Genomic DNA, 240,708 nt, shown 5'->3' on the forward strand with positions numbered 1-240,708 from the left:
AGTTGTTTACCACCACCACCCCACCCTATGACCAGTATAACCGTTCATCAATTGGTACCAGTCATGGGACGATGTATGAATTTGCTCTCATGAAAATTCTGATGATGTCTTGTTAGCATGTATGGTGGAGGGCATAGGAGAAAAGCCCTTTTCCTATGTATGATAGTTTTTGAGAACCACCTAAAAGAGCAATGATTTCTTAAAGTGAACTAACCCGCACAGTCCTTTATGTTATGGTCTGAAAGGATTATCGTAAATCGTACATCTTATTCATTTAATTTATTTCTTGAATTGTCATAGATCATTTCTCGGTGACCTTCTCGTCCTCTGTAATCGGCTTAACGGCTTTACATATAAGGAATGTTACTGAGCAGTCCCAAAATAAGTACATTCAATCAAAAGAAATAAATATAATAATAAGTATTATTATTATTTAGGTAAGCTACACAAATATTATTATAACAGTCTTCTGCTTTGGTTACTCAGTTGTGAACACGTCCTTGGAAGCAAGCGAACAGCAGCAATGGAACACATTATTTAGCGTTCTCGAAAAATTGAGCTTGACAAGCGTTTTCGAGGGGCTTCGACAGATGAGGAACTACATCTAGTGTGCTACGTCATCGATGCCTGTGCACTCGGGAAGCGAGAGCTGCTTGAGGAGAACGTTCTGCTCTATTCCGAAGCGGCACTTGCACTTGCCGCGGGTGACGTAGACGGGCCTCCCTTCGTCGTCCAACTTGAAGCCTTTCTCCTTCGTCAGGAACTGTTTGACGTTGCGCACCACAGTCATGACGTGCTCACGCGGCTGCTTTTTCGTTTCGTACGTCACAGCTACCGTGCCCTCGAACGTGGTCTCGATTGTAAACTCGCCGTCAAACTCGTCTTCCTGAAAAACAAATTATTATTGCTGTTGTTGCTGTCTGTCTGTCACTGAACTGGTTTTGATCAATTACTCACTGCCATATATAGCTGAAGCCACTCGGCGAAATTAATTGGTTCCGCATAATTCGGTACAATAAAAGTATATAGAATTAGAATTTTTCTCCCATGTTGCTATACTTCCTTACATGCTGACTGTATCAATCTTGGATTCTTTTCCGATTCGATTTATTAAATGGTGAATAAGCATGACTGAAGCTCTAAAAATAAAATTAACATCTTTGTATATTTTTTAACAACTTATAGGATATCAATTAATGTCGAGGGGTATTTTATAATTCGTGGTACGCACAGTAATGTGTGACCAAAATGAACATTTATAAAAAAAAATTAATAATAATAAAATGCCCTATTGAGACCTTGATGACGAGGTCAGCTTTGGTCACATGACCTGGTGGCACTTGGATTTCATTGTCAACGGTCCAAGCCAGCTCCTGCTCAAACGTCTCGTTGATGCCCTTTGACATGGACATTTCGCCATGGAAACCGGCGTTCGCCTCGATGATTGGATTAGGCGGTGTCAGCTATAATAATTGAAGGAAAATTGTCCAGCATCTGATTTCGATGTTGTAAAAACAAAACTGCAGAGGAGGGCTGCTTTAAAAAATAAATCTATTCATGATTGAGAAAGTTACTGGATTTTTATAAGTTAAAGAATATTTCTTAGTTTTTGTTCTTTAATTGCAAAATATTTTACTGTTGTTGAGTTTGGTTTTTTTTTTTTCTTTTGTTTTTGTTTTGACAGCCACTACAGTGGATGCATGTGAATCTTCAAACTTTTCATTCATCCACTAATTCCATTTATTTACTAACGTACTTCAACCCTTGGTTGAGGGATGTTCCACACGCATTCATTTTTCCCCCGTTTCGTCGTTAACTCTGTGGACAATGGATCTGGTATAGTAAGGAATGATGAGCACACTTCTTGGCGTAACGCTGTGCAAAGGGAAGGGACGTAATCCCTTTATTTGTTGCTAGGAGTGATGGCCCCAGTAGTGTCCCTTACCTTGATCTCCACGTGCGCACCGATGGTGTAAGTTTTGCACAGGGCTATGTTGCACGTGGACTTCGTGCGTCTCTCGGTACGCAGAGTGTAGCGCTGGGGGTTGGGGGTGTCGTTGCTGAAGTTGGCCGTGAAAAGCACGTGCGCCGTGGGTTTCGGGGAGCGATGAGAATCGGTGTACTGCGTCTCACTGTGTGTCACGTGCATCCTGTTACAAGTGTGAAAAGAAAACTGTCGCGACACATTTTTCGTGTTTAGAGCTTTGATTCACCTGCTTCAAAAAGGTTCTCATTGTACTCATAACTGAGAAAGTTATAGGATATTATTAGTTAATAAATATTGAGAAATTTTCTGCGAGAAGTTTTATTTTTCTTTGCTAAATCCGCTAGAGGGCAAGAATAAACTGGAACTTAAGATCGTTTTCGGTCTCTCTTTATTCCCACTAAGCGAAGACCTACTGCTTCTTTGGTTCAAGTCTGTTTCACTGTTACAGTCTCGTGGACTGCACACCGAGCTTCCTACAAAAGTGAGCACCTCATTCTATACACACGATCCACTAACATTTGTACAATCTTCAAGTTAAAGAAGTTTGCACAAAATAATCAAGATTCTTACCTGTCCCAGTTGATGTCAGGATGTTCCAAATCTGCTTTCTTGCGCAACTCGTTGTCCAGGATCCTTTCCGCAGAATCCCTCAATAGCTCCTCGATGTCGACTAACTGGAGAGGATTTCCCATGGTTTCGGGTGGCCTTAAACTCAGGAGCTTGCAACTGTTCTGTTTATGTCAGTGTCTTTTTAAATGCTAGTTTATTCCACCGGTGTCACGAAGGTGTTTCTCCTTTTCTTGCTTTCTCGTCTCACATCAGCGAAGAGCACTGGGGAGTATATATATATACAGTTTATTTTGTGCACACATCTTATACACACACATACTTAGGAATCAGAATGCCATATATTTAGTGGCTACAGTTCCTCCTTCCGGGGTAGGGGTCAAGCTAGCTAACCCCACTGTTTGCTCGTCCGTTTACCCAAACAAAGAACTAGCCTTATAAGCCACTGTCCTTTTAGGCATCGGCGATTTTCAACCCACCCACCCCTTCTGAGGACTTCATGTGTCGTAGACTGCTTTTCGATCCGTTGATCGTACCCTCAGCTCACTACGTATAGAATAAAGAAAGCAACAAAGTTAAACGATAAAAAATGGCATATATAGAAAAATGCGAAGAGCGAATTGTGTCTTCTTGTGCAATTTAAAGTGGGTCCAATGTACTACGTCACATTGGTACACCATTCACAACACTGCCAGCCGTGAACACCAATCACAGCGACAGTTGGGGTTATTCGGACGTTGAAAGTCTGCATTTCTCGTGCTAAAGTAACAGTTTTTCAGAATCACGAGAATTTCAGACTGTCAGCGTCCGAATAGTCAGAATTGTCGCTCATTTTCTCTCTCTGATTGGTGTTGATTGCAGGCAATGTTGTGAGTGGTGTACCAACGTGACGTAGTACACTGTTAGCGAGACGTAGTACACTTTTAACGCCGCTCGTTGATCGCAGATGCGAATCGTAGCGGATAATTAATTAACGGATGGGTTTGGGAGGCTGGAATTTACACGTTAGGTTTATATCGTCCATATCTACCGATATCTGCAAAAAACGCAATCCATTCAGGTTGGTCTTTAAAGGACAAATGTAGACTAACGTTCGACCGTGTTTAGAAAAGTTCTTCCCTGACGATTAAAGAAGCGCTTTGCCAACCGTTCTTCCACATTATAAGTACGACCTTCTTGATCATCAATGTGTTGGTGACAAGTGATTTACCACTGCACTATCCACACGCTCTTTCCTCGCCATTTTAGCACAAGATGGCGGTAACCCAAGTTCACCTAAACACTTGCGAGCTGCATGGTGGATTCATCGAGACAGTGAACACCTAACTCCAATGTCTTTCCTCCATTTATAATAATTCTGTTCCAGCTCCAGGTTCACACAAGGATGTTCAGAGCACACACCGATGTCCACAGACGGAGACAGTCACTCCTTCACGCTCCGAGGGCGCCGGCGACAGCAGTGTGAAGATCAGCCACGACATCTCGAATCATACCTTCCTGCACGCGGAAGAGATCAACGACTGTCGATTTCGATTGGCGGATTTTTTTTTTTTTTTTTGTTATGTGTGTGTGTGTTTAAAAGTCTGTTAAGGACCTGCACAGCTCTTGACCTCGCACGCTACATGCATGCTCACACGGCTGAGTGGGTGTCGTGCCCCGAGCATACAGTGATACCTCGGTTCTCGAACATAATTCGTTCCGGGAGGATGGTCGAGAACCAAATTGTTCGAGAACCGAAGCAATGAAACCCAAAGGAAATAATGGAAACTGGATTAATTCGTTCCAAGCCCCAGAAAATGCCTATTTACTGGCCTAATTTGTATATAATATGTAGAAAAACATGAGTCTCAACAAGAAATAAGAAATAAAAGTGTATTTATTAAAACAAAAAAAAAAAACCAACAAAAAAAAAAATGTTCAGTACAGTACAGTAAATTGTGTTTCATTTACTGTACCTGTACCAAACTTTATGGCAGGAGGGAATGAATGTGGAGAGAGGAGGGAAGGGGGATGGTTATTGTCACTGATGACGCAAGCAAGGCGCGCTGGGCAGAATGAACGCCATTCGGCTCAACTCGGCTCATCTCGGACGTTCGGATGTTCGAGTTCCAAATATTTGTTCGAATTCCAAGACAAAATTTTCTCGAATTTCCTGGTCGAATACCGATTTGGTCGAAAGTCATGGCGTTCGAGAACCGAGGTATCACTGTACTTTGTGTGCCTTGTCTTACTTAAAATGAATTACGGCGATCTAGAGACTTCATGTCAGTCCTCATAAATCCCCCTTCCCAGTGAATACTACTCATCAACTCTTGCTGATACTTGTAAAGTGGACTAGCAAGCGATTGATAAGAAGCTGCATCATCTGTCAGTGCATATAAATGTTTCATTGTGTGCATGTCAAACAAACCAGAAGTTTTAGAAATTGGAATGGATCTTCAGACATGGGAATGGGAATGAAATCAGTTCGGATCACTTCAAACCCTTGATCTGCTCTAGTCGCTGATTTTGGGGGTGTGTGGGGGGAACGGTGAGATGACATACAGCAGCTGACAAAGTTTTGTAAAGTAACTGGTGAAAAAGAAATGCAAATGGATCTGTCGAAATGAGAAAAGGATCTGTAGAAACAGGAATTATTTGAACTCTCTGGTCATTGGTAAACTCGACAGATGCAGCAGCTGATATTGTGGCCTTTGCTGAGCGGGAAATGCGAATGAATTGGCGGAAATAGGACCAGGTTGTTGTTGTATCTGACGTTAATTTACAGAGGTACTTAAGCTCGCTCTTGCTATTCTACAATTCGTCCTTCATAAAGACACACGGACTTGCATACAGGATCTGTGTTTTAAAAACAAACCAATGCTGTATGGTATTTTGGGGAAAAAGGAATAACCACTTCCCTGTCACCATATCTGGTGCGCCTTTTGCAGCTGGTTTCTCGAGCTGGTATTTAGACAGAGTCTGTTATAATTCGTCGACTGTTATGAGTGGGTCAAGATGGAGTGATTTCGACTGTTACCTCTGCCTTGTCAGCGGTGGAAGTCAGTGTGCCAGAAGTGTAAGACCGATTGGCGTAATAGTGGTGTCTCTCTCTCTCTCCCCATACTGAAGTACTCTCTTTTTTAATTTCGCATAAAACAGGAGTTTCTGTATGGTCCTGTCATGTCCGGAGGCCCACATCCGGGTCAGATGAAGAGCTGATGTTAAATGCACAGCTGTAGTCAAGTTTTATATCCTCTGGCAGCTGATGGGGTTTTTTCAAAATCTATGTGAACATTTTCTTGTGGAGCTAAACGACTGCAGACCGCCTCTTTATTGAAGATACCCCTTTGGTTTGTCTTAATGGAGAAAATACATATAAAGCGCCCTCGATCATAAGTTCACCACATTATTTTTGGAAAAACTGTTTAGTATTTTTACTCCTCTTTTTACTTAGTACTAAGCATCACACATTTGGTTTCTTTTTCTTAATGCTAGATACGAGTACTTGACATTTATTTCATTGTAAAAGCGTGTGTGAGAGAAAGAGAGAGTAGGGGAGAAGAAAGAATCGACAGACAGAAGGAGAGAGAACGAGAAAGTGACTATGCGTCCTTGCTCCAGATCTGAGAGTTTAAAACATTCTTTGTAATAATGGGTTAGTGCCAATAAACTTATCTAAACTGCAATCGGATTTATTTGAAATGTTCTGCATTCTAGTCATGCAACCCTTACAAACTGATCGCTATTGATCAACAGACCGCGAACACTTCTGAGAATTGGTTCAGTTGTGTAAAGCCCACTCAGTCGGATATTTTACCAACGACATGATTATGGCAAACCTTTTAGATGACTGTCTTGTGACATGTTAGATAATGTTGTAGGTGCTTGAAAAAGAAGCCTTGTGTTGTTGTTGTTGTTGTTTTTATTATTATTCAAACAACCGCTCCATATAAAATAGAAAACCGCGTCTGTCAGCTTTGAAAAGCCCGCCTGTTCAACCTGTACACGTTCCACTCACCTTATAAGGAGCGACACGAACGCGACATGTCCTACTTTCCGTAAGCGGCAGTGTATATATACGTGATATAACTTGCAAGAAATGTGTCTATACACCTGTTCTCATAGTCGACAAAATGGCGACTGGGCGTTAACCAGGGACGCTCATATCTTTAACATCGTTTAGTGCATTCAGTATTTTCTTAACACCTCTAGATCTAAGGTTTTGTTTTCACAATAAAGTAATGATGATTCTTTGTTTAACAAAAATGTGTTGCCTAATTTCAGGTCGAGAATCGGAGACACATATACTTTGCTTCATGACTCATCTGCCGGACATGTCTGAGCGAGACAGTTCTAATCAGGGTACGCAAAACATAAATCTATTGAGAGAGAAACCACAGAACATCTTTTTCCAACGGCACAGCTTTGTAATAGAAAATATGAGCAAAGATGTGATTAGTTATCTCGTTGTGATCACAAACTAAGATAAAGTCTGCCATTAAAAGATAAGCTGCCTCCGTCTACAGCTTTCGGCCTTGACACTCAATGTAAATGAAAAGTACCCCTCACACCTACTCCAAGCTAGCACAGCCTAGACTCGAACATTTCATCCTGTGTCGGTCATCAAAATAATTTGGTTTTCTAATAGACATCTTCCTGTGTCGACATCTGGAATCAGTCGGGCTTCAGTATTGAAGCACCTGCCAACGCCATTCGTCTTCCAGACAAAGGCCATGATTTCAGTTTCTTCTCGAATGGTCTGCTCTAGCTAAGTTAACTCGTCTCAAAAATCTAACAAATTAAAACAAGATCTGGTTCAATCGTAAGAAAGCATTGACAATACCATCTTTGCTATAGAAGTAGTGCTAACTGCAGTGAAGTGCCCAAAATCTGGTAAAAATGTTCACCTACCTCTCGACCAGCCCACGCACTCGGCAACAGAGGTAAACTTGTTGTTTGGAGCCTGCTTCGGGAAAGCTTTCGATTGGTCAAACGGCTTCGAGCGTCAAACCTGCTTAATATTCATGACTATAGAAAGAGGGGCACTGTCTAGGTGAAGCTCTGTAAAATATTCATGAAGACATATCTAACCACGCAGAACACGATTGATCTGTTTTATCAGCTATAAAATCTCACGTGTTATTGTTTAAACTTCGGAAACTTGTTAGGTATCTCCACACCAGCAGGCTTAAGATACACTCTTTAATTACCCCAAGTATAATGCATGTAGTATGAACACAACGTGCACATTTACAAGCAGCAGAATATTACAATGATGATGCATCGAATTGTGTTATTGGCGGTAATAAGCTATTATAATAATAAGACTCTATCAGAATATTTTTTCTTTTTGTTTTTTTCTGTGGATGATGAATGATGTTATAAATGCTGATCTTGTTTCTCCACCAAATTCGTCATCAACAACAACAAGTGCAATAGGGATAGTAATAAAGAAAAAAAATGTCCAACACGATGACGGAGAATGTGATCGTTCATACAAAGACATAACTGCATTGAAAGCAGAGGCGCACAAAGGGAAGCAATCACTAAGAGCATCGTTAGATGCAAAAGTAGCTGTCTGTAATGGAGGCTGTGAATGTGTAACCCCGCAACCCATCTGTCCCGTGTAATAAGCTTTTCATAATCGCTTTATTTCTGTTGTTTCTAACTGTTGCCGCCATTAAACGTACTTACGTGTGTGTGTGTGTGTGCGCGCGCGCGCGTGCGTGCGTGCATTGATGATGATGATGCATATTATAAGGAGCTGGATGAGTGAAAAATAAAAAATATGCGTTGACATACACGCGTGGAAACGTAAACTAGCGTGACAGCGTTCTGCCTACATTTCAACAGGGCTGAGTCTGTGTTGAATGATTGACCTACTCGCTTGCTGAATTCACATCTCCTTTCAAAACAGCAGTTAGAAGTCATAACAATGTAGCACTTCAATGATAAAATGAAAAATCTTTTATTTAATTACTTTTATTTCCAAAAGGAACACAAAAAATAACAGCAAAATTAAAATGTTGTGCATCAAGGGAAATAATCAAACATGTAAGTGACTGCGCATCAAGGGAGGCTATTTGCTTTTTTTTCTCTCTCTCCCTCTGTGTGCCGTTTGTACGTAAATATGGAAACAAAAAGTTCACTTACAAAAAAAGCAAGAGACAATATGCGCTAGAAATTTGATGTAGTTTAACGAGTTAACAGATTTCAGGACGGCTGAGTGGTCTAAGGAACCAGGCTCAAGGGAATTATAGTCTTCTGGTGCACGTGCTGGTTTTTGAGTACTCTTGTCCTATCCAATGATCCAACAATTCGTGTTAATAGTTTAGATTTTGTCAGATGACATCTGGTACAGAATACGCAAAGGGATTTGCTCGTTGATAACATTCGGTTTTTGGGAGAGAAATACTTATCTGAGCTACGTTTTAGTATAGAAAGGTGTGTATCATATGTGTGTGTGTGCGCGCACGCGCTCGTTTGTTTGGATGTGCATGTGTGTTCATATCCATGGGGAAAGGATATATAGGGTGTCTGAAAGTTTTTTTTTTCAAGAACTACGATCTAATGGAAACAGCCTGCATCGAAGAAGTCCCTTACCTGCCGCACACTGTTCTCGGGTGCTGCTAAAATTTATAGAAGCATGCCGCTCATTTGGCATTTATCATTATCAATAATACATCTGAAATATTTTGTTGAATTTGTTATATTTTATATCTTTATACATAAGTCGGTTTGTTGAGCCGTGCAGAGCACAACAACCCTATATCACCTAGGTACGCTTTGTTGATGTTATTGTTGATGTTGTTGTTGATTTATGATGATTGATGACACACCGTCCCACAAACAGCCGTGCATGAACATATATAAAATGACAATATTTGTAATTTGTTTGAGAGATTTATTATTTGTCGTCTGCAAACATTACGAACATCAAAAACGAACTCAGCCCTCTTTTTCGTCTTGCTTATCGCTCAGAAACGCACCTCCCACTCGCACGTATTCCTTGAGAGATGAATGCAACTTTGATACTTCCTTGGAGCAACAACACTCGTTGATGCACATCAAACTGTACGGATCACAAATGGTTGTCGGCAGTCGTTTGTCAGTTGGGTTCTGACTGCTCTAGCTTCATCTCTTTTAAGAGGACGTTTTGCTCTATGCCAAAGCGACATTTACACTTGCCCCGGGTGACAAACACGGGTCGCCCCTCGAGATCTTGTTCGAATCCCTTGTCTCTGGTGAAGAGTCGCTTGACACCGAGCACCACGGTGTCCACGAGCTCTCGCTTTTCCATCTCTCGCTGTTTCTTGGTCTTGTACCTGACGACAACTTCTCCATAGAAGGTGGACTTAATGCTGAAATCTCCATCAAATTCGTCTTCCTAGACATGAAATCGACAGACCTGATTATTTAGCTATTATTCATTCATGGTAGGTCCGGCGGTAAAAAAAAAACAAAAAACAAAAAAAAACAAAACCCAGCACCCAAAGGTGAGGATTTTGAAAATACTTTTAAGCCTAACACTTGGTTTAAAATTACGAATAAAGAGAGATGTAAGGAGGAATAAGAATATAAACAGGGGAGAAAATCTTACCCAATGCTCTCTTTCTCTCCCCACCCCCAACTCTCTCTTTCTCACTAGGTTATATATATATAAATTCTTTTGAATAGGCCCAGAAGCCTAACAAAAAATTTCGTATTCTCTCACTCACTTATTAACTCACAGAAACAACACACCCGAAAGTTTGATATGTTCTTTCTGTAATTATGTTGAAGAATGTGAAATAAATTTTGTAATATTTTGTCCACATTTAGAGAACCTGCCAGTAAATACCACATGCAGTCTACTAAATATTTTACCATTTAGCCTCTAAGAACGATAAAATGAATAAGTAACCTGCACATGTATTTGCTTATAAAGTTTTTTGTGATATGACAATAGCGAACTCGTAAATTGTAATCATCTGATAATATGCCATGAATAATATTTTGTGTATACCTCTTCACAAAGAGAATCTTACACACACACGAAAATATTTGCAAACCTTAATCACGAGGTCAGCCCTGGTCATGTGACCCGGTGGCACTTGGATTTCGTTGTCAACGGTCCAAGCCAGCTCCTGCTCAAACGTCTCGTTGACGCCCTTCGCCATGGACATTTCACCATGGAAACCGGCGTTCGCCTCGATGATTGGATTAGGCGGCGTCAGCTGATCCGAGAAACAAAGCAGGAAACACTTTCATTGTCTGCTTACCTTTCCTACGGGTTAAAGGAATATTGTTTTCAATCTCTCGCAGTCCTCTATATTGCGAAGTCCTTCAATAAATGTGTGTGTGCGCGCGTGCGTGTGTGTGTGTGTGTGTTTGTTTTAGAGGTTGTTACAATTTATGTTATCCAACAGACGGTCCGGTTTGTGCAATGGTTAGCACCTGTCATCAACACAGCGAGGACTGGCTGTCCTGGGTTCAGATCTTGTTTCGGGTATGCTGTTCCATAACTTCCCACAGCCATCACCTCCAGGATCCAACGGACTGCTGGCTTATGTTTTGTTACCGAATTCACATTATTGGTAACGGAGGGACGAAAATAACAATTATCTTGAATAAGTTAGAGAAACAGAACAGTTTCGAGTTCGCTGAGTTTTTTTTTTTTTTTTTTTTGGTTTGTTTATTAGTTTTATTTTTTTTGTTTTTACTTTTTTGGGTTTTTTAATGCTCCCGATTACCTTGATTCCCAGGTTGAAACCGATGGTGTAAGTTTTGCTGAGGACGATGTTGCACGTGGACTTGGTGCGTCGTTCTGTGCGTAGCGTGTAGCGCTGGGGGTTGGGAGTGTCGTTGCTGAAGTTGGCCGTAAACAACACGTGCGCCGTTGGCTTGGGTGAGCTACCCGTGCCTGTGTACTCAGTCTTCCCGTGCGTGACGAACATTCTGTTAAAGATTGACAGGTTGGTTAGTGGTGGGAAGGGTGAGCACTCCGAAAGAGACAATCCGTACACGTATATAGAAACAAAGGAAACGCGTGGCTCGCTCTGACGGCAGGTCAATGTTAACCCTGTTAGTTTGACTGTTCGTTATTAGTCCTATGTTTATTTATGGATTTGTAAATTAAGCTGTTATCTTTATGACTGTGAGATCGCTGCTTTTATTACCCTTCTGTTGTTACTACCCTTCCATCACTGTTACTCTCGTCAATCCATGCTCCTCTCAATCCTTCTCATGTGATCGCAGCGTAGCCTCCAGGACACCGGAGCAGGGCGGCCCAGTTACACCAGTAATAAAATATTACTTCAGATACGGAGACACAAGATGCAATGCAGGTGATAATATTAGTGAAAAATGATGCATTCAGTTTAGTTTCCACGTGCCCATACACGATATGTTTTTTAACCCAACATCATTTGTTGTTGCTCAGAGGTCAGTCCTTGAATGATTTATCACAGGTTGACATGCAGCTATTTCTCATCGACTACTTCTCACATAGGACTGCTTTACAGCATGCTCCACACCTGTTCAGTTTAATCAATGGGATTTAATTTAATATACGATACATCTCCGGTTTGTTGAGGAAAAATATAAATAATAGCGATGGTGAGGTAAACAGAGGACATACATAGATCGACAGAGACTTTCATTCTGCCCTGCATATCCCTGTGAAAATTTCATTCAGCATTCTCTTTCTCACCTTTCCCAACAGACGACAGGATTCTCCAAGTCGGCCTTCTTTTTGCCGTCCTCGTCCAGCATGCTCTGGGCTAACGTCTTGACCACTTCCTCAAGATCCAAGGGCTTTTCGATATCGATGTCACCCATGGTGGGGCTGGTTTGTTATGGAGATCGAAGAGTTGTTGACGCCTGGGCGTTGTATCAGCCTGACCAGAAACACAAAGTACATGTGGTATAGATGCGACAGCTGTCGCTGATTTCAGTGAGATGTGGCCAACCAGTACAAGCGGCGGTTTCACAGGTGTTTGATGGCGACCTTTACCTATCTTGCCTATTGATCCGCAGCTAAAATTTACGTGACCCACTATGACAATCGTAACCTTGATCGACTTATATCCATAGCAACCATGCTTATATCCTTAGCAACCATGCTTTGAAATGGGCTATTCGCTCAGAATTGGAGGTGCAGCGCCTTAATTTGGGATAAAGTAAATCAATACTGTGTATATATATAGTTATCGTTTGGCAGGAAAGACTGCATTCCCTAATTCGTGTGGTCTTACCGTAAAGCGATAATTAAAATTACATTTCTCCAGCCTTTGATATTGCAAGGCAGCCTCAGAGTAGCCAATGCCCATAATCCACTCATTGATCCTTTAACGCATCATTGCACCAAATAAAATATCGAACTCGCCATGCATCGGGTGAACAAGTCCAAGGGAAGCAACCCGCAATCAGAGTTGTCTGTGTTTCCCCATCAACAAAAAAGCTGACATTATGAAAACTTTACACAATATCAGCAGAGTTTGCGAAGCAATGTCATGCAGCTCCAAATAGTAAAATTTTTTAGTTCGAATTTGAGAAATGTTTCTTGACTGAGTTTAATTCCTTTTGAATGAAGCGGCCCTTTGCCAACATTACCGTTATGCAGAAAATGGCTGCCAGGGAGGATCCCGTTTATCGTAAAACTTCTTAATTTCACTGTACCGCTTAACTCTGATTTTTAGAGCATTGCACACTTTTTTTTAAAAAAAGTATTGACAAGTTTAATATATATAAACATTAAAAAAAGCAAGTGTGTTAGCTTTTTCAGAATTTTTTTTATTTTCACATATCGAAAGTACGTTAATTATAGTTTTTATCTCTCTAACTTGTTAATTTTCTTACAATCAGAGTAATTTAGATTCGTCATAGCAACACTTCGCATGATTTGCCATAAAATATAGCTGCATCTCCTTATTTTTCCTTTCAATTGAGTATATTTTGATTTTCCTCCCCAGTTCTGAGCGACACAAAGAAGGAAGGCTACGTGCGGGTGCGTGTCGAAATCCAAGGTTTGAAGGCTAAAAAACTTACTTTAATAGAAAAATTTACTGGAGGAAAGCGAACTGAGGCAAAGAATGGAACGGTTCTGTGCCATTTTCAGGACAGGTCAGTATTGCTTTACTTTAAATTTTGGATTGGTCTTCTTATCTCCCTTACAGCATTCAAAATAATTCGATCAGATATTCGTTTTGAAATTATTTATTATTCCAACCAAACTTTAAGCTGATACTATTGTCCTCGAAATATGAGATGAAGGTGCATAGATAATATCTAGTTTAACAGAGTAGATGGGGTTGCTTTCCTGATCTCACCACAAGAACACTTTCATGGGTTCCAAGTCGATGGTTCTGGCTAAGGCGAAACCTCCACACCACACACTCGCGCTCTCGACCAGCCGTAGCTCTCATCTCTGCGCTGTCCCCTCACGTACTCACTCCCCTCTTCACCCGACCTTCCCTCCAAAACATCCTGTCACCAGTCAACCCCCTCTCGCTCTCCTTCGGTCATCACCCGATCCGTATAATTACCCCTCAACAGCCAGCGTGTACCTGTCCTGTGTGCATGTGTTCCATACTACTATATCTAGCATGGTACCTCACAAAACAAACTGTAAGATCTAGTTAACAAGTTTGTAGTCCTGCATGATACAGATCGAGTAGCTGCCATAAGGTCCAGTCATAATTATCTTTGACCCTGCATATGAGGGAGATTTTGTTACTGTGAATTTAAGTTTGCAAAATGTTTAGAACACTATGAGCTGTGCTTCTTGTTTGATGTGCTGACACTGCTATTGAGTGTATTTTGTGTGTAGCTGAATCATTTTATTAACTATTTTAGAGGATTCAGACTTGAAGTGCAAGGAGATGGGAAAAAACTAACTGATGAAACATTTGAACGTCTTCATCTACCATATGACATCGATACTGAGACATCTTATTGGGAGGTAAATATTTTGAAAAAAGCTTTTATTAAATATTATGTTGAGTCATAAAAAGATAAAATAAGATTTAGTAATGACTACTATATATATATATAAACTATCACGAAATGTAAGAATATAGCAGAATATAGTTGAATTAATCACCTTCTAACAGCATTTGTTGCCATGGCATTTTTTTCTATAGAATGTTTACAACAATTTTATAATTTGAATTTGAAAGAGTTTGTAGCACTTAAGGTATATGATGAAGAGACTTCTTCAAAAATAAATTAATTTCTACATTTTATGTTTGTTTTCAGACAGAGGATAATTTTGTCAACATCTTTCTTAAAAAAGCCGATGATAAAGATGATTGGTCACCATTCATAGAAAGTGGAAAGTTGGAAGCTGAATGAAAAAAGTATAAGTATATAGCAAATGATCTAAAGATGAGTAAGATATTGAATCAGGACTTTGAGTTTGAGATCGATTTCAGGCTTTTGGCATTTGACCCCAAAATGTGAAGAATAAGTACGTTGTGTGAGTTTATCATGAAGTCTTTGGTTAAAAATGTCACATAAGTGTGACCAGGACCACAATCAAATGTACCTGTTGTTTGTGCTGACATGTCTTTTTGCATATTTTACCTTGCATAAAAAACAAACAAACAAACAAAAGAGCATTATTATCACATATTGTTCATGAATTATTGTTCATTCTTAATTTTCATATTTTTTGTGTTCCTGTATAGTGATCTATACTTTCAGTTTCTAGTCACAGCAGCAAAATCAAGTTTCTCTTGTTTTCTTGCAATGAGGACAGCTTTTTGTCCATTTGGTAATATATTCTGCATCCCTAAGCAAAAGAGAAAACATATAAATGTTTTTGTACATGCATATATGTCTACAGGTTTGTATATTTCTAATTGCATTATGCATGTTCACTTTTTTCTAAGTACATTTGACTTTTTTTTAACAATTTCCCTTTCCCAAATCCTTGGTGTTTAAAGTAACATGTGTTATATTTTTAAAGCTAAGAAAATCCTTGTGTTTTATTTTTAAAAGTATAGAGTATTCAAACTATTTTAGTTGTTTTCGAATCTGCTCAAAGTATACCTGACAGTAAAATAAAGATTGACCCAGTTATGTTATAATTCAATTTAATGGGTAGGTTAACCTTTTCATGTTGCTTGCAACTAAAAATAATACAGAAGACGGTGTGCTCACTGAGAAGTTGATGGAGAAAGAATGAGCTCGGTTATCTTGCATAGTATTATGAAGAAGGGACTAATTTTCCTTTTGGTCCAAATTGTCATGAAAGATATCTGATAAATTTTTAAAGGGCTTTAACTTCCTGCTTTTGTGCCAAATAAACTTAAACAGCAGTGAGTTTCTGAAACGATTATGAAAACACTCAAGATTTAAGAAAAATTTGTATCAAAAATGGCATGTAAAATCAACTGTTTCTTAAAGATTTTTTTTTAATAGCTGTTTTTGCTATTTTTAGTCATTAATAGGTTGTATATTTATACACATTAACATAACTAGTCAAACCTATTGATGACAGCAAAATTGTTTGGTATTACATGTGATTTGGAGAGTTTACAAGTGCATTTATACCATTGCCTTATTGTGTTCATGAACTTGTTCTATTTGTTCTATAATTTGCTATTTTTGTGTGATTTACAAGTGCAAGTTTGAGATAACTAGTATACATATTTGGTTGTTGCAAGACTAAGGATATCTGAAAAGTTATGGCAATCACATGAGGGTTTTTTTAAGCTACTGATTCTCTATCAGTTCTGTTATTCTATATTTTCCATTAAAAAATGAATTGATGTAAATTTTTACACCAGATTATTGATGTTTAGCTCTCTGTGTACATTTTGCAAAAGCTTTATAAATAATAAAAAGAAATGTTTTTAAATTACTTACAAATTAATGTTTTACTAAGTATAATAGGGGCAATAGTTAACTTCCACAGACTGTGTTTAACTGGCTTTCCTTGATATTTTGCAGTAGAGGTGCTCTGTTGGGAAGAGTTTTATGTACCCCAAGGGAAAGGGAAAAAGATAACATGACCTATCTCAGCCTGATATTCAGTCAGATTACATTGCAACACTGACTTTCACTGCAGGCATCCCAGCTCTTGTGTTTATTCAACGAGAAAAAGTTTTATCTTGTGCTAGTGCAGTCACTAACCACTGTAAAAACAAAATATTTACTCTATTAAGTTGTGTAAAAATAATGTGTCCTATTTCTTACTCTCTAACGATTATTTAATGCTGTCTCACACCCTCTAACAGTTTTAGCTAACTCAAGTTACATTGTATAATACTGCATTTATATTATTTATTTCAACAGCTTTAAAAGGAATAATAAGGAAATAATTTTAATAAGGACTTCCTTCCCTTCTCTTCCTCTCCCTTGTTCACTCTCTACAATCCGTGCCAGGTTTCAAGTGGGTTTTTTTTTTTTAAGTCTTCATATTCATCAAACACATTCTTCAGTACTTTAACCCTTTCTCAGTAAAGTGTAAAAACTAGTCGTATAAACTACAGTTTCTAGCTCTCAATCTGATGTTTCTCTGTTCGTGTCATTCATATTTAGGTTTTGGTGGCTTGATGTATTGCCTAAGTTGTTTTATGCACCATCAATGTGATGAAGTGATGATATTATTTATGTAACATTATTTGTATATTTACATATAGTTTTTGACTTTAGCCACAGTTTTTGATTGGTTGGTGAGGTAAGGAGTCTCCTTGAACTATGCGGGAATTTGACAAACACTTTTAGATCAAACTTTACCACACCACACAACTCCACACATAAGTGGTTTGTATTACTGTAATTGTGCATTTCTCCTTTTATGAATCTTAAATCTTTTCCATACACATCTGGTTTTATTTTAATGTTTGTTAGTATGGTGAGAGGATGTGGAGTCGGATGGTAGGTAGTGACGGCACACGGGAGAGAGTAACTTTGTTAAAATATGAATGCAACAATGACCTGCATAAGAGTAAGTTTCTGTCCGCAGTGATGAAGATAAAAGTACTAGGTACCATGTCGATACTTGAAAACAAGATGTAGCATGACGGCATCACCAAATTTCTTTACTTACAGATTCATCCTGATCAAAGTGCGAACGCTTTCAGTTAAAAAAAAAATTAAGATTATAAATGTCCATGCACTCGCATAAATGAAGTAGATGAGTCTTTTGCTATTTTTGTGATGCACAAAGTTTAAAGTTTTGATGAAGAAAAAAAGGTTGTCTTGAAAGACTAACGACAAATTCTGACTCCATGACAAGTCCAGTATTAACGTGCCAACTCCCCGTCCACGGCACCCATTGAAATGCATGCAACTTATGACAAAATCATTTATACTAGTTTCGAGATCGACTAAACATCATGTCAAACGGATTTCGTGAACGACAGAACAATGTGTTGGTTTCGTCGATGACTGGTCAAACTGTCTAAACACTTTGTCGAAAATCCGGCGACGTGTCAAGCTGGTTTCGTCAGAAAAGACATTCCAATCTGGTTTTGTGGAAGATGTTTGCGGTATAAACAACATGTCATTTGTCAACCAGTCGGCAAAGTCTTGCGCGTCACCTAGCTGTTGTCTATGGACAACAAACGGCTGGTCAAAAAAAAAAGTCTGTTCGCAATTGACCGTCTGGGGCAAGAAGTATCGGGATACTCTCTTAACGGTGCCAATGGCTGCGTGTTATGGATGTCGGGCGTTGATGTGATGCAATACAGTCTGGGACTCACAGAAGACTCTTACTTGTGAAATCAGCCCTAAGATTCCCTGAGCATGAGAACACTTTACAGTAACAGTTTATTACACCTGACTCGGACATTTTTCTTTCAACTGCATCTCGATCGCTTTATTTTCAAAGCAATGTCCTGTTTGACCAAGGTTCGAATTTGTTCTTGTCGGTTTCGTTGACATGTTTGTGATATTCAAAAAGTCAGTATCATTATTACTGTGTCTAAGATTCGATATGAGTTCCTGGCTTTCAAGTCGTCATAAACCTTGCTGGCTACTCCCTGACTGTGTCGACATAATCAAGATGGCGTAAGGTGGGCGTGGCCTTGTGGCTGAATACATCGATCTATACTTAATAATATTTTCTTTTAAATGCTCAGATTAATCTCACAATATATTTAGCCATATACATTATGCACAGGGAAATTCATTTCTATGGCGCAAATAGACCAACACAGGAAACTAAGACATTTCCCTGGTATTACCTAAAGCGACCTAACTGAAATGAAACCGGGAACTAGTTTACAAGCCACGAAAATTCTATGATTTGTTGCTATGTTGTTGATAAAATCTCTGTAGTCTTTACATTACAACTTTATACTATTCGCTCGTCAAGCTGTATTGAAAAATTAAAAAAAAAGACTGCCTCTAATCAGTCTAATGGGATTACAGAATTTATGTCGACGACAATGGCCGGCGTCTATGTTCCAACGGTACTTCGGCACGGCTTACCAGACATGCCAATTATAAGATTTATTCTTCTTTCTTTCTTATTTTACACTGCAGAAAACGATTCAATCTGCTAATTTTAAAATCTTCCCCATATTTTTTTTTTCGGCTTTATATTCTTCATTGCAGCAACCATAGCATGAGCACGGAAACGCCAGTCTGCGCACTGGCAGCCAAGTTTATCTTTCAAAGACAAAGAAAAATTCCCCAACGAACTCTGCGGCACGAATGAATTCTTCTGCGATGGAATAATCACACAAATAATTATACAATGATGGTATAGGCAAATGAAATTCCAACGCATAACTGGTTAAAGCGTTGACTTTCCTAGGACTGGAAAATTGTTCACCTACCTTTACGAGACCATCAGATGCAGTAGGGCCTTAACACCAAGTGATTACTAATGTATGCCATTTGGAGAAAGAAATTCGATTGGTCCACATGCTTGAAACGTCATGCGTTCTTAATATTCATGAACAGAAAAGTATCTTGCGGGAGCTGCCGCCCCGAGAAAGAGTTAGAGACATTTCATCATAGCACAGCTCAGGAAATCTCAAAACATTTACTCTCTGCAAATGCATTCTTGAAAATTCAAAATGAAACGTGCGAAAAAATTTTTGAAAGAAATTTTCTCAGGAATCTGTGATTTGTCTGTCGTTCGTGTGTGCAGTAGTTTCTCAAAAATTCCTTTCTTTGGTGTAATTTTCTCGTGAATAAACATGATTCAGTTATAATATTGATAAATTATTGTTTAATATTTTTATATTTCCTCATGTACATTGTTTAATTTTTTTAATTTCCTTGTAGGTGTATCCCAACATTAGCGTTGTACAATAGGATCTACTCTGCGCAGTTGCATGTTGCGTGTCGATATTTATTTGGCCTCAGTTTTTGCAACAATTACTCATCTAGTAAACCAGCCACTTATGATCTATGTCACGTTGTCGCTTAGAAATCTAAGAAAATGTGTTTGAATGTTTGGTTCAAATTCAAAGAAAGTAATGCTTCCTGGCGTGTTCTAGCCTCTTATCTGGCCTCCCAAGTTAAGAATTTGTATACGTTGGCTGTCAGTGCTCAACATTTAGCCTCCAGTGTCAGGGTCATAAATAGTAAATTGCTTCATCATACTACATTAAAGATGCTTGTATTTAATTAAATTAGTTTCTTCCTTATTATATATCAATGTATGAGTCGCCTGCTGACGTTAGAAAATATCTCTAGAACATTAAGATTATGTTACCGATCGGTTCATGTACACCACCATCCCTGTAGATCACTTTTGCAACAGGTACACTAGATTTACTTTAGCTAATTCGATTTTTAATATTCTACAACTCAAAACATGTGGTACACTTCCTATAGTTGACTGACTAAATGGCAGCATGTAATTTTTTGTGAATATGCTCGCTTATACTACCAATCCACCAACTCACTCGGGCCGACCACCAAAGTCCCTTTTCTTCCTTAAAACGCATCAAGGGGAACAATTAGAACAAATCTGAACATCAAGGGAGGTAATGTACAACCGCGCTCTGCCACACAAAATGTGCATAAAGTCATATAGTACACACCTTTCACGAAAATCTATATTTAACTAACAGATATGTAATCAACACTAATCTATACACGAACTGCGGAATTATATTATGAACATGCACACAAGAGAGAGAGAGAGATGTGCTCAGCTCCAATTAAGTTTAACCACAATATCTCTCAGCTGTACACTCCCAACACAGATAGCTCTTAATATGTTCCTTTATTCCAAACGTGCATTTTTCCGACAAGAAAATGCCGTTCAAAGCCGGGATATTTATATTCCCCTCTACCACAAATATGGCCAGCCTCTCTTGTTCTTGTTCAAACTCTGTCTTTGATGAACAAACTTTAGCTCGCAAAGAGTCTTGGTTTCCTCTGCTATCATTGTTTTGTGACAGTAGTTGATCAAAACCTCGATCCACAAAATAGAATGAGGCATCATGCATATGTGTGTGTGGATGGGTGTAGGCGCACGCATATGTGTATGTGTGTAGGTCATGCTCGCGAGCATGTTTATTTATTTGTACACACGGCCTGCGTTATGTTAATGTGAAAAAGAGGCAATTGCATAAACAGATCCAGAAGCTGCACGTAAAGACAAAAAGAATATGATAAGACAGTCACGCAAGCACAAACACACACACACACATTGCTCTGTAACAAAAATTATCTGCTACCATACACCCCTTCTCTTTCTCCCTCCCCTCTCCTTTTATATTTTTCTTTCGCTCTTGTACACCCAGCTTATTTGTGCATGTCTTTTTTATGTTGTAGCTGATGGTACCCCTGGTGGTGTTTACGATGATGGTGTGAATCAAGAACACTTAGAGTAACAAATAAGTCTTAAATCTGTGTGTGTGTGTGTGAGTGCAGAGGGAGCCTTAGCAGTCCGCGAGGCCCTGTATTGGCGACAAAAATCTCCTATCACGGGGTCCTTTCGTATCTCCTATCGCCCAGTTGCCACCCCCAAAGGCCACCTGATCTGCTATGTGCGTGCATTTTTTTAAATTTCTTTCTTATTTTAACCACTTTGCAAGGTTTGAGTGTATTTTTAACAGGAAGGACGCCGCCGAGCAGAGAAAAGAGAACTGATCGATGACGAACATGAAAGAGTGGTCCGGCCGCCTCATGCAAGATCTGCTCAACAACACGCACGACCGTCACAGGCAGCCTACCCTGGTCGCTGCAGTAAATCGACGGGTCTCCCCATGCCCAGAAATTAGCAGCGGTGGACCAGCACCACTGGCAGACCAGCGTATCTGGTGATGAACTAATAAACCAGTCAAGAGATGTTTTCAGGCCATTTTTACGCTTCTAGGGGAGACAACAAAAATAATGTAAATAAACATAAGTTGCTTCCCTTTGAATTGCTGGATAGGACATGGAAAAAAGCTAAGAGAGAGGAATCAAAGGGAATAAAAGACAAGAAGACTTAGTGGAAAAGCTAACGTTATCGTAACCATTCCTTTCTCGAAAGTAAATGTTTTACGAGTTGGCCTCCCGAGAACTGCCCTTTTGACAGACTTGTCTTTCGTTTGCGGAAATGGCGATGGCGAACACGGATCCAGACTACGGTAAACTATTATAGGCTCCATCACATCGAATGTTTTTTTATTTAAAAACTTGTATTATACTTGGATAGAGATCACAATCAAATATATGCACCTTTATATTAAGTGGTGATAATATATATTCCTACAATTATTGGTGAGCAAAGCGGTACAGTCGAGATACAGCAAAGTGAAAGTGAAAGCATCACGGCGCCTAATCGCTGAGCGTTGCTTGTTGGCAGAGACAGGTACCCCAACATGAACGCACGCACTCAACTAGAGCAAAACATAATCCACACACAAGCCTAAACCTTAATTCTAGCCCTAAAACAAATTATAATCCTAATCCAATGTTTATAATCCTAATTCTAGCCCCTTTTCTGGTATGTAAAAGTTTCATGGTTTTATGGGCACACGTAAAGTTGCATTCAGGCAGCATTTACTGTTTTATTGACTGTTAAACGCAAGAAAATCTAAAAACTTGGAACTGTTTAACCCGGCGACTCATAAATGAATACTGAAATAGAGAATTAAAGAAGGATGTGGGAAACCCTGCATGTCCAGTGTTTGAAGAAGTCTTCCCAAACCTTATATCAAATGTAAGCATTTACGAACCACCTATATACACTATCCAAAATCATATTCTGTGAGTAAATAAAGCAACACTCCACTTAGTCATGATCTCATGCAGAGGTAAGGTCAAAATGACTGGACATCACATTATTATATGTGTTAACAGCTATAGCACTATGATGATGTACATACAATCATACAAAAATTATATAGAGACTTAATTAATATTGTTAAGTTATGAATATATATGTATCTAGTTTTTGCTGTTCATATCAATATTTCAGTCTTGAATGATCGGACTAAGCCAGGATTCATACGTGTGCGTGTTGAAATTCCAAACCTCAAAGCCAAAAGTAGGGGATTTAAAAAAATAATTGGTGGGAGAAAAGACCAGGCCCAAAATGCATCTATTACTTGTGATTTTGAAGAAAGGTGAATATTTTTATTTTTATTTCTGAAATGAATTGCAATCAATAAATATTATGCTATCAACTTACTGGATTATTTTTATTATAATTATTGAGCTTAAAAATCATACAGGCATAAAATATTTTTTTTTTTAGTGAATCATTTGGTTATTGTTTTTATTTACAAAAACCAGACTAAGAAGCAATGCAGTATATAACTATTACTCATTTGATTCTAAAAGCTTATAGAAACATTTTATTTTCAAATTTTATCACAAATTTGTTTTTCTGTTTATAAAAAGATTATTTTTACAGGTCATTCTCTCTGACTGTTACTGGAAATGAAAAACTTGCTGGTAAAATGTGGACACTGGCAAAACAGAATCTTGTGTTTGCCATCAACAAAGATAGCAGTCACTGGGAGGTAAGAGGTTTTTCTAAGTCATATTAAGAAAAATGTGAACAGCTTAGTTTACTTTGCTTGGCTCAATCTCCTAAATTTCTGTCTCTTTCTTTTTAGATTGAGGATGGGTTTGTAAACATCTTCCTGAAGAAAGGAAGCAATGATGACAACTGGGAACCCTACTTGCGCAATATGCAGTTGGAGATGAATGAATAGATTACAATTTTATAACTGTCAGTCAGGAAATTATTATCAGGTCCTGTTTAAAAGGCTACTTGATGTACAATGAAGGTAAAGGACCTCATAGGCTAGTGACCAAAGAAACCATGAACTGTAAGTGGTTCGCCACATCTCCATAGTATATTGCATGATACAGGCAAAACTCAATCCTTTACTTTCATTGCTGTTTACCTTCTCATACTAAGCTGTCACAGGCCTCGGCTGGCCCTTGCTTAAGGCTAAATTGTCTTCCCTGATCAGTTTAACTGTTAATGTCAAACCAGTGAAATCAAATTATGCACATGATTGCTAACAAACTTGCGCTTATGAAACTTAAATGTTTTACAGTTTTGAGACCCAGATATTTGATAACATTTTGTGTCTATACCACAGATTTTTCTTTTTTTGGACAATGATCTATGCCATGAACAAAGTTTTTATCTCTGACATATATAGTCTTTTATTAAGTCAGATAATAGTGCCATAGGTCATGTGTTAGGATAGTTTAGTGAGGGGATATTTCAGCAACATTTTTATTTGCATTTATGTATTGAATCAAAAATAGGGACACTTCTTATTCACAATTTTCAGCCTTCATTTATATCATATTTAATTTATCATATTAGGAATGCTCTTGAATGCTGGTTTCAGCAGCTCTTTTCATTGAAAATAGAGTAAATTGAAAATCAGTATGCACATTGAGAGGTGATATCATGTTTGTATGACCTGTCACCATTGTGTTATTTTTATTAACATGGATGCATTTACTAACTGGTTTAGAATTCCTTATCTTGTGATGAAATTGTGTGTGGTCATACAGACTATGTTGTATAGTTTGAGCCTTTTTTAGCAATATAAATGTGCCATAGGCAGCTGATTATTTGTTTTGTGCTGCCTTTTATATTTAAATCATTTGATTTATATGACTGAGAAATTAATGCTTATGTTCTTGCTTTAGGCATTTGTTGTTGAAAAAAACACATTTAATCTGAATCTGATTGAGTTTCATATCAGAAACTTTCCAGCACAAACATTAAAGATCTACATCATTACCTTAAAATATTACTGATCGATAAATTAAATTGCTATTCTCAATGTACACAACTTGGTGAACACAATAGCACAGCAAAAATTAAAGAACAACATAATTTTATGCCAAGTGATATTATTATGCAATCATGGGCAACCTTAAAAAAAGTTGAAATAAAAGCTACAGTTTGACCTCGGTCGCAAATGTTGTTTGTCAATCATTGCTCTCCATATGGTTTTGTGCTAAACTGAATACAGATTTAATATTATATTCACTTAAATAAGGATGAATATAATGGACTTAATCATGCATATGCTACTTTTTTAAACACAACCTCAAGATTTGTCTGCATACTGACCACTATTGCATTAACAGGCAGTGACCAAACATGTCAACTATAGCCAATAGTTGGAACCAGTGAAGTCATCAATAAACAATCATGGTGTTAGTTGCTAGTTCTTTTGCTATTTTGCTAATCAAAGGGTGAATTCTTAATATATATGCAGTCTCCTTCTCTTGTTCTCTCGCACTCCTTACTCGTAAATTCTGTGTGTATGTGTGTGTCATCAAAGTTGTATTTAACACATTTTCACAACCAGAACATCTTACTGCAGTAACGTAACACAACCACACAATTTCTATCCATAACAATAACAACAGCAAGCAGATTGACAACCAAACCAAACCTTTGCTGTCTTGACAATGCGGCAATTTTACAAAGAACACTGGTATCACAGTTTTCACTGGGGTATTTTAACATGTCCCTACTTCTCCTTATACTGACAGCTCCCAAGGATAAATGGATCACATTCTTCCTGTACTTATATGGGAAGGACAATCGTTATTCAGAACAAGATGAGCATTCTGCCAGAAGCCTTCGGGAAGTGGACACTCACATTTTCTTTGCACGAGTACTGGGAAGGAGACATGTCTTTCTTCAGAGGACACTACAACCCATTCTCAGTGGCTTCTAGCGGTGGTGATTGTGACAAATCCTCATCCGCCTGGGTTTCTAGGAGCGGCAGTTGGGACTGCTTCAAAAGCACGTTCTGCTCGATGCCGAAGCGGCACCTGCATTTTCCTTTTGTGATGAAAACGGGTCTGCCAGCCTTGTCTTTGGTGAAGCCTTTGTCCGGAGTGAGGAAGGCCGTGACATCCCGCTGGACGGCGTCTACAAAATCGTGTTGCTTGGTCTCGTAGACCACGATGACTTTGCCTTGAAAGGTGGTCTTGGTGGTGAACTCGCCATCAAACTCGTCTTCCTGAAAACAGAAACAATTTCTTCAATAATAGTTGCACGGACACATGCCACCGCAACTTTTTCATGGCCGAGTTAATCATGTCAGCAGCGTGTGCAATATCTCCTGTATTATGTTGAAGTACCACCTTCACGTCAGCTGTTCCTTCAGGATTTTCATGGCGTCTGTCAAAAAGTGAAAAATTCATCTGGCTTCACTTTCCAAACGCCATGTTCCAGACATGGAGGTACTGATGGTTTGTTGATTGTGGTGGTGGGGAACAACTTATAAATAAAGATGATACGTGTCCCGAGTTTGTAAACTTGGATGTGGCATGTTATGCTTCGTGCGTCAAATGTATGCAAAGATAATTCTTCCTTATCTTACAGTATAAAAGTGGTCTAACTTTTCAGTTACATACCTTGATAACGAGCTCGGCGGTGGTCACGTGACCCGAGGGCACTTCGATTTCGTTGTCAACTGTCCACGTCAGCTCCTGCTCGAACGTCTCGTTCACACCTTTCTCCATGGACATCTCGCCATGGAAACCAGCGTTCGCTTCGATCACAGGGTTGGGAGGTGTTAGCTACAAAGCACAAGAAATTGTTCCAAACTGCAGACATTTGTACATTTATATGATCCGGTATTCTGGACAAAGCTGCATTGCTATTAGGTCGTCTGTATCACATTTTCCACACATAAAAGTACCCATAAATTTCAGCAATTTTTCTGTCTAGAATACATAAAAAATTAACGTTCGTGCATCAGACCATGGATTAATAAACTGTCTAAACTTTGCACCGCGTATTTCAGACCTCAAATTATTCATTATTTAACGAACCGCACGGGTTTCAATTCAAACGCCACACAATTCACTAAAAAAAAAAAAGAGTTTGAAAAATCCCAGCATTTACATTACAGACTTCTCCACATTTACATTACAGACTTCTCCACATTTACATTACAGACTTTTCCAAAGATGACAGAAGTCTTTAATGATGATGATGATGGGTGTAGCTTCCGGTATGGGTGGTGCATGAGCCTATTGTGTCCTGACCTGATCATGGATGGACCTTAATGACAATCCTCATCTCTATTAAGCTGATTTTCTTCTTAATCATCATCATCATCATCATCATCATCCAATCAGTCAGTCAATTATCAACATAAAGCCTCCCATTAACCACCCAGATAGCACCAATCAAGTTTCTGCATATAATTATTATCCCAGGGCCAAGCGAGCACCATACCTTGACCTCAAGGCTGGCGCCAATGGTGTAGGTCCTGTTGAGCACGATGTTGCACGTGGACCTGGTGCTGCGCGTGGTGCTCAGCCTGTAGGTCTGCGGTTTGGGGTGTCGTTGCTGAAGTTGGCGGTAAATAGCACGTGCGCCGTGGGTTTGGGTGGACGGCTCGGGTTCGAGTACTTAGTCTTCCCGTGCGTTACAAACATCCTGCACAAAAGCCACCACAGAAGAGAACTAAAGAGCTGTTAATCTTCAGAAACACGTTTATTATACAATGGTCCTCACAGTTAAACTTTTGATATGGAGTCAACTTTTTATTTTAATTTTTTAAGGCTCCACCCAAGCGCAGTATTTTTCTTTCAAATGACTGGCTTTTGAAATAAATTTAAAAATTTGTGAAATATGTTTAAGTCTGGAATTTTGTTCTTGAACTTCTGAACCGGGCAGAAGTATAAAACCTCCAAAATGCCGTAAAGTCTTATTGTATTGCAGTGGTTTGCTCAGCAAGTTGACCAATGTTACAATGTTCAGAACTTTTGTTTCAACTTCGCCAACGTTGACGGCGTTCGTCCGATTTAAAGAATCTTAACAAAGCCCTTGATTCCAAACAAATCACAAGTGGACATGTACAGAAATCTGTGAAATCATGTTGGAACATGGATATGCTTACATCATAAGGCTACATCCAATGAGAGAACTGGAAGAATGTTTTTATGGGCCAATGTGTCATCAAGGATTTGACCTTTTGTACACATGTAAGAATGTTGATGTTTAAAGTGTTGTATCTCGCAAAAAGAATGGGGTTATTCGGGGAATTAGTGTCTTGTGGTGAACCTAATAAAATAATTATTTTTAAGGTATGCAGCTGGGGGGTCTTCAAGATTATAACACTGGCTAATCGTATGGTTGAAGCTGGCTATAGTGCATGACAGTTTACACAGAGATACAGCATCATTAAAATGCCATCGCACCCGTGCCGCAGATCCTTTGAACACAAACAATTTTGTTGTACCAGATGAAAACAGATTCTAGACGATATAAGATTGTGAAAAGAGAAGCTATCTTTCTCACATTATTTCAATACTGAGCTCGCTTGTTAAACTGACTGTAAGGTTAATTATCTGAGAACTCACTTGTTCCATTTGATGATGGGGTTTTCTAGGTCTGCCTTCTTCCTGCCCGGCGCATCCAGCATTTTCTCCGCTGACCTCTTCGCCAGCTCCTCGATGTCGATAGGTTCTTCTATAGTTCCCATCACTACAGTGGCGACACCTAGTGGGCGTTCACTATGTCGATGAATCATTAAACAGAGTTATAGAATTTTCTCATTTTCACACAGATAAATTGCTCCATATTCATATATTTAACATACGCCTGAAGCTGCAAGCGCGGGAGAGTGAGGAGTAAAGTTTCGGAAACAGGGTAATTAAGTGCAGTGCTCTTTGTGGGGCGAACTTAAAATAGTGCGAGTGTAGGTCTGAGTGCCATTGCTGCTTGTTCAGTAAGTGGCGGCCATTAATCATCAAGTAAAATTCCGAGTTTAATGTCACTTGGCAGTTAAACGAATTCTTTTTCTTTCATTTTGACAACATGCATATAAACTTAGGTGAAGAAGTAATTGCGGTACGCTAAAATATCTAATTGCTATTTCAGTGCACAATAAATCATATAGCATTAAACTGCAGATATTTATATAACAATTGTTTTTATAGTCAGCATGTGTGTACTTTTTAATTTACAATTTTTAGGACGTCTCAAATTGTTTCAATGTTACAAATTTGTCTGCACCTCTTTTTGTGGCGTACATCCAAACAAAATTTCTGACAGCTAATAGACAAGATAAAGAAGTAAACTACTAATAACATGCTCTATTAATGTCAGTATAACTAGTAATTATGTAGGTTGCAATAGCTAGCACTAGTGGTGCAGCTGCTGGTTATGAAAATAAAATGCCATGTATATTTGTGGTCGTAAGGAACTTGAAATGGTTCGCCATGTGAAGGTGGACACAACTCTCACTGTCTTTCTGCTGCCTTTGGCCTTCTCTCTGATAAATCAGGTACACATATGCCAGGAGCGGGGAGCCATAAATAAATAAGTTTTCCAGACACAGACCCAGGTGAACCTCCAGCCTGCGACCGTCGATCGCACCAGACCCTACCTTCTTCCCAAGATGAACTTGTAAGTCCGTTCAAGGTAAACAATTGCAGAAATATTTATTCCCAGCAACGCATACCTTGAAGTGTAGAGTATAGAGAAAAGCAATGCCTTGTAGTGATGAAAAGGTACGGTGGCATTTTTCCTCTAGTAACCCTTTCTAGACTTCCTCCAACTCGGGACTTAAGTACGGTCATGAACTTATTTTAAATCACTGAACTGAGCTCAGCGCAAACTACAGTGAATAGCCCTCCTCCGTTCTCGAGTTACATGCATACAAAAGTTTCCATGGACAGAGATAGGTCATATTGATATAGATTGTCACTATTACACATACATAGTCCCAGTTGTCCAATTGGCTGAAGCCTTTGCAATATCATCGTATTCATTTCTGATGTCTTTGACCTCCTTCTGTCCATGGTGATTTCTTTTTTTTTTTTCTTTGTTTCTTTTTTTGCGTTTATCTCAAGAACGGAAGGGAATTTAGGACTTAGCATCTTGTTCTGAGCTCTTCACAGTCACTAGAAGAAAGTGTTGCACTGTAGTAAGACTGAAATAATAAAAAATATCCCACCTTGATGTATAGGTTATGAGATTAATTATTACCATTATGCGACCGGTTTTCTTGAAAAAAAAAAACATGCGCGATGGCATTGTAACTTAATGTGTATGTGTGTGTGGGTGATGAAGAAGGGGCAGGGGAAATTTAAAAGAAGCAAACAAGTATCACCTCACAGTACGAAATGAATAAGTGCACTCCGAGTACATAGCAGACAGCCTGAGGCTGGTTGACACAGTGTTTAATGGGAATGTGTCTGATATCAACTAAAGTCACTTTTAAATGGCGTTCACAGGAATGTTTCCGCGATGACTTTACTACAAGTTTAAAGATCATTTCCGGGCGAACTGTGTAGCACTTCCATTGTAGCTTTATGTTTGACATGTTGACATGGAGGCACCACCTACCACTGCATCTACTCTTTTTAAAAACAGATCGAGGACTGGATGCTGATCACGAACAAATCTATGAAATATCGCACATCTTGAATGTGCAAATAGTCACATAACAACTATATATTTGCTCCATCTGACTCTCACTTTGTAGTCGACTGCACATAAGATAGGGAGGCACATGCATTCACAGTAATTTTACAATACTAAAATTATATTTATCTATTATGTATCTTTTACATATATCCTTCCAAAAAATGGATAAAACATTGTGATAACATCTGTACGGCTATGTCACAAGTTTTATTATCAATATGGCGACGAACACTGTCTGAATGAAATTATGCAAACATTTGTCAGTCAGCAAGCAGTTGACAGCTGTCTTTTTTCTACGTTCGGTACGGTATGGCACTTTTGCCAAAATTAACGGAATGTGTCTGTTCAATGCACACATATTTGCTGAAGGAAATAGCTACAGGGCATCCACACAATATTCCACTGTTTGCTAGCAGAAATAAACTGGTGGCTGGTGAACATGTCAGGCTTGTCCGGACATGTCGGCCGCAGGAACATTCCTCGATGTGCAGATGACTAATACATCAGTTGCTCCTTTTCATAAAATGTGCAAGTCACTTTTCTCCGAGAATTACCCGGACATACGTGTATGCTTTTATTTTCTTGAACTTTTGACTCTAAAAATTTTTCACTTAGCGATGTAAATCTCCTAAAAAATGAATGGGAGCCGCCCTGCAAGGAAAATCAAGTAGAGTGCAGCTGTGCAGTTGACTTCCTTGAGGCAGTTAAACAATGATAAAGTCAATTCCTCCGGATCACACACATGCAACTGGCTGTCTTTGTTAGCTTTTCACAAGAAACATTTAGGATTCTTGGATTTTTTGCGGTGGGTGCGGGGTCAGCATTTGTTTCTAGTTCTTGACAGCTACCACCAGCAACACCCTTCTTCCTCAGCCTGCTATTGTCGCAGACAAAGGTTTTGGCTTTGGTTCCAATCGTCCATGACATCTTCCTCAGAACAATGATTAGAGTTTTTCTTTTTTAAATGCATTTTCGGTATGTTTGTTGTGCTGCTTGCAAATATCTCGTCATCACAGATTAGAAATAGTTGTAAACCTGTAGCGAAAGTGAGTCCATAAAGAGGAAAATTCACTTACCTCTCTGCTGACGGCCTACGACCAGGAGGCAACAGAGTTTGTGACGCATGAGCCTGAAGCTTAATGAATGTTGTTCTGTGGAAATTCCTGATTGGTGCATTCTTGTGTAACGTCATGTGGTGTTAATATTCATGACTTTTGTTGGCCTGTGGCTTGCCGGAGAGAGACTGGAGCCCAGGGTACATGTCTGTACAACTATGTAAATAGTTTAACAGACAGATAAATCGTTTAACTCCCTAATAGTGGGGAGGAATAAAAGCTAAATATAACCTTACCTTAATTTCGTTTCTGTGAAAACAGTTTGAACGATAAACTTGTTGCATTTGTAACATAAAAATGTTCGCTATTTACATAACTGGCTTTAAGTGACACTATGGGCCATAGCACAGTTTTATATGTGAACAAGATTGTGCTACATGTGCATGATTTGAAACTTGCCTTCGCGACGATTTATATGTTAGCATCATGTCAAAATAAATAGAAAATGTTTGTTCGGCTTAAGATATATGGTAATCGCATATTGAACTCACACGTGGGTGGGTGTGGCTGAGTGGGTGGGGGGAAGAGAAAGAATGTGTATGCTTGCGAACTAGAACTAAGTGTAATTATTTTGATTATATAAAACGGTTAAAGGTGTTCACTGAAAATCTCCTGTCGTGTACACCCGATGTGGAAACATGCCCCCCCCCCACACACACACACACTCACTCACCGCTACGATGTATTCCCATCAGAGGGCTCATGGTGGCAGCAGTTTCTTAAGTTTTGTGAATCAAAAGATGCGATGTCACTTCCCGTGTATAATTTACTCATTGTCTCTCTAGCTGGCCTGTGCGATAGGTCAGTTCGTGGTTTAAGAAGTATAGGGGAAATCGTGTGCAAATTACAAAGAAAACAAAAACATTTTTGTTAATCTCTCACAGTAACAAGGGAATGTACTTATCTGACGATCCGCTGGTATAAACATAGTCGCTCGCACAGACTTTTATAATCATGATGGGAAGTCTGTGGTTGTTTGGTCTTAACGCTTGTCTCGATTGCGAGGGTCTCAGAAAGATCGAAGAACAAACAAACAAAACAAATGAAAAATATAGGAAGAAGCAGAAAAAAAAAGAAGAGCGATCGAAAGGAGAAAACAAAAGAAGAAGATAGAAAAAAAAAAGAAAAAAACAGAGAAAACTCCTTAAAGAAGTTTAATGAATAAAAAGTAAACGAAACAAAAGATATGGGAATAAAACGAAGTAAAGAAAGAAAGAAACAATGAAAACGGATGAGTATTCTAGTTTTAAATCCGTTATACGCACAGCACATTGCAATTAGATGGATGTCATTCCTTTATTACTTCGAGCGTTTCCTCGCACTTAGCTGCAATTTTCATGAGCTTTAGTGCCTATTCATTTCTGTATAATGAGGCACGTACATGACAGAGAAGCACCTGCAGCAATGACTATATAACCATATATCAAAGTCGATTAATTAATTGTCTACAAATATATAACTGATCGAGCCTTTCATAATATATTTTCAGTGAAGTGTTCACGTGAAGAAAGCGTAAGAAAACTAGCTCTAACGCTAATGTAATTCAACATATAAAGATACCAACATAAAGTTGTTTACAATACGATTTTTAAAGTTTGCTAGCCTTGTACACGGACGTTTACTGACAACGTGAACATCAGGGGCAGCAACTGTTTTCGTGAGTGCATCAAGGGAGGTAAACCTCAGGTACTTGTCCTCAAGCCCCTCGGACGGGTTCTGTGGTGATCTAAAGTAGAAAAGTGCCTGAGTATGAATGGCAGGCATGTGACATAGGTAGGTTAAGAAAGTAGATTAGAAGAGCCAGCATATATAATGGCTAAATTCTACATTTGACTGAAGCTATGGGTGAGCAAAAACTTTGCCACGAAGGTTAGGACTTCTGTATGATCAATCGAGAACACCCTCTATTTTCTACCGTTTTAAAACTGCCGAGCTCCTTTAGTTACAGATTTACCCCCCTACCTCAAAATGCAGAACGTTGTAGACCTTTGCTTATTCATGCAGCAGTCAGGTATGTCAAATAAAGGCAGCAATTGTGAAACCATGAAGTATCTTTGTTATTCTGCATTATATATGCTGTGTACTATACTTTTATTATTATTGCTATTTGATGGGTTGCTAGTTAACATCGCTTATGTTTTTTGATTAGATAACTGATTGATTCTTTGTGTTTCAATATATTTATGATATTTGTGTGATTTTTTATTGTTGACAAGCTCTGATGGTGATTCTGCGAGGATCAAGAAACCTTCATTTTAGTTGACTGCTCCATAACATGTTCCTCGTGAATACACATAGTATGTTTTTAGTTGATTCACGTTAAAAACTTGATCAGTGACTTTAACCTTTCAGGAAAGATGCAAAGTTCAAAAGTATCAAAGTCTTTGTCAGTAAATACCAGATCATTTGGAGAAAGGCTGCCTAGAAAGCCATTTTGTATGAATAAATCATTACAGCATTACAGAAATAGATATTGCTGTTGTGTTTGTAATTTGACAATGCATGTCGTCATAAGTCATTTTCTATGACCAAATCATCCCACAAAAGGCCACATCCCAACAAATACAACACATCAAGATTCTTTAGAAGTAAGGTTCATACCTAGGCAACCTTTTCTTAAACCTGTACAGAGTCAGAAACCATTCCCAACAAATGGGTGAACAGAGAGGTTTCCCGTGCCTCACGTTATCAAAGGTGGCGAGCCTTAGGCTTCTGATGACAGTGCTCTGACTACAGATCTAAGAACAGGTTATGTACACAGTGTCCTGGCATCATCAATGTCTCTGTGCACTAAACAACTTTCTCTTTCACATGAGAACCAGGCCTGGTGATAAGATGTGCTTCAGGCTAAATGAATTCCTGAACAGCGAAGTTGGTTTGATGTTAACTGAACATCCAACCTGCATATTAAATGCGAAACACTAAGAAATAAATGAAGACAAAGACTTCACAAATAATGCATGGCTCTCTTGGCAATATTTGATATTGACAGCTTTTTGTGTCATTGGTGATTGATTCATCTTTTTGGTTCTGGATCAATTTGACTTTCAGAAAAAGAAACAGTTGCAAGAATTGTACACTGTAATATTTGGTGAAAAATTTAAGGGAAGTGGACCACTGCTAAATCATTGAACGTCTGCAAAGTAAACAGGCACTTCGACTTAAAACCATGTTGTCATTTGCGAAGGACTTTGCTATGGCTAGGTTCATCAAAATGTTGCATGTGATTTCTCTAAAATGTAATCAGTTGTTTTTTTTAACTCAATCTCTCTCGTTGGAACAACTTTAGAAGTAATGCTGGATTCTTTTTATTCATCAGACCACTTTCTTCAGTTGTTAAACTCCACCTTAGGTGTTCACAAAGCTTTGAGTGGAAATTGCTTTAAATCTTAAGATGTACTCAAAATATTTTGTTTAACACACTTGCTGGCTTACTTGATTGCTCAGTTTATGCTTGGAAATGGCGAAAGAAGTTATATTTTATTTGCCTAGCACCTAATTTATTTTCTCTAAACCTGTACATTTTTAGGTGAGTTAATTTCAGTCTTTTGAGGTTATTTACAATTTTTAGTTTAGTTTCTTTACTCATATGCAAAGAAGTTTATGTTTAAAGCTCACATTACCTGATGACTGGAAAATTCACTGCATCCAACACATACCTTATCTATGAAAACAGCAGGATCTTATAGAAGTTTTAATTTTTTTCAGCTTTACTGACAAACTGTACAGTTACATTCATTCAAGCAGTGATTTAACATACGCTTATATACTTATTAACTCCATTCCCTTAGAATTTAATTCTCTAAATTTATATGGATCTTTCTGCATGCATTCAATGTATGTTAAAATTTTATACACTTCATAGACAGGCACAAGACTTTATAGACATCTCACGCAGGCATTTTATTTTTACTGTTCAACTGTGGTGGTGCAGATGAGAATTAGAAATGCTAGCTTGTCAATCAACATTCTGCAAGTCGCTTAGCATTACAGATGCAGTTGTCTCACTTGCATATTTTCCCAGTTTTTGCATGCAAACATTTTTCTGGGATGCAAATGTTTATATGTATAATCATATGTAAAATCACTCAACTCAAAATCACTCCAAAATCTTCTCCAGCATAACAGCACTCCATTTATTTTGCATCCTTTTTTGAATTTGCATTTTTTTCCTGATGGATAAGCAGGTGAGAGTAATTGCATATAGCAGGAAAAAACCCAAGCATTTTTAAATCTTTAAGGGACATTTACCTTTAATATTTTTGTATACCCTTTAGCTGAAACAAAAATTCCATTTCAGTTTTTATTCATGTGCAATAACATTTGCTGCTGAACTTTGTAATGAATAACAGCTACATGGAGTCCACAGCCCTAAATGTGAGTGCATCAAAGAAATCAAAGGAATCATGTGCATGTATATGAATGAATCTATGCATTCCCATAGTGTGCACACACATGAGTGTGTTGTGAGAATTAAAGGCACGTGTAAATGCATAAGGCACGCAATATGCATGCACCTGCACAATGTATTTCTAGTCATTCGACCAAATAGATATCATTCCATTAAAATGCTCCTATAGAATTTGCAGCAACATTTTTCTGGTAACAGCAGTTGAGACTGGTAAACAACTGGAATCACAGATGTAGACTGTAGATCTAATATCTTGGGCCTTCTTATGGAAGTATAGCACAGCAGAAGCATCTATGAAGAACAAGCACAGATCACAACTGTTGCCAGATATCATAAAGATCTCCACATTGCATGCAACCTACAAGTACATTCCAAGTGAATCCACTGAATTGTTAGAAACTAGAAGCAGCACAATCCTCTGCTGCAAAACTGGGGCTCCTGAAATGCACTCCCACCATTTCCAGTTCTTAGAATTACCCAGAATTGAAAGCAACTATGGCAGGTCAGATTAGGAAATAAACAAAAAGCAGTTTCCTTTCTTAGAAGGAAATAGTTGGCAGATATCCGAAAGATCCACACCTTACATGCACTTTATGTATATGAATCCATCGCATTGTTAGAAATAAGAGATACCTCGGAGGTAGCACAAAAGGGGCTCCTGAAGTGTACTCCCATCAACATTCCCAGTTCTCTGAATTGAAAACAGTTTAGGAAATAAATTAAAAAACCAGTTTTCTTTTTGAGAAACTGTAGTTCTGCTCCAACTGCGCTGAAGCCAAACCATCTTGTATGCATATCTGATTCAGCAATTAATTGTATGGATGCACATGATGGCGAGGCAGAAAAAAGTGATTTTGTCAAATAGTTTTAATATGCTGAAAATCATGTGAAACCTTAGAGAAAAAAAAAAAAAACATTTTGTATTGCAACATGCAGAACTCTAGACCTTCAGCAATATAGTAGTCCAGATACACGTTATTATTTTAGCTTTGCAGATTTAAAAAAAAAAGGATGAGCACATGTAACTAGGGAGATCATTGTCTGCCTTTTTTAGGCTGATCTCGACAATCTTAAAGAATGTAAATCCACAATCTGTCTTTCTGAGTGGTCTATTGTTTACATCCATTACTTGCAGACTCTAGGGTTAAACAACTAGGTGTACATCATCTCTGCCATCCATTACTTACAGACTCTAGGTTTTTAACAACTAGGTATACATCATCTCTGCCATCGAGGACATTTTCTTTGGGATGTAAATAAAGTCATCAAAATATGCTGCGAGCTCATTGACACTCATTTCATCTAAACGTGCTTCCTGTGAGCAGCTACGCTCTATGGGCAGATCTTGCCTGGAGACACAGGTTGCTCCTGCTGCTGTTGAATTGGCGACCTGTGAAGCCAATGCAGAAACAGCAGAATGCACTCTTAAAGTTTGTGATGAAGGCAGCCTGGCATCTGTGTCACGATAACTGCCCCTAAAATGTAGCTCTGACTGGCTCTCTGAAACTGACAAGTTTAATGTAGAAAAACTATCTACCAGGTGTGGTGTGCCTGTAAACGAAAAATGAGAATTCTGTGATGTCACAGGACACCTCTGGGGTGGAATTTGGTGTAAAGGAATTGGACAAGACAGACTATGACCAAGACTCGGCTCTGATTTTTTGTTCTTGGTAGGAGGAATGCTCTGGCCTTTGACTGAAGGCCGTGGTCGAGTAGCAGAAGCTGTGTGCTTCCCAGGTACCTCTGCCAGGAACTTCAATCTAGCCTCCCTAAGCAAGGGCTTTCGAACACTCAAAGCTTTTGTCATGGTTCCAGTCCTGGACTGAGAAACCCTGCAGACACTGCATCTGCAAAGACTATTTTCACACACACTTTTGCTTGCATCTTTGTTGCCATTGGACCTGATGTCACCATGATGCAGGCGCTGCAAATGATGGCTACTGTCTTCCTTGTCCTCCTTTTCTAAGTATTCTTCTTGGTTTTCATGCTTGTGTTTCAAGGTGACGCAAAGGGCATCCACTTGTTTCACTGGACATGCACTGCACAAACAGAAAAACATTTGTTTTCCACAATTATAAATCACAAATTTAAAAACAAAAAACAAAAATATCTGGGGCCAGCAGCGGCCATCCATTCAACCTATGTCACCAACAAAGGTAATACAGAACTGGCAACAGAGTTATGAAATTGTCTGACATCATATATGGGTCCCATTAAGTCAAATGGAAGAGGATGGAAGTTCCCAAGGAGAATTTTCCACTAAAAAATTCTAGCTCTCTTTGTCGGGTGTGTTGTCTAATCTTTACCTCACGTTGTGTTTTTTATTTATTCCTATCCATCAACCACGCACCCACACTCAGTTGACCTTGGAGTCCACAAAAAGACTCTGCTTTACAATCTTACACTAAAGTGTCTCTTCTATCAGTGCATTGATTCCACGGATCTTCACGTGTTCTCGCTGCTGCTGTGTCACAACTACACAGACAACACAAATCTCACTCGCTCTAGTGGTACACATTCACCTCATTCACACGACGAGAACACGCCTACAGCACGCTACCATTTGTTTGCACTAACATGCTCACACGCGTAAATAGGTTCAAATACATATATTTGTTTATATAATTTAGACATATAACTACTATATCTATTCTAACTACCTAGCCTATCAAAACCTAGCACTAACTCCCTGGGGTGGGGAAAGAGGGGGTTTAGAGACGTGAGCCGCTCTTCCAGCAGACCAAAACACTTTGCGGCAAAATGGTACTTCTTGCTTGCTCTGTCTCAAAGTTTTACTGCCTTACCAAGCAGGACCAGACGCCTTTCCATAAACTGGTGCAAGCACTGATTTTTTTTCCCGCTATTTAAACCGGACAGTTTGGGTGCTACGTCACCAGCTGTTGCTATCCGTCTCACACTGCACCGATCGCGCGACCAAACGTGGGGTGGAGAGAACAGCCACTGTCTGTGGTACACGCTGCCCTAAACAAGCACTCCCACTACACTGTAAATAGCACAAATTTCTTATCATTTTTTAATGAACCATTAAAAACAACACTGGCTTACTTTTCAGCACTCATCTTTAGTTTCTTCAAGGCAATCTGCAGTTGTTCGCATTCATCATCAACCTGTTTGTGTACTTCTGCGCTTGTCAGGTCTCTTGCCATGTTTACCCCACGGTTAATGACACTAAAAGACACACAAATTAAACAAAAATACTGTTAACATAAAGGAAAGGAACCACTCAATACGGCTAAAACATATAAAGCATGCCTACAGACTTATGTGACTTACTTAGATTTTACGAAAACCCTCACAACAATATTACTGCTTTGAAGTCGTACGTAATATTTAAATATCATCTCAAGAAATATTAAGATAACAATAACAACGACGTTAATTTTGAAACTAACCAACTTTCAATCGTGTTTTGTTACTAATTTAAGTTTTAAATTCGGACTCATAATCTGTTAAGCAAAATACTTGGTAATGTGGTAAATAGATTACAATGCAACAATTGGAACAATGATCAACAACTTGAATTACGTTTTTAACAAAGCTGCTGTTACAGAGTATTAGATTTACTCCACACTTAACGATTACATTATTTTCAAATTAACAAAGAAATAGACTGCACTGCCAAAACTGACTTACAAACAAAAGCAACACATTTACCGAATTATTTATACAAGCGTACGGACTGCAACATCACACAAACATCCTGAGGTTGGAAGCAAAGTGACTCAGCTGTACCACACAGACGCCATTTATTGACATAACTTGCAAGCAGAATGCTTTACGTTATTGAGAAATTTTTTTTACAGTTTTTTAAACAACCTATTTTTATATACAGTGGGATTTATACACTAAAAGGACGTTCATAGAATAAAGTCCAACTTTTCCTTAACAGTTGCATGAACTCAAAATGTGATTACGTATTTAGCAAGCATTGAACAAAATCTTTGTCATTAAAAGAAATTTAAAGTTTTTTAAGGCATGCATAGAATATGTTGTTATAAAAAAATTAAAGCTACCCTGTTTGTAGAATCGAGTTTGAATTTATTTATTATCAGTAAGTCTACAATACGCAATATTTGATGACGTGGACAGCAAGCGACGTCAGCACGAAATCTTCAAAGATTAGTGGCCGAAGCAGTTCGCCCCAGCTAGTTGTGTAGTCCATATTTTGCTGTCTTACGCGACATACAAAGTGTGTTTCTTCCAACAGAAGCATGGAATTGTCAGAAGTTGTGTCAGCAAATGTGGCTTTACCTGTACTAGGTGTTGTTATCTTTGCATTATTTGTTTTTACATATGGCTTTAAATCTCCACCCCAGCCACCAAGCTTCGATTTCGAGGATGAAAGAAAACAGAATCAGAAAAGAGGAAAGAAAGGAAAGGTTTGTGCAAAATAACTCACATATGTTAATGCACATGATTTAGAATTAGATGAATGCATCATGTTTCATCAGTTGTTAAAAACGATTTCTTGTACTTTCAACGCAGGATTCAAATCAACAATAGTGTGTCACAGCCTTGACATACCTTTAAATTGGTTCTAATATTATTTTATATATACAGCATAAGAAGAGCGTTAAAATTTCGACGTTCCTTTTATTATATAAGATCATTGCTGCATATTATAGTCACAACATAGGAACATCGAGAGCAAAGCTAACTAAAGATCTGATGGCTTTAGAGTGAAGCTACACTACGTTACCACGTCACAATCTGCGAAGTGCAGGCAGAAACGTGTTCTGTATGAGCAGGTTTACGTTTTAGTTTATATTCTTGCAGTTCTTAATGCTGGTTATGGTATACGTGACCATTAGCGGCAGAACCTCATTTTATTCAGAAAATATTTTTTTCTTGATAAAATTACAAAAACAAACCTCTCTCTGTGCTTGCCTAAAAAGGGGAGTGAAAGTGCTTATACTGATATGGTAATGTTGGCGAAAAAGCAACAGCTGCCTCATTGCTAAGGTAATTCTTGAGGATGAACCAGTTCTTTGGCAGTGGTAACAAACTTGTTTTGCTGTAGATATCATTGCAAACTAATTTGCATAGTTTAAGATGGAGTAAATGGTGTTGGGGTAGGTTGGATTTTGTGTTAGCGATGACATGACTAAGATTATTAACTTTAGGGGGAAATATTGCAAGTACTTATTTAAGTATAGTGACTGTAACAGGTGTTTGATTAATAAAGCACGGGTGCTGGAAAACAATATTTGTATTTACCTTTACGTGCCTACATGCTTTTGCACACTGCTGTGTATTTTATGTAAATTCCCAAATATGTACAGCAGCTAAAAGGCCAAACAAATGGGCATGTTGTTGCTGAGGTGCATGAGGAGACTGGCTCCAAACCACCCACTCCGAAAGTGACCAAACCTTCACCTAAAGCAAAACCCTCTGATGGAAAATCACCCAAGACAGAGACTGCTACTCCCAAGACTGAAGGAAAGAAAGAGAAGGTAAGGTATAACTGTTTTGTTTATTTTACTTTACATGAGAGAAAGAGTTTGTGCATGTGAGAGTGTTTGTGCACACAAATGTGCACTTTTACACGCATGCAGGAAATGTTGATGCATTTTGCTTTTCTGCTGAGTAATAACTAGTTTTATCCAGACGTTGCTTATACTTAGAGCAGTAAAATAGAGACAGATTTAACATGCTGGGCCTGAATTATAACTACAGACATCATGCAAGATTTTGTTTAATTTGAATTAATGCAACAGTGTTTGGAATTTATTACACGAGGTGCAGTGGGTTAAAGCGTATGCTTGTAGGTATATTGGGCTTGCATAGTATGGGTGACTTATTGATTTTTGTCAGTGACCTGACAGGTGTTTTTCTACTTTTTTTCCAGTTATTGCTTTTTTCAGGATGTACTCATTGTTGGACTTTTTTTTTTTGTCTTTATCATTAAAGATTTTAGAGTTGTTTTATTATTCACTACAAAGTGGCACTGATTAAAATTTTCCAGTAACCTGCACTTTTTACAACTTCACTAGCTTTACCTTGTAAATCTAGCACATTTTTAGAAACTTTTTTTTCTTTCTTTTTAGGTAAAAGAGTTGGTGAGGGCTTTTATTTATTGTTTTGATCAGTTATGTGAGAGTTGTCTTATTTCTTTATTAGGTGTTTAATACTCATAAAAACTTGAGCTTATAGTTGAGACCTATATGTGCACATGTAGAATTCAATTAACACATTATTTGCAGTCAAAGAAAGTTGCCATTGATGTGCAAGATGAAGTCAAGACAAAGGGGGGAAGCTCTGCATCAACGGGCAAGGGAAAAAGGACAGAGGAAGAGGATGGTAGAGTACCACATTACCAGCTTGAAGCCACTTACTTTCACAGTATTCATTTATTCATCTAAAAGTTCCATCATTATCATATGATAGTTTACTCTGGATAGGGGAACAAGATTATAAACATGTTTTTTCAGAAATTTTTCTCAAAACCATTATAAGTTTGGCATCTTTTAGAGAATTCTTCTTCTTGTTCCTAATCACCCCCAGTGGAGCATAAGGCTGCAACTACACCACACGGTTTCTGTAGCAGAGGTCTGTTTACAGGGTGGGGTTGCTAGCCCCACGCCCATCCCTCCTCCTTTATCCAGGCTTGGGACCAGCAGGTTATCCGGGGGGGTTTCCAGGCATAGTTATCTTTTAGAGAATATTGATCATTAATGCTGTTCATTAGTACTGTTTAGTATTTTTATTTGTCATTACACAAAGTACAACATTGGAAACCTATTGACCTCACATCTTGCAAATAGGAATTGCCTTTTATTTTTTTTAGAGAGAAAGAGAGTGCATTAAAAATTCTTGGAAAAAAAAATGCAGAAATTTGGTGCATGATTAAGTGAACTAAGTGATTTTAGATTTAAAGGGGCTGATCTTAAACATTTAATTTAACATTTATTTTATTTTTTTTATTATAAACTTACTTTTAATGTATGTGAGCATAAACATATCAGGCAAGTGCAGTTTGTTTTGCTGCCAGGTCAATGGGAGACCCAGCGATCACGCAAAGACAAGAAGCAGAAGCCCAAGAAAGATGAGAAAACAGGGAAAGTTGACTCAGATGAACGCAGAAAGAGTGAGGAGATGGAGTTGGACAATGGGAGTGCACCTGCTGATCAGAAGACCAAGAAAAAGAAGAAAGTGTCTAAGGTTGGTCTTGTGAGAAACAGTTGATGACCATTATGAAAAATCAGGTTTCTGTGCTGCGGACTCAAATTGTTGAGAATGAGCTGAATTGAGCTGGGGATCTAGCAGGCTACCTAGTTTTTGGTACATGCTATATATAAACTGTGATCAACTTTTCACTGAATAGAAAGGAAAGGGGGGGAAAAGGCCTCTTAAAGAAATTATGGCAGATGAAGCTGTGAAAGTTGACGCTGGGTGAAAATTCTGTATGCACAGGGATTACCTCCCTTTCAGGCACACCCTTTACTTCACATTTTAGTCACTTTAGGAATATGTGTTACCAAAGTATAAAAATCAGATGTTTACATTATCAATTACTGTCATTATAGAAGAAATTAACTGTTCTTACCTTAAGCAATAGAGTGTTCTTTTAGAAAATTCACACGTGAGATGACACAAATCTGTTTGAGTTAGGGCTGCAGGGTAAACTTGGTATGTTATTAAGTCACTATGGTAAGTTTAAATCATCCTAAAGTGAATAATGATTATCCAGAATGTGGGGCATTGCAAGATACATAAGATTTCTAAGGACTTTGCCACCCCATACTGTTGGAAAAGCATAGGTCATAGCTTCTTATTGATATGTTTTGTGTGCTTCACCACAAAAAATTATATTTGGAAAAGATTGGATATCCTGTCATTATATTTATACTAAGAAAAGTAACTTGTAGAGAAATGAGTTTCTAAATGCAACATTTTATTTGCCAGTAACTAAACCTAGATTAAGTCCCTCTTTTGACAAAATTGTTAAAGGTCCAGTGGGATGCAATTTTTTTCTAATGATAGAGTAAAGCTCAGTGCAATCTGAGTAGATACCCACCTTCCATTGTCAATATGTATGCACAGAAAAGAGGTGAACAACATAGACATGAGGCATGTACATGGATGCACACTGATTGTGAAGGCTTCAGCCAATGGGAGAGCTGAAACCATAAGCTAATTAGGCATATGTATGTACCAACATGACATTGTGAGCTTAAACCTTTAAACATTTATTATCATTTCACAGGCCAAGCCAGTTGAGGAACCCAAAATTGAACCAGTTCGGGCAGTTTTTACAGGAGAAGCTGCTGCATCACCTGAAGCAATCAAGATAGACGTAGAGAAACCAATGTCAGCCTCTGGTGTTCAGGATCGTGTGACTGAGGTATAACTTATCTATCTTTCAGGTTTTTTTTTTGAGTGGTTATATTCTTGTAAACTTGATATATCCAGCAAAAACATGCAATAATTTGTTGGATATTTTAGTTGGTGGTTTTTGTTTATTATTTTTGAATTAGTATATATATATATTACGGAAATCTACTTTCTATTATTGATCATTCAAAAACTACAGACCAGAATCTAATCACAATTTTCTTGATAGTACTTGAAGGTATTGTCCTGTAGTGGTTCATGCTCACACAGAAGGTGATGATATTTGGGGGCTTTACCAGTCATCATTTCACAAGTTGTAAAACACGGACTGCTTTAGTTCAAGTGATGAACAATCTCTAGAATGCACCTAGCCATGATGCCTGTCTTCAGCACTTCTCTGCAATGTTTGATACCATTGACCATGTGGGTTAATGTGGACTGCTTTCAATGGCTTTTGGGGTTTAGTGCTCAGTTGGCTCAAATGATACATCATGTACAGTTGGTGACTATTGGAAACATTAGGGCTATCACTGCTTTCCTTAGGTGTGGTTTTCCTTAGGGTTCCATATTAGTGTAAGTTCTGTTTAATAAATTCAGCCATTAGGTTCCATTATTTGATTTTACGGTCATCTTTGTCATCCCTCTGCGGATGACTCTCAGTTATATAATTCTGCTGCTTTTCTAGTCTCACTGGTCTTGTTGAGGGTATTACATGCTGTTATGAACAAGTGGAAGCATGGAAAGGAAGAGTGATAACACTGAGTTTATGCTGATTAATACAAAGCATAAACTGCACAACAGTAGTAGTATTTTCACTCTCGTTTTCAAAATATCTGATAGTATTTTCTGATTCCGTCTTTAACATTGGTGTGTTCTTAAACGCAACTGACATTGGACATATACATCAACCAGCGTTGTAAAATATGAGACCTTCACCTACCACATAGAAGATTTATCAGTATTTGTCTCTAGATGTGGCCAGCAATCTGTAGTGTCACACATTCTCTCCAGAGTGAATTACTGTAATGCAGTTCATACTGGCTTACCTGATGTGCAGCTGAACAAACTTTGTTATATCCAGAACCATGCTGCTCACTTTGGTATTGTTATTCTCGTGTTTGGCAATGTCTAGAGCATACACAGCTTTAGAAATACTGCATCAGTTTAGGTTTTGTGAATGTGTTATGATTTTATTTAGAGTTATGAGGAGCTTAACGGATAACCCATTATTTTTACTCACTACATTCAGGAATTTGAGGTGAGTCAGAGTAAGAAGAACAAAAAGAAAGAGAAGAAAACTATCCCAGTTGCCACAGCAGTTGCAGTTACCCCCCAGGCCACAAATAAAGATGCTGCACAGGCCACAACAAAAGATTCAAAAGATACTAGTTCTATTCGCAAAGCCAAAGTGGACCAGGCAAAGGAAGTTTTGCCTCCAGCAGAGGTAAAGCCTGCCACTAGTCCAAAGAAAAAGAAAGGGAAAAGTGACTCTGGTGATACTGGAGTTTCTGCTCAGGTTGGTACAGTTTGTTTTGGAAGGCTTAGTGTCGTAACAAAACCTGGCAGTGCCAGCAATTTAACTGGTGTCCATCCTTATGGCAAACTAATAAAACTTGTAAATGATACAAACTCTTCTAGAAAAATAGACTTTTATATGAAACTTTTAGAGCCTTTGCTGATTTTTACATCCCTTTTTCATGTTGCTGCTGCAAAAAACCTCCCATGCAGTTCTGAAGTAAGAATAGTTGATTGGTGACATTGATTTCCAGGTGCAAAGTATATAACTGAGGATCTGATGTCCTCATCGTGTGCACATGATCAGAAATTTAGTTTTTAGAGTTGACCCATGAAATACTTGATTATTTTTTTTTTTTTTTTTTTATTTTTCTATTTTCCAGCAAGCAAAGGAGGAGCATGTCATGAACGTAAAACCAGCTGAAGACATCAAAGCTGCAGAACCCATCAAAGTAAAGGCCACAAAGTCAGAGAAAAACAAGGTTTCTGCTAGCAAGCCTGCAGCTGCATCAAAAAGCCAGGCTTCTGCCACAGTAGAAACAAAGCCTGCTGCTGCTTTAGAAAGCAGAGCTCCTCCACCAGAGACCGCTACCACGGAGCCTTCAGCAACCAAGCCTGTTGCTCCAGTGAGCTTTGATGAGTTGGGAGGTTCATCAGGTATAGGATTTTCTTTTTGTAGAAATTTTTTATCACCACTGGCCACTCTTAGCATTTGAATTTTCCATACTCTACCCAGGAGTGGCGAAGTTCTAAAAATTTGTTTTTTTAATTCCAATAATGATCATTGTTAACCACTTGGGGCCAGGTGCCCAGTTGTGCAGACTAGCTGCTTACACCTAGCAATTATTTAAAATGCTCATAAAATATCAGTAACATAGCTGAGTGCCAAGTGTTAGCACCCAGCTCTCGTGACTGTGTTAGCTATGTTCATGAAAGATCATTTCTTTTGCTACATCTGGCTGCATTAGGTGGCTTTGGGGCTGGTTTCACTGGTATAGAAAGAGTGAGTGTGAAAGTGGGTTGGGGTAGGAAAACATTTTACGTCCAGAAAAAAAACCATCTTATCTTTTATAAATTTTATTTCAGATTCTTGGACAGAGGCTCCCAAGAGTAAGAAGAAAAGACCAAGAAGGGAGAACTAGAGGGAGAGTGCCTATGATGATATGTGTTGAGCCTGTGTGTGCACTGTGGGACCATGGTCTAGTACTCTTTTAAATATACTGCTCTGTGTGTGTTCTTAATACCAGAAATAATAAGGTGTTCTTGCTCATGATGGCCATGTTGCCATCTTTATTTTAAGTCCATGGCAAAATTACGTTAAGAACATTTTTCTTATCGGTGCATCAAATATTGATCATGTAAGACAAACACCTTGCAGCAATGGTTCTTGTTTGATGAATAGCAGTTTTCACTAGCATGGATATTTCTGTTAAAATTAGGTCATGTTATTTGTTAGGGATTTTTTGTTTGGTGAAGTGTTGGTAAATAATAGTCACAAATGCAAGTTGTGAAAGTGGAGTGGGTGGAGAGAAATTTATGCCACTGTCACAAAGACTTTTTTTAACAGAAGAACAAGAATAACAAAAACTTGATAACCAACCACATTCCTATTATTTCAGATAAGCTGGGCTGTTGGTAAAATTGTATGTGAAAGGTTTTACATGGTAGAAAACTTGAGGACCATATCCACACATTATGGGTAGCGTCTACTGTGAAAAATATCTTGATTGATGCTGAAAGGTTTCTGCTAGATGTAGTTGTGTACATGGTTGTTTCTGAGGTCACTGCCTCAATCCAGCTGGACATTAAACTGATATAACACACTTGCTTGTCGCAGCAAGTATCTTTGTGAATAGTACAATGTTACATGTATGTGTGATATCTCAGGGCAGAGGGATAGCTGTTCATGTGACCTCCCTAGAGTTAACTCCCTGTCTCTGCATCTTGCAGAGGTTTGTTTTGTGCATCTGTAGCTCGCTTCTTTTATGCACACACACACACACATATATATATCTAATATGTATTGACAGTAATTTTGTGTGTAATGTGTGCTGTGGTATAACACTGTTTGACTGTTGATAACCACTTCATTCAAAAATCTGTAAAAGGCAGCGACACATGTTCGGCTTTTGAGCACAGTTTGGTGGCTTAGAGATAAACTTACAAAATTGTCTGATTATATAGTACTGATGATGCTTTTAATAGGATTTTGATATGGCTGGGGATGTATTTTATCAAATCAGAAGTCATCTAAACATGTTTGACTGCTAGGCCTTTTTCCTGTGGATTTGTGCCTAGCATAGAGACTTTTATATTGATTTTTATTTCATGCTTCATTTTGCTTTTTGTTGTTTTGGATTTTTTTGGCACCATTCATACACCATTCCTTTGTGGGTGACATCTTTGACTATCATATGGGTGATGTTTTGAGGGGGGGTTGGGTTTTGTTTTGTGTTTTTTTGGGGGGGGGGGATCAGTTTCCTTTCTCTCTGATAATTAGTTTTTCTTTGGTGGAGGTAGAAGGAAAACTGAATGTGCATGCTTTTCTTTTATTTTTTTTCATTGCCATCTCAAAAGGGTTGCATAGCAGCAGCTTACCAGTTTAAAGAGCACCTGTAACCTAAAGCTGTGCAAAAAGTTGGTCAGCAGTGCAGAAGGTTTCTAGCCAAATAAATTTTGTTTTTTATTGGTTTGCATCAGTATGATTGCTGCCTCGCAAGAACTGCACCGAACTTCTTTGCTGTCTCAGTCTTGTTTTGATATTCTTTGCTGTTAAAAAATATCTAGTCATCTAGTAGCATAAGTCTTGCTCATTCTGACTCATTTACATCTGTAAATCATTGGCTGAGAACAGAGATGTCACATCAACACTGGTCATTACATAAAATTTTATGCATGCGTGTCTCAATCACTTTCTGTATATTGTTTCATTACATGACTAACAAAAATTATTATTGTTATTGTAGGATAAAAATCAAGATCTAAAACAAAATTTCTTGTGCTTAAAAATGTACCTGTTTTTGTTTTTAAGCCCACTTATATAAAGGAAATATCATGGCCCTAATCCTTTTTTGTTCCAAAGCACTTTTTCCCCAGCTTTCACATTCAGGAACTCTTCCCGTCTTCACAACTCTTGCATCGTGAGTTTGATTTTAACTGCTACCCCTCCAGTTATTACAGCCCTCCTCCTTACAGTTCTCTATAGTATATATATTTAAAATATATTTTATCATGTGATTGTTTAATTACAGGCATGTGCCATACTCTTCTTTTTCGGTTTTTACTAATTTAAATAATTCAACAAAAAAATTTTAGTGATTTTTAAACATTTACCTTTTGGGGCAGAGAACCTTTTGTTTCAGAATTTTTGAAGGCTAGTTTTGACCTGCTCATTTTATAAAGTCTGTATGATTGTATAGGTGCCTCTTTGGTATCATTAAGGGAGAGAGAGCAGAAAACAGGGGTCACAGCATATTGTTTTCAGCTGAAGACAGCGCCTTTTTTTTTTTTTGCGTTTTTTTCTTTTTTTAGTCAGAAAAGTCCTAACCATTTCTTCAATAGATTGTGCACATTCCAGTACATTATGCACTCACCAGCTCAGAAGGCAGTTTATTTTGTGTATTTTTTACATTTTTTTTTTTTTTTTATCATCCCATAAAGTTACATTTGTTAAGCACTTTTGATGCTGCTAATTTTATTTGGCTTTTGTCATATCCAGATTGTGTGATGAGCATAAATTTTCTTGTAAACACTTACATAATTTAGACTTGTTTTTAAAAATTAGATTTCTTGTTTGGGTTATGGGTTTAATTTTGTTGCAGACATTTTTCCACTGTATCCTTCCAGTGGAGCACTTTATCCAAATTTTATCGTTTTTGTGTCTTTTCAGCAACTCTTAATTTCCTGGGGGAAAAAACTTTAAATGATTTATAAATGCTTGCTTGTGCACTGTTCTTCCAAGAATTTGACAAGAGTGTATGTGATGAGTATATATACATGTGTATGTTTTCTTTCCTTTTTTTATTCTACATTTTACCTTTGTTATAGCTACCCAGCAAAGAAAAAAAACCTCCCATTAAAAAAACAAAAACACAAATAAGCTTGTCTTGTAAAAACACATTTTGTGAACAATCACATGCAAAGCTTGGATTCTGGGAATAGAGATCATCACATGGGTTTTTTTATGGTAGATTGTTGGAGTAACATTGTAACATCAAGTACTCAGAAGTATGTAGATATTTTCTCTTTGCTTGTTTAAAAAAAAAAATTGTGAACTCTATTTGATAGGCTTTTGGTCTGTTGTAATCATTGCATCATCACAAACTGTATCATCAGTGGCAGGTATGTGGTGCAGGCATGGTGAAGTCAGATTTGTGAGGATGTTGCAGTGGCAATATTTACAGGACTTGTCAACTGTTAACATTGCAGCACCAAGGAATGCTACAGAAAAAAGAATTGAGTATATTTTTGCAGAATACGTGAGCTGTCATTTCTGTTAACTCCCAATTCCAACCTCTACAGGGCATTAGAGGCACAGCAGAATGATAGCAGTCTTCTGAAACCCTTGGGTTGTGCTTGACAAATGGTGGATCTGTTTACAAGTGTATGAGCGGATCTACTAATGAGGGCAAGGTCACAGAATGGTTTGTGGTTACGGAGTCATTCACAAATTGTGTGAACTGCAGGATATGTGGTGTAAGTGGTCGTGAGTGCAGGAAAGGGTGGCATCATAAAATGGTAGACTACTGGATTTAATACTGTCATATGATAGTAGTGATTGCAATATAGAGTGTGCCGGGATCCTTTTCCTGAGTCTGCAGTGTCTCTCGGTCTCTGTGATTCAGGAAGACTTTTTGTGCATTTAATTCATGACCTCTGTATCTGCTTTATCAATTGATGATGACCGTATTTTTGTGCATCTGTTAAGAAACTTGCCAGAAGAGGTAAACGTGACCAGAAGAGTTAATTCCCACAACTGTATTTTGTCTCCTACTGTAAATGTTTTAAGTGCCAAATATGTGAACTAGAAATGTATTGGTATCCTGTTTGTTCACTATAATAAGAGCACACTTATTTCTTCATTCATACTTTGAATGTCAGTTCTGAGCATACAGTGCTATGTATTATGCAGGTGTTTTTGTAAATGTGCAAATGTTGGATCACTGGAATTTTTTTTTCCCTCAAATTGTTAGTAGAGAGACACAAAGAAGACCAAGCTGTGTCAAATCTTTAGCAGAGAGACACAAAGACAACCAAGCTGTGTTACTTCAGAAAGCTGCATCTTATGTTTTTCTTGGCACACTGAGGCTCTGGAAAGTTCTGAGTGCCTTCAATTCTTCAGAGGTGTTCCTGAATATTGTAAAACAGTTAAGGTGGTGTAGAAGATAATTACTTTGGCAGCTCATTAGCTGTTCACTTTCGCTGTGCTTTTGGGAGTTTTGTAATATATCTCTGCTGCAAATGCAATTTGTTCTAATGCAGAAAATCTTGAAAATATATTAGCATTTCTCTGAATGTGTTAAGTGAGGTAGTAATTCATTGTCCAGTATTCTGAATAACTATGTGAAACATGGACTGGGTGCCAAAATTGTGCCTGTCCATGCTGAACAAGTGTCTCCATAGTGATGACAGCAGGGTTCTTTGCTTCCTATAGGTTACGTGATATTTGTGTAGAGGCTGCTTTGGGAACGCAGCCAGTGCCAACCATAATAGTTGAATGTGTCTTCCATGCACTCAGCAGGTCTAATAAGCAAAGGTTGTGTTGTTCTCTGTGTACAGTTAAATCTTTTGTGAGTGTGGTCTGAAACTGTTGTCTCCTGGTGTATGTGCATGTCAGTGCAAGTTTGTTGAGCAATTACGATAATCAGGTTTAACCGATAAGATTCTGGTTTATTGAAAAAAAAGAAGGAAAACATTTACTGATATTAAGTCACTGGCTGCTGCTAGCATTAAGCCTTGTCTTGTGATGCGAACAGGGTACATCGCCAGATCTATTCTACCTGCTTGATTGAGATAATTTTTGGAGAATGTTATATATACATTTGTGCATTTGATCGCTTAGCTGAAAATAACACCATAGTATAAAATTTATGCTACTGAAGTTGGTTTCTGCTGCTGCGCATGGGAGTTGTCTTCCATATTTACTGGCTAAGGAAGGCTTGCCATGGCTTTCGGGCCAAGTAGGATTGTTTTATTTCCCATAAACTTTTATTTCTAGCTGTTTGGAAACTTTTTTACAGACTTTTGAATAGGGTTTTCAGACACGATTTCAAGAGATGTGAGTTTTTTTGTTTGTTGTTTTTTTTTTTCCTATTCCAGCTAGTTTTATGTCATGACAAGTAACAGTCTGAAGCGTGCGATTGAGGACTGTTTATTTCTTTTTTTCCTCTGTGCTAGAAAATGGGTGCTGATGAATGCATCAATTTAGGGCAATTTCTAGATAGCAAGGCATGTGTTCTGCAAGAACTTAAAGGTTAACAACTTTAAACTATACAGGGTAAACACAAACTAATCCGACCAGACTTTCCTGTTAGAAAGATTTTATGCTGTCACGCTGTTCAGTTTGGGAGAACTCTCATAAACATGTAGCTTCAGTTCTAGCTTGCTTTTTTCATCAAAGAGCTTTGTGCACACCTTTCAGTTTCTATACTGCCATCTTTACAAAGCTAAGCCTTAAACTAGGAAGATCTGCAAAAGGAAAGTTTGGGGGTCAGTGTTTTTCAGAAACAGTAGCCCGTACCAATGAAGTTTCAGTTGTGCCAACACTTTTGCAAATGGTTTCTGTCTCTTCCACTGTCATCAGAAAAGGATTTTACTTGGACTTACTGAAATCTGCTTAAGGCATTTTGTGATCACTTTCAAATTGCTGGATTTGTTTGCATTTTAATATGCCTGTATAAAATGCTTCCAAGCGCATCAGCAGTAAACAATCCTTTTTATATTGCTACATTTTGTGTTGGTCTTATTGCCTTCATTTGGCCAAACTTCATGAGTAAGGGTTGGGGTCATTCAATAGCCAAGAGCATACGTTGCAGATGTAAAAAAAAATAATTAGTTTTTTTAAAATCAATAAATTATCTGCAAAAATTATGAAGTGTTTTCTTTAATAGAAAATTTTTTTTTAGCCTTTTGATGGAGATAGCTGTGTTGATTTGTTATTGATGACTTTTAAGTCAATGCAGCACAAGCCTTTTAAAATGGCATATTTTGAATTTTCCTCTTACCCTCTTTCCGATGCATAGAATACCAATCATTTGGCTCTTTACCATTCTAATGACTTTGATGTTAGATTTATATTTATTATACAGTGTTCTTGGATGAGCAATAATATTGACAAAAGATGGATTGACTATTTTTGCATGTGTATCATGAATGTTTCCTATTTTGGAGGTAGGGACCCTTTTACCTTTTTTTTTTTTTGATGGGGGGGTTTATATTTTTATTCTAACATAATATGGCAGATTTCAGACAAAAACACCTGCAGCTAGTCTTTATTGTCGCATATGATTTGTTCCATATTCGCAAAGAAACCTTGCCCTTTTAAGATCCTGTTGAGAGACAAAGAAAGCAGTTGAAGATGTTTGTAAACTGCATTCTTTTGAGAGTACTTCAAGATTGCTTTTATTCTGTTTAAGATTTATAGTAGCCTATGTTCTAAGCCTAGATGAGTTTTGCTTCTCTAAGTGTCTGAGAAGGTGAAGAGAGGATTGTTTTGTATCAGGTAGTGATGCATTTATCTTGGCCCCATGCATTGATACATGCTTGCAGCAACTGCGTTCAGTTACTGGAACACCGAGAGCCAGTTTCATCACAAGCTGGTTGCGAGATCGACGCGTTAAAACCTGGCAATACCATGAGGTCTACCACATGACTGCTATTACATTTGAGCAGGGATTGTGGTTAAGGGATGCAGTTTAAGGGGTGGGAGAAACAAGTGCTGCAATATTCTGTAGTGGGGAAAAATTTTTTTGTGCTGAAACATGCATGCAAAATAGCTATTTTTTCACTTTTCAGATGTAAATTAGTTTGCTCAGCATTTTTTAGCTGTTTCACATTTTATTAGTTTCTTTGTGTGGAAGATTAGTTAAAGCTGCTGTTTTTTAACAAAAGAAAATTTGTTCATATATTAACTTGAAGATTTGACCTTTTTATTTTTTTATTATTATTTATAGTGATTTTCAACTTAGTATAAATAGATATTTTAGGAAAAACATTGAAGATGGTGCATGTCATTGCTGAAGACAACATGGTGCATTGAAGATTTGGATTTTAGGCAAGATTCAAAGAAACACTTTCATATTTAAGAGATTCTTTATGTTGCATTTTTGGCATTTGGCTATATTTTCTTGTAATAATGTGGTGTTGGGCGTGCAAATGTGTTCTGGTCTGAATGCAGGTCTGAAATTGTCCCATCTATGCCTTTTAGAGATGTTTTATTCACATTGTCGCTTTAATTACATCCTTAAAGTGTCATGTATGTAGTTTGTGCAATGCATATATTTTTCTGCCAGATGTGCAACTTGTTCTACATGTTTGGCTGATTGATTGAAGTCAGAATAAAGCTCTATATTTTATGAAACATTTGCAGCATGATAGATTTTTTTTTTAAAAGACAACATCTTAAAACAAATACAAAAAAGAGACCACCAATTTTTATTTATGAGTTGCTTTCAGAGACATGAATGCATGAGTAAAGCTCCAACCAAGACAAAAAGTTTTTGAATCCTGTCATAAAACATCATTCCACTTGGCAGCTTCTTGCCATTTGATAATGGATTATGGTGAGCCAGTCCAGCTCTAAGGTATAAAAGCACAATCCTATCTTGAAAACCAGCGAGTACCAACAGTATTCCTGGATATTTTTTGTATCACATCGAGCAGTTTTTCTGTCTTCCATATTCATTGGGTGTGAAAACAAATGTCAGTATCTTAGCACTAGTCTCCATCAACTGTAATCAGTCTTGCCACAATTAAAAAGTACATGATGTACAATCTAAAAAAAAAACTTGCGAACATTGCATCAATAGCAGACACAGTGATGGACAACATTCCAAAAGACTACCACAGGTAACGGGCACAAATGCAGATGGCAGACCATCCCTGAAAATGGTGTGTTCTTTATGCTAATTAACACTACGCAACTTAGTTTATTCCTTGTTACTCCTCGAGGAGCAGAGGGCCACATTCAACAACACGTATGGAAATTTACCAGATTCAAGGGAGAGGGGAACTTAAACCCATGTCTCCCCATACTCAACAAATATCTGTAAAAATACCTTCGGACTAGAAATCATGAAAGAGGAATTCCACAAGTGTACCTTCATAACAAGCCTCATCACTTTTCTGAAACATACTCTACAATTACACGTGCAACATTCACCAAGACTCTGCTTTACCAAGTGAGCTGAAAAAGACTACGTGTCAACACTTCTGTTAGTGTTCTAAAATTATGCATCTTGCTTGATAAGATCAATGTATACACCTTTACAAATGTTTCATGCTACATCCAAAGTTAGAGCTGTGGAACCTTGCTGACCACATAAAACCTACGTGAAGAGAGTTTAATACGCTGTTACCCAAGCTGAAGCACATACAAAGAATTCATCTTTTCCATGCATCAGAGGTGGATGCAGCAAATCCTTCCCACCCGAAGTATTGTCCCACCATAGCACTGGGTGAGATACACCATACACAATGAATCGTTTAGAACATTGCATTCCAGCAAATTTTTTTTTGCTGTTGCCCAACTTCCTATTATGTACAAACCATACAAAATCAGAACGCTGCTGAGGCCCACATTTTCAGTAATGATCTTTAGTTATTTATGGAAAGTGAAGACTATTTTAATAAAATGGTGTAACCTCATGATCTACAGGTGTGTGAGGGGAGGGGGGAATGGATGTATTAACACCGAGCGAACAGCTAAGGATATTTCAGGGCAAGGCAGCCAGCCCTGCATACAGATGCTACATGCAGAGAAAGAATAGCGTGCCCAAGACAAGATCTGAACCCAGGACAGCCAGCCTTCACTATATTGGTGACAGGTCCTAACTGTTGTGCCACTGGACAGTCCTAGCACTACAAGAAATTTGGTTGGGAAGCGAGGGGTGGAGAGAAATGCAACTCAAGCTCAAAGATACACAGCAAGCACACATTGCACATTGTTTCCACTGTTTGCTCATTAAAGATGCATATATACCCCCATGGCAGCTCAGGCCCTACATCTGAAGGATTTCAACCCATGGGCAGTGCAGAAGATTGACCTAAAAGGGACCTACAGCAGAATAGAGAAAGATGGTATGACCACACTGACAATGTAGAATGCACCCAAATGTAACCCTGAACACAGACAGTTATGTGGCTGTTTGGGAGTGGGGGAGGGAAGGTGAAGAGGACTGACACTTTCACTTCTCTGTCCAAGGGAACTAACACAGGGTGAAGGACATGGAAGGAGCCCACCTCCCTATTGTTTCACAATGCTTTATATATCTATATGCACAAAATGCATGCAGTGACTCCTACACTCTCCATCAACCAAAGGAAGTGGGTTACTTCTGTGTTCTGCACCCTGTATTAAGTGGTTCCAATCAACATCTAATCTAAGCTTTGCTCTTGTTCATTATGGAAGAATCTGTTTAGTTGAAATATATCTCTGAAATCAAATGTAAGCCCTCTCACCACAACACTTAAAGACAAAAATGGGATGCCTCCGATAGCAGGTGAATGCCTGCACATGACTATGTCATCAAAAGGAAATGCAGCAATGCATTCAAGCTTATACCAATCCTGACTGAAGTGCCCATTCTTGTCAGAAAGTTTCTGAATACTATACTGCATGCCGAGCTGTGACAACTGTGTTGCTCTGAAACATTATCACAATTCCTTCATGCCCAACTGCTGATGTTTTCACAGCAGCGTGTGTCAATATTTATGAACATTCTTCCAACAAGAGATTTCATGAGTGAAATAAGTCAAAACTTTCAACTTTATTTTGCCTGATGGTACCTCCATCAGCTCTGTTCATCTTTTTGGGACTTTGATTGAAGAATCTGCAAGAAAAAGAAACACTTTAAAGGTTATAGATGACATCATCTGACACAATAAAGTCTTTCTAATGGATGTCTATCCTTCCAAATGAAAAGAAATCTTGACAAAAATAAGACTTTTCTATGCTGTGGCTTCAAGGACAACAAAAATGTTGCATTTCACTGGCCACACATGAATCTGACCCTTTCCAGACCTTTCACCTCCCAACTTGCCTCAGTAATCTTCATCACTGCTTGTGACCCATTTATGCAACATCAACTCAAACAAACATGCTATAAGTTGGCAGCCCCCACCTCTTCCACAAGTCCAGCAGCAATGGTGTGCCCTCCTTGCCTCAGCATAAACCGTCCAAGATCCCGATAGTCAGCATACAGTTCGAGACAAAGACTTCGTTCAAACTCAATTTCTACAACTGCACTGCTATTCTTTGTCAGGCACCTGCAACAAAATATACTAAATAATGTCTAACAAGATGTCACTTTTGTTTTCAAGGAGTGGGAGAGAATATGATAGATCAAACAATCACTTGCTTGACAAAATCAAGTTACCAACACTTTTATTGATGTGCACATCCTTGGGTTTCAAAAAAAAAAAAAAAATGTGACCAGTGGCAAAACAGAGACAAAAATATGTGCCACTTTCATCTTGACACACTAGCTCCACGAGTCCTTATAGTGTCAGTGATCTTTACTCAATACCTGTGGTGACCATTATATGGTAACAAATTTTATCTATTAGTCCATCATTTTTCACTTGTGGATAGCTTTCAAAACTACAACTGTACTAGATCTACCCATCTACTGACAATCTATGCTTACTTAGGTTTATTTTTGATGACTTTCTCCTGTACTCTTGTTAAGCTGGGCCACCAGACGTTTGATAACAGCTGGTTCATTGATGCTCTGGTAGTGAAATACAACCTACCACAGAAACAAAACTGTCAAACTTACACAGGCATTCACTGATGCCTCGGCTGTGATATATAACCTACAGCAAAGAAAATTATCAGACTCACATCATCATTCACTGCCTAGACTGCTGAAAGTTGTTTCTAAAAACTGAGGCTTTTAGCAAAGTGGGAGATACTTCACTTTCTTTAGACTTACAGATTTAAAATACAAACGATACTGGTAATCTGCAGAAACTCTTAAAACTCACAGGAATCCCTCGTGTCATTGGAACTTCAAGATTGAAGATGACAATCTTGGCACGGATACGAGTTGCAGAACGAACTGGAGCAGTTGGATCACATAAGATGCTACCTATCACAGATTGAAATATCATAAGGACTAAGCTGAAGCAGACATTAAAATATTTTAAAAGCACCTTTGCAGTCTTACACTTCTTAATAGCTGATGGTAGCTAACATCTTGTTTGAGTTTAATTCATGTGTCCTACTTCGTGAGCAGTTGAAATGTAAAGAATAGACAAGGCTCATGTAAAAAAAAAGGTGGGAAAAATGCACTGATTGTACTAGGAAAGACATATTTGTAACAAACAATATTAGAGGATTAATGAGGACCAATGATAAATCATGCTTCCTTTAGGTTCCACTCACCAAGGTTGACATTAATTATGTCTATTCCTGTCAATACCATAGTCACCTGGTCGCCAGCAAAGGCAATCTGTGCTGGCACTTCATCTATCATTACAGCTGCAAAATGGTTGAAACAAAAGCTTAGTTATCGCAGGAAAAAACCTGTCAATGCAGTCTTACATGGTACCATGCAGTCTTACAAAAATCCCATTACATTGAGGTCTGTGAAATAACCCACTAGTCTAAAACAAGAACTGTTTGTACTTATCTTAAATGCAAAATAAAACCAACCTCAAAGTGATGGTAAGAGGATAAATGTAATATCAGTTGCTGAGCTAAAGCATGCAAACAAATATTCTCAACCAATTCTAAATCTGTGAAGCAGATGAAGACCCTTTTCCCCAATGTTAATGAACAGAGAGCACTGATAAGCCTCTCATAAGCTTTTCTCTTTCATGATCCCCACCCACCCCTTGCCCTGTTTCTTTCTCTCTCACTCTACCTGCATGCACAAAAACAAGAGTAAATTCACTTTCTTCAGGACTTACCAGATGACATGACCATTGGGGATAAAGGGTTGCACTAGCTCTTTAACCATCAAAAAGTTGTCTCCTTGACAGTGAATTAGTATGTGCCAGGCGTGCAAAGCACTCCACTTGTCTGCTGAGCAGCTGCCCTCTTACAATGTAAAAGGCCAAATGCAAGGTCATCATACCAGTTTGTTTGTTTGGGTTTTTGTTTTTTTTTACCAATATTCTACCTAAACAGTGGAGAGGTTGTGAGGGCCTTGGTGTCATGTCATCTGGTAAGTCTTGAAGAAAGAGAATTTACTCTCAAAATTGTATTTCTTCTCTGACTGTACCAGATGACATGACCATAAGAAAAAATAAAGATCAGACTGAGGGAAGAAAATAAATAACCACCTGAGGAGGTAGGAAGTATCCTGCTGATCAGCTGCAACAGTGTTACAGAAAAAAAAAGGAAACCAAAAGAACAACAGCCGATTGTGGACAAGACGTTACAACGGAAGGTAAGGCCCTAGTGCCTAAGGTAATGCCAAAACATCCTGGGCGCACACAAAAAGCAACCAAGATACCTGAGGAGGGGCGGGAGGGGGAAGGGATATGTCACAGCAAGGCACCCAGCCTCTGTAAACAGATGCCACATGCAAGGCAAAGAACAGCATGCCCGAGATGAGAGCTAAACCCAACACAGCCAACCTTCACTGTATTGTTGACAGGCACCAACCTTTGCGCCACCATACCACTCGAGAAACCTGAGGAGGAGAACCAGGCATCAAAAACACAACTAAAAACAGAGTGACCAAGGCTCAGAGGCCAAAAGCATTGTGCACGTGTTTCCCACCAACCATAAACTTCAGGAACTACAGGACCATCCAAACTAACTTTTCCAGTCTACTAAATGGAGCCAAGACCAAGTCTAATGGGTTTTGGAGTAATAATCATCAAGCCCAGGCCAGGTTCCATGTAATGAGAAAAGAACAAGTAGCAGGTATGTTCTCCAGATTACCTGAACCAACATCCTACAGGCTAAGCTGTTAGAAAAGATAACTGCATTGCTCTATAAGGTAAAACACTGAAGGCAGCCAGTTTACCAATAATGGTCCCCCCCCACACCAAAAGCATGACATTCCAACGTAGAGCACTTGTGGATCTGTCCACTAAAGAAAGATGCTAAGGTCTTTCATACAGATCACTGACTCAGAAGAAAGGGAGGAGCAAGTGAACACCCCTACTTATTATGCTGGCATCCATGTCAAGGATGAACATTGTAGATTCCTCTTGCAAGATCCACTCTGTTCAGCTAGGTCAAGTTCATCCCACAACATGTAAGGTGACTGGTACTAGGTACTCTAGAGAACTATTGCCTGTCACCAGACAAGAAGTAACGTGTAATGTTCACATCCATTTAAAAACCTCAGTGACACAAACTCCAAACAGAAACAGGACTGCTCATGACCCATGACTTGTGGGTAAGAAAAAGAAAACCTTGTCTTATCTGCAGCCTATAGTACCTTGCCCCATGACTTAGATCCCACATGAGGTGGCTCTTCATGCCACACTTGCAATGCATCCAATGCTGCTCCGACCAAAAGGTACTGACGTCACATGGCTAAGAATATGCTGAGCACTCTGAATACAGTGGAGGAGTGTTGTCTGAAGACTTGTAGCCATAGCACAGCTGGAACCAAGGCAGTGTGTCTGGCAGCCGACTAGCACAAAAATCATGACAACATGTACAGAAATTTTCTGGCACACCCAACACAGGCTGTCAAGGGCAAGTCTTTTCTCAAGGAAAAAGAAGTCCGAAGTCACAAGAATTCCAACAAATTGCAGAACTCTCTGTAGCAGTAAAAACCATAGCACAAGCAACACAAGTCCGGTGTCACAAGCATTTCGCTGGTGCACCTGGTGACTGACAAACACACATCTTTTCTCAAGGAAAAACGGTCCAGTGTCAAGTATTCTGTTGAAAAATGCATGTAATGTTACGATCTAAAACACTGGCAATACTTCTGGAAAAAACACAAATCTTTTCTCAAGAAAAAGAAATCTGTCACAAAAAAAAAAAAACGAAAGCTCTGTAGAGAGTAAATGCGTACAGGTGGTATCACTTGACAAAAGCACAAGTTTTCAGCACAAAGTGAGGGTTGCACATGGTAAGAGCAAAGGCTAGTGAACACCACAGTAATCATAAAAAAACTGGTGTGTTGGCCTTGCGTTTGGCCTTTTATGCTGTTAGAGGGCAGATTGCTTACCTGACTAATGGAGTGCTATGCACACGTGGCACGTACTAGCTCACTGTCAGGGAGACATCTTTTTGATGGTTAAAGAGCTAGTGTAACTCTCCTATGGTCAGCATCTGGTACAGTCAAAAAAGAAACATACTTTTGATGCCGGCCAAGCTGCCAGCTGGCATCACCAGCACTTTGTCACCAGGCCTGATGTAACCCGCACTGATGCGGCCAGCAATGCTGAATCCCCCAGTACTTCCCTTAAAAATGTCGGACACGCTGTAGCGGAATGGCTTGTCCACTGGCCTCTCCATATTCTTGAACTGGTCTTATGAACAAGAAATAAAGAAAATTTCTAGCACTGTGATAAAGCCATAGCATCAGTAGCACAACTAAGAGAGGGGTGTATGTGTGTGTTTGTGCATGTGCAATGTGTTCGCACATATATGAGACAGGCAGAGCCCACTGATTTTCAAGTCGTAAGTACTCTAACCAGTTAAAATCAGGTCTAAGTTTGCCTTGTATAAAGCTTCTGCAGGCAAAGGCTGAAAAAACAGCCACAAAATTCTCATGCATGCTGTTTAAAGTAATTTTCAGAAGCAAACAAAACTGGATATACCTATCTGCTGTACCAATGTACAGCCCTTATACCAAGCAGTAAGTTTTGGATCCTCAGCTGGCTTTGCCAAGTTTTCCCCTGCCAGACCACTACATGGGATGAAGGAGATGTCAGCCTCTTTGAAACCCACTTGCTTCAGGTACTGGCGCAGTTTCTTCACAATCTCATCATATCGCAACTGATCCCAATCCACAGTGTCCATTTTATTGACTGCAACAATCATCTGGCTAACACCTATAAGAAAAAAAAAAGAAGTGCAACAAACAAAAAAAAACTGCTGTCAGTTCTTCATGACATGTTCACTAAATTTACAATTACTTGAAGTTGCTACCACCAGAACCATACAAAGATGCAATCCATGGATGAATACCAGATACACACAGCATTTGTAATGACCTGCACAGACAATTACAATGATAACTTCCTTTATTCCTCTCGATGTTGAGGGAGTTTGTGGGGATGGGGTTGAGGAATCAAGTAAAAGATACAGTGCCTGTACTTCATTAAAATTACAAGATACATTAATTTGTTATTATCAATATCAGTATTTTGCAAGTTATTTGTTCTCCCTAATCTACAGTGCTTTGTACAGAAAGTAGGAATCATTTTGGATTAATTTTAGACAGTTACTTGCAAATAAAATGGATAATCGAAACTGAGAAGGATAATTCTAGATCTTATTAGTAATATACTAATTACTAATGTAATTTTTTTATTCGTAAACCTTTGTATTTTGGACACACAAAGACAAAATGTAATTCAGTCTCTTCACAACTGCAATGGGGGCATTTCAACAAGGCAGTGACAACGCTGCTGTAACACTGCTTGTGGCAGTTTATGTTTGCAACTCCTAGCCTAAACTTGTTAGTGAGTTTCTAATATCAATATGTTTAATGTTAATTGAGTACTTAGCACTAAAGAAGACTTAAATGAGCTGTAGAATAAAAATCGATCACTACTAGATATTTTGCTACGCCAGTTTTGCTCAAAACAGTCTATAAGTTTCTGCTTAAATTCTCTTAAGAACTGCTTAATATTGCCCACCCCTGACATTCCCAAATCCAAACCCATATTGATAAAGTGCTAACATAATGTTGTTAACTCGTGCATATTTAGCAACATATTTAATAACTTTTTTTGGAAATCTATTGGAGGGCAAATTTACAACGTTCATCCAGTATGCAATATATCTCACATAAGCATTTATAAACAATGGGTGTCTACCACATTCACCTGTACAGAAAACATACCCAGTGATCTAGCCAGCAAAGCATGTTCACGAGTCTGGCCTCCTAATTCAAAGCCCGTTTCAAACTCTCCACGAGTAGCATTGATGACAAGAATGGCAACATCCGCCTGGGCTGCCCCTGTTGATCACAGCAGATTGTAACAATTCAGCATAAAATAATCTCCCCACTGTACAGAGGAAGTCACTGCGCCGTTTTTTCATTTTTTTCAGGGGGGTATTTTTTTGTGTGTGCTGATTCCCATCTCTATTGTAACATTAGCATGCATACATTTGATCATGCAATTGTCAGGGTCCTCTGTGAAGCCCCACTTCCCACCTGCCTCCTTCCAGTTGTTACTTCACCTCTTCATCCACTCTTCTTCCTGCCCCACTCTCCCAGCCTCTTCTTTTTCTTAATCTGTTCTAACTTCAACAACTGTTGTTTAAACATTTCAACTCTGGCCACTGACCTTTGGTCACTGCCTGGGGCAACTATTATGCAGATGTATAAGAGTTTTCAATCTACAGTTCAGGCAAACTTGCTTTTTTACTCTTATCGTAAAAAATTAATTTAAAACTCCATAATAAACACAGCTGGTTTATGACAGTTGCTGCTGTCACCTGTAATCATGTTAGGAATGAAATCTTTGTGGCCTGGAGCATCCAGCAAAGTGACCATCTTCTTTTCTGTGACAAAGCTCGTCTGTGCTACATCCATAGTAACACCTCTGCTCCTGCAAAGAAAAATAAAAGCTTGGTATTGAATGAATTGTAGCAGAACAGAATTTTTTTAATTTTGTGAGCCTTAAATCAAGTGAAGTGGAGCAGACTTTATTCTGCTATTTATTAATTTTTGTGATAGATTCACTCTGTATACTACCTACTTACTAGTTTAAGAGTGAATCCCGTCAATAACATAAAGACATGATACAATGCAGGAAGACTTCGAACAAATGTTTGCTGAAGAAATGAAAAAAATGGTGGTGCAGACGCTTTAATTTACTGGTTAGAGAAGAGGTAAGTAGACAGTGTGATCACCTCTCTTCCTCAGTTTCGTCAAGCACCCATGCAAATGCGAAGGAGCTCTTGCCCAGCTTGCGTGACTCTTGCTCATACTTGTGCATGGTACGCTGCTGGACCGAGCCCAGCTGATACAGAAGATGTCCCATCAGTGTGCTCTTCCCTGCATCCACATGCCCTGTAAAAGACAAGTGTTTCCTGGGTAAAGATCATCCTTTTTTTTCGTCGTGGGTGAAGGAAAATGCTTGGTAGAACAGGACAAGGGGATTGTAAGATGTTCATTGTGAAGATGTTGGCTCCTGCTACATTTGCCGTCGTACCCTACCCCCCTTCTTGCTCATTATTTTCCCTTTCTTTTAAGGGGTGGCAAGGTGGCCACCAATGAAGGTTGGTTGTACTGGGTTCAGCTCTCATCTGTTCTCTGCATGTTGCATTTGTTTACAGGGCTGGCTACCCTTGCCATGACATAGCCTTAGTTGCTAGCTCAGCGTAAAACATCAATTCCCCACTCCCCTTTCTTTCGCTTTCCAATGTCCATGTAGTTAACTGTGCAAGGGCTGTGTCTTGTGATTGTACATCTTTTTAGGTGATCGTAAGCTTTCATAGTGAAGATGGTGTCTTGGTGTAAATGAACCTGATCAGAAATAAGAAGAAAACTTACCAATGACCACTAAGTTGATAAGGTCTTTGTCCCCTTGGCGCTTTGCATACTCTGCTTTGGCATCAATTCTGTCAGTTTTAGATCTGTACAGCATAAAGTATGTCAGGCTGTGAATTTTCACTGCTGATGCTATCACTAAATAATCAACTGTTTTTAAATGACACCATATAAATCAATTAGTCAATCCTTTTGTGAGCCAGAGAAAAGCCCTGTCTATTCAGAAAGGATCTCTCACCAGAAGTGATTGCGCTGATTATGAAGCCAATAAACCCTAAGTAAAAGAACAAGTAAAAACAATTCTGCTACAAACTGGCAAAGATCAATACGCTTTACAATATAGTAACTACTAAACAAAAAGCAATGCAGGTGTGGCCATTGCCTTAGATTCATCTTCTCTGACCAGAATTAGCTTGTCAAACGTGTATGCAGCTGGTAGTCTTTAAATATTCATTAAATTTCCACTAACATTCAATATTCAAGTTACCTGGAGGCAGACTTTGGAATGCCAATGGGATGATCCAATTTGTGAGGAGTCGATGGTCGTGACGAAGAGGAAGAGCTGATGGCTGCCAAAGCAGGGTTTTTGTCTTTGTCCAGTGTTGTCTCTACAGTCAGGGCTGCCACTTCTTCATTCAAACCCTCCACTGAGATAGCATCACTCACACCAACAGTTCCAGCATCAGAAGGTGGCTTCTCTACAAAACTGTTGTTAGTGTCAAAGCCCTTCTGTGCTTCTTTTTTTGTAGATGCAGTTATCACAGTCGGGCCATTTTGACCAGATGATTCAAAAGCACCTTTGGACTGTTTTGTTTGTGTAGATATATCTTCCCTCACTCCATCTACACCTACATAGAAATAAACAAACATGCCATTAAAAATTCTTATAGCAAGTATGTGTTTTTGAAATGTCACTTACCAACTGTGAACACACTTCACCTCACTGTTCATGGCACTTTGAAATAATACATAACAATCTATGTAATGGCCACATAAATTTCAAAAAGAATCTCTTACAGTTATAGTGGACTAATCCTAATCCTTTTTATGAATCCTGGGGCCAGTTGAACAATACATTTTGAATTTTTAACATATTTAGATTTTAAATGTACTTAAAAGAGTTTTAAAGAAAGCCTCTAAACAGGGTACATAACACAATTTTAGAACATTTTAAACTAAAATTGCTTTAAATACAATGAAAGTTTTTAAAATGGACTTCCACTTCTGTCAGCAAATGTTAGTGTAAGAAAATGATGTCTCCCTTGAGAAATCAGCCACTGGATAATTTTTCATATATAGTGGGAGCAGGGTTACTGAATGGATTGTTTACTGGTCAAACTCAATAACAAGAGTTAAAAAAAATATCCACACACAAACAAAAGTTAGAATAATGCTGATGCTCCTGTTGACACAGTCTATTATTCCCTCATCCACCCACAACAATAAATCAATCTCTTAGTCCATCATCCACAAATGATAATAAATCTCTACAATAATTCTGTGCATCTGTACCTGAACAGGTATGCACATGCACTCTCATCTCTGCAGTTTTTACCAGCCAGAACTTCTGTAAAGAATAACGTTGCTCCATCCCACCATTTTACTAAGGGGCACAGGCATAAATGCAATGTTAAATCATTTATCCATAAGACCAGACATCTATGCACCCCTGAGCATATGTGCCCACTGTATTTCCCATCTGACTGGATGCACTAGAGAGCAGTTTGCCTACTGTCCAGTCTTTTCGCTGTTTAAAATATTCTCCACATGACAAAGCAAACTTTCCGGTTGTTTATGCTAAGCCAATCTGCCTGCCACAATTTGCAGAATAAGGAGACAAACTTATGTTAACAACAGCTGACAGTGAGAACTCATCCTGCTGAAATATGTATCAAAATAAGTCAAAAGTTCACCATAACTTTAACCGTCTTTTATCCCAAAATTCATTCATCTCTTGACTGGTACCAGCTGACAAATGGTTAGGCTGGTTCAATGGTATCCATCATGGGGAAGAGAAAACAACAAGCAGTGGCTATGAAGGCTCACCACTAAGTTAGTGCAGTGGTTAAAACACTTGCTTGTCACCACTGCAGTGAGAAACTCAGGGTTCAGATCTTGTCTCAGGACACTGTACTTGACACCTGTCCACAGGGTCGGGGGTTTTCTCCAGGTATTCCAGTTTCCTCCTCCTCCCTTTACCCCATAGTGCAAAATCACCACAAGATGGAAGTACTTTCCTTCTAAATAAACCATCATCACTAAGGCCTGACTTGTGTGGCTATACACAAGTCTTGCATGGTATGATCAGACCATGTCATTTTTTTTCTGTTTACCTCTGCGTTGCCCACGTTCCATGGTCCCCTTGATGAGGGTTAATGGGCAAACTAGACCAGTTGCACCACTCTCTTGTTACCTCTTCTTGGTGGCCCACAAGCTTCATACAAATTGTTGAGTTTTGCATTTCAATTGCAGATTCAAAGTAGTTTTCCTAGGCACTTGTTCTCTAATGCCTGGTTTCTCTTCTCTGAATCGGATGCACAGTTCACATATGTACAGATCAATGGGTCTACAAAGGATGTAGCAAATTTGATGTTAATGTGCCACATCCTGATCCCTGTGGCTGTTGCAATCCTTATGCAAATGTCATTTGCTTGCAACTGCCATCCTTGAGATGTATTGGGTAGACTGGAGGAATACTCCTATTGTGGGAACTTGTGATTCCTTCTCAGCACTGCTCTCATATTTTTGGTCATCTCCCACCCAACTTATATGAGTACTTCAAAAAAGCTATCTGCATGCAACAAGCCAAATCTGGTGAGGGTAGTTATTTGGCCTGATTGTACTCCCACCCTCTAGCCCTACTGCTTTGTAAGTAATCTCAGGAAAAAAATGAAGGTAAGGGAGTAAACCCCTACAGCAAATTATTATGCTGTCTCGGCATCACTGGATGAAGCACAAAGAAAAAATTTGCTAGGGATCAGACCCCATGTGTTCAATATCAATGCAAGCCAACAGTTGAAGGACATCAGCTATGGTCTCACCAGGAGAAGAGAAGGGAGCCACCAAGTGTAAAGGCCCAGAGAAAGGACTATTGACAGACCAGATCCCACAGAAGAAACTTCGTGGCGAATTGGTCATGGCTCAAATAAAAAGCAACTGCACACCCCATCAGCAAGCTCCAGTGTAGGGACAATAAAAGCTGCTATTGGAGTCAAACTACCTACAAAGTTAAGAGAAGGCACTCCTGTCGGTATGTAGTATGTTCACATATTACACCATTGTGTTAAGATGAAAGAATGCACCCATGAGCTAAAACCACTGGGATACTGAGGGACTGGCACAGATCAAATGGCCAGAATTCAGGGACACAACAGCAGACAAAAGTACAGTTGGGAGGAAACTAAACACAAACATTCAAAAATACACAGTTGGCAATAAACGGTGTGTCTTTTGCACCACGTTCATAATTAAGTTCTTTAGGAGCACCATCAACAGGAAATACAGAGCAAAATTTATTTAATGATCTGGCTTTAAGCTCTTTGACATTCTGTGCCAAATTATCTACTTAGAATAAAAATTGGACCAAAAGGAAAACAAGGGCTACAGTAAATGCGTTCTATTTTCAAAGGTAACAATTTAATTTAGTCTTGTCTTTCAACTTATGAGAAATTGAGAGACTAACAGAAAGGAAAAGACTGATTTAGAAAACAAAAGCACACACATTTTTGAAGCTCTGTAAAATTTATTACCAAAGTATCAAAAATTAAGTTATACAACCTGTCAACAAATAACAACTCTGCAAACTTTCTGATTTTAAAGAAAGGGAAAGTTCAACTTAATAGTGAATTTTGATTACATAAATGTAAATAATCTCGGTTACTGCAATGAATATCAGTGACAGCTTAAAAAGTACAAAAGCAGATTCATGTCACATGGTTGACAACACAAAACATTATATATAAACAAGTAAATACGGCTTATTTTAACAGCGCACTGAGCTTGCCTTCACACAGGGAAATGAGCTCTACAAATTCAATTGACACTACAAATGTGGAACAATATTATTTACATGATTTTAGACTGCATACACGACAGGGGGCAGCAGAAACTGCTGTATTAAGAAAAAATAACGCTGCCAATCATAAAACTATGAAACACAATAATTTAAGAACCCAGCTGATTAAAACCCCACAACAGGTAATTTCAATCTATTTTGTGTACAAGTGTCTTAAAATATGTGCAAGCAAGCAGGTAGGTGTATACACACACACTGTGGAACATACCTCTGAACTGGACGTACAGCAAGGCTGTTTTGGGTTTCTCTCACCTTTGAGCTGTGCACTTCACTGTCTTGACTATAAATGGGGACATCCATGTATATGCATGAGATCTCGACTGGCTCTAGAATTTTGACTCGAAGAGTGCTGCTGCCTCTAAACAATGTGAGGACCCACACCATCATTGGCCCAGCAATCTTATACTTTGAACAGACAATGACTGAAAACTAAGTGTTCTACAAAAAACAATGGGTGTTATATGTTCTTGAAAAATAGTTTTTAGGCAACACGCCAATCTAATCTAGATGCACTGACGATAAAAACAATTTTAACACTTGACTGTAGTCACATGTCCGATCAGATATGGCTCGAGATCAGAAATTACCTTAAAGGTCATCACAAAAACATTGTTTTTCCCTGCCCTAAAATTGTGTTTTAAAACAATAACATGTAATATAACAGTAAAAGTATAAGGTGTAATAGAAAAATCTTGGAAGGAGGAGAGAGGTAAAAGAAATCAATATTTAGCTGCACAAACAGTATTTGCATAAAATTTGGATTTAACAATTTATCTCACATGTACAATGCACAGATAACAATCTTCAGTATATATGTAGTGAACACTTAAATGGTTACACAGAAGTTAGCATCTTCTAGAATAAATGGAAAGTAATTGAGAAGATATAAGCGTTTAACAACACGATTCCCAAATATAAGTGAGTTACCCACGCCAGGTGGTTTGTAGGTAAAGGTTGTCCCATAACCTTTTCAGGTCGTTGGGCAGAGAGGAGTGAGAGATCTTGCTTTTCTCGGGGCCAGCTTTAATTAAGTGAGGGCGGTGACCATCTCCTCTCTCTCACTGCCTTACCTTCCCCAACCCTCTATGGCGTCAGCTGGTTCGACTGAGGGAAGTTTGGTGTGCTACTCGCTTATCAAATCAGCACACTTTCAATGCTGTAACAACTCAGCTAATCAGCTTGTAAGCCTCAATATGGAGCAAAAGGTTATTAGCTTGAGCCTTCCCCAGGCGACTAAACTCACAACCTTAGGGACCTGATTTACCAGGGAATACGAAAATTTGAAAAAAAAAAAGAAGTAAAAATGCTAAGCTGGCCCAGACTTTGCATATGTTGAGCCCAAGACATGGTGACTCCATAGATCCCTGCTCTGATAGTAACTAGACTATTCTATTTGTATGAAAACCTTTACCTACCCAGGCTGCTATGACTAATGAGCTTGTCTTTGCAAATATCCCTAATGATGAAAAGCTGTAACTTTCTGGTTGTAGTCAGCCCAATCATATCAGTAACGTGCTTTAAAGAAATAAACAGCACATTCGTGTAGTGCCTTTTTCCAGCATCAGCCGGACCTCAAGGTGCTTTACATATAAGCACATCATATTAATTTATACATATAATAATAATTAAATAATATAATATTAATACATTATATTAATAAAACAAGTAGAAAAATGTTATTTCTAGGTGCCATGGAACAGCCATTCCCCCTTTCTTTAGTGATCCAACCTGATAGTTAGGATCCAGCAGGCCCAGCAGGAAGAAGGGGTGCAACTTGCAAAAGCGAGAAAACAGATGAATATGGAAGACATGCCACTGACAGCATAGTCTGATATAAAACTTGCCGACATGTCATTGGGATATTGGTAGTGGCTAAGTTCTACTGTAAAACACAAGGGTAAGGCATATGGACTTGAAAATCTCAGGAAACAGATTCATGGCAAATGAATAATTCTGTGCAACGCCTTGACAGCAGCAGCTGCAGTGTCTGCATCAGCAAAACGATGGCTGTGCCTCTAAGAACTTGAGCTGTGACTGAGCTCTTGGTAACCACCAACTTTTCTTTTTGGTGAATACTGCGTTCCCATCATTGTCAATCCAGACTATGCAGGACTCCTATAGCACATGTTCTGACATAAATATAAAACTCCTGGATGAATTTTGGACACAATAACCACAAGAATGAGCATCTGTCTTAATGGTAATAAAATATACAGTCAGATTTTCTTATTTAAAAATTCATTTTAAAATCAAACATACCTGATTTATTATACAACACTCTAAAGAGAATTGCAAAAAAAAACCCCAAAAAAAAAAAAACAGGCACATAGTTCCCACACTTCACAGTTACTTTCAACCAAACATTCTCTAGCTTTCAGACCATGTGACAGATTTATCAGCTCTCTACATTTATCCCAAGCAACAGGTTATCAAAATCCTCAGTAACTTCTTTCAGCGTGTGTGGGTGCACACATGCACACTTACACTCTCTCTCCATGCGCTTGTTATGAATGTATTTGTATGCCTGATAACATGAAGCCTAGAATTTAGAAACAGCTCATTCTTTTGCAAGTGGGATGCGTTCTTGATTTTTAATTTGCATGCATCATGTATATGACCCAACAACAAATCCAAGAACGAATTGTGTCTGGATTGAGATCAAGTGCATTTGCAAAGCCAATGATCTGTTAGCACTATCCCTCCTCCATCAGCTGGCCACTACGAGTAAAAGCGGCTTGCTGCCTTAATTGAATTAAGTCATCAGGGGAAGGCTCCTCAAATTCAAACTGTTTGATATGATGCAAGACTACACTGGGAGCAGGAGCTTGCTTTCTTGTCTGGTATTTAAACTGAAATCTTTTAAATTTCACAGTCCTGTGCAGTTTTATGTTTGTCTTCTTCCTCCCACAGTCAAAATCAGACCGCCATTGAAGGCCAAGGCATTTAGCAAAGAGGGATGGAGGCTTTACAAGCGCACAATCAAATGACTCCTTATTACAAAAATCGTAGTTTTGATTTTCAAATTCTGGTATGAAGAGAATAGGTTCATTGATCTTAAGACTGTTTATAGTATCTTCAAGATTGCTATCTCTTTCATGCGATTTTTGTGGTTTTTTCAGGCAGGATTCTAAAGACAACACATTATGTTCCTGCTTCTCATTAAATAACATGTCTTGTGAATTCAAATCAGGGAGTATTTGAACCAACCCAACACTGTTTCTCAGTCTTAAACCTAAGACTGTAATATCCAGATCTTTTGCTTTCTCTGGAAATTCCTTGGATCTGAGCTGCAAACAAGATGCATTTTCAACATCTGGTTGACTAACCATAGCCTGAGAAACTCCATGTTGCTTTACTAGGGCTGCCAAGGACAGACCACTATCTGAACTCTTGGACACAAGAGATTTCTCTTCTTTTGCCTCAGACTGTGTGTGAAGTAAGAAGCTTTTACTCTCAGTGTGTCTCCTTGCAAGATCTGTGAGGGAAGGTCTACTCTCTGGTGAAGACTTAACATCACTTTGTACGCTGTCTTCTCCTTCCATCTGTGCTGAATCACACAAGTGCAGAATCTTCTTCTGTTCAAGAACTCCTAACCGACAAGGTGTTGTATGACATTTTTCTCCAGTTTTTAAACAAGTGTTGCTGAAGTTTGCTTCTGGCTGGATTTGACATGAAGAATTTTCTGCTTCACTTCTTTGGGAAATCAGGGCAGATAAGCTTGGTTTGAATCCTTTGTTGCTGGAGTCACTAAGGACAGTAGCATCCTTCATGCCTGCTTTCTTACTGGAATGCATTTGCACAAGCTTAGCAAGAGATTTGTCTTGCTCTTCTTTCTTTAGCTCTCCGGAAACATGAGCTCCTGCATCTTGCAATCCTGACTGTTTTCCCTTGTCAAGCTTGCTAAAAGCCTCTGTATGAGAGGGACCTGGAGTTTCCAGGTTGAAATGGAAGTCCAATTTCAAGCTTTTTTTGTCACTGAACAGCCTTGAAAAAGCAGACTTTTCACCTGCTGAGCTCTTTGCACTGACTGACACTGCTGGTTGCTTCTCTAACAAAAAACTTTTACTAGAGGACGTAGGCACAACCTTCTGTTCTTCATTCACATCCTTGAATCCACCTGATAAAGGTGACAATGTGTTACTTTTCTCTGGTGGTTTATGCGCAGGTAAAATAATGCCAAAGGGCAACTTATTGCTACTCTGTGTTACTGGAGGCAGTACTTTCTGATTATCAAGACAATCTATTTCAAGAAGCAAAGCTTCAATGCTCTTATCATCTCCTTACCTTACAATGGCCATGAGTCACAAAGCAAGTCACATTAAGGCCATGCGGAATTTCACACAGGTACCATGGGCACAAGGCATGGAAAAAAAAGGGAAAGAAGGGCACATAATCAGATACCACAAGTCATACTAAAACATGTGTACAACTAGTCAGATACTAAAAAAGTAATTTATGTCACAGCTCACCACGTATCTGTTAATGAAAAAGAAACTAAGATTAGTTGTTCATCTGGCAAACTTGCTTTTAGATTTTCCCCTCAATCCTGAAATGCCAGTTTCACTAGGATCTAACTTCTCCTCCAGACTTCTGTTCTAAGGAACTGCTGCATTCAAAAGAGGAATAAACTCTCCAGAGAGTTAACTTAAAAGGTATTTCTTACAAGTCAAGAGTGAGCTATGAAGACTGATTTAAACCAAAAAATTCTACATAAAGCAGGGTCCAAGACAATTACCTTGTGCATGGTCCCTTTTTTTTCTTTGTGGTCTTTGAGGCTTGGGGGCATCTGCAATGTAAAACAAACTGCATAATAGCTGAAACAAAATTGTACCTTAAAAACTTTTTTTTTTTAAAGCTTAAAGACTTCAATCACAAGTCTCCATAAAGTGTCAATTGAATGTCTATCTGCTGGCACCACCACATCTTACTGGCCTGTTATCACTGAATCAAAAAGAGGTTGCGGCAAGTGGAGTTTCATTTGGTTGGCCATGTCAGCAACATGCCTCACTGCACATGGACAGTCTCAAAGTGTCTGAGTAGATTTATGTGTAGAAGGTATTAATACCATCTGGCCACACAAACAACTGTGGCTTAACACTACACATACCCTGATGACTAAGAACTTCATTGAGTGCTGCCTCCAAATTATAATTGTGCCGCACAACTGCATCTGTAAGAACAGCTTCTGAAATGCTGTCACCCAAGATATTGTGCAGTTCATCAAGGCAGCTGTGAAGCAGTGCTGCAAATTATTTAAAAAACTGTTTTGAATATGTGAATTTCATGACAAGAATTAAATGATGGTAGCTTAAGACTTTAAGACATTTATTCATTTGAAATGGTGTACTCCACTTAAAGTGGCAAAGACAATAGTTGGACAGATAAAATTATCACTTCTTATAAGTACAGATGATTACTTAGGCTTATATAATAATAAATGTATGATTTACATAACGCCTAATTATGCTCATTAAGGAGCCTATGCTCTCAGCGCTAAGTAGGAGACGAACAGAATATGAAAGACAGAATGAGAAACAATAATGCAGACAAGTAACAAAAGACAAAAAGAGGAATCAGAGAAAAAAAAATAAGTGTCATAAATCTGCAGAGAAGGACAAGCAGGTGGACTAGTCGAATGACTATAATCATAAATGTTGACAGTTATGTCGATTGGTGTAAAGAGTAATGACCATGGAACAGATGTTTTTAGTGAACGTTTAGATCGTGCAGCATAGGAACTAAAAATCTGGTGACTGTATATGATTGTCCCAGTGACAGGGATAGAGCCTGTATGGTCATCAGGCTTAAATCAATTTTATGTGTTTTCTACTTTCTTTATTCTGTTGGTGCTTACTCATGCACTAATTACTGGTAATGATTTTTAAAAATAAGCTGTGTTATTGCTATTTTAATAACACTGTCCTGCCCTTTGCACTAAGAGGAATAAAATTATGGTGTACCCTGGTCTGCTTTTGATGCTGCATCTTGTTTGGGTGAGGTTGTCGCCTCCATACTGATGTCATCAGCATTTTCCTCAGGTATTTCTTCCGCCCCCATATAAGAAGAAAGATCTACACCTCTATCTCGATTGAAGGTAAACTGGGCAGCTGTGTAAGATAAGAAGAAGAATAAAAATATAAAAACTACCAAAGACAGAACTATAAGAACCCCTAAAAAATCACCTTCTAATTTCTCATTCACACTCTCTCACTCTTTCTCATCTTCTCTCCCTGCCTCCCCAGTCATTTACTCCATGCAAAAAATACTGTGTTGCCAGCATAAAAGCTCAAGCCTCGATTTCTACAAAAACAATCATCATCGGAGTAAGTACTGTGTATTTAGAAATAACATTATGGAACCGATACATAATAACCAATGGCTGGATGAAGCAATTTAAAATCCATTCACTATATTGTATCAATCTATCAATTACCTTTCTGATTACTAACTTATTTAAAGGTAATAGAATGCTATGTGTTCACAAATTAAATAATAGGAAATAGCATAGAATGAATATTTAGTGAAATGACACTGAAAATTTTTTTAATTTGCTTAGGGTGGACAGAAACACAGCTCATTGTGTTTTTTCCTTAAATCAACAGCACCAAAGGACAATGTATTACAGATTGCTAATATTCACTATTCCAGGCATGTCAAATAGTGTCAGAGGCTGCATAGGTCACATCTGTGTTGTCATGAGGGCCACACACATGTACAGTGTCCTTTGTGCGGGCCGCATGTTTGCACTATTCTATTATCTGCTGAAACAAAAATGCTTCAGCAAGACTACAACATAGATTCTACAGACACAAAAAGCTAGAAGGCTCCCAGGTTACGTAACGTTATCATCTGAAACTTTGTTTTTTCAACTGATGCACCAAGTCTCTTCCAAGCAGATGACGCAAATCTGGCAGTGAAGAAAAGGTCATTTGCCATGCCCAAGAGTGAAGTGTTGAGGTCCACCCCTTTTATCCAAAGCTCATGACATTAGATCTCTAGTGGTCTAAGATAGGTAGACAGTACCTGTTGATGGTGACACACAGTATCTGTCCTCATATGAATGCCCCATGTCATACTCATCATCCTCATACCGCTCTGGGGAAGAAAGAAATCACCATTTCAATGCTAACACTCTTCCCAGACCATGAGCAAATATATCATGTTCATGCACATGTGTTTGTCTATGTACATGTGCATACATTCAAATATGAGAATTAAAAATATAACAAGAACAGAAAAAATGACAAATTCACAATATTAGCTAGTTTTTCATAAAAGAAAGTTTTAATATTTACTAAGCTCTTTATTTGTTACCCTTGTCATCCTCTTTTGAAAAAGTGACAGAATATGCTTTTACTTTGAAAATGTAGTCTGTCTACTGCACAATGCTGCAAAAAGTTCTGTGTGAAATATATTTTCATGTGTCTAATTTTTACCAGCAGGTCTGTTTGAAAAAGTCTCAATATCACCTTTTCTGTATCCTTCCATTATAACACTTGTTGAAAGCTTTCAAACTTACAGGCACCTTTAATTTCCATATGCTGTGGATCCATACTTGGTATACTTAGAAAACTATTTAAAAACCCAGACTATCCATGGATGAGCTTGGTGATAGAAATGCAATGGTGGTAACAAAATTGCTCTGATAGCACATGAACGAATGCCAAATCTGGCAGCATCATTTACATTGGTTAATTCTACTTTATTTGTGGAAAAATATGCTACTCAATGGCACACATAAATCTAGGAGTCCTATCCATAAAGTCATCTGGGTTTGGGTGCAATGCTCACACTTTTACTAATAGCCAACGATTCACACCAGCAACACAGTGCCCATTCACCATCTATAAAAGCAGCCCCACTGTCCTTTTTCACTTATTCAACCCAACAATTATGCTGGGTGGAGGTCATCAGTGCTTGCATCTTCCTGACTCGACAAAACTGGATGGGGTGAAGGCTTGTACTATCAAAAGGGTTAGGACCAGTTTAGCACCCATGGTTTTGTTCATGTGTTCTTCACCGTGAGAAAAATAAAAAATGAAAAAACGAGAAAGGAGACAAGGACTAACAGCCCAAATGACACGGGCGCATTTTGCGCGAGTGAGAGAGACAGGTGGGTGAGTGGAGTTGGCATGTGCAAGCTATTGTATGAATGAGCGCGCCTATAAAAATATTAGTGAGGAACAAGCAAGACGGAGGATCCTTATGCTGTTTCAAATAATGAATGGCGCATTGTGTCCGAGTAGAGGCTGTTCTTCTCTTCAAAAAACACACTCACCATCTTCATAGTTCATACTACGGACAATTCTGTGTCTTGACATCTTGGAAGAAAGTATAAAATGTTTCCCTAATGGTCAGGAGTTTACAAATTTCTTGCTGGCAAAAGGCGAAAGTTTTGACGCAACACATCCATGGCGGAAGTTCTTTCACGTAGAGCATATCTACATTAGTTTCGGGTATGTTTAGACTCTAGGTCCATGTATTGAACATAACAATAAGTAATTAATAATAAGAAAATTATTCTTCTCTTCTAAAACTGTTTAATTCCGTCTACATATATAATACGAAACAATGTAATAACACATGGCAACAAGCTGTGTTGGACGCCTTTGAACCAAACACGGCAACGCGCGAATTAAGACAGTTACAATTTACACGGTGATAAATGCTTTTATAAACTTTGTATCTATCGAAATTAAGTTATCACGATTATACATACTACCTTTCTATGTTGCTGTTACTTATTTTTTTCTATTTTTACTCTGTCGACTTAAAATCTTTATATAAAAAAGATTGGGCAATCTCATCATGAATTTGTATCCCATGATCTCATATTTCCGAACGAAGATAATTTTAACTAAATGTCTTTATGCTTTGTAGTATTAATGTCGATAGCCAAAATAGCAATGCAAGTATTTCGTTTAACATGATGTTGTGAATGCAGTACCAATTTTATGTGATAGTTTCTCACCTATAAGTGCAGAACACTATATAATTGTTCCCATCAACATCATATATATAACTTCTCCGATTTCGCATTAAAGGAAACAGACCAGAATATTTTCAAGATGGCAAGACCTATCACGCTGGTCACGGGCAACAAGAAGAAACTAGAGGAGTTTATCTTGATACTTGGGTCACAGTTCAAGGGTCAGGTATGCAAATAAAAGATACAAGTGACTTGAAATTAATAAAATAAGTTTAAGAATACTCAGTGGATTGGTAAGTAAGTGTAATTGAAGAATCAAATGATAAAGATGGCATATTCTGTTGTGGTTTAGTGTGTTTCCTTTTAAAGGTGTCTTTAGTAAAGATTTAGACACTGTCTCTGTTTTAAATATATTTTTTAAATATTAATGAAAAAGGTTTTTTTAACTTTTCAGTTAATTGCTCAAGACATTGACCTGCCAGAATATCAAGGAGAACCAGAAGAAATAGTAAGAGCTAAATGTGCTCTTGCAGCAGAACATATCAAAGGACCAGTGATAGTAGAAGACACAAGTCTTTGTTTCAATGCTCTTGGTGGCATGCCAGGACCATACATCAAATGGTTCCTGCAAAAAGTAGGCCCTTCAGGTATGAAGTCAGACAATGTAAATTTTTGTTGTTGCTGCAAATTAGTACATCATGATTAATAATACATATCTTCTTTTTTTAAAACATTTTGATTGTTTTGCTTGCTTGTAAGTGTATGTATTTTCTTATGAAAGGTTTTGATGACATGTTTATACATGTTAGTTATTTGTTGGTCTTAATGTTGTGTATCTTAATCTGTTGTTGTTTTGTAGGCTTGCTTTCAATTAGACCTTTTTGTCTTGTGTTACAGGCTTGCACAAGATGCTGAATGGTTTTGAGGACAAGTCAGCCTATGCCTTGTGTATATTTGGATATTCTAGTGGAGAGCCGGGTGCACCAGTGCAGCTCTTTTCTGGACGTTGTGATGGGTTAATAGTTTCACCAAGAGGGTCAACAGATTTTGGATGGGATCCATGCTTTCAACCAAGTGGAATGAAAGAGACTTTTGCAGAGATGCCAAAGGAGATGAAAAACTCTGTATCTCATAGAGGGAAGGCCATGGAATCTCTGAAACAGTTTTTAATAAAACTTTGATGGGTGGTATTGAGATCTCAAGAATCATGTGATTTTGCTAGATGGCTTTTTCCTGTTATTTAGTTTCTTTGGAATTCTAACAAATTTTTTTGCAATTGAAAGCTGGAAATACTCGTCTCAGAATAGTTCATCATGCTGTACATGTAATTGTTTTTTCACAACTTTTGGCGCATGTAAACATATTACTGTTGGATATTAAAATGCACAGTCCTCAAAAGCTGCAGGTGGATTTTTATTAAATGGTTAAATTTAAAATGTTTTGTTCTATGGTCCTTTTTTTTTCTCCAATTCACTTCTGTCAGCACATCACACTACTGAAATCTTGTCTGTCTACTCTCCTGCCGGAAACTTTCACTTCTCATCAGACTTGTCTCATTCTGTCCTCCCTCCCACAAAGACAGTCTCAGACAGACAACAGACAATCTCCCTCTGTGCTGCTAAGCTTTGGAACTCTCTTCCACATCACATTTGCCACTCGAACTCCAAGGCTACATTCAAACGCTCTCTGAAAACACATCTGTTCACAAAATACTATCCCTGAAGTACTATCTTTAACTCTTGTAAAACTGTTTGCCATGTTAACCATCAAGTATGGCTCCAACTGTTTACAGTATCCTTCATACTTTCATCCATTGCTTTATGTTCTGTGCCTGTACATATCTTACTGTCCACTATCTGTTCGTTTATCATCACTGGTCTGCGCAGCAAGTGCAATCTATTTTGGTCGTGATGTTGCACATTATAAATGCTCATCATCATTATTATTATTATCACGATATCTGTGAATGTGCATATGTATGTGTGTAAGAGGAGAGGTGGACAAATAAGTGAATGAGAAAGAAATAGTGAATAAGTGAGGGAGATTAGAACTTGATTCTAATATACAAGCTTTTGAGCTGGATCAGTAACATCCAATCCTCCCTGTAAGTTTCTGCCATTAGAAAGCTATGCCTTTCCTTCATTAGCTGCCAGTTTGAGTTTGACTAGGCTACGGTTGTCTTCATGACCTTTCCCCAGCATTTCTGTCTGAGCTACCTATGCCTTACCACCCGAGTCAGTTTATATGGTCTGCTTCTCTTGCCTTCATCTATTTCGTGCATCAGATGGGAGAAATTCCTCCCCCTTCTTATACCCTAGTTTGGAATTCTCTGTCCCTTTCTCTTTGAAATGTGTCCAAGTTCAAATCCAGCCTCAAAGCCAATCTAATAAATATCTTGCATAATCATACTATTTTGCTCACTCCTTAGTTCTTCATTGTTATCCATACATGCAGTACATGTTTTCCATGATGTCATCTATTTAATGAGGTTCTTTTTCTGGATAGTTAACTTTCAACTGCTTTACATTTCTTTGTGAGCATCACATGGAGCTCACATCCATATGGAGAAATGTGCTTTGCACTTTTAATGATAATTATTAAGTTCTTTTTAGCTATCAGGTAATTGAATATATATGAAATTATAATAGATTTTTTTTTAAATTATGTCTCGGGGATTGTGGCTGATGAAAACAAGAAGTATGCGTACTTATGCATATGAGTGAGGGAGACAATTTAGGCAAAGACTTTTGAATGCAGGAAGAAGGGAGAGGTTGAGATCAATAATGCAAAGAGAATGATATGCACAATATATCTTTTATATATTCAGTATGTGTCTCAGAAGCACTTAACAATACTCCTAGTGGATATCAGATTCAATCATGGAAAGATCTTGCATGCAGAGACATCCATGCCCTGAGCAGCAATTTTGGAGTTGCTGTCTATTTGCACTATAATCAAAGATGAACGGTCTACATATTTTTATTTCCAATTTTGAAATGGTTGCTTTACCCATCGTCAAATTTTAGAGGTGAGTAAATAAAATTTTCTTTTATCAGGAAATTTTTTGAAGAAAATTGATCATAAAATTTTGCAAAATCAATTGTAGAGTTATTTGTGAAAACAATTGTGTTTTAAGATGATAGTTGTATCAAAGAATTCAGCATTACTGACATTTTAAATCAAATGTACAAATCAAATTCAAGCAAGTGCCAAGTGAGTAAAGCAGTTTTTAGGGATCATAATTGCAATAAATTTAATAATAAGGTGATGACAAAAATTAATATTGTTATTCAGCGTAGGTTAATTTGATTGAATATTAATTTATCAAGTAAACAGTGTCAGAAATCAGCAGTCCGTGACATTCTAACACAAAGTAAAATGTTAGCAAGTAACACGGCTGACATGTCTGATGTAGAGCATTGGGGGCTTCTACCTTCAAAAGAAAGGCTGGTTTTAAAATTTTATTGTGAGCGAATAACTTTACACAATAAATTCAGTAAGTGAACACCATTATGTGCTCATTTTGTGGTCCATTCCATTATTACGAGGTTTGCTATAGAGTATTCCCTTGGTATCTTAAGATGCCTGTCTTGCAGAGAGTCACAGCAGCAGGTTCCTTTTTGCTTTGGATATGGATGATGAGCCAGATAATCATTAGATGCCACTCCATTTCATTTTCTTTTTTTTTTTCCAATAAAGCTATTCACTTTTTACTTCAAAGCTTCTTTGGCAAGTCATCTTCAAAGAGCTCAGCACTGAGACTGTTGTGCATATCACAGAATCTTCATTCAAATTTTGCTTGAATGCCTTAATTTAAGCTGCTTTTCTAAATGTATCTTTTTTTTGAAGAGGGTCTTCAGCTGGTTAATGTCCACTGACATGTAACAGTTATGCAGTTAGTTTTAATGTTTTGGCTCTTAGTTTTATCCACCTTTAGCACAAGTTCAGGCCATACACCAAGCTGAAGAATTGCTAGACAGAAAAAGCTGGAACTGAACTGAACTGACTGATGATATATGGCACATCACATCATTAACTGTTATGGGCTAAATGTAGCCAAAAAAAAAAAAGTTTTTTCCCATTAGATGTAGCTGCACATTCCTGCTGTGAGGTTTCAGTTATCCCAGTCCAAATGATATTACCTGCAGCTCCTGCAGAAATGTATTCAGCCTTGTACTGGAGCAGGCAACGCAAGAACCTAAGAACATAAACGAATTTTCACATTTTTTTCCAGATTTCCCAGCCACATACCTATAGATACACTAGCTGCACGTAGAGAGATAGAACCAGATATGTAAGAAAAATAAATACCAGGTTATTTGACTGAAAATATAAGCAAATGAATAATGATAATGAAAACAAATGTAAAAACCTTGGGTATGTCTGCTTCTTTGTGTATGACATGTTACCCATACACTCTATCTATAATAACTTTCAAATGAGATTAAAAACACCAACAAAAAAAATCTACATTTGAGAAATAAATGTAACACCCAAAATTCTCTCTTAAAGATTCATTATAGTCACTGTTGGTAATATATGGAAGCTCCAACATGAACACAACTCCCAAAATAGTTCTTCATTGAACAGCTGGTGGAAGGAGGAAACGTGGTCAGCCAAAAGAAACATGGTGTAGGGCAGCAGAGACAGGACTAATGTACAAGAAACTAATCTGGAACAATGCAACTTGCTGCTGATAAAAAGGGTCTCTAGTGGATGCCTTATGTATCACCAAGGTATAAAGAGGATTAAGTAAAGTAGTAAGTAAATGAGAAATAAATTAAAAGCACGTGTTTATTACTGAAAAAACAGGCGTGTGTGTGAGCTCGCGCACGTGCCTGCAATCATGCATGTGTGCCAAACTATTAATACTGAGTGCATATATGTACTTTGTGCCTTCACATACTTTTTATACACAGCAGATTTAAATGCTTTTCCACTGCAGGATGGCAGGTGCACAGCTGAGACAAGGAAGACAGATAAAGTGTTGTGGAGAAGGAAAAAAAAAATGAAGACAATCATATCGCCCTTACAATCAAACTACAGCTGACAATCTCAATTACAATCAACAGAGGAAAAGTTCATTTGAGTCTTTCATATCCCAGCTAGTGTTACGTATGCTATTATCCGATACTTTTATCACGACAGAAATAGTAGTATTAAACTTTCGGTAGGGTGTGTTCGAGAGAGTTGAACTGTTGAGTTATGTATAGGTGTGCATAATGCAACAGCTTGGTCTATATATTTATAGTGTTCCCAGGAATGATCAACATCCGCTGTGCCGTTGATAAACAACCCACAGGAGGTTAAAAGATTATGTATTCATTATATTTCTGATTTGCATCGACTGAACGTTGAAAATAGAAATGTCACATCAAAAAAGACGAATTGCACTTAGAGAACCCACGTGACAAACGCAACTGCCAATACTTTCAAACAAATGACGGTTTGATGAAAACACGATGGCCTCACCGATGGAAAGAACCAACGGAGTTATCAAAGGATGGGTTTGTGGGTTGTTGTTTTTTTTAAGCAAGGGGGTATTTAAGACAAATACAACCACGTTTCAGACACCACGCGCTTTTCGGAAGACAACTTTATACACAGAACCTGAAAGCACAAAGGCCCTAGAACAGATGCTATTTTGTTGTTTTCAAACAAAGACGAAGTCCACGAAGGAAGCGTAGTTCCAGCCTTGTAAGTCTGTACAACGAACGGAGCGGGCGTCGGGACAGATTTATGTGTTGGTTTAAGAGAATGAAAGGTGCCATTCACATGACACTGAATGTCGCGTACGCGAATGTGAGAGGCCAGGTACCTTTTTCTGTTCCTTTGGTCGGCGAGAACAATGTGACATTGTGCATGGGTGTCTGGTACTCTTGACTAATGCTCCCTTTAAGGCTCACCTGGCGACGCCATACCACCTCGGCGTGTGTGGCAGTCAGACGGGGAAAGTGAGGTGTGTTCGTGAGGTGTGTTCACTCACAACAGAGTCCGCTAGGCTGTGCTGTAATGTGCTGCGTCTTGAAGTCTTACCCTACCCTATCTCTCATCCGGATCGGTTCCATTTGTTGCTGGACAATGACGTCACGACTGACCGGTGCTGCAACAGAGGTAACATCTGATAGAATGTCAGTGGCTTTGGTTTGACTGGCAAGGCAATTGAAAAAGGCAATAAGGGCAAATCAAAAGGAGAAAATCTCTGCGGTGGCACAAGTTGAGAGAGAACTCCAAATGCGACTTGGCTAAAGTGTCGTATCAGGTAACGAGCATTTATTTATTTTTAGCACGAGTGTTTGTGCGAATGTGAGGCTCATCGAGGCGCAATGATCGTAATGTGGCGAGTCTGACTTTAAAGCCAAATAACCTTTGTCCCGCGTAAACGAACACAAAAAGGCAGCGTTGTTGTGACTTGTATTTATTTGTATGATTGTAAAAGCATTACAGTGGAACCTCGGTTAACGAACTTAATCCGTTCTGGAAAGCTGTTCGTTAACCGAAATGTTCGTTATCCGAAACAATTTTTTCCATAAGAAATAAAGGAAGTAGATTTAATTGGTTCCCAGCCCCTGTTGACTCGCTATTTGAAAGTTACAGGCTGTATATATATATAGGTATTTGTTTTTAATGAGAACAGTTATAATGCAATATAAATGGAGTTAAATAAACATAAAACATTAACGAAAGCATTTAAACAGAAAACTTGCCGTTTTGACGGCGTGGTTGGAAACAGGTGTGGGGAGGAAGGGGTGGAATTACTGCTTTGAATCCCCTCTCCATGAGCACACGTGACATTATAAAATCGGGGAGACTTCCCTTTTCTGTAGCTTTGAGGTTGAAGAAAAAAACTTGTCCAGTGTCTGCTTCTTCTGCCTTTTTTTGTAAAACTCTTGGGTAATACGACATCACATATCCGACAGACGCATGCCACCTTCATACTTTGAAATCATTTCCTTTTTCAATTCATTTGTTGGCCGCTTCCTTGTCATTACCTCACTACTATTAATTGCTCTTAATCTTTTTTGGAGCCATGATTGAGGATTATCTTATTAAAATAAAGCACAACAATCACTAAATAAGAAGGATGCGCACAGGTAAGGAACGACTGATCGTAACTGTCTCGAGCGCGAATGATTGCATGCTGGTCGGTCACGTGTGGTTCACGTGGCTGTTCGTTATCCGAAATTTTGTTCGCTATCGGAGACAAATTTTTAACGAAATTTTTGTTCGTTATCCGAAATTTTGTTCGCTATCCGAGACAAATTTTTAGCGAAATTTTTGTTCGTTAACCGAAAAATTCGCTATCCGAGGCGTTCGCTAACCGAGGTTCCACTGTACTCTGTATGTGTGTGTGAGAGAGAGAGATGGGTGCTTCATATTACTGTATCGTCTTCGCGTGTGTGTGTTGGAGTAGTGTTTAGGGAGGAAGAACATTTTGCATCATTGTTCTACTGATACTGTAATGAAACCCTAAAAAAATCTTTATTGCTAAAGTTGCCAGAACAGGACCAGGTGTGGTGTGACTGTAAATAAAGCAGGTGTTTCACTGTAGCCACAATGCAAGAAGAAAGAGGAAATAAACTACAATGGCTGCAAATCGTCGCCACCACCAATTGATCTTTTAAAAAATATCCGTAATTCCTCGTCAAAACATCAATATTGACTTGATACTAAGAACACCAAACCTTTTTATTTCTCTATGACCTCTCTAAAGATCGACTGGTTACGTACTGCATAAACTATGCTTCCTGGCAGGTGGCATCGACTTGACTCCTGTCTCCTGTCTCTGACCTTTGGCGCACCACACTCATTGGAGTTCAAGGCTATTCTTTACAAAGATCAACAGGAAAGGAATTGTTAACAATAGATACATCTTATAAATAGACCAGAGTGTGGAAATGTGTGTGTGCGAAAGAGAAAGTGGCAGGCGTGCGGCGGTTGAAGCCTAATTAAGTCTACACCTTTTGTCCGATCCGCAGGAAAGGAGAGGATTCCTCGGTTAGGGCTCCATCATAATCCATATCTGGCAGATCTATGTTTGTCTATAGAATGTTTCTTTTCTCCTTTCTGAGATATTACCAGTGGTTCTAACAAGACCTCTGCAATCTGATTTTCTTCATAAGGCCGACCTGCAGTAATCACTACTCTGCTGCCATCTCCGCCATCTTACCTCGGCCAACGCCGTATGTAAAACAATCCTCTTTAAAGAACGAAGGTTGCAAATAGATAACTGAACATGAAAGACACTGTTTACGAGGTCCAGGAACTCCCAGATAAGAACCGTGCACACAGCTGAGCACATGTGAGACAACTTGCATGATGTGTTTATTTGCACGGACCACCTGGGTTCCAATAATTGGCGATCAAAGAGAGGACCGCCAGGAGACCCTTGGATCATCTCTGCAGAGTAACACAATCGTGCAGCGTGATTAAGGCCAAGAACTTGAATACAGGTCTCAAGACGAGTTGGTACATATTATTAAGAATTCCTCAACTTCGTTCACAAGGGTAGGTGCCACAGAATCCTTACTGCAAGCGGAAGTCACGTGCAGACTGAACAGAAAGGCCTCACCTGTGTAACCTCATCATGCGCGTTCTCTCTTTGAATACATAACAAACGATCTATCAGCTAAAAAAAAATTTGCTATAAAAATAAAAAAATGATTAGTTATAAAATCTTGTACCAACCTTCAACTGTATTGGTCTGTTTCCTGAGGCTGTGCACCATTTTGTCTTCTACATCTTCTCGACTCCTACATTTTCGTCTGTCGATTTAAATCCTCACGACCCTGAGCGTGTTCAACGCTTTCTGCTCTATTTTCCTCGCAACATTCTTCCCGCTGATTTATACTGTGATCTACGTGAGTCAACAAGTGTGGACTTGATTCTTAGACCTCTGTCTACAATCCTGCCTCCTGCTTTTATTTTCTTCGCTGCCACTGTGTTGATGTGACCGCCATGACAGTCATAAGTGAGCCAACAATGAACAACATTACTTTTAGATTACTCCACCACTACTTTTCCACTGACAACTACAAATCATAGCTGCAGCTGGTAGTATAACAGCCGTAGTCACTCCATGATAACGGCATCCACCTTGAAAACACAATGAACTCTTTGTTTTTAGACCACTAGACTGTGTTTATATTTTAAGCGCATTGAGACTGGCCATACAAATGTGCTATTATTACTTCTTGCTCTCTGACGTAAAAAAAAATCTGCTGACCTCATGCATACGTGTGACGTAATTCTCACATATTCGTTCCTGCTATAAATAGTATTGTTAATACATGTAAGACGTGCAACTTGCTCGACCTAGACTGAGGTCAGTACACAAACCCTTGTATGTAAAGAAACACATGCAGTGCACGGAAGGAGCTTCTGCTAAAAAATTAACCATTGTGCTGCTGTTTTCTCATACGGGATAGCTGCTGGTGGGAGCAGTTCTGCCCATCCATCAGAACTGTGTATCACTTCTCTACTGAAAATAGAACAAAAAATGTCGGATCTGCCTCTTGACTGACGACGAGGAAACCTTTTCTCTTCGCAAGTGATTGTGAGACAGTTGTTCATTGTAAAGAGCACCAGGGTTTAAATATAATATTCCACGTAATTCAAGCCGTTTTATTGCACTTTTAAGAAAACTGAAAGCAGTTAATGTAGTTCATGTAGTTGGTGATCGGGGCCATCATTTCACTAAAAATGAACGAGTCATTCCTTCCATTTTTTAACTTTATCTTCATTCTTTTCTCTGTCAGCAGTGGGCATGAATAATCTCAAGATTATCGCAGGTCAACAAATTGTATTTAACAATTTTTATTATTGTAAAAAAAAAAGGCTTAACAAAGAAACTGCCAGTTGAGTCATAGACTGAAAAGGTGATTTTCGGAACTTAAGAAAATGAAAGAACTTAACTAGTCGCTACTTAAAAGCAATCTCTAATTGCAAGACTTTTCTTCATTGTAATTTGCGTAAATGTATCGGTTTCGAATGGACAAACTAAGCATCCTTCACCAGTCTTCCATATGTCGTCATCCTTAGTATTTTGACCGAGTCTGGCTTGATATTTTTGCTGAGAGAAATTACACGAGCTGTATCACTGAATATGTCGGTGCTGCTAACAATGGAAAGCTTTTTCACGATGCAGGAAATTGGTTCACTCAGTCAATAATTAGGAGGTTGGGCAAAGCTCCCTGCCTGGCGAGAAACGAAAGACATTTTTCCAAGAGCTTGGCCAAGCAGTGAAGACATGCAGAAAGTGAAGGGCCAAGGGTCGAGAGCAACCAATTTTTGTATCCGTATTCCCCCTGAGCTGTGTGGAGAAGGAAACGTCAACATCTCGTTTCTACCTTCAAGAAACATTCGAAGATCAGCAGGTGTCTACCCTATGCCTCAACCACTAGTCAAGAAGCAGCCGTGGACATGCCAGAAGAAATACTCTAAAGCACAATCTTCTTTGGACGTCAAGAAACTCTCGTCCACAGGTCAGACGAAAGAGTCGCCGCCTTCCGGCTGCAATCAGCCAGGTCTTCATGGTAATCCCAGGAGACTGAAATACGCTCGGTGGATGTCGTGGGAAGAAGGTGGTGGTGCATCGGGGATGTAAGTCTTTTTTGTGTGATTTATGCGCATGAATATCTCGTGCAATGAAGCGAAACGCAAGTGCCTGCGTGCACAGGAGGTAATTTTTCTCGCTAGACCACCCCTTTCGTGATCTGAGTGCTTTCACCCAGCGCACGCCAGGCATAGATAACACGCCATGCACTACGCCTACACCCAAGCAGACGACCTCTTCGACAGACTCATGCATCTTTCACTCTCTTTTACAGCTGCTCGCTCTTTTGGATCTTTCTGTCTCAAACACACAGTCTTTTTATTCTCTTCCTCCCTCCTTCAAACTTTCTGTCTTGCATACAATGAGAGAGAGAGATATCGGGGACGCGAGACAAGGTTTGTAAGAGGGTGGAAGAAGTAGTGGGGTGAGAGGTGGGGACGAAGAATAATGACAATTCTTTAACGAGAGAGAGAGAGAATGATAATGGCACAGAACGAGGTTAGACGTATAAACAACTCAATTGTCTGGCCTTGCCCTAACATTTTGTTACACAAGAAAAAGCTCTGTACCATCTGTTCCATGAGCATTATTCTTTACACCCATCAACACAACTGTCAATAGTTGTGATTACAGTCAATGACTAGTCCGCCAGCATATTTATGACACTATCCATCCTTATATTTTATTCCCTGATTCCTTTTTGCGTTTTCTATGTTTGTCTTTTATAGCTTGTCTGCGTAGTTGTTTCTCCTACCTTCATATTCTGGCCATGTCCCCTACTTAAGTACCGAGAGCATCCTCCTTCGTGAGCGTGATTATGTCCTCTATAAACCACGCGTATATTATTATTACTATTATTATTATAAATGACACACAAAATAATAAGACAACGAAACATGTAAGATAGCAATTAAAGTATTGGTGAATAGTTATAAAAGTTGTTGTACGTGCAGTCCTGAGATCACAAAATTTAGTGACCGTATATAAAGGAATTTTGGCGTTAGTTCTCATGATGGTTTGATGGTGGGATGAAACATTTTCAAGACGTAAGAGATTACAGTCTAATATTTCAATGATGAGTTTGAGAGGGGGGGGGATAGAGGGAGTAAAATGTGTTCATTGTATACCTTAGGCTCGTGATTTGATAAGACCAGCTCGACCATCAACTATCGAATCTAAACATAGAAATGATAGAAACCTTCTCACTAAATCCCTGCTCTTTATAGTGTGACCATTATGTTATCTGGTATTTACAAAACTATTTTTGTCAATTAATGATCTCAGCTAAATTACATTTATCTGCTGTTCTGTCATACATCATTCTTTCTTTGAGAATGAGACTGACGGCTGTACAAACATCTGTTCTACAAAACAAACTTCTGGCAAAGAAAACTTCTTTTAAAATCAGTGGTCTGTTTTTAAACTTTTGAAACTCGATCTGTAGCGTTGCACTACCCAAATCACAGCCTACTGAATTCTGCAATTTTTTTTTCTTTTTTAATTTTTTATTCCTTTTTTTTTATAACAGTCGCGCCCATCGGTTCATCGATACATCTTGCCCAAAGCTGGGTCATTAACCCAGAGTAAATATTGGCCAACGCGATGTGGGCGGCACGAAGTAGGGAGATCGCTGTATCGAGTGATTAGATGGCAGTTAATAGGTGATCGAAGCATTGGGGAGGGGAGGAGTTGATCGATGATTGTCGATACTATGGACTCCTGTTAATAACCCTGCTGGGCTCGAGGGTAGTTCGGTTATCACAGTCGTCAGTTCATTTTCCGCGGTGTCCAGGGTCTTTGACGTCCACATTGAACTCCACTGAGGCCACGCTAATCGGGAGAAGACAGAGCCAGGGGCAAATGTGCGAACGGCTGTACAGTTCAGGCATCGCGAAATTAGAAAATTATACATTATATAGGAAATGCCTTTCCTTAATGCTTCTTCATCAATGGCAGCTGTTTGAATCCCTGAGTTAATAAACATATAAAGTGTTTATGACATTCCACATCCAAACCACGCACATCAGTTTCCAGGCCTGAAATACGCTAGGGCATGCATGAATGGAATAAACAGATCTGTGCAAAGAGAAGACATCTTCAAATAAAGGGAAGCTTTAATGTGAGCTCATAAACAGTGGTGCCCTGCCGCGTCGTGAAAGACTTTGTCCAAAAACATTCTTATAATATACCAAGATATAAAATACATAGAGAAACAAAAGCTGCCTAGACTTGATTTCCTAACCTCTTCCAAAGTCGGTGTACCAGATAACCCTCCTTTTGGGGGTACTTTATACTAGTTGGCCTGTCGTGCGATTGTTTTCACTCGTATTTTCTTCTGCTTGCTGCCCAGTTTTGCTGGATGTTTGCAGCTCATCATGGAAATGATTCAGTCGCTTCTTTTAGCGCCAATTTTGTCTTCGTGACATCTTGCTTTGACAGTAACCGTCATCGTGATTTTTACGTCAACGTCCAGTGACGTAAAAATCACGATGACGCCCTTCAGAAGCCGGAGATGTGATGTCTCTGCACCAGACTTCCAAACGGCATCTGTGCCTCGCACTCCATTTGTGGGACGAGAAATAGGTGACTATGCTTAGACGACTCTCGTATTCCATGGGAATATCTCGTACTTATCTGGTTTCTCTATCAAGAGACCGTCGGTTTGTTTGCAATGAAAGTATCTGAAGTATCATTCTCTTAATTTTTCAAGCGCTTTCCCAGTGTGACCTATAGTACCGTCGTCTGCCACCTCACAAGTCGATTGTTCCGGATGTGCATGCGAAGTTGACCGATTCAATGCGCATGCGAAGTGTGGTCGCCTCCCAATTATCTAGTGATTACTAATGCGATGTAATGCAACTGTATTTGTCAGCCACCCAGCCTTTGAACACCTCGCACTCATTAACATCCTATCAACACAAACGCCTGCACGAATGATGGAGGTTAATTTTTTTTCCTCACTTTTGCAGACGCATGCAGTCAAGCGACAGCATGGTGTCGTTGGGGTCCGATGCTGTCCACGATGACTTCGACATGATCGAAATGGTGGCGAAGGCCAACGACATCGATGTGAATGCAGGGAGATTCCTGCCTGGTCTTGAAGTCCGACAGTGCACCCTCCGCAGCCGCCCGGACGACGCCTCAGGAGGAAGGCCTCCCAGGGATCCCAGATCTGATATCCTCCCATCGCCTCGTGAACACTTCACATGGGATCATCGCATGCGATCCGATCAGGCAGAACCTCACAGGCACCCGGCGTGTCCGGCACGAGACCAGAGACGTACCCGGCACGCGGGGTCGGACGGGGCTGACGTTACCATGCCACCTTGCAGACTGTCCAGGCCACCCTCTGAGATGCTATCCGTTGACTTTGTGATGGCGTGGCTGCTGGACGGTTCGGTGCCAGCAAGAAAGAGCAATGTTCTACCCGTCATCCAGGATGGGAAAAAAAGAGCACAAGAGCCCAAGTTAAAGGGTGGGCGGACCCGACAAGGTGCAGGCAGCTCAAACACGTGACCAGCTGTTTTCTCAGCCAACGATTCTTCTAAACTCTTAGTGGACTCGTGAGGTGCAGTTTCCCCAACCCCCATATGTCTGTGTAAACGCCATTGACCGATTCTTCTTCTCATTTCTTGGGGAATATCCCTTTTCTGCTCTCGAGATATACGCCTACAAGCAGCAGCATGTGGCGGAAGATGCTAAAATCGTGACTTCACATGTCTAATTAACAAACATTCCCAGTTCTCCCTTCAGTTTAGGCCTTCACAACCTAAAGGTATCTTAGTTTTTGTTGGTGATTGCCTGTCCCCTTCACCCCCAGTCTCTATTTTAGCAGTTTTGCTTGGGATGTGTAGGTTTTACGTTTTGACCAGTGGGAAGAGTTGACTATAAAATTGTCAGGAATACTGAGGACTACTATATTAACCATCTTTTTTTTCCTCTCCGTTTATATGAATGTATCAGCCTTTTTGTAAGATGAGAAAGTTAAAGGCAAAAAACTGTTATCTTTTGTTCTGTTCCCTTTTGAAAATAAATGAATTAGAATACCATCTATTGTTTTTATAGTATAACAATATCTGTGAAATATAATGCGTACTCAAACACACGGCCTTTATATGTTTGGAATGTTATATGAAAGTGAAATGATTGAGCCTCTACCTACATCGCCAACTTACATAGATGTGTCTAAATCTAACAATACGATATATTATGGTGTTAGTAGACGGACATGACAGCTAACATGACAGCTATATTCTAGCACTATTAAATCCTGACATTGCTCCAGTTCACAATGTCAATAGCTTATTTGGCTGATGTAACTCGCCGTTATAGTTCCATGATGAACGCCATAATGAACCAGCATGACACCACAGTTCCTCTAACATCGAATCATCTACTATCGTTTCAGTGTTGTCGTCAGACACAACGCTGAAGAGCTTTTTCGTAAAAAGTAAGCGATTCTCATCCTTTGTAGCAGTTACTGATTTAGTCTCTCCACTCGGGTCATTTGTTTTTAAAATTTGGTTCCAGTGCTACTTGTATATTCTGAAAATACATCGAAATTGAACTGAAGACCGTCGTCTGTATGTATCTTTGGAGCCATGCCATATACGAGGAAGTTTTTCAGTATCTTCATGGTATTTCAGGATTTGGCAGCATTTAGATTCTCCCAATTTTTCTATTTTAACTACTTATTGCCCTAACGAATTTGTTCCTTGTTTCCCTCCGTCTTCCATCTCCAGGATTGTCAGGGTACTTGGTCTGGCATGTATCACTAAAAACCAGATATCTTCTTCTGCCTCTTCAGAGAATTCTGAGGAAGGTTTGGCTGTGGCTTAGTGCAGTCTGGAAAGTGAATATGCTTGACCTTTTGCTGGGATATGAATGTCTCTAAATGTTCATGCCTGGAGTCGCAATACCGCCGCTGAGAGTAGACCATATGTTGTGTACAGCGGTTTGTGATTTGTTAGAAGATCAAAGTTAAGGCCAGGTAAGTATGGGTGAAATTTCTCTCAGGATAGCGAGCGCCTCTTTCTCTGTCTGTGAATATTAGTTCACCACAGCTGTCAGGCTACGACTGGCATCACTAACTCTTGGGCCATCTGCCTGCGGTCGTCTGGTGATGCCAGCGACTTCAGATGAAGGCACATCTGTAATAATTTGGGTGTTCACTTTTGGTCGTAATATCCCAATGTCTCTGTCCTGGCCAAGGCTTTCTTTGATGACTGGAAAGCCTCTTTCTGATCCCGGCAAAACATAAAATGCTGATTTTTTTTTTTTTTTTTTTTTTTGTGTGTGTGTGTTAGTTATGCAACGAATCTTCGAGGTTTGTGTAGCTATGGATAAATCTGGAACAGTAATTTATCAGGCCTCAATTCTCACTTCACTCGCAGTCGCTCGCTCGCGTTTAAAATGTCTTCCGCTTTATCTTTCTTGGGATCGATGCCATTTGCGTGTAATTTATGACAGAGAAATTTTTTGGGGGGTCATAAAGTTCCGACCTGCGTCATGCAGTCGCTGGAGTGCCAGCCTCAACCGTCTGTCGTGTTACTCGGGTGTCGGCGCGTGAACAATGGTGTCCTCAGAAATGTTGGTTGTTACCTTGTGTTACCTGTTGTATTTCATTCTGATACATTTCTGTCGCAGCGCTTATTCCCATTACCAGTCTCTTATAGTGGGACACAAACTTGGCAATGTTTCTGGAATCCGAATACAACTCTGATTAGTGATACCCATCCCAAGATCGAGGTTAGAGAATAGTTGCTCCCCGCCATGTCTTGCACGAGCTCGTCGACTGTCGGAACGAGGTGTCTTTCTTTAGTACCACACATATCCACACACATTCTGATGTTGTTGGCTTTCGGTACTATGACAACTGGGCCCACCTATTCTGCAGGTGTGAGTACAGGTTCGATGATATCCTTTTCTAGCAAGTCTTGAATTTTACTTCCTATCTTTGGCCGGAGTCCTAATGGGGTTCTTCCGACTCTACCGATCGGCTTCGGATTCAGTGTGATGTCTGTCTTAACCTGTCTGACTTGCGGGTGGGGTCACGTCTGTGCTGCTTGTTGGTGTTTCTCTCGCCAGAGATAAACAATCCAATGCTATCGGCATATTCGAATTCAAGCAATGCGCAGACCATTTGATTCTAATGGTGCATCATTGCTTCAAATGGTTGTGGCCGGGGCATCAGGCAAGCAAACAGTCGTTGTTTATTGCATCCACAAAACACGGGTTTTATATACAGCCTCCATCCATCCAGAACGAGCAGGAAAATTGTTGATAAAGAGCTAAATGATGCCGGGAAAAGATATTCTGTGGGAATATTGAATACTTGAAGCGCAGTTTTGTGGGTCAGCAGGTCTGTCATCCCTTCCTATCCTTCCAAAGGTACCCATGCACGAACAAGCATGAGGATGGGATTATCCCGACATATACATAACTTACTTAATCGGCGAAGTTTAAAATTTAATTTTAAAAAATAAAATCAATCTATCGCTGTGGTTTATGATGTAGCTCCCAGTGAAGTATACTTACTGTAAACAGGACTAATTAATAACAGATTAGCGAGTGTAAAAGTTTCTAAGCGGAGGGGAGCCTCTCACACCTGTAGCCGGGATTTTCCGGCGTGACAGCGCGTCAGGCGTCACGTGATAATGACTCTTACCTGTCGAAAACAAAAATAGTAACATCACACAACCATAACATGGACTTGTTGCTTGAGGTTTCCGCCTTGGGTTCGGGCCTAATCTCGACTGACTTGCGAAAGTTTTCCACTGAAACATTGGGACCGTGCACCGACCTGTGGATGTGCGTGTCGTATCAGTGGGTCGCCATGTGTGTTGACGATCGTCTGTAGTCCGTCTGCTGCGTCTGCTCCATGGTGTCCCCCGTCATTCAAACTGTCGCGGCTGTTGGAAGTTTTACCTCCGCTACAGGCCGCAAGTGGATTAGCACTGAGTGCTCCAAACAAATGGAGCCCAGGTAGGAGCGGCGACAGGTAGAGACCAGGACCGCAGTCACACGTGTATCTACTGACACTAATATTGTTGATATAATATATCTGGTCTTTACTGTCAGTGGTGAAGAAGACAGTTGACAATGGCTTTGTTAGTTACCTCGTGTACAATGCGGAACCAGCCTGACCGTCTGCTAAACAAAGGTCCTGAGTACCTGAGAACTCGCACCAACACACGCATGTTTGGTAGGTAGATTTTTGTTTTGTTTTGTTGAGTAGTTGGGTGGGTTTAGTTATAAGTGGTCTGATTCTTTCAAAAGTCAAAAGTACATTCTAATATCAATATATATATTTTGAAGTGTGAGTGGTGATGTGGTAGATAGCCATTATCTCTGTAACAGTGTTACTGTGATTCATTTTTCTCTGTTAAAACAAGGAAGGTTTGTAATAAGGAAAGGGGCGAGTGTGCTTTATCACTTTGAAACGTGTTGTGCATGTATATTAACTGTACAGGTACGAATCCTATTTGGGAAGCCCCTTATCTTTTAGGGTACTGACACTCATATTGTGACAGTGAGTGTGTGTGTGTAAAATAGGCAATCACTGACACTCGTCTGGCTGCTAAATTCTGGTTGATAGAGGAAGATAATTCTTGAGTTTAAGCTTTTATTTAAAAAAATCTACTACATTGTTTCTTTATAGTTTATATATTTCACCTATTTTAAATTATTAGCTCTCTGAATATTGTAAATGAGTCAAGTTATTTTATTAAGTTATTTTGTAGTACACAGTGTCTTTTCATAATGCTATTGCTTATTTTGCATGCTGTTTTTACAGTCATATGCTTTATGACTGAATGATTAAGTAAAATTGACAAAAAGTAGAAACAGAACAATACAGAAGAAATGGTCCAGAAAGACACTCTTCTCAATAAGAATATAAAAAAAATTGAGAGCATTTAATGTTTAAGTACAGAAATACTTTAATGGAAAAGGAACTTATAATAGCCACTGGCACATACATTAAATATCTCATTGCAAAGTGATACTAAAAACAAAAATATATGTTTGTAAATAAGACCTAGCTGAATTTTCCTTTTACCTTATGCCTGCCTTAAACACTGGTATTAATTGATTTTTCTTTGTTGGAATTCATGAACTTGCTCAAAATCACAAGATAACACAGAAAATGAGTTGTCTCTGCAAGACTAGAAACTAGTTTTGAAATTTCGAGTTCAACAAACAGTACAGATTTTTTAGGTTTAATGTTTGGTAGGGTAATGTGTCAGGGTTCTATGTTTTCTTGCTAATTGTTATCATCTACTTCTCCGTGTAATGTTCCATTTTATTTTTGGTGCTATCAACAGAGACTAGTTTCCTCTAACCTAGTCTACACATTCAGGAACTGCATGCCTTCCTAAACAACCTTTAACATATTCAGTTATTCATGCATATGGCATGAGTACACACCTGTATGATCACAAGTACATAAAACTAGTGTCATTAAACAAATAAGATAAGAAATGAAGCTGCTGATGTTTTAGGGAAGTCAGTCTGTGTCAACTAAACTGTTTATATTTGAAGAGCTGAAATCTTTGGGAGTTGGCACCACTCATAGTGAAATAACTCTGATAAGAATTTAAGGTGCAGCAGCCTCTGAAAGTTTGGCTTAAAATTCATTGCTATTGCTCCTGCAGGCCCAGGAGTGAAAGTTTTGTATCTACTTTTCTTTACTCCCATCCACTTTTTGTACTGCAAGGGAGTACATTGATTTACAGGTGTAGTTCAAAAGATTTGTAATATGGAATATTCTAGCACAAGTCAACAAGAACGTTTCATGGGCATCCTTCGGTAGTTTTCTTAAAAAGTCCTAATATCTTGCTGGATGCTTCGTTTATTTTCAGTGTATCACCAGTGAGAGCTAATGTTTCGAAAAGCATCTAGTTTGCACCCCATTTACCCCTACCCACCTCCAAACCTGCACAGATGAGGTAGTTTCTAGATCACCACAAGGGAGCAGTGGATAAGCTGAACAATGGGGATGAGAGGAGTGGGGTCGAATAATCTGTCACATCAGAGCCCATAGTGCAGATACAGTCACACTAATCTATCACAGCAGAGCACGGTGGTGTGATTAAAGATTCACTCAAGCCATCATAGCAGAGCACCATAGTACGGGTTCCATGATCACCCCTATAATATTTATTTGTCTAACCATGACATCTGATACACCCTCAAGCAAATGCAGAAAGACAAAAATTAATGTTCACAATTATTTTTGAGTAAGGGAGTCATCGGCTATTTTCAGTGATGCTTGTGCTGCGAACCTAAACAGTATTGATCGCAGGAAATAAAAAATGAGATTTCCTATCAACCCTTACAACTCAGTGGACATCTGGTTTCTCCAGAACTGGATAAAACTCAATTAAATGGTGTTCTTTACCAAAGTTGGAATGACCGCCTTTCAGACCACCGCATGTGATAGGTCAACGAAACCTTTCTAGGTGCAACAAGAAACGTGGGTATATATGATATGGTCTTATGAACTGGAGAAGGCAGCGAACGCCAGGCAACGTGAGTGCCACGTAGTGACGGCGTATGGCAGTGCACGTTGACAACAACCTGGTGTCGGTGTTATCGACGTTCTCACCCGAGCGTGACGCCACGAAATCCGGCAACAACATGTTTCAAAAGCAGATTATTCAACCTGGTGTTCAGGTAGCAAATATGTACCGTATATTCTGTTTGCACCAGGTCTCCCAATGGAGCGAAGCCTCAGCCTTCATACTTCATTTTTCAAAACACGTTTTAAATATCTGCAGCAGACCACTTCTGGTCTAGTAACATCACCTCTCAAAGTGTTTAGCAAGAGTGACAGGAGTATAAAGGGGGAGGGAGGTAGAGAAGTGTGTGTGTGGAGGGGAGTAGTAGCAGCTGGCATGTTTAGTACAGGGCAATATGTTGGATGGTGTGAAGAGGTCCTCTTCATGGGCTGTGACCCTGGGCTGTGTCAGGTTGACGCACTCCGATGTCTCTGCCGCTAGCAGTAGCCGTCAACGGCGAGCCAGAGCATGATTAGCACCCAGCCCCTAGAAGCCATTAGGGGCTGGGATAAAGTATTTACTCAAGAGCTCGGGCAAGTTCGCGCTTGTAAAACGATGAAACCTCTTTAGTTCTGCCAACGCGCGTTCAGACGCTTCGTCTGCTGGCAAGCAGCCGTACTTGTCTTATTTTCTGTTGGTTTATTAATTTTTTTTTTAAAGAACTCCTTTCACCACCATCCTCCCTATCCCACTTCTGTGTGCCTCCCCTCCCCACCAGAGCAAATATCGCAGCGCCACGTTGGCAGCTACAAGGAAGGTTGAGAACATTCGTCATCGCTGCTGTCTGTATCTGCCTTTCCTCGGATTTTTATCGCCAGCCCATCGTGCATTAAAAAAAAAAAAAAAAACCCAAACAAAAATAAATGTAGTTGTAGCGCTATCGAGGTTTTTAGAAAAGAGGAAGAGAGTTTGATATTCATTTAAACACTCGCGGCGGACGTCTTGATTGTTGGGGTTAGTGCGATGTCAATAAGTTGTTGTCGATGTTTGATGACTTATTGACCACGTGCGCCTATGCACGCACACATACTCTAAAGGTGACATGCAAGAGATGTACACATCTACTGCAAGTGTCCTGCAAGGGTTGGACCATTTAACAGCAACTGCTGCAGGGCTTGGATGAATCATCACATTTTAAAAGACCTCTGTCGAAAACCACTTGTCACTTGTATCTACGGAAAATAGTGTTGCAGTTTTTGTTTTTTTTTTTCTTGTTTAAAGTGTGGATTAAAGACAGAATGCTCTGGTTTGGTCCGTTTTTAGACAACGGTTGAGTTCCATTTCAACTGCCTGCTCGCTCCTCCGCCCATCATTCGCTCCTTTACCCCTCCACCCACCGTTCGCTCCTTGGTGGCAATGCTGTATCTCCTACCAGAAGTGGATACTGTTTCTTGTCGGTAACTTATTGTAATGGAGTTACCTTGTCCTTTGTAAGCCCCGGTGTTGCATTTCAAAAAATCCTGTCCTGAAGGCGGTAGACGATGGTGTTAGGCACCGACAAGGATGAGTGCACAGCTGCTTGGCAAACCCGATCCAAACTGTTTGTGTAAAGGACTGTTTGTAAGGCTGGTCGTCTACAACATCCTTTGCAGTCTGACATAGCTTTGGTTTAATGTGCATTATTATCATTATCATTATCACCATCGTCGTCACAAAAGAACCGAAAAGGTGCAATCAAGTTTGTGAAGCAGTTATGCGAGAATAGTTCGAAAGAAGCTGTTTGTTTTAAACTGACACGATGGATGTCCGGAATAAACAAATACTGGTTGTTCGTAAGTGGCTTTGTCAGAGCCAGCCACGACAGATGACAGCCAGATCCGACTTCAGTCCAGTTGGGGCAAACTGCAGGAAGCGTGTACTGAAAACGGTTTATTAGTGATAACAACTTTCTGTTGGCCTCGCCCTCTGTGTTGTCAGCGATGACACCTGGCAGGAGTCGTTAGCCCAGGTCCTGTAGGTCATAGTTCATGTGTAGATTACCGACAGGGAGAGGTCGCTCACATTCCATTTGCAGATTGATGGATGGCCTATGAGAGAGATGGAATGTGTTCTGTCAGTTTTGATGTTGCACTTAATTCATTGATTTCACTCTGTAATGTAACACGTGCAGGGGTATCCTAGGTCCAGGGTTGGAGCAAAATTCTTCCATCTTTCTTCGAATGTAAGGACTAACAACACGTGTTGCTCCAGACAGACGAGCAAAACATGGCTTTGACAGTATTTTTTTCGGAGTTAGGTTTGCATATTAGCATCATAGCCGATGGGTTTGTGTCGGGCGGGCTTAGTTACTGTTTACCAGGGATTTATTTATATTGCCCTGACGACGGTCGATGAAATTTAAAAAAGACAATGTAGTTCCACTGGTGAATGGCTTACTGTTTGTTGCAGAGAGTCGTTATCAGTTTTAATTTGAGTGGTGGCAGTCGAGGGTTTTTAGTGATGGGATCGCTAAGCACATGCACTGGGTACCAGCCATTACTTCCCTGGTTGTAGTCGAGATGAACCCGTTTAAATGGAGACGATTTATTGCCGCAACAGTCCGGTAAAACAAGTGCAAGCGCGGTCACAAACACAGTGAGAATATGAAGTCTTAAAATTCGGATTTCGTCTCGTGTCACCTGCAAAGTATGTCCGGGTTGACCCGAAAGTGCGAAATCATCGCTGGGTGGAAATACTTCTCCATCGAGTCAGCCGACCAACGAAGACGACACCACCGCCACACTTACACACGCACGCGCGCACACACACAAAACAAAACAACGTTGACTTCATAATCTGTCAGACTAGGTTTCATGGGCATCTCATACCTACCACCCTATCATCTCAGTAAACTCATGACTAATATCAGCCAAAAAGCTGTGAGTCAGTCTGACTGCCAGAGGGAGAACTAGAAAGACCAGACCAGCTTGTTGACGATTTTTCTAGAAGCGGAAACTCTTCTCTCGTCTTATCAGTTGTAATCAAAGGTGAAGGGAAAAAAATGTCGTGGGTTGTAAATTTCCTGTGTATCGTAATTTTACAACAAAGGGTTGTAAAATAATTACCTGTAGCGAACTGCATTTTTTTAAAGGCGCATTCACGGAGCTACGCAGGGGAGGAGAGGGGTTGGTGGGCAGCGGGGAAGTGGCAGACTATCAATATTGTTTGCGACACTAATGTATTCTGCTTGCAGTGCTTTTCCCAGGCCAGGGGAACCTGGTGCTGCCAACAAACTCGATGAAGCGGTCAGTGGCCGCAAATAGCCTCTTGAAGAACCTTCAGGTGGTGGCTTTCCCACTTCTCAACCTTATGGGCGGTCCGGTAGCGCGGTGGTAAAACGCTTGTCACCAATACGACAAGTCTTGAAGATCGTGGGTTCGAATCTCAGTTACTCTGTTTGGATGTGAAGCCTGCTTACACATTACATATGGTGGTGGTGGCGGTGGTGGTTATCTGACAGGAATTACTTTCACCTTCCGAACTGTGGTAGGGAGCGGTACACGGTCACATCCATGGGTCACTGCTATGTAGCGAGGGTAAGACACTGCCCCAGGACACCTCAAGAGCTGGCTTCTCGTCTCACGTAGTCACGGCGCGGATATTGCTTTGCCCCTGGGACAGTAGTCATGAAGAGGTGGCAAACACGACCTAAGTCAAGTGACATAAAACAGCATCCGCAGGTTCTAGACACCTTCTTTATAATTACAGACACAAGACCCCAGCCTATAATTTTCTCTCCCCTACCCCCAGCCCTCAACGGGCAACGATTTACCTTTACTTCATAATGGCTGTACGAGATGTGAACCAAGAACTATGCGATCCTCACTATGACATTCGATCTCTTTTACAGCACACTACACCACCAGGAACATGTATTGCAGAACTGCTGGCAGACATTTTTTCCCTGTTAACTACTAAAAAGAGGCTGGTGTATACACAGCTTCCGGTTTAGTCACAATTGTTTAGGCTCGCCGAGAACTTCGCAAGAGGCTAAGCGTTTGTCTCGGCAGACAGCAATCCACCTCTATACATCCATGATACCACCGCCTTTCTTCTACTTACTTCTGCTGCTAACAACTGTTTGGAACTGTTCTTATCACAAAAAGTATTGGCACAGAGAATAACCGTTGCGAGGCCAGTATACAGTATATACTGCTTCATCAGATGAAGCTCATGCTGGTGTTCGGCCATCATTTTTTCCGCTCACTCCTGATTTTTTTTTTCTGTGGGAAGTAGACTTTCCTTTGGTGCTCAAATATAACATTTTCTTAAATTTCTTTTTCTGCTTTGTGTATTTTGTGAAGGGTTTCTGGTGGCCTCGACCTGGCTTGATATTTTAGGTCCGTGAGGAGAGCAGAGAGCGCCAAGTAATGATGACAAAAAGTATGTTCTGCGACAGGCCTTTTGTGAAAACATTTGATCATGGAAATGAGCACACAACGGCTGATAGAGCGATTGCCGCCCATCATTAAAAGCAAACACTGAATGTTGATTTGATGCTGCCAGTGTCAGACTTCCTAAAATGTAGGAGAACTTGACATGAGCTTAAACAAAATTTATTTGAACCCATTGAGAGAGCCATTTCCTTTACCCCCCCCCACCTTTTATGATTGAAAAGATGTTTACAGTGACATAGCAAAAATAAGGGAAAGGTAACATACATACATAGCGAGAGGCATGAGAATCCGGGAAAATATATATGTGATGGCAGGGATGGTTCAACACCACCCTCGCACAGACAAACGCTCGTTCTTTCAACACACAACAAAACAATGGCCTGAGGCTGCCCACATCATGTTCATTTCGTATCGAGTGGCTCTTTACAGACTACAACACAAATACTTATTGGTAAACAACTCGCCTCAACACAGCGTTCTAAAGGCGACAGATATCTAAACGATATATGCGATGTTTACATCCGGGGCACTCCACACGATCAGTCTCAGTGTTGTCAAATCTTACAAAGTATGAAGATTATACACTCCTCGCACTCTCGCCTACTGTTCTCCAGTTCTAATGTTCCTGTTCAGTTATCTGTCTTATAACCGCTCTGGCAATCGTGTCCGTTACTTACAGTTCATCCACCCACTATCCTAAGTTGGTCTTGTGCTTTGCCCATGCAGACAGCCATGCTCACCAGTGTTACCTTTGAACCTAATATCCTATGAATGAATCTCACTTGTTACCATCTTAATGATTATATCTGTGATTAATATAATATAATCTTGACATTAAGATATGTTTGTGACCAGGATCATGAAATCTCACCTTCCATTTTTGGGTGGAACATTAGGTGGTCGTGGCTTTTGTTTGGGAACATGAGGTGGATAGCAACATTCGCTCCCCTCGCTCTCTTTCTGTGTTGTGTAAGTGAGAGAGAGAGAGGCCTTTACACGAGCAGTGGAAGCCTGTGCACATACCCATACAAACACCCGATCCTGCATTCATCTGGGATCATACCAAGCTGTGTGTTCTCTGGAGGGTCCTACACAAATTACACGCACGAAGCCCAAGTCACATTGGAAGTATTTACACACGATTACAGTTCTGTAAGCAGTAAGCTACTTACTTTTTAATCTTCTAAACCAAATTTAATCCTGACTCCAATAATCTCACGATTGGGTAGTGAGAGGTAGATATTTAAGTTCAGTTTTCAGTCTTGCACTCTGACTGATGGTTTTTAGCCAAAACAACCGGTCGAGCAGATATTGCCTTCTCTGGATAACGGCTGGGCGCTCTCCCGGCAGCAGGTTATCTCTTATCGCAATCGGAAGTGCTATCAGGTCTGTAATTCCCCACTTCCCGGTCTCCGATTCCCCCAACCCCACCATGCCTGCCTCCCGTTCTCTCTTCCCTGCGCTCTCCAGTCCTTTCGCCACCACCATTGTCTAGCGCGTGCAGACTCGACCTTTTCACCCTACGCACGCGCGCGTGGAGCAATTTTTTTCTCTCTCTCTCGGTCCTCCTTCTCTGTCTCGCAACGTGGGGTTGTCTGCGGGCTGTTCCCTTCGATTTGGTGGCTCACTTTCAGGGCCCGCGCGTGTCAGACCTCGCTGATGCCGGCTTTCGGGAGGAGAGAGAGAATCGGCATCATTCCCCGTCTGACTTGAAACTGTAGGTGCCTCCACACACCCGGGTACCTCGTGGTGTCTGCGACCGACAGGAACCGCGCATTGCTCACCCACAGACACGATAAAGTCTCTCTCATCTGTATGAGGTGTTTCCCCAGAACAAATCCATGATGTCGGCGTTTGCAGGACCTACACCGACTGCGGCTGTGCGGAGTGGATTTAACTCACCCTGTGTTTAAGACGATCCCCTCTCCCCCCGTCAACCGGTTTCTATCTGCCCACTCTCCCTCCCAAAGCCTGGCATCGAGAAGGTTGCTTTGTTGATGATCTGCTAGTTCCAACATTGTTGTTCAGCAACCGTCGCCCACCCGTCAGCGACACTACAGGGTGGAGCGGCTGCAGCTGGACGAAAGACCAGACCGTAGACGGTCCCTCCTGCTGTTGCCGTAGTTACTTCTTCCTTCCTGCACCTGTGCCTGTGGGTGACTCGGCAGGTTGTACCCGTCTGTGGTTGTCAAGTGATGGCTTCGTGGTCTACGTGGAGACCCAACATGAAGTCTGCTCTGTAAGGTATGGCTTTACTGAGGTTAATGTTCGCCTTGCTTGTCAAAACTGGAACCGTGGGGGGAGTGTGTAGAGAATGAGGGAGGTGGGGAACGAGTTACTGGGGCTTCGTGATGTTTTGCTGCTGATGCAAGTTATTAATGTTTAATTGAAAACAGAACACCTGCCAGGCGCAAACCACACGTCCGGGAGGTTAAATTAAATTACATCAGGATTCAGTGCTGCTTGGTGGCCCAGCCCCGGGAAAAAACTTTATACAACATACCCTGCTTTGTATGCTTGTTCATATTATGGATTATCACTTGTGCTTTACTAAGAAATTTTAGTATTCTCTGAGGGATGTTTCCTCGCCTGACAGGCTTGAGAGGGCCAGCTTTTAGCATTTTCTTTTTCTTGGATTTCTTGGATTGGTGTTTGTAGCACCTGTTGTACCAGTCTGGACTTTTTTTGAGGGGTCATCGGCATTATGTTTGACTGTTTGTTACTTGCTTGTAGCCTTTTATTATTATGATATCAACTCGTTAACGCCATCTCTGTTTCTTCATTTTAACTAGACTTCTCTGGAATAGACTTTACATCAGTGCCAAACAGTGAATTTTTCAACATTGTACTGCAATTTCTGCTTTGTGATCATCAGGATATTCTTCTGACCATTATTTACCTTTTTGATTATTTATCTGTTCTGCTCCATTCCATTGACTGTATACATCTTTTTCATCCACATCTTGGTCTATGACTGTCATCCGGCAAAAGAGCCACCTGGCATTTCACATTAACTTCACAGAGCTACAGGAATTTTGTCTGTCTTGAGTTTTGCTTATAATACGCAGAAAGCCGGGTATAACCATAAAAGCTCACAGAAAAAACTCAATGATTTACAATGGACAATATTTGTGTGTCGGGTACATCATCAGCGGACACAACTTGTAACGACTTCTACCCCTTTTCGGGTCTTTAATGATTGATCACCCTGTGCTCACCTGGTCTTGTAGCCAGCACCAGCGTGCATGAACTGTTCTATCGACGAAAGATCACACTGCCACACACACAAAAACTGGCTGACAGGGGCTGTGGGCTTTCTTTGAGATCCTCCATGCACAGATATCGAGGCAAGCGCAGTCAGTGCGCATCTCTTGTTCACGTTCACTGGTGTAAGTGGAACCGGATGCTCACCCGAGGCTGAGTAGGGCGGAGTGGAGGTTGGGGTGGGTGAGATAAAGAGCTCGTATGTGCCTCGTCGAGCGGGGTAGGGGGGCAGTGGTGAATGTAGAATGATGAATGTCGACAAATGAATAGATATATCACTTAGTTTTATTTCTGTCAGTTAAGCATCAACATATTAACACTTGATATCACGTTGATCGCTATCACAGTTTGCAGTCTCTAACTGTGTAAATTATGGCAACGAGAGTTAAACAGATTTCGAGCGGGTGTTTATGTTTTAGCCTCAAGGGTCGTAATTATGAACCGGACGCACAGCCACCCCTACCCAGGGTTCCCTTTACCTCCCCTTGCCAATCCCTCTGCAGCCGCAGCTGTGGACCGTACGCAAGACGAGGACCTGGGGATTATCACCCGATCCCCTCCGTCTGCCTGTTTTCATTTTATTTTATTTCGATTCATAATTAAATCTGCATCATAACTAGTACTCCCGTAGTTGTTTCCCCGAGGTCGGTGTTTTTAATTAAAGTATTTCATCGTACACCTGAAAACTAAACAGTCTTGCCAGGTGTTTAGTAAGAAATGGCCAAGTGGGCAGCCCTCAGGCTTCCGGTGCGTGTTACTGACGTCACTTCCGTATCAGAGACGGAACATTGGATGCTTGGCTACATTAACGGCTGCACGACTAGTCTTCCCTTGCTGGCAGCTTCTACAGACGGAGGAGAATGCACGCAGTATGCGCGTGCACGTCAGCGGCCTGTCGTTGACAGTCTGTAACCTCGCACGAGTGCAACGACTGCCGCAAAACGCGGGACATTCTCGATAATGCATGTCAGTCCTCACCTACAAACACAGGTTTGACAGTCACAGCGATACACATCCGTCCTCGCTTACCTTGCACGAGTTGTTAAAAAGCATGACAGGCACACGAGTGTACACCGAAATGTTTCATACAAGTTTTACAACCTGAAATCGCCATGTTCAAGGTGCACGAGATCCTGGAGCAGTTCAAACACTTAGTGGCACTAAGGTGCACATCTCTGGCTATAGTACTGTTGGCAACATCACCATCACCCCTTAACCCCTTCTCTCTGTGTGCAGACCACCGTCGCAAGAGCGCCGTGGAGCTGTTGGCGGCCAGCAGGCGGCAATACGTCAAGTCCACCATTGGCCTGGACACATCCCGGGAGCTTGATGCGCCCCTTGAACCTAGTCTCAGGTAATTGCTAGACATACTTTCTGGAGTTTTCACTGAACCGAGTGTCAGGTAGGTTTCAGGACAGACCTGCTTGCTAGAAGCTGCACCGAGCCAGGTCTCGGTTGGGTTTCAGGACAAGTGAGCTCGTTCACTGAACCAAGTCACCGGTTATAGGACAGATATGTTTGTATACAAAGACGACAGGTGATCTGGGCTGTCACATTGCGAAAGATAATTTGAAGAATCTTGAATTTTACTGATGTTTGTCCTCTGGCAGGATAACTTTTGAATTATGCATATTTTCGTGTCAGTGTCTATGACATTTGTTTGGCTTCTGGTTTGATGATTGTTATGTCGTTTCTAAAGGCCCTTCCACACTGGATAAATTTGGACAAACGTTAACCAAGTTTAGCACCGCTTTTGTTTAACCATCATGTAAAAAGTTTGTGCATATTTATTCCTTTGGGGCCTTTAGAGACTCATCCTCTGTCCACCCGCTCTATGGCCTTCTTAACTAAACATTGCCGAATTTTGTAAATGATTGTTGTGTAAACATTTGTCAAGCACAGTCACATAAACGATGTTGTAACCGTTTGAGACAGCCAAATACAATGGGAAAAGTTGTTTTCGAACTGGGAAAGTTGAGCGTTTTAAATGCATCCAGAGATTGCTTACAGATGGGAGAAAGTTTGAGTGCTTTTCTTAACAAACTCAGTAATATTCAGATATCTCTTTGCAAGGAAATATTCAAAGTCCTGAATTTAATAAGCTCAGGCTGTGCCACTTTATTGTTGTCTTGCCCAGAAGTGTGAAAGATGTCGGCCTCTTTGAACACCTTTGCCAGCCTGGTGCTGGTGCTGGTGCCAGACGCAATGAACTCCAGATGTATTTACTCCGACAATAAAACTCCATCGCCTCGGAAAGGCTGTCGTGGGACAAGGGAGCAGACAAGCCCATAGTGTACCCGCTGTCTGCCATTTTGCAGCAAGGCTAGTGAGGTTATGGCAAGACGAGACAAGGCATCCAGTAAGAAGAATCCTGCAAATCGATGATGAAACAAATGAAAAGCGCCGCAGAGCGGAAGAAAGGGGAATTTTTGTGAAAAGCGGAGTTGCTGAGACAGGCATTCGCTGGCTGTAATTAAATGGGAGTGATAGCGAGAGACTGAGATCAAGGGTATTAACTCCACTGGTGCAGTCATCTCCCCCATCCTTCACATATATATATATACTGGCATAGCGTTCGCACGGTGGCAGTGACACGTTGATAAAAATGCAAATGTTTTACAACAGGATAAACTGATTTGAACTAATTTAGTAGTTGTGTCGGATATATTGCTTCATAAATTTGGTTTTCCATTCGAATTGGTGATTTTGTGTTGAATTCAATGTGATAATGCACGTTCGTTTGCAGACTTTACCATTGGCTCACGATGTTGAAGTCAAAGCTTCTTGACAGGCGAGAAATGCGCGTTCGAAACCGCCTTTGGGCTGGATTATTCTTTTCCTCCAGTCTTCGGGCTTGCTGATTTTTTTTTTTTGCCGCGCATGAAATCCCAAGAAGCGGGGTTGTGGTGGGGTAGAGTGTGCCTGGTAAAATACACCCATGTAAGTAGACCAGGACCGGTACCTGCTGGTGGCAACGGCTTAGTTTGTTCCTTCATTAATCAAGGCAGACAGCCTTCCGTGTTTGCGACCAGGCCCCAGACCAAAGACTGCGCTGCACACAACAGGAGCCAAAGCCTGGAGGTGCCTGCGACTGGTGCTAATGCTGCTGCGTGCCAGAGTGCAAGAGAGATGTTTGGCTAATTCGGTGATAGATCATCTCTTCTTCCACCCCTCCCACCTCCCATGCTTCTCCACTGACAGAGGCTGCGTTGACATAGACTTCCTTACGTTTGCTCACCCGAGGTCCGCCGCTACACTGACCCTGGGGAGTCTCTTCCGGGAGGGTTCGAGTCATTGTGAGCAGTTTTAGGAAGGAAAGAAGGATGAAGGAAGAAGAACTAGAACGGTGTTGGCATTGTGGGATGAGTAAGCTTTGGGCTGTTGGTTATTTTTAGTGATTGCGTTGCTGTAGTTTTATCATGTGGAAATCCTCTTAAAGGAATTAGAAATGGCAACGTTTTGAAAAAAAAAATTCTTCAGTGACAGAAGTAGTTGTATTTGGTAGGCTTTTATTTTTCCTTTGTAAGTATTTTTTTTAGAAGTTTATTCTCACCTTCGACGCGCATGGCCAGTGGGGCGGTGGCACACCATCCATCCAGTCAAATACATGTGGTGTACTGGACATTTATTGGAGGGATTAACTTGTAATTGTAGAACATGACACCGATGGGAAGATAAATAATGACATGATGCCGGAGATAATGAGGGCAATTTCTGGGAAAGAATGAGAAGACAAGAGAGAGGAAATGCGAGATTATGATGGTAGATAAACATAAAACTGAAATTTTAATGGTGGTGGCGAAGATTGGGACAGGAATACTTATGAATGCTTGATATGGATTTACTGTTCATTAAATTATTATATTATCAGTGCTCATATATAGTAGCGATAATAATAATAAAAAAAATTTGAAACACGAATCGTCCATCTGTAAACGAGGAAATCATTTTCGAGGTTTGCATGAGGTTTACCGTTCAAATGGTATGACCTTTGAGATTTTATATACTCAAGCAGCAACAAGCCGACAGCTGTGATTGTCAAAGATCCACACCAGATGCTAGATGTCTGCAGCTGAGATAATGATGTTCTAAAGACAGTAACAATCCAATCAACAAACAAGCTGTGATCGATATCTTGCCTCTTGCTGTCTCCGCCGCCGCCATCTTCATCGCTAGTGTCGTGCAAAAAGGTCTTGAGACAATGTGGGCGACATGAAACCATCTGGACATGCCTCACCGCCAACTAGTTTGCTACTAAATACCGAGAGCCTGGCACTAGGTGCACAGTTAGAATGAATTACAATACACGTATCGCTATTTGTATCGCTGGCCGGTAGCGAGCGACATTGCTGTGTAGCCAGTGTATTAGGTAACAGCCGTCATTTGGAGAGAAGGAATAAAACCTTCATAAAAGCGGAAGCCCTGTCGGCAGAGAAGGGAAAAACCAAGTGTGTTTGGAGATTGAAGTGGGGATAGAAAAGGAACGAAGTGTGTGAACTACACACTGAAAATTTAATACCACCCTCACCAATTCTTCTGTGAGGCTGTAATATGGATGATTGCTGTGGAACATTAGGTAGGATATGCAAAAAGAGATTAAAACAAACCGCTGAAGAGTTTAGGTTGCCAGCCCCTCCCCACCACCACCAATACCACCACCATCACCGTCCACTCCCCTACTTAAAAAAGTGCGTGATCTCGTCTGTCGCATACCATTGTCTTACTAACATCTAGCACATCTCATACTAACCATAAAGCTAACGTGGATATCACTAAACCTCAAGGAATGTGTGTGGGAGGGAGTAATTGATCAGTCGCCAACCCCCTTTCCTCAAAAGATTTATTGATCCTCTTTTTTCAAGCGCCATTGCCCTCATGACGGCAGCTGACATCTTCATCTAGTCAATTGATTACAGTTCAGTAATATATAGCAACAAGCCACCTGATGGCAACACAAACAGGGACATGTAAATCGCAGGACAGACTAGAAATGTTGCAGAAATGATAGTTAAAAGAAAGAAGGGACAATGACATTAATAACAACAACAATATTGTGCAGCATCACAACAAAAACAAGTCGCACTCTCAGCTCTGGCCAGCTATATTAAATGACATCCGAAGCACTGGCTAACAATAACATATGGTACAAAACACATTGAACCACTGAACCACAGTTAAAGAGTACGTATGTTAGGAAAGAGACACTTAAGCGTAAAAGAATACATATAGCTAATAAGATACTATGTAGAAGTTATTGTGTCCGTGCATAATGGTAAAAAAAGAATTGTTGTAAGAATAGTAAAAAAAAGCTGTTTATTGTCCATTTGTTGTCCTTTGAAGCATTTAGTCACTATTGATTGGTGATTGCAACATTTTGGAGTAGAGAGAATACAATTGAAGGTCATACATAATGTATCATGGAGAATACTGCAGGCTAGTCTTTCAATAACCTCCAATCTTTCTTTGTTTTAGAGTTTCAAGTTTCTTGCTCTTTTCATTTTTTTTTTCTTGTATTTGTAGGGAAGATGGGAAAGGTGAAGGTGAATGCGCAGAATATTCTGACTCTAGTTCACAGTAGAATTGGTGCCAGAGTCGGATGTGGCAAAAATGTGACTCAGTATTTCTTAAATTGTTCAGTTCATAAGCATTTCAGAAATTTGCTGTAGGCACAAGATATCTGAGATGATAAAACTTTTTAACTGATGCAGAGAAACAGGTGACCAGTATGTCTACCTAATGACGATGTACTCATTGCAGATTTATATTAGTTAAACCAGTTCTTTTTTCCCTCCCTCTTGCTGTCTGCAAGATGTGTCCTTCATTCAGGTGTCACCTTTAGCACGCACACACACATGCAAAAAAAAAAAATCAGCTTGAGGCTGTACTTCTCTATTTTTCCTGGCAAGAGTATTCAACATTCTGTGCCATTAATGTCCCTTTATTGTTTTATTCCAGGCCAACACAGATTAAAGGGAAATTTTCCTCCAGATCCAAATCAGAGTATGATCTCTCGACTTTGAGACAATTGCAGGAAGAAAAAGATGATGAAATAAGTGGAGAAGAGGAAAGAACTACAAGCCAGGAGTGCCAACCTGTGCAGACTGCATGCTCTGGCAGGCAAGAAAGTGCCAGCGAGACAACAGCTTCCACCGCCACGCCAGCAGCAGCAGGAGTCGCAGGCACTAGAGACAGGCAGCAGAAAATCAATAGTACAGCGGACAGAGAAGATGAGAGAAAGATCGTTTTTACTCCATGCAGCAGGCCGGATCCCATGCCACCAGAAACAGGCTCCACTGCCACTAAACCTGAGCGGCCACCACCACCTGCTGTGTACACCGCCAAACCAGTCTACATCAATCTAAGCTCCAGCACAGCCATCCCCTCTCAGACCACTTCAAAGGGAAACACCATCAGCGTCCTCACCACCAGCCAGAAAGCCGCTTGCATCATGTCCGAAGAAAGCTCGGACAAGACGCCTACCAACCCCACAGGTGGGGAGGTTGACCAGGTGGGAGAACTTTCTGTGTCAGACTGCTTGGATGCTCGTGGCAACAGGGGCACCTTTATAGGTTTCAGTGGCATTGACTCGCCACCCATTGGGACTGGACCTAGGGGCTCACTACAGCTGGGAGAGGCAGGCTGCAGTGGCAGCAATTATCCTGTGCCCAGGTCGTTCTCAGACATTTCCTGCCATCACTCACGGGCAGGCTCAGATGTGTCCTCGGAGACCAGCAGGACCTCCAGAACATCACGGGCTAGTGCCAGCGCCAACTTGGAGAAGTTCTTTAATGAAATGGGGATGGAAAAAGACATTTTGGATCCAATGCTTCAGCTGCAGCAGCGACGTGCTGCCTCAGAGCTGGATATCTTTGAAAGTGTCAGCTCTTTAGACTCTCATGATGCTCGCAGTATATGTAGTGCTTTGTCGCGCAGCGAAAAGGAGATTTCTGATGCTGAAGCGTTTGAGCGCAACCAGCAGCAGACCTCTGTTGTTGAGCGAAATGCACGTATCATTAAGTGGTTGTGCAGTGTTAAGAAGGCAAAACAAAATCCAGGATTCACCAGCAGTGCCAGTTAGCTCTGTATTAATCAATTATAAAAAGAATAAGAAGGAAATTGTATTTACAACGCATTTTATATGAAAAACACTTTCCAACGAAAGCGGCCACTCTGATGGATCAGACATAGCTGGCCTTCTCTTTTTCTTTGTAAAATGGATATTAATGGCGATGCAGGAAGATATTTTTCTGAAAAAGGGCCTAATGACAAGTGATCTTGGAATGAAAGATGTGATTAGTAAACAAACGGAAGTTTTGTACTAAAGAAAAAGCTCATCAGTCTGGGTCTGTGGTACATGATAGAGAAGAGAAAGCATAGTCGTCAGTTTTTAATTGCAGTTTATTCTCATAGTTTGCCCATTTTCTGTCTGTCAGTAGATTAGCTTAATTTTTTTTTTGTTAGACTCTTTCCTGATTCTCTTCATGATAATTATTGTGGTTAGAGCTAATGTTTTGTAATTAAAGGCTCACTGCACTAGTAGATCCCCACTCGAAGTATGGTGAACTGCCATTTGCTTGACCATGCAGGTGCATCTGTCCGTTTCTGAAGAGATTGAGAATGAATCATTAAAGTTTTGTTATTAATGCATATTGCTAACAAATCAAATGCAGATCCTGTTACAGGTTATAGTTGTAGGTACTTCGATCAGTAGTCAGCCAAGCAAAAAAGCAAGATATGTCCAGTATATCTGTTCTGGGGAAATCTTGTTGCCTAATGCTAATGGTTGAGCTGAAAAATATAGGTCCTTAAGGTACCTTTATAAATAAATAATTAAAATGGAGGAAAATGAGCTTTAGATCATGTAACTTTCCTGTTGGTTGGATGTTAAACAGGAGTGCATGAGTCCCTGTGTTATAAACTTGTTATAAAAATGTTGTTTTGTAAATGTGAGACCACTTGTTAGGAAATCAAATGCCAGACAATCTCAAGGTGGTGCTGCTTGTTCAACAGCATGTCATGTACATTTATCCTGAGCATTTATTGTACATTCTTCTTTTTTGGAATGAATGGCTACAGAATCCAGTTTTCTGCTTTTTCTTGCATTTGTGTTCTTACATTAATGTTTACCTTGCAGAAAGACAAGAAAAGTTAAATAATTTGTAGTATAGTTGAAATGTGCCATTAGTTAACCTATTTGTTGCTACACAGAAAGTGAAAGTTTCCTTTCACTTGTGTAATATCAAGCTTATGGTCTATTCTCATCCTCAGATAGAATTAAGATACTTTAATAAGATTGTAACACTAACAGAGAGATAACATTTGTTCTGACTTAAAATATAGTTTCGAGCCATATGCACCTTTGAGAGAAATGATTGGATAACATGAATCAGATGTACAGCTTTTATTTGCACTTCTATCGATTTTGTTTTCATTGCAATGACTTTTGAACTCAAATGTTCTTGCAAATAGCTGTTGGCAATTTTTTTTAAACTGTACATTAGATTGTTGTTTTCACTGCTGCCAACTTGCCACAAACTAAAGGTGCACCTGGCTTCAAGAAAATGCAATGCAAAGACAGCGAAAAAGTTATTTATCTATGTTCTCCTAGTGAACTTTCAGTCCAGAGACTTGAACATATGAAGGCTGTTGACACTTTTGACGGATCATTTTGGTGGTAGGGTTTTTTTTTTGTGCTTCCTGCTGTGCTAAAAATATAATGCACTTCCCCTGTAGGACCAATATTGTACATATGAATATCAGTGTTTTGGCATAATCTTGAGCAAGCCACATCAAATTAAGAAGCAATGGTTCTAATTTTTTAAGCATTCCAGGCTGATATTTCCGCTTAATGGTGTTAAGCTGATATTTCATTGGGAGGCCCATTCACAAAATCTAGTGGTGATACCTTTACACTTCATTTGCAGATATCTTGTGTGATGAAATTAAAGCTAATCACATTTTCCTGCTGGTCAAGTCAGTACTCAGAAAACAATTTTGTTTGTGATCATCTAGTTTGCTTGTGGACAGATGTAATCATTGAAAATAAAATTGTGAAAATTTAAGTTAAAAGCTAAGTTTAAAAAATTGCTGATGTCCTCATCGAAGATGCCATTTACACCTATCCTTGGGATTTCACATGACAGCATTGGTGATCACTGTTTCATCAACAGGCAGTGACCATAAAGTGGACTGTAGTCCAATGCTGGCGAACGTGCTGTATTTGTTTTTTCTTAATATTTTAGAAGAGCAGGTGGATTGACATACATTCAGGATTATGATGTATGAGGGATGCAGCCTCTAAGAGTTTTGTAATACATAATGAATGTTGGCACAACAGAGTCTACTCTTGCAACATCACACAATTGGAGGATTTGGCATCTTTTCAAAGAACAGACAATTTGTATTCAAAGTATTTTATTTAATGAACAGAACTTGTATTCACTCAATTCACGGAGATATTGATAGACTTCAGCTTATGATGAATCGAATCCAGTCGTTTTAAAATAATGTGTATTAGTCTTTAGATGTGGAATTCCTATGTTATTGTTTCACATTTCACTTAATTATTTTGTACCTTTCATTAGATGAGTTATTCACATTGTGAATTTTTACTTCACCAGAAGCAGTTTCCACCATTTATATACATGTGATAGCAGGTGGGTGTTCTCCAAAGGATCAGTGGGTGGTATGGCAGTGTAGTGGCAAAGTATTCTCTCATAGCAGCTGCCTGAATTCAAGTCTTATCTTGAGGCATATGCATATCTTCATCAGACTGACAGTCTAATCTTTTTTCTAGGTATTTTTTCCCCTTTTTTATTCCATCACCAAATAATGGAGAATCACCACAGGTGTTTCCACATGTTCCTGCCAGACAAACCAACCTTTATATTGACTTTACTTAAGGTGTATGATAGGGACTGGAGGAGCATTGTTATTTTAAAAATTGTTTGATATCTTTGCTTTGCTGTAATCTGACAATACTGCCAAAGGAGGCATAATGAAAACTTGCTTTTAAGTGGTTTTGACATCTACCTTTGAACAAGTACACAATAGGCTTGCAAGATACAACTTGATGAAAGCTTAAACACAACTTCAGGTTTGTAGTTTTTCTTATCATCTACTTGCTGTTTGTGGCTAAACCTGCATTATTCACCACTGACCAAAAGCATTTGAAATAAGGTAATAAAGTGCATTATCCAAGAGTGAAATGATGAATCATATAATGTTCTTGATGAGTCGGAGAGAATGTATTATTGACTAATAATCATATTTGTAAAACATGTTAAGTGTAAATTATCTAGATTTAAAATTTGGTTTAAGCCATTATTTATCCACCATAACCACAGCAGCATGCTAAACTGACATACTTTTCTTGTATTTGCCTTGTGTTTTGGTGCAAGATTAATATTTTATGTGCTTTGTGTTGGTGTCATCCTCAATTTGCTCCTCTGGGGATGCAAGGTAAACCACGGAGCATATCCCATAGGAGTGTATGCTCCTCGAGGAACTGAAAATGGAGGTCTGGCTATCACCGATACCCTTCAACATCAAGCTGTACAGACCTGTGGATGTTCTGCAGATGACTGTCGGTTTCATCTCAAGACCTTCAAGTGTAAACAGGCGAATGACAATAACAACATGCCTACAATTGTGATAAAACTCCATTGTTGATATCATTTATGTGTGGATTAGTTTATGCATTACCTGTGTGCATGCACAAGCATACGTGAAAATGTTTGGGGGACAGGAGAAATGAGCTTAGCAACTGACATCATTTCACAGTGGTCTGGACATAGCCCTCATGCAGATTATCAGTCTTTTAAAAAGTACATGATACATTACTTTCCTAATACATGTGCTAAAGCAAGAAAGCCTTAGCATTTTGGTCAGCATTATAACCCTTGTAGAACCAATACCCCAAGAAGTAAACTGTCACAAATTCTTTTTCCCCCACCACCACTCTCTGGTTATTAGACTGGGAGAATATCAGAAGACATACTAAAAAGCTATTACATGAATTGATTGTTCCTTTCTTTCATCAAACTACTTCTTAGGGTGTCAATATGTGTCACTAATGCTCCTTCCTTGCTCTGCTACAACCTCAACAAACATGCACAGAAGAAATGTTTGCTAAGTATAAGCAAAATAGTGCACTACATATAAATGTTAACTCTTTACCTGTAAAAAATCAAACATTTCTTGTTAAATTATGTTAAAATTTAGAAAAAATATCCTAAGAAATATTTATGCATTTTCTTAATTGCATCACATAGGCAAGACTATGGTCAGGGCATATCAAACTCTTTATATATATAAACCCCTCAAAACGTCCACAGCATGCATTTGGTTGGCTTAATCATAAATAAGTTTATGATGGTGATTTTTTTTAAAGATCTTTGCAGCAAATGCGATGAGATGGTTATTACACATAGGAAGTCGGCCACAGGGTCTGAAATGTCAGATCTGTTATTTCCTTCACCCTCAGAATTTAACAACATGACAGAATAAAAGATTATTCATTGATAATAACGTAAAAGCCACATACAATTATATCGACTTATTTTAAACGAATAATCCAATTAAAAACCGATCCAACGAAGAAAGTGTGGGAAGTACGACGTCTGGTTGTGAGGGAAGTAACTCATATGCCACTCTTTAATTGTGAACCACCTAGATTGCATCCCTTACCTTCACCCCTTGCATTATGTTGGTCCGACTTTTTTTCTCTCACATACACACATATGCGGACGCGTACATATAACTACATCGGGAATTTATTGCTTATGTTTGCGTGTGTGCGTGTGATTTTTATGTTCAGCTTGCTCTAAGATGTGTGTCAATTACTTAATCACATTGCTGACGCACTTTGAATGTAATGACCACCGGCACTGACCACCATGTAGAAGCAGTTCAACCATCTGTTGTACACGCAAGTGAAACTGAAACCACTACCAGATGGTACTAAAACCACGATGACGGAAAAGCTGGATGCTAGAATGCCAGGAATACTATGTACACCTCAAGCGTCGCTGGCACAGTGCGTGTTTGTCGAACCTTAGGTTTGCCTTGTCGGCAAGACAGGAAGTCATGTCAAGTATCACCGGCCTGATGCGGACGTCACACACTCTTATCGTATTTATCACATGGTCAGCCACTTCGGTCTTGTTTCTCTCCTGACGTGACGGATGATGACCCCGGCCTGATGCGCGAGTAACACTGCAGCGTGTGCATCAAAACATGCCTGCGTGCCTGCTGCTTGTTCGCGTAGCTGACTGTAGACATGTACTTCACATTGTTCAGTGCATTATCTCATCTGCATCGTAGAGTTCATGATGACTGACAAGATAACACTTGTAGGTTAAAGCTAATTAAAACCTAGTTTGCTCGATCAATATAGCATTAGGCGGAACGGTGTCCGGGTACCGTGGGTCTTCGCACAGATGACGTACGTAAAAGGACATACCCATCGAGACATGATGGAGGGAATGGCAACAGAATAATATATTTTCACGTGCTCAGTCTTTACAGCATTCAAATGGAAGCCGCGAGGTAGAATCGAACGATGCAGTAAGCGCAAATATTCCCCAAGGGATTGTGACCTGAATTATGATCGACAAAAAACGATTTTTATCTGCCTCACCTGTACCATAGAATCATTAAGTAATGGATCGTGACTACACAGATTCTGATTCGGACTCTGTGTTCGAGTAAGTATCATATGTTGTTTCTTTCTGCAAATCCATCAGTACCATAAGTTTCATTGTGTTTGGGCCACATTACTTTAGTGAGCTTGATCAGCTAGGTTCCACACACACACCCATTCCCCTAAACCTACATCAATATATATATATATGTGTCATATTTAAGAGATAAAGTTTAGCTTGAATACTATATTAATGGTTAAAAACAAAACAAAAAAGACAAAAACTAACACACACAGTAACGATACTTAAAAAGTACCTGTAAAAGTGAATTGCTGACAAATGCACATTAGCTGCAACGCCCAATCTGTGAGCACTGCCTGATAGAAATAAATTTTAAAATAAACTTTGCATGGTAATAAGACCTTTTGTACAAGAACAATATTTATAATTTGTTTTATCGGGCTAGAAGCATGTTGGAGATGTGCTCATTTACTTTTTCATCATCTGCAGGATTGTGAGTACAGAACATATAAATATGGTCCATTACACTTTAATTATTTTACATTAGCAAGCTTCTTAAATAATCTGCTGTTGGAATTATAAATATATAGTGTTCATACATTTATTCAAAGTTGACTATGCAAGAACTTATACATTTGCAATACTTATTACTAAAGATCACCTTTATCAGCTATAAGGCCTCTAGGCAATCTTGATGAGTAAATATATTTCAGTGTTATGAATACAGGCTTCATCAGTCCATCAATCGTTAGAGTGGCTGTTGATGAAACAGCTGGCATAAATTTGTAATCTTTTTTTTTCCCCTCTCTGACTGCCTTGTCAGGTTCACAAAAAACATGAATACATGTATTAATTTCTGGGATACTGACGATGCACATTCTGGATTAATTTCGTTCCAGAATGTGAATCATGAGTCGTATGTTGTAACAGTACAGTAAATTGTATTTACTGTGGCCGAGGAGGGAATGAATATTCAAAAACAGAGGGTGTCTCACAAGGACAAAATGCAATACAGGTGTATTTTGTGGACCGAAAGTGATTGTGTCACAAAAATTTGTGTTATTTCATGTTTTTATTTTTACTTCATTCACTTGCACAGCAGAAATCTCTCATTGCCCGTCCACGATCCAATTATTATTATTATTTTACTTAGGGATACACACAGCTAACAACCACCACCCATACACCCCACATCCACACTGCCTGAAAAGGCTCCTCAAGCATATATCAATGAACTAGAACTAATAAATGAAGTGGTGAGTGGAGTGGAGAGAGATGCGGTTTCTCAGTGCATGTGTAAGGATCATCCGATCGTGAGCAGAAAGTACACATGGAAGCAAAGAGGGCGGTCGAGATATATTTCCATAAAACCTGCATGCGCGCGCGTATTCCGAACAACAAATTGATATAACCAACAGCGTGCATGTGATACTTATCTCATAGAATATTTGAATTTGTTTCCGCATTTCATATCAGCGTTTCCGTCTGCTGTGGGTGATTATCTCGATGAAAACATTAAGCCACGTGCGATATCCAAAACGAGGTTAAAATCGTCCACAGCACTTCCGGCTGTGTGAACATGGCGAACAAAACCATGCTTTTCAAACAGATTTAGCAGACGACACTATGATTGCGGGAAAACTGTGAAGATCAAACAAACTCTTGGACTTTTACAAGATTGTAAGGCAAAGTAGTCAAGACACCCAGAAGGACCACTTGGTGTTGTATTTATTTTATTATGAATGCCACTGCTGTTTGAAATTGGAGCCAGTTGACAGTGTTGCTGATATCGTTTTTCTTGTCTCAAAGCGAGGAGGCTAGTGCATTGCCTGCTGAGTGAGTCATACGTGTAGAAATTTACTGTTGATTTTCTCTGCGCCATCATCAGGGCTTATACATTGACTGCTAATTTATCTCACTAGTGTACACCAGAGACCTAGTCGAAGTTGGTATGATCGATTGCAAGACATCTCATTTTTGAGGATTTCACATTAAAGATTTTCTTGTCAACACGGCTCGGATTATCATCGACAGCGAAGTCAAGGAGCCATGGAGATCACCAGAAGTATTGATGACAAGCTACGAAAAACATTTAATTGAAACAACGAGCGTTTCCTTACCACCATGTGAAACAAGGGAAGCAACACTGTTGATTGACAGGTAAACATCTTGAAGCATCTTAGGAGAAAAACAGATCGGATGAAAACACAACTTGTCTTCACCGCATACTACAACTAGAAATAGGATATCTCAATGGCCATTTATCAGTTTTATTTTATGAGAGCTCTAAATTATACAATTTTCAACTAATACTAGTGGTTGAAAAATAAGTAGTAGGTACATAGCTGATGCATGAAAATATTTCTTCTAGCTGAATTTAACACATATTGCAATATCTAAAAAAATAAAAATTGTTTTGTCTACACATCGTACACACTTTTATTTTTGTTTCCAATTTTAATCATTTACTCCTCAAATCACATTTTTGTTGAAAATATGTGGGATAGACATCTTCCAGTAACTCAGTAACTGAAGCAGCATAAAATATATTTTGCAGTGTATTTATCCTTATCTTTAGAGCCCCTGGTTGTAATAAATTCTGTGAAAATTTTTGTTTTTAATGGATTTCAGCCTTATTTAAAGGTTTGTATTAGTAGGAGAGATGCAGGGATATTTTCAGATCATTATTATCATTTCTCTTATAATGAAAGTTAAGAGTAGTGCAGTGGTTTTACAATCTTTGTGGAATGAAGTAAAAGAAACCTCACATCTTTGGGCCAGCTTTTTGGGTGGAATTTTCTTTATTTGTGCTTTACCCTCTTAAGAGTCAGGTACTCATTTCATACCTGAGTTAACCAGAGGAAGTATGTTGTGTTACATGAGTATCGAAACTGGCCAGTATGCATGCCTTTGAGTTTGAAAATATTGCTCTGTCCTTTAGGCTGACCATACTAAGCACATGTGTGTTAAAAAAAAAAAAAATCACAAATCCTTTTGCTGTGGCAGAGATTAGTATTTGAAATTAATTTTAAATGTTGCACAATGAAAGGTGAGCAAAGGGGTAAAAGAATCATTTTTGTAAATGTTGAGTGTGTAGCGCAGAAAGCTTCAGGCTTACAATCTGTAGTAATCTTAATGTTAAAATATAAAATATGTAAAAAAATAAGACTTCTTAGTTTTTTACATGAATAAATTTTACCATAAATACCACAAACCCTTCAAAACTATCACATTATTTCTTTATTAAATAGTATTGTGACATTTATGTGCCGATTATATGTGATGATTATATTCCTTTTAACAGATGTTGAACTTTGTTGCTTTTTTTTTAAAAGATAAATGGGAGTTATCAAATAAGTAAGCCTAAGTTTTCCCATAATGGCTAACTTGAGTGAAAAATTATTCATTCATTGCAAAATATTTTTTCTAGATTAAATTTTAACAAGTAGCACTATTCTGTTAACAAGATAAAACATTTTGAAAATTCTTTTTCTCATTTGTGGATCTTTTGGGAAAGAGATCAGCAACTAATCTCTTCCAGCTGCACAAAAGTAGATTACAAAGTCATAGATGTGGCAACAACTTATTAGCATGTGCTTGAAACTCTAAGGCTTGGGCATTAGAATTAATGCATATCCTTAATAATGTAATTACATTTATTGAAAATATTAAGTTACAAAAATCGTGGGGCCATTTAGATACAAATTAACTATTGACAGTGCTATGGTCTTTATTAACATACGACTTAATTTCTTGTTTAACTCAGGTTTTTCTTTAAAACAAATCCTGCATTTTACATTTTATCTTTATTTTTATTTAGATTTATCTTTAGAGAGAAACATTTCCTCTTTAAGAATGATTTAGCTACCTATGATATTTGAGATACTTCAATACAAAATAGGTTTTCTCTCTTAGGTGGTGAGAACGAATTGGCTGTCAGACTTCTGTAAGAAGTAGATGAGGCTAGTCTTAAACATTTGCCTGCTGTACAATGTTCAGTTAGGTAGTTAAGTTATGGTGACCTGCCATTATTAGACCATTTCTATTGTGAGATATCTAGCAGTTTGCCGTGAAGTATGACATTCAAAATTCATGCCATTGGCACACATTTTAATTGTAAGACTTTAATCTGCAGTATTTGTTTTGATTAACACTCCAGGTCATGACATGAATATTAAAACTAATGATTTGGTTCTAACCATTTCAATAATAACTAGGATTTTCCTTGAGGGTTTGAGTATTAGGTTGCTGGTGCAGGAATGTTGCTTCATATTACCAACAAAAATTTAGTTCTTTCTTAAACTAAGATAAAGAAAGGACAGCTGTGACCCATCCATATCACTCCCTTCTTGTTCCTGTTTAGTGTGCATTAGCAACTTGACATTGTAAGAGCCAATTACAACCAAGCATAAATGTACATTACAATTTCTAACTCAAATGAATTTTTTTTTTATGGTACCTTGAAATTGAAATGTTTTTGCACATTTGAGTTGTCATTTATTTGTTTCATAAAAGGAATGATGATTTTCTTTTTGTTTTTGTTACAAGCCATTCAACGAAGGCAGGTGGTTGGTGGTGACAATGACAATTGGGTGTTGAGTGTTTGAATCTTGGTTCAGACTCTGCTTGTGATATCTGTTTACAATGTTGATCATTTGTGGTTTTTCCACTGCGCGTGAGTGCGTTTGTGTGTATTTTCATGTTTATGTTTGAAGGTGCATTTCATGGCTACCCTACAAAGGTGCGTGCTTGGGCACCTGTATGTAAAGCAAGCTTTGGTCAGGCTTTGGTGCTGGGGAAAGAGCATATAAATGCACTGTATTATTATTATTTATTCAGCCACAGTCATCATGACAAGCTGTAATCCTAGCATCAATCATGGCAATGATTTATGTACCACACTTTTGGCTGTTTTGTCCATATACAACCAACTGTTTTATTCATGCTTACAATTGCATTCATTGACTTTTAAATTATAAGATGTAATGTCAGACTTCTGCAGCATGCTCGCACATGTACAAATCTTAGTGATCTGCAATTGAGTATCCCTTGAAGTACAGTGTGTGAGGTGACCCTGATTGCTTTAAAACATAAAAATCAATGCCTTCACTTACAGCTCTGTGCACACTATGGACATTTGGCTTACCAAGGCTTTAGGATGGGGTAACTTCCCCAAGTCCTGGTGAATGGGGAACATCCCTTGATTGTCTGATTGTCTAGTACTGACTGTTTTTAAGTCTTTGTTGTCCTGGGGTTGTTCAGCAAGTACTAAACTCTGGTAAAGTTGTCATAAAAGGCGGTTGTGGCCGTTGCCTTGCGATTTGCCTTTTGTCGTAGAATTTTATTGCTGCCTTTTTGTTGTCAATCAGACACAGGGGGAGATCATCATTTATGACTTAATTTTGTCGTTCTTTTCATGGAGCTAATCCCCTGAATCTCTTCGATTTGGTTTTTCGCCTACCCCGTTATACCTAATTTGCATCTGTTCATAAGCCAAAGGCCACCCCAGCCTTCTTTTGAGCCTGTCCGAATTCCTGCCATTTCCTAGCTAGTTCATGTTTTGGTTTTACCATTTTCTTTATGGAGTGACTTTAGACTAAAGCATCGTACAACGTCTTATACCAGGAAGCAAACTGCACAGCAGATGACGAGTGAAAAAGGCGAGCATAGCCATTGAGTTTAATCGCTGTATCATTGGCAATTTATCCTTCGCTTCCAAGCCAGAACTGAGTGCGTTTCAGCTGGGTGTCGGTTCCTTGAGCCTCTTACCAGGACTTAGTGTCCTGTTCCAGTTTAGCTTGCCTGCACGCACAGCCCCCTGTGTCTGGCAAACACTCGCGTGCTCCGTCACAAGATTTTTTTCCTCCACCCTCCCTTCCCCCCATGTTTCCAAACCCGTGCAGAGACCGGAAAGCCGTCCACCTGGCCTCTGGAGAACATCCAAACAGCTGCTGACGTCTGTGTAATTAGTGGAGTGTTTAATGAAGTCGTGACCCCCTGCACACCTGGCCTCGGGTGCCAGCTTGTCAGCTAGCGAGTGCTGGTTTTAGTGTGGCGACCCCGTGCTGGAGCTTTGGGCTCCCGGGGGGCTCTCCACTGTTGCCTGCCGTCATTCAAGCTGCGTTGCGTGAGAGACGAACCAGTTCTTATCGGCTGCTTCGTGGCACACTCACTGTGCCGTAGACAAACAGTTTATGTGAAAACCGGACAGGGGACATCATAGAGACATTTTCAATTTTAAGAATATTAGTGGACAGAATGACAAACCTTAAATTCGAGAAGGATGGTTAATGACTTTATTTCGGGAGTGGAGGCTTAGTTATGCGAATGTAGTTTTGTGTGAGAGAGAGATATAGGGGTGAGGGAAGAGAGAAAAAAAACAGTACAGTCTGGTTCAGGGGAAGAAATGCTTTTTACGGGATGGTCGAATCACTGTTTGTGACCCATTTCAGCGAGGGAAAATGTCCCATAGGAAGGAGGAAAATTTGAAGGGGAAATGTTTCATTAATATAAATGGGACAAGGGTAGGGGAAAAAAAACGATCAGAAAGATCTGGGTTCCTTTATAATTACTTGTATATAGGGACATTGTAAAAAAAAAAAAAAAAAAAAACCGACGAAAAGATGCTTTAAACTTGTAACTTTGTGATTTTAATGACCCCACTCCTCCCTTCCCGCTTGGTTCTTCGTCCTCGGTCTTTCGCCGTCTCTAGTTTCAAGTTCGAACTTTTTTTATCGATTTACTTTTTCCTCCATCCTCCATATTCAGTCTTCTATGTTCTTTGGCCCGCCATCATTTGATGCTGCACAGAGTATAGGTCAGGTTTTAAAATTTCCTTGTACGTTTAGATCCCAAGTTGAACTAAAAAAAAAAAAAAAAGCTTGCAACCAGTTGTATTTCTACAAACAGTGTTGACAGCCTGCGCCACAAACGGCATGTAGCAACAGCTGTACTCTGCCAGTGACGTATGCAGGCGGCGAGCGGCAGCGGCATGTTGCGTGCCCGCAGACCCTCCGAGGTGAGGATCAGAGGTCGCGATGACCGTTACGGGACGACGTAGTCTCGCAGTAGTGCTTAGTTGTCTTTGCTGCCAGAGGGCTTCGGCGGCGCCACAGTTGTAGGTTGCGTGCACCATCATCGACCGGCGCGATTATAGGGCTACGGCGATGACTTGGGGCGGGTGGGTAGGGGTGAGTGCCTCGAGCGTAGAGACCTTATGCCAGCGAGAGCGGAAGTCCAACGCACAGGTAACCCGTACCTGCAGTCAGAGCGACCTGTCTGGAGGACTCCTGAGCAACGTTTCTGTGTGCCAGACGTTAAAACCACACGTGGCGCTGTAGGGAGGGTGGAAATGTGGCGGGCCCCTCCCTACTACTAGTCAGGAGAGAGACGGGTTGGACCCGAAAATGTGGAGTCTATGGGAAGGGGAGAGGAAGAGATTTCTTATTAACTTAAGCGTGTGAGCGCGCGTGCCTTACCTGGGCTCTTCCCTAGAGGGAAGACAAAGAAAGTTGAAAAAGCACCCTCCTCCCACTCGCTAACGCCCCCAACACCCCTGAGCACCCTGCCAGCCCACTACCTGGAAACATTGAATCACCGGCACTAAACTTGCTTGCTGGGCCGCTCGTTTAGCCTGTGTGTTTTTGTTGCCTGAAGGGACGAGCAGGAGGGATTTGACAACTCAGTGCTGCAGGGTTCCAGAAGCGACAAGGTCGCAGAGATACCGGCAGACCACAAAAGTGCGTAGCGGCGGTGATGGACTACCGTCTTTCGTTGCACTCGGACTTAACTCACCGGTCGTGACTTAACTCACTATTGAACTTGGGAGTGTGATGCCATGGGCACAGCAGATAATCACAGAGAGGAGGAAGATGAAGAGCAGAAACAGATGGGTAAAGACTCGGGTATAAAACAGCGCCTGTGTTGGCGATGCAAGTATGTATCACTGGTATCTTTTGTGTTTGTGTGCATAGCTACTAACTTTGCCAGAGTGGAGTGGCAAAGTTTTGTATTTTAGGTTTTGTGCCTTTTCTCGGTCCTATATGATGTTTGTTTTGTTCAGCAGTGATTTCCAGAGAGAGAGATGCAGATGGTAGCTGGTGGAGAGGAGTTTAACATTTTTCTTTTCACTTTCACCCGGTCTTAAAATCTTCATTTAAAATCATTTTTATGAATGTGTGAGCAGTCTCAGAACTGCAAAACTTGTTAAGACCATTTGTATTGCAGTGCTGGAAAAGATTGATGCCTGGGAATTCTTTAGTATAGAGCTTGGCTTTCTTGTCTTTAATGATTTAATGACTTATAGTTCTATATTATCATGGAGGAAGCTAAGGCTAAGACCTTTTATTAGTTTTATTTGGTTACTTTTGTGTGTTTGCTTGCTTAAGATATATTCCCCCAGATCAGGCTGGTACACTTTTTTTAAACAGTGAAGAGTAATAGTGTTTAGTAATAGAGGTGAATGGTATAGCTAAAGGAACAAATGGACAAAAATCATAGATTTCACACACATATATATTATATATGCATGCACTAGTAACTCAGAGAGGGTGTTTGGGGTAAAGAATCAGATTTTACTCTTATTATGGCTTATTTGTATATTAATGTGTGGGGGTGGTAGATGGACCAGAGCTACATGTGGGCATGTTTGTGAGGAAAAAGGATGGAGAAAAGGATAGGAACAGCAATATTTTTAGGAGAATATTCCCAATCTGGCTGCAGTAAAACCAGATGCCAGAGACTCCATGGGGACTACTGTAAAAATCACACGCCACATAAGTGTTTACTTTTCTTAGTTCTGAAAGATCTACTCTCACTTTCTGGGATAGGTTGAATTTTCCCACAGTGTTGACTAGCTGGCAGGCAGCCTTTCATCAACCCATCCCCCCTTCTCTAGCATCTCTGTTTTCTTTGTTTTGAGGTTGTTTTTTTTAGCCACTCTAGCACAACTTCACTAACAGTGGGAGTTGAAATTACCATGACCGTCAGTGTACATAATTATCAATGGATACTGATAAGCCACCCTTTAAATGCAACACCTCTTTAAATAGTCTGTTGTGTGATGTGATTTTAAATGATGAAGAGGGTTTAATACTTATTGAGAAGATAATGGAGATGCATCACAGAAGCAGATTCAAACAAACAGCATAGGTAGTTTAAGTCTGATCATACAGACTTGAGAATGGTAATATGTAAAAGCAGCTGTACGGTACTGCACTCTTTTAAGACAAATAAAAGAAAAATGCAGATCTGATTTCTATGGCAAATTGTGAAAGTATCTTTAAGAGACAACAGTTTAAAAATTGCAATGTTGGGATAGATTATTACTGTACAGACTTTGAATGTAAATACAAACAGATGTTTGAAATAATAAATGATATTAACAATATTTGTTAGCACTTTAGTGACTTATACTCTGCCAGGTAGCTCATTAACAATGAAACAAAAAGTTTTCCTCCCAGACTTTTGTTCAAGACCTAATGTGATAGAAGGATGATCAGAATTTAATCCTAATCAGCAGCACTGGTATCAAAGACATCCTTACAAATATTGTCAAAGACACTGAAACATTGAAAGAGATAACACTGGATTATACACTTTTCAGAAAAGAGTTGAAAAACTCAAAAGTGAGCAATACATAAAGGTCAAGTGTAAGCTGTAATCTACTCAGAAGAAAGATAATTTTCATTTTGAAATCTTAAGCATAATCCACCACTGAGAACTTTAACAGTTCAGAGTGGACATAGGATTGTAGCGAGAGGAAACAGAGAATTGCAAGAAGATACAGAACCAGAGCAGATCATACCAAGTTGTTTTCATCATCATCATCATCATCATTGTCATCATCATCCTTTAATTGATGGGTAGTCCTGTGGCGCAATGGTTAACGCCTGTCACCAATACAGTGAGAATTGACTGTCCTGGGTTCAGCTCTCATCTTGGACTGTTCTTTCTCTGCATGTGGCATCTGTTTACAGGGCTGGCTGGCTGCCTTGCCGTGATATAGTCTTAGTTGCTATAAAACACTAATTTATTTGCGTAAAACACCAACCACTCCTCCCCTCTCCTTTAACTGGTACCAGTTAAAATATTGACAGTTTTATATAGTCACTTAAATATACTCTATAAATGGATCCCTCATCCAGTCCATGAATGGCCAACAAGGGAACAAAAACTGTAAAAGATTCAGAAATTTATATGCAAATGCCTGAGTAACATTTCAAGCACCAATGGTTGGAAAATGGAATTGAAGGAAGAACTGTGAAGAGCAACATTCAGTAAGCAGCTAGTCTTCTAGCATTATAATCTGGGATGGCCAGTAGAAGGCTGTGGAAAACAAGGTGCAGAATGAGAGTTGACATGCAAGGATCTCCTGGGGTAACTGATGTTAGATACAGTAAAGTGGGAGGGCTCTGCATAGCCTGTGCTTTGAATCAATTAAAAGAGGTTTTTTTTTCCCCAGAGTGGTATCATCTGTAATTTTTATTTTTAAACAAAAAAGATGTCTTCTAAATTATTTAGAACTAAGTCCTTTCTCTGTTCAGAGAAACCTGATATCCTGGAGAAGGAAGGCACTGTTAGACCCTCTGTGTGTGGTTGGGTATGCATGTTAGAGAGGGAGAGAGAGGGGGTGGTTGGGTGAGGAATCAGTGAGTGTAATTTCACTGAACTTTTTTATCAAGCTGCTTTAAGTGTCTTGTAGATATGCCAGATAATCTGGTTTAAATATTTATAAAATATATAAGAACTTTATGGTATATTGCATTGTTTATGTGATGCTAAAACTATTTTACATTTTCTCATAAATTAACATGCATCATATTCCGAAACTAGAATATATCTGTTGAAACTGCAGAGTTTGCACAACATATTGCTTTATTGTTTTTATTAATGTTAGTCTCAAGTCATGCCAAAATTGCAGTTGTAAACAAAGAATCTACCACTAAATATTGGCTGAAGACATCAAAGACCATGCATCCAGCTAGACAATAGTTGGTTGTGCTGTGGGAATCACATCATAATTGCTGTCCAAGTTGTAGGCTTCTATCAGAAGGGTTGACACTGAAGTGTCACCTGGACACAACTCAGTGGGTGGCAAAAGTAGTACAGCTCTGAGCCCTTTCATCTGGGGCATTAGTCACCAGCACTCTCATGAGTTCATCAAAAAGTTCTCTGTCCAATGTGTAAACTTCAAACGGGGCTTGACATTCTCCCCAGAGCTCTCTGGTGCTACTATGGATCTGTGCATTATTAACCTTTTTCCTGTTGGGACCGTTCTTTACTGTTGCCTAGCAGCAGAAAAATTAGATCTCTGCCTGCTTGTCTGAGCCTTTTTGGTACTTTCTTCTAATTGCTTCTTATTCATATTTATTTTAAAGGACAACAACAACAACAACAGCAATAATATAATAAGGATGTTCCTTTATACATCTACCCTACCTTAGGTGGGTTCAAAGCACTTTACATGTATTTGTGAACAGGATGTATACAAAACAAAACACTATCAGCAGGTATCAACAAGTGCACTGTGCAAAGTCATTACTGGCACAAAATATCACTTACTTTTTCACACACACATACATTAGACCATTATTATCAATGTGATGTATAACATAGTGTAAGTAGTATTTTTGAAAAACATTTAATAATAGGAAGAGGTCAATCCCTTGAGCATCGAACCAGGTACAGATGTATTTCACTCAGTGATCACTAGCAATTTACTGCATAATTCTAGCCACTGCTGTGTTAATGTCAAGTGACCAGAAGTCGGCGACAATAGTTGCATGCTGAATATACTGAAATACTCTCATATCAAATGCAGCTTTCAGTATTATCAGAAGTACAACCTTAATTCAAATGTCATGTGCTTTTATTTTAAAAATATGTAAATTCAGTTTATTCACTAGACATTTCCACACAAAATAACGACAGCACTGTTTTGTTAACTTGCCTGCCTCTTAGACTAAATTTCATCTTCCCCTCAGGTTAACCTTTAATCTTGATATGCTATATACTTTAAAACAGATGCATTCATCATGAAGTGAACATCAAAATGCTATTAATGTAGCTACTTAGTAATTATCATATTTTGCCAAATATGTGTGCACTTATACTACCCTTTTCTCGCACTTATACTACTTTTTTCTTTCTCATTAGAATGACGCTCGAAGAAGGTAATTTGGAATTCAAGACCACACCGGTACAGTCCCCAGGCAAACCTATGATCCATCCATGCATGGATCCACCTCTGTGTGAAAACTGCCAGCGCTTAGACCTGTCTTTCTTTGACCCTATGTGTGCTGGCTGTAAAGAAATTCTGCTGAACCCTGCCACAACAGTTCCAGAGATTTTTGCCATTCTTCGACAGTGGACACCACAGACTCAACAAAACCTTGAGCTGTTAGTTGACGAGGTTTGTAACTTTTGGCTCATTTTTGTTGATTTATTTTATTTTTTTGCCTTATTTTTATATTGATTTTTAAAAGAATTGGAAAAGAGGTGATAAATGTACGCAAGGGTGAAAAACAACTGGGAAAATTCTCTCAGGAGGTAAAATGGGCGAAGCAAAATTGTGAGTAGTTCAAGTTTTTTTGTTAGGATACTTGTTGTTGACATAGAAACAGACTCCTCTGCCATGCACCTTACTGGTAATTGTGGCAGATATATCTGATCTAAATGGGCCACAGAAGCCAGTTATCAGATCAGTCACTTTCATGGAACCATGTTTCAGTAAATGCCAACAAACAAGTATCCCTGTGTAGCTGAAAATTGTGAAAAGTAAGGAAATGCTGTTAACTCTCCTCTTTTCATCTTTCTTAAAAGAGAACAATTGAAAATATTTTAGTTCAGGAGTTGTGGCACCATGTACCACCAGACATCCTCACGCAAACACTGATAGCGGTCATCGTGGTCACTCTTATTGATCCTCTTTGCTAGAAGCAACAGCATGGTCAGAAACTGAACTGTGTGCCTTTTGATTAAAAAAGATTTATACATTTCTCACCATGATGGTGGTTGTGTTTTTAGATTTTGAAAAGGGGTGCCAACGTAAATGACAGAGATGGCCTGACAGACATGACATTGCTGCACTATGCCAGTAAGGCAGGTGCAGCTGGTATAGGAGATCCTGACCTAGCAGCACAGGTTGTCATATCCCTCCTTAACAAAGGTGCTGATGTAAACATACGATGCCGGTGGACAAACATGACTGCTCTTCATTATGCAGCATACTTTGATGTTGTTCCTGTTCTGAAAGTTTTGCTTAAAACAACAAAAGCTCTTGGTGAGTCTAATGGTTTCTAGTTGTGTATGTTAGGAGTGGATGTTGTTAAGGATATGTTGTGCTACTAATGGTGTCATGATTTTCAAATGTAAAACACATCTCAGTGCATGCAAATGTACATTTGAATCATATTTGGCATGCTGCAAACAAAGCTAGAGCCATACATGTTTATTGCAAATCAGAGAAACTTTTTTTTAAAATCATTTTTAGCCTAAATTCAAGTGCACTTGGTAAAACTAGTTGTAACTGGCATGTTGCTGTTTATGTGTCCAGCTTCACGGTCTACATTTCCTAGGTTTTTGTTAAATTTAATATATTTCTCCAGTGTTTGGACTGATATTTTTGAGATGGTATGTTCTACCACCTTCATCCTCAAGTTTTTCAAGCATCTTTGCGCCATGGCAAAGAATCTTTCAAGGCATTCCAATTCTGTCTTGTAGCTAAACATAGATTTTAAAGATGCTTTTTGTTTTTGTATTTCAAGACCTGGTTGTCTAATCCAGTTAGTGCCAGGCATGCTTATCGATGTATGGAGTAAAAATAAATCATTTGGTGTTGGAAACTCGGTTCTCTGAAGATAAGACAGTTAAAAAAAAATTTTTCTTTGGCAATGAGAAGTGTAACTGAGATATATAGATGTCTGCAGTTATCTTGCAGCTGCAGAGCAAAGAGATCAATGTGTGAATCCAAAAGCCTGTAGCAAAATATTTTTTATTGTATACTTTTATTTGGTTATTTTTAAAATGTCTGATTCAGGAAAGTAGTGAGGGATCAGCATAGCTATAAAAGAGTTTTTGTAAGTCAATTGATTTCTTTGATCACACTTTAGCATTTACATTTTCTTGAGACTGGTGTAGACTGGTGTCTTTTCAGCTCTGCTCACAGAAAATCTTTAACTGAATCCTGAAGTCTCTTTAGAGACTTCCTGTGTGTGGCAGTTTATGTGATGTTCTCTAAAAATATTAAGTTTTGGAACTTTTATTTTTTTCACTTGAGAATTTTTTTCATAGAATGCCTTCCTATGTTGACAGCCTGTTGACAGAGTCAACATCCTATGTTGACAGAGTTTTCTCAATATTGTTTGGAATATTCTATAGCGGTAGCAGTATTAATATTTGGAATTAAAAAATTAACAAGAAAGACTTATTATAAATGTAGTGCATCTGTTTGTAAAAATTATGATCTGGTACTAAAATAAGTGAAATGTAGATTTTTTTTCCCTTGAAGTAGTTGTTTTACACTTATTATTTATCATATATTTTTCATTCTACACTTTGGCCAAATAATTCATGCTGATTAATAATTGTTCTGATTACAATAGGATTTGTGAATGTTTTTAACAGATATTGACAGCACTTGTTCAGAATTTGAACATGGTACTGCATTGCATATAGCAGCCTCCAACCTTGCTCATGAAGCCATCAAAGTTTTGCTTCAGAATGGTGCTAATCCTGGTTTGAGAGATGATCTTGGTAGACTTCCAATAGGTCTGTTATGTTTAATTTAATCCATATATAATATAAATAATTTGTGTTCTATTTGTCTTTTTGTTTTTCCACTGTAGTGAAGTAATAAAAGCAATAAGATGCTATTACTAAGACTTTTAGTCTTAAGACTGTAATAAGATTTCATATAATCAGTGATGCATTATCATCATTCTTAGGAAACTAGACAAAGCTGAAAATGGTGAATAGATCAAAAGTGTTAATTATTGGAACATGTCACTTTGCAGACTGTGTGCCAGAAGCCAGTAACAATGAAGTAGATTCTGATAAAGGTCTTCTGATTCAAAAAGTGCGAAAAACATTGCAGGAAGCAACGCCATCTTCCCCAAATAAACCTCCTCCTAACTATGACCTTGTACACTCTAAAGTCACTCTCCAAGCGCTTGGACTGCAACTGGGAGACAAGATAGTTGTCAGCGGCATTAAGGTATGCATTCAATTTACTTCCCTGTCACAGAAACTGTTACTTTGTGCATAGAGTGCTTAATGTTAAGAATGTTGATCAAAATGTGACATCCTTATGATAAAAATATTTTGTCAAGTAAACATTTCTTCTATATTGTATTTATTGAAAAAAAATATGAAATATTTTTGTACATATTGTCACAAAAAGTAAAGCAAGCATTTGCAATGTTTCAGACTGGCTATTTACGCTACTGTGGGCCCACAGAGTTTGCCTCAGGTGTGTGGGCAGGTATTGAACTTGATGAACCTCTCGGAAAGAATGATGGTAGTATTGGAGGTATCTCCTATTTCAAATGCCCACCAAACTATGGTGAGTAGTTTTAGCCTGTTTGGGTATTATTGGTTCAATAATGTTCTGCTTAACAACATTTCAGTTAATGATGGACTGCATATACTATGGTTGCCCCATAAGCCGAAAAATTCCTAGTCACATTGTAGCCACCATAGCTGTTCTCCTCCTTTGATTAAGAGTATGCAAAAACAAAAAAAAAACTTACTTTGTGTGATCTGTGAAGATGTGAATGCATAGCAGTAAATTTAAAAAAAATTATGAAGCAAAAAAAAAAATGCATTTGTTATGCAGGCTTTCATGGTGCTTTGTTTGTTTTGCTGCATCAGGAATCTTTGCACCAATAAGCAAAGTCACAAAACCAGGAGCCCTTCCTGTATCAAAAACTCCACCACCCTCACCCATGCGTGCTATGAGTAAAGGTCATGTGGATGTCTCTAGAGTCACAGCAAGAGTTGACACAGGTAAGTCAATTATTCTGATGTGCTTATCCCCCTTGTGCTGAGAATAGTTTTGATACACCAGTTAGAAAAACAACCGTACCAAAGAGTCCACACACCTACTGTTATTTTTGTTGCAATAAACTATTTTTTATTTCACCTTTAGTGTCTTTTTCAATGTTTAATTTGTAACCTTCATTTTTTTTTTTTTAGTTTCAGTTACGTTTGCTTTGCTTCTGTACTTTTGTTTTTGGTTATTGTATATATGCTAAAAAATGTTATAAAAATCAGTCACTCTTTCCTGTCTTGTTTACATACATTCACATGCAGATGCACAAATACACACATGCACATCTCCTGCATACTGAAATGCAGACATATAATAATAATGAGGATTTGTATAGCACCTTTCCAAAAATTTGCTCAGAGTGCTTTACATGATCATATATACATCTTTATTGTCTGTGTCTGGTTGCAACAGAGATAGAAGTTTTCTTTGTTGCTGGGAGCTCCCACAGTCAGCTGAGAAAAATATACATAATAAACTGAAGAGATTACTCAGGCAGCTATGCTTAACCCCCTCATATGACACAATTGTCAGATACAATTCCTTTTACTCTCTTACACACACACACTTTCAGACTAGGTACATTTGGGAGATCTGTTTAAGAGTGCTATTGCGGTCGGTAAATATAGACTAAATACAACCACACACCCATATTTGCATATAAAAGACTCGCACACTTCTAAAACATACCCTCACACATACACAAGTAAATTATAAGCACATGCTATGCACGTCACATTTAGTCATACAAAAGGTTTGATCAATTGGTTGTTGGGGAAAAAAGCTAGTATTCAGTAAAATCCTGGGTATGTTAAATGCCTTAGGCAAGTGCACCTGCACAATGCCGCCAAATCCCAGGGGCCGCCACGCCAATATACATATAAATATAGAATATAAAAAGAACATAGAGAAAATGACAGCTGACGTCAACGTGACCGAAAAACATTGTTTCTTGTTAATTAGTTCGCTGTATTTACTTATGTTGCGAGAGTCGGAGCAGTAAGCTATATATAGTATTATAACGTTCTGTCGTCATGAGAATATCATCGGCCGCCACTGGGTTTTATTGTCATTGGCGGGCGAAGGGGCCACCGATTTTTTTTTTTCTGCCCATGGCTGTCACGAGTCTAGAGCCGCCCCTAGAGACATGGACAGGATACGAAGGACGGAAGGAGAAACAACTATTAAACAAGTATTATAAGACACAAAGAGGAATCGTGGAATAAACAATTAGGAAGGATATATTTTAGAGGCACATGAATACTTCATTGTTCCATTCGCTTTTAACAGATTTAAGATTCCTTTAAAGAACATTTTGTTCCTGTTTTTTATTTTGTATTAAAACAGTTGTGAGCTACTTTGAGACTTTTTTGTTATTGACAATTTGGTTTGCAAAACATAATTTTTACCTATGTAAATATATTGTATAGATTTGCACCTTTTGTTTTTCACGCGATTGTCATACCGATATTGCCAACAAAGTGCTATTAAGGCTCGTATTTAGGTGTAATATCGTTTTCTGTTATTCGATAACATAAGCAGCATCTGTGTAGGCATAGACTCTACAGCAGCGGTGGACCAATTTTTTTTTTTCGGGGGCCGGTCTCAAAAATTGCAAACTATATATATATGGCAGGCAGGTAACATAGCAAAAATGCACGCCATACAACAACCTTAATGAAAATGGGATGGCAACATGCGTTCATTGTGGTGTTCAATTAACGAATTCAATATGAAAATTGAAGCTGTTGTAATTCCTTCACGAGCCTTTCAAAATCTGGCCGCATTTCCGATGTTGCAATTTGCAGACCTGGTGCGAAATGCTCGTCTAGCTTTCATCCGCGAACGAGGGTCGGGTTTGCTGTACTTCATGATCGAAATTCATGTTGCAGGTCACTCAACTTTTTGCTGTATTTTCTTGCTTCGCTGTTACCCAGTGTCAGTGAGTTCAGGGTAAGAAAGTGTTGAAATGTTCTCTCCTTCACTTGGGTTGAAAAGAGATCAAGTTTTCGTTGAAACGCTCCCACGGCAAAATATTATTCATGTACAAGAATGTTTTTACACTGCAAACCCTCACTGAGTTTGTTCAAATGGTCCATGACTACAAGAAAAGCAAGATCTGTACGCCATTGGCGATAACAAAATTTGGGGAAAGGGTTTGTCTTTTCCTTCGTTTCTAAATAGAGAATTATTTCTTCTCGGAGTTCCCAAACTACCAAAGGTGAGCCACCGGACATAAGTGTGGTAGGGAACACCTTTGTGATCGACTTCAACTTCCTCCAACAACGAGATGAATTGCCGGTGGTTGAGCCTTCTAATAAAGTTCATGATTTTCGTCACAGTGCTCACAACATGGTTCATGTCTTATACATTTTTGCGACTTCATGGTCCACATATATTTCATGAACAGTTTGCTGAATTGTGGCCAAAAGACCAACATTCCTGCCGGTTAAATGTGGAGATCCACCAGAAGTGACACTTCTCAATTTCCCCCATCAAGGACGGGATATTAGTTCGTGCCCCCATGGACGTTCATGAAATCCTGGCCTTTTATAATGTCTTTTATTGACTCCATCGAAAGCAGTTCCTGTGTTATATCGAAGTCATCATTAACGCCACGGATAAAAATAAGCAGCTGTGCATTATCAGATACATCTATACTATCATTCAACACGAGTGAGTTCCAGATTGTTTACACTTTTCTATCAGCTGCTCCAGCAGATCGTGTTCTACTTAATTGACCACACGAAGCATGCACTTTTTGAGGAACTCGCTTTTCGAGAGCACCTTGTTCTCTGTTACTATATTGTATGCCATAATAAAACTGGCTTTCGTTGCCTCCTGCTGACTTTTACTCTGGTAAAAATATTTTCTTGCTTTTTTAACTTCCCGCTGACCGTACTTTGCCCACCCCTGCTCTACACGGTAATTTAACACATTTTCACTTTTTTGCCTCCGATGTATTCGACCCCCAGACACTGATCGGGCCTGCAGCTCATCAATAGGGCATAGAAATGAAAGTTGTGACATTGATACAATGAGATTTCCCAGAAAGTTTTGCTGCCTCGCGAACACAATCTTCGTATCTGGCAGTTGTTATCAGCCAGCAGATACCGCGGCCAGAGCGAGGCTGGGCCCCGGATGTTGTAATGGACTTGCCCCACGACGCGTTGCTGTTCGTTGACGGCTATTTTTAGCCGGCTTTGTACCAGCCGTGCAACCTCAGCACAGGCGTCGCTGGAATCTATCGGGTCTCCACACTTTGTGAAACCTTGCTTGGCCAACATGAGCTCCGATCTCCAGACATTACTAACGGAAGCAGAAAGATCGTTTCGAAAAGCCTGCGAACAGATTTTACAGCTGAACAGGCGGATGGACGAAATGTCGAAGAGATACGAGAAAGCCAGCCGTGAAAACCACCGATCCTTCCGCTACTCGCTTCGTCTTCGCATGGCGGTCACCGAAGGGGTGCGTAATATGTACTACGAGTACGCGGCCAACAAGGCGGATGAAATCACTCACTTGCGGTGCCGAGTGGTTCGCGCAGAGAGACTTTCGGGCAACAACGAAGGCCGGCTGCCTGGGGAAGAAGACGACGACGACAGAGCAAACGAAGTCGACGACAGCATCCGTGAAATCGTTTCGGGCTACGTCAGTCTCGATAGTGTGCCAAGACGAATGTTGATCAATTTACGGAACAATCCGGTGTTGCTACACGGGGCGCCTGTCCTAGGGAATGCAGAAGAAGGTGACGACCATGAGGACGACGACGACAGTGTGTCTGATCTCGAAGAGCAGGAGGAAGACGACGAAGAAGGGGACATAGAGGACGAGGTGATGCATGTGGAAAATATGGACGAGGATTCAGAGGATGTGATTAACAGTGACCAAAATTCAAACGCGAGTTCTTCGGTGGAAACAGTAGTGTGAGTGATGTGTTTTCGTGGAGAAGATGAGTGGCTGTGCAAACCCAATGTGTTGTGTGACTGTCAGTGAAAATCTCTCTTTGAAACGTTCATATTCCCAACCATTTCAAGTTCAGTGGCCTCACAAAAACCTACATCTTTCAGAAATGCTTTGTTTAATATCCCATGCTTAGCAGGAACTAGGTTTCATCATTCTCATAAAATCTGAAACCTCAAGTAGGTTTGTCTCCGGTTTCTACCATAAACCAGTGGATCATTTACTAAGTGCAATCCAAACACATTCTGATGATGATCTGTTCGTCAGAGATGACGTGAAAGCCTCATTGTGAGGAATGTAAAATTAACTGGATGTATTTTCTGCTCATAAAAAACATCACCATATCCTTACACATTCTTACAGATGGTATTCCTGAATTAAGGAGTTAAAATTGTGCTTTTATGATGACTTGTTTATTCAGAACTATATTAAAGAAGATAAATGATAAATAATTTATTATATTGAACAGATTACCATGATAGAATTTTAAATTTACCCTGAATGAATTTTGTGATATAATTTGTGCTTAACATTTTTACAGTGTTGATAGAGATTGCTTATATGAGTGCTTTCATTTTTATAGTTAATGTACTTAAGTATTCCGTGTTTATCTGTCACCAGCTCATTATCAGAGCATTGGTATTTGTACTGCATAGCAAACACAATTTGTTAACCAGGAGTCAGGATGTAGTGAATCAATATTATCTTTTTGGTTTTAATTCAGAGCACAAGTTTTAGTCCAATGTACATCTCAAACTAAAATCATGTCAAAATGCACAGTTGCAAAGCAGAGGAGGTGATGGTGGTGGTTATAAATTCCATGTCATTAATATGAACTACTCCCTATAACATTTTGTTTTATTTGTATAAGAACTTAGTAAACAGAATTGTATATAAGCATGTGTGTGGAGGAAAGTGTGTGTGTGTCTTGTAAGTATACCTGGAATCTTTAATTTTATTGGCCAAAAAGAACTTTAGTCTTAATAGAGGCAACTTGGTCTTGCAATGCACTCATCATGTTATCTTCAGTGAGAAGATTGGATTTTCACCACATTGACATTGACATTATTACTATACAATAAAAGGTGTATTTGTTTTTCAGAGCCACAAAAGACCAAACTGCACTTTATTCCATGCAGCTAATAACATGCTTGTTGACATGAAAATGGCAGCATTTGTAATTTCATTTTACCAAGTTAAACATCTCTTGCAATAAACTTGGGACACTGAGAATTTGCATAAATTCTCAGTCCTTTGTTATGCAATAGTAGTACTATAGTAAATCAGTGACTTATAAGGCAAACGTAAAGGAATCAAATATTCTGTATGACTTTTATTCTTTGTTAGTATTCAAGAAGGGCATATGAATAAATAATATTAAAACCTACCAAATAAAAGGTGTTGGCAAAGAATACATGTGGATCAACATGTATATACAGACATGCGCTTTTTGAGAGTCAGAAGCTTCAAAAGTGGCAGTGCTCTTAATAGTACCAAAGTTTGTTTGGGTTTTTTTTTAATATAAATTTCACTACCATAGTTGACCCTTGAACACTACTAACTGGGAATCACTCTATTACATCAAAATTAGATTTAGCAATCATCTAGTTAATGTTGTAAACTTTTAGTTGCATGCCTATATGTTTTTTAAAAAACAATCTTAGAAAGTTACATTGAAAGCAATGCAAACTAGCTCTTAGAGACAATCAGTCTAGTGTTATAACTGAGCAGTATCAGAACTTAAGTGCACTGGTGCATTTTTTAACATTTTAAAACTTCTTTAATAAAATAAAATACTAGGTGTGAGATGAACAAGTTCATGGAATTTGATTTGTATGTATATGCCTGCATTAGTGCATGTGTTTGTATGAATATTCTTGCAATTAAGTGGAATGGCTTTATTCTTCTGGTGATCTGTATAATTTTGACCTTGTGAAATTAATCAGGTTTGCAGGCACATAGCTACATTGTATAAATAGTATGCATGCCTTTTCTGACTGAAGCTCTGTGTGTGTGTGTTTGAAATAAAGGGTTAGGCCCACAGTATTTAAAGGGGAAAAAACTTTTTCAGCACAGTCACAATAAATGAATAGTAACCTCTTTATGTTCCTGTGTATGATTTATGATGCATGCTGTAATGAGGGGAGGACTGGAGAGATTCAATGTGACACAACTGAGTACTTTAACAGCAACATCTACGACATTACTGAGACAACAAGCAGGCATTACTACCAGTTTGATATTACTGTGTGATTGCGAACAGGTGAATGGACACAAGATTTTATTGTACAAATCTACAGGACATTTGCCATACTTCCAAATAAGCATTATTTTTTGTCCGCCTTACTCCTTTGCTTTAAAAAAAAAATCCAATCACTGATTGGTTTCATGTGCAAAAATGGTTGGGAGTAGATGACATAGAATTATTGAGACCTTTCCCTAGTGCTAAGAAATGCTGCAAAGCCCATCTCTTGATTCTAGAAAGGAACGAATGGCTTGAAATGACTTGGTTTTGGCATTAAGCAACTCCCAGATCCCTGCATTGATGAACCTCAGCTATGCTCTATTTTCTTAAATGTGAGTCCTTTTCAATTTGGAAAAGGGTTCTTTTTATGACATGAAAACAATTCATTGCTTGTATGCGTCTTTTAAAAGAAATAATTTCTTTGCAAGCATTATCTGTTACCTGTCTTCCTTTAAGGTTTCTCAGCAAATCATTTTTCACTTTCATTTAACCAATCAGATCATGCAGATTTTTTCCCCTTTTGGAGGGGGGTTCAGCATAAAGCTCAAATTTAATTTCGTACCTCAAACACTTGTGATTGAATCTAAGGGAAAACTTGTCAAGTCAGGGTCACTAGTAGAAATTAAAGGTGTGAACAATGTTTTGTATGTGCTGTTTAGGGCTTGTCAAACCACGAGGACCATCAGTGTCGGAGACTGGTGACAATGAGGTGGGAGACCGTGTCATTGTGGCTGGCCAGAGAAAGGGTACCATTCGTTACATGGGAGAGACGCAATTTGCACCAGGTAGATGGCCGAATCAGGATTAAAATCCATTTTCCCCACCCCTTTGCCTTTCACTATTATGTCTTTCTGCCTTCGCTGTGGAAAATATTGAAACAGCTGATGCTTATTTCACAGAATTATTAATGAAAACAGAATAGTATTGAGGTGCATTAGACTGGTGCAGATCCATTAAATGGGGAAACTGATCAGCTCCTCTGACAACAGAATATTCCCTTAAGGTGAATGACCGATTTACTCATCGTCAGTTTACGGTGTGTCTGCTTCTGTGAAGGAAAGTTTCTGTGATAGAAACTTGTACATATCTTCATATTGTCTCACTGTCAATTCCCATTTTTGTACCGTTCTAATTTCTATATAAAAGCAGTTCAAAATGAAGGAAAGTTTTGACTGGAGGTGTTGAATCCACCTTGAAGAACAGTTCATTTTAAATTTCAAAGTAATGAATTACAATTAATTATATGTTGCCCAACTCCTCGCCATAGTTTTCTTTGTGGATCTGTTCCTCACATCATAAAATGCAGATAGTGACAGCTCCATTTTTGTACCTTCATGAAAATGAGAGCAGAAAATAGGAGAACCTGTTTATTCAAAAGGTTTGGGAAAAAAGATTTATATTAATCGTAAGTTTTGGATTTCTTTTTGTCTTTTTATAGTGTGAATTGAAAATAATTTTCTTTTTTAAGGTTTCTGGTTTGGAATAGAACTTGATCGGCCAGTTGGGAAGAACGATGGATCTGTGAAAGGAGTCCGATACTTCACCTGCAAAGAAAAGCATGGCGTCTTTGCTCCACTGTCTCGCATTCAAAAGTAAGGAGGAAGCATATTTAGACCACACTTATTTCAGATGCCTCAACAATAAAATATTCTTATACTCTAGGCAATATTTTGAAAAACTGTTATGATATGAACTGTTTGACTGTCATTTTGCATTGTGAGGTGAATTAAGAGAAAATAGTATATGAGGGTGAGGTCAATAGGTCATGCAAATTTTTAAAATGTATCTTATTAGAAAATGAGTGGGAAGGTCATCATTTCATTATATTTTGGACATTTTAACAAATGTATGTGTGCATGTAAACACTTAATTGCAAACATAATGCAAATATATGTTCTCGTTTTGGAATGCAAAAAGTTAGCGGTATAAAATTATACATTTAAATGGATTTTATTTGGTTGCACCCCAGAGAGAGTTTTCTGTTAAGTGAGTGCTTACCTTCTAGAAAACCTTGTTTTTTTTTATTTCCTTTTTCCCACTTCAGATATGTTAGTATTTTGTGGTTTTACTATCATGTTTTGTGCATTGTAGATTGTTTAGTCTAAGATGGTTTTCCATGGTCTGCAGCATACGTCTTATCAAACGACATCAATTTTTGTTTTATGCCAGACTGAGAGGAAGGCAAGTAGTGTATCAGACAATTGCAGAGATGCAAGGACTGTTCCCATGTGCAATATATGCAGTCCATTATATGTTGGTGTTGCACATTATACCTTATGCTCCATGTTGATTTACACAGACTGACCTGCTTTCAGTTGTGCAGCTTACTTAGGGTCATGTATATTGTTCTCTTACCATTGGCTCAGGAATCTCTTGTGTGTGTATGCTTCAGCTGTCGTAGTTTCTGGGGAGCACACCTCTGTAAAGCTTGCATAGGGTGATCACATGTACAGGAAGGGAGTCCTGGGTCCTGTCACTGCTGCAGATATGGTGTTTATTTTGCTCTAATGCATGACCAATGTTTGGAGGTGCTTGTTGATAATACATTGGTGTAGGTGCAGTGATCACTTGCGTTCTTTCATTTAATTTACTGACTTTTGTATGACATATTTTGTTGTGACTGTGTAGGGTGCTGGTTGTCTTTTTTAATGTCATAACCATCATACCCCTCAAACCAACTTTTTTCTTTCTCTCCACTCCATAAGAAGGTCACTTCTTATAAAACTGATGTACATGTTTTGATCTTATTTAGGAGTAAATGCTCTCTCAGGCACAGTTGACTATAGAAGAGTAGGCCATCTCTTCTGCTTCAAGTGTTCATTGACTAAGAAGTAGAGTGGGAAGCTAGGATGTAAATAGGTAGATGGTGATGTTTATAGGGTGGAGATGAGCATAAAGTTGTTTGAAGGTTAGAGTTTTTTGTAAAATGTTTCTGCTGTCTGTTAGACCAATTTTTAATAAATTTTTTGTTTGTGTATTTTTTTAATGTGTTGAATTTTGTCAAACTTTTCCTTTCTAAACGGAAACCTTGTATATACCTGGCAGTTTTGCATTCAGGGAAATCAGGTAGCCTCTACAGTCATCCACTTGCTTTTGACATTCCATTTATCCCCAAAAAACTTAAAACCCAGACTTCACAAATATACAAAGATGCCGGTGTCAGAGGCAATTTACACAGTGCTATAATTAAGTATTAAATGTTTTGAGATTATTTTAATTAATTATGCATCCAAATGGTACTAGAATAATTACATTTAAGTATGAAGGCCAAATTTGTGTGTTCAGTCTTTGTCACTAATTATTGTGTTTTTAGGTTAGGCGATCGTCGTTTCAGTTCAGATGAGTCTTTGGAAACAATCAGCTGGGGTGCTGTGTCAGAAAGACTGGACAGGAAGGTGCAAGGTATAAGATCATAAAATACATATACTCATTCGCTCCTTTATTGATATGTATAATTGCTGGAAAGATATGGATAATTGAATAACACTTTTCAAAATGATAATGAGTACAGTGTTTTTTACATGATATAATTGTTTTATATCATTAACCCATATTTTATACCTGCTTATTTACATGCAAATATATGTACCCTCATTGTCTCTTACACACAAAAAATATTAAGTATGAAATAAGACAAAACTACAAGCACAGCTATAATCTTGTTATATTGTTACAGGTTTTGGAAGGAGTAAAACACCAACCAAATCGTAAGTCACAAACTAAGTAGTTGTTTTTTTTCTTTTTTAAAATTTTCTTTCACATATTTATTTTTGCCTGCATAGATTTATAAATATAGATTGTTCTAAGGACTCCCATGGAAGAGGATTTGACATTCTGAAATTACAAATCTGATTATGATAGTGAGCAGCTTTTGGGAAAGCACATTTATGTCTGGTGTCTCATTAATGAATGACAAAAAAAAAATCTCACTTTTTCTTTTAGTCCAAAAATTGGCATAGGCATTACACGCACACCTGGAGCAACACAAAACTTCACCCTTGAAGTTGGCATGAGCGTTCTTTGCAACAATGAGCTTGGTAAGTGTGCATGTGTGTGACATAACAAAAGAATAGTGCTTATGAAAGGACTGTTTGGTCATTAGAAGTATTGACAGATGTTTTCTCAGTCTTTACCAGGAAGTCGATCACCTGTTTTTGATCAATTAATGATAAACATAGTTTCTTATACAAAATGCTTACATCAGAACTGAAAGTCTAATTAAAGTATTCTTGTTTATGCTTGCTGTTTTTATTTAAAAGTTTATATCATAGTTCACAAACCTCACCCTAACCAACAACAAAAAAATAAAAAACACCAAATTTCTTTCTTTGTGCAGGCACAATACGCTATATTGGACCCACAGAATTTGGAGAAGGTACCTGGCTAGGTGTAGAACTACGCTCACCCAAAGGAAAGAATGATGGTAGTGTTCAAGGAAAACGTTATTTTACCTGCAAACCAGACCATGGTCTTCTGGTCAAACCCAGCAAAGTCACAGTTCGAGGAATAAATGGTGCAAAGTTACTGGGAGAGAATCCGTCCAGCCCTGTGGAAATCAGTACAAATGATCGGCACAATCGAAGTTCAGGAGAAAGAGATGTTGAAAATAATAGAGATAATAAGAATGAAAGATGAAATTGAAATACAGCAACAGAAAGCCTCAGGAAAATAAAAACGGAAAGAAGTGAGACAAGACCAAACGTAAAAAATAAGATTACAAACCATATCATTGTATCTAATACAAACAGAGATTGCCATATTTTTTTATCCCATTTTGTACACTACTATTAGTTGCTCAGCTGAAACAGTTTATGAAACAGCTTTTCACGTAAAGCTAAGACTTTTCCCATAGATGAACCATTTGATGAACACTGCCATGGGGTTCTTGTAGCAATCGTCTTGTAAATCTTTGTTTTGGTGACAAAGGGCAAGTTATGGACATGCAACATTTTCTCATGCTTGCAACTGTATGTGTATGTGTATGTGTGTATGGGTGAGAGAGAGACAAAGAGGACTGGGAAGAAAATTTATTTAAAATGGAACAATAACTTCATTTCAATCTTTTACCATCATTATTTTCTTTTTTTCTCTCATATCAATTTTTCAGTTGGACAATCTGTCTCCACAAAATGTTTGTAGCTTTCTATTTTTATTGCATATTTTGTAAATATGTTTAAAATACAAAAAGGCACAAAACAACGAAGAAAGTACTACATCATGAAGAAAGTACTTCATCAAATACATGGTACAGGCACACATAACGTTCACATTGCAAAAGTACAGATTGTTTGAAGTACCAAAAAGAGGGTGCATGTAGGTGGCCCCTCACTGTTGCATATGTACAGTTACCTATTTACACATGCACACTTTCATGCACAAACATTTAACGCTGCTATTTATTTTGACCCATGTTAACCTTCAAGAAAAAAAGGCTGACCACAAACATATCTAGATGCTGTTTGATGAGGATTAATTAGCTGGGTATTATATCTTTTTCCTGATCATTATATTCTAAGGTAAAGGTTTGGTAACTTGTGGTTAAAATGAGTGTTTTAAACATACATTTCATTCTGTTTTCCCCTATTTGTAAATAGTACATTTTTTTTTTTACAAATCTCTTTAAAAGGCATATGTCTCACCTGTTAGTGGTAATCAAATGTCTTCCTTTAAAGGTGCAGCATTTTCTGGTCAACATCGAAATTATGATGTGATAAAGATAATAATTTTGCCACAGTTGCTGCTGATTGTGTCTTTACAAACGTTTGCTTGCAGTCTTTGGTAACTCTTTGCATGTGTTTTTTTCCATTGTCAGCTTACATGTAAATACCAAAAATGATTTATGTTTGCAGGTTTTATGCTGACTTTATTACAATTTTACATTTCTGCAGTTATGCATCTTTTAACTTATGCACAACTAACATTTTTTTAAACAAAACTGCTCACTGATACATGTTTTTATTAATTTTTTTGATTAAAGTTTGTAAATTTATTAGAGATTGACGAGTCTTCATTAAAACATTACATTCCTTTCAAAGACCAATTATAAAACATTTATCTCCCAAAGACAAACTGTCAGTTTTTGGAAACTTGATCCACAGTTTTCATTACTAAAAGTTTATATTAAAATCTACCTCTGGTTTTCACATAACATTTGTGTCTCCGCCTTCAGTACAGCATTCAGTACGACGTGGAGTGGAAGACTGGAGGTAAAAGTTCTTTGCTGACCTTGACAAGTCCAATCCATACTTTATATAAAACTAGCAGTGAATCGTGGCACGGATTGTGAGAAATTCACTCCAGCTTTCTGTTACAAATCAGCACATTACCAATTACTTTTGCTTTCTGAGATCATTGAAGACCTATGTAAATAGAAAAAAAAAACCAGCCTCTTTGTTAAAACTGACTAGAACACTGCTGTGCCTTTAAATTGTTTGAAAATCGGGCCGTGTTAAAGCAATAAAAACTTTTTATCATCATTTTTGTTCGCAATATTTTATGAATTTGTCTACATGTATGAAAGATTTGAGCGTGCAGTAATCCGTTTGTGTGTGGATCTGTATGCTGTTGAGCGTGCTGGGACGTTTTAAGGCACTCGTTCTTCTCCCTAAACCGAAGTTGACGAAATGTTCTAAATGTCCTCGTAAGTACCAAGTAACGTGCTGCCAACATTTGTTATGATTTTTATTGAAAGAGTAAGGATATATATATATCACCACGAATACATCAGTGATGTCTCTGTCCTTAGTTTGAAAATGTGTGGGTTAAAAACAAAATTCACCAGCTTGCAGCCATTGCAGCTTATGGCATAGTTTGTTTCCTGCTTTCTTCTGAAATCGCTCTGATCATCTTGACTCGATGAGAAATATCACGCACGTGCTATATTTAAACAGCGTGGAACCCAGCGGATCAAGGATGGAAAAGAACACGCCTCTATGTTCCTAAAACACAGGATCACAGTACATCAGAAATAATTTCACCTAATCTTTTTTTTTATAAAATCCGATTGTCTTAAACGTCATCATGTACAGCACAGTGCTTTACAACTCCAGGAATATGAAAGTAAAATAAAATAAACCAACTCTCTACTTCGATAATTCATAGACGAACTTGACCTTTGACATTTACACTACGAAATGAGGGAGAATCCAATATGCAGTGGGGGTGGCAGGGTTATGTTCAAGAAACACACTAATCTGTGACGTACAACGCAGGCGGAGAAAAATGTCTGTCTCCGGCCAGAGGGCTTTCGCCCAAAAACTTAGCAAGTAAGTAGATAGTAGACTTAAGATGACGGGCAGTAATCTTTCTTTAGAGTCTGGCGTCATAGGGCTCAATTAATTTTCATAGGTTTGCGTTTCTTTTAGCTATACTGTTAATGTGTCGATAATCATTTCCTGTCGATGACAATCCCCCCTTTATTTAGTTTCCTAAGCAGACTGTTCTGTTTGTACGTTTTTGATGATTCTAAACACAATGTTGGATTTTATTTAGTCTTTATTTACAAAGTAAAAGTTTTAGTTACCACCTACTATGCCTCATGGAAGGGATCGTGCGTTTGTGCAATATATCTTGTTGTTCGAGTGGAGTGGAAGGAGAGAATGGCTCGATGACGGTTACCCCCCCCCCTTTATTTATAGTTTCGGAAGCAGACTTTTCTGTGTTTGTACGTTTTTGATCATTCTTAAAAACAATGTAGGGTTTCTTTCAGTCTTTATTTACAAAGTAAAAGTTTTAGTTACCACCTACTTTGCCTCATGGAAGGGATCATGCTTTGTGCAATTGTTGTTCGGGTAGAGTGGAAGGAGAGAATGGGGGATGGGGGAGTCGGCTCTTGACTCTGTTTCAAAGCAGGACCCAAGATTACGATTGGCATTACGGCCTCGGGGAGATAGTGACGAAAGTGTGGCGGATTATTTGTAAATGTAGTCAATGCTTATATTTACGCGATCATTATGACTAATATAATTCTTGAAGGACATCATGCAGTCCCATCGTTGCATACTCCGACTTTTAAACCTTTAAATTGTTGTTAATATAGCATTGTGCCTCAACTATTTTTTAAGAGTTTGAGGGAATAGTGTTGTATTTTAGTCATCAAAAATATCTAGAAGATTTTCTTTAAATTATTTTATTAATAAAATACATGTACAGAAATCACAATGACATCTATGCAACATGCATATCATGAAAAAGTTAATAGCAGTAAAGGGTTAAGCTAATAATGCTAGTTAACAGCAAACAGTAAGGGGTACATGGCAATGTTGATTTAATTTTATAGGTTTTATTGAGAACTTTGTATTTAAGTATCATAAATAACATGTACAAAAATAGCCTACAAATATTAGGCAGTTATTTTTTAATATTAAGATTATTTAACTTCTAGGATTCAATTACTTTTTAAAGCTACATAATTCTCACAATTAGACTGTACATTAAAATTGTAAAAAATCTTTCCTTGTATCGTGTATGCTAAAGTAACTGTAAAAGTGTCATAATAGGCAACAAGCTGCAGAAGTTCGGCGACAAGTATGTGGAAGTACAGCCAGCAGTGTTTCAAGTCATGAAGGATGCCGCACTTTGAGTGGACAGTCCTTTGGCAGCACTGGATCAATGGTGGGGAGCTTATTATTTTGCGTTTTAAGAAGAAAAGAACTATGTGCCTAATTGATGCACAAGAGATGTGCGTGTATAAAAATCATAGAGAAATTAGTAACTTAGTCTAGGTTGGGAAACAATTAACTCATGGGGGAGGAAGGAGAAAGTGGTTGGGACACTGATGTCTGAACTCCAAGACATGTAAGTTCGATACCTGCATATTAAACTTTCCTAACAGCTCAGCAGAAGAATGAATGAGCACCTGACTTCTTAGAGGTTTGGGGAAAAGTAAATAGCGAAGCAAGGGAGAGAAGATGGTCACCCCTTCTCAAAAGGCTGGCCCTAAGAAAAGTATAGTCTATGACGCCTCCCTCCCCAGTGACTGAAAAATCACGAAACTACCTTGAACTATCTCACAGGACCTTAATATCCTGTGTTGTAAATGCTGAAATAGAGACAAAAGGAAAGGTGTTTACATCATACAATAGTCAATAGCCAGTGTTAGTATGTCAGAATATTGAGTTGCCATTATATTTTATGAGCTATTTTTAAAAACAGACCAGTGGAGACTTTCTCTGTGTACAGTTTTTCAAAGAATATAAATGGCAGACAGTAACTTCATTAGCTTCTAATAAAAAGCACCGAACTTGTCCTATTGTGAAATAAGGTGTCCTATTTTGCTGACAGGTTTACCACATAAAAAAGAAATGTTTGAAGAATTCTTTGATGATGCTTAATATATGCATAGCATTATTGGCCATTATCTAAATAGAGTTTCCAGTTGCATGTCAACCCATGCACAGTTATGTATGATTGATCCTAGAAATAAAAAAATAAGAATGGATGATGTAGTGTAAGACAAAATTGTGAACATATATATGACAATCATGGTTAAAAAGTAAGCAAAAATGGTTTTGCCAATAGTTTTTGAAATACTTTGAACTTATTCTGTACATTTGTATGCTTATTTTTAATAGGGTTCTAAAAATGTTTTTGAGTTTTTATTGTAAGACAAATGCTAAATTGCTAAATGTATGTCTGACATTGTTCCATTTCTGATGTTGCTTTTAATTTTTTTTTTTTGGAGCAGCAGTTGGGGGGTGGGAAGTGAAAAGTATTATTGAAATCAGATTAGTCAAATCTATTGTCGTACTTCATTTCCTATTTCTGTTTTTTACTTCATATGATGTTTTTACTGGTGTAGGTAACTTTGACAGATGTTGTGGACCCACCAGATTATGAAGACTTTGTAGTACAGAATCAGTGCTTAGTAGAACGGGATCCTTTTAGGGATCTTTTGCTGTACCCAGAGGATGATATTGAGGTCATCACAGTGCAGAAACCCTGCCGCACATTATCACGGCTGGTGCCAGAACCGGGGTAAGAGATCTAATTGTTTGATTTCTGTAACTTCACTTTATTTAACAAGTGGTAAGGCTGTGTTTGCTGCACCTCTTCGTGATTCTTTGCACTCAATATTTGAACTTGATTATTACTCTTCATCTGCAAGATAATGCTACCAGAAAATGTAAGTGAAGGATTTAACTGTTTGCTTATTGTAATTTAACAGCGCCGATAATGACCCACACATTAGTGACTGTGTGCGCCGCTACACCTCAGATTACACCACTGTCAACAGACGGTAAGTCTTCTTATAAAAATACTATTTCATTATCTTTTCCTGGCGTCTTCACTCCTGGTAACTCATCTTAAGCCAGAGGAATGTAATACAATCAAGAAAAATCATTTAGCATGTCAATTTTTTAATAATACAAATAATAGGGATTATGTTGCATTTGGTGTGCACATACTAGCATGCCTTTTCTTACTGGAATGATTTGTAAAGATTTTTGGCTTATTGCTAGATTTTGTTTTACACAAAAATAACAACCACAATTTTAGTTTCACCTATAGTGGCTAGGCTGGGCTAAGATACCTAGACTAAATATAGATTAGTACCAGGTTTATAATAATACCTATAAATAATTATTAATAATACATAGGTACCAGGTGTATAGCTCCAGCCGCTGCAACAAGGAACGGCACACAGATCAAGGCCTTGTACACCATGAATATGAGATCGATGTCGAAGATCCACCCCTGGACCAGGAGAAAGTATATAAGACTTGTGCTGGAATCATTATAATGTTACCTTTTTTTCCCTCTGTCTCTGAAAACTTCTTTTGGTGGAAAATGTATTTTTAACCCCTCTCTGCTTTTTTAATAATAATAAATGTGATTTATATAGTGCTCATTAAGGAACATGTTCTTAGTGCTTGAGATGTTGTAAAACACAAAACCCTGTTCTTTGCTAAAGAGGTTTTATCCTTACTGTCTTGACACCAGCTATGAGATAACAGCAAGACCATTTAATGTTTCTTAGGACAATAGCAAGCGACATTCCATCCACATGAATGACACACCACGTGGAAGCTGGGCGAGCAGCATATTTGACTTGAAGCAATCACAGGCAGATGCGCTTCTCCCTAAGCTGCTTGAACGTGTCACGTATGATGAAGTTGATCGCAACAACGAGGCACAGCGTCAGCAGAATCGACAAGACTCTATCTTCTCTCTTTATCCTTTGGCAGAAGAAGTAAGTTTTAGATTTAGTCTTTTGTGGCTTAGTGGATCTGATGAGTTTGTGTTTATTGCATTTTCATTATGATTTAGTATATAAGGAATCTGAGGATTTTTAGAAGCAAGTGTTATTTTCATGTGAGGGCTTGTTTTTAAAAAAAAATTTGCATCAGGTGGCAAGACTTGTGAGAAACTAAGGTATCTATTGCAAAGCCTTGTTTTTCAGGAAGAGCCGGTTGAACGAAGAACTCTGCCTGAGATACCTAGGGAACATTTTGGACACCGAATCCTTGTCAAGTGTCTTAAACTTACGTGAGTTCTTTAATGCCAATGCTAATGTTGACAGACAAATTGTTGTTTAATATTTAAACCTTATAGCTCTAAATTTAGGATGGGTTAAAAGTTGCCAAATCTCAGCACGTCAGAGTCTATACTGTGCTTGAAAATTCAACAGATTTCTCTTGCTAAACTAACTTCATTTTGAAATTAAACTTGCAATCTGCACAGTATTTTTAGATATATGGTGTTCAATATCTTCATTAATTTAGAAGTTGGTAAATGCAAGTCAGTAAATTTTCCTTTTCATGAAATTATTTATAAGTGCGATGAATATTTTTTCAATTCAAATTCTTGTAGGCTGGAAATGGAAGTAGAACCAGTCTTTGTCTCCATGGCACTTTATGACTCCAGGGAACGTAAAAAGGTAACTAAAAGCCCCCAGACTTTTAGTAACTTATTGTTCTTCCATTAACATTGTGTATGCGTGGGCTTTCCAATTATGTATGCTTAGCAAAGTATCAACATTTCAGCACTGACTGTTAAAATCAAGGTATGTTAGAGTGTACAAGCAGATGGCAGAGGATTGAGTACAGCAAGACAACTTGAAGTTCTTTAGGTGCCAAATGTGAAGATTAAAAAGATCAATTCTTGAGGTACCCAGATGTGAAGATTAAATACACCATAAGAACAGTTTGCCTGTTGAAATAAGTTTTAGTTTAATAATGCCCTGTTTATTTGCAGATATCAGAGACTTTTCACTTTGACTTGAACACAGAGCCAGTGAAACGGATGCTTTCTAATCATGTCTCACACCATGACACCTCAACGCTCAGCCATGCCTGCATTTTTTCAATTACCTATCCATCACCTGACGTGTTTTTGGTAGTAAGGGTAAGGAAGATTCTTGAAAGGGACAGAATAATATTGACACATATTTATCCCCATGTTCCTGTTAATAACTGGGATAAGGCTAGGGTTAGTTAATAACTTATTTTTATTTAGTGTCATTGTTGTTTTCTATAATTATTTACTTTTGGACCTTAAAAAATTTTTTTTTTGCTCAGCTGGAGAAAGTGCTTCAGCAAGGGGATATAAGTGAGTGTGCAGAGCCATACATGAAGGAAGACAAGGTATAGTGCAGGATGACTTTCCATGACTTATTTTCTTGATCTGTTATAGATTTTTTTAAGCCAATTCTTTAGTCTGTTTGAAAGGGATTACTTTATTGCTTTGGCAAATCAGAAGATTTGTTTTTGCCCTTTTTCTCATGAGCCTGCATGAAGAATTAAAACTGTTTCACATAAATACTCGTAACTATAGCAAATTTATCATCAACATGAACTGATTTGATCCCATTTCTCAAAAGTCAATGAAAGAAGAGAAGTACCGGACCCAAGCTGCCCAATTCTGTGAACGACTGGGTCAGTACCGTATGCCATTCGCATGGACTGCCATCTATCTCATGAACATTGTCACTGGTGGAGGCTCCATGGAGCGGGAGACATCAGTAGAAAAAACAATGGATGCTTTACAAGAAACAAATACCAGCAGAGCAGCAAGTCTAGGTATAGGTCTCTTTTGTAGCTTTGTAGATGATTTTATGTTTCTGACAAACCCTGGTGATTTCCAGAGATAGCTTAACCTAAAACAAATGCATAAATGAATTTAGAATTTGGTATGCCATGATATGCTTGTGTTCCTTAATATGATGAGTATCAACTGACATCTTGTGATGATGTGTAACAAGTGGAGATTAGTTTTCGTTAGTGGGAAAATGTACTAAAAAAAAATCTAATTATTGTCACTACTACTGTTATTTTTAACTGAATAAATAACAACTATCTCAGTATTGTTTATCTTGTTTACAGACAGGAGAAGTGGGCTAGGGGGAAGTCAGTTTGATTCATTCCGCTCAAAACGCTCCAAAGATGATAACACGCTACTGGGGCGACGTGGATCCTTTGACAGAGGCCGAAGTGGCTATGAAAAACATCGCAGCTGGTCACCTGATACCTATGGTGCAAATCTAGACAACTTTCGCCCAGTTACTCTCACAGTGTCCAGTTTTTTCAAACAGGTGCATGCAATAGTTTATGAGCCATGTTCTATAGAAGCCGCAGCATTGCTTTGCATAACTGTTAAAATCTTGCTGTTCTTTATGATTTGCAGGGAGATTTAAGGGAACCTACTCACATTGGATTAGAGCTTGGTGATTCATATTGATTTCCTTTAACCATGTTTTTTTTTTTCAAGAAGTGGGGTTTGGTGGGAGGTGGGTGTTGGTGTGCATACTTTGATGTAACAGGGAGACAAAAATCGATAATAAAATAAACAGATGGACAGAATATCACACTTTTGGGTGTCACTAACCTATAATATTGTACAATTGATCAGAGTAACAACATTTAAAAATAAGAAATTTATATATATGACGATAAATATATATAAAGAGTATAAACAATAAAATTTACACAAAGAGTCAAAAAGTGAGAACAGAGCAACATATAATAATATACAAATATTAATGAGGTGTAACTTTTAATAACATTTAAAGAACACTTATGTGCTGGAAGTTGTCTTAAATATTTATCAGAGATATATTTTAAGTTAATGCTTGAATAGCTAAGTTGCCTGGGAAAAAATGCATTTGAAAATAAAGTAGGTTTTAGTGTTTGGATCCACAATTCCTAGAAGTGTATTTTGGCTCCATTTGTTTTTTATAATATATTTATTTGTTAATTTAATAAAGTTGATTGATGTGTGGGCAGGAGGGTGTGAAGCTCAGTGATGAAGATTTGTACAAGTTTCTAGTTGATCTGAAAAGGCCATCCTCTGTCCTGAAACGTGTAAAATGTATACCAGGTAATTCATGGCTTTCAACTTGCATGTATATACATTGTTGTGAGCAACTGGGATTTGAGAGAAGTGAGAAAAACTGGAGGAGAGAAGTGGACAGGGTAAGTGGAGAGAGAGAGAGATTGGGGGAAGGTGGGAAGAGAAGAGGGAGGGGCTAGTAAGGGAAAGAAAGAATGTGATGACATGCCATGTGTATTTAAAACCAATGTTGCCATTATTTTAGCCACCCTGAAACTGGACATATCTCCATGCCCAGAAGAAATCAAGTACTCTTTGACACCAGAATTGATGAGAGTTGAACCATATCCAGACAGCAAAGGCCGGCCAGTGAAGGAGATTCTTGAGTTTCCTTCCCGCGAGGTGTATGTTCCTCAGACCATTTACAGGCACGTTATTTCTTACTGCTTTACCAAATAGCATTAACATGCTCTGAATTAGAGATGTCTTCATAAAGTCACATCAGAGCTGCACTAAAATATTTTTACTCAAGTACCAGTATTAAAGGTGAATGGTCAGAAAAAAGCAGAATGATGCATCAAAGGATAGAGGACTTCTAGTCGAGGGAAATCCTTGTTCTCATTACTAATGGGGTATGCAGTGACTAAGATGGTAGAATGTTCTAGAATGTACTATCTTGTTAGCTGATGCAAGCAGGGCTAGCTAATCTGTTCAAATGAACTGGATGCCAGTTAACTTATTTAGATGAAATGACTGCCTGCTAAACTCTTCCCCTTGATCATCAATGATGTTTTGAGGCAAGGGCCATATTCATGAAGCAGGGGTAAGTTGTCCTGGGTAATTGAAGGGTAAGCATCTTGTCTCAGTAGTTGTCAAGTGACATCTAGAGACTGGAGATGTCGCTTTACCCCTGGCAAGTTATAAGCCAGTGTCAAAGATTTCCTGGGATAAAATAATATAAAGCAGTATACATGGAGTCTGGATAGTACATTATAACTATAGAGACAAGAAGTTCTAGATTTTCCTTTTTTTAACTCCTTTGCAATCACTTGCTTTTGCTTCATGAATACAGTCCAAGAATGATAGCATAATTAAAGAAAAACAGTCATAAGTACATTCAGATATATATCTCAGTGAAGTTGGTACTGTTTCAAAATACTTTTTGCTGGGAATCATGAGATAATAGGCATTGTTTTAGAGCTAAAGATCAAGTAGTGAAAAAGCTGTCACCAACACATTTTACAAACAGTGTTTATGCTGATGGCAGGAATCTTCTCTACGTGTACCCAAGAAGCCTGAATTTTACCAACAGACAAGGTTCAGCCAGAAATCTGGCTGTTCGTGTGCAGTTCATGGCTGGAGAGGATGAAACTCATGCTCTTCCTGTGAGTTGTTTTTGGATTCTATTGGTAAAATTCGTTTTTCCTTTTACTAGGTGAACATTAAAGATGAGAAAAAAATCCTTCCCCACACACAAAGGAAGAGATGAGACTTTAGGTCAGGGCAACAGAAAAACAAGAACACTTGGCAGAACAAGATGGCTTGCTTGCTCCTTTTATTTTTTAACCAGCATTTATGTAGCACAATGCTGTGCCAAATTGTCTTTCAGGCCACTGATTGCTATTTCCTTTGTCTTGTCTGTCCGAACTTTTTGCAATATTGGAACAACTGCTTTTTTTCCTGGCTGTATAGGCCCACTTGGGTACAGACTTTGTAATAATCTTGGCTGACTCGGAAATTAATCACAGACTTTATTTCTGAGGGACTGTGGCAGAAATCTTAAAATACCTAATCCGAAAGCCACCTCCATGTGAACTTATTCAGATCTCTATCAACAGTCACTCAGACGTGTCTAACATTGTTTGTCACAGGTAATATTTGGTAAATCAAGCTGCCCTGAGTTTACAAGAGAAGCTTTTACAGCAGTTACCTATCACAACAAGTGAGTTTTGAAGATGATGACAGGAAAATTAAAGTGCTTTTCTTTACAGATGGCTTTGGTCTATGAGTTAAGTGCAGACTATATTGTATTATGTTCATTGTATATTTTTGTTAAACCAAATGACTGATAAATGGATGCTAAATAGAACAGGTAGAGCTGATTTAGCAGCAGAAAGCCAGAGTGTTATGTAATGTGCTGGGGGCACAAGTCACAAACAACTTCCATATTACTATGACAGGGTGATACAGTAATGCAATGGGTAGAGAATGCTAGCCATTCCTCGGGGAAAACCATGGCTGTTGTATTGGCTAGGCTGATTCATCTCAGATTAATGAATGCAGGATACTTTGTAGATATTTTGACAGATGCTTTATAGATGATGATAAAGATGACTACATGTATTGCTGACAGTCATGGAAGTATAATAGTTTAAGATTGATAGTGCTTGGAAGCTGTGACAATTACTTGTACCACGCTCTTTTGCAGGTCACCTGATTTCTACGAGGAGGTGAAAATAAAACTGCCTGGACGTTTGTTGCCTACACATCACCTGCTGTTTACCTTTTACCACATCAGCTGTCAGGTGAAAAAGAATGAGCCAACGCCTACTGAGGTGCCTGTAGGATATACGGTGAGTGATGGTTTGGTTGATTTTGTTTTCATGTTTATTTTAATAATTTTAAGTTCTTATTTAATACCCAGCATCAAGCAGGGGTGCATCCTGTCACTGATGCTATTCTCACTAGCCATTGATTGGCTCATGTGCCATGTCACTCAGGAAAGTCAACATGGCCTACAGTGGACAGTCGTGGAGGATCTTGACTATGCCGATGACCTAGGACTATTATCCCATAAGCACCAAGACTAATAAAAGACCAAAAACCTAAGTAAGACTGATAGGGTTGAGAGTCAACATTTGAAAAACACAAGTCCTATAGAACAACATGACAAATAATAATCCTATCACAATCAGCGGGAGTCCACCATTTGTGTCTTTGCATCAAATGGGATTGATATCTTGAATACAAAGGTTTTGTATTTTGAGAAAGTTTTATGTTACAGTATCATTGAGCATAGTTTCAAGTAGATATGATACTTTGTTTACAGTGGATGCCTCTATTTCATGATGGACGCCTCCCAACGGGGGATCTGGTGCTTCCAGTCTCCATTGAGAAACTTCCACCCCACTATTCCTTGTATCACCCAGAAGTATGTACGCATATCCTGTCAGTCTGAATTGAGCAAAAGCATTTATTTTGTGTGCATGCATGCATATTTGTGTTTATGTAAGAGGAAATAGTGGGGAACAGAAACATGCATGGTTGTGAGTATGCCTGCATACACATATGTGCATTTCCATTCAACTTCTCACCCAAAATGTATAAGAAAGAAGATTTATTATATAAGATTTTTCTTTAGGTCCTTTAACAGAATAATTTTCTTTTAGGTTTGTCAAGTTTCATATTTTCATGCAAATTGTTGTTTAAAAAAATTATTTTTAATGTTGCTTCATGCAATTTAGGCACAGCTGTCGAACATGAAGTGGGTTGACAATCACAAGGGTGTCTTCACTGTGTCCATCAAAGCTGTATCTTCAGTGCATGCTCAGGTTAGTTACAGTATGCAAGAAAAGGAAAGAGATACCAGCATTATCAACCTTTGTTGTGTGGAAAGAATGTAAAATTATTTCACAATTGTGATTTTTGTGCTTACATAATTATAATCATTTGGATGTATTTGTCAGAGCTGTTCTTTCATGAGAGAAGTTTTCTGATAACAACTATTATGTATATTTCTTCATAGTATTTTAGAAATATAGATGTGTTGCTGTGTAATTAGATTTTAAAAACCTTTGCATGCCAGTACTGTAATATTTACAGGTTTGCATTTCAAGAACAGTATTTGTTTCTTTATATTTCGATGTATATTTTGATATATATCTTGCTCCAGTCATTTAAAAAATACACTTCAAATTATTGATTTCATTGTCAGTAAAGCAACAGTAACACTTGTTCAGTCATAAAGCATCCTTTGATACTCTCCTACCTCAAATGTTTCATAATTTACCAAACAATTCAATATTTACTTTTGCTCCGTCGAAACAAGAAATTGTGCACTCTGAACCTTGGAACCGGATCGGGTTTATTTGTCTGCCATAATTTAGCTAGCACACAGTGATGTTAAAGCATGAATACTTACACCAATCAACAGATTGCTAATCCATTCTCTACCCTTTCTTCCACTTTTTTCGTCTGTTGATTAGTTGTCAATAGTTGTGATCGTAGTCCAGTGCTTCATGAGCATGATCATTCATTATATAGATCACATGTTTATTATTTTAAAAGCTACTGCATGTGCTGTTTGGGTTGCACATTTCAGGACGAGCACATAGACCACTTCATGAACCTATGCAACTATGTACATGACCAGAAGTTGCCACCTCGCATGAACGAAATAGGGTTTGAAAATGAATTGAAGCGGAGTATCATGGACATTGTTAATGGCGAAGGAGAAGCTTTGGTACAGTTTCTGCACCTCATCCTGGACAAGCTCATCAGCTTGATGGTACGGCCACCGGTCATTGGAGGGAACGTAGGTAAGTAATAATAAATAATAAGTAATAAGTACATGTAGAAAGAAGGGAAGAAAAACTTAAGTGTTGAGATTTAGATTTAGTTACTGCTAATAACTTTGTTTAAAACTTTAGCTAACGTGGGACAAGCAACGTTTGAGGCACTGGCACAAGTGGTACGACGTGTTCATGAGCTGCTGGAGGATAAGAACGACCATAATGGACGCAACACCGTCTTAGCAGCGTACATTCATTACTGCTGCACTCTTCCACATCTGGGGCTTGTGCATCAAGGTAAACAGGATGGTTTATTGGATCCTGTTTCGCATTTTGTGGTGCATTAGGTCACCAGTTTGCAGATGATCCCCGATATAGCTCTCAGTAGAGCTAGACATAGAAAGAACTAGAGCAAATAGGAGAGCAGTAATACATCTTTTGTCTTGATCTGACTGAAGGGATGGGGCCATGCACTATATACAAACTTTTCTTCCTATGTGTTGAGTGTGTGGGTGCCTGCGCCTGCGTGCATATAGGCATGGATGTGTGTGCTGATAGGTAGGGGAATGTTAATATGTCTTTATGGGGCACCAAGGAACCAGATAGATGGAGGCTTGGTTAGGGTTTAGGGTTTAATGTAATGGTAAGGGTAGTATAGCAATGGAGTTAGGAGAAGGACTTGAGGGTTAGAAGAGGGAGGAGAGAGTTGCCAGTCAGGGAGCTAACATCAGTGACAAGATGCTTTCTATGGTGTGGAAAAACACTATATAGATAAATATATTTCTATAATTCCTGTTAGTAGTAGTGGTTAAGTAGTTATAGAATGATTTATCTTTTTGTGTAGCTTCTGTACCGCAGCTTGGGAGTCCTTCAGGCTACAACACCCTCGGGCGGCCTTCTTCGCTGCAGCTGGCTAAGCAGAACTACCAGCGAAGCACCAGCAACCCTGATCTGGCTGGCAATACACCAACTTCTCCAGATGCTGAGGTTATCAGTTTAATGGGTAAGAGCGCCAAAATATATTGTGGAACTTGTGTATAAGTAAATTTACCTTTTATTTTTCTTTAAAAGCATCATCCTGAACTCACTCTGTTTAACTGTCTAGATGTATGAATGTAATTTTCTTCGTTAAATGAACAGTTAATCAAAAATATATAATTGATTACAAAAATGAGCTGATGATAAATGTGGAGAATTTTTTGTTCAGAACTTTTTATCTGAACTCATTCAATATGGACAAAATCAACATGATCGAGCTGTAGTTGTGAAGATGTTCACACCTGCAGGTGCAAACTGAATAAGAAGAGTGAAGCAAGAAAGAATTGCCATTTTCCAGTTTGTTTTTATTTTAACGCAACGGTTGTTTAACAGGAGGAAAACAGCTGGACAGAACAGGTAGCATGAAAGGTGAAGACTACCTTGGGACAAACTATCCAAAAGTTAGAGGAAAAAAGGTATTTATTTATTTTTTTAAATTTGCAGATTGGTAAGAAAGTATATTCTTGCTTACTCAAACTGAAGAGCCCCTGTGGGCCCAGCTTCTCGTCCTGGGGGTGAACACCCAGTCCCTCTCTGGCTGGGTGACAAAGTGGGCCACCACTTTTTCTTATGCTTTTCTTTTTTCTACCTTACCTGGTCCTTTCATCTTCTTCTAATCGAACATCTCCCTATCATACTACAGTTTTTTCCTTCCTGTCGTCTGTCTACACTGGTCTTTCTTCTGTCTTCTTGTTTTCCATCATGCCTTTATTTTGATGTCATTTTTCTCTCTGTGGCCTCCATTAGGCCCCCTGCATTTGCCATGCAGGGCAACTCATGTTGGGGGAGGATGGGATCCTGGAGTCCCTGATGGGTTGCAGCCCAGCATACCAACACACATCTTTGGCCTGGACTTTTCCCAGATGGGAGGTTGGTGTGGCCCACACCAATCAACCGGCTGGTCATGTATTGCCCTACCTTTGCTAGAAGGCTGTGGCTTGTGTCCATCTGGTCTTCATACTCAGAAGGCCAGAGTATATTCCTTATGTATCCTCCTTGGACCCTTTCTGTTTCAGAGATTCGTCTTGATCTTACAGCCTTTAAAAAAGGGGACGCTAGCGACATCATTTTTCTCCAATGCTTTTGGGAACTCCTTTCTAACTATCCTGGATTCTGTTCTGTCTTTACAGATGGTTCCAAAGTCCCAAGTGGTGACCCTGTCACTGCGGTAGCAGTACCTTCCTGCCAACCACAAGGGGCTGATTCAGTCCGACTGGCGGATGGCTGTTCTGTTTTCACGGCGGAACTTCACGCCATCTTGCTTGCCTTGCAGCAACTTAACCGCTCTTTGGAGCACAACTTTTTTGATTATTTCAGACTCTCTTTCTGCCCTCCAAGCTCTTCTTTCCAATGATTTTGACCTCCCTCTCATGGTCCAGTTTCATAAAATTCATGCAGTACTCATTCATTGTAACAAAGACATTGTTTTTATTTGTGCTCCTGCCCATGCTGGTATCTCAGGCAGTTTGAGCAGATCAGGCTGCCAAGGATACGTGTCAGTCTCCTGGCAAATTACAGTTGCTGGTATCATCAGACTGTAATCCTTTCTCGGCCTACGTTCAGTCCCTATGGCAATGTCACTGGGACATTCTGGGCCAAAAGAAATTGCAAGCCATCCTTTCCTGTCTTTCCAACTGCCTACCTTCATTTTATCCTGTAAGGCGGGAGGAGGTGGTCCTTGGTAGATTAAAGTTAGGACACACCTAAGCTATGGAAGGACACCTCTTACAAGGTGAGCCACCTCCAGTTTGTCCATGGTGTAGGGGAAGTTTTAGTGTGATACATGTTATGATTGTTCGTCCTGAGCTTCAGAATATCCTCCGGCAGTTTTTAACAGAAAATTCTTTTTTTATTCTTGCATTGACTGTTTAAAGAATGTTATGTTTTATATCACTCGGGAGGTTTAGTCCCAAAACTTTTAAAGTTAAGATTACTTTTTGTTGCCGTGATATAGCCCTTGTTGCTGGCATGGCATTAAACACAAGCAAAGTCAAATTGAAGAGGAAACCATGAAGGGGCCGAAGATGACTCAAGCCTCCTATATCTCATCAGAGTGTTCAAAGGGTTTAAAGCACCAGTTTTACATTTTGTTACATGCTTTCACATGACACTGTTATTTGAGTGTGAGAATGTATTTATATTATGTGTTTTATTTTTATTTACAGCTTGTACATGAAGAGCTGGCCTTACAGTGGGTTGTGTCCAGTGGGTCGTCTCGTGAGCTGACTGTCAGCAATGCCTGGTTCTTCTTTGAACTGATGGTTTGTTTTTGCACTTTTTTCTGCAGCCTATTCTGGTTTTGGGCTGCTTTCACTTTATTCTTGCACCCACTTTCTGCATCTAGTTTACATCTGCTTACAAAAGGGATGACATTGTATCAAATGTATAAATATTTACCACTAAAATTTTGATGTTGTGAGAGCAAACTCATGAATCCATTTATCTTCTCAGGTCAAGGCCATGGGAGAGCACCTTGCACAGACAGACAAATTGTGCATTCCTCGTCAGATGCGTTTTCCTGACCACTTCATTGATGACATTAATGCACTAGTGAAAATGCTCATAAAAGATATTGTTGACAGATACATCAAGGTGAGAGATGATGTCATTATTTCAAGACTGTAAATTGCTTCTTAAGTTAGAGGCCCAAATGTCTCTTTGATAGGATCTGACCATGACTGGTTTGAATTAAAGTTTTTTTTGTTTAAAAATTTTAGTTATAATGGGCTGTAATTTGAATAGCAGAAGAAATCAGCTGGTAAAGGGAAAACACTTTTGGTGACCTGACTATTTTTCATTCACCTAGACATCGTTCTTCAAGTGATGTGTTTTCACATAATTAACATATGCCTACATTTTTTTTCACATAAACTTAATATTTTAACAGAACATGGCCTGCATTTGGCTTCTATGAGTGTATTGCTCTTTATTTAACTCTTCTGTCTGAGAGTACTACATTATTAGTAATTTGAATATAAGTTTGTGTGTGTGTGTGAATGCATTTATGTGTGAATCCATATGTACATTTGTGCATGGGTGCACTTGCGTATGTACACAGGAACCTCCACTGATCAAAAGCCTCAACACCAGCCTTGCATTTTTCTTGCATGACCTGCTGTCTTTGATGGACCGAAGTTTTGTATACGGACTTATCAAGGATTACTACAAGAATGTGAGTTCTCTTGACACAGCTTGAATCCAGAGTTAGAATTAAGAAACCTACCGCTGTACAGCATGGCAGGGATTACTTTTGCTGCAGCTTATGTAACGTAATTTTCTGCCTTTTGAGATAAAAATGTTCACTCATTTTTTTTTTCCCAAGGCAAAACAATCATAAAATAATGATTGGAGGTGTCATGACTAGGGTTAGTAAAGGCTTTGAAGTTAACCAACCAAGCAGGGGTGTTCGCTCCCTACCCCATCTCCTCCCACTCCTGGTGAAATCAAAGGTTGATGACTAGAATGCTCAGGAAGTTGACAAGGAAATGGCTTTTGATGGCAGTGGGGAAGAGATGGGGCCACTCCAACCAAAAAACAAAACAAAAAAAATAAAAGAAATCAGGGCTGCGTATGAGACAACCACAAGACAGGGAAACAGGTCATACAGTTAAAGGACAAAACACCATAAACTGAAAAAACAGTAATAAAGATGAAATGCAGAATGTGCAAATCAAAACTGCTATAATGAAGTTCAATGTTTTGGTGAGAGTAGTTGCAGGGACTACTATCATGGACACTCACAATGCACTCAAGACTCATAAATTCATCTTGATGTTTGTCCATTCTTTTGGTCCTACACAAACAAACTGCACCTGTCTCTTGCAGGCTCCATCTATTTTAACTATAAATTAATATCACAGCACATTCATACACATGCCCTAATTAATCAACAAAATAAAAAACTTTTTCGCTCAGGAGTCCTGTTTTAGAAATTAAGAAGTTCTAGGGCAAAATTTTCTATAGAACCAAAAATTTCATCCATGTAGTCACACAACACTGCCTTAAAATACCAATGGAAGTTTTCTTTACAAGACTTAGCCAGTGGTGAAAACAAAAGTTGTTTTGTGGGGCATGCAGGCAGTGTCTCTGCCATTAACTAACCAAACACAAGCTTTGTTGATAATTTCGACAACGGTTGTTGCACTCACAGATCACTTAGACACTGTTGCTACGAACTTGATGTCTTTAGAATTCACCTACGTATACTACAAATGTAGAGGCCTCTAGGAGTGGATGCACAAAAATAGGTGCCTGCTTTGGGTGACCTTACACTTGTTTTCACCATGCTAACTCTTTGGCCAGTGGTCAGTGGCCAGTGAATGACCATCAGAGCCTGTGCCTATGACAAAGCTCTCTCTGTTCTTTCTCTTCTAGGTTTTGCTGTGCCTGTTAACAATTTACAAAGTATCTACATAAAAAAAAAAATAAAAATTCCAATCTAAAATCTAAAGTACAAAGAAAAAGGTGGTTACCAAACCTTCCTGCACGTAGAGTGTTGTGGTACCTGACATGTCTCAGTGAGAATTGAAGAGCTGTTGTCTGGTTCAGGTATTTATATAACCACACTAGCCCTTCTGAAACAGCCTAAACTATTTGTGAGAAAGGCTGAATACACACGCTTCCACAGTTGCTCGTTTAGCACATGTGGCGTGCCTGTACACAAATATGCTGACGTAGCCACACAGCTCTACAGACATGCTTTGTCACCCATCTGCGACATTGCGAGATTGGTAGTAAGGAAGGAGGATGTCATTTAAATAATAAGAAACAAATCTGTATATCTGATTAATCTTTATTTTTGATTCTTTATCGTTTGCAGATGTTCAGTCCTTGCTAATTGGATTTTCTCCTTTTCTAGGCTGGACCATTACAGGCTCTGAACCTAGTTTTGAAAAATTAACTTTACTTTGCTAGACAGCTTGCACTGGCATAGACAGTGTCTGTAAAATGTTAAGAAAGGAAATGTGTAATGACACAGATAATTTAGCCTGGATATCATTATTGTTTGAAGTGACAGACCTGAGGGTCTAACAAGCTTTACATTTTCTAATTTGTTATCGATGCAGAATAATTTCTCAAAATGTACCACCAAAAAATTTCCCACATACTATGTGTGTTTGTTGTCTTTTTTTTTCTAATAAGGTTTGTTGATATTTTTTTGTGCGTGCAACAGATGTCTCTGAAAATAGCGCAGCTCCAAGATGCAACCAGTTTGCTGCTGCTGCGGCTTGACTTTGTCCGTATTCTTTGTAGCCATGAACACTTTTTCCCACTCAATCTGCCCTTTGGAACACCACTCACACCATCAGGTCTGAATAGTCCCACTAGCAGCATCAGTAGTGCTGCTTCACACAGGTAAACTATATTCCTTGCTATACCTGATGAGTGACAGTTGAGAAATCTTTAGAACTTTTGACTATGACTTTGACAAGAACAAGTCATATCTGTTTTGTCTTGTTTGCGAAAATATGACTTTAACTATCTCATGCTCAACTTGCAGCTATGACAAAACGTACGGGAGGTTGACAGTCAGATTCCATTACGTTGGGCATTGTTTAGAAAAGACGTACAGTTTTAAATACTAGGTCTAGATAATCTGTAGAACAGAACAAAATGGGGAAGTCACTTTTGATTTAATTTTCATAGTTGAATGTTGATAGGAAAGGTAAAGCTCTAAGATTTATCAGAATGTGAGCAAACATTTTGCATTTGGTCTCATGATACTGTGCTTGTGAAACCTCATTGTGTGAAAAAAGCTCATGCACCAAGTTCAGATAGTTTGTCCTTGCTGCCTGCATACAATATGTATGGGTTGTCACACTGCAAGTTTGCTGTTCAACAGTTCATACACTTCTACTAGCACGCTGACCGACAAAGGTGTGTTCTATGAACTGACCCCCGAGTTCCGGCAGCAGCACTACCTAGTGGGTCTTGTGCTGTCAGATCTTTCCAACTCATTTGACGTAAGGTGTGTTATTTTATTGAATGCATCATTGAAGAATAAGAGAGCTAGAGCTATAGAAGAAGACTTAATGTTTTCACTTATCATTACCTTCATATGATCAGTCTATTAGATCTTTAACAAAGAGCTAAACATCTGTTTTTATCTTTTTGAAAGGTCAGAGCATGTTACTTGTGCTTTAATTCCATTTCCATTTTAATTCCATTCCATGCACGTACATGCATTCTTGACCTGAAATGATGACAGCAATCACAAGCCAAGATCTTAAAAATTGTAATGAATTTGTTAATATTAGCAATTCTGTGGTGCATCAGCGAGCAATTGGAGTTTTATGCAATCTGCTTTATAACCATGACCTGGATATCCGCTACACAGACCCACAGATCAAAGTAAGTCAGTTGCCGTTATAGCTACCCTATTCTGCTGAGGTTAAAGATCTCATAGCCTGGTGACTATTCAGGCATTTAACAAAAGTAGTCTACACTGTCAAGGGCATGTATGTGGGGGAAAAGAAAAAACTGATCCTTGAGATATATGTCATTTGTGATGCTCGAAAACATTTCTTTTTGCCTCCTTTTATCTACAGTAAGATATAAAATTCATCGATTGATAAGTCAAATAAGATTTTACTGTATGTGACATGTCAGTTAATTTTGAGAATCATCACTGATGTAGGTATAGTCAGGAAAGGAAACAATCTTGAGAGACATATATTCTATGCATACATAAATACATTTTGATTGTCTTATCTGTACTTCCATGGTAGTTTTTTTTAAATTAAATTTAATCCTCTGCTGACTTTTAGAAAAATCAGTGTTTAAACACTTAAATTTTGCAGTTATTTTTAATCCTTCTTTAATCTCAATTTTTTCAGGCTCGGTTGGCAGCTCTTTACCTCCCTCTTATTGGGATCACTATGGAGGCTATGCCACAGCTGTATGACCCATGCTTTGAGGGCAAGTTGCGGAATGGCTTTGGGCTGGACGAAGAGGGTGATCGCATCAGTCAGCGTGTTGCTATGGCAATCGCTGGCTCGAGCATTGGCATTCGAGGTCTTAATGTTCCTATGCTGCCCACTGAAGAGAATGCTGCAGCAAGGGTATACACACTACCAATAGCACCACTCACCCACAAAGCTTACTGTGCTGCTCTTTCTTATGTTTAGTTTGGTTAAAATGGATTAATAGAGTTTTGAGGCAGGATAACAGAATTTAAAAATGTGTTTTTTGTTGTTTTTTGCATTTATTTCTTATGCATACACACCGACCCAAATACTCGGTACAGCATAATTTCCATTCCATACAATCAGATGAGTCCTTAATGTAATGCATGCATGGCATGACTTGCTCAGGAGTAACAGTTATAACCAAGATGTTTGGTTTGGACATGAAGAAATTTACATTTATTCCTTTGTTGTGAAACACTATGGTCTGTCTACATCTGATGCTTAATGCTACTACAAAAACTAAGCAGCAAACTGCAGAACTATAGCAAAAGGACCAGCCCACAAATGACCAAAGAACAATGCAGAAAGAAGACAAACAACCTGGACATGCTTAGCCACACTTATTTTTCACTTGTTGAAGTTTATCACTTTCACTACCTGTAAAAATGCAGCAGGTGGCAATTGTGAGAGTGGGGGTGTGTGGGGACTGGAGACGCATGTGGGCATGCATATTACTTATTGCTGTACCTTTGGTCTCAGATGAGGCGGAGCCAAATCAACATGGAGTCAACACGAAATCTGCTGATGGGTTTTCTGTGGGTGCTAAAAAATGCAGACCATGCATGTCTGCGACATTGGTGGGTGGATCTACCCATGGCCAAACTATCCAGAATTCTTGAGATTCTTTATTTAGCTGTCTCCAACTTTGAATACAAGGTATGGCAGTTTGTTGCTTGCTCAAGGCTGTTTGTTGCGGCCATTTTGTTGGCTGTTCGCTGTTATGTTAAGATTCTTTTTTGTTTCTTTTTTGGCAATCCAGACAGTTCTTGCTTCATACAGTGGACTATTTCACAGATCTCCATGCAAAACAAATTTAATGCAGATTTGCCCCTACCCACCCACTGTAAAACTAAGGCATCACAAATTAACATACCTTATGCAAATCATAAAATGTACTAAAATACAAATACTGTAGCATATGTGCGGTCATGCAAGAACTGATTTAGAGATGTTCCTCAACTTTCATCCCCCCACCCCATTTATATTTCTCATATTGTACTCAGCATTTGCTTTGTGTACAAATTCTTTTTTTGTTCCTTTTTAAGTGTAGATGTCTTTAAGAATTTTTTACTATATAGTTGAATTTATGTAAAGCAAAAACTGTCTGTTCATTGCTGTTGCTCACAAATTAAATCTTTTCACTTTAAAAAAAGCATAGCCTGCAGTTAAACATTTTTTATTATTATTTTGATCTTGATTTTCTGACTCCAGAATGTTTAGAGGTTTTGAAACAATCTTTTTATTCAAGCCTTTTAAAGGCATAATCATATAACTTTGCTTTCAAATAATTAGGAAATTGTGTCAATTTTGCATGCTCTTCTCCTTCCCCGTATTTCTCTTCCAAGCACTTTTATTTTATGCCTAAAGCAGAGAAGATTCCAGCAATAAACATGTTTAGTTTCTCACTGACAAATGTAACTGCTTAGAAAGTATTCAAGAATTGTAACTGGTCTTTGCGAAAGCTCTTTTGTTGTGTAGTGTATTAACAAGTAATGGGTTGTAGCCTGGCTAAATCTTCACTTGCTTTGATCAGTACACTTGCAGATTTTGTGTATTTTTAATATTGCTTCTTCATCTTGAAAAATGCGTTGGTCTTGTAGGACCACATGCTACTTTTTTTATCTTGGAAAATGTAACTATATTACTAGATCAAGCTGCCTTTTCATTCTTCCCTTTCACCACTATAAAATCAGTGATTTGTCTCCACTATAGCATCATTTAAACATTTTAACAAGTATAGATTGGCGGGGGAGGTGGCAAAGTATATGGTTTTCATGCTTTAAATTAGTGGCATTGAAGTAAATCTTGCTCTAAACATTTTTGCTAAATGCCAAGATGGGATAGTTCTGATGGATGGAATGTGTGGCACAGTACCTTTCTCCCCAGTAGGTGCACATTTCTACTGTCAGCAATGCTGCGTCACAAAAAAAACCTAAGGCAAATGTTTACTAAGCTTTCTCCAACTATTCTCACTTTTGGTTTATGTCACTGAATCCTCTGCAGCAGGTGCAAACTTTAGAAAACCAGCATTTGAAGAAATGCTAGTTTATTCACTTTTATTCAATGGCTAAACCTGTATGAAACGGATAAATAACTTTTTGGATTTTTGAGACGAATCTTCAGACATTACAACACTACTGTGTTATGGTGTTAAGAAGGGTGTGATGATGCGTACTTTTATACTTAACGCATGGAGTTGTGTGTGTGTGGTATGTTTTATATATGCATGTATTGATGGTTATTCAGTTAGGTGTAAATACGTAGTGCATGCAAGCAATCATGCATGCATGTGAGTTAGTTTCAGCAAATCACATTTTCTGTACAAGGAGCTGAGACACTTGCTGGTTAACGTGTTGGTTGAATGTGACTAAAATCTGATTAATGTAACTTTAAGAATGTCTGCAACTATATAGGTATTGAAATGCATGAAGTGCACAGTCTTACCATCCTGTAGATGTGAGCATTAACACGTAGACTGACATGCATGCACACACACACATATATATATATAGATAGACCAGACTGGCAAGAAGATTGTAGCAGTGACATTTGATCTCATGTTGGATGGAGAGGATTTTTAGTTTTATAAAAGCATTCTTATGCCATTATTAATTGATTTAGGAGACATAGCTGAGAGAAATATGAAAGGGGTTATAAGGGTTGTGTTTACAATGGAGGCAAGGGACCTTTAGGAGCTACTGGGAGTTTTTTTTTCAGGAGTTGCTCAGTTTGACTAGATCATGATTGAATGCTTTACTATATAATTACAAGAACACCAATGTTCTAATTTTGTGGCTCGAAGTATATTACAACCCGTACTACCAAGGTCAACATTTACCGCAGCTTATGTTTCTTGTCAGTACTTATATTTCAAGTCTTGTAGTCTTGTGGATGTAGTTTTTTTTCCTTCTGAACTTTTCAAGATATTTGTTCTGTGCCATTGGTCTAGCTTTCAGATGAGGTTTATTGTCCATGTTTTATTTTTGTAATGGGTTGGGTTAGATGCATTCAGGCTAGGTTTACCTTCATTGCTTTTGCTCAGACACAAAAATACACAGCCAAAAATGCTGAAAATAGCAGCCGTAACAGTGACTGCAAAATTGAGTTGATGTGTTATTTTAGATTTTCTAAACGCAAGACAGTCATATAAGACCCACATTTTAGAAGCTTTAGAATTCAGCTTTCTTTTCAATTATGCCTCAACTAAATCTCTTAGCAGTCAGAGGCTGTGGTACTAGTGGATCTTTGGGATTGTGAGATTTCACTTGCTTACTGCCATACTGCCATGCTGTCCTTCCAACAATATAACCCATTATGCAGAGAGCTTCAAGAAGGATCTCATGATACCAACAGTTTATAGCCACACATATCTAGCTAGATTATATTAAATATACTTCAGTTATTCTTCTGGCTTGTATGCCCTTTAAAAAATTTTTCACACTGTTTGTGTAACCGCATATTTATTGCTTTAACCTGTATTTAGCATTTAGGGCATAGAGAAATGCTTTTTTTTTTCTTTTTTTTTTTTTCATTTTTCATTTTTTCTACTTTTTTCTTTCTCTTCTTTTTTTTAAAAAAAATATTTGTATGTCAATGAGAAATTTAAAGAGCAGCTGTGACTATTATTATTTAAAGATTCTTAGCACAAATAAGTAGGTTGCAATATGTCCATTTTAAGGCAGATTTTCCTCCTAAGTACATTGAGAAACATTGGATTTTTGTGCAGACATTTATTTTAAAAAACTTAAACCCATGATTGCCATCTGATCAGCATACTTTCTCATTGATATTTTCTAGTTTGTTTTTTCTTGAGGAGAATGGGATTTACTATGGTGAACTTCTTGTCACATGAGAAATAGATTTTTAGGGTATGTAATCTTGTGAAGTACTTAACTTTGTAGAGACTGTATTCCCCTTCTGATTGCAGCAGTTCCCTCCACACAGTGCTCAGTTCTTGAATACAAAATGTTTACTGTATGACTATAAAATGACCATGACCAGTTGTCGGCAGCAAAAGCTCACCCCCTTCTGAAATCACATTTCTGTACATCATGATTGAGTTTCTTCCCATCTTTCTGGGGAATGTGATAGCAAAATAATAATAGAAAGGGTGGAATAAGGTTACTAATAAAAAGAGTGATGCTAAAAAAAAATTAATATTGTTACAAAGAACATTTTTTGTTGCTTTGAATCCATGACATTCAAAGATTATTTCTATTAATTAGAAGTTAGCCATTGAACACTAAAATCAGTTTTGTCGGTCACAATTTGCAAGTTTTGACTGATATTTATGGAGTTCAGATACAATCAAACAATATTCAGATTTGCAAATTTATCTTTTGGCTTAAGCAGTTTTTAAATTAGTTATCCCAAGTTAGTATTTATGCTGTTTTCAATGTGCAAGATATGAAGTAACCCCCAGAAAATGGTTAATTTCTTGCCTTTGTAGTAAGATTCTCATCTTCCACATTAAAAAGAACTTTTTACACCTTAGAGTATGTTGAAACTCACACCTAGATGAATGAGAGAACCGCAGACTGTACCGTCCTTTAACCCATCCCAGTTTCTCATCCGGGGGAAAATTAATTGCCCACCATTAAGACAATTTACAGAATGAACAACCCAACATCCAGAATGAGTTTGAATTACGGGCAAAATTACTTTGCCTTTTAAAGTTTTTAATAAGTTATGCATGGAATTTTTTAATAAAAGAAAGTTTGTGCTAACTCCTGTTTGATTCCGATTGAACCACTTAACATGAAGAAATTCTTATTTGCCATTGTGTATTTCACTAACAGATAATATATGGATGTAGCATTCGAAAAGAAAAGTGTACATAGTTTTTGACAACAGCATGGAATGCTGAGTGATCGCAAACAGTTTATGGTTCATTTCGCATGCCTGATGTATGCAATGGCACATATAAAATTGTTGCTTATGAGATAACACTGTCATAACGAGAGTAGATGTCAGGTGTCATGCTATGTGTTCCCACAAAATGGGCATATGGCAAAAAGTGAACAGCATGTGATTTATAAGAATATTAGAAACTTGTAGATATGTATATAGACTACCTAGTCATTTTGCAGAACCATATTCATGCTTGCATTTGGTAATCTTAGATAACATATATTTGAATTTTTAATGCTCAGAAAAGTTACATTTTAATATCTATTTAATAATTTAGTATCTGCATTTAATAAGTACAAAACTGATTCAAGAAGTTAGTTGTTACCTAATGAATGCTTACTTTGATAGCAAAAAAAGTTGTTTCCATTTTATCTCTGCCTAAGTATCAGCATTTTATTTGTCAATTTTTTTTTAATTAGACAAGAAAAAGGAAAAACAATTTTCAATCCGTTGTAGCATTACAGTAGAATGAAGTTGCTACTGCATCATGTCGTGTAGGCCAAATGGGCCATCGTGTACCTAGAACAGATGGCACACCTCTCATGGTCAGAGGAGACATTGGAAGAGTGGGGTGACCGAGGGAGCCCTGGCCCCAATGGGACAGGTGGCCGTCCCAAGAGTCACACCCTGCCCAAATCCCAGTCGCTCCATGAACAGTTGTGGGAAGGGATCCAGCGCAAGTCGCAGGATCTGCTGCGTGGCACCGGCACCCTCCTGAACCGCAGTCTCAGTAAAGAGGATTCACCGCAGGTACCTTGCCGAGATCCCCAATGCATTTGGATGTAGAACTGTACCAGGGTAGTGGGTGTGGGTAACCTGTGGGTCTATAGATTTTTTTCAGGTTGCAGATGTGAATATTGGGGCTCCATTTGGTCTGAATGTCTCTTTGCCTTGGCATATGATGCTTATTAGAGTAGCTTAGAGATTCCACCCCACTATCATCCATATATTTTGCTGACTGAATGTCCGTAGTAGACTCTTGTTTAAGATCTGTCTTGTTCAGAGTTTCAAAGAGCTCTTGTCTAAATCTCTGTATGATGCATTTATGAGAGACATATTTATGTAAGACCTAGCATCAGACACAACCATGTGACATTCAGTTATTCTACAGTTTGCTGACACCGTCTGTAGATCCTATTTAAGGTCTGTATCTTGTTCAGTTTTGAAGAGCTGACATTGGTCTTCTGATGTCTTGCTTATCTTTCTCCTCTCAACTGCCCTTCCCACATCCCTTATATTACATTTGCGCAGTCATTGTAAAATTGCAAAAATGTACATAAGAAAAATATCCATTTGAGACATCTTCAATCTAGACTTTTAAAACACATTGACAGTTCTACAGCTTGATGCCAGGGAGAAAGAACATTCCTACTTAGTTATAAAAGATATGTATATTGCATTCCCGTTGTCCCTATAAAGTTAGATTCATATATATTTATGTCTGTATATCTGCATGCATGTACTCATAAATGAATGCGTATGTGTAGAACTTTTGATTGGATATATAACATTCTAGATATGCTGTTGAGCACAGTCTTTCATCCTATTTGGGATAAAAATATTTGTGCATTATATTGGGAATAGAATTTCTGATCAACATATTTCCAGAGAGAATTGGAATGTTCATGCAGGTGACTTGCAATTTACATGTGTTCAAATTATGTGAATTTCACAAAAAAACACGCTTTACATTTTATACAAATGAAAAAAGAAACTCAAATTGCAAAGCTTCTGTTAACAACTGTTTGTCAGTTTCTCATCATTGCCTCTTAGTAGGGTTTGTACCATTTGAGGTGTCAGCAACCACAGCCCATTTCTGGTGATTCATCAACACCAAGGCCAAAGTGACAGAAAACGTTCTTTGGGATAGAGTGGGCATGCTGTCGTCAGATAGCTTACCTTGTCTTCTCACTGATGAGTCTAAAGCTCTAGTGTTTACTTTGTACTGATGTTAAAGTGTTAAAATATGGAAAATAAGTACGAAAGTTGTAAAAATGTGACCAGTGTTACTTATAAAAAGACTAGACTATGTATGCAAATATTTTAAATTGCAAGCTGTCCATTCTGGAACCTTTCTTTGCATAAAATAGCAAATCTGCTGTACTTTTCCTACAGGACTACGGGCTTTGTTGTGCACAAAGTGATTTGGGGTGTTGTCATAGTTACTTCATCACTTGTCCCTCTAGCCTAAGTATCTTTATCTGTGATGTCTGTTTTTATCCGAGAGTCTTCATTGATATTCATTAATAAAAAATGTGTTTAAAGTACAACACTGTGATAATGTATCAACAATATTGTATAGCACTCAACCACAACATTAGTAATATGTTCTGGTTGCTAATCAAGTACAATAACACTATAAAACAATCAAAATTGTGGAAACATGAAAAAAGTGAAAGCTACAGATAAAGATTGATAGGTTTACTAAGGAGGTTCAAGGTCACAAAAATAATGTAATGGTTATTTTATAATATTTATTACCTTGTCTTTAAATCATTTCGTGGACTTAGGTTTCACATGTACAGGTGTATGTATGTATAATATGTGTTTAATGGGATGGATATTGCTTCTGTGATCCTTACTTTACACACAGCAGGTTGACCAGATAATAACAAGCCAAATAATTCACTTTGTCCTGTCATTTCTATGGCCAGTCCATACTCAGCCATAGTCTCGGTCAAAATCCTTTAAACACTATGCAGTAACTTGTCATGTCAGGAGACTTTTACAGTGTACTGTGTCACGATATTTTGTTATGCATTTTGACTGGTGTAATATCTGATTCTGTACTTAAATTATTTGTGTGATACTATTTACATCTCTTTCTAGATTGACTTGTATGACACTGTCTTTTTTTCCTGTCAGTGTTTGTCTCGTATTATTTATGCGACACTGTTATACCTGTCGGTATATATACGAGGGTATTGGAACTCATGCAATCTTACAATGCATTTTGCTGTCATTGCATCTTGGCATCATGGACTGGTTGATGCATAAGATGGCATGATGCAGACCTTGAATACTGAAAACCAAGCACATTGTCTTGTTGAATACATTGGAGCTAACCACATTACTGTATTAATCTTTTTGGCGTCAGAAAAATGGATGAGAAGCCTTCCCCTTGTTGTCTCTTGTAATATTAGCAGATCCTTGATAATCCCATCCTTGTTTCCGCCTGTTATATGAAAAGAAAAGCATTAACAGCAGTGATCCTTTGGTGTAGTGAAAGTTTTAGCACCATTACCCCGATGATGCTCCCGTTTTCCTTCTGTATGTTCATTGTCTGATCCATGAAGGTAATAGGAGCTAGTTTAGTTACCTGAGTCATGGTCCCTTTTTTCCCTGCTTGGTGGGTGGAGGTGAGACCAGAGAGATTTATAAACTGATGCCAGATTTTTATGCAATCTTCTGTACCTTTTGACTGGATAAAATTCCAAAAGAGCAAAGCCGGTTTCATACCAGGAGTAATTTGTTAAACCTTAAAAAATAGACAGTTTTTAATTTTAAAAAAGCAGAAACACAAAGACCTAATGGTTTTACATATGTTAGAAATTGGGAATGTAGTTTCTTTGGTGTTGTCCCCTCCCTTCCCAATAAACTCTTAAATTTTCCCAATAATGAGTCATTGCCAAAAAATCTGCATACTGTAAACATTATTTGTTAGCATGGGAGAGAATCTATGCACACAGTCATTATGCAACATTTTAATTAGTACTGCATCTTTCTCTAATTTTTACCAGTATTAGTGCTCTACTAAGCCAGGCTACCCATATACTTGTATTAAAAAAAAACCTATGTATAAGTAAACCTACTACTTGAAGTGGTAGATGGATTGACAACTTTAATGTGTACTTTTTTTATACTTTTTATGCTTTTTGCCACCAGATATTTACAAGAGAAAGAGAAATGTGAAAAAAATGAACATATTTTACCGCAATCTCACATGCACACACACACACTTTTGGTGTGATAAGAATGCAGACACATCTATGCATTATTTTGAACCTTAAAACAAAAAAGGAACAAAGAATGAAACTATGAGGCGAATGCTGTTAAAGAAGTAATATAATATTAGGTTTATATTTCCTAACAATACACACAGTTCAAAATTGTCAATGAATAAGGAAAAGAGGCTCCAGAAGATGATGTTGCCCAAGTTAGGGAAGTCTGTACTAAACATTTGTCTGTAGCAGATAATTTGAAATATTCCTATTATGTTTTGATACCACCAAGTGATGTATGACTTTGGGAGACTGACATTGATTCTGGTAATCTGACAGGGCAAGAAGATGTTGGCGCAGTACTCACAGCAGACGATTAAAAAGAGTGTTGACATGAAGTCCCGCTTGGAAGAGGCTATTTTGGGCACGGTTAATGCTCGCACAGAGATGATGAGACGACGGCAGAATTCACAGTCAGGGTTTCCAGGTCTGAATCCTTTGAGTAAATTTTAATTTGTTTTATTATTCTTTTAAGATAGCTCACACAAATAATAATATGCTTCTCTCTTTCTCTGCATTCAGATATATGTGTGTGTTTTGCAGGTATGCGTATGTGTGGGTGCATGTGCATGCTAGTGTACTTTTGTGTAGAAAGAGGAAGACAAAGCTGTACACGTTGAGATTTATGTAACTCATGAATCCTGTCTTTTGTGTCAAGTGGTTTGAACAGTAATTATCAAAGAAAGACCAAATTGCATTGGTAACGCCAGTAGAAGTATCTTATCTACAAACTGATGGCATTCTATGTGTTAATGTAAAAATAAATCTGTAAATATGCAGGAAATCGCACTCCTCCACTAATGCCAGTGGAAAGTGGGGGGTCCAGACTGAGATGGAGAAAAGATCAGCTGCAGTGGCGCCACTCCATGGAGCTTCAGGATAGGTCAGTTTTGCTGCTAAATCTTTGACTGTGTGTGTTGCCGTTTTTTTGTGCAATTTGTTAGTCTGGTAAGTCATGTAAATAATATTCGTAAGTTGTAAGGCCCATCACAATTTCTTCTTGCAAAGCTTCACATAAATTTATTCCAATGATACGATTTGCACAGAAGATGTGTGATCCCATGTGAAAGTTTAAGATTGTGCTCTTCAAAAGATAATTGTTTGTAAGGGCTAGCAAATTATTCCGATGACAATTTATTCTGATGTCAGGGAGTTAGTAGATAACATTTAAATTTATATTGTTTGGAAGTTTTGTTTTTTGATGAAATACAGAATAAATATTGTTTGAGACTATCATACAGTTTGAGAACACAGTATGGTCTTCTCTTCACGATTATGCCAGAAACACATCATTGCTTCTTTGCCTTTAAAAGAGAGGAAGTTGGTAGACTCAGAGATTCAGAAAGGAGGTGGAGTGATTTTATTCTTTCCTTTTCTAGCCCCAGGTCTCAGGAACAGGAGGTGGACACACAGGTAGAAGGCAACCTTGCTGCTGAGGTCAGCCTCATCACCCTGGACACCATCGAGCTTATCATACAGGTACAGTCTCTTTAGTGCAGGCTGGAAAGTTTTCATTTATATTCCCCAGCAATATCTACATAATATGCTTGGTGTGCATGGATAGATTTTGGGTGCGAGGAGTTGGGTTTTTTGCAGTGAGACTGAGAGGAGACACGTTTTATTTATTTTAACTTTTTTCATTTTAAAAGAGATCCCATGAAACCTGTTTTACAGTTGCTATAACATCCAGGTCTGTTTCTCTCAAATATTTACTGTCAACCACCAGCCCTGGTCATTGTCACTTTTCTAGAAAGCGTTTAACCAGCTTGGTGATGGCCTCTTTCATTTCCTTGTGATTTTTTTGTTGTTATGTCTGACAGATTGCACAAGCATCAGACCTGATGCAGCCCCTGCTAAGTTCAGCTCTTCGAGTACTCCTGCATATGCTGGGACTGAATCAGAGCTCCCTCGTTCTACAGAACCTCTTTGCAACGCAACGTGCCCTTGTTACCAAGGTAGGAATATTTGCTGTATTTGATGCTTGTCTCCAGACAGGAATCTTCTGACAGTTGTCAGACATACGTTGTATAGGAAGATTACATGCAGTTATTGGTAGGCGAGAGCATGGCTAGGTATATGCGTGTGTGTTTACTTGTGGATGTGTGTGTTTGTGTGCACACGCACACCCAGATATTGATATACCACCTGTTAATGAGTGTCATCCTTCTGCTTGAAACACACATGCATGTATGCACGCATGTTTAAAAAGAGAGAGAGAGAGATCATGATCAAGTAAACAGAACTATGGCCCAATAAATAAGTAAAGTTTACCCAGTAGAAACCTTTAGTAAAATAATAAACTACACTGCTCAGGAAAGCAAATTATGAAGTCACTGCTCACTCCAGTATAATCTTGTTGTCAGCTTACCTGTCAGCAAACTCCTGCAAGTGTTGCATATGGTAGCATATTGCTGAATGAAATTCCTCCACAGAAGAGGGATTAACTCTTGACAGCTTAGGCTTTCTTGCATGTATTTGACAGTACATTTTAGTCAACTGTAAAGAGCTAAGGACTAGTGTGGAGGTTGGTTTTTGGACATTTTTGCAGTTCCTGGATCTGCTGTTTGAAGAAGAGACAGAACAGTGTGCTGATCTGTGTCTGCGTTTGCTGCGCCATTGCAGTGCTCCCATCAGCAACACCCGCTCACAGGCAGCAGCATCACTCTATCTTCTGATGAGACAAAACTTTGAGCTTGGCAATGTGAGTATTTTACATTGTTTAGTACTGTTCATAGCCAGATAAATATGGACAAAGGTTTGACCAAGTTTGACAGAGTATGTACATGATAGTTATATAAAAAATTTGCCAAACATGGGTCATATTTGTTAAGTAGGACCTTTATGCTATGTTTGTGAAGGAGTGGTTGGGTTCTTAGCATAAACAAATAGTCATTAAAGCATGATGTCTAAAAAGTGTGTGAATCTATGTATAAATGTTATAATACGCAATATCCAACAGTCTTTGGTATTTCAACTAGTGTTCAAGAATACATGTATTGTTATTGGATAGATTGTTAGAACTTTTTCCTTTGCTTACAACATAAGTCACTATAATTTTTTTAGGGGGGTGGAGGGGATATAGGGGAATACTGAAACAAGGGTATTTTCTTGTGACAAATTTATCCATCTGAAGTCATGTTTTTGCATACAAAGTGTATGTAAGAAGTGTAATCTTGCCCTCATTAGAGTGCATGTGGTCTTAGATGCCAGTGATTATTGATGTGATGAAACATATTCTTTGCATAAAAATAGTTTTTTTATCATGTCTTTGCAGAATTTTGCACGCGTCAAGATGCAGGTGACAATGTCTCTTAGTTCACTTGTCGGCCAGAATCAAGACTTTAATGAGGAATACCTCCGTAAGTCACTCAAGACAATTCTCACCTATGCAGAAGCTGATGTGGAGCTCCAAGAGACAACATTTCCTGAACAGGTGTGCAGAAGACACTGGTGTTTTGGATGAAATTATAGGCCAAGTGATAATTACTGTAAAGCCAAAGCCTCAATCCATGACACTTTGAGGTTTCTATTTTCAAATCCCACAGGTTCATGTAGAATGTTGCATTCTATTTTTTAAATGATGTAGACTTTGGACTTGGAAAGATTTTTAATGTTGTGAAAAAATTTTCTCTTTCACATCTCTTCCAATCATATTAACTTCCAGGTGCGGGATCTGGTTTTTAACCTGCACATGATTCTGTCAGACACTGTCAAGATGAAAGAGTTCCAGGAGGACCCAGAGATGCTGCTGGATCTGATGTACCGCATTGCCAAGGGTTACCAAACTTCCCCAGACTTACGCCTGACATGGCTACAGAACATGGCTGGCAAACATAGCGAGGTCTGTCTTTGGCGCCACCCTTGGTTGATATAGTCTAAAGTTAAAGAAAATCTTGTTCTTCATGCACTCTGAAGATGCAGAGGCATCTGAAGTGAGTCTGGTTTTAAATCTTGTAGATTGGCTGTATTTGCCAGAGCTGCAAACCAGCATCTGTATGAAGGCTTCATGGAAAAATGAACACATTTGTGAAGAATGTGTCATTTCAGGGTAACGATGACAGAGATAATTCTGTTTTGTGCAGCATTACTGTGTACACTTCTGTAATGTATTTAAGCAAAAATGCAACACAACTATATATACTTCTATACTCTAGTGAATACACATCCACACCAGACAAATGTAAAGCTTGGTCTTGACATGTAGCTTGTGTTGAAAGATCTTTTTTTATAGGAGATGTAAGTGGAGAGTGCTAACCTGGAGTGTGTGTATAAAATGTTTGTTCACTAATGTAGGTGAATGTTGGTTTCAGAGGGGCAACCATGCAGAAGCTGCTCAGTGTCTTGTACATGCAGCTGGCCTTGTAGCAGAATACCTCAACATGATAGAAGATCGGCCATATCTCCCTGTGGGATGTGTTGCTTTTCAGGTGAAAAGAGATTTGTTCTTTTTTCTCCTTCAACACTTATGTGCACATTTGGATGCTACAGTGTTGCTCCCCACTGTTTGGTATTTTATGCAATGTTAAACATTCTAATAATATTTTATAAATGTGCATCTAATATTCAGTTTCATATGCAGCTTGTTTATTTGTACAGACCAGCTGATAGGCTGTTTGATTTGGCAACAAGACCATCCCATCTAAAAGTACTAGGAATTTATCTCATTCTCTGAATTTTAGCAATAACTACTTAAAAAACTTATGTGACAAGATACTGCTAAGTTACCTAGCTTAAAATCCAGATTGGCGTGCTATCAAAGAATATCTGTGTAAGTGTCAAATACTTATATTAAGTTACAAATGTCAGCATTAGCTGAAGCTTTTTCATTTAGCTCACTGTACTGAACAGTTGTCATGCAGTATATAAATCCTCTAATTTGTGAATAAACTGTTATTTATTCTTTTTTTTCCCCCTTCAAATAGAAAATAACACCAAATGTCTTGGAAGAAAGTGCTGTGTCTGATGATGTGGTGTCACCTGATGAGGAAGGTATCTGTACAGGCAAATACTTTACAGAGAATGGTCTCGTGGGTCTACTGGAGCAGGCTACAAGCTCATTCAATATGGTCAGTCTCAGTTGGCATTATCAAAATTAACCCACCATGTGAGTCTGTAGTCTGTTTCTTTGATCATTTAGGATAGCGATGGATGTTGGTGTAGATGTGATGTAAATATTTTAAACAGCTGTGGTTTGCTGTTTGAAAATCTGTTTAGGCTGGAATGTATGAAGCAGTAAATGAAGTGTACAAGATCGTGATGCCTATCCATGAACACAACCGGGACTTCAAGAAGCTGGCCCATGTACACCAAAAGCTCATGGAGGCTTTTCAGAACATCATCAGACAGGCAAGGAAGTTTATGACTGCACAGACATCAAGCAAGATGTATTAACATTAAGAGTATTAACATCCTGCTCATTTGTTATTTAATTTTTTTTTCTTTTATATCGCACTGTAAAAGATAAGAGATAACATCTACTTTTCAGCAAACCAAAATCAGTTTTTTGGTGATCTCTCATTAAGAAGAAACTTTAATAAAATGTCTGTGTTAGGTACTGTAATTGTTTAGTCTTATGTGGTGATCTTCGACTGTAGCTTCCTTATTACCAGGTTGCTTGTGATTGATAGTATGTGTGGATACCATTATTGAATAGATACCTTACTCAACCTGCGGAGAATCTGCAAACAGAAAGTGTCATCAATATGAGGCTTAGAGAATAAATGGATGGCATTAATACTAACACTCACACTGCATGTCATATTTAAACTTTGTCTAGCCTGGGAAAAAAAATAACAATAAAGTCATCTTTGTCATCTTTGTACAACAGATCTTATCATAGTTGTTTGTATGTTTTTCTATGGCATGTGTGTTCTAGGAAGGAAAAAGGGTGTTTGGAACCTATTTTCGAGTAGGTTTTTATGGCAGTAAATTTGGGGACTTGGATGGAGAGGAGTTTATTTACAAGGAACAGATGATCACAAAACTTCCAGAAATATCACATCGCCTGGAGGTACATGACATTCACAATGTTGTATCTGCAGTGTATTTAAGCTTATACTATTTGACTTACCAGAAATGTGTGTTTTAGAAATATCAGTTTTGTTATGCAAAGTTAGGTCAGTATTACAAGGTTTGTTACCCATATACAACATTTAATAATCTTTATTCATGGTAAAGTGTGACAAGAATAAAGGATTTGGGTATAAAGACATTTGATAAATTGTTTTATTGTTGATTTTTCTTCTATTCTGGTTTTTTTCCCTTGGTAGAGTTTCTATGGTGACCGCTTTGGCTATGATTTTGTGGAAATTGTGAAAGATTCAAATACAGTAGAAAAAGACAAACTTGATCCTGAGAAGGTAAATTATTCTGTGTTTATTCTCATTAGTTTTGTATTGAATTTTAGGTAGATATATATATATTTTTTTTTGCACAGTATTTCTGACCAAAATATGATTGGGAAAAAAGCTGTTTATATATTTTAAAATGTAAGGAAGATGTCTGGGATGCTCACTGCATTATGCATACTTTTTAGAGATGAAACATCTAGTGGGGTGCAATTTTTTTCTTGCCTGGGAAGAGGTGAAAATTGTGATGCTGCATTTGTATAAAAGTAACCTTTAGTGACATATGGTAGTAGTTCTTTCCTATTGTCTGAGACCTTCACAACATAAATATGTTCATACACAAACCTGACCTCTGTGTTGCTGACCTTGACATGTGCACCTGTATCTGGAGAACAAAATGGGGAGGAGGGATATTCACCTATGTTGGTATTAGTATTGGGATTAGTATTTTGCATTGAACTTTGCCCAATTAATTAGAAAGAAATTTTGCACCCTACCAGACCTTTAAGTATGAACCCTATTTTCATACTGTTGAAGGTTGGAAGTATTAAAATAGTATTTTACTGTGTGTTTTAATAATAGGCATACATCCAAATCACTTATGTGGAGCCATACTTTGATTCATATGAGTTCAAGGACCGAATCAGTTTCTTTGACAAAAACTACAAACTGAGTGAGTTAACCTTGTTTGCACTGTTTTGGTTAGGCGAGTCTGAATTCACTTACTGAATAAATTACTTCTGCTCTTTGGTCCTACAACATCAAATAAAATCTTTCTCTATATTGTCTCTGTGTGTGTGTGTGCTTTAAAGCAGAGGTCTTGTTATGCTTGATATAAATATTGTGGTAAACAATGTTGATGTGGTTGCAGAGCGTTTTATGTATGCCACACCCTTCACTCTGGATGGACGGGCACATGGGGAGCTACATGAACAATACAAGAGAAAGACAATTCTCACCACATCCCACTCCTTCCCATACATTAAGACACGCCTGTCAGTCGTCGAGAGGCAACAGGTAAACAGTCATCCACACTAATTTATGCTTTTTTCCCCTTTCATTCAGTTATCCCAATCTTTATTTTTAGATTTCCTCCCATTAACATTAAGGTGACCAGACGTTTCGGGACACGTGCCGATGATGGTGTCGTCACCGTCAAAAAACGCCGAAAAAAGTGATTTTTAAAGACAACCGGGACATTTGATGGACTTCCAGAAAGCCAGAAAGGGGGACATTGGGCGTCCCGCCCGATATTCAGGCGGGACACGAGGTCAAAAGCGGGACTGTCCCGCCAAATGCGGGACGTCTGGTCACCTTATTAACATGCTTGTTAACCCTAACCCACCCCTTTTTTTTTTGTGCATTTTACTGTTTGCTTTCTTGTAAATTGTGTCAGTTTCTGGGTGTCTTTAGTGGTGCTTCTTTACTCCTATTTTTCAGATCATTTTATCTCCTGTAGAAGTCGCCATTGAGGACATACAGAAAAAGACACGAGAACTGGCACATGCACTGTATCAAGAGCCACTGGACACAAAGATTCTACAGATGGTGCTTCAAGGCTGTATTGGCACCACAGTCAACCAGGTGATGATGTAGAGCTGTAGATGTGAAATTTGACAGTTTCTCAAGTGTTGTCTTCTGCTGTTTTTATTACTTGATGATTTAACCACTGCAGTTTAATTTTTATTTTGCTTATGCTTCAAGAAAGTGAACAAATTCCATCTCTGATGTTTTTCTTGCATAGGGGCCACTGGAGGTAGCACTTGTGTTTTTAGCAGAAGTGTCAGAAGGCAAGCAAGTGCCAGGCCGTCACCACAACAAACTGCGACTCTGCTTTAAGGACTTCATTAAGAAGTAAGTAGGATGAGTGCAGTGGCTGACATGAATTTTTGAAGGCATCACATTTTTATTTGCACTAAATGGTGTCCTCAGAGCATTTCTTTCCTCAGAGGTTTACAGATCGTATTATTGTTAGCGTCAAATAGTTCATAAATCTATGTTGTCCACAAGATAGCTACTCAGAGAGATAAAGATCCATTTAGTGATTAATCACTGTTTTTGGTCACTGTATTTTCCATGGTTTGCTTGCATGTTTGTGACACCTTTTGTGACTTTGTCTTCAGATGTGGAGATTCGTTGCATAAGAACAAATCACTGATCACTCATGAGCAGCGAGAGTATCAGCGAGAACTGGAGCGAAATTATCACAGCTTCCGTGAGAAAATTCAGCCTATGATCTCAACCACAGCAATACGCAAGTCCCGACACCACAAGAGGTAATCTTGATTCCACTTTTTTTTCTTTTTTTGGTATTATTGTTTATTAGTCATTGTTTGAAGCATGGCTCTTTCCCTTTTGATAACAATAATAAAATAATAATGTAATTATTATGATGCCTTTCTCTTCCATCAAGGTGGCCTCAGTGCGCTTTATAAAATAACATGCTTGTCTATTTTTTGGCACACACATGACTGTCACAACACAATGGCATTGAAGAAAATAAATGAAGTAGGAGGCAGGATTAAGTCCATGCTTGTTGACTCATGTACATCCAGAATCTAAAGCAGCAGAGAAAATGCTACAAGGAAAATGGTCCATCGAGCAGAAAATGCTGAACAAGGGAAGTGGAGAATTCATCCAGCAAACGAAAAATCTAAGTCAACATGGATACAAGACTGTTAGATGATGAAGAAAACAACGTGGACAGACTCGGGAAAACAGCCAGAAAAATGGCAGGCAATGCAATTATTACAGATCAACAGTATTCAGCAGATGCCAAACAGGAAGAAAACCAGAGCACTACACAAAAAAAACCCCAAAAAACCAAACAAACAAAAACAACCGAAATGGGAAAGTAGTCACCATCCAGCCAGTATGGCAAGGGGACATCTCTCTTTAACTAAAATAAAAGCTACCAGTGCAGCCCAGTTGTGTTTCAGCGAAGAAATGAAGATCATAGTTTGTGAATGAGAACTGCTGTTGTGTATTGTCTGGTTTTCTGGGTAGTAGCTCAACATGCAAAATTCTTAAACTAATTTTAAATAGCATAGCCCAGATCCTAAACAGGAGCAAAAATGCTTGCTTCTGACTTTTTCTTAATAAAGTCTTGTGTTTTTCTGTCTTGTTCCAGCAAAGAGGGCAAAGAATCTCGCAGCAAGCGTCATATTGAAGGCAATGTTAGCTCCTGCTGATTGAAAAGACGGATAATGGCTTCCACATCTTTGAGTTTAGCATTCTTACTGGAACAGTTTCAAATATTCAGACAGTATTATAAAAGTGACTTGTTCAATATGTACCTGTGATAACTGGTACCATGCAGTATCAGGTATTGAAACATTGTGGCACATCATAAATTCTACTTCACCCTCACTTTTGAATTCTTCCTACAGATTTTTCATTGGGGTTGGTGGGTGGGGATTTGTTTTCTAGTTTTGGAGGAAGTTTTTTTTAATAAGCTCATCACTGTCCACCAAATCAGCTCAATAAGCAACATTCTTAGTAGGGAAAAGACTTCTATCAATGAGAAGAAATATTTTTTTTTTTTTTTAAAACCAATGTGAAAATGTGACCAAAAAATTCACCCGGATAGAGATGTACCGACAGTTGTTTCATCCTTCATAATTTATTTCCATTTTCTCATAAGACTACATTAAAAACTCGTATTTATTTATTTGTAAAACATTATGAACTTGTGTGTATGGTGAGAGAGTCAGAAAGAGAGAGAGAGAGAGCGATCACAAGAATCGTATACATTAACCATAGGACTCAGGTCTGAAATTGAATGCCAGAGATTTTAAATATAATCTTATTGGGTGGTCAAGTTAAAAATTTTTTTAGTCTGCTTGGATAGTTAGACAAGCACAAGTTGCTTATAATACCAAATTCAGATATTTTATTTGCAGTGAATTTTGCCAGATTTTTGAGCCGTTATTATGAAAGTACATATTAGCTCACTTGCCACTGGCGCTGTAATATGTAATAGGTCAGCTGCAATTGTTACTCATAAATGATAATGGCAATGATAGTTGAGAGGATAGGAAGAATGCCAAGTCTGTGCTTATATCTTCTCATGCAATAAGAAAATTTTTAAAGAGTGGCTTGATTTACCATTTTACAACTTTTACTCTGTTGTTTGATTATAAAAAAAACGTCACCACCCTTAGGGATGTCTTTAGCTGAGTCGCTATGAACACATGCTATGTCTGCCATGGTTATGGTCAGAAAAGGACAGTCTGAACATAGTAACTCACATCGTTTTTTATACAGAATTAGCAGCATGAATAAGGAGGGTATGTTTTAGCATACAAGAATATTTTGTGCTCATTTGTTTAATATGTGTATGCTTGCATTTAAATAATTTCTGTGCACAGTAAATTAACTTTTTTGTCAAATGTGTGTGCTTCATCTCCCAAATATGGTAGTGTAAACCTTGCCCAAAGCATTTTAACTAGCCATGACAATGATTTCTGTGCCATTGGTTTTATTTTCATTGTTTTTTTACTGAAGCATGATTAATGTGCATTTGGAAAATCACTGCCAACCCATTTTTTCTTGCCTTTACAAGTGCACAAGCACATAGTTTTTAAATTGATGCCTTTTATAATTAAATGATATATGTTAAATTCTTCGTTGTCTCATTTGCTTGCAAGTGTAAGTCTTTGTTTAAAAGTAGATTATGATTATAAATTTTGCCATAGCTGATACTCCAAAAATATCTGTTTTAGAATCTTGTAATTTTTCCCCATTAGTGTCATTAATATGGTTTTGAGTAACCTGATTTTTTTTTCCATGAGCATGAACATCAGATTAAAATTCAGGTGGTTATATAATTACATGCTACATTTTCTTAATTTTTGGCATTTTTAACAATTTTTTGTCTTCTCCATTTTCCTTTTTCATGTTAAGAAAATTTATATAAATTATGGAGATGGGTTAGGGTATATTTTTCTATAAAACAACACAAACTTTTACCACCAACCCTTCGGGATCCCTTCCCCCCGGGGCTATCTGGTGGCACAATGTTTAGCACCTATCACCAATACCGTGAGTGTTGACTGTCCTGGGTTCAGTTCTTGTCTCAGGCACCTTGTTCTTTCTCTGCATGTGGCATCTGTTTACAGGGCTGGATGCCTTGTTGTAATATAGCCTTAATTAGTTGTTGGCTCGGTGTAAAACACCAATGCCCCCTATCCTCACAGAGACACAAATTCCCAAAACTTGGATCAGTTGGTAAAACCTTTGTCTTACAGGACACATCAGATGACAGCTGATGTAATTTTTCCTCAAACTTTTTTTTCTCCTAAATAAGTAGAAAATGATAAACTGGTAAGAAAAACAAGTTTAATAAATATTACTTTCAAGACATTGGTGTCCCACAAGACCTTTGATAAAATCTATGCAGGCAAGTAAAATGGTTGCAGTACAGCAATGATCTTGCTCTGGCAACTTGCCCAGGATTTTGCATCTACAACAGTCAAATCACGAACTTATATCCCCTGGACAGCTGGCAGATGATTTTTTTCACTTAACTGCTAGAACGAGGCTCCATACCAGTAAGCTTCCGGTTTATTCGCATTTCAGATCAACTACTAAAACGAGGCATTAAACGACATAGCTTCTTGTTTATTCACATTCTTTGTTACGGCTTACCGAGACTAACAGTGGATCACTTCGCAAGAGGCCAAGAGTGAGTCTCAGCGTACAGACATCAGTCCATCAATACACGTCCATGGTCAAATCTTTACATTTAAATCATAATATCTTGCATTTCTTCATTATCACGTCTGTAAAGTTTTCAAGTCCTCAAGAAAGAAATGTTCACTTTTCCATGACTGGAATGCTTATGAAAGTCCTTTGCTTGTCCCACAATAATGTCTTTCAACACAGCACCATTTAATTATTATCCTATCATCTTTTATCACAGTTTAAGACAAGGCAATCTGATTTTAACTTTGCAGTTATTACACTGTCATGATATGTTCCCGCAGACTTGCAGTCCATGTATTTACATCCCTGTAATTGTGAAGATAAAGGAGTGCACAAAACATTCAATTTTTGAACACCAGGCTTCACTTTTGTTGTGTCATTTCAATCATCCAGACTATTCCAGTGTCCACACTTCGCAAGTTCTCAGTCACACAGTCAATGACCTGAAAATGCATGACATAACATATTAACTTCATATTATTAATGATTTTTGTAACAATAGTTCATGACAAAATACATCCTCTCCCCCAAAACCCCAACTTTTGGAACAGAGAGAGCGTTTGAGTAAACTGAATAAGTTGCTAGCAATGTCTAACCTTTACGTGACTTTTCAGATTCAAATTTGTTCATATTTGAACTGCTTGGTTAATTACCTCAAGTAAAATTTGATAAATACTGATCTCATATTTTTTGCATTACTGATTCCCCTCATTGAAAGGATAACTGTCCACAATATATTTTCTCTCACACACACACACTAACACATACATATTTGTATATTTGCATCACCCTGCTACCCCTAATTCTGCTTGTCAATGTCCCTCCCATTTTTGCTGACTTCTCCTTTTGGCATGCAAGTGTACTACATAGAAATTACTGTAGCTGTGTCAAGTGACCTTATGATGAACATTATTAATAAGTAAATATAAGTGTGTAAGCACACATATGTGCACACCCAGATACATACATATGCAAGTTTAATAGCTACAACGCACCATCCATGGCCTTGTGAAAGAAGATAGTTCTAGTGCCAGCATAACATCCACTGCAGGAATTCTGGATGAGTTTGCAGTGGGAACACAAGAAAGCACAAGCACTGGTACTCTGGGAGAGGCCCACCGCTCTTGTACCATAGCTCTCAGTTCAGCCTTACCAGCAGACACTGCAAGGAGAATATCTGTTACAAAAAAATTCCACACTTCCCAAACTACAAGTCATGTCAGGTTTTTATTTCCCTCAGATTCATAACATGCATCAAGTTCATGCTATGCTCAGCTGAATAAATTTGTTGTCTAAAAACTCTGTGTAGAAGATAGAATAAAAGGGAAATAAAAAATCAGAATTATTTTATAGCACAAAGAGTCACCTTACCTGCCTCCAAAGATTCTGAGGCATCTACAACAAAGACGAAAGCATCAAGTGTATGACAAAGCTGCTGGAGGGCTGGCTGAAGTTCATAGGTCACCGCATCACTTGCTTCAGCACCTTGCTGCTGGCTCAGCATGCGGTTTCGAGCAAGTCGGTTCTGTTGGTGTTGGTTTTCCCGCTCATGTTTTGAGGCAGAGTACAAAACAGATAGGTGAAATTGATGGCCATCTGATAACTTCAGGGTCATACCAGCTCCAACACCTGACCCAAAAGAAAATAAATTCTGCGATGAAATCAAGCAAAATGCATTTCCTCTACAAAGAGACCTTGCGTGCAAAAGGGACTGAGGAGAATGTGTGTGTACGTGTGTGGGAGAGGTGTGTATGGTACAGGGGTGGGGGTGTGTTATTTTCAGTCACTGGTGTATTGACTGATCTCTCATTGTGAGACTTAAAATGGAGATTTGGTTGCATGTTAATAAACAGAACTAAATCAAGATCTAAGTTTCAACAAATGATACATTGTATCTAATTTCATACAAACTAAATGGTTTCCGACATTCTGTTAAAGAAGCTTCACATTTGCAAGAAACAGGCAGCATGCAGAAAGTTTTTTGCAACATAAAACTAACCCTCAAACTGTCCAGGAAACATGGCAATGCGTGTAAAGTTGTCATTGTTTTCATACAGCATCTTGCGAACAATGCCACTTGTGCTCGTTTCCAGGCCTGGTCCAAACATGGCAGCTTTAGGAACTTTCTTAGGCAGTAAGTATTTAAGGACTGTGGACACCTGATGAAAAGTGGAGTTAGTTCCCCTCTGGCTCTTTATTACATCAGGAGAGCAACGCAGATAACTGAACACACAGAAGAAAGAATCACTTGATGCACTTTTATAGCAAATAAAAAAAATTTCTGTTTACATTAATATTATTGAATAATAATTGTATGCTGCTCCACATGGTACATTTCTACACTCTCTTTTCAGTAGTTATGGAAACAAAATTTGCTACACTACTGAATACATTAACTGCATCAAATATAATGGAAGAAATTTATGATAAGCAGTTTGTATTTTAGACCACCTCTCATGGTCTTATCTGAAGTGCAGTTGTGGTAAAACTTAATTTATGCATCCTGAGATGTAAATTAATAATAATAATAATAACAGGATTTGCTTTATCTCATTTCCCTGCATGGGAGGTGAGCTTGATGTGCTTCACTAGACCAAGAGGCAGTGAGGAAAGAGGCTGTGTGATGTGGACATCACAATCAAGTATAAAGCACAACATACACCGACACATGCTGGTTTGCAATACAAGAACATGAAGGAATGCAGAGATAGGAAAGTGAGGGAGAAAGGACAGCAGGATAGACAAGTTATTGTAGGTATTTCTGAAAGAGATATGTTTCAAGTCTCGATCAGAAGGCAGGAGCTGACTCCACTGTGTGGACAGATGGAGGCAGCCCATTCCAAATACTGGGGCCGGAGAAGGAGAAAGAGCGATGGCTGAATATTCCCAGTCTGATACGTGGAACAGAGAGGAAACTGGCATGGGCCGAGCAAACTGACCTGCAAGGTTGGTATGGCAGCAAGCTCAGTCAGAGTGGGGCAAGGGCATAAACAACATGACAAAAATCTTGAATTCAATGCAGGAGATTATGCAGAAACGGTGTGGCATGGTCAGCCTTCTGCTTACAGACTACAATGTGGACCTCATTGTTGTAAGCAAATTAAATCAACCTAAACCCAAAATGCAGCCTGGAAAGTGATTTTCTTGGCACAAAATATTTATAAATAATACCAGAGATTATGCTAGCTATTAAGGAACAATTGCTCTTCAAGTTTGAGCAATTGTCCTCTTACTTTTAATAAAAGGGCAGCTCACATTTCTTTATAAGTCCACTCAGAGGAAGCCTCTTGGTAAACCTCAGGGTTGGTGCAATGCGTCACTTGCGACCAGGTGTGCTTATCTACCTCAAGTCGGTGACGCCACAAAGATTCATCCCAAAGCATCTGGTTCCAGCTTTTACAAACGCCACATGCCAAACACAGGCTGTGGGCATCAAGGAAGGAAAAAATGTGAAGTTTTACATTTATCTGCACAAGACACAAGAAGTAAACAAACCATATTCATTAGTTGGCAAAACAAGCCCAGAGAACCAGATGGGACTAAAACCAGGTCAGTCCAAAACAGTCCTAACAGGACAAATTATGGTGACTGGAGAAATTAATATTTTTGTTTTAGCATTCAAAGTAATGACTATCTAAAATATGTATGTTTATATTATGTTACAGGAAATACCATTCATTACAGAAATATTTCCGTGATCACCTACATCAGCTATTATATTTTGCAGAAGGGATTACTGTTACTGCCACTATATGTTAAAATCAGAACTTTCAACACCAAAGTCAAATTTGAAAAAATGATAAAATTTTCATACAAATCACATTACTGAATTTGTGGATGGCTGTCTAGCAAACGGTACTGAACATGTTTGAATATTAGCAATGCTCAATTTATTACAATTTTATCTATTTTCTCTTTTCTATACATCTCTTTCTGACTCGATCGATTGAAAAGAGCAGCATAGGTCAGAATTCATAAATAAGTTCAAACTAAGGAAGCCTGGTGCCGTCGATTACATTGCCAGATACAGGACTCACGGCGTGTGCATTAGGTCATATATATTGATCACAGATGATTACACCTGCTCTGAGTGCACCTTATACGCACTTTTCATATACTTTAATGTTTTTGTCACTGTACTTACAGGCAAACAGTCGAACATTGCGGCCTGATCCACTTCTGTTCCCCTGAGATTAAACTGTACTGTATCATCACGTAGGTACAGAGCTTTCAGTCGGTCAGTTAGGCTCCGATCATCTTTTCTTTTCAACTTATTTGTTATGTACTGCTGGAGACCTCCGGACACAACCTGCGACTCACTCGTCCTGCTGTACATTTTGTATTGTGAAAGAAGATCTCTCACTGATGATAAAATATTGTGTAGATCACGATCTATATACTTTTCATCAACGTCATTGAGAAACGACTTTTTACAATACGGCTGATGATCAGCCCCGGTGTAAAAAGCTACCTGCGTCATGACAATTCAATGGCACAAGTTTCTGGGAATAATATATAGTGAAGTCCAGTTCAGGTAGGCAGAAAACTATCAACGTTTTGAACTGTTGAGAATTGTGAAGGTGATATCTCAAAAACGCCTTCATATACATGTTTATTTTGGAGTGGGTGTGTCACGTTTATAGTGGATTTGCCTCCGTAGCGTACTCCACGTGGAACCGGAAGTTGACTGTTGCTACAACTCAGTGTGCATGTGAAGCAGAGGTTTCCGGTTTGATCCAAAACGAGTCTTCCTGTCCTTTTCAACATCCGGCTGGATCACAATGGTACGTTGGAATATTTCATGTCTTAAAATCTTTGCTAATCTTGTCTTTCTGTGTGCTGTTAGTACTAAAAATTAAAATGTATGTTTAAACACCGATTCTCAGGGATTGCAATTGATATATTTTTGAAAAGGATGGAGGCTGACAGCTATTATTCGAATTTGTTTATATCGGCTACCGCTTTCGTGTGTTCCTCTTGACGCTAGAAAACGTGCTGTAGTCCTGAAGTATATTCTTATTATTTTACAGACGAAGGGTACATCCAGTTTCGGAAAGCGGCATAACAAGACACACACTCACTGCCGTCGGTGTGGACGTCGTTCTTTCCATATTCAAAAGAAAACATGCTCTTCTTGCGGCTACCCCAGCCCCAAGAAAAGGAAGTGTAAGTTTGCCTTTGTGTTTATTATTAATTAATAACATTTGTTTTAATGTATGCTTGTGTTCACATGAGAAACAAATAATGATCGCAATAAGTAGGTTGATAAAAATGATCATTTTAAAAGCACTATTTAGACTACTCCACATTCCAGCTAAAAGGCAGCAGTAATATCGGTGATCTATTGATAAGTAAAAGTTGATCCCAACCTCTGTTATTGTTAGATAGTGCGGGAATTTGTTGGAATATGTGTGCTTAAGGGTCTAGTCTGATTCAGAGAAGTCAGCATAGGTACCTAACCTATTTTCTGTACACGGAAGAATGTGACAGTTGAACTGTGCAGACGCATTTACATTTTGTTACTATTTGCTTGACAGTTATAAGCTAGGATTTTTTAAAAAAACGACACACAGTGTCGTACCTTTGGCAAGTATGGTGCCCTGCACCTTAAAGATTTATAATTAAAAAACCTAATCAAGAAGGTTTAAATTTGCAGTTAACTGGAGTGAGAAAGCCAAAAGGCGAAGGACGACTGCCACTGGTAGGATGAGATACCTCAAGAAAGTGTTCCGTCGATTTAGGTAAGTCCACTCACTTCAGTCCATCACACCAACTGCTGACATACGTATTGCACATTTTGTGCTGTTTTTCTGCCAGAAGAAAGGAGTCCATGTCTTTTTGTGTTTGTCTTTTGATAAAGCCTGTTGCTGGCACCAACCTGTTGGTAGGTTTGAATAGGCAATATATACACCTGCATGGGTATTGATATATTTTGGCACATACCATAATAGGGGAGCTAAGTGGGGTCTTCAAAAACATCTTTACACATAGTTTCATTAATCATTCACAGAATTCCATTACAGAGTTGCATGCTGATCAATTCTTGGCTAAGGCTGTGTAACAGTATCACTTGTACATGGCAAACTTGCATGGCGGTATAATCTTCTACCATCTGTCTTGACAGAAAGACATTTTAAGAAAGGAGCTTTTCCCCTCGTTATCATTCTTTGGCATCATAAGGCAGAATATTTTTGCCATTTGTTTTGTGTCCTGTGCACCCTCTTACCACAACTAAACAGTGAAGGCCCTTGTGCTGTAGAATGTTTTGTCAGATTTATTTTTTACAGCATACCAAATGACTCAAGTATTATATCTTGGAATCTTCTATTTAAGAAGAATGAGTAGTCTGCTGATACTGCCAGAGCTTTGTAAGCCAATAGCTAGATAAAGCTGTTTTTAGTGTATCAAATGACGCCATGTTCTTGACGATGTGCATTGTTTCTTAAACATTTCAGTTCATTGTAGGTTTGCTTTTCCTTCAGCATACCTATCAGTCTTTAGTGTGTATATAATTTACCTCAACTAAACTATAATTTGAACTGTTTTCCAGAAATGGATTCCGTGAGGGCACAACACCTAAGCCCAGAGGCAAAATTGCTGCCCCAGCTTCATCGGCTGTAGCTGCCAAATAGTTTTTATGAATAAAACTTTCTCTGGTGTTACAAAGAGGCTTCTGTGTTAGTTATTTTGAATGCACACTTTCAGGGGGAGAATGCATTTTTATACAGATGTTACTCAAATCCTTATAAAAACAAAACTAGCATTAAGAAAATCCCAATATGTTGGGCAAAATAATAGACTGGGTTATAGTGATTAGTAGAGGTGACTAATCCAACTAGTAGCAAATTCTTATGGAGACCGGCAAGAATGAAGTTGCGGCCAATGGCAAACTGGACATCAACATAAATGGGGCTCGGCTCAGAGCTAAACAATACTTGACCATCCTCTCCAAAGATGACATATCCCCAACAGTGGTTAGGCTGGATGGTCTAGTGCAGCCCCATGTCATAACTCTAAAGTACAATCTACACCTCGTTTAGCATCGCTTCTGCTCGCCGATCCAGGCATCAAAGAACAAGTGCTTGAGATGGCTGCTCCAAATCTTATACAGATAAAACTAATGACTGTATGAAGCACAAGTCACTCTTAGGACACCACTAACCTCTACTTGGAACAATGAAGCGATGTAAGCTGGTCTGGTTAGACCATGTGACGGCATGACACTTTGTCATGGACTATCCAAGACACCTTGTATGTCCGCGGTGGCCAGAGTAAGAACTGTGGCTCATAAACGTGAAGTGGGCTGTGCAGGACCTGCTCATTGTCGCCAAGATAGTCACAGCGCGGACGTCTGCTGCCGTGTTTATCAGTTGTTTTTTTGGTATAACATGCTGCACAGTAATGGGTTTACTGAAGTTAATAAGCAGTTGGGTTTCATGGTTTGGGTTGCCTGTGTGTATTTAATGGTCGAGCGCAGGGATGGGAGTTCTCCGTCCGGGGGACGGATTTCCGTCCTGAGAAAAAATCTCAGGACGGAACTGGGACGGAAAGTAAAATTCAAAATTTTCACTGATTACGAAGGACCAGGGACTATGAATAAAAAAGCGAAAATTTCTCGTGTCGTGAACGATACCATACGCTAGTGGTAATAGGCAGAGGCGGCGTTAGGACCACGCGGGGCCTGGGGCCGACCATCCGCGCGGGGCCGGGGTAATGGAGTACGTGTATCAATATATTGATATGATGCCGGAAGCACTGATTTATATACAGTTAGATAGGCTGGATTAATTTCGCGAAATAACGCATGAATTTAGTGTTTTAATTGTTTGTAACCTTTCCCACCGTCTGTGACAGTACCGGTTTTTTCTTAAAGCGAAATAATATGGTGACGACAACTTAATAAACTGCTTGTTATTATTGTCGGGCTTAACGTGAGACATGGGTTCAATAATTTGCTTCATTAGAACTTAGAAGCGTTTTCTGATCATCAATTTTTTTGTCACAACTTGTTTAACACAGCTAGCAATAAGTCAGAAAGATGACCTCGGGTAAGGTGACCAGACGTTTCGGGAGCGAAAGCGGGACGCGTGCCGATGAGTCTGTCGTCACCGACAAAGAACGCCGATAAATAGGGGGAGGGGGGTACTTTCCTTTGACTTTACCGAGTAGTGATGCTTTCAACGGCAGATCTGTCCACGCCACTACAGTATTCCATTTAAAATAGAAAACCGGTGTTTAAAATTTAAATTAAAATATTCCTGCCTTATCTCCCGCTCAGCCAACTTTGCGGACGTGCAGGTGAGGCGCTGTGTAAATTATCGTGCCAATAATGGTCCGGCACCTTCGTCATCTTGCGGGGCTGTTGCTCCCAAACCTTATTTCATAGACCGTGAATCTCCTTGTAAAGTTTCAGTCATTGCAAGATTGTGTCATACATTTTTTCACAAGGATTTCTTGAATTTTTGCTGTCAAAGTTGCACTTCACAATTAAAAGTCCTTTCAGTGTTTCCACCTTTAACTGTCTTTTCACTGGCGATGTTCGTATCGTCCCCAACATAAGTTTAGTCACTGATCCGTACTCAAAGAAAAACGATTACTGGAAGCGAATAAAATGCCGGGCAGCGGGAACCTTTAATATTATGGATGACATTGTTGAAAAAGACAGAACCAACCTTACACCTAAAAATGTTGAAGCCATTGGGTTTATTAAGTATGATTTAAGGGCCAGAGGACTGAGAGCCATACAGATGGTCCCCGGTGATCAAATGATAAAAAATGTGATTTCTGCACATGCATCATATACAGTGCATTTGGAAAGAGAGGCTCATCTGGCTAAAACAAAACAGGACACTGTTTGGCAGAATGCTGTCCAAAAAAGGAAGTTGGAGGACTGCATCAGCTTCCAGCCTACTAAGAAGCAGCAGTTACCTCATCCAGCAACTGAGCCATCAACACAGACAGCTAAGAGACCAACAGAAACCACACAGCCTGCCAACATAGTAACTGGACAAATTGACATTTTGACAAATACCCCCGAAAAGCCTGCTCCCAGAATGTCAGGGAGACCAATGCAAACATCAATCACTGGATTTTAAAAAAAATAAGAAGTGTTAGGTTTTGGTGGGTATTGGATTTTTTACTTGTTTTTATTTGCCTTATCAAAATTAAATGTTGATAAGACAAAAGAGATAGGCATTGAGTTTAGGAAAATAAAATTTTGTTTTATTGTGTACCTGTTGAGACAGTTAACTCCTTTAGGTACGTAGGCTCTGTTTTTGATAGCAGGCTAAAATGGGATGTAAACATGATCAGCATGTGTACCTTCAATAGCTGAATAGTTTTTCAGACAGCACAGCAACATTGAGCTGTTTTTATCAGTCATTTATTGAAAGTCTTTCACTTTTTTCCTTCATATGCTGGTTTTACAGTTTTCTGTCCATGATATGAACAGTTTGAACCATACTGTCCATATTTTTCTAAGATAATTGGTGTTAAGCACAGAAATTTGGATTCCTTTTTATGATCAGCAAATTGTCACAAAAGTTTACAGCATTTTGTCCATACCAGAACATATCCTAGCAGGAGAATTTGTTATATTGAGTTCAGGCAGGCAAACATACTATGCCTATATGCAAAAGCAATAGGGACTTGAAATGGTTTACAACCTCTGCAGTCCACATGCTCAACCATAGATTATAGATTAATTGTCAGTTGTATGTGTGCATGGGTGTGTGATATAGGTGTACCTTAAGAATGTTTTATATATAACAATGCACGTTCTTATAATGCACCACTCGCCTAATATTGTAACTAGCAGTTTTTTTTAAACTTTTGTAACAAAACACACTTCCCAAGTTATAATTGCCCATTAGGGTTAATCAAGTTGGACATTTGTCATTGTTAACTACTAAAGACATTGTATGACATATGTGTGTTATGTATGTGAAAAACGTGAAATGCGTATGCAACCATGTGTCATATAACGTTATATGCATATGCTCTAGTACTACATGGCTCTTGAAAAATCTTCAGTCCCAGGAAAATTTCTGGCTCCCACCCATGTTAATGGTCGAGCGTCTGTTATCCGGGGTTACAATTCCTATACATAGGACGAGAAAAAAAAAAACACAAAGACGTTCAACTAAACATCTCGACCAATTAATGTCCTGTCGCGTAGAAAGGATAAAGGCCATCACTAACAGCTGTTGCTGAAAGATTTTTTTTTAATCTGTCATCCAGGTGTATTTTTATGCAAAACGGCAATTGAAAGAGCGCAAAACTAACACTTTTTTTAGTTTGTTTCACGATTCAAAGGTGGTTCTATGTTGATCTTTACAAAGTTGTGTTCCAGTAGCTGTTAATGTCGAATGCTTGTAAGCGCGAGTTCATTCATGAGCTTCTATTTTACTGCCGACTGGTGGATTTAGACCAGACCTGGGCAAACGCCGGCCCGCCTCCTGTCTCTGACCGGCCCGCCCGCTGGCCGCCCACCAGTAAATATACTATATATACAGTATTGGTAAAACTGAGTTAACTATATTAGTCCGGCCCTCTAGAACCATCCCAGTTTCTCATCCGGCCCTCTAGAACCATTCCAGTTTCTCATCCGGCCCCTTGGGAAAATTAATTGCCCACCCCTGATTTAGACGGTAAGCATGTTGCCAACCAAATCATCGGGTAAATGTCTAAAGCTGGAGCACACCTTGTTATTCAGTCGACACTAACACGTCCAAAGGTGATTAGACCGCCTGTAGCCACAGGGTTGACGTGTGGCGGTGAGGATATCTCTTATCGTCTATCTTAAACTGAGGGACGCAAGTGAAAAAACTTGTGGCCAGTCATTTGATGTCAGCGTTAGATAAACCTCATCGTTTACCGTCTCAAGATGGGGCTGTCACATAGCGCATTTTCGATGCAGGAACTCAACGACTATGAGGTAAAAACGAAGAAGAGGTAATCAAACTTGGGGATGCTTTTGTCTCTTATTGCAGTGCATCACCTCTCTCTCTCTCTGTGCACATCGACTAGATCGTATCTATATGTGTGGGTCTGTGTGTTGTTGGTGGTATATATATGTATGGATGTGTGTACTGTGTATATATATACACACACAGAGAAAGAGAACTGCTGTTTGGAACTTTGCAACAATTCATGTAATAGCGGCCTTAATAAAATACGAGTTATATGAGAGGTATTTCTGGCTAAACATGTTGAACCAACAAAATCATAAATCCACACAATCTGTATCACAGATGGGACTTCTTGGTGTCAAAAGAACAGATCAGATTTGTAGAAATATAGAAATGTTTGTTTTCTGGAGGACTGGCTAGTAGTGCCTGATAATCAGCATGTAATCCAAATGCTGCCTTCGGAATGGTTTTATGTATTAACTGCATGATGTGTAAGAATTTCCATAACATGTGAAATCTGTTGACAGACCTTGACATACCTGACAAAAAAGGAAATATTACAGTGAGTACTTTTTTCTCTCTCTTAGATGTGCATATATTTCTTGCAGTATTCACCAGTAAGGTATTCTGTAGTGACAAAACTGATGGGCATTAAGCAGACAAATCTTAGTTTAAGTAGCATTTATTTGTGGCAATTTATTAATGACTTAGTAGTTTAGTTCCATCACTGTTTACAACACTGAAATGCGAATAAGAGGCAAATTTAATTGAACATTTATATTACACAGCATCACAGCCTATAGTAGGCTGCACTTTCTGCACTAACCAACCAATGATAAGAATAGACAAAATAAAATAAAAAAAACCTAGCTAACAATGATCTGCTATAATACCCAAAACACTTCACCACTAAGACATTATAATCACCAGACTTAAAAATAATGAGCAAGAAATAATAATAACAATAAAAAATTAGCATGCAAGAATATTTAACTAATTAAAACTAATATGTATCATCCATATCATAGACTAAACCCATTCACTTCAATATGAAAAATCAGAAGAAACAGTTTAAGTGAACTTCATTCATTTATTTCAGTGTGCATGAAAGGTTTTCAAATTTGAATCCATCAGCGGTTAAGCAAAATAAAAATGCCAAACTCCCATTTGAAACCGTGTCAGAACTGAAGGTATGTGGGTAAGAAGACTTTTTAATAGATTAGCATATAGCACATGCATTACCACCTTGTAAACAAGTTCTAGTTTTTTTCCGTATGCCCATCTTTTTATTACACTTGGAGAGTTGTTCTGGACTTGAATTCACTGGTCTCTTGAAGTGCCTCCACATCCCCATACAGTTTGCTCGATAGGGAAACTGGTCTTGGATATATCTTAAACAGACATTGGAGGCTTTTGCAGGATGTGTTCTGTTGTCCACAGTGGCATGAGGGATGGCACAAGCTGGAGTTTTGTGTTCAGATGATGATTTAATTTGTTGTGCCCAGTTCTGAGCCTACATTTGTCACTTGTTGTCGGGACAGCTGATGTTAACTATCAGGTGGTTCTGATAGTCTATAGCAGGGGTGGGCAAATAGCGGCCCGCGGGCCGCATGCGGCCCGCCAAGTGGTTCTCTGCGGCCCGCAGAAGCCCTTTGGCAACACATAAAAAATATTACCGAAAACAAGTTACGCTTAGTCCCTTCCCATGCCTGCTGCGTACGTAATGGCCAGCCTTGATGCACCTGATGAATTACAACTTGAACTGATACACCTTCAATCAGATCATGCATTGAAGGAAAGGTTTTATTCCCTGTCACTGGTTGAGTTTTATAAGTTGCCTCTCCAACAAATCATTTCCTTGTTTAAGAGTATTTGCTGCCCAGCTATTTTCAATATTTGGTTCAAGTTACATCTGTGAGCAAAGTTTTTCCTGCATGAATATAAACAAGTCAAAGAACAGGTCATTGCTTTCAGATGCAAACTTGCAGTCAGTTATGAGAGTATCTACCAGTAATTTTGAGCCAAATTTTAAAAGAATTGTTCAGCAAAATTGTATTCAAAAACATTTTTCTCATTAAATTGTGTGTGCTTAATTGTTCATTCTGGTTTTATATTTATTCCTACAGTGTTACATATTTCATGTGCTCATTATTAAATAAATGCGTTTGTTTACAATTTGGCGATTTTACGTCGTTTTTGTATTCAATTACAAGGTGCGGCCCTCGGACTAGTCATGACCCAGCAATGCGGCCCTCGCAACAAAAAAGTTTGCCCACCCCTGGTCTATAGAGATCAGATTCTCTGCCTTCATCATGCACATTTAGATGTGAAGCATATTGCACTGGCAAGTTAAAACCAGCAGCAACACTTGATAACAAGTGTGTCATATTCTTCAAATAAGTGTTTTCCAAATTTTTTAGATTGTCACCATGCATATCAATAAATAAATTGGACATGTTTAGATAGATACATAGTTGACAATAAAATCACATTCGAACAAGTTTGCAGAGAAATCATCGAAATAGAGTCCATTATCCACAGTCACCAAAATAACTATTTTATTGTCTGACCCAAAATTTTGTAAAAATGAAAAAAATTTGTTTTGCAGCTAAATCCATTCAATGACCAGATCATGAAAGTGTTTTCTGTGAGTGGTGATGGCATTACTTTTGAAGACTTTCTGGACATGATGTCAGTCTTTAGTGACAGAGCTCCTCAGTCAGTTAAAGCAGAATATGCATTCAGAATTTATGGTTAGTGGACAAAAATCAGTTTAATATTTGATATGAAGATTAATATTTGATATCATTTGAATTGCTAAAATATATTAACAGGCAACAATTCACATGGTAGTGGAAATATTCTTGATCAGATAAAACATTTATATCAGATAAAGAGATTAGATTGAAATAAATACTTGGTGCACAAAAGAAAATTAGGAAATATTTCAACATTTTGTGTAATCTGCTTGTTTGCTTTGATAAAACTAATGGAATGATTAATCAAACAGTTTATTTATATGCATCAGTATATTACAGTATTATTAAGAAATTCCATCCTTTGAGTTGCTTATTGATGAGATATTGATTTTTGAATTTGGTGCTAGACTTTGACGAGGATGATATGATTTCACAAAATGATCTGAAGATGGTGATACAGAGACTTGCAGGAAAGAACTCCTTTAGTGAGGAGCAGATGCAACATATGATTGACAATGTGAGTTCATTTACTAATACCTCTAGGTGTTGTAGAAATGTGCTTATGTGTATGCATGTGTTGCAGCTGGTTTATAAGAGAAAGGCTGTTATTCTTTTACTGTGTAAAAGCATTGAAATATTACAGGGAATGACCTTGTCATACAATAATGCCACCTTACATATTTTTTGCAATTTTTTGGACAGATTTTGAAAGAGGCAGATCTAGATGGTGATAAAAAGCTGTCATTTGCAGAGTTTGAGCATGCTATCTTCAAGGCTCCAGACTTTGTTAAGTGAGTCGTCCTTTAGGCAGTGTAATTTATTTCCAAAAATTTCAGTGTTATTGCCACATTTAAAAAAATAATACTTGGACTGTTGAGTAGTCATTTCATCTTCAAACTGACACAACAGCCTGAATCATGCACGAACTTTACATGTCCATAGTATGAACCATATAGAGATCATCTACTTAAACTTTAGATGCCTTCAATTTCTTGGCACAGTTCTTACTGCTGAAAAGAGCACTTGTTAAACAAACAATTAACTCGCTTTGCCTATCCAACTTCTGCACACCAGATAACTGAGCTCACACTATTTCTTGCTGTTGGAGTTGAGAAAAATAGAAAGACAATAGTGAATGAAAGGCCTCCCTCTATCCATCCAATTCAGAATGGCAGAATGCATGCCTGTTCTTCAAATATTTCATCAGCTACACTTGGTGAGCTTTCTCTTCCGTTTGTTTCAGTTCATTTAGGATCCAACTGTAAGAAGGAGTTGTCAGCAACAGAGGGAAAAGGAATCTACAATCCTGACTAACAGCTGTAAATTAAGTTTCTGCGATTATGCAGAATAAGGTGTTCATGCTCCTTTGTTTTCCTGTTTTGGCATCCTTTGCTTTGTATACCTCAAGACCCTACCTTATGAAGACTGCTCTTTTCATTGAATCAAATTAGCATAACATATTATTACTCAAAATCTAAAAAGAGTTATATGTTGTATCATTGAAATAATCTGGAAATGGGATACAAGCTATATTCTGCATGTTATTGTTTCAAAGTAACCTATTTTTATGACAAATTTTGTATCATAGCTGGGATATGAAAACCAGCAGAAAAGGAAGAGATTTGATGCTGTTAACTTCATAGTATTCGGTTCTCAAGAACTTTACTGCAAGAAATACTCATGTGCCTCAATAATAAAAAAAATTGTCCTTTTTTTTTAAATGGTGTGTTTGCAATATATATTTTGAGACTGTAACATGAAATCCATGTTTAAAGATAGTTACATTTATTATTACTGCACGGATATTTGCACGCTTACCATGCAGCTCTGACCTAGACTTATGAATAGGGGAATTTCAAACAGTCGATCGTCTAAAAGGCTTTAATGAGTGGCGACATGTCGATTGCACACTGATACAGACAAGAAAATCTGCAGCAGCTTCCTCTGGTCTTGTTTTGATATTTGTTCTAAAACTCCAGTTATCACAACTTCTAGCACCTAGCCGGACTATTCACCCTATTCACAGCGCCCCGCATTTTCCTCAAATAGCAATAAATAAGCCTAGGGTTAGTGCTTAAATTTTCAGTTAAGAAAATAGAGCGAGACTCAGTCGGCGGGGTAAAGCAGCACAGCAGAGGGATTGATTAGAAACATATGAGACTGGATGCATGATAAAAGGGATTTTGTGCACAGAACAATTAACAGAATGCGGCCAAATACTGAGCCTTGGGGGACCCCACAAAAATGGGGAGCAGGTCGAGATGTTTGACCGTCGACGAACACAATTAATCTAGGTCCTGTCAGTTAGATAGGTGTTCATGACTTGGCAAATGCAATAAATCTGAAAGAACTTCAAAGTGGAGAAAAAAAAAAAAACCAAGTAAGGATTCATGCATGACATAAATTAATTGGTGAATGTTATAACTGGTTCACTTTTTATATGGTAGGGGTTACAGCATTTGTGTTTTGCCTAGGGCGCAGCATAGTCTAGCATCGACCGTGTTCGCATAGAGAGATAAATCGTAGTAAGTCAGAACAAACGAACAGGTAGGTGTGGCTCAACACGAGCGGAGGTAACTCCGTGCATCTTACGACCTGCGGCCAATCATTTGATGTTTCCGCGCTGGAGAGCTTCTACTTCCTTGACAGACTCGCGATGGGGTCGTCACAGAGTGTATTTTCGGAGCAGGAACTCGACGATTATCAGGTAAAAACTGAGATAGAACGGCAAACTAAAATGGAGATACTTTTTATTTCTTGCGCCTCTCGACCTCTCTCAAAGACTTTAGGGCTTATCCTGTCTTTTTCGCTCGTTCCGTATCACACCCTATCACCCAACGGTATGTGAATCAGTCCGACTTTTCTTGACACTTGTATTTCTTTCGAGACAGTCAGTTTTAGTGATACGTATCTCACAGTGAAAGTAATCATCAAAAACAATAGAGCTAGACTTGTTGAAATAGTCTTTTTTTAATTAATTGAAACTGTTCAATGAGAGTTATGCTTAGGTCGTAGATATGTTTGTGCTTATTATTATATGTTAGAAAAGTTCTTTCCAAGCACTTGTGTAGAATTCTATGCTTGCATATAAAGAATCCTTATTAATCTTTATCACGGAAGGAATCTTTAAATCCTTAGAAAGAATTTTCATTGAGGATGCATGAATCAATTTAATGTTTCGATGTAAATAGGATCACTTGGGAAATTCTGGATATTAGGCATACTGTACTATAACTCAGTGGTTCTCAAAGTATTTCCGAATGCGGACCACTTTCCTAAAGTAAAAAAATACGGCGGACCACCAAGGCCTAAAATCACTCTGTATTGTGAATTTCACATTTAAATTGCCGCATTTGTTTCATTACAGTTCAAAACTAAATATACTTTTGTGACAGTAGTATAGTAATAAGTTTACATAAAATTACAAATAAAATAAAAATAAGGAAGTGCAGTGCATTACTAAGGGTAACAGTTGATGTGGTTAAGTGATACAATGCTGGCTTTGTGACATTAAGATTTAGTTATTAAGTGAGCATTTTATGCAAACAAGCAGTTGGGCATCGATATCCATACAGGACTAATAAGCGTATCTGGCAATTTAAACATCACTTTGCTGACATATGTTGACTGTCAGCCATGGACCACCTGACTTATGCGTGCGGCCCACAAGTGGGAACCACTGTATAACTAAAGGACTGCCAAGTAACTTAAGTAGAAGTGTATATATATATTATAATTCCCAATCACAACTGCACTGTAGCAAATAAAGACGAATAGAGCCAAATGTGTTTTAGATATAAACATACAATGAGAGTGTATTACTGGTGCTTGAAATTTATCCATAAACCATGAAAATAATTTGTTGGCAGACCTTGACATACCTGACAAAGAAGGAAATATTACAGTAAGTGTTTTTTTTTTTTAATCTCAGAAATACATGTTAGGATCATATCTCTTAGAAACCAGGCAGGTACCTTTTGTGATATGGGACAGTAAATTAACATTTTTATTAGCACTTTATAAGTAACTATAATTATCAATAGGTTAAAAATAGCAACGAAGTAATTATTCAAGAAATATGTTGTAAATGAAAAAAAAGTGTATCTTTCGTTTGTATTCAAGAATTTTTAAGCACATGGGTTTGAAACGTAGAGATACCACTTGTTTTGTCTTTTTAATTTGAAGGAATTAATTTCCAAAATCTGAAAATCTAAAAACTCCTTCCATTTAAGAAACAAGCCTTCAACCAAAATTAATATTTGCAATGAACAAAACCATCTACAAATTTAAATTTGTTGATGAAAAAATTTAAAAAAGACTAGATCATTAAGATAATGTAACAAACCAGAAAAACAGGTAAAGTGAATTTTATTTATTTGTTTCAGTGTTCATAAAAGGTTTTCAAACTTGAACTCATCAGAGGTTAAACGAGATAAAAATGCCAAACTCCGGTTTGAAATCATTTCACAGCTGCCAGAACTGAAGGTATGAGGGTATGAAGACCTTTGAATAGATAAGCAGAGCCATTGTTTTGCAGCATTGTTAGAGAGAAGTTCCAACCATTTTTATTTTGGATCGCATTTCTCTGTGATTTTTGTTTATGAACAGTTTAAAAAAACTGGTACACTTATTTATGTTCTAATTCTGATAGCTACAGCACCGCTTCAGTAATAGCAAAAATCAGAAGAGGTAGAATGCAGGTTGTCTTGCCAATGGCACACATGCTACACAGGTTACAACCTCTGAAATACTACAGTAGTTTGACCAAAGAAAAAAAAAATTATAGGCATTTGATATAATAAATGGATGAGGTTGAAAGCCTTTTGTTATTCAGAAAGGGAAGATCTTAATCTTTCTGAAAAATTATGAAATACGAGATCTCAGTGTCATACTGGTCTATGAAAACTAGGTTTATGTGTGAACGTTACATACTGAAATTGAGTTATATTTGCTTGAGTTTGTATATTTGAGTTCTAAAATAAATTTCATCATTTATAACCATTTTAAACATTTAGTACTTTATTGCCTGATTAAAAACCCTGAAAAGCTTCGTTTATTTTGCAGGTAAATCCATTTAAGGACCAGATCATGAAAGTATTTTCATCAAGTGGTGACGGCATTACTTTTGAAGACTTTCTAGACATGATGTCAGTTTTTAGCGACAGTGCCCCAAAACCAGTCAAGGTGGAATATGCTTTCAGAATCTATGGTAGGTAGGAGGAGGAGATTTAATGAATCAGTGGAATAAATTCAGGAAGCATTTTGATTGTATCGTTATGTAATTAGTGTCAGTTTGAAAGACATTTCATATTGTATTTGATTTACACAAAACTGATGATGGTGATTTCTGATTTTAATGCTAGACTTTGATGGGGATGACATGATTTCAAGCAGTGACCTAAAGACAGTGATCACGAGACTTACAGGAGAAAACTCACTGAATGATGAGGAGATGCAGCAATTGATTGACAGTGTGAGTTCTTTCACTAGGACCTCTAAGTGTACTCATAAAGATGAATTTTGGAATGAAAATGAAGTAGAAGGCAGAGGCAGTTTATGTATCTGTGTATTGTAATTTGCTGAACTAAAGCTATTGTGTTATTAATATTATACACTCATATTGATTGCAGACTCTAGAATTTGGTCATAATAGTTTTCCTTAGAGAATGAGTGAAATATTTTGTTTGGAGAACTTTTATGAATATTCCTTATGTGTTATTCTTCATGAGTTAATGGTGAAATGTTGCAAGGAATATAATTAGCATGCAGTTATGTTGCTTTAAGCAATTTTATAATTTCTTGTTTGGCAGATTTTGAAAGAGGCAGATTTGGACGATGACGCAATGCTGTCATTTGCAGAATTTGAGCATGTCATCTCCAAGGCCCCAGACTTTGCTAAGTGAGTTCATTACATACAGTGTTGGAAAACCCCAGTATTTTCTTTCTTTAAATAATATAGAGGTTCCATACTTAAGCTGTTGTCATTTTATCGCTGGCTGTTCCTAGTTATTGGAATAATAAACATTAATCGAAGAGACTCAGCATAGAAGATGGCCACTACAACAGATTAGAGAGTATTTTTATAATCACTGGGTGAACTGTTTTCTTCTATTTGTTTCAGCTCATTCAGGATCCGATTGTAGGCAACAACTAGGTAAAGAGGAATCAACATTCCTGACAATCAGCTGTGAAGTTTCTTTGCTCCTGGTTGATATAGAGACTTCATTGTTCCTTTGATTTCTTGCCATCAACAACAAACCTTTTGGAAAACCTTTTTTTTTTTTTGCGGTGAATTAAATTGATGTAAGTACATTGATCAGGAATTTTCCCCAGAAGGGTTTCTTCTGTTTTAGAGGTCGTTGTAAGATGCAAGAAGACTTGCCTTAATCAGGAATGTGTTCATTTTTTGATAAGGTTCTAGTTACCAATTTAAAGAAATCTGTGCATATGTCACAAGTTCTTCGTGGTGTCCATCAGTGTCTGGAACTGTAGAATCATAATGGTAACTTTGCAGTATTTGAGAAATGTTGTGCCTTGTAAAAGTCTCCTTTATTTACAAGAAATATATTGAACTTTTAATATTTTTTGAGATTGTTTTGAAAATGACATTTATGTCTAAGTATTTTTACAATTTTTATGATTTTGGCAGTGCCATAAATTTAATAAGAAAATCTGAAAATTATGTTTCTGGGAGTACAATGGATCTATAGTAGTTATATAACTGATGCTTGACTGTGAATATGAATGTTAATTGTTCACCTGTTACACCAGTGAATTTTTCTCTACTTTGATTCCTTAGAGAAAACATGGAAATCTCGTAATTTATACATGGTGTGTGCACATTTGGTGCGTATGTGTGAGAGAGAAAATGCATATACAGTTTACATTGATTCAGTAAACAGTAGGAACTAATTTTTTGTTAGTCCTATGTGGTGTGTGTGTGTGTGTGCAGGGTGTGTAAGAGAAAAAATGCATGACGTATAGTTAAAAATATGGTAGTACCTAATTTCTCGTTAGTCTTGTTAGTGTGGTCACCAAATATAGTATTTATAAAGGGCATGAATTTTGCATGAATTTTGGATACGTTTGTAGAAGCTTTAAGATCTTAAAATGTTTAAAGTTTAAGGCATGTTTAAGTTCTATTAAAACTTTTAAACATTTTTCTGTTGATGCAGACACATATGATCTACAAAAGCCTATAGTTGTAAAATAAAACACCTAGTACCTTTACAAATGCTAGCGATCTAAGCAGACAGCTATAAATGAAACTGTAAAACATGCCACACTGTAACACAGTTTCTAGAAGTTTTATGAAAAGCAGGAATGGAATGTTTGTAAAGAGATGGTATTTATATTTGATACTGGTGAATAATTGTAATTAAGTCACAATAAACAATGACACGAGAGGCATATTTGTCAAACAATCAGAAAACTGTAAGTCTATATAAAACACTGAAAGATCTGAATCCCTTCCTCCATCATCATAACATATTCTAAACTTAAAATAACAATGGCATAAAAATGACAGTTACTTTTGTGCTTTATTAAAAGAAATCTCTAAACACAGTGTAACCCAATAAGGATGTGACATGATTATTAGTTGATTGCCCCTTTTTTTTTGTTGCTGTTTCCTAGCAAAGTAAGTTACAAAATAGGAGGACAACTTTTCATCAGTTACTTTTTAAAACTATCAAACTTTCCTGTTTTTTTAAAATAATTTTTATGATGTGTTTAATGTGACTAATCGTTATTATACCTGGAAAAAACTTAGTAAAGTTAAATCATATTTTATTTAAAACGTTACATAAATACCTATGCCCGTCTTTTGTTCACAAAAAGGATGGAAAGATCGACATGGTCAGTAGTAGAACTGGATGGACCCCTTGTATTAAAATGTAGTTTAGACTGGGTTGTAAATAACATTTGAAAAATGTTTAGATCATTTATGATGACACAGGCACTTTCAAGTGAGCTGATCACAAAATTGCATGGAGCTATAAATTCTAAAAGAATTTTAAGTCACAGAATATATAGGCTTAATAAATTATGTCCCTTTATCTGCCTCAGTGTGCATCTTTATTAAATACTTGCATTTCTCTTACATGCACTATTGCCTGTTTTTGGAATGATTGAATTAAGAAAGGATGCAAGCAATATTAAACAAAACTCAAAGCCAGTCAACAAAGTCCAGTAAAACTGAAGGCATTATTCAGCACACAAGTAGATGGGTTTTTAGGTTTGCATAATTTTCTTCTAACCATTCCCCAAGTAGAAAGACTAATCAGTTTAAAATACTTCATAGGTCTTCACTCTTTGAAAAGAGTCCTTTTGAAAAAAAATAATCAAGAATCAGAAGCCAAAGTCACCGTTTCTCAAAGTATGCATCTCTCATGGCTCTATCTCGGATACTGGGATGTGGGAATAACTGTGAAATGGGACGCTTGCCTCTAGTTATGTGATCAAGGTGAGGCAGGTTGATTCCATCTGTGTACTTGGTGGACATAATGATGCTGTCGAAATAAAAATTTGATATTATTAGCAAACTTAAAACCACATCTTTGATGTCTGCTGTCTATATTGAACAGTGAAAATGAAGACCGAAAAAAACAACAAGTTAATTCACTTCAGTAAATGTAACTTGCGCATGGCAATATCTCTGACTATGATCAAGATTAATGATCATAAACTTACTACAAATCATTCATTAGGAAAATGATGGTTATGACTTAAAGACATAGCCATAGTTTGAATGAAGTGGAAATTATGAAAGCCTTCACACTAAAATATAATGTGGGTGTGTGCATGTGTAAGGGGCGAATGAATGCATGATGAAAAGTGCATTGAAACAGGTGAAGCTTAAAACTTTAGGATTTTGAAGTAGACATGTTCATTACATATTAAAATTGTTAGTCAATAATGTTCTTCTAAGTGTAAGTAACAACAGTTATGCTGATCTGTAGTTCTATGCCTAGCACAGAAAAAGGGTAGAATAGCTGTGATAACCACCACTTTGCGTTTTCTCCATGGAACTTAAAAAGGGGTAGTAATAATAATAATAACAAAGAAAACAGTGAAGTGTGTGCTTCTGGTCGTGATGGTATCACTGGCAGTAATAATAATCAACACCTACCATCGTTACTCAGTTTTGCTTGATTCCATTTTACAGCTTTATGTTAGTTCATTCTAAAAAAAATTTAATTTCTTTAATTTTTGGCCAGTTAAGTCCAGCTGACAAGGTGGATGAGATGGATTAAAGGCAAATTTTGCTTGCTGTATGCAGTCAAAAGGAATTCTGGCAATACTGATGCCTTTGGATGCCAAAAAATTGTTTAGACTGCTTAAAATTTTTAAAATATCATTTTATAAATCTACAATCTAGTTTGACATAGTATACACAAAAGTTCATTTGCCTATGCTATTTTTGAAAAGAAATTTTCATGCATAAAAATCAAACTAAAAAAAAAACAAACATTTTTAGGATTAGTAAACATTCTTTCAATCAAGATTAGATGCATGAGTTTTTCAGTCTGGTAATAAGCGGAAAACTTACCTTGCTTTTAGCGGAATGCGACATCGGCTTATAGGCAAACCTCGCTTATCTTCAGAGTGCAAATTCACACACACACACACAAAATTGCATCAAATCACTTCAATCAAAATCACACTGCAATGCACAGCAAATGTTAAAATCTTATTTTTCAGTTAGGATTACAATGACAAATGGATGTTGATAAACTTTATATTGTTAGCTTTTATGCCTAATAATTACCTTCAAGACTGTACACAAGTATCAACAATTTGTAAGACCTAGCAGATTCATTGAGACTCATTGTTAAATAGCTACATTATCCATAGATTATGTATTCTTCAGCAGTAATTTGATTGTTATGAATTTTTATTTATCAGATCAAAATTAAATATCAAACTTTGAAAGGAATTCTCCATTTATATTTTCTATTGTATTATAAATACTATAGTATCTTAAGACTTTATTGTCATCATCAGTCAGAAAACAGTAATTCTAAATAAAAAATACATGCAAAAGTCTAAACTAAAATCCAGCAAGCATTTCTATATCAATTGAACCTAATTCAAAAGAAATAACTGTAGATTTCAGGAATGGAATTTAAACAAATAGTTCTTAAGTTCACAATCCAAGAAACTTGAACTGAAAGTTACACAATTTGAAAACATGTAGGAGTTTGCCTCTCTGTGTGGATGGTAGTGTGTGTGTGTGTGAAGACATGATAAAGAAATATTTTTATTGAAAAAAGATATATGAAATATGTAGACTTAAGAAATGGAATGTAGCAAATTTACAAAAAAATCTTGGTTCCATCATTATAAACCAAAACATCTACATATTCACTGTTATTAGTAATATGAATATATATATATGAGACAAATATCTGGTGTCTTCCTTTACAGCTTTGTGGTTGTTGTTTTTTTTTTCAGCCCATCCCTTACCCCATAGAAGAAGGAAAAACTCAAAACAATATCAAAAATCTAAAAACAGAAATGTATGGTGAATGGTAACACTACATACTCCACAGAATATTCCCACTTCCACCATATTCTAATGGAGAGAGTGCAGGAACTTGAACCCTTGGTGTGAAAGCATAACATAAGTTTTAAGGACTTAAACACTATGGTTGTATGGAAAGGCAGCATGGTTTTCTTAAAAAACAGCAATATAGTTTTATTATTTAATTGCCAGCACCATAGTCTCTTAAGTGAACTTAATGGATTATCATACTCTCAAAACAATTTAACATATATTATATAAGATGACAAAAGCAGACAGATTCACACAGCAAGCAGCAAATAATTAAGGCACATCAAGCTTTTAATGCTTCTAACCATGTGATTACTTACAAGACATCTTTTCCCTGGATGTGAGCTTCTGCAGAGAGAGGAATCTTGAAGTAATCCACGCTCTTGAGTGTGCCACTCTTGTCTTTGTAGAATTCTCTATGTTTCTGGGACAGCTGTGAATGTTAAGCACACAGTCTGGTCTCAGTTTTAATAACTAACAGTCCTTACAAAATGGCTAGATCAGTGGTTCTTAACCTTGTTTGAGGTACCGAACCCACAAGTTTCATATGCACATTCACCGAACCCTTCTTTAGTGTCATCACGAATTGTGGGTGTGTCTTGACCTCCATGGCGAAAGCTCCGCCGAACCCCTGAGACCGACTCACTGAACCCCTAGGGTTCGATCGAACCCCGGTTAAGAACCACTGGGCTAGATACTTCACACTAATCTCTAATTATATATTTTAAGTGTTGTTCTTCATGCACTCTCTCTATATATATATGCACACACAAAGAACTGTTTGGGGTATGAGTGGTTGGATTGGTTTAAGAGAGGGAGATATGAGGTATTTATTTTGTGTTTGCTTAGTTCTAAAATAATTTGAAAAATATTCACAGAATGAAGGCTTCGAAGCTGCTCTGTTCGATCATGATCCATGTTGGACAGCTCATACTTAGGAGCTAGAAGCCAGCGGTCATGATTGCGGCTACGGTTGCTGATGACAAGGTCTGGGCTGTGAGTGTAGTATGTTGGGAATGAACCTCCTGGGCTGTAGTTGGTTGCTGATGAATTTAGCACACTGTTTCGATAATCCTGAAAATATTTGGCTGTGGCATTTCCATAGGTCTCTCCATAGTCAAACTTGACAGTTGGACAATATCCCCGATACCTGCGTGGAAGTAAGGTGTTAAGTAAAAAAAAAAAAAAAAAATTAAACCTTTTGTAATGATAGTCTAAACAAATGGCTCTTATATCTTCTACACGTACACAACGTACACATGCCTATAATTGGTTGGTTGATTAACTGCATGATTGCTTGATTGGTTTGAAATGTTCTCAGAGAATGTTTCAGTGTATCAGTGTTGCACACGACAATTACTGTATCGCTGTATTCTTGTCATTCGTTTAATTGCAACAACTTGATTGATAGCTGATAAAGGCAGTTGAGTAGAATAATTTAAAAGGAAACGATCGATGCACCACTAAAACTAGAATCCTTAACATAAATCATTGTCATCGGTTTCGTTTACATTGATGTCTAGGCTTGCATTAATATAAATCAAAGTATGAAGGAAAAAAACTCATAACACAAACAAGATAATACATCTCTTATTATAAGGTGACCAGACGTTTCGGGAGCGAAAGCGGGACACGTGCCGAAGATGGTGTCGTCACCGACAAAAAACGCCGAAAAAAGTAGGGGGGGGGGGGCGTATCAGTGTACGGTATTCAGATTTTTAAAGACAACCGGGACATTTGATGGACTTCTAGAAAGCCAGAAAGCGGGACATTGGGCGTCCCGCCCGATATTCAGGCGGGACACGAGGTCAAAAGCGGGACTGTCCCGCCTAATGCGGGACGTCTGGTCACCTTACTTATTATAATGCGTCGCTGTTGCAAACATACGATAGCTCCACATTTTAATTTACACAAGCATTCTACTTACCCTGGCATGAATCTGGGCGGATAATATGTCGCATTATTGGTTGTTACTAGAGTTCCTGCTGCTCGTGACATTTTTTCCTCCTTCTGCCTTCAAAAATCACACGAAAATTATTTATTTCCAACTGAGAGGAGGACCAAACAGAGCAGTGTCTTGTTGGTAAGGAAGCCACAAGCGTCGTTTCCGGTTACGTAATTAACTTTGACGGCGAGTCAGCGAGAACCAGCTATAGGAATAGATTTTAAGGAATTTCATAATAAAAGGATTAAATTGAGTCATGAAAATTAATTTACATACTGAATAAATGTCACATTTGCAATTTTTAAAATGATTTTTAACAAATGGGCTCCTTTAAAAAAACCGTTACCAAGGGCTCTCCAGTTATCTCCCTTGGACTTTAGCACTCGTTCATCATCACAACCGCGGAGCTTGTTTACTGAATGAATTTACTGAATGGAGGTCCGCGATCATAGCTCTTATCCGCGGTTTAGTCGTTGTGTTGTGTGGTGGTAATGCCTTCCCGTAAACTGACAGTGTGGAACAGAAGAAACGGCTTTGTATGTTTTGACGATAAATAATTACAATTAAGTAACATCCGTCTTTTCATCAGAAGTAGACAGTCGGATGCACGAATCTATGTATGATCGCAATTTTACTGTTGAATCATTCTAAAGAAGTCCCAACAAACACGCAAGATTCGTCCAAGCTTGGACCAAGCTAAAAACATTGTCCCAAGCTTGGCCCAGGCTTGGCCGAATCTTGCGTGTTTGTTGGGGCATTATTACAAACCAAGTTATAATGGTTTAAAGAAGTGACACCGAGCGAGAATTCGGACCAATATACTCCGAATGACTATATAGTCCTGGCTGTTACAACGACCACAGTACGCCTTCAAGCTTGTTCTCAGTATCGGCATTTGACGAGTGCATGATTTTCTCATAATTTTGTTTGTTTTACACCTTCATGGTGCCAGAAATGCAGCTATTGCCTCGAACTCAGCAAACGTTTTATACCAACACATATACTGTTCCGATAAACATTACATCCATTAAAAAAATATCCATGATGAAGTTTGGAAACAACACTATAATCGCCTTCTTCCAATGTCCATGCGACAAGATGCTGCCTGCTGAACGGACCTAAAGTTTGTTTCTTCTAAGAAAACAGTTTGCTGGACTCATAATTTATGACCAATTTTATGAGCTGAAGTGAATGGTTTAATGTTCAAATTGGCAGCCATATTTAAAAATCGAAAACCTAACGCGCTATAAAATGGCAAACAAGAGTCAAGCAGGTTTGCCAAACTGAGAAAAGTTTTCAGTAAAGGTCACACGACAAAGAAGAAAAACAGGGGTGTTTTGAAATAATTTAATGTTTCGTGTGTGTCAGTAGAGTTGCCGCCACTCGACTATAGTTTCCTCCATTTCCATGGGATTTCTTTTGTCTCTGTCATCGGTACAGTCTCAAATGACGACGCTGTCCGAGTTTACCCTACCGAGTTAGAGGTACTCCGCAATCGGCTCAGGTCAAGCGCGTATCTCCTCCTCCCACTTGCATTAGGAGCCACCGCCAATATCTTAGAACAGAAAAAATAAGCATGTTTAGGAGCATTAAGGTGCACCAACAACTGAACGTAGCCTACAACTTTCCTGGAGACATATATCAGACCCCCTTTTTTTTTCAAAACTGGCGAGGAAAGGATTAGGGCCTGCAAAAGAGCCAAATAAACAACGTGCAGTATTTATAACATTTATAAGATCTTTATAAGAGTTATAACAAACAAAAGCATACTTGGCACATTCTTCTCAAATGCGACCCTCCCCCTGTCACGGATGCCGCCTCTCACCAGAGCAACACAAACACGACGTCCATACGTGTTCTTTCAACAAACACACACACACACACAACACAACACAAAACTCCCGAGGGGGTATGAAGCTCTTAGGTTGATCTCTGTAACTCAGCGACGGATGACACTCCAAGGCCGTATACAATGGCGGTGTTGGGAAGGAGGTTCCCGCAGTCACAGTAGCGGTGACCACGGTGACGTCCCTAGACCAGGCGCTGCTGGGTGTTGGACCGAGGAATAGTCTGATTCTTCCTCATACAAAAGGGCTCCATTCAATTAGCCCACACAGGGGAAAAATAAGTAACTCGAAGTTACACTCTAATACTATTCTAGACCACATTCTTCCATCCACATATCTCTCTCTCGTACGTGCGTGTTTACAACTTTAAGATCTACGTGAGTTGTATTACATTTCCATAAACAAAACCCCAAAATGTCATACCTCGTCTAGGCGAGGTCAATCCACCAAGGGTCAGTATCGCGCCGCATCCAGCGTGGATGGACGCTACCCTGCTCTACTACGTAATGTCAACTCGGGACATTTACATGTGACTCAGGCTCGTCTTCTTTCTTCACTATCTCGGGGCTCAGTACTTTTCCAACCTCGTTCCCAACGAAAATTCTACGGCTGAACAGTGTTCACAAAATACTCTGTGTCACGGTTAGCCCTCTTCCCGCTGACATTCTCATTCATTCTCCATTACATATTATCTACTTTTGAAGTTCATAGTAGCGAAGTTGTTAAAATAACCTAAAACATGGAGACACGGACTGGTCCGTGCCCCCTCCCCCCCTCCTAAAAAAAAAAATTATTATTGTCAAAGCTCTACTCGGAACACGCTTAACCCTAACCATCGACTGTGTAATCTCGCATCTATTCAGAATTGTGAAAACAACTAAAAAAGTTCCAAATTTATTCCAATATTAATTGATCCCAACTTTACTGTAAATGAAAACGAAATATGAATGTTCCCTATGAGCATTGTCTCTTCCCTATCCAAAAATATGTAACATTTCCATTTACGTGGTTGTGAATAGTAGAGTATTTTCATTTTCGCTATAGATTACGTAATGCATGCACCACCAATTTTCGTGGTATCTGTTAGTCTCAAATCACGAAATCAACAAAAACTTTACTAAACAATTCTGTACCATTATAATGAACCACTCTATTCATTAAGTCTCGAAGTAATTTCAACACGTGACTTAGGTTACATATTGTCTGCTGACATGTCTCTTGATGAACACGTTTTTCACATCTGTCGTTCTGCATACTATGAGCTCCGGAAGATCATCTCCATTCGTCATGTCCATCTCGACCACCAAAATTCTCATCTGCTCATTTGTTCTAGATTATTGCAACTCTCTTTTTTTCTGGCTGTCCACAGTACCTGATAAGCTTCGGAAAGTCCAGAACTGAAATACTTTGTTTTTAGCGAGTTTTTACCTCTATAACTATAGAATGAAATGTATAACTATAGAATGCATTTTATACTTATAGAATTCATTCTAGAGCTATGTTTATCTATAAAGAGAAAATTTGAGAAAATTCCTTTCTGGCGCCCTTCTTCATACATTCATCCATTGCTTTATTTTCTACTCTTGTACATCATCTTTATGCTGTTCAGTGTGTCTGTACGTACCTCACTGTCTACTGGCTGTCATCTTTCATTTATTATTATTGGTCTGCATAGATAGTAAGCTATCTTGGTCGTGATACTGGGCGTTGTAAGTTCACATTATTATTATTTGCTAAAATACAAGTCTGGCCGTTGGGTTTGCTTAACCGTGCATGCGGTAATACATTCTTGACTGGCCGCAATTCCCCGTCCCCAGTTCATCAAATGAAAAAATAATTTCACTTTCCAGGTCTTCACCATTGGCTGGCTGGCACCAGTCTTTCACAGGACGTCCACCACTGGCTATCTTACGGTTTTTATTATTCCCTTTAAAAATCGTTGGCTGTTTAACACAATCTGAGGTAACAGCAGGCAGTTGAAGAACGGCAACCGCTGTGACGACCAAAAAAAGAAGTTAATCCCTTGTCATGTGATGCAATGACAGTGATTCATGTAACCACTCCCCTACCCCTACCTAGGGGCGGGGGTGTGAGAGAATTGGGCGGGAAAAAACACAAAGAAAGTGACCTGGTTGGAGAAGAAATTCCATATGTCAGTCATTTTGCAAGTTGACTGAGTACGAGCCTGAGGACTCCAGGAACACATTTTCATGTGTCATGATTCTCGTTTCCTGCATGGCAAACAAAGTAAAAATTAAATAATGCGTGATATGAACATTGAATTAAGTTTTACTACTGCGTGTCTCTTCTAACTGCTTTTGGTAAGAAAGGAGGGACAGTCCCATCCATCAGTGTGTTTTTTCAGCCTAGTTATACATTTTTCTGGTCCGAAGAAGACTTAAGGGACTAAAAACAAGGTCGTCATACCGTTTGCAATAAATATTTGTTGTCGTCCGCAAGCTTTCACACAACTAAGGTTGAAAATGTGTGTGTGTGTGAGAGTGAGAGTGAGAGAGAGAGAGAGAGAGAGAGAGAGAGAGAGAGAAAATAAAAACAAAACAAACAAAGGAAAAAACTAACAAAAACCGAGCGACCGGACAATACAGAGCCATGAAGCTGTACCAACAACACGACACAGTATTCCAGGAGACTTTCTGGGCGCCTTTTATGTCAGAGGAGAAAGTTGTGTTTAGTGCTAACCATCTGCCTCTTATCTGTCCGAAATTGTGCATAGCGACAAAAATTTTATTCAGCTTGTGAGTATATAGGCTGTATGCTAAGTTTGTGACGCAAGCCGTCAGGGATAGCAGACATTTACAGTTGACATCTTCAACATGCCTCATGCTTTCAACAGTGTTGTAGCGTTGGGGTTTATTTCTGGTATTTGGACTTTTTTTAAGTCCGCTATAAAAACCATAACAGCGAGGCAGTGCTGTCTAAACGCCTTAATACCTCCTCAAAACTGGAAGGTGAAGCCGTTGTGGTTTCCCATGCGTACTGTGGTGTTGAGACTGAGAATTGTTCTGAGTGTCAATCTTTATAACGCAGGGATGTAGTCTGCCAGCGACTGAGAAACCAAGCTACAATTTAAGAAAATTTGTCTTTTAATCAGGTTCACGTTGAGGCTGGAGGAGTCGGGAGGGTGGATTGCAAGCTTTGGCAAGAATGCCCACGCCCACTGCACGTGAGAGGTGTGGCGAGTCTCTGGCCATCCCAATCCCCGTTCCCCGTGAGAGTCGCAGCCCTTGACATCACAGATGCAGTCGTTGATTTTTTTTATCACATGCAGAGTCAGAGTCTCGTCACCTGTCGCTGGTAACCCACCCCTCCTTCGGCTCACCGACTTTGAACGAGATCCCACCCAACCTTTTTTCCCACCACCTTTGGACCTCCCTGGTCCCCTTCCCTCCCCTCACTGGACTGTCTTGGTCTGCTAATGCTGCTCCTTTTAAAAGAAGCAGCCTGCCGAAAAATTGTTCGTGGGACTGGCGGTAGTGTCATTGTTATAACACTTGTCACCACTGCTGTTAGAGGCACTGTGATCAGATCTCGTTTCAGGACTGTATTGACACTTGTTTGCAGGGCTGGCAGTCGGGGTTTTCTCCCAGTACTTCTCTTCCCATCTACTCTCTCGCAATATAGTGCGAAATCACCTTTTGGTGGAAGTACTTTTCCGCCAAACTAACCTACCTACCAATCATTGGTCGTTACTTCCCCCGAAGGAGTCTGGCTGGAGGAACACGTGCAGAAGACCTGAAGGATCGCATGGTCTTCAGGGGAGCTCAAGGAGTATCAAGGTAAGGAGTGACTGCGGGAGGGGCTCCAAAAGAATTTCCTCTTTAATGTTGTAGTTACGGTTCAGTGACTGCAGGAAGCGCTCGAGTAATTACCTTAATGTAAAAATATAATGTCATCACGGTCCAGTGATTAGAAGATATTTTTAGTTCTGATTTAAAAAGTTTTGGAAGTATGTGGCTGAGCAGGGGAAAAATCATAAAAAGCATGTAGCTGTTGTGTCCTTGTCGCTGCTTCTCATGTAAAATGACACGAAGAATTTGAAAAAGAAATCCTTGACAAACTAAACATTTTAGGCTAAGGATATGCTGTATAATGATTATTGCAAGAAGGAACTGAATGAATCACACATTGGCGTTGAAGATACGGATCTTACTGCGGAAGGATAATGCTCGGGAGTTCCAGATGGGGTGTAGGCTGTTTAAAGCATGCCTGGCCTTCTTGATACACTTTTGTCATCGTCCGCTCTACCATCCTTGTTAACAATGCTCCCCAGATACGTGAAGTGGTCTGTTTCCTGGATGTTCTCTCCTTGAAGTCGGATTGGGAGTTTCTGCTTGTTGTTGATACTCATCACTTCAGTCTTCTTTCAGTTGACCTCTAAGCCAGTCCTCTCTGCTTCCTCTGCTGGTTTGGTTTGTACATGTTGCCAATGAGATAGGAGACAAATGTCATCTGCAAAGTCCACGTCCTCTAGCTACTTGGTGAAGGTCCACTGGACACCGGTGTTGTTGTCTATGACCATCAGGAAGATTGTTGGTGATAATATGCAACCCTGTCTTACGCCAGTCTTCATTACGAAAGGTTTAGTGAGTTTGATGCTTGTGAATAACTTGGCAGGACGAGTCTTCGTACAACCCTTGAATAATGTTTATGAGCTTAGGTGGAGTGCGGTAATGGATCATCAGCCTCCAGATGACATTCCCTGTCTACACTGTCAAATGTCTTCTCAAAGTCCACAAAAGTTAGTTAGAGGGAGGACTGCCACTCAATAGACTGCTCAATGGTTATACGGAGGGTGCCAATGTGGTCAGTGCATGACCTATCCTGGTGACATGCATGCATGCATAACCCCTCAAAATCGTCCACAGAGGCCGCGGGCAGCGGACGAGAAGCATACTTGTCTGTCCCGGCACGTATGTGTCCTGCAAGCATTTTTTCCCATAGTAACTCAATGACACTTAGCGATTGAGTTCGAAATAGTTGTTGACCGTTAGAATATCAGTGTTGCAATATGTACATATTGTAATGAATAAACGAGAAAATTCATGATCAATTGTTTTTTTTTTTTTTTCATTCTGCAATCCATTAGCTGAGGTACAGGTATTCCCGGTGCCATGACCACCCCAAGAGCTTGCGATGATGACATTGCCATCGTCGGCGTCGGTTGTGTGACTCCAGGAGCGGATAACATGGATGAGTTCTGGCAAGTTCTCGTCAATGGGGAGAACCACGTAGTGGACATACCTGCTGACCGCTGGAACGCTCAGGCCTACTATGACCCGGACCCTATGGCCCCCGGCAAGTCTTATGTTCGGCGGGCAGGCCTCATCAGAGCGTGAGTACACAACCTCACCCACGCACGCACGCACGCTGCACACACACACACTACAAAGTGGCCTCCCTTTGTTTTCAGTGCCTGCTATTGCGGCAGCTTTTCTGTCTAGGGTCATCAAGGGTGTTGAGATGCCTTTCTGTTCAGAATATTAAAGTTCTTCCTTTCCACTTAAGTAAACATTTGTTTGCAGTATTTAGACTCACAGTTTGAAATTGCCTGCCAGTCCACTTACGGTATACACAGACAGATGGAACTTTCAAAAACACCTTCAAATTGCTTCTTTTCCAAAAAATACTTAACAGATTCACTCTTTTTTGTGCGTGCTCGTGTGCTGTGTGGGGTAGGTAGCTGTTAGCCTTCACTAAGGCGCAATATAAGAATTTACTGTTGTTGTTTTTGTTGTTGCCCACACACTGACACAAGCATCCCCAAGTGTGCTGTCATGCTTGCTCACTCTGACTTGTTTCTTTGTTTCCCACCAATCGCTCTTGAAATCGGCACCCATCTCCTCACCAGGCCAGACGAGTGGGACAACCGTCTGTTCAACATCAATGACTTTGAGATGAATCAGATGGACCCGCAGCAACGCCTAGTTCTGGACTGCACCTATATGGCGCTCGAGAACGCGGGGATCACGCGTGCTCACCTTGCGGGGTCTGACACGGGTGTCTTCGTAGGTACGTGTAATCATATGTGTATAAGTGATATAGTCCTCCTTCAGAAGACCAATATGTATATAAATCTTCCATCTAGGTGGCTTGATTCCTGATTATAGTTCACGCTAACTACATTAGTAAAGGGGAATGGTGGACTATGAGACGACAAATAAAAGCTCCCAGAATTCCACTGTAGAGGTAAAACCAAAAGAAAAGGATCATTAGATTAATCACAATAAAAGATTGACAATTTTTTGTTTTGTTGAGTACAATCAGTCTTCAGTATTTAAAAGAAAACCCAATTATGAAATGTTGCGTGTTAAATAAATATCATAAACACAATTTTAAAACTAGTTTTTAAAAGTGTTTTTTTTTCTTTTACTAACCCATGGAGGTTTCTCCCTCAGGCACCGACTGCATAACTCTTTCTATACCATTGCTTAAGGGTAAGATACTAAATAGCCAGTGGGATGTCTGTTACCGACATTTTATCAACCTCGATATATTCATTAGTTTGGTGGGCAGAGAAATTTTTCCGATGTCAGGCTCGGGCAAGCCTCGAGCAGGTAACTTTCTGCAAGTGAGCTCCGTGCTTTAAAGCATTGTAAAGGGGACACAGGATTAATTGCTGTATTACATATATATCTTAATGTCTTCCCACATCATAACACAAAACAAGAAAAAGTGGCATTAACAAATTTGTGTGGCGTGAAGACACTATTTTTAAAGTGCCTTAGGGAGACGTATGTTGATGACTTTTAAGGAAAAATGTCTTTCTCGGCCTTTTTTTAATTCTCTCTCTCTTAGGGGCGATGAATTCAGACTATCGTGGCTTATTTACGGCCGCCTCCACCATCGTAGGAAATTACACTGCGACCGGAGTCAGCAATTCTATCATTGCAGCGAGGGTCTCATACGTTTTTGACCTCCGGGGTCCTTCGGTTACCGTGGATACGGCCTGTTCTTCTGCTCTTGTGAGCATTCACCTTGGGGCGCAAGCGATTCGGTCAGGTAAGACCGGTCCAACTATACACGAAAGCTAGCTCCAACCATGTATACAAGAAAACTAGAACCCCTTATACATAAAATCTGTATACAGCTAAATAGAATGCTAGCTACAACGATACAGAAAAGCTAGATTCATCTATACAGGATAGCTCGACCTACACCCCCAGAAAAGCAAGAAAAATAGATATCAAGGTAAGCTATGTATCAAAATTAAGAGTCATTAGGTGAAGTCAAAGAGGGTGGCAAGGCAAAAAGAGACTGTCAGCTCATGAAAATAATCTGCCACCTTGTTTAACATATCCTGCAGATTGAAACATCCCATCACTAACAAAAAATAAATAAAAAAGAATGACATTCTTAGTATATAAAGACAGTGAAATAATGAATGTTAGAGTTCAAATAAGGTGACCTTAGACCTAGTCAGGGTTTAAAAGATTAAAGTTAACTGGCTAAAGGATAGATAGACGAACTGAGTGAGTGTCCAGCTGGACTGCGACACGACAGTTATTTTAGCAGGTCTTTATATAACGCTCTCAGAAAACAACTGGTGACGGCATAAACACAGAAAAAATCTTTTCTGTAAAAGTTTAGAATATTCTTAAGTCTTAGACCAATATGTAATTTAAGGACTTTCTAGATATATACATAATTATCTTATATTTACAGTTTTTAGTTTTGTCTAAACTGAAGAATAAAGATGACCGTTGGCATTCAGGTGACTGCAACCTAGCAATATGCGGGGGAACCAACTACTTGACCCTTCCTGACGTGTTTGTGCACCTGAGTAAGGCGCACATGCTGTCGCCGACAGGCCAGTGCCACGCCTTCTCAGACAAAGCAGACGGCTACACTAGAGGCGAGGGCTGCGGCATGGTCATTCTCAAGCGCCTGAAGGACGTGAGTCTCAGAACATTCTACACCGATTCTGAGTCGCAGACATTACCATTGTTTTATTTAACATAGACTGCAGATTGTAGCATCTTATCTCCAGCACTCATAAAAATGAAACAAACATCGCATTCTTTGGTTATTTAGACTGATTCTAATAAACCAATCGTTCAAATATTTCTTACACCGGGAGAAAGAAAAGGAAATTTAGGGTTAAAATATATGAATCGGGACAGTAATCAAGTCTCGGACTATGCAACCCCGACCAAAAAAGAAAAATCATAACTTGACCCACAGAGCTAAAACCATCCAGAGTTGAAAGAGATCGATCTGGAATTTGCAACGAGTTCATGCCAGGTGTGGTTCAGAACTGGACTCGCCTGTTGTTGGTCATGAAACGTTGTACCGGAAACCATCCGATGCAGCAGTTGGTAATTCGGAGTGTTGTTACTGACAGGCTGAGAGGGACGGGGACAACATCTGGGCCACGATACTGACAGGTTCCAACCAGGACGGGAGGAGCGTCACTCCGATGACTGCCCCCTCCATGTCGCAGCAAGTGAGACTCCTGGAGCAGGTCTACAGCAACGCCAACATCGACATTGATCGACTCGACTACATTGAAGCACACGGTAAGCGTGTAGCTCAGGAAACATACTCATGCACAGCATCAATGGGTCTCACAACTTGTTTACTCCTGACAGTATCCTTAGGCTGCCAGGCTGCCTGGTCAAAGGATTTTCATTACTTTAAATTACCAAATCGTATTCGTCTAATCACCTTCACTCTTCACTACTGAAGTTCAACTGTTACTGCAAGTCTTCGGTCCATTCTCCGGTACAATTTACAATTTTTGACACTCACATGGGCGAACACTATCTTAACCCTTCCTATCCTCACTCTCACTGCACTCGTTACCTTGGGCAGAAAGTAAGTCTGTTCGTGACACCCAAAAGAGCCTAAGTTCTCAAAAAAGACCACAAACAGACAAGGTCAGAAGGAAAGGGCAAAAAAACCCCCAAAAAACCAAAAACAAAAAAGAGAAAATGAGAGGAAAAAAAGCGAGAAAAAATACTTTCCCTAAAAATTCTCTTGCTCGACTTGTAATATTAGGAATGATAGATGTTTCTTGAGAAACTGAATTTATTTAGCGTGTATAAGGTATGAAATGAATGATTCTCATTATGTCGTTCGACTTCAACTTCCTCCACGACTTCTTCACACCCTTCCTCCATCCCTCAGCTAAAGCTTGTTCTATATTTATTATATGCCAAACACCGCTCGCAGCGTGTTTTGCCAGTTTCTTGCAAGAAAGGGGATTTTTTTGAGGGGTGGGTAAAGAGAGGGTGAGTGGGCAGAATAAGAATATATGCAAGCAATACTGTCTTTCATGACAAAATATATGACAAGCAAATATTACTAGATAACTAGGAACAAGCATTAATAATAATATAAAAACAACAAAGTAGGCTTGTTTATAGTACAGTATCATCTAAGAGTGTTCGCAGAACATGTAATAATACCTGATCCAAAAATAAATAAATCAAACAATTTTTTGGATAAATAAAGTATAAAATAAATCCGTTGTTTTAAATCAATCCAAAAAAAATCTGATAAATGAGCAGAAATAAGTGAACAGAACAACCCATTTAAAATGTCCAAATAATAATTAGAAAATTAGTTACAGGAAAGTGACCTTCCTGGATCTGTTCTTGTCCTCAGGGACCGGCACTCCAGCTGGAGACCCCATCGAGGCCACCGCCGTCGGCAACTTCTTCAAGGACCACGGCGCCATAGGCAGAGTCCGCTACATCGGCACTGTCAAAACCAACCTGGGGCACCTGGAGTCGGCCGCCGGTGCTGTGGGCATCATCAAGGTGCTGCTAATGATGCGGCACTCACTGATTGTCCCTTCCCTGCACTTTGCCAACAACAATCCCAACCCTCGCATCGATTTTGAAGAGCTGCAGCTGCAGGTTCCTACGAAGGTAAATAGGGAATAGGTTAGTGGGAATTGTGGAACCGAGGTGAGATTCCAGCCATTTTCCAAACAACGTTTGTCGCACATAGAAAACATACGTGAACGCGTTCATGTCATACACATAATGCCAGGTTCAATGTGTCATATATATATTAGCAGTCCGATACGACAGAGATAGATTTAGTCAGATGTTGGAAAGATATGTTTATATGAATGCCATTTTAAGACGGAAGAAAATGCAAGTAGCGCGCACCTACATACACGCACAAATATGATCATAAAATAATAAAGAGATAAAATAAGATGACTAGCTAATTACAGATTAGATTACGAATACTGATTGCACGATTACATTAAAACTTTGAAATGTTAACTTTAAAGGCGATGCAAGAGAAATTTGTACACAATAAGAGATTTGGAACATACAGAATTAACACAAAGTTTCTGAGAGTTATGGCCGTGTTCTCTGTCGCAGGTCCTGGAGTGGAGCAGGGAGAACAAAATCGGGTGCGTCAATTCGTTCGGCTTCGGGGGGACTAACGGACATTGCATTCTGATTGAGTATACAAAACGTCGGTCCTCATCCGACATACTACATGCCGCACTGAAGACGCCCTGCATCGTCTGCTTGTCCGCCAACTCGGAGAAGTCGCTGGCGGGCAGCATCCGAGATCTCTGCGGCCACCCTGATGTTGAAAACATGGACGTGCATGACATCTCCTTTACCTCCACGTGCCGTCGCGACCACTACAACCTCCGGATCGCCAAGGTAGTGGACGACCTTCACGATTTGCTAACCACACTCGAAGAGCACGTTCGCTCTGGGGCCAAGGCTGCTAACGCCCTCCGCAAGCCTCGTGTGGTCTTCGTCTTCTGCGGAATGGGAACGACCTGGAAAGGGATGTGCAAGGAGATGTTGGTCGAGTTCCCTGTCTTTCGCGAAAAGCTGGAAGAGATCGACCGACTCCTGTCTTCTTACGTCCAGTGGTCGCTGATCAGTCGGCTGGAGGAGGAATCTCACTTTGATGACCCCTTGTTCTCTCCAATAGCCATCTTTGCGTGCCAGGTGGGGCTGGCGAGCCTCTGGCAAAGCCTTGGGGTTCAGCCGCAGAAAATTGTAGGACAGTCAGTTGGAGAGGTTGCTGCCGCTCACATTGCCGGTTGCCTGACGCTAGAGGACGCTGTGAAAATCATCTACTTTCGCTCTTATCACCTGTCCCAAGTGACGGGAGGAAAAATGCTCATCGTGCGTAACGCCAGGAGGGCCAGGTGAATGAGGTGCTGAAAATGCATGAAGGCAAGGCAAGTATCGCACTCTTCTACAGTCCCACGGCTCTAGCCATCAGTGGGGACGCCGACAGCGTGGACGCCATAAAAAAATGGCTGCAGTCTTCATCTAGATCAAGCAGCAAGCAAGCTCAGCTACTGGAGCTGCAAGTTCCAGTCGCCTTTCATAGCCATCACGTGGACAGCTGCAAGGCACCGCTGGCCGAATCATTGCAGGATATCGAACCGTCGGAACCGACTGTCGACATGATTTCCACAGTGACGGGAGAGGTCATCACGGACGCTCCGGGAATATACTACTGGGTGGACAACATGCGTCGCCCTGTCTTATTTCACCAAGCCATCGCCAAATCGGTCGAGGCCAAGCAGAAGAACGTGTTCATAGAAATTGGACCAAGATCCGTGCTGCGAGCACATCTAGCCGACATTTTCTCCCACGAAGATCCCAAGTGCGTCATCTCCATGTCTAAGCCACCGGAACAAAAGCTGTTTTTGTCTGCCGTAGCTACTATGTATGAGCTGGGCGCTGATATTGAGTGGAGCAAGCTACCCACGATGGGCAGGAACGTCACCAGTGTCCCGCACTACTTCTTCAACAGGCAAAAGTCCTTAGGGAGGTCGGAAGCTGCAGTAACCATCCTTGCCGGCGTTTCTTCGCTTTACCGAAAGCACTCCTATGTTTTTCCCATCGAAGGTGACTTCGGTATGATTGCAATGATCAGTCCTCATGGACAGACGTCCTTGTATGACCACGTGGTCTCCGGGGTCATTGTCGTTCCTGGCGCGTTTTATGTCGAGGTGGGGTTTGGGATTGCCGCGCACCTGAGCACGTCCAAGGTAAAGTGGGCAGTGGGGGTCGAGTTTGAACAGCCGCTGGTCATCCAGAAAGATTCCGTTCTCCGCATCGACATAGACTTCGCCAAAGATCTGCATGGGGAGGCCAGAGCAAAGGCCCCGATCAAGCTTAGCAAAGATGGGAAGCATTTGGCGACGCTGAAACTGACGCCCCTAGGAGCAGACGACCACTGTATGACCGCCGTCATGAACCTGGCACACATACAGGGACGCTGCAAGACGCGAGTGGACAAGGATGAGATCTATAGTTCTCTGCGCCGCTTTGGCTTCCAATATGGCGAAGCCTTCTCCCTCATCACCACCGCCCTGAAAAGCGACAGAGAATGCCTGGCCACGGTTCGCGTCCCTCCATTCCTGCGAGACGAGATGTCGGGTATCGTGGTACACCCTAGCATCTTGGACAGCCTGCTGCAGTCCTCCGTCATCCTCATGTCGGACCAGAACGACGTCAATGACCTGCTACCCCGGTCCATCAGATGGTTCGTCTTGCACCGTCAGATAGAGGATGTCATGCTCATTCACACGACGTTGAAGCACGCCGGCCGAAAGCAGACCGTATATGACGTCACTCTCCTGACCACCCAGGGCATCGTAATTGCAGAGCTGGAAGGGTTGGTCATTAGGTCCATCACAGAAACCCGTGTCGGGGTTGACGACATGTATGTGTGTGACTGGAAGAAGGTCAATGACGTTCCTTTGCCCTACTCTGTGGACCCCAAAGAAGGCAGCAACATTGTCTTCGTGACGGACGTAGTGTGTTCGAAAGCAATCGTCCTGCCAAACCCAGAAGAGCGAAGGATTAGCGACTTCGATGGGTCAAAGGAAAAGAGTGACGAGGGCGAGAAAGAAAAACAGGAGGAGGACAAAAAGAAAGCAGACGAACATACGACAGTCAATCAGATTGTCGTGCAGTACAGAAGGTCGGACGACATCTTTAGAAAGCTGCCTGAGGACTGGAGGAGAAGCTGAGAAGCAACCAGCACATCGAAGCTGTAGCTTTTCTCTGCATGAGTTCTTTCGACGACAGCGCCGATTCCGACACGCTACAAGATGAGATCGCTAACGTCTGCCTCCTCATCAGAGCCATTTTGATCCGAGCGGCTGAACGCGGTCACAACTTTCCCGTGTACATCTGTACGAACAGGGCCTGGCCCTCCATTACTTCTCACGTAGCCCACACGGTCAATCCTCAGATGACGGCCCTTTGGGGCATGACGCGCTGCGCCCTGCGGGAGCAAGTGTACCCGCAGTTAGTCACGGTGGAGATACAGGTGCCGGATGCACAATGGTCCCTTAGGTTCATGCAGCAGGCTCTTTCAGTCATCATGAAAGAGAAGGTTTTGCAGGACTTTCCGGAAGTTTTAGTCACGACAACAGGGTTCTACGTGAACCAGCTAGTGCAAGTGGAATCTGAGACAATGATACCAACATATCGCAAACTCTTTGCTGATGCAGACAAAAGTGCATTGGTGCTGTGCCAAGACCCATCCATGACCTCGAAGCCGTTTGCTGTTTATCACGAGAACACGTCAGGGGGATCTGGCAAAGAGCTGGAGTGGATCAGCATCGAGACAGAAGCCTTTGCTGTGCACCACCCTGATCTGTTTTCCATGTCTGTACAATACAGCCAGATGGTGGGATCAGGTTCTTTGAAGGAACGGGGTCATCCAGTTTTCTCGTTGGAAGTCGTCGGCACCTGTCCCCAAAACCCCGACGAGAAATTTGTCTGTTTGTACCCTGTTGCAGTGAGCACCCAAATAACAGTTCCAAGACACGCTGCTATCAAAATGAGCGGCATACCTAACTACCAGGTCGGCGACTTAACGAAACTCATTGTCATTTGGGTTATGCAGCGAGAAATTCAGTCGCACAGAATCACTCTCTTGACATCAAGCCGGACAAAGCATCTGTCAGGGATGCTAGAGGGCTTGCTGACCAGCCGCAAAGTGCAGAAAAAGACAGCTGTGGTGAACGTCGTTAACGTGGAAGAGATGGGCCAGGACGCCATTTTCCAAGACTTGATTCTGTCCGTCGTCTATCTCGATGGGGAAGTAGTGTCGACCATCAGCAAACGATGGGAACATGGAAAATACTTGGTCACCTGCCAAGGTCTCATGAGCGGCGAAGCACAGTCATCGCTGTCTTACTTTTTGCCGCAGGTGGAGATACAAACCATCAATACCAACCAGGTATTCCACCCGCAACGCCTGCACAGCCTCGTGCCAGCCTTGTGCAAGTGGATGAAAAAGGCCAACGAGGCCCTCAACAAAATCACAGAGAGCCTGCATAACGGCTTCCCATCTTACATCCCTCCCGGGGTCATGGTGAGCCAGGAAATGATATTGCAGGGATCTAAAGGAGGGTCCAGTTTGTCCCTACCGCCCGGCTTTACACTTGATATGCTTCCGCCCGAAATGCTACCCCCGGGCATGGCAGAAGCTTTGTCATCATCGTTTCCGAACGGGTTTCCAGCTAGTATGGCTCCTGGAATGCCTCCTGGAATGATGCCGCCAGGAATGATGCCGCCAGGAATGATGCCGTCAGGAATGATGCCTCCGGGAATGATGCCGCCAGGAATGATGCCACCTGAAGGTATGCCCCCAGGCATGGGACATCTTGGCGGGAAGGGTTTAGAAATGATGCAAAATGGGATGGGGCCTGTAGGCATGATGCCTGCAGGAATGCAAGGAATGCCTGCTGGAATGCCACCTGACATGATGCTAATACCTGGGATGGGAATGCCTCCGGGTATGACCACGTTTCCTGGTGGTTTTCCATCGCCCACAGGCTCCAGCGCCGCGCTCTCTCGGCGATCTTACAAATCTCCACTGACAGTCGTCAAGGTCGGCAGGAAGAAGACGGACCAGGCTGCAGATCTCAACCAACTCCTCGCTGCCGAAAGACGAGATCTAGACAAGCTCGAAATACACGCCAGCGCCGACGAACTGTTCCGGTCCGACTCCGTCTACATCGTGGTGGGTGGCTTAACTGGACTCGGCTGGGTGGTTGTCCAGTATCTGGCCGAACACGGAGCTGGGTTTATAGCCATCCTCAACAGACGATCTCCATCTTTCGAGCAGCTGAACAAGATCGAGCAGGTGGAAAAGAGGAATGCATGCAGGGTCGCGACCTTTCAGGCTGACGTCACATCCCTACCATCGCTGGAAGCCTTCCTCAGGAGCATGAAGGAGGCATTCGGAGGAGCCAAACTGAAAGGTATCTTCTATGGCGCGGCCGTTATCGACGACAGCAGCCTCCTTAATATGGACCCTGTTAAGTTCAGAAAAGTACTGGCGCCTAAAGTGAAAGGCGTGTGGAACTTCCATGTCCTCACTAAAGATCTTCAGCTGGACTATTTTGTCTTGCAGTCCTCGGTGACGTCCGTGGTTGGGAACGGAGGTCAGACACACTATGGTGCAGGCAACGCATTCATGGACGGCATAGCTCATTACCGGAAGTCTCTGGGGCTGGCAGCACAGAGCATTAACTGGGGGGTGCTAGACCTTGGCGTTCTGCAGTCGAACGACATCGTGAAGCAGACACTAGAGTCGCAAGGCTTCATACTCATAACTACCAAAGACATCGCGAGCATGCTGACCCCGATACTGATGCTCGATTGGGCCCAGGTCATGCCCTGTAAATTTGACAAGGAAAAGATGGCGTCCAGGATCCAGCGTGACATGCTCCTGTACCTGGAAAAGCGCCTGCAGGCGCTCTTACCCCAGAACCTTTCCAGTCTGCGCATCGACAATCAGATACTGCAGAGCGTTCAGAACGCGCGTAACCTTGACCCCGACAAGCGGATAGAAATCTATGAGAAGTACATCACGGCCTTGGCCTGTCAGGTTCTTAGCGTTGACCAGTCGATGGTCACACCCGACGCCAACCTGATAGACCTCGGCATGGATTCCATTTCTGCCATGACAATGATCAGTCAAATTGCCAGGGAAACTCAAGTGAGGCTTCCGGCCATTCTGTTCGTTAGCGGTGACCCGAGTCCGTTGTCCATCGCTCAGGCCATAAGTGACGCTATTGACGGCAAGCTGGACATCTCGGATGAAGGAAGCGGGACCCTTAAGATCGAGGAAATTTCCGAAGATCCCGAAGACCTATCTCACAGCGTGTCTCCGTTTGAAGCGCAGCAGCTGCACTGGTACAAGAAGGTGCCAAGAAAACAAAACATGCATGGAACAGCCGACATCTTTTTGCCACCAGAGATAGCCAACGTCACATCTGTTCAAGACGCCATCGTAAGCGTCCTGGCTAAACACCCTCCAGCTAGATTTATTTTCAACGAGCGCCACGCAAAGTCGAGCAATAAATTCAAGCGTGACATCCTGGAGCCAGAACAGGTTCTATCCCTTAAGATCCTCGAGGATGTAGAGCACATTAGCGATGAGTTTCAGTCTATCTCAGAAGAAGCGTTCGAGCTGGAAAAAACAGGGCCACTTCGTTTCATTTTTGCACAGAAGCCAAAGCCATTGCTGCGTCTCGTGGCCCACAAAGCTAGTCTGGACTACGGGTCAATGAAGACGCTGGTGGAGGACCTCCTTGAAAACCTGCAATGCTCTAGACGAGACAAAACGGTGGCCCGAAGGGAAGTCGAGAAAAAGCACGAGGACATGGACACCCTGAATACGGAGCTAGAGAAGATGCGCAAACAGGTGACTGATGACGTCTACCACTTTTGGGAACAGCTCCGGCTTAAGGAGTTCCAGCCCACATCTCTCGGCCGCGACGATTCCAAAGTCCGGGACGTATTCACCGGTGTCGGCAAAATGTCCATGTACCTGAAGCCCAAGTTGGTGACGAGAATCACATCATTCATAAGTCTGCGCACAGGTGGGGAGAGGATCAGCTTGTTTGGCGTAATCGCCAGCTGCTGGCAGGTGCTCCTGCACGCGGTCACCGGCAAAGCTCTAGTGCCGCTAGTCTTCCCTGTCAACATCCGCTGGAGCGTCAAGGAATTGAACCACGCAGTCGGCAGTTTCTGCAACGAGGTGCCTCTCGTTGCCGATTTCACTGTCCCGAGGAAAAGTCTTCAACAGTTCATCATCGACAACAGCAAGATCATTCAAACCTACATCGACCATGGAGTCCTGCCTTTCTCTTTGTTCGGCGATCTGGCTGACCACATCTTCACAATGCTGAGTGAGACTCCTCACGGCATCGACATCGAACTCCTTCACGCAGAGCACGCCAGGCAGGACGCGATGACCGTTTTACATCCGTCAGACCTGGAGACCAACCTGCTCATCCAGCACGATATACACAACGGTCTAGTGTGCCTGACGCTCACGTACAAGAACTCGGTCCTGAATTCTAAGAAGGCTTGGCGCATGCTTAAGGGGCTCAGTTGTCTGGTCAACAAAGGCTTGTCAAAGCCCAGCATGAGCGTGGCTCAGGCAAAAACGCGATGCCGAAAACTGAAAATGGAAAGTCCTATGTAAGGAAATTTTAGTTACTTGTCCAGTTTCTTTCTCCGCATTCCGCGGGTTACTTCATTAAGAACATGCTCCGGGGAACACTTGTGTCTCTATAACTTTCACGCAGATTATTCAGTGTCCAGCTCTCTAGTTTACTGCCATGTAGTTAGGACCTTATCTGTCCATTTGTCGTCTGTCATTAGGTAGTTTGGACCTTTGAGTCTGTCCAGCTGTAGACTATCGACAGCTGTGGCTGGTCACCAAAGTCTAAGTATAAAAATATCACCTTCCTCTTAAATAATACTGAACAGTTTTCAAACGCAAACTTACTGGAAATTTCTTTTCTGGAATGTGAATAAATCTTACCCCAGAAGAAGATGAACTAAAGGAGTGGAGAATAAACATGAGCGAAACTGATGGCAGTGTCATGTGAATCTCCAGACAACCAACTGCCCTCTAAAAAATAGCGCTGTGTATTCGCATAACATTTAAACGGATTTAAAAACCTTTATTTTTGACCACTTATGAGATATAATATTGAAAATAAATGAATGTAATCAAGATAAAGATTTTGAAAAGATTGATTTAACCAAGAATTCTACGTAGCATACGGAAATTGTATTAGCTCTCTGCAGACTGTTCTTATGAAATGGAACAAAACAAAAAAAAAAATATAAACATTCGGTTAGTGTCAGAAGTTTAAAAAGCGAGGGAAAGATATGTTCATTAATAATCAATCGGATGCAGTTTGTTTTAACACTTCCCAGCCTGCAAGAGAGTCGGTGAGGGTAAGGGTCCTGCAAGTGAAGAGAGGCGAAAACGCGGGGTACGGGTAAAAAATCATATGACGGAGTTTGAGACAAGTGCGCTGATGATGACCCGTATATTGGACTTTTACTCTGCAAACCCGCTGCCACACTCTAATTCACTGGCCCAGTTGAAGCATGATCTCGTGCACATTCTTCCCTCGCTGTTTCCCCACGTGTAACTGGTACACAGGGTCAGACCGGTTCTGTTTGTTTTGACCTTTGCACAGACCACGGATGTATACAGCGGACAGAAGTTTGTGCACAGACCTAAGGGTCGCACCTCGATCTCGAAGTGAAACACCGCCGATCTCTGAAGTGAGTGTGAATGAAGTTGAGTGAAAGATGCCATAAAACAACTGTTATAATGATCGTATATAACTATTGTACTGCTTTTTGTGTAATATTTAATTTGTTGTAACCGGCAGGTCTGAACTCTAGCTGTCATTTGCCCTCGCACATGATTGTTCCGCTAGCAACAGAGGCTGGCTTTTGTATCACTCTGTCTTGTACATGTTCTGCAAATAATTTAAACTGGTTAACCATATACTTTTTGCTGTAAATAATTAAATTATTTAATCGTATCTCTTTCCAACTAAATGTACGCATTTACCTAGAGCATGCATGCAACTGAAGGTGTGGAAACGATGATATCTTCAAAAGCTGTTGAATATTTTCTGCATGGCGTGCCAGCCTGTATACGTATACTACTGGTGGTAAGAGAATGTAAGATTGGATGAGGGATGCAAGCGGAGCTTACAGGGTGTGGATGCGGCCTACAAACTGGGCTTTGGTGGGAATTACGGTGGCAAAGCGGGGGTCTGAAGGGTTGTACGCAGGGCTTTGACGGGTCAATGACAGTTGCAAACGGGAAAGAAATACTGCATGGGTCCCTTGAACCCTCTTCCTAATCCCGCCGGCTCCGGTTTCCCGCAAGGGACCCAGATCTTATTCCGGATGGGTCTCTTTACAGGATCCATGATTTCTTGCAGGCTGGGTTATTTTGGATATGGGGGGGGGGGATATATTAGTTAACGAGTATGCACTGTGGGTGATGCGATGAAATCTTTAATAAAAAGCATTTCAATACGGAACAACTTGTTATTTCTTATGTTTACGTAGCTGCTGTCTTGTATTGTATGTGAATATGTAAAACGTTTAGTGCTATACCTCGCTAATATGATAAATACGATATGGTGGAGTGAATGACACAAACAGTTAGGCAGAGACAAAAAATATAAAAGAAACATGCATAAATAAGTAGACAGATAACCACAGCTGCAGAACCAATGAGCAAACTTTATTGGTTAAGCCATCGGTTCTTTTCATCCGGAGTGATGCTACAGCATAAACCAAAATGTGAGAGTTCGTTGTGACATTAAGCATTGCAACTACAGTGAATAGATGTTCGAAACAATATCGCAAACACTTATCAAATACTCCTACAAGAGTGTTTACAGTATTACCAATTGAGAATGAAGTATTTATACGTATAGGCATGGCTTTAAAATCAACATCTAAATACTAAACAAGTTTCTATTAAGTTCATTTTGCATCTTTTCTCGTTAGCGCTCATTGTCTAGTCTCTTCCCTGCCAGCAAAACCTGACCGCCATACACATGTGAATTGTCGAACATAACTTTGTTATTGTGCAGACGATATACAGAACGGTAATAAACTTCGTCTTTATGTGCATGCACAGACCATACCAAGACATCAGGGCACGCGACACAGGCAACCGACGACAGCCATACGTGTGTGTCCTGTCATGTGTCCTGTTTATCCCGTCATGGATGTCACATGCTTGTCCATCAACATTTATCTTATTACAGTGATTTACTTAATATAAATTTATAATGATGTGAAATAAATCTCCTAGATTTACTGAAATTCGAATTCTCCTTTGGTCGATGGATGACTTCAACGAAAGGGCTGGCGGCAACGTGCCGTGCAGCATGGTAATCATTTGGTTTCAACATCGCTTGACCACCGTTTACCAGGTACTGTGATAGCTCAGGGATACAAATTTGTCATCGGTAAAGGTCAGGCGTTTCCCTCCGCAAACAGTCTGATCCTAGTCATAACTTCAATGTCTGTTAGTACAAAAGGTTGCAGTTATCGTGCAGTCAGTAACATAGCAGTTCAGCGTGATGGGTGACAGAAAAAAGAGAAAGGTGGACAAAGCATGTCGAAAATTCAGCGAGGACATTTTATTCAGCGGTGTTGGGGATAAAGCTGTGTATTTAATTTTCTGGGAAAGCATCGAAGAGCACAATCTAAAGTGAACTTTCCGAAGAAGCAAGGGGGAAACAGCCACGCCAGTTGGAGGAACAGATGAAGGAGCAGCACAATATTTTTATCAACCAAAGCAAAATCCCTGCAGGCGGCACTGAAAGGGAATTTCATTGCGGCATATAGTACTGCAAAGTATTCGCGGACAGCGATTTCCTCGAGAAATTCATGCTTGATGTGGTCGAAATCGTGTGTCCAGAGCAGAAAAAAAGGAATTTGAGAACATCAGCTTATCCAGGAGAATAACTTCGCGTCGAATAAAGGACAGGGAACACGATTTGCTGGAGCAGTTAATGTATATGTGCGAGAAACTTGGCAGATATTCTCTCGCACTGGATGATAGTACAGATGTAACTAATAATACACAGCTGCTTTTTTATTTGTGGCATTAATAATGACTCCGACCTAGGAACTGCTTTGCATGGAGTAAATGAAAGACTACGACAGGGAAAAATTTGCGTATGACAGCGAAAGGGTGCATCGAAAAGCATGGGCTTTTATAGGGAAAATTGAGAAGTGTCACTACTGATGGAATGTTGGTCTTCTGACGAGAATTCAATAAGTTGTCAATGAAACACATCCGGATGAAAATCAGAGCACAACTAGAACAAGAGGGCTCAATTCACCAGCAATTTATCTGTTGTCGGAAGATGGTGAAGTCGATGACAAAGATGTTCCCTATCTCACTAATGTCCAGTGGCTAAACTGGGAAAAGCTGTTAAGCGAGTTTAGGAACTCTGAAAAGAAATTTTATTTTTAGAAATGAAGGAAAAGACAAACTCTTTCCTAGAATTTTGTGATCTCCAGTGTCTAACGGATCTTGACTTTCTTGTTCACGTCATGGACCATTTGAACAAACTGTGACTCCACAAAGTAAAAACATTCTTGTCATGAATTCTATTGCCTTAGACGCGTTTGAAACGAAACCTAATAACTTTCTACCCAAGTGAAGGAAAGAAAATTTTAACACTTTCCTGTCCTGATGATGCCTGTGAAGCAAGGCCTGCCCGATAGACTTTTGCGGCATACGTGGAATGTGCCTTCAACCTAAGTAGATCAGTGCAGCAAAGTGTCGCCACAAGTTCGTTTACGGCCAGATGGTCAGTTGTAATCACCAGTGAACGCGCGGAGTAATTCTATAATCTATATCGTGTATATACCACAACGAGGATAATCGCCAGGCTACCCGGGCCGCTGTAATTATGTACCAGGGTCTAAGGTAGGCAGTGTTGACCAAAGTCAGAAAGTGGCAATTAAGCCTCTTGGCAGAAATTTTTTTCCCGAGCTGCGCAATGACAAGTGGATGGTCTGTCTTGCTGAAGTTTTTATTGCTTGAGCTCAACGGATTTTTTTTTTTTTTATGTTCACTTGTGTGAAGCGACATCCCTTGTAAATTCGTGCCAGTTCAGGAGTGTGAATAAGAATGGGACCGAACTGAAATACATCTGCTAATTGGAGTATGCCTATATATATATGAATTATGAACTTTGGAATTTGAAAGCTAAATACATGCGGAGTAATCGTGATGCCTCAGTGGAAACAGCCTCACGGCCGCAACGTGTACATACTATATTTTTTGTAACTACGTTTATTTGCTAGTTATACCGCAGTTTCTTGATTTTGTTGATGAGAAGGGGTGCTAATGTTTTATTTGTAACATTGCAGTAAAAAATAATGTCCATCGTGTGACTGTGACACGTCCATTACAATCACCAAGTAAGTATACGTTTCCATATTTTGTCAAAGGAATGGTGATGTTTGCATTGACGTATGAATGCAAATAAATTTTTTCGATGAAGAAGCAGGGCAAGTCCTACCTGCGTTCGTGAATGACTGACGAGGATTTAGCCGTAGTTCTGCAAACTGCCACATCGGAAACGCGGCTGTATTTAAAAAGTCTTGTGGGCGAATTCAAACAGCTACACTTTTCACGTTAAATTCGGTAAAGGAACACCATTATGCATGGATTTCTTCATTCCATTTTAAGCAGGTTTGTTGTGTAGTCACTTGGCGTGGGTTTTTGATGTGTTAGGGGCTCACCGCATAGTTTAGAATTTTGAGATCGGCAAACAAAAAGAAATTTTTGCCCTTCCCTAACCTAGAGCAAGTTTTCTTATGAATATTACTAATTGTTGCGACTATTAATCTATGTTATTATAACTATTATCCACAATTGTGCAATGATCATGTTCATCTTGTGAGAGTGTCAGAGGAAAAACTATTTTCTGCAACCTACCATATAGTTAGAAATAATCTTACGAAAAGCTACGGATATATGCATTCCTACACACGTTAGAAGTTAAAATTTCTGGTTTCCTTTTTCTGTTTCTGGTGATTAATCCTTACATGAAAGACTAATATGAGAGCTTTTGTCACCAAATATTTGTTTTTGTGTTTGTGTTTCGCTTAGTCAGAGGGTGCTAACCTTACTTTTTGTGCCTGAGTTATTTTCGTCTTTATTGTTTTACCACAATAATGAATCCACTCTGCGGATGACCTAGTTAACCTCGTACAAAAATACTTAAAAACCTCAATGTTCTAACATTTGGAAAAAAACACTAGTTTTTCTTACTGTGATGCTATAGGAACCAAAAACAAGCAAATACAACATGCGATTTGCCCTTGTAAATAACTGAACAAAAATTTAAAGGAACGAATTATCGTCGTAAACATTTGTAACCTTGCACATGGGCTTGGTTTATCGTCAATGTTCTGTGTAAACCTGTTTAGTTTGCTGTACAGAGGAAACGCAAATCAGCATTTCTGCAGGTCTGGTAATCTTTTGTGAACCTCTCCATACTAACACAGGGGCACAAGCTTGCAGATGTTCTTCACCTACATATTGTGGCACTTCATTAGAATAATATCACGGAAAACCTGAGTGCACATGACAGACGCGTCTAGGACCAATAGATTTCTGTCTTGAATTGCAATGCCAACCGAGAAACAAAATTTGTCTGACGTGAGTTGAAAAACTTAGGACTTTTAGTAGTCTGATGAATAAGACGGTGTCAGGAGAGTATGCAAGATTTGTGCGTGAGACAAGCAGAAGTGTCCTTATCCGTCAGGTTAAGGATAATGTGTGGAATAGATGAAAGACGCTTTGCTTTTGAAAGACTGAGTGCAGGTGATGTAATGTCTACTGGCCTAGTTTTTGTCACAGTGTTCTCCTTGTTATAAGAACCCATAAAACTCTGACCTCACTTGAGTACTTGAGTACTTGAGTACTAGAGTACTAGAGTACTAGAGTACTAGAGAAGCCTTTGGCAAAGAACGCTACTGCCCGAGACATTTCACTTTCGCCAAATTGCAAAAGTATTACAGACGACAGTAATGTAAGAGGAACAATTACAACACAGAGTTTAACACTAGTGGAACTGTAACAACTTAAACAAAACTGAAGAAGAGAACGCATAAAAATCTGACCTCGCTTTAGTACTTGCAAGATTATTTTATGTAGTCACCTCTATTTATTTAACGTAGCGATGAAATAACGCCTTAGACTGAAGTTCTTTAATCTCTGTTTTGGATTTTGTGAAACTTTCCTTCTTGTGTACATTTAGTTTTATTTTAAAATATGTGATAAATGGAAGAGAAAGGTGGAAGCCAGTTTTAGGAAGAGGTAAAGAAAACGTCCTGGTGCCGTAGCTATGAAACGAGAATAAATCGTTGCCCCAGGACAAAATAAGGAACTCAAGGAAAAGCGTCTTCTTTCCGAAGTTCAAAAGCGATGTCCAGACTCCACGGGCACCACTTTAAAATCATTTTCCTTTGCCACCACCTTATAACTACGGTTCATGAGTAAAACTGCACCTGCGGGGTCTAGACACCGTTTTACGATTTTCGAAACAAGACTCTTGTCCTTCAGTTCTCCATGTTGTCCCAGGGCAAAGATTTACCCTCGTTTTATAATTACCTCCCATGACGATG

At 39.2% G+C, this 240,708-nt stretch overlaps 18 protein-coding genes and 1 long non-coding RNA gene across 38 annotated transcripts; 11 read left to right on the plus strand and 8 right to left on the minus strand.

Annotated features, from left to right (window-relative positions):
- Nucleotides 1–264: 264 nt before the first annotated feature.
- LOC112573600 lies at nt 265–7,523 on the minus strand. Of its 5 annotated transcripts, none has more exons than XM_025254110.1 (5): nt 7,448–7,523; nt 2,558–2,818; nt 1,946–2,150; nt 1,299–1,463; nt 265–886 (listed from the first exon to the last, which is right to left on the minus strand). In XM_025254110.1, exons 2-5 carry the CDS (start codon nt 2,677–2,679, stop codon nt 605–607), a joined length of 774 nt encoding a protein of 257 aa, XP_025109895.1. In that variant the 5' UTR covers nt 2,680–2,818; nt 7,448–7,523; the 3' UTR covers nt 265–604. The 5 variants fall into 5 exon arrangements, with proteins under 5 accessions (XP_025109895.1, XP_025109892.1, XP_025109893.1 ...); XM_025254107.1 differs by lacking the exon at nt 7,448–7,523 and adding an exon at nt 3,830–4,051; XM_025254108.1 differs by lacking the exon at nt 7,448–7,523 and adding an exon at nt 3,765–4,051.
- A 1,896-nt stretch (nt 7,524–9,419) lies between these two features.
- On the minus strand, nt 9,420–19,456 carry LOC112573932. Of its 3 annotated transcripts, none has more exons than XM_025254633.1 (5): nt 19,309–19,456; nt 12,228–12,414; nt 11,269–11,473; nt 10,588–10,752; nt 9,420–9,923 (listed from the first exon to the last, which is right to left on the minus strand). In XM_025254633.1, the coding sequence occupies exons 2-5, from the start codon at nt 12,353–12,355 to the stop codon at nt 9,645–9,647; spliced, it is 777 nt and encodes a 258-aa protein (XP_025110418.1). In that variant the 5' UTR covers nt 12,356–12,414; nt 19,309–19,456; the 3' UTR covers nt 9,420–9,644. The 3 variants fall into 3 exon arrangements, with proteins under 3 accessions (XP_025110418.1, XP_025110419.1, XP_025110420.1); XM_025254634.1 differs by lacking the exon at nt 19,309–19,456 and adding an exon at nt 13,846–13,953; XM_025254635.1 differs by lacking the exon at nt 19,309–19,456 and adding an exon at nt 12,772–12,908.
- LOC112573933 lies at nt 12,964–17,348 on the plus strand. The gene is made up of 4 exons (XM_025254636.1): nt 12,964–13,170; nt 13,489–13,639; nt 14,372–14,477; nt 14,774–17,348. Exons 1-4 carry the CDS (start codon nt 13,104–13,106, stop codon nt 14,867–14,869), a joined length of 420 nt encoding a protein of 139 aa, XP_025110421.1. The 5' UTR covers nt 12,964–13,103; the 3' UTR covers nt 14,870–17,348.
- A 2,383-nt stretch (nt 19,457–21,839) lies between the features above and the next one.
- Nucleotides 21,840–24,869, plus strand: LOC112573905. The gene is made up of 4 exons (XM_025254601.1): nt 21,840–22,065; nt 22,899–23,046; nt 23,337–23,445; nt 23,542–24,869. Exons 1-4 carry the CDS (start codon nt 22,035–22,037, stop codon nt 23,638–23,640), a joined length of 387 nt encoding a protein of 128 aa, XP_025110386.1. The 5' UTR covers nt 21,840–22,034; the 3' UTR covers nt 23,641–24,869.
- Nucleotides 24,792–31,516, minus strand: LOC112573904. The gene is made up of 5 exons (XM_025254599.1): nt 31,439–31,516; nt 28,292–28,444; nt 27,162–27,365; nt 26,333–26,497; nt 24,792–25,935 (listed from the first exon to the last, which is right to left on the minus strand). Exons 4-5 carry the CDS (start codon nt 26,444–26,446, stop codon nt 25,621–25,623), a joined length of 429 nt encoding a protein of 142 aa, XP_025110384.1. The 5' UTR covers nt 26,447–26,497; nt 27,162–27,365; nt 28,292–28,444; nt 31,439–31,516; the 3' UTR covers nt 24,792–25,620.
- A 4,073-nt stretch (nt 31,517–35,589) lies between these two features.
- On the minus strand, nt 35,590–39,798 carry LOC112574456. Of its 2 annotated transcripts, none has more exons than XM_025255540.1 (3): nt 39,543–39,798; nt 38,955–39,077; nt 35,590–37,927 (listed from the first exon to the last, which is right to left on the minus strand). In XM_025255540.1, exons 1-3 carry the CDS (start codon nt 39,557–39,559, stop codon nt 37,096–37,098), a joined length of 972 nt encoding a protein of 323 aa, XP_025111325.1. In that variant the 5' UTR covers nt 39,560–39,798; the 3' UTR covers nt 35,590–37,095. The 2 variants fall into 2 exon arrangements, with proteins under 2 accessions (XP_025111325.1, XP_025111326.1); XM_025255541.1 differs by having other exon boundaries at nt 39,564–39,796.
- A 192-nt stretch (nt 39,799–39,990) lies between these two features.
- Nucleotides 39,991–54,336, plus strand: LOC112574455 (transcriptional regulatory protein AlgP-like). Of its 2 annotated transcripts, none has more exons than XM_025255539.1 (8): nt 39,991–40,288; nt 41,195–41,362; nt 42,113–42,209; nt 42,901–43,070; nt 44,116–44,253; nt 45,493–45,759; nt 46,142–46,415; nt 46,845–54,336. In XM_025255539.1, exons 1-8 carry the CDS (start codon nt 40,121–40,123, stop codon nt 46,898–46,900), a joined length of 1,338 nt encoding a protein of 445 aa, XP_025111324.1. In that variant the 5' UTR covers nt 39,991–40,120; the 3' UTR covers nt 46,901–54,336. The 2 variants fall into 2 exon arrangements, with proteins under 2 accessions (XP_025111324.1, XP_025111323.1); XM_025255538.1 differs by having other exon boundaries at nt 39,993–40,288; nt 41,192–41,362.
- Nucleotides 54,337–54,394: 58 nt separating this feature from the next.
- Nucleotides 54,395–77,141, minus strand: LOC112574454 (HBS1-like protein). Its single transcript, XM_025255536.1, is given in 18 exon segments — nt 54,395–56,806; nt 57,098–57,242; nt 57,623–57,642; nt 57,644–57,724; nt 57,963–58,066; nt 58,363–58,458; nt 61,251–61,424; nt 61,716–61,949; nt 62,966–63,082; nt 63,565–63,677; nt 63,982–64,141; nt 64,625–64,707; nt 65,109–65,469; nt 73,432–73,482; nt 73,804–73,938; nt 74,657–74,803; nt 75,720–75,791; nt 76,975–77,141. Coding segments are annotated over 18 exon segments (2,175 nt in total). The 5' UTR covers nt 77,018–77,141; the 3' UTR covers nt 54,395–56,767.
- A 130-nt stretch (nt 77,142–77,271) lies between these two features.
- Nucleotides 77,272–79,057, plus strand: LOC112574044 (inosine triphosphate pyrophosphatase-like). Its single transcript, XM_025254843.1, has 4 exons — nt 77,272–77,354; nt 77,741–77,851; nt 78,080–78,272; nt 78,523–79,057. Exons 2-4 carry the CDS (start codon nt 77,765–77,767, stop codon nt 78,804–78,806), a joined length of 564 nt encoding a protein of 187 aa, XP_025110628.1. The 5' UTR covers nt 77,272–77,354; nt 77,741–77,764; the 3' UTR covers nt 78,807–79,057.
- A 1,531-nt stretch (nt 79,058–80,588) lies between these two features.
- LOC112574045 lies at nt 80,589–83,612 on the minus strand. The gene is made up of 2 exons (XR_003101336.1): nt 83,532–83,612; nt 80,589–81,823 (listed from the first exon to the last, which is right to left on the minus strand). It is a non-coding gene; the product is annotated as an uncharacterized LOC112574045 (long non-coding RNA).
- Nucleotides 83,613–86,902: 3,290 nt separating this feature from the next.
- LOC112574046 lies at nt 86,903–92,281 on the plus strand. Of its 2 annotated transcripts, XM_025254844.1 has the most exons (3): nt 86,903–87,181; nt 87,773–88,227; nt 91,150–92,281. In XM_025254844.1, exons 2-3 carry the CDS (start codon nt 87,875–87,877, stop codon nt 91,694–91,696), a joined length of 900 nt encoding a protein of 299 aa, XP_025110629.1. In that variant the 5' UTR covers nt 86,903–87,181; nt 87,773–87,874; the 3' UTR covers nt 91,697–92,281. The 2 variants fall into 2 exon arrangements, 1 of the variants encoding a protein (XP_025110629.1); XR_003101337.1 differs by lacking the exons at nt 86,903–87,181; nt 87,773–88,227 and adding an exon at nt 90,639–90,763.
- Nucleotides 92,282–94,828: 2,547 nt separating this feature from the next.
- Nucleotides 94,829–116,056, plus strand: LOC112573615 (protein FAM110C-like). The gene is made up of 3 exons (XM_025254150.1): nt 94,829–95,384; nt 106,617–106,734; nt 111,336–116,056. The coding sequence occupies exons 1-3, from the start codon at nt 95,282–95,284 to the stop codon at nt 112,456–112,458; spliced, it is 1,344 nt and encodes a 447-aa protein (XP_025109935.1). The 5' UTR covers nt 94,829–95,281; the 3' UTR covers nt 112,459–116,056.
- Nucleotides 116,057–117,578: 1,522 nt separating this feature from the next.
- On the plus strand, nt 117,579–146,777 carry LOC112573614 (CAP-Gly domain-containing linker protein 3-like). Of its 6 annotated transcripts, XM_025254145.1 has the most exons (15): nt 117,579–118,087; nt 119,968–120,205; nt 130,202–130,457; nt 131,072–131,327; nt 132,671–132,814; nt 133,060–133,259; nt 133,472–133,607; nt 133,916–134,050; nt 140,961–141,086; nt 141,770–141,893; nt 142,471–142,482; nt 143,615–143,703; nt 143,978–144,008; nt 144,244–144,338; nt 144,638–146,777. In XM_025254145.1, exons 2-15 carry the CDS (start codon nt 120,117–120,119, stop codon nt 144,934–144,936), a joined length of 1,992 nt encoding a protein of 663 aa, XP_025109930.1. In that variant the 5' UTR covers nt 117,579–118,087; nt 119,968–120,116; the 3' UTR covers nt 144,937–146,777. The 6 variants fall into 6 exon arrangements, with proteins under 6 accessions (XP_025109930.1, XP_025109933.1, XP_025109934.1 ...); XM_025254148.1 differs by lacking the exon at nt 119,968–120,205 and having other exon boundaries at nt 117,581–118,087; XM_025254149.1 differs by lacking the exons at nt 117,579–118,087; nt 119,968–120,205 and adding an exon at nt 118,486–118,538.
- A 649-nt stretch (nt 146,778–147,426) lies between these two features.
- LOC112573613 (dedicator of cytokinesis protein 7-like) lies at nt 147,427–187,186 on the plus strand. 2 transcript variants are annotated; one of them, XM_025254141.1, is made up of 50 exons: nt 147,427–147,566; nt 148,800–148,914; nt 150,101–150,276; nt 150,467–150,538; nt 150,900–151,011; nt 151,280–151,492; nt 151,703–151,788; nt 152,113–152,179; nt 152,497–152,646; nt 152,820–152,885; nt 153,122–153,320; nt 153,624–153,832; nt 154,524–154,617; nt 154,835–154,997; nt 155,837–155,954; nt 156,441–156,511; nt 156,998–157,142; nt 157,619–157,720; nt 158,034–158,120; nt 158,891–159,107; nt 159,219–159,377; nt 159,925–160,083; nt 160,452–160,534; nt 162,284–162,379; nt 162,570–162,710; nt 163,177–163,290; nt 165,292–165,473; nt 165,961–166,086; nt 166,376–166,469; nt 166,955–167,179; nt 167,786–167,962; nt 172,715–172,966; nt 176,497–176,644; nt 176,998–177,100; nt 177,597–177,696; nt 178,038–178,172; nt 178,766–178,918; nt 179,492–179,650; nt 179,882–180,058; nt 180,528–180,644; nt 181,140–181,283; nt 181,432–181,563; nt 182,093–182,227; nt 182,487–182,576; nt 183,147–183,237; nt 183,436–183,581; nt 184,005–184,148; nt 184,309–184,418; nt 184,688–184,840; nt 185,695–187,186. In XM_025254141.1, exons 1-50 carry the CDS (start codon nt 147,523–147,525, stop codon nt 185,753–185,755), a joined length of 6,612 nt encoding a protein of 2,203 aa, XP_025109926.1. In that variant the 5' UTR covers nt 147,427–147,522; the 3' UTR covers nt 185,756–187,186. The 2 variants fall into 2 exon arrangements, with proteins under 2 accessions (XP_025109926.1, XP_025109927.1); XM_025254142.1 differs by lacking the exon at nt 172,715–172,966.
- A 985-nt stretch (nt 187,187–188,171) lies between these two features.
- LOC112573616 (F-box only protein 4-like) lies at nt 188,172–192,778 on the minus strand. The gene is made up of 6 exons (XM_025254151.1): nt 192,415–192,778; nt 191,526–191,737; nt 190,270–190,493; nt 189,642–189,899; nt 189,266–189,432; nt 188,172–188,713 (listed from the first exon to the last, which is right to left on the minus strand). The coding sequence occupies exons 1-6, from the start codon at nt 192,748–192,750 to the stop codon at nt 188,633–188,635; spliced, it is 1,278 nt and encodes a 425-aa protein (XP_025109936.1). The 5' UTR covers nt 192,751–192,778; the 3' UTR covers nt 188,172–188,632.
- Nucleotides 192,779–192,928: 150 nt separating this feature from the next.
- LOC112573617 (60S ribosomal protein L37-like) lies at nt 192,929–194,936 on the plus strand. Its single transcript, XM_025254152.1, has 4 exons — nt 192,929–193,054; nt 193,301–193,436; nt 193,927–194,011; nt 194,821–194,936. The coding sequence occupies exons 1-4, from the start codon at nt 193,052–193,054 to the stop codon at nt 194,900–194,902; spliced, it is 306 nt and encodes a 101-aa protein (XP_025109937.1). The 5' UTR covers nt 192,929–193,051; the 3' UTR covers nt 194,903–194,936.
- Nucleotides 194,937–198,839: 3,903 nt separating this feature from the next.
- Nucleotides 198,840–208,791, plus strand: LOC112573483 (calcium and integrin-binding protein 1-like). Of its 4 annotated transcripts, none has more exons than XM_025253910.1 (7): nt 198,840–199,206; nt 199,708–199,742; nt 200,280–200,370; nt 201,789–201,933; nt 202,287–202,396; nt 202,582–202,670; nt 203,123–203,291. In XM_025253910.1, exons 1-7 carry the CDS (start codon nt 199,156–199,158, stop codon nt 203,142–203,144), a joined length of 543 nt encoding a protein of 180 aa, XP_025109695.1. In that variant the 5' UTR covers nt 198,840–199,155; the 3' UTR covers nt 203,145–203,291. The 4 variants fall into 4 exon arrangements, with proteins under 4 accessions (XP_025109695.1, XP_025109696.1, XP_025109694.1 ...); XM_025253909.1 differs by lacking the exons at nt 199,708–199,742; nt 200,280–200,370; nt 201,789–201,933; ... (1 more) ...; nt 202,582–202,670; nt 203,123–203,291 and adding exons at nt 205,749–205,783; nt 206,265–206,364; nt 206,944–207,088; ... (1 more) ...; nt 207,690–207,778; nt 208,001–208,791 and having other exon boundaries at nt 199,013–199,206; XM_025253908.1 differs by lacking the exons at nt 198,840–199,206; nt 199,708–199,742; nt 200,280–200,370; ... (2 more) ...; nt 202,582–202,670; nt 203,123–203,291 and adding exons at nt 204,468–204,586; nt 205,749–205,783; nt 206,265–206,364; ... (2 more) ...; nt 207,690–207,778; nt 208,001–208,791.
- A 419-nt stretch (nt 208,792–209,210) lies between these two features.
- LOC112573482 (UPF0573 protein C2orf70 homolog A-like) lies at nt 209,211–214,548 on the minus strand. Of its 2 annotated transcripts, XM_025253906.1 has the most exons (6): nt 214,362–214,548; nt 213,311–213,584; nt 212,755–212,867; nt 212,426–212,484; nt 211,430–211,478; nt 209,407–210,389 (listed from the first exon to the last, which is right to left on the minus strand). In XM_025253906.1, exons 1-6 carry the CDS (start codon nt 214,430–214,432, stop codon nt 210,242–210,244), a joined length of 714 nt encoding a protein of 237 aa, XP_025109691.1. In that variant the 5' UTR covers nt 214,433–214,548; the 3' UTR covers nt 209,407–210,241. The 2 variants fall into 2 exon arrangements, with proteins under 2 accessions (XP_025109692.1, XP_025109691.1); XM_025253907.1 differs by lacking the exons at nt 211,430–211,478; nt 212,426–212,484 and having other exon boundaries at nt 209,211–210,389.
- Nucleotides 214,549–218,363: 3,815 nt separating this feature from the next.
- LOC112573627 (phenolphthiocerol synthesis polyketide synthase type I Pks15/1-like) lies at nt 218,364–235,681 on the plus strand. Its single transcript, XM_025254162.1, has 10 exons — nt 218,364–220,023; nt 221,334–221,579; nt 222,096–222,256; nt 223,043–223,246; nt 223,959–224,140; nt 224,589–224,924; nt 225,805–226,119; nt 226,588–227,381; nt 227,438–229,004; nt 229,220–235,681. The coding sequence occupies exons 2-10, from the start codon at nt 221,359–221,361 to the stop codon at nt 233,702–233,704; spliced, it is 8,265 nt and encodes a 2,754-aa protein (XP_025109947.1). The 5' UTR covers nt 218,364–220,023; nt 221,334–221,358; the 3' UTR covers nt 233,705–235,681.
- Nucleotides 235,682–240,708: the final 5,027 nt, after the last annotated feature.

This window comes from Pomacea canaliculata, linkage group LG10 (assembly GCF_003073045.1).
Source record: "Pomacea canaliculata isolate SZHN2017 linkage group LG10, ASM307304v1, whole genome shotgun sequence".
NCBI classification, from domain to species: Eukaryota; Metazoa; Mollusca; class Gastropoda; order Architaenioglossa; family Ampullariidae; genus Pomacea; species Pomacea canaliculata.

Bases quoted from the DNA above. Each gene is read 5' to 3' on its own strand.
- LOC112573600 (XM_025254110.1), bottom strand. From the start codon at position 2,679: ATGGGAAATCCTCTCCAGTTAGTCGACATCGAGGAGCTATTGAGGGAT. The intron at 2,151-2,557 runs GTAAGAATCTTG...CACTTGTAACAG, and splicing joins CCTGACATCAACTGGGACAG to GATGCACGTGACACACAGTG. The intron at 887-1,298 runs GTCTCAATAGGG...TTTGTTTTTCAG, and splicing joins AAGCTGACCTCGTCATCAAG to GAAGACGAGTTTGACGGCGA.
- LOC112573617 (XM_025254152.1), top strand. The intron at 193,437-193,926 runs GTAAGTTTGCCT...TTAAATTTGCAG, and splicing joins CAGCCCCAAGAAAAGGAAGT to TTAACTGGAGTGAGAAAGCC. The intron at 194,012-194,820 runs GTAAGTCCACTC...ACTGTTTTCCAG, and splicing joins AAAGTGTTCCGTCGATTTAG to AAATGGATTCCGTGAGGGCA.
- LOC112574046 (XM_025254844.1), top strand. From the start codon at position 87,875: ATGCAGAAAGTGAAGGGCCAAGGGTCGAGAGCAACCAATTTTTGTATC. The intron at 88,228-91,149 runs GTAAGTCTTTTT...TCACTTTTGCAG, and splicing joins GGTGGTGGTGCATCGGGGAT to ACGCATGCAGTCAAGCGACA.
- LOC112573482 (XM_025253906.1), bottom strand. From the start codon at position 214,432: ATGTCACGAGCAGCAGGAACTCTAGTAACAACCAATAATGCGACATAT. The intron at 212,868-213,310 runs GTGAATATTTTT...TAACATTCACAG, and splicing joins AGCTTCGAAGCCTTCATTCT to CTGTCCCAGAAACATAGAGA. The intron at 212,485-212,754 runs GTAAGTAATCAC...TTTCACACCAAG, and splicing joins ATCCAGGGAAAAGATGTCTT to GGTTCAAGTTCCTGCACTCT.
- LOC112573627 (XM_025254162.1), top strand. From the start codon at position 221,359: ATGACCACCCCAAGAGCTTGCGATGATGACATTGCCATCGTCGGCGTC. The intron at 222,257-223,042 runs GTACGTGTAATC...TCTCTCTCTTAG, and splicing joins TGACACGGGTGTCTTCGTAG to GGGCGATGAATTCAGACTAT. The intron at 223,247-223,958 runs GTAAGACCGGTC...GTTGGCATTCAG, and splicing joins GGCGCAAGCGATTCGGTCAG to GTGACTGCAACCTAGCAATA.
- LOC112573904 (XM_025254599.1), bottom strand. From the start codon at position 26,446: ATGTCCATGGAGAAAGGTGTGAACGAGACGTTCGAGCAGGAGCTGACG. The intron at 25,936-26,332 runs GTATGTAACTGA...TTCTGTTTTCAG, and splicing joins CCGCCGAGCTCGTTATCAAG to GAAGACGAGTTTGATGGCGA.
- LOC112573616 (XM_025254151.1), bottom strand. From the start codon at position 192,750: ATGACGCAGGTAGCTTTTTACACCGGGGCTGATCATCAGCCGTATTGT. The intron at 190,494-191,525 runs GTGAGCTGCCCT...CTGTGTGTTCAG, and splicing joins GAGTGGACTTATAAAGAAAT to TTATCTGCGTTGCTCTCCTG. The intron at 188,714-189,265 runs GTGCGTTGTAGC...ATGCATTTTCAG, and splicing joins CTTTCACAAGGCCATGGATG to GTCATTGACTGTGTGACTGA.
- LOC112573932 (XM_025254633.1), bottom strand. From the start codon at position 12,355: ATGGGTGACATCGATATCGAAAAGCCCTTGGATCTTGAGGAAGTGGTC. The intron at 10,753-11,268 runs GTAATCGGGAGC...TTCTCGGATCAG, and splicing joins GTTTCAACCTGGGAATCAAG to CTGACGCCGCCTAATCCAAT. The intron at 9,924-10,587 runs GTTTGCAAATAT...TTTCATGTCTAG, and splicing joins GGGCTGACCTCGTGATTAAG to GAAGACGAATTTGATGGAGA.
- LOC112573933 (XM_025254636.1), top strand. From the start codon at position 13,104: ATGAAGCGGCCCTTTGCCAACATTACCGTTATGCAGAAAATGGCTGCC. The intron at 13,171-13,488 runs GTAAAACTTCTT...TTTCCTCCCCAG, and splicing joins CAGGGAGGATCCCGTTTATC to TTCTGAGCGACACAAAGAAG. The intron at 13,640-14,371 runs GTCAGTATTGCT...TAACTATTTTAG, and splicing joins CTGTGCCATTTTCAGGACAG to AGGATTCAGACTTGAAGTGC.
- LOC112574044 (XM_025254843.1), top strand. From the start codon at position 77,765: ATGGCAAGACCTATCACGCTGGTCACGGGCAACAAGAAGAAACTAGAG. The intron at 77,852-78,079 runs GTATGCAAATAA...TTAACTTTTCAG, and splicing joins GGTCACAGTTCAAGGGTCAG to TTAATTGCTCAAGACATTGA. The intron at 78,273-78,522 runs GTATGAAGTCAG...CTTGTGTTACAG, and splicing joins GCAAAAAGTAGGCCCTTCAG to GCTTGCACAAGATGCTGAAT.
- LOC112574456 (XM_025255540.1), bottom strand. The intron at 37,928-38,954 runs GTAAGCCAGTGT...CTGTTTGTGCAG, and splicing joins CTAAAGATGAGTGCTGAAAA to TGCATGTCCAGTGAAACAAG.
- LOC112573614 (XM_025254143.1), top strand. From the start codon at position 125,883: ATGGGCACAGCAGATAATCACAGAGAGGAGGAAGATGAAGAGCAGAAA. The intron at 125,981-130,201 runs GTATGTATCACT...CTTTCTCATTAG, and splicing joins CGCCTGTGTTGGCGATGCAA to AATGACGCTCGAAGAAGGTA. The intron at 144,339-144,637 runs GTAAGTGTGCAT...TTCTTTGTGCAG, and splicing joins TCTTTGCAACAATGAGCTTG to GCACAATACGCTATATTGGA.
- LOC112573483 (XM_025253909.1), top strand. From the start codon at position 199,156: ATGGGGCTGTCACATAGCGCATTTTCGATGCAGGAACTCAACGACTAT. The intron at 205,784-206,264 runs GTAAGTGTTTTT...TATTTGTTTCAG, and splicing joins ACAAAGAAGGAAATATTACA to TGTTCATAAAAGGTTTTCAA. The intron at 207,089-207,242 runs GTAGGTAGGAGG...TTTTAATGCTAG, and splicing joins ATATGCTTTCAGAATCTATG to ACTTTGATGGGGATGACATG.
- LOC112574455 (XM_025255538.1), top strand. From the start codon at position 40,121: ATGGAATTGTCAGAAGTTGTGTCAGCAAATGTGGCTTTACCTGTACTA. The intron at 41,363-42,112 runs GTAAGGTATAAC...CATTATTTGCAG, and splicing joins CTGAAGGAAAGAAAGAGAAG to TCAAAGAAAGTTGCCATTGA. The intron at 46,416-46,844 runs GTATAGGATTTT...ATTTTATTTCAG, and splicing joins TGAGTTGGGAGGTTCATCAG to ATTCTTGGACAGAGGCTCCC.
- LOC112573905 (XM_025254601.1), top strand. From the start codon at position 22,035: ATGGCGATGGCGAACACGGATCCAGACTACG. The intron at 22,066-22,898 runs GTAAACTATTAT...TCAATATTTCAG, and splicing joins GAACACGGATCCAGACTACG to TCTTGAATGATCGGACTAAG. The intron at 23,446-23,541 runs GTAAGAGGTTTT...CTTTCTTTTTAG, and splicing joins AAGATAGCAGTCACTGGGAG to ATTGAGGATGGGTTTGTAAA.
- LOC112573613 (XM_025254141.1), top strand. From the start codon at position 147,523: ATGTCTGTCTCCGGCCAGAGGGCTTTCGCCCAAAAACTTAGCAA. The intron at 180,059-180,527 runs GTCTGTCTTTGG...TGTTGGTTTCAG, and splicing joins TGGCTGGCAAACATAGCGAG to AGGGGCAACCATGCAGAAGC. The intron at 184,419-184,687 runs GTAAGTAGGATG...CTTTGTCTTCAG, and splicing joins TTTAAGGACTTCATTAAGAA to ATGTGGAGATTCGTTGCATA.
- LOC112573615 (XM_025254150.1), top strand. From the start codon at position 95,282: ATGGCTTTGTTAGTTACCTCGTGTACAATGCGGAACCAGCCTGACCGT. The intron at 95,385-106,616 runs GTAGGTAGATTT...CTCTGTGTGCAG, and splicing joins CACCAACACACGCATGTTTG to ACCACCGTCGCAAGAGCGCC. The intron at 106,735-111,335 runs GTAATTGCTAGA...GTTTTATTCCAG, and splicing joins CCCCTTGAACCTAGTCTCAG to GCCAACACAGATTAAAGGGA.